The sequence below is a fragment of the Bactrocera oleae genome, chromosome 6 (assembly GCF_042242935.1).
Source record: "Bactrocera oleae isolate idBacOlea1 chromosome 6, idBacOlea1, whole genome shotgun sequence".
In the NCBI taxonomy this organism is placed as follows: Eukaryota; Metazoa; Arthropoda; class Insecta; order Diptera; family Tephritidae; genus Bactrocera; species Bactrocera oleae.
Genome location: NC_091540.1, coordinates 46,371,400 through 46,585,425, shown reverse-complemented (window position 1 = coordinate 46,585,425; position 214,026 = coordinate 46,371,400). Strand labels below are relative to the sequence as shown.

At 33.1% G+C, this 214,026-nt stretch overlaps 27 protein-coding genes and 4 long non-coding RNA genes across 59 annotated transcripts; 10 read left to right on the top strand and 21 right to left on the bottom strand.

The window, feature by feature from the left end:
* Nucleotides 1-8,117: 8,117 nt before the first annotated feature.
* On the bottom strand, nt 8,118-13,418 carry Cpr76Bc (Cuticular protein 76Bc). 2 transcript variants are annotated; one of them, XM_014239620.3, is made up of 3 exons: nt 13,189-13,418; nt 10,582-10,707; nt 8,118-9,522 (listed from the first exon to the last, which is right to left on the bottom strand). In XM_014239620.3, the coding sequence occupies exons 1-3, from the start codon at nt 13,198-13,200 to the stop codon at nt 8,386-8,388; spliced, it is 1,275 nt and encodes a 424-aa protein (XP_014095095.2). In that variant the 5' UTR covers nt 13,201-13,418; the 3' UTR covers nt 8,118-8,385. The 2 variants fall into 2 exon arrangements, with proteins under 2 accessions (XP_014095095.2, XP_036228200.2); XM_036372307.2 differs by lacking the exon at nt 13,189-13,418 and adding an exon at nt 13,002-13,052.
* A 19,078-nt stretch (nt 13,419-32,496) lies between these two features.
* Nucleotides 32,497-40,075, bottom strand: LOC106620578 (venom acid phosphatase Acph-1). 8 transcript variants are annotated; one of them, XM_014239134.3, is made up of 8 exons: nt 39,012-39,208; nt 36,010-36,436; nt 34,374-34,472; nt 33,998-34,081; nt 33,615-33,773; nt 33,325-33,510; nt 32,925-33,266; nt 32,497-32,854 (listed from the first exon to the last, which is right to left on the bottom strand). In XM_014239134.3, exons 2-8 carry the CDS (start codon nt 36,163-36,165, stop codon nt 32,672-32,674), a joined length of 1,209 nt encoding a protein of 402 aa, XP_014094609.1. In that variant the 5' UTR covers nt 36,166-36,436; nt 39,012-39,208; the 3' UTR covers nt 32,497-32,671. The 8 variants fall into 8 exon arrangements, with proteins under 8 accessions (XP_014094609.1, XP_014094596.1, XP_014094604.1 ...); XM_014239121.3 differs by lacking the exon at nt 39,012-39,208 and adding an exon at nt 38,183-38,631; XM_014239129.3 differs by lacking the exon at nt 39,012-39,208 and adding an exon at nt 38,391-38,631.
* A 2,171-nt stretch (nt 40,076-42,246) lies between these two features.
* On the bottom strand, nt 42,247-47,285 carry LOC106620895 (prostatic acid phosphatase). The gene is made up of 7 exons (XM_014239555.3): nt 46,527-47,285; nt 44,873-44,971; nt 44,705-44,788; nt 44,473-44,631; nt 44,225-44,410; nt 42,668-43,009; nt 42,247-42,594 (listed from the first exon to the last, which is right to left on the bottom strand). Exons 1-7 carry the CDS (start codon nt 46,719-46,721, stop codon nt 42,388-42,390), a joined length of 1,272 nt encoding a protein of 423 aa, XP_014095030.2. The 5' UTR covers nt 46,722-47,285; the 3' UTR covers nt 42,247-42,387.
* Nucleotides 47,286-53,386: 6,101 nt separating this feature from the next.
* LOC106621795 (uncharacterized) lies at nt 53,387-76,165 on the top strand. Its single transcript, XM_036372219.2, has 15 exons — nt 53,387-53,539; nt 55,023-55,357; nt 64,002-64,197; nt 66,365-66,501; nt 66,932-67,057; nt 67,123-67,227; nt 67,718-67,809; nt 67,952-68,188; nt 68,301-68,459; nt 68,900-69,078; nt 69,250-69,437; nt 69,503-70,126; nt 70,243-71,174; nt 71,248-71,501; nt 71,694-76,165. Exons 3-15 carry the CDS (start codon nt 64,002-64,004, stop codon nt 71,945-71,947), a joined length of 3,483 nt encoding a protein of 1,160 aa, XP_036228112.2. The 5' UTR covers nt 53,387-53,539; nt 55,023-55,357; the 3' UTR covers nt 71,948-76,165.
* On the bottom strand, nt 67,134-68,905 carry LOC138857825 (uncharacterized). 2 transcript variants are annotated; one of them, XR_011397023.1, is made up of 3 exons: nt 68,765-68,905; nt 67,309-67,433; nt 67,134-67,219 (listed from the first exon to the last, which is right to left on the bottom strand). It is a non-coding gene; the product is annotated as an uncharacterized lncRNA (long non-coding RNA). The 2 variants fall into 2 exon arrangements; XR_011397022.1 differs by lacking the exons at nt 67,134-67,219; nt 67,309-67,433 and adding an exon at nt 67,622-68,697.
* A 788-nt stretch (nt 76,166-76,953) lies between the features above and the next one.
* LOC138855654 (uncharacterized) lies at nt 76,954-77,600 on the top strand. Its single transcript, XR_004978556.2, has 2 exons — nt 76,954-77,209; nt 77,285-77,600. It is a non-coding gene; the product is annotated as an uncharacterized lncRNA (long non-coding RNA).
* A 1,637-nt stretch (nt 77,601-79,237) lies between these two features.
* Gbs-76A (Glycogen binding subunit 76A) lies at nt 79,238-88,375 on the bottom strand. Of its 8 annotated transcripts, none has more exons than XM_014240480.3 (3): nt 87,704-88,375; nt 81,954-82,143; nt 79,238-81,884 (listed from the first exon to the last, which is right to left on the bottom strand). In XM_014240480.3, the coding sequence occupies exons 2-3, from the start codon at nt 82,119-82,121 to the stop codon at nt 80,244-80,246; spliced, it is 1,809 nt and encodes a 602-aa protein (XP_014095955.2). In that variant the 5' UTR covers nt 82,122-82,143; nt 87,704-88,375; the 3' UTR covers nt 79,238-80,243. The 8 variants fall into 8 exon arrangements, with proteins under 8 accessions (XP_014095955.2, XP_014095947.2, XP_036228144.2 ...); XM_014240472.3 differs by having other exon boundaries at nt 87,709-88,375; XM_036372251.2 differs by having other exon boundaries at nt 87,724-88,375.
* LOC118682746 (uncharacterized) lies at nt 86,984-117,010 on the top strand. The gene is made up of 3 exons (XR_011397021.1): nt 86,984-87,436; nt 114,065-114,303; nt 116,287-117,010. It is a non-coding gene; the product is annotated as an uncharacterized lncRNA (long non-coding RNA).
* Nucleotides 92,239-125,669, bottom strand: LOC106620500 (heparan sulfate 2-O-sulfotransferase pipe). Of its 7 annotated transcripts, XM_036372285.2 has the most exons (7): nt 125,516-125,650; nt 125,086-125,318; nt 119,405-119,571; nt 118,897-118,955; nt 110,873-111,729; nt 109,761-109,915; nt 109,382-109,697 (listed from the first exon to the last, which is right to left on the bottom strand). In XM_036372285.2, the coding sequence occupies exons 2-7, from the start codon at nt 125,172-125,174 to the stop codon at nt 109,459-109,461; spliced, it is 1,566 nt and encodes a 521-aa protein (XP_036228178.2). In that variant the 5' UTR covers nt 125,175-125,318; nt 125,516-125,650; the 3' UTR covers nt 109,382-109,458. The 7 variants fall into 7 exon arrangements, with proteins under 7 accessions (XP_069967760.1, XP_036228180.1, XP_069967761.1 ...); XM_070111659.1 differs by lacking the exons at nt 109,382-109,697; nt 109,761-109,915; nt 110,873-111,729 and adding exons at nt 92,239-94,114; nt 94,616-94,770; nt 94,831-95,390 and having other exon boundaries at nt 125,086-125,664; XM_036372287.2 differs by lacking the exons at nt 109,382-109,697; nt 109,761-109,915; nt 110,873-111,729 and adding exons at nt 95,957-96,211; nt 96,281-96,435; nt 96,531-97,090 and having other exon boundaries at nt 125,086-125,657.
* Nucleotides 97,874-105,980, bottom strand: LOC106620203 (heparan sulfate 2-O-sulfotransferase pipe). Its single transcript, XM_070111313.1, has 5 exons — nt 105,598-105,980; nt 104,871-104,997; nt 98,413-98,972; nt 98,187-98,341; nt 97,874-98,098 (listed from the first exon to the last, which is right to left on the bottom strand). Exons 1-5 carry the CDS (start codon nt 105,978-105,980, stop codon nt 97,908-97,910), a joined length of 1,416 nt encoding a protein of 471 aa, XP_069967414.1. The 3' UTR covers nt 97,874-97,907.
* Nucleotides 102,330-104,824, bottom strand: LOC138857824 (heparan sulfate 2-O-sulfotransferase pipe-like). The gene is made up of 4 exons (XM_070111662.1): nt 104,804-104,824; nt 104,042-104,589; nt 103,306-103,460; nt 102,330-102,814 (listed from the first exon to the last, which is right to left on the bottom strand). Exons 2-4 carry the CDS (start codon nt 104,491-104,493, stop codon nt 102,633-102,635), a joined length of 789 nt encoding a protein of 262 aa, XP_069967763.1. The 5' UTR covers nt 104,494-104,589; nt 104,804-104,824; the 3' UTR covers nt 102,330-102,632.
* A 3,149-nt stretch (nt 125,670-128,818) lies between the features above and the next one.
* Nucleotides 128,819-134,543, bottom strand: LOC106620863 (uncharacterized). Of its 2 annotated transcripts, XM_014239510.3 has the most exons (13): nt 133,692-134,541; nt 133,474-133,577; nt 133,305-133,386; nt 132,595-133,246; nt 132,397-132,506; nt 131,700-131,915; nt 131,353-131,545; nt 130,933-131,081; nt 130,641-130,875; nt 130,343-130,420; nt 129,810-130,159; nt 129,579-129,737; nt 128,819-129,237 (listed from the first exon to the last, which is right to left on the bottom strand). In XM_014239510.3, exons 1-13 carry the CDS (start codon nt 133,764-133,766, stop codon nt 129,040-129,042), a joined length of 2,601 nt encoding a protein of 866 aa, XP_014094985.1. In that variant the 5' UTR covers nt 133,767-134,541; the 3' UTR covers nt 128,819-129,039. The 2 variants fall into 2 exon arrangements, with proteins under 2 accessions (XP_014094985.1, XP_036228116.1); XM_036372223.2 differs by having other exon boundaries at nt 129,579-130,159; nt 133,692-134,543.
* Nucleotides 134,544-134,708: 165 nt separating this feature from the next.
* Aldh7A1 (aldehyde dehydrogenase 7 family member A1) lies at nt 134,709-138,124 on the bottom strand. Its single transcript, XM_014238983.3, has 4 exons — nt 137,982-138,124; nt 136,008-136,656; nt 135,468-135,905; nt 134,709-135,301 (listed from the first exon to the last, which is right to left on the bottom strand). The coding sequence occupies exons 2-4, from the start codon at nt 136,653-136,655 to the stop codon at nt 134,738-134,740; spliced, it is 1,650 nt and encodes a 549-aa protein (XP_014094458.2). The 5' UTR covers nt 136,656; nt 137,982-138,124; the 3' UTR covers nt 134,709-134,737.
* A 1,631-nt stretch (nt 138,125-139,755) lies between these two features.
* Acat2 (Acetyl-CoA acetyltransferase 2) lies at nt 139,756-141,476 on the top strand. The gene is made up of 6 exons (XM_014240616.3): nt 139,756-139,914; nt 139,976-140,097; nt 140,154-140,266; nt 140,326-140,755; nt 140,815-141,000; nt 141,060-141,476. The coding sequence occupies exons 1-6, from the start codon at nt 139,863-139,865 to the stop codon at nt 141,339-141,341; spliced, it is 1,185 nt and encodes a 394-aa protein (XP_014096091.1). The 5' UTR covers nt 139,756-139,862; the 3' UTR covers nt 141,342-141,476.
* Nucleotides 141,477-141,859: 383 nt separating this feature from the next.
* On the bottom strand, nt 141,860-147,052 carry nSMase (neutral sphingomyelinase). Of its 4 annotated transcripts, none has more exons than XM_070111654.1 (5): nt 147,018-147,052; nt 143,401-143,580; nt 143,152-143,335; nt 142,913-143,070; nt 141,860-142,739 (listed from the first exon to the last, which is right to left on the bottom strand). In XM_070111654.1, exons 1-5 carry the CDS (start codon nt 147,035-147,037, stop codon nt 142,046-142,048), a joined length of 1,236 nt encoding a protein of 411 aa, XP_069967755.1. In that variant the 5' UTR covers nt 147,038-147,052; the 3' UTR covers nt 141,860-142,045. The 4 variants fall into 4 exon arrangements, with proteins under 4 accessions (XP_069967755.1, XP_014096081.1, XP_069967756.1 ...); XM_014240606.3 differs by lacking the exon at nt 147,018-147,052 and adding an exon at nt 144,294-144,440; XM_070111655.1 differs by lacking the exon at nt 147,018-147,052 and adding an exon at nt 144,294-144,440 and having other exon boundaries at nt 143,176-143,335.
* LOC106621253 (tubulin alpha-4 chain) lies at nt 144,692-146,370 on the bottom strand. The gene is made up of 2 exons (XM_014240014.3): nt 146,245-146,370; nt 144,692-146,181 (listed from the first exon to the last, which is right to left on the bottom strand). The coding sequence occupies exons 1-2, from the start codon at nt 146,245-146,247 to the stop codon at nt 144,796-144,798; spliced, it is 1,389 nt and encodes a 462-aa protein (XP_014095489.1). The 5' UTR covers nt 146,248-146,370; the 3' UTR covers nt 144,692-144,795.
* A 584-nt stretch (nt 147,053-147,636) lies between the features above and the next one.
* Nucleotides 147,637-148,901, top strand: sturkopf (lipid droplet associated hydrolase sturkopf). 2 transcript variants are annotated; one of them, XM_070111656.1, is made up of 3 exons: nt 147,637-147,760; nt 147,836-148,038; nt 148,104-148,901. In XM_070111656.1, the coding sequence occupies exons 2-3, from the start codon at nt 147,840-147,842 to the stop codon at nt 148,835-148,837; spliced, it is 933 nt and encodes a 310-aa protein (XP_069967757.1). In that variant the 5' UTR covers nt 147,637-147,760; nt 147,836-147,839; the 3' UTR covers nt 148,838-148,901. The 2 variants fall into 2 exon arrangements, with proteins under 2 accessions (XP_069967757.1, XP_014095501.1); XM_014240026.3 differs by lacking the exon at nt 147,637-147,760 and having other exon boundaries at nt 147,791-148,038.
* A 67-nt stretch (nt 148,902-148,968) lies between these two features.
* Nucleotides 148,969-153,425, bottom strand: Ctr9 (RNA polymerase-associated protein Ctr9). Its single transcript, XM_014240001.3, has 9 exons — nt 153,272-153,425; nt 153,106-153,204; nt 152,054-152,986; nt 151,362-151,996; nt 151,095-151,305; nt 150,695-151,033; nt 150,207-150,325; nt 149,798-150,135; nt 148,969-149,720 (listed from the first exon to the last, which is right to left on the bottom strand). Exons 1-9 carry the CDS (start codon nt 153,311-153,313, stop codon nt 149,080-149,082), a joined length of 3,357 nt encoding a protein of 1,118 aa, XP_014095476.1. The 5' UTR covers nt 153,314-153,425; the 3' UTR covers nt 148,969-149,079.
* An 869-nt stretch (nt 153,426-154,294) lies between these two features.
* Claspin (claspin) lies at nt 154,295-166,700 on the top strand. 2 transcript variants are annotated; one of them, XM_036372226.2, is made up of 10 exons: nt 154,295-154,368; nt 163,561-163,683; nt 163,757-163,827; nt 163,880-164,038; nt 164,100-164,606; nt 164,678-164,909; nt 164,975-165,720; nt 165,819-166,074; nt 166,133-166,459; nt 166,518-166,700. In XM_036372226.2, exons 2-10 carry the CDS (start codon nt 163,621-163,623, stop codon nt 166,626-166,628), a joined length of 2,472 nt encoding a protein of 823 aa, XP_036228119.2. In that variant the 5' UTR covers nt 154,295-154,368; nt 163,561-163,620; the 3' UTR covers nt 166,629-166,700. The 2 variants fall into 2 exon arrangements, with proteins under 2 accessions (XP_036228119.2, XP_014094403.2); XM_014238928.3 differs by lacking the exon at nt 154,295-154,368 and adding an exon at nt 163,143-163,327.
* Nucleotides 155,630-158,540, bottom strand: LOC106620825 (uncharacterized). The gene is made up of 5 exons (XM_070111385.1): nt 158,126-158,540; nt 157,296-157,371; nt 156,823-157,170; nt 156,362-156,616; nt 155,630-156,296 (listed from the first exon to the last, which is right to left on the bottom strand). Exons 2-5 carry the CDS (start codon nt 157,316-157,318, stop codon nt 156,029-156,031), a joined length of 894 nt encoding a protein of 297 aa, XP_069967486.1. The 5' UTR covers nt 157,319-157,371; nt 158,126-158,540; the 3' UTR covers nt 155,630-156,028.
* On the bottom strand, nt 158,632-161,638 carry vilya. Its single transcript, XM_014239795.3, has 4 exons — nt 161,191-161,638; nt 160,814-160,965; nt 158,867-159,095; nt 158,632-158,799 (listed from the first exon to the last, which is right to left on the bottom strand). The coding sequence occupies exons 1-3, from the start codon at nt 161,566-161,568 to the stop codon at nt 158,930-158,932; spliced, it is 696 nt and encodes a 231-aa protein (XP_014095270.3). The 5' UTR covers nt 161,569-161,638; the 3' UTR covers nt 158,632-158,799; nt 158,867-158,929.
* Nucleotides 166,701-167,380: 680 nt separating the features above from the next.
* scny (ubiquitin specific peptidase 36) lies at nt 167,381-172,007 on the top strand. The gene is made up of 4 exons (XM_014240388.3): nt 167,381-168,168; nt 168,334-169,052; nt 169,332-171,065; nt 171,205-172,007. The coding sequence occupies exons 1-4, from the start codon at nt 167,835-167,837 to the stop codon at nt 171,541-171,543; spliced, it is 3,126 nt and encodes a 1,041-aa protein (XP_014095863.2). The 5' UTR covers nt 167,381-167,834; the 3' UTR covers nt 171,544-172,007.
* On the bottom strand, nt 171,921-173,025 carry vito (nucleolar protein viriato). The gene is made up of 2 exons (XM_014240398.3): nt 172,870-173,025; nt 171,921-172,779 (listed from the first exon to the last, which is right to left on the bottom strand). The coding sequence occupies exons 1-2, from the start codon at nt 172,908-172,910 to the stop codon at nt 172,134-172,136; spliced, it is 687 nt and encodes a 228-aa protein (XP_014095873.1). The 5' UTR covers nt 172,911-173,025; the 3' UTR covers nt 171,921-172,133.
* A 1,036-nt stretch (nt 173,026-174,061) lies between these two features.
* On the bottom strand, nt 174,062-176,421 carry Fign (Fidgetin). The gene is made up of 8 exons (XM_014238940.3): nt 176,243-176,421; nt 175,671-176,172; nt 175,455-175,618; nt 175,229-175,377; nt 174,879-175,168; nt 174,733-174,810; nt 174,334-174,675; nt 174,062-174,283 (listed from the first exon to the last, which is right to left on the bottom strand). The coding sequence occupies exons 1-8, from the start codon at nt 176,374-176,376 to the stop codon at nt 174,155-174,157; spliced, it is 1,788 nt and encodes a 595-aa protein (XP_014094415.2). The 5' UTR covers nt 176,377-176,421; the 3' UTR covers nt 174,062-174,154.
* Nucleotides 176,422-176,511: 90 nt separating this feature from the next.
* On the top strand, nt 176,512-178,565 carry LOC138857730 (uncharacterized). The gene is made up of 2 exons (XR_011396914.1): nt 176,512-176,858; nt 176,929-178,565. It is a non-coding gene; the product is annotated as an uncharacterized lncRNA (long non-coding RNA).
* Nucleotides 178,033-184,752, bottom strand: l(3)psg2 (lethal (3) persistent salivary gland 2). The gene is made up of 4 exons (XM_070111383.1): nt 184,116-184,752; nt 183,591-184,041; nt 180,001-183,534; nt 178,033-179,935 (listed from the first exon to the last, which is right to left on the bottom strand). The coding sequence occupies exons 1-4, from the start codon at nt 184,474-184,476 to the stop codon at nt 178,684-178,686; spliced, it is 5,598 nt and encodes a 1,865-aa protein (XP_069967484.1). The 5' UTR covers nt 184,477-184,752; the 3' UTR covers nt 178,033-178,683.
* A 364-nt stretch (nt 184,753-185,116) lies between these two features.
* TM9SF3 (transmembrane 9 superfamily protein member 3) lies at nt 185,117-188,329 on the bottom strand. The gene is made up of 8 exons (XM_070111384.1): nt 187,954-188,329; nt 187,706-187,901; nt 187,291-187,652; nt 187,082-187,213; nt 186,854-187,020; nt 186,207-186,641; nt 185,895-186,125; nt 185,117-185,630 (listed from the first exon to the last, which is right to left on the bottom strand). Exons 1-8 carry the CDS (start codon nt 188,035-188,037, stop codon nt 185,486-185,488), a joined length of 1,752 nt encoding a protein of 583 aa, XP_069967485.1. The 5' UTR covers nt 188,038-188,329; the 3' UTR covers nt 185,117-185,485.
* A 1,857-nt stretch (nt 188,330-190,186) lies between these two features.
* On the top strand, nt 190,187-200,202 carry Mdr65 (Multi drug resistance 65). Its single transcript, XM_014240409.3, has 12 exons — nt 190,187-190,287; nt 192,434-192,761; nt 193,371-193,616; nt 193,743-193,914; nt 194,312-194,626; nt 194,766-195,222; nt 195,567-195,667; nt 195,753-196,134; nt 196,309-196,999; nt 197,151-197,447; nt 198,188-198,554; nt 199,402-200,202. Exons 2-12 carry the CDS (start codon nt 192,457-192,459, stop codon nt 199,957-199,959), a joined length of 3,891 nt encoding a protein of 1,296 aa, XP_014095884.2. The 5' UTR covers nt 190,187-190,287; nt 192,434-192,456; the 3' UTR covers nt 199,960-200,202.
* On the bottom strand, nt 200,186-203,538 carry Edc3 (Enhancer of mRNA-decapping protein 3). Its single transcript, XM_014240421.3, has 7 exons — nt 203,169-203,538; nt 202,836-203,108; nt 202,144-202,784; nt 201,859-202,081; nt 201,645-201,796; nt 201,491-201,575; nt 200,186-200,831 (listed from the first exon to the last, which is right to left on the bottom strand). The coding sequence occupies exons 1-7, from the start codon at nt 203,330-203,332 to the stop codon at nt 200,606-200,608; spliced, it is 1,764 nt and encodes a 587-aa protein (XP_014095896.2). The 5' UTR covers nt 203,333-203,538; the 3' UTR covers nt 200,186-200,605.
* A 3,922-nt stretch (nt 203,539-207,460) lies between these two features.
* Nedd4 (E3 ubiquitin-protein ligase Nedd4) lies at nt 207,461-212,006 on the bottom strand. The gene is made up of 15 exons (XM_014240525.3): nt 211,491-212,006; nt 211,031-211,113; nt 210,818-210,899; nt 210,719-210,757; nt 210,473-210,642; nt 210,073-210,214; nt 209,894-210,021; nt 209,630-209,732; nt 209,314-209,554; nt 209,102-209,226; nt 208,900-209,041; nt 208,682-208,838; nt 208,266-208,559; nt 207,811-208,209; nt 207,461-207,746 (listed from the first exon to the last, which is right to left on the bottom strand). Exons 1-15 carry the CDS (start codon nt 211,533-211,535, stop codon nt 207,644-207,646), a joined length of 2,253 nt encoding a protein of 750 aa, XP_014096000.1. The 5' UTR covers nt 211,536-212,006; the 3' UTR covers nt 207,461-207,643.
* Nucleotides 212,007-212,462: 456 nt separating this feature from the next.
* Nucleotides 212,463-213,723, top strand: LOC138855632 (putative RNA-binding protein Luc7-like 1). The gene has a single exon (XM_070111871.1). The coding sequence runs from the start codon at nt 212,588-212,590 to the stop codon at nt 213,632-213,634; it is 1,047 nt and encodes a 348-aa protein (XP_069967972.1). The 5' UTR covers nt 212,463-212,587; the 3' UTR covers nt 213,635-213,723.
* The last annotated feature ends 303 nt before the right edge of the window (nt 213,724-214,026 follow it).

Sequence of the window (214,026 nt, the reverse complement as noted above, 5' to 3'; positions counted from 1 at the left end):
GCGTTGCCGTTTGCTACATTTTGGTTTATGTTCTCTGCCTAGATGGGTATGTATGTATGTCCATATGTACAAGTATGTAGTATATATGTATGAAAAAAACGAGTGCACGATTTTTCGGCAACCGAGCATGCGTAGCTGCTGCGCCGATACGGGTGCGTTGAGTTGCGTAGCTTTTTCTTGCTTTTATTGTTTTTACTCTTGCTGGCAAGTTTCAGCTTTTCGCTTCTGAACGCAGGCCCCACCTTCACCAACACTGATTTACTGATGTACATTATGAACGCGTCAGTTCGTATGTATACTATCTGCACTATGGAGTATGTAATGTGCATAAAATATGTACTTGTATAGCAGTATGTTGATGTTTGTGCATTTGTGTGTATTGGGTCTATGTGTTCTTTTTTAATTTCTTGGAGCGTTTTCTTACACAAAGCTAATTAAAAAATTGTCAATGACACAAATAATGCATAATTTAGATACATCAAATATGATGGCATGCTAAAAAGTGATCAACATATATTATACATGTCATACCTGTACTTTATTTATGGATATTTAAATGTTATGCTATATTTGCATTTAATATATCAATGTATGTACATACATATGAAGGGTTAGCCAAAAAGGAAATTATATTAAAATTTGTTTTTCTTTTACATTCATAACTACATAGTTATGATAACATGGAGCTTGCATATATTAAAAAAATAATAATTTTGATATATGATTATATCCATTTTTCATTAGTTCTAATTGAAAACCTGTGTCCAATACAGTTAAGCTCATAAGCACAACAAAAACAAGGAGGCACCAAAAACACGTTGATTCTTACACTCTCCGGACGGAGGATAGTGTAGTCCACTTAATCTAACGTTTAAATGTTTTACAAAATTTCTTAGGCATTACATATTGTAGTTCTCATTCACTTACTTCTTAATAATAATGTACATATATAAGTATGTAGTATAAGCTTCTTTCCGAATCAAATAGTACTAATTGTAAGCTGCCTCAGCTCAATTAATCTAAAACAGATCAATAGAGAAAGATTCGGAGGAATGCTGCCGAGTTGATAGTCCTGAGTCATGGCCGAGTTAAAATTCAGATCCGTTCCGCTTACAGAGACCCGGCTGCCATGGGAACGGCCTCAGCCGTTGGCGCACACTTCAATATAACATACTTACATATATCTGTCATAGAAACAGTAAACTGCTGATCGGCTGTTAGGGAAAATAATTGCTCGTTTCCGAGTTGTTTGAATTGAGCGACGTTCATTAGGGAGGGTGTTAAATTACAAATAATTTTTTTGTCGTGAAAAGCGGCTAATAAAACTCCGTTAAACCTTTGGATCCGGCTCTAAATTTTGAATATAAATTAGGTTGCTATCCGAAATTCGACCACCATTTACTTAAGAACAGCCTAGCTGTATAAATACCATTGCTTGAAAAAAATGGACATGTACTCGAAACCCATGATATATTTTGAAGTATCAGCTATACCTTATTATATTGTGCGAGTTTATACCTTATTACATAGTAAAGGCTCGTAAATGCTGGAAACTAATTTGTAATGATGTCACATTAGGGAGTCTTCTTAAAGAGCTGAAATTGATTGTCTAGCAGCTGTTGTTATTGCTCCTAATTTTTTTACTGTAACGGGATAGGTCAGGCACCGACCAACTTCTATACTTATTCGTACCCACATAACATCTACCCTCCGGTTATCAAATCTAACTGGTTATTTATTTCTATGTAGCCCATAGCTTGTCATTCTGTGTAATTGAAATTTTCCAAAACCTAGCAATTTATTTAAGTGCGAAAGCTGGAATATTTTCACTTATGCTATAGCGGTGTGTTATCTTTTTGGGATAATACAATTTATATATGCAAGTTTAAATATTGCTTCATATAAATCTACGTACATATGAACTTATGATCTCATGGCTTAATTACGCACACACACACACCTCGATAGCCACAACTTCACACTCGCTTGTTGGCATGTGTGCAAGTGTGCTTGCGTTACGAATTTACTGCTATAAATTTCAAAAAAAAAAACATTATACTAATCCGAAATTTCGTCATGCAAATCGATATGAATATGTAATTTGGCGTTGGTCTGCTTTTTACACTTGCATGTGTGAGTGCATGGAGCTATAAAGTACGGTACCGCAGGCAGTTCATAGTCTTATGTAATGAGAGATGCAGTTTTTCTCCTATTTCGCATACGCATTCACAGTGGAAGGCACAGGCGCAGGCGCGTATGCGTGCTTGTGTCAACTGAACCACGCCAAGGCATGTTATACTGCGTGCTAAAGCCAGCAGCACTAAGCCAAATGGCATGTAAATCGAATTGAGTCGAAATGTACTGAACTGAAATGAACCGAACTGAACTAAACTTGTTCAAATTTAGGTTACACACGCTCTTATTTTAGTTTATTTTGATTCGAATGCAGAAATTAAAATTCAATCAAATTGCAAAACAACGCATTGCAGGACACTGAACTGCACTCCCAAGCCTCACAAGCCGAGCCAACACACGCGCAGCCATATCGTCATTTGTCGTAGGTAACGCAGAAATGTTTGACGGCGAAAAATGTATGAATCTGTCGTATCTGCATGACCGAATAGTTTAAGTTGTTGGGTGCTAACTATACAATACACACTCTCATACCTATATAGAATGCGTGTAAGTGAGTATGTTTTTATGTCTGTCTCGTTGTATGCAGGTCTACATTACGTAGTATATGCGTTTTTAATCTAAAGGAGCTGATCGCATTGGTCAACTGGTGCGGTGGTGAATTATAAAACGTGTTTATATTCAATTAACGTCTAAAATGAATAAGCAAATGAAATCGATGTTCAGTTCGTATTCAAAAGAAAAACTCATTTTTATTTAGACAATTTCTGAATATGTGTATCAGCGATGATTTAGACTGCGATGTGATGTGTGACCAAATCTGTTTCTAGGCAAGACATACATACTTACAACTACATATAAGTAGGTGCATGAATATGCAAATATAGTTGTATTTGCGTATTATTATATATTCTGCGATAAATATACTTGACCACGACATACCGCAGATTTCACTTCGTCTTTCCTTTCACTTATTCTACTACAGTATATACATATCTATGTATTTAACTTATCTCTTTGTGCAAATTAATGAAATAATCTTAGATAACTTATATATCTGTAAACTGAGTTCAAGTGACCAATATTCAATAATGTAATTCACAATCCACAGTTTTCCAATATGTTTCTATTTATATTCGCGGAAAAGTAGACCATAGGCCACTACCTTCAATAGTAGTTTTTAAGCTCCTGAAAACTTCAAGGAAGCATACAGCTATGGACAGAGATTTAGCGCACTTGCATTGATAATTAGAAATATTACTGTTACTTGTAAGGGAGCAATATTTTCATAAATTTATTATCAGTAGATCAATACTGTTTCACTCGCTTCTTTAAATGCGTAGGCAAATAACCATTATCATTTCCATTCAGATATTGTTCATTTATTTTTGTTAAATTTTGTCATAAAATTTAAATAAAATGGCGAAAGGAAAATAAATTGAAAAAAAAAGAATTATTTGGCACCTTTACAAAAACGATACAAACCAAGTAAAACTTGCTAATATAGTGAAATGTTCCAGAAAAATGGTGTACAATGACATCAAAAATGTTAAGAGTGATCCATATCTGTTAACTCAAAACAAAATTCGTAAGGCGCCGCCTCGCAAAACAATCGCGAGGATAAAATAGTTGTCAGAAAAAGTGGTCAAAGTTTGGGCGTGTAAGCAGAAAAAGAGTATTAAAGCTCACTGACAGTCACAGATTAAAAGATTTAAATTTTTGAAAAAAGATACCTTTTACGGACCAAACTAAAATAAGCCGCATTGGTAATTATGGAAAAACCAAGAAATCAATCCAAGATATACTAAAAAGACCGCAAAGCACGGTGGAGGAAATTTAAAAGTTTGGTGGTCGTTTTCATAGCATGGTTGGCTAGTGCTCCAACTCCATGCCATGAAAAGATAGAAGGGAATATGCATAAAGTTGCATATCTTGATATACTAAGGAATACAATGGAATTTATGCAAAAACATACAAGCAAAAGTGGTAAAAAACTGGCTTACACAAGAAAAAATTTCACTTCTTGATTGGCCAGCGCAAATTCCAGATGTAAGCCCGATCGAGATTGAGATCGAAAATAAGCAGTTTCTTAGGGATAAAAGGACTTAGAACTTGTTCGCGTGTATACAAACAGATGGACATGGCTAAATCGACAGAGCTCGTCACACGGATTATTTATATACATATATGTACAATATATATATAATATTATAGGGCAATTTATGTTTCCTTCTGGGTGTTACAAACTTCGTGGCAACTTTTATAAACATACCCTGTTAAGGATATACAAATTACTAAATAGTATGGTGTGTTAGCACAGTCTTACACAACTATACGTTGTGGTCATTTGAGAATAATGAGAGAGTTAATCCATTTACCAAATATTACTGCTGAATCTGTTGCGAGTTCTGAATATCAGATAAATATTGATGGAAAGGACAGTTAACGGTCATTCTGTGCTATCCCATATGAGGTGGACATACTTATAGTTATATTCCTGTCTTACTATATGTCTGTAAATATTGTTGAGACAGTGACCAAGGAAAACAATAAAAAATGTATTCCGATGTTTTTCAGCTCTTCTTTCCAGGCTAAAAACTGCCTATTTTCTATACACCACAAATAAGTCCCAGAAATATTAGGATATCTTACCTCAGCACCCATCAAAGGTGTAAGCACTAATTACATACATATATACTCGAAAATACTTGTAATACTAAAACTTTAAAACCAAAACTCGTTTGTACATAATTATATTTGCATTGAATAATGTTCACACAAGAATTTTACTGGTAAGCAATGCATTGCAAAAATTCGAAACATCAAGAATAATTAATTTTTTAATTTGTCAATAATAACTAAATATCTGTACCAACGCAAGTATGCGATCTAGTTCTTACAGCATGCACATACAAAAGTATAAACAAACGAACACATAAAAGTAATTATAATCAATTCGAAATCCTTTAAAGCATTTGAATATCGGCAACATTTAGAACCGGACCTGAAATTTAGGCATATGTTATTTAGCCATTTCATTCAATGATAACCAGCAATCAAGTGACACTGTTTCAATTTGTTGGCTTATATATTCGCGCTTATTCGCATAATGCTGACTTTAAAAGCATTTGTTGTTGGCTAAGGTTACAGTGAAACTTTATGGAATGCAATTGGATTATGTTTTTGCAATATATTTGGGATTTATTCAATAGATTAGGAGATGTTTTCAATAATTGATCTGATATCACAATAGTAATTCCTTTAGAACTTTATATAACCGAGTAAAACAAGTCTCGTAGTAGAGGCCTGTAAGTTTTGCTCGTTGGTGGTAGTAGTCAGATATTAGTGGCAGTAAGCAAAAATGTCTTTATAGTAATACAATTATTACATATGTCTCTTTGTAAATGATTAGCCTAGTTCAGTAGTAAAATTTTCCTTGTGATTCTTACAGGCCTTTGCCGCAAAGTCTTTTACTTCTTTTGGGGTACATCTATTTACGACCTACATACATATTATATATCTCTTACGGATATTTGAGCTTTGAGTGCCATGTTTGGGAATGTCCTTTTTATATATTTCGTTGAAAAGCATTCCATTTGTAGCCTTTACTCGTTATTCTTTATTGCAAATACATATATTCAAGTCAGGGTCGAACTTGATCAAAAGTTTCTCTGAGGACTCTGAAGTCTCAGAGAACTTAACAATAATATTTGCTGCCTGATTTTATCCCTAAATTTTATACCTTATAGACAAATACAGCAGAATTAAATTTCATTCAATTAACTGCACCAATTATTTGAAAACAATTGGGAAAACAAACAAAAAAAAAACAAAGACAATAACAAAGAACAACAGCATTTGCTTGTCAGCAGCTGTCCAAGAGGTGTAATTATTGTAGAAGTGTGGCGACACGCCGTATGAGTGACATTTCATACTTCGAACATCTGAATTTAGGTAATTATTTGCAAACATATTTGTGAACTATTTACTTACCACTTATTAAAGTCTTTGAAAACTTTGTTATGAAATAATTTCGTTACGTTGAGATACTGTGCACAGCTTGATATCCATACGACCAGTCTGCAAACACAACAACAATAAAACAAACAACCATATGCATCAAAAGCTTTATGCAAGCCATTTGCTGTGCGTGTTTTTTTTGTTTTTGCTTCAGTGTTCGCTTTCAATTTAAGCTGCGTGTGATCATGCGTGTGCTATATTTATTTATACTACACACACATACAAGCTTAAAACTATACAAATTTTCAATATTAAAAAGGTGTGTATGGCAGACTTAGAACTTTGTTTGTTGTAATTTGCTTTGCTCGAGTTATTGGACGTGGGAGCACTTTGCGCAGATTGTGGGCTACACAAAATAAAACCAAATATTTATGCACGTTTGCATATCTGTGCGCCTATAATGTGTCACATTGAGATACAACATATACAGATTTTTTGTTCTTTTAATATTTTCATGATTGTTGCAATAGCATGAATGTATGCGATAATTTGCTGCAATTCACGCTTCAAAAGTTACCTAGTCTTGTCGCCAATTTCTTGACTAGAATGCTTTACAGACACGCACATACAAGTAGATAAGGCTACACATGCACGTGTATATATACATGTGTGTGTGTGCATGCGACTGTGAATGCACTTGTATGTATGCCAAACTTATTTGCATTTATTTTAAAAGGAGCTGAGCGGATTACCTAAATTAGCTGCTGATATGTGTATGCATATTTGTACATTGTACAATTTCATGATTGATAAATAGTTGGTTGTTCGAATCGAACAAGTAGCAAAAGACAGACCATGAATGATTGAAGTTAATTAGATTAAATCAAATCGAACATACATGTGCACATATGCATGCATGCGCTAATATAAATAAGTTTACTTGAACATATGTAATAAGCGAATGAGTGTTAATATTGCGCCCGATATCTACGTATGTAATTATATTGCGACTTTGATATATTTTAATTAGGCAAAACTCGTATTTTGCTGTCGAAAGAGTAAAAGATAAATGTTCCCTGGTAGTGGCCTATTCAACAGACGAAAATATTGTGGTAATTTTTTTAAATACAGTCGATGTAAATATATTGAGTAAAGCAATTAGCTAATCTTGCGCTACTACACATTTTTTATATAAATGAATTAATATACAACATTATGAATTTTTCCCACACAAAACTCGACAAGAGCCGATCATTCTTAGTTCTTAGTTTTTTTCTAGCAAACATTCATACATATATATCGTACATAGATGTCTTGCTCCATGTGCAATTAGCCAGAGGTTGGTGATCTATTAAAGTGACCTTGAAATTTAGAAACAACGCGTAAAACTAATGTATTTCATTTATTTATATATACACAAGTAATTGTAGTTGGACTATGCAGGCGCTTATGCAAGCACAGGCTGGCATACAAACGTATTTTGCTGCGTTTCAATTCTCTTGGGTATACTCGTAGGTGTATTGGACGTATACCGGTAAGTTGGTGGCAAAAAATAGGCTTTTTATTTTTGTGGCTTGTAAAAGTGCGTGTATGTATGTTGGTGCAAATGTAGTGCACAAAAATTGTGCCAAATTGTAGCATTTGATGTGAAATAAAAAAAGGTTACCACTCTTAGTCTAAAGTACGATTGCAAATTATCTGCTATTAGCGGCTGTGGTGATTAAATTAAAGTCCTATAACTAGTAATAATGTTTGAGCAAGAATTATAACCCGAGTTTTGTTAAGTTTACAGTTTACCAACCCAATTTAACATTTCCCAGAGGTCTTTTGAAATTTCTGACTCCACGTCGAGTTAACTGAGATCCACACACACATTAAAACGCTCGAGATCTTAAAATGATTACAGTGAGTGTTACTGACCATACGATGCAGATTTTTTTTCTAGCTCGGAGACAGATTTTTGACTGAGAGGCTTTTTAAGTTCTGACAGAGGCACTTTTATGTTGGTTTTTCAAACAAAAAAATTCGAAGTTTAAGGTTTTTTTGTACTTTTAACGTTTTATTGCTATTGTTTGAAAAAGACTTAATTTTAGAAAATAAATAAATAAATATACAGCCACATATGTATACATTTTCATTGTAATTCAGGATATTTTTTATAAGTAGACATACAATTTGTACAATATCTTTATGTGTAATATAACAGTAAAATATATACCTTATTGCTCTTCGCTATATAATTTTCTATTACACACGAGAGTACCTACCCTGAAAAGTTAATTACCCGAAAGTCTAGATTGTACTGTAGCGTTGATGGCGATATTTGTCCGAGCTGTAGCGATTGGCATACATGGGCATTATATGCTTTCGGTCGAGTCGTACCATCGATTTCACCATTTGTGCCGAAGCCGAGTTTTGTTCGTCGCCGGTGTGATTCGGAAAGACTACAGGGCCTGCAGATTCTTTATGATTGAATTTCTTAGTTTTGCGTTGAAAGTAGTTAATATAGTCTGGGCGATTTTGTGGTAGAGACGCTTTAAAATTCGACTGATATTTGTACTGCGAAGGAGCCGAGTAATGTTTGTAATTTGGTGTGGTTAAACCAAATTTTTTTCCATGCAATATGTTGTTTATATTAGGATCGGCGTAAGAGGCATGTTGCCGTTGATGTAATGGAACAGATGCAATGAAATCGGTGCGCAAGCCACTGCCAACGCTACCAACATTGCCAGCACCGCCTACTCCAATGTTCTGAGCGTTTTGCGCTATATTAGCGATGGATTGTTTTGCGGCAATGTAAGTTTCTGCGTTGTGGTAACTATTTGTGTTATGATGTGGAGTATATAACGGTTTATAATCCGAATTTTCATTCAACACTAAAGCTCTCCATTCATTTTCTTGACTACTATACGAATCTTTCGCTGGAATGGCTAATTGTTGTGGAGCTTGCTTGTGATAGTACTCATCTCGGGCGACTTGTAATCGTTCGCGCATACCCGGCTCTAATTCCATTGGCACTTGCTTGATGCGGGCATGTGGTTTGAATTCAATCAAGCTGGGTACTTTCGGATGTGCATGTGAGAGGTCCTCAATCGGTTTCTTTAGAGGTTTGATATCTGAACTTAGTACTATGTGTTCTTGATCTTTGCTATAGTGATTTATTTTTGACTGAGATGTATCGTCATTAAGGCTATTTTCACCGTGCGGTGAATCGGTAACGGGATGAGAGTTTGCGCCTACAGTCTTCACGACAGCATTGAAACCGTTCTTCGAATCAGCCGTGTAATGAACAGTACGTATAGAACCATCTGGTTCGAGTATGCTGTAATGACCCTTGATAGAATCACCCTCTCTTGATTCCCACTGCGATTTTACGTCGCCTGTATGTAGGTCTTTCACACCATAACTAAAAGCATATTCAGGATGTTCCTGAAAAAGGAATTGTACACTTAATTAGTAGATAACAAAATGTTTTAATGCATATTTCAAAAATATAGAATATATTTTTTTCTTAATAATATTTTTAGGTATTTTTTTTAACTGATTAGGGTTGTCGGTGCAAGGCTGTCGTTGTTTTGATAAACTTGAGATCGATGTGTTTATTTACTTTCTTAATAACAAAAATATCTTTTTTCGAATTTGAAAACTTTAAAACTTTTTAGTGGTTTTAGATAATATTAAGAAACACAATTTAATAATTGATGCGTATTTATTTCAAGTATCATAATTCAAAAATACGGAAAAATCATCCACCCTGATCATTATTACGAATAAATGTTTGAATAATTAATCCGGCTTAGATATGCATAAAAAACTGCATACGTTTCAATTACTCTAAACTGTTTTACATATTTTTCAGTAATAACTTACGTTTTTAAAAATATATTTTACACATATTCACGTATGTAAGCACATTTTCATTTACCACAATTTAAAGCGAACACATTTTCGCACCATTAATTTTATTTAGACATGTGGACTTGTCAGTTACCACGGAGTCTTTGCATAATTTACCTACATACAAATATTTGCATGTTGGTATATTGTAATCGTAAATCACTCGAGACCCACAGTGTGCGACAAATAAAAGAAATGCAAGTATTACTTAGTCATACAATATTTCATCATAATAAAAGATTGACAATCTAGAGTTATTGTGACTAAATTTTGACAGCCATGCAACGCCCATTTTGTACATAGTACACTCACTTATGACATTTAACGAGATATATTGGAGTGATTTACAAGTGTTTTGCATATTCTTATATACAAGTATTATTGGAACAGTAAAATGATTTCTGTCGCCCAAACATCTATGTGCGAATAACAACAACAATAATGTCCATATTTAGTAGAGTATTTTGGAAAGGTTATTTCAATTTTGCTTTTATCATAATTCAGATGATAGGTATGCAATAATTATATATTTTAAATTTAGTTGCATTTGCTTTGGAAATTCGTGTTTTGAATTATTATTTTTAAACTTACAAATTCTGGTGCATATTTCATCATTCCATCATCGGTCGCATTATTTTCAGTGTTAGTTTTCGAAGCAGCGTTAATCTTGGACAAATTACATAATAACGGCATCAAAATTATGCATAATGTTGGCACCTACAAGAGATAATAAATAAAGTTTGCAAATATTTATAGTTCCTATTTATTCTTCCTATATATCCTAACTGTTGGAATCTTTGGGAAATATAAATATTACATATGTATGTATATATGTAGGTTTCTCCTTTCGATTTCAAAAGGTTTAAGTGAGTTACTCTTAACGATTTTACTTGGCCGTATATTCATCACACAATTCTCTCAAAACACCAATAAACTCAATAGAGTACCATCTGATCAAATTTGACTCGGATCTGTTCCATTTAAAATGCACGCACAAAACCGAATCAATAAGAATTTTTTCTTAGATTGTGAGGCTATTTTACCCCGAACATAAATATTTGAGAAGCACAAAGAATTCGTGAAGTTATCGAATGGTTACCTCATGCGAGTCGATAATTCGCATTATGAAAGCATAAACAACTAACGAACTTTTTTAAAATATAATTTTAGAAGAATGTGTTCACTAAGTATAGGAAATAAATTGTTGTTAATTTTAAATGTAAAGGAATCCACACTATTATTTACTCTTGCAACATGTTTCTATAGAGTATAATAGTTTTCTTCACCTAACGGGTTTTTTTATCACCTAAAACTAATCGAGATAGATATGGAGTTATATATTATACATATGTATGGTATACAAATGATCAGGGTGACGAGACGAGTTTAAATCCGAGTGACAGTCTGTTCGTCCGTCTGTCTGTGCAAGCTGTAACTTAAGTAAAAATTAAGATATCGTGATGAAACTTGTTATGTTCCTCATGTTCCTTGGCAAAAAAGTGGGGACTAGTTCGTAGATGGACCACTGCCACGCACACAAAACGCCATTAATTGAAAACGTATAAACTGCTATAACTAAGCCCCAAATTATAATACAGAACTCAAACTTGGCACAGCGAATAACATTAAAAATAGCCACCTGCGGTTTAAAAATCTTTAATAAGTGGGCATGGCCTTACTTCCTACTACTAAAAGTTTGATTAATCAATATCTAAATGCGTCAGAGAAATCAAGTTTTACATATGTTACATTGCTGAACAAAGTGGGGGAAATCGGATTAAACGCCTACTTCCTATATAATACTATCTTAAATTCCATCTGATTCCTTCACATTCCAGTATACAAATAAAGCATCAATTTATATAATGTGATAAGACTTTGGACAAATAGAGTCTTTGAAGTGTACCCCTTAATGACCAAAAATTGTCAAAATCGAACCAAAACTGTTCAATCCCCTAGGTAAAGAATATGTAGACCCCAGTCCCTATAGTTGCCTTTTTAACGAAAATTTCGATCAATGTGTGAGATATATAATTGAAATTCGAAGAGAATTCTTTCTTGATAATAGTATACCTGAATGTCAAGAATGGGTTCAATCGGGTCAATACTTCCCTTAGCCCTCATGCGTGTTATTCTAATATCAGTGTAGCTTTGCGTCTAAAATAAGTAAAATTGTGTGAAAACTTGACCTAGCCCCTATATAACTAATATCAGAATTTTCGAACATCCGGCTGATTTTACTCCATATAGATTGGTGATGGTATGTGTGGGGCCTTAATGAAACCCAGGAAGCATTTTATTTGCACGTGGAATAACTTAAATCGGTCAATACTACCCCCAAATCCCATATACCACATTTAATGATTTTCTGTTTTCCACAGAACGAATATGTCGTTCAGTGTGTAAGTTATATATTTAAAAAATTACGTGAAAATATGATCTTAAGTATACTTGAGCAATGTCCAAATTAATGAAATTAGCCTGTCCCTTTCTCTGCCGGCAATATACCCCACAAATTGATTTTCGTCCTAACTGTAAACAGTTCAGGTTAGTCAAAATGAAGTATTTTTATGAAATGAAATGAACAAGTTTTTTTTTAATTATGTAGTTACTGATTTCCGATCATCTGGTTGACGTTTTTCACACCAACTCAATATATATAAAATTTAGACTCTTTGGTTGAGTTGATATCACATGTACCTCATTTGAAGATGTTTTTAATATAATTTTAGCTGACGCGAACTAAATTATAGCAATAAAATTAAGCCTAAGTTAATGATCTTAAACATATGTAAGTCAAGAAGATACCAAATATGATTGTAATTTATTAACGATTTCTTTGAACAATGAATGCTAGATTCTTTCGCAACAAGTTTTGCCGGCACCTGAAGGCATTTGATTCTTGTAAGTTGCCCGAGTATAAAATGTTCGGTTACACTCGATCTTAGCCCTTCCTTACTTGTTTATCTATATGCATGTCAATTGAATGCTGTACATATATGTGTAAGGACCTGAGGCAATTGCTTGTTGTTTCTGTTTTCATTCATTAAATAAACTCGTTTCGACTTTCACTCGACTCGTTGGAGAAAGTTTTAATTTTCATAATCACTTCACACACACTTTCTATTATGTATATGTATATGTACTTGTGTGTTTCTTATCTATAAGTAGAAACTCATACAAACACAAAACACTCACAACAATCTTCATTATCGGCTAGTCACGATGTAAATTACTTTGAAACACTTCGATTCTAGAATAAATCAACTATTATCAATTTTCCCACGCACTCCAGTATATGTACATATGTTTTTATTTATTGTTTGTCTTAAACCCCGTTTTATTTATGTTGATTTCGTAATCCAATTGAAGTAGCGAATATTTTCCAGCTTGTGATGTGCGTAAGTCAAGGACAGATTTGCACTAAAGTTGCAATCTACGATGCATTCGCTATTTATATTTCGCTTACATGTTTATAAATATATATATTCAAACTGCACATATGTATCGTGTGTTCATGTGTTTGTATGAAAACGCTTCATGACGTCGTTGTGTGGGCAGCTTTGTAGACGCATCGCGTCAGTTTCATCTTCCCAGCCAGCCAAACAACTTTCGGTTGGTTTGTTTTGCTATAAATTTTCACTGGATTGACGGGATTTTCCTCTGCACATCACACACTGTTTTAATCTAGGATAAAACTTTTTACTTGTTCCCACGATTTATGATACGATAAAATCACAGATATGTATGTGTTTCAGCTTAAATTATTAGAGCACATTTCAATAATATACAATTTAATTAATTTAAAAAGTTTTATGCGACAATATATTCGATCACGCTTTGGGTAAGTTGAGTTAGCTTGTTTGGTATAAAGGACTAAATATTTAAAACTATACACTATATGTTGAAAAGGTCATGTTTTTATCATATAGTCGCTTTTAAAGTAAATCTGTCAGATATAATAAGCATGAACCTATTTTCAGCACAACCTTAAGTAATTGAAGAAAAAGTAAAGGTCATTGACCTCAAGCAGGGTTACTGTCCTCGCTAAAGATAATCGAAAGAGTCATTGATCTCAAATAGAGTTGTTCTCGTTAAAGGTAAACATTGCTTTTATGGAGGGTTGGCCATTTGCCTTATCATAAGGCCATTGGCCTTATCAGCAGAAGCTTTATGTAAAGCTTTTTCTGAACTGAGTTGATCACAAAATTTGTACCCTAGTGGCTTTTCCCGGCGGGAGCCTTTAGTTTACATAAAAATTTAATTCGAATAAAACTGTAAAATAAAAATTCAAATTGTTGCGAAATCCAGTAAAATTCACGTCTGTCTTTTTTCATCTGGTTCTAAATGGTATTCCGTAGTGAAAAACTCAATTTTCAAATATTTAATGAGATGCTATAAATAAGTGGTTTTTGCCCATATAAGACGAAATAGAAGCAACTAAGCCGAAACAAGAAAGAGAGGAAGAATTGCAATGCCAATACTTGTGTAAAAGGTCGTTACAAAAGAGACTTGCCGAAACAACGAATAACCACCCGTGTTGCTATGGAGCACATACGTATACCTGTAAGTGAATTGGTGTGTAATCTACTCATTGCTATAAATTCATACGAAACAAAACATTTAGTGCCGATATTGATTTTGGTTTGTTTTTTGTGATCATGAAAATCTCAACTTTGGTGATGAATGTTAGTTGTGCCACAAACTCACAATCAACCTCATTGCCAAGCAAAGAAAACGTGTTTTGTTGCATTAGGTGCAATCAAAGTGATCGTGGCTGCCAATGCGACAACTTTTTCTCAGAAATTTTCTGCTTACAATGCAGTGTGTAAGTCGTAAGACATTAAATTGCTATTATTATATTGGAAGCAACGAACTAGTTTATTGTTGGTGAAATTCTTAATATACAATATATATCTACATATGTACATATACTAATGTATATGTTTTCCAATGGAAATATATATTGAGATCTTTGACAAATTTTATGCGGAAAATATTTTTTTCAACAGTTCATAAAAAGCGTTACCTTTAAATAAAAAAGTTCCTATACAAGAAATTGATTTTGTGCGGTCAGGCAGCTATATGATATAGTTGAATATATCCTGCCAAATAAAAATTATTGCCATACGAGAATACAATTTTGATCCATCAGTTTGAATGGCAGCTATTTACTATAGTGGTCCGACCGCCGCCGCAACCGCCGATGCAACAAATGAGAAGATTCTTGGGAAAAGCACGTGTGCAAAATTTCAGATCGATATCTCAAAAACTGAAGGGCTAGTTTGGACAGACACACGGACATGGCGATATTGACTCAGCAACATACTTAAAAATTTCGTGGCAAACTTAATGTGCCCGGTTTAGGTTATAAAACTCAATGAAAGTCGTATACCATATTTTAAATTACTAGAAAACGTTTGTTTGGCTAGTGATTTTTGTGTGTCCTTCACTGTACGTTTGAGCTTTAAGCTTTGTATTTCATTTTCAGTGGTTAACAAAAAACGAGAGCAAGATTTGAGCGAAACAATTAACAATCGTTTTTTACACTGTTCTTTACAGACTAAACTAGTTTAAAACTTTGATTTTGAGATTTTAAATGAGGGTATTTTTAATGAAATTTTGGGGATCACTTTCGGATTCGTAAAAATAATGAACAAATCACAATTAAGAATTTACGAATACAATCCGGAATGTATATTTTTGAAATATATACAATATTCCAGAAAATATTTTCTTTGGATTGAAATTTCAAACAAGAAAATATTTTAAATTACAAATAAAGGTTTACATGCAAATTTTCGCTGGATCAACTGTCTTCCTGACGTAATACTTGAAGGTGGTACGGGGGGATCGGACATGCCGGTAGGAGGTTTAGTTCGGATTAAAGTACCACACTGACATAACAGTATTTTCCCGTCAGGTAATGTCAGACCTGTGAATGAATTCTTATGTGAGAAAACATTAAAGGTGGGTCAATACGAAACACCTACATATTTATATATACACTTATATATTACATTTTATTATTATGATCGATTTAATACCCCTAAATAACCCTTCCAAAACATATGAATTCACAGATAAATAAACTTACATACATACTGGATAGATGAAAGTGAGGCGCTAGTTCTTTTAATTTATTATCCACTATCTGAATGTAATTGTGTAAAAACATTTCATGGTATTCAGTAATGTTTACAATTTGATCATGGAAAGATATTCGCAAGAACAAGGTTTACAAATTAATCAATTTGATTATTAAAATAATTTTTCTCCAATTTCAACTTTTTGTGCACTTTTGCCATTTTATGGACGTAATAATTGTCGACTTGGGCTCGAAACAACTTGAAAATGATAACGGTTTTTTAAGAAAATCATCTTTTACAATGAGGCTTACTTTCATCTGAGTAGTGGGGTAAATAAACAAAACTGTCGATTCTAGTGCGACGAAAATGCACAATTTTCTTCATGAACAACCATTACATTCACCTAAATTGACAGTTTGGTGTGGTTTATGGTCTGGTGGAATCATCGGTCCGTACTTCTTTCGAAATGAAGCTAGTGACATCGATACTCTTCATGGAGAGCAATTTGGAGATTGGATAATTTCAAGATATTGTGACATTGAATGGCCTCCAAGAAATTGGTATTTAACGACTACTTCTTGTAAGGTTATTTGAAGTCATTGGTCTTTAGCAGTAAACCAGACTCTCTTCAAGCTTTAAAAGTAAATATTGAACGTGCTATTCATGACAAACGATTTGATTTAGGGGAAAAAGTACCCGAAAATAGGGTTCATCGAATTCGTTCCTGCAAAAGAAGTTGTGGAGGCCATTAGAATGATGTTATATTCAGAACTTAATAGTATCAATTGTAATTCGTATTAAATAAAAAACATTTGAGTTTCTTTAACTTTAAGTGTGTTTAAAAAAATCGTATCACTCTTATTGGAAAACCCTTTATTATTTATATTTTATATGAATGTACGTATTTATATGAATGTAAGTATGTATGTATGTATGTGCGTCAGCTGCAGTCAAATGTTGGGCTATTTAAGTATGTAAGCACGTAACATATGCGTGTATGAGTTTTTTTTTATAAAATGTTCTTGTAATTACTCAGGGCCGTATGCAGACCAAGTTATTAACCAGGCGCCAGTGAAAGCGAATACCGCTTACGAAGGAATAATGCCCTGTAGACTTTATTATATTATAGAAGATTTTTGAAGAAAATTCCATGGTGGTAATGCTAATGCAGTAAACTTCTAGGGATATTCTCATCATGGAGGCTTTCGAAGCGGTATAACAGTGTCAGAAAGAAGCCTTTTCCGCGAAGTTTTCAATAGGCGTCAGTTCGCGTTAATTTGTAAATTATTTTATTTGAAATATTCTGCGTAACTTTAAATTTCTAAACCTGTCCGCCCCTGTTACTTAATCCGCTATATTTCGTGAAAGCTTTTAATTCCGCCTCTGTACATACAGCTTTATTGTAGTTTGTACCAGTGGCCGCAAGGACGGATGAAAATGATAAAGCACACTTTGTATTACAAGTTCATTGCAAAAGCGAAAAATTAACTAGTTCATTCCTGCGAATCATCACTTCAAACTATTATTTTGTTCTTACACAACACATAAATACTATACATATGGTACACATCATATATTTCAAAGTCGCGACATGAGAGCACATAAAGAGCTGTTTACATCGCAGATAAACAACTACCGTATCTAGGCACATAGGATTCGTATACTATGTGTGCGTGGTTACGTAAATAGGGCCTTGAAAAGTTGAGCGCTTAAACAAAAAGGAAAGAAATACGAATCAAAAATAAAAGAGTTAGCTACAAAGCCATCCAAAAATTATTCCTCTAGGTTTGATATAAGGGAAGGGATTTTTGTTGTTTAACACTATCACAGGGTTGGACAATAGGGTGAATTTGACTGAACATACCATATGATGTCAAGCGGTAATTTGGTGCTTCCAGAAAATATACGTTTGGTACACCAGTGTCAAAGATGGAATGGCGCTAACCGGCTACAAAATACAGTCCGCAATTTTACAACTTTTACTAACTCCGTGACTGTTTCCCTGTTCTTGACGTCTGTGTGTACTTCTAAGAAAGCATTGATTTCAATCAAAAAATTTAAATTAATTAAATAAATTTAAAAGAATGTAAATCAAGTTTTACCAAATTTAAATTCAAATCAAAAGTTTTTCCGAGCAGTTTTTTACCATATATTTTCCAAAGGTAAAAAAGCTTTCTACTTACAATTTACTTTATTTTCTGTGAGCAATAGTATAAACAACCGTGCTAACATTTATATGTACATATGTATGTGTATAGCTTATAGCGATAAATATTCCATGTGCATTGAGTTATGTGAGGGCCGAGTTGCATTTACCACTTGCCAAAAGAGGCGGTTAGCCAACAAACAATAAAGTGTGAAAGTAAAAACAAATAAACGATAAGAACGAGCATAAAATTAATGAGGCCATAAGCTTCATTTGGATTTCGAAACATTTTGTGAAGTTGCAAAGTAAGCGTTATTAAATCTGAAAAATAATCAATGGCCATATTATGAAAACAATTACTTAGGTTTGCAGAATTGTAAAGTTAGATAGTTGGACCCTTTAAAAAGACTGTAAGGGTCGGTTTAGTAATTAGAATGTTTAATCCCTTTTTCTATATATAATATTTGTTATAGCTTTCAGTAGGGATGGCCTTTGGATACTTCAGGGAAATCCTGCTTTCGTCCTCCATCGACTCATGGAAGCGGATATTTGTGTTTTGAACGACGACTTTATGTTTTGCCTGCAAAGACAGACGATATTATGCTTAAAGGTCTCACAAAATTATCTCGAAAAAATATCTCTGAGTTATCAAGCAACCTCTTAACAAATTCTTAAAGCAAGACTTTCATTATATTACATACAGTACAGTAAGACACCGCCTAACGCGTAGGTTACGTTCCATCAAAGTAGAGCGTAATGTGAAACAGCACTAAACGACGCTATCTTAACATCTAAATAATGGGGATAGAAAATTGATTAGGTATTAAATTTAATAGCTATGTAAAAAAAACAATAAAACCATAGACTTATTTCTTACAAAAATAAAAATAATATAAACGAATATACATATATTGTGTTTCCAATTTTTGCCTTTTTGTCAAGAAGGCATCTAAATTAGTTTGCGTTTTGCTGTTGCATTGGTTTAGAAGTTGTTGATAAGTGGATAAAGCATCTATCATTTAAAAAATTTATTTTTAAATAAAATTTGTAGAAACGAGTCATGTGATTGCTCTCCATATTTGTGGTAAATAAAAATTAATAAAATTATTTATAAATAGGTAGACTATTTTTATTAATTGGTTTTAATGTTTTATATAATGAAAAGTTATAACTGAAAAGCTAGATGTGTGCAAAATCTTGTATACAATGTATTGAGCGATGGCAACATTGGTCAAATGAAAACAAAAGAGAACAACTGATTTCTACGTTGCCACTACGGGCATAACTTTTGACAAATTTCGTTTGATACAGGCGATAAGTACGGAAGGGCGGACACGTCTGTCACTAACTGAAGCATACAATTGAATATAACGCTTTGATTCATTGGTTGGATTACGTATGTATTCGGATGCACAATTTCGGATAATCCCCAAGTTGAAATAAAAGAACGCTAAACCGAAGTAACGTTAAGCGGAGTCTTACTGTATAAGAAAATACTCAATTTTTCAAACTAAAGAGTTTTCTACATGTTTGTGTCATTTACTAGTTCGAAGTAAGGTCTCTTTAATTTTGAGAAATAATATGAAAACACTCTTCATTTAATCGAATAGTTGGAAATGTGAGCCTGTCAAGGTTGTAAGTATTTTATTATGTATGTGTATGATGGAAATATTGCGATCAAATCCACCAAATGAAATTTATGTAAATGCGTGAATAAATGTATATACTCGATTAAATTTGCAGAAACCACCCAGTAGGGAATGTATCGTAATTTTAACAGCCCATAGTAAACAGAAAGGTTTAAAACTTCTTAGGCCTAAGAAATATAGGTGTAATATGTGTATATAGGTATAGGTGTTAAAAGGAAAAACGGAAACCGAAATTAAAGTTTGTCTCTGTTTATTTATTAGACAATAAATTTATTTAGCTTAAAGAGTAAGTAAATAAAATGTTTATACTTTTTACACTTTTACTAATGCCGTATAACTGATTTTCTATAATTTGTTGTCCACTGAGCATAATATTGCTGCGTGCCCATGTCAATGTATCTATTTTCTTACCATTCACGTAATAATATTTATTGTGTGTCAAAATGAATGTTAAGTCGATTCAAAAACGGCCTAGTCAATTACGCGAAATGAGGGTTTTCTAATATGCCGTTATTTGGTCATAATACTAATATTTCGACCATCTCTTTTGCAATAACGCTATATCGAATAATGCATAACGTTGTGTTTTCTGCTGAAATACACATACTAGTATAGGAGTATGTGCATGTTGTTGGAATTGAGGGGTGCTTCACGAGAAAAAAGCGAAGAAGGCGAAAAAGGGAAGAAAAGAACAGAGCATACCCTAATCAAACCAGTGACCGAAAAAGCTCAACGAACAATTTTTTCATATTTGATTTTACGCATCGCCTACTTATGAATTGTTTCCTCTTTCATTTACGTGTCTTATTTGATATATGAACATGCATATATGTATATATTTTTAAACGGAATATAATGGATACTCATGTTTGATATACATACATACACACATATTTATATTATAAAGTTAACAAACATTTATGCATTATAGTTTAAGGAAACAAATTTGGTTTTATAATGCCAATGGATCATTGGAGGCTCTTGTAGTTTTCTCGCCCATCGTTAGCCCATCTTTTATGCCCCCACACCCACATATGTACAAGTATATAGAATATATGCATACATTTTTCCGATATAAGCACGTATTTACGTAAATGGATTTCGAAATAATTTAAAAGAATAACTTGAATAATTTAAAAGTGCAATATAAATTATTCTTTATATATATTTGTTTTTATAGTTTTGGATTGTATGGTTATTATACGGATGGTGTGTCACGGGTATGCGGTAACCTCACTGTGTGAAATCACTTTGACAAATTTGGATTAATAATAAACGAACTAAAAACAAGTTAGGATGGGCTAAGGGCGTAATCGAATATTATACCATGACATATGGGATTTTTGTACATATTTTAATTAATATTAGTATTGCATCCATTTTTTACAATCATAGCATGCATATACACTATTATTAGGAAGAGATTCTTTCTGAATTTTATTAAGACTTTTTACATATTGACCGAAAAATGCGTCATACAGTCAACCGGAGGTTCGAAAATATTTGTATTAGATATATAGAGGCTAAGGGAAGTATTGACCCGATTTTACACATTTTTGGCACAAGGAATTGCTGTCACGTCATGTCAGGTTCGGTAAAAAATCAATCAAATACGCCGGGGTCAAGATATTTGGTGTATGTCTTTGAAATGTTATAGCCCGATTTCGACAATTTTTGGGGATAAGATTAAAATTTGAGGACATTACTTGGTCAAAGTTTTATCCTGATATACTCATTGGTGCTTGATTTGTATATTGGAAGTGAAAGAATGATGTGTTATATAGAAAGTAGGTGTGGTTGTCACAGCGTATCATTGGAATGGTTGAATAACCTCACATTTGGTTGAATTTGGTAGGGTAGTTCAAGAGATATACGATTTCATCTCAAGATAAGCTGTGACACGCTCATGTCTAATTTTTACTGCTCTTTCAAAGTTCTTCCCCAACATCTTGGTTATAAAACAGTGAGTTATCGCACTTTTAGTAGTTGGCACATAAACGTTATATGGGGAGTGGGAGTGTTTGTTATTTGATTTTTCTCATTTTCACAGTATACAAAGAAGTGCTGAAATAATTTCTTTTCAGCAATTATGGTTAATTAAAAGGTAGGTAGATATTAAACCATTTAGAAGGCGGGGTCACGCCACAAAAAAAAATGAGCCAAATGGATCTACAGTTATGTATCTTAATTTTGTGTTCAGTCATGGTACTTTAAAGTTTTCGTTTAATGCCATTTTGTTGGCTTGGTAGTGGTCCGATTACGCCTATCTGCAATTTGGATTTCAGCTCGTCTCGTCAACGTTATCATTTATATTTATAACCCCAAATCTATCCCAATTAGTTTTAGGTGATACAAACAAACAATACGACCGAAAATATCCCAGTTAGTGGGATTAAAAAAGTTCTTATCACCATTATTAGTATCAGTTAGTAAATAGATTTAACACAATATATAAAATAAATAACTAATATTCCCAACAAATTATTGAATAACAAAGAAAACTATTGTCGATAATATCATATAATTATGTAACTTCAAATAATATATTGTCGGTTTAGACCTCTAACAAACCTGGTTTTAACAAAAGCTTGCTTAAGTTTTCGGACTCACATTTCATAAATATGTAGTACCTTAAATGCTCTAAAATTGAATACATCGCTTATTTTTTGCAATTCAGATGAAAGATTTTTAAGCTCAAGGAAACTTTTAAATAAATTCGAAGTATAAGTTTTCACTAGAACTCTGAGACAGAAAGTCTGAAACAAATTTGTTACTAGCATACGAAAATTTTTCAGATATATTTTAAAATTGAAACAGCCAGTTGGTGTAAACTACAATACGTATTATCGCTTTTATTCAGAATGATATATGCATTCCTTCCAATTTAAAGCTTTTAAAAGTTTTGATTTCATATATATTACACCTCAAGCGCTTACTACTTGCACTTTCATATGACGACTTTTAAGCTTTCAAATATTCAGGCTTTCACTACTGCTTTCAAACAAAAAAAAACTTTAACACATAACACATAAACCAAGTCACAAACCTTACATTTTTCGTTTACATTTCGGGTCAATGACCCCCTTGTTTACGTTTTATTAGGTCAATGATCCTTTTGTTTACATTTTGAGAGGCCAATGACCCCTTTGCTTACAATTTATGAGGGCAATGACCTTTTTGGCTTCATTTAGCCAAGTCCTCAATTTTTTAGCCAAGTTTACAATTAGCCAAATCAACAACCTTTGTTTGCGTTTGGGGTCAATGGCCCTTTTTTACATTTTATGAGGCCAATGAAGTTTGAAATTCTTATGTTAGGTATATGAGAGAAAGGGGTAGTATTGACCCGAATAAAATGCTCCCTGAGTTTCATTAAAGTGTCACATTCCGTCACCAACATCCACATATGGAGTAAAATCAATCAAATAAAAAATCAACTATAGGCACTGGAGTACACATGGTATTACGGCCATCTACGAACTCGTAATTAATTTTTTCTCAAGGAACATGTGTTTCATCTAGATATCTTAATTTTTACTCAAGTTACAGCTTGCATAGACAGCACAGACTATACTTCCCGTCGTCACGCCGTCCCGAAAATTATATTAAAATCATCCTCAAATGAAATATTTGACTCCTTTTTGACAATTTTTAGACTCTTAAAGGTACAGTTCGTGCAAAGTTGTATTCTGATATATACTATTAATTGGTGCTTATGTTAATTTGTATACTAGATAGTGAAAAAATCAGATGGAATTTAATTTTCGCCCTGGATCATAGGAATGTTAAAAGTTGTTCTAGTTAAATGTGGGCGGTGCCACGCCAATTGCCCAATTTTGACACCTGCTCCTAAAAAGCCCTCTCGTGCCATCCTGGAAGGAAAATTTAATGTATCTGACGCATTTAGTTATTGATTTGTCGATCTCACCTATTTGCACAGTGTATGAAGAGGTTCTAACATAAATTCTTTTTAGCAAGTTTGGTTGAGTTAGCTTTAGCGGTTTGAAAAATATGTACATTTAACCATTTAGATGGCGGGGCCACGTCCACTTTTAAAAAATGTTTAGCACACAGGTGTTTCTTGCTACAGTGATCCCCTGTGGCAGTGGTCCGATTACGCCCATCAGCAATATCGAAATTTCTTGGGTGCCAAGAAAGATTTATAGCAAGTCTCATCAAGAAATCTCAATTTTTACTAGTTATCGCTTGCACGGACAGACGGACAGACGGACAGACGGACAGACGGACGGACGGACAGACAGGCATCCGGATTTCAACTCTTCTCGTATCCCCGATCTTTTATATGTACATAAGTCTATATTTATCTCGAATAGTTTTAGGTGATACACACAACCATTAGGTGAACAAAACTATTATACTCTGTAGCAACATGTCGCGAGAGTATAAATATGGCTTTAAGGCACACCCATAGTTCTGATAGAAAGCGCGGGTGACCTGAGGGATTTGGTAGATCTCACAAGGGATGAAGAAAATTGGAGTAGGCTTTGCCTACTAATTGTACGATGTTATAAACCGTGAAACTGTAGAGGTCTTTGTGAAAGTAGAGGGTACGTTTGTGAAAGGAGAGATGTGACTACTGAATCTACTACTGAGTCAGAAGAAGATGTAGAACAAGGTGTTTAATAATGGTAGTAGATAAAGTTTATTATCAATGGAATTAACTATCGATGGCATTATTTCTCAGTCGAAAGCAATATCTCAATTCGATGCACATAAAGTTTGAATCCACAATATCTCTTTCTTTCTTTGCGCACCGTAGTGAAATGTAGTCTGCAGGGTGTCTCTCTACCGTTGGAGAAAACAATTCGAGTAGCAGAACAAAATCCCTCAGATATAAAGAAAGCGGAGAAAGACATAGTTTTACTCTGAGTTTTAAATTCAAATCGCTGATGCGGTTATAAGACAAATCAACAAGAGAAAGTCAACCTTTATTTTTGAGATTTGAACAATCCAATTCATTCCATGGAAGTCGGATGTAATGATGTACAGTTCATATTTAAAAAAGCATGGTATATGTAGAAACGTAAATGTAAATATACTCCGTACATTTAAGTTTAGTTGTTCCTTCGGTTTAATTTTGTTTCAACTTGAGCATTGTCATGCAGCTATTTCCTTACAAATTTGCATTAAATGTTGTCGCCCCGTCTGCTGTTACAACAACTCTAAAGTTATCAAGTCACCTTTCTTAGCCTTACTAAGTAATGAAGTAATTTTCCACACTTTTATTAAGCAATACACCAAAGCTAGGCGAACTCGTTCACTCGCCCCTTCGACCTCGAGATGACACCATGTTTGTTGGTAGTGGGGAATATGCTGCATAATTAAAACATTAGTCGTTATGCTCATGAAATTAGCCCAGAATGTGAATAATTCATAAAGATGTAATTGATGTTGCTCTTGTTGTTGTTTTTGTTCTTGTTGTTGGTGGTTTTATGCTTATCCTCCTGTCATTGTATCCACCTGTCAAGTGACTCAAGATTTCGACAATACGCGCGAGCCACAACTTCCTTTGTTCGTAACCAAGCAGTACTCGTACAAACCTTTCACACATGGCTCTGCTTCGGTCCTTCAGGCTTTCAGGACAGTTGCCTATTGTTGTTGTGACTTAATTTGCTGCATTTTAAGAGCTTTTGGGTTAGAATGGCGCGTTGCGGCCTCAATACATTGCCTTTACTGCTACTGTTACTGTTTTGGTGTTCTCGTTGAGTAAACACAACACAATTTAAATTTTAAACAAAACCAACAACACATACATACACACTGCATATTAGGGGTGTTACGCCAACAGACAAATCCCTGCGAGAGTTTAGTTATTTTCGTATAACATTTATAGGTGTACTCATACATGCATACAAACAGTTACGAGTGTGTAAATGTCGATATTTTTGCATATGTGTTTGTAGGATCCTTTTTTTATTATTATTTTAATTACTCATTTTGTTGTTATGGTTACCTTACAAGGTAAGACTTTTTTTTTGGGCAGGTAGTATATACAAAATTAAAGTTAACCCTCTGTAGATGTTAGAGTTTTTGAGGAGAAAAGTATTGTATAAATAATTATTTTGGCTTAATTATAAATATTATTGCTTTTTAATTCTTTTCTTGACTTTTAAATAAAGGTTAAAGTGTGGACGTTTAGTTAAACTAAGCCTAAGTTTAAAGTAATGTTGCATTTGGATTATATTGTAAAATATTACTGAAGTTCAGTCGTCCGTTTTGAAAAATAAATGTACCGTTCTCATTAAAGAGTTTTAAGCTTCAACAGTAAACAAAACTAACATACATACTGAGATATATGTAAGTATGTATCTAATACATAGAAGCATTTATCTGCACACATTTGCAAACGTGTACATCACAAGATCACAAGGGGGCTATATTTAATTGACTTCCTACACGAGTTTTCACTTAATGTTGACATTGGTAAGTCACGCATTTTGTACAAAACCAAAAACAGCAATGGTGGCACGCAAATGGAGTTCGCCGCTCGTCATCAGAGCGAATTAGAATTAAAATTTTGTGTGCTTTTGTGGACATAGCCCAAATATTATGTACCTTACACCAAAACATACAATACAGCGAATTGTGTAAAAGAGCTTGTTGATAAAGATACAAGACCATCAAATACAGAGCTACTTCGTTAAAAATTTTATTAACGATGTAATTTTTTACCCGTTTGGTACCTTTGTAATTCAATGGCGCCTACTCATTTTGTGTAGTAAAGTTGAAAGATTTTTTCTCGTCTACTCCCAGGGAATATTCCGATTTACACATAAGATAAGGAAAAGCAACATCAGGAAAGGCTAGATATTTGTAATAGAGGGTGCCATCCCTTTTATGTAGTAAACAAGCTGTACCTGACGTACGCTGCTACGCCCCTTTGTGTACTCTCATGTTACATAGTATAATAGTTTTGTTCACTTAACGGTTGTTTGTATCACCTTTGAAATATTGAACTCCTCATTAAATCAATTTTTATAGCCTGAACAGGGTTTGCTACGAAGTTTGTAACAGCTAGAAGAAAACGTTAGAGACACTATAAAATATATACATAAATGATCAGCATGATGAGCTGAGTTGATTTAGTCATGTCCGTCTGTCTGTATATTTACAAACTAGTGCCTCAGTTTTTGAGCTATCCATCTGAAATTTTGCACCTGTCTTCTCCTCACTAAGAAGCTTCTCATCTGTCGGAACGGTCGATATCGATGCTATATCATATAGCTGTCATACAAACTGAACAATCGGAATCAAGTGCTTGTATGAAAACTCTTTCATTTGACGAGGTATCTTTACGAAATTTTACTTGGATTATTATTTTAGGCAATAACACAATATCCGAAGAAATTGTAGCGATCGAATGGCTATAGCATATAGCTACCATATTAACTGATCGATCGGAATCAAGTACTTGTATGGAAAACTTTTTCATTTGACGAGATATCTCCACGAAATTTGGCATGGAATATTATTTAAGCCAATATTGCAATATCCGAAGTAATTGTATAGATCGGATGACTATAGCATATAACTGCTATATTAACTGAACCATCGGAGTAAAGTGCTTGCATGGAAAACCTTTTTATTTGACGACGTATTTTCACGAAATTAGGCAGGAGTTGTTGTTTAAGGCAACAATGTATTCTCCGCAGAAATTGTCCAGCTCAGATCATTATATCACATAGCTGCCATATAAATTGAACGATCGGAATCAAGTTCTTGTAAGGAGCCTTTGTATTTGCGAAGCTTATTATAGCTCCGGTGCAACCGAAGTCAACGTTTTTTCTTGTTTATGACCTACTTGCCCAATTTCGACGAAATTAGGTTTATAACATTATGGTATTCCCATATTACGGTGAGCGAATTCGGTCTACAATCATGAATTCATCTCATATAAATCAATTTTAAACTTCTGATTCTGTGCCTTCACAGAATATAAATTGAGAGCCAAAAAAGATATCGAGTTAAAATTATTTTTTATTATTTATTAATTTATTATTATATTTTTATTCTTCTTTGAATACTTTGATTTCGATTGAGTATACTTGATTTTGAGTACGTGGATGCGAAAAAACAACTTTCGCGCTCAGTGTCAACTAAACCAACAGTTTTATTCAGTGATTGCAGCTATGATGTGTAATATGGGAGAACAGTTTTCTCACTGTTTACCTTATTTTAGAGTTTTTATAACCACAAACTGTTCTTGTATCCACAGCTAAAAAGCGAAAGGATACCGTTATGAATTTAGTTTATAATTATTGAGTATTTTCGTTCCAAACGAATAACGAACAAATATTTTAATATTTTTCTCCTTTTAGTTTGTTTAAAGTTAAAAAATTCATTTTTCTTAATAACAAACTTTGCAGGTGCACTAAATAATTAGTAAGAAACACGAAACTTTTAATGCTTTGACTTAAAAATGCTTTTAACGGAAAATTGGCAAAGGTTTCGCTTGAGTTCACAAAAGCGAATCACAAAGACCCATTTGCCACTAAACAAACTACAAGACCAAGTGTCATTGTGTTATTTTTGAATCCGTGACATACGAACTGCTGCCATTGTTATTGGTTAAAACTGAGTACACAAACAATTGAAAAGGAAAATAGTTTCGTTGCGCAGTTTTGGATATTATCCAAAAATGTATAACCTGCAGAGGACCTAACTCCGTGCACTCATAAAAATTTACTTCACGGAAAAGAGTAAACGTAAGACAACACAACATGTATAAATGTAGGTACGTGGATGACTAAATATACCTGGTAAGAAAAAATTAAGATTCACACAATTCAAATATTTTAAGGAAAGCCAGTTTCTGGGTCTTCATAAGATCAGGTGTAAATAGTGAGTAACTTTAAAAATAAATAAAAATAAATGGTTATATAAAAATGTATATGTAAAGCCAGCAAATGCCTACGAGAATTCTAAATGTAGTTAGTTGTGTATATAAATGAAGAATTTTTAATAATATTTGAAATGAATTCATTGAAATTAAATTACAAAACTATATAACGGACAAAATCCTCAATAATTCGCACTTTTACTTGGGTTGGAGGATCTTTTTACTTAAGCATTTGTTGAGCCGAATGATGACTCACAAAGCCAAACCTAACTGTTAACAACTCAAGTATTAGACATTGAAGTAAATCACAATTTTTATCCTTGAAATTTCGTAAACATATTTTTCCTACTGGTTATATACGAACGCATGCACGCAAAATCATATTCACAATTAACTAAACCCAAGAACGTTGAATAAATACATCTGTTTGTTTATATGTGCGCTGATCTGCTTGTTAGTGTATTTGTCATGATTTTAAAGCCACTTAAGCCTTGGATGGTAAAGTGACTATGTAAATAAATCTTTTTCTTTGCCTTTTATGGACTGTGTCCATTTTGTCAAAGTGATTATGTGGATACAAACACACATAAATATTTATTTTAAATGGAGCATACTGTCTGTAACTGGATATTTTATAGAAAACGGCAAGTATTTGCTGTAAGGTTGTCTTTTGTCTGTTAATTGTTTATCGTAGAATGTGTTTTAAGTGATATATGTAGTACAGCGGTCGCTTTAGGTGATGAGGAGATGCATGAGTGGAAGGATGAGGGCTCAAATCGTTACCGGGGCACAAGCTACAAATATAAATTGTATGCAAGTTGAGTAAATTTTGATTCTCCCGATCGTTAAAAATGTTGTAGAAGAGTTTTGGTTAGTCTACTTTATCACGAGAAGTGGCACATATCATTCAGAGCAGAGGGTCTCATGGCGCTCCAAAAATAATCTTAAACCGAAAAGGCGAAATTTGCAGAAGGCACCGAAGGCCATCCCAGCCGATGCTTATATCAAGTGTATGGAAGATTGGGTTAAACTTGAAAATGTAGTTTTTTGTCAGTCGGGGTCAAAATATATCAACCAACATATTTGATTCGGCAAGCTATCGGTAATATTGATAGCTCATTATTATAGCTGCTGATCTGATTTATAACAGGATATCTATCGGAACAAAGAAATGGTATTATTTGTGTTCATATTAAGAGAAAAGGAAACGAAAAATAGTAATTATTTTAATGAGAGACATCTCTTAGAAACTTAAAGCTCGAAAAGATAAATAATTTATTCAATATTTTGTCACTGAATATAACTGTTACGCATACAATTTGTAAGTATCAGCACCTTAGCAACAAATTAGAGTATCTGTCACCTTACCGTCAAATCCCTGGAGGCGCATTTCATTTATCTTATGCATTTATTCGTCTAAACTGGCAATCAATAAACTACCCAACTGTTAAAACGCCACTAAAAATATTTTATTAATTCTCATACACATATACATGCGTTTGGGTTTGTGTGACGGGGCATCTTCTATTTACCACACGCAAACGAGCAAGAAAATTGCCGATTAATTTGCATTTTATTTACTTTGTCACTTTGGCAGCAAAGCTACAAAGTGATTGAAAAATTTGCATGGCAAAGCCAAACCCAAAAGGACTGGTGGATGAAGCGTTCCCTTATTGCTCGCTTACACACCCTCTCCTCTCTGTGCCGCCGGTTATTCCTTGGTGGTCACATTTAAAGTGTAATCGTTCGTTCGTTTCAGTTTCTCGATTTTGTTTTTGCAAATTTTAACTTATCTTCAAACAAAGTAAAGCCAAATTCATGTGTTTACTCATAGTTGTAGCCACAGTTCCTGATGTGAAATGTATGAAAGCCTCGAATTTTTACTCTTTGAAGGAAGAATTTAGCTGGAACGGTTTTATACATATATTATTAACTTAGAAGACTTTCTCAAATGAACTGAAATTAGCACTGGAATATAAAAGCTAGACGGAAAGGCCCATGCTAATTGTTACGAACTACAATATATCGTAACTAATTGGAGAGAATAGAAAAATTTTGAGTAAGTTAAGGTCCTCGGAGCATCTGCTCCTCTAACTTCATTAAATTTTTTTCCCAAATCACTTATATTTAGGCCTAAATTAGTGTGCGAGGGAAACAAATGAAGTATTAATACCTTTTGAATGTCCCCTCCCTTCTCTTGATTGGTCCTTTGCTGATAAGTGAATCGTTTTTATCTCACTTATCTAGTTTCTTACGGTCATGGGTCAAGATTTATTCCGAAAATCGTTTGAAATACTGCAACATTTCGAAACATGTTAATTATCTAGCTTTAAGGGCAACTCCAAATGTCTTTTTAAAAGATTTACGACGTCTCTTAGAATGTGACCGCTGCTAGGAGGGGATTTTAAACACAGAACACTCCGATTTGTAGTTACGCACGACACACACCCTGCTCTGATAGCCGCAGATCAATCATTTAATGTTGATAGTTTCAAGCGTTCTTATCTAAATATATGTACATATGTATATATCATGCACGAGTACATGCATACATTTACATACTATGCACGAGTATGCATGCGCGTATCCCGAAATTTCCACTAATGTACGTTCTTTAACGATTTGCATATCTACATATACTTACATACATTTTATGCAGCAGTATATCCGTAGATTCGGTAGCAACAAATTGAGAGGGTCTAGAGAATTTTCACAAGTACGCTACAAATTTACGGAGTTTCAACTACCTGAAGCACAAATGTTAAATCACAAAAAGTGCTAGTCAATAAGGCGTATCTAATGTTGCCCAACTTTACAATTCAACGGCAGCGTAGATGAGCACCAACAAAACTCGAATGAAGTTTAAGTTCAACCGAAAATGTTAATGCTGCTGTTCCGATTTGTTGAAGGTGGTTACTGTGTGTCTGTATACATACTCCCATATACGCATATATGTATATACATAGGGTATAAAGTATTGGCGGGGCCTTGCACTGGGGGCAGCAGAAGGGCAGAGTATGAAGTGATGTTTCAGTTTTGCAAAAATTGCAACTAATGCTGAGCGGCTCTTGAAAAACATAATGGGAACTTTAAATTGCATTTCCCTTTCGAAGCCGAGTAATGTTTTTTGCTGCATTGAGATTGTTACTGTGTATATACATATGTATGTATGTGTGGTTTTTCAAGTATTTTCAGTAAACAAAACATTTTTATATCGTTTGCTTTCAATGAGCAAGTTGGTCTGCTATTTTCTTTCGTTAATTGTGACCCTAGGAGTCATTCGAGTTTTTTAATAGTATGAATTTAACTTTATTTGTTGAGTAATGGGTTTTTACATAAATGTTTAGGTGAGGTGAGTATAATATTTATTTTTCTTAGGCTTAGCTTTTATTTTTCTCGATAGCGTAGCTCCTTTCCTAGTGAGATTGTGACAACCTCTTAAAGGTTTTGGTACTAATACGCAGCGCTAGATGTAACAAATGGAATTTTACATATTGACAAAGGTTACAATTTGAGATTGAATGCTGAAGACGGGACCAGTATTTCCAAGATATATTTCTTATAACTCTGTAAAGATGAACATATTTCTAATCAGGAGATTATACCTCTTAGAAAGGTATTACTGTTGACGAAATTTTATACTATAATATTTAGTTTTACACAATTGACTGAATCATCCTTTTAAGGGATTTCTAATGAAAGCAGGTAATATTACCCTTACCGTTTCATCTAATAACTCCTAAATCTACTTGAAATTTCTCGCAATTTTCATAAACCAAATTATATATATTTATTTATAAATTAATTTATTTTCACATAAAAACTATTTATTTACGAATTTAGGTACAACTAAATTTAAACTAAATATCTATGCAATAAATAAAAAATTACAAATAGTTTAATGTGTTATAAAAATACTTTTTTACTAGGGTTATATCACTTAAGGTCCTTTGAGCGGTGGCTCCGTAAAACCTTCATTCTTTGATGCGCAGCGCACGTCGTATGGTTCATTTGGAAGTACATCACCACTTAGTTCAATTAATTTATCTAAGGGGCATTGGAAATTACAGCCTGGTACTGTCAGCTTCTCTATTGGCGCTTTGGCATGACTTCGAAAGTAAACCTAAAATCTCAGGAGACCTCATTAAAGACGATTCTGCAGCTGAGTGTTCAACAATTAATAAATAACTCACCTCTACATAATACTCTCCGTTATCCTTATTCTTGTGCAATTCAAAAATAGTCATAACCGAGTAACGTGGCAACTGTCGCTTCCATATTTTCAAGCTCGACAGAATATTGACCACAGTCGTGTCATGTCCTGTATAAATAAACATTTTTCGTTCCTGTGGCTTCAGTTTGTCATTGCGTTTTTCCAGCATTTCTGTAAACATTTTCTGCAAAAATGGTCCAGCTTTTATCTTTTGCATCTCTGACGTATAAACATTGTAAATGTAACTTTGATCGGTTAGGAACTGCATTTGTTGAGGAAAGTAACTCTTCGTCCAATCAGGAAGTTTTAGACCAAATTCTTGCTATAAAAGTATGCCATTATTTTTTCGTTCATAATTTGTTGAGGGATTGAATAATTACCTCTGCTAGAAGTGTTAGGTAAAGCGATTGTACATCTTCCGGTTGTGTTAAATTCATGCCGGTTAAAAGTGACAACTCGCTCAGCATGTCGAGGTATGGTTCGATTTCCGCTTTTACATTTGGCAACTCTAAAACTTCACTTAAAGCCTCAAAATAACGCGGACAAGGTGTGCGCACCAACAGTAACTGTTAATAAAATTAAAAAAACATTGAAATTAATATTTGACAAAATTTTGAATGCATAAAATCGAATGCTATTGGCGCCTTTAAATGTTAGAATCTTCACTTACAGAATCCTCATTGAGTGGCTGCGAAAATACCGGCACCGGTTGCCAATTATATTTCGGATGCCATTCCATGGGTGTATCTTTTGGAGGGAAAAAACTCGCTAAGACTGTTTGCAGGGTCATGTGGGTGCGTGCAACACCCGTTGCTTGTGCGTGCACTGCCTGTAGTAAGTAACAAATACAATATATATAAGTACATATGTAAATATTAGTTCAACATGCTACAATTTTAGCAACAGGATTGCTAATAAAATAAATCCAAACAGTTTTGCCGCCCAGCGTTTGACCGGAATGGAGTGCGCATCACATTGATATTCGATGCTCTACTACTACCACACTGCGACATTCCGTTTCCGGTGTCAAGCGCTGAGCTGACCTGTACTTACGTCTGGCGTATAGTATGGCGACAAGAAGTCTGCGTAACGCTTGCGCAGCCACGTTCCAATGCCAAATAGCTCACGCTTGCCGTTCTTCATAAGAGGCAGGTTGTTGAAGTCAGTTTTTGTGAATAATGATTTCCGTCAAATAAATTTTGATACCATATATGTATGCATATATATGGAAGAGAAATAGGAGACAAATAAAACAAATAAAAAAGTATGTTAGTAAAAAGGCAAGTCAAAAGAATAAATATAAAAAACCTAAAATAAATTATAAAAATATACAAAAATAAATAAAAACCTGAAAATTTACTCTGCAGTAACTATCCATGTAAAAATTATATATTGTAGTATAACTATTTCTTCTGTTGCTATAACTTACATTGGTTATGTGCCCCCATCCGAAAGGAGAGAATGTCTGGTTAATGTGAGGGTCATTCGGATATGTGTCTGCGGGTGTTCGTGGTCCGTGGCGGAAAACCTAGAATTGTAAATGATACTCATAAATCGGTTAATATATGTACATACATATTTAGGTAATATAACTATATAATTAATTATATGTTATAACTTTAGAATCTTTTATATGCTCGTCTCTTTCGCCTATTTTAGGGTATAAGGACAGGGTATATTAAGTTTGCCACGAAGTTTGTAACATCGAGAAGGAAACCTCGGAGACCTTCTCAAGTGTATGTATTAATGATCAGCTTAACGAGCAGAGTCGAGTTAGCAATGTTCGTATGTCCGTACATATGTATTTATATACTCGAACTAGTCCCTTAGGTTTTGCGATATCAATCTGCCAATCTATCAATTTTACAAACGTCCTTTTTTCCCAAGAAGCTGTTCATCTGTCGATATCGGACCACTGTAGGATATAGCTGTTATACAAACAGACTAATTAAAATCAAGTCCTCGTATAGAAAACTCCATAAAATTTGCTTCACAAAATTTGGCATAGATTAATGTCCGAGACAGCGCTACAATATTCTACGAAGACCGAAGAGGGTGTTCATTTTTTGTATGTGAAGCAATCACATTGCTTTCGTGTGATCTCAATTAAAGAGTTAAGGGCATCGATAAGAACTGAGACAATTGCGACGCACACGCTTCGAGTGAAAATCGTTTAAAAACTGAAAATTTAACACAATGATGTGTGCATAAATAATTACATAAAAATGCCAGGGTAACATTATATAACACAAAGGCATCAGCATTATTTCATATGACTTTTTACTGGTCTTTAAGTTAACTTATAAAAGTTGAACACTGAAATATTTGCAACATATATTCAATACCATATACACATTTTATTATGACATATGAAATATGTGTCTAAATTTTTGTATTGGTAGTTACTGAAAATTAAAAACAAAATTTATTGTTGTGGATCTGTTTGGCAACTACAATATGCGCCAGACACCAAAAACATTGCCACTCGACCGGTAAAAGCAAATCTCAGTCTGCAGTTTTGGTACAAAAAAACTTTTAATGAATCCCTACGCTGTTCAGATGAAGTTTTAAACTGGAAGTACCCACCATTTATCAGTTAGAATTAGAGAAAACATTATATATTTCTTTATACTTAAAGTGTTATAGATATGAGTTTATTCCAGCTTGCCAATGCTTTGTTTCGTAAACACTGTGTTTAAATTTTTAGTATAAAAATAATAATATTAAGTGCATATACGGTAAATCGATCGATCACTTTTCACAGAAAATAACCGCAGTTAAAACACGTCCAATAATACTTCAATTGTCAATCCGATTATATTGCTGACTTATAATACTAATAATATAAGTAAACACGAGCTTATTACATGCACGCCCATAAATGCACTTCCCTCACATAAAATACTATGACTTATCACTTTAGAGATGTAATTAATATAAAACTGTCATAGAACAGTTTCAAGTGCGACTTTGTCATGTGCTCGTGTATTGCACCGAAACGTGCGTAGTATTAGCATATGTTTGTTTGTAAGCACATCTGCGCGTTTACCGTATTATCAACTCACCACATGTAGTAATTCCAAAGTATCAGCATCAGCTTTGTCTATGGACACGAATGAAAAAACGTTTGAATTCAGCAAACATAAGAGTAAAAGCACCACCGCCACCGCTGCGCCAGCCATCGCTAGACGATGTTTATTAGAGAAATGTGTGCGCGACATTTCAGATTTTACTTTTATACGAAAATTTCAAATATTCTACAATTTATTATTTGTTTATCAATATTACTCTTTTTTAAAGTATGATCGCTGTAGTATACGTTGTCTTTTCAAAATTTTACTTGGCTTTAGCCTGCATCTATGTCTGTATATATGGTTGTGTGTATGTGTGAGAGGTATACTTAGGTGTACAGCTTAACATATGTATGTATGTACGTAGATTCTAATCGAGTGAGTATAGTGCTTATTCCATATTCTACTGTAGTGTTAAAACCTTAATTAAAAAGAAATATGATAATTATTAACACGATTGGTCTGGGTCGCAGCTGAAATACACTACACTTTTATTTAGTTCGGTATATATTTTTATATTTTCTTAAAATATACCTTTTTATTTTGTATTAAGTATGTAAACACATCCGATATTTAAAGAGTTGCAAGAGTAGCAACGACTTCAATTACTGATTAAAATTTATTTCTCTGGACCAACTAGTCTTCAAAAGAATTGGCTTAAGAATCACACTCAGCTTCAAAGAATTCATTTATGCAGTATTGGCTAACTGTAAAATGATTCAAAGTTATAATAGTTTTTTACTTTGGCAGAAATTTTTTATTATACCCTGAATGGTGTATATATAATTTGTCACGAAGCCGATATCGGACCACTATAGCATATAGCAGCCATACAAATTGAATGATCGGAATCAAGTGCTTGTATGGGAAACTTTTTCATTTGACAAGATATCTTCACGAAGTTTGTCATGCATTATTATATAAAGCAACAATGTAATTTTGGAAGGAATTTTTCAGATCAGATCACTATAGCATGTAGCTGCCATACAAACTGAACGATCGGAATCAAGTTCTGTGAAGGGTATTATAGCTTCGGTGCAACCGAAGTAAATAATTTTTCTTGTTTAATTAAATATAGTAATTATTGAAGCTGTCAGCGGTAGCTTGCATGTTGGATTGAAAATAAATTTTGAGATGTATGAACATATGTATACAAATTTACATGCATGCGCATTTACAATTGCACAAATGAACAATTCATAAATCAATCACTTTACAATTTGAAGTGTTTCAACAATGCGGATTAAAACATTGTAGATGCAGTTAATTGGACTACTTGCATTCCTGATTATCCCAGAACTTGCCGAATTACATTGCATTCAGACACTTATACATATAATTATTATCCATATGCATTAGTTTCCAAAATGAGTATGCAGAATGAATAAATAAATAAATAAGCATTACAGTGTTGATTATAATATTTTATTTGAAGATGATCAACATTTATTGATGTTTTATCAATACATTACATACAGTAATAATAGAGAAGGATTGAATAGCTATTGTGAAAGTGTTGGATCATCATTTAATATTAACCTTTCATTTCCCACCCCTCTGGTAATTTTGAACTGCTTTGAAGAAAAATGTAAATAAATTTAAACATTTCTTAGGCTTAGTTATTACTAACATCCTTCATGTTTTCGTCGTCAACACGTAATTTTTTAACACCGATTGGCGTAAACATTTTTTTTAATGGAAGTTCGACCCCATAAAAAGAAAATTGTGAAGATCCTTTAACAAATTTCAGTATGTAGCCATATACCCATAGATACATATGTGTATGATATTATATATTAAATAAATTGGAAACTATAAAAAAAAAACATTTTTTTGTAAGTGATTGTGAAAATAACATTTCCTAAGATTACTTGTAATTAAAATTAAAATATTCTTAAATAACTACTATATTAGAGATTATCACATTTCGTATATCTTTTTGTACTATCACTACAGATTATATTATAAATAGCATTCCGCCAACCTCAGCCGCTGTAATAGCTTAGTCGCTACCTTCACCTTTTCATTCCTAAACTTTCACAAAATCTTTACAAACGCTGTATATTTTTTGGAAATACACTTAATAAGCGGAACGCGTGCACCTAATGTAGAGTACCAGCTAGACTGTTAGCGTATGCATTAACGGTAATTAAAACAACAGGTTTACCAAAATTTGCGTTTGATGTAAGGTGAGAGCAAGTAAATGTCAAGATTTTTTACAAACACAAATAGGCGTGCTCTGATTAGCTAAACACTTAATTAACATTCTTAATCTCCACTTAGTTGCAGATGAGCGATAAAAAAAGCCATTTCGTTTGTATTCAAGGCTGACACACAAGCACATTTAATTTATAGGTAATACATAGTTTTTTTACTTTTAACGCATTTTATCTGCATTTACGGTTATACTGCGACACTTATCAAACACCTGAATGTCGTTCCCATTGATTCTCTAGCATTTTTTGTTCCAATATATCTATTTGCATAATTATAACATACACAAAGAAAAGCAATTAAAACACACTAGCAATAATAATGGAAATCCCGCAAAATGACAGTTAGTTAGTACAACGCGCAGCGATTGGCAGTCGAGCGGCCGATCCGCGAACTCCGGCGTCGAATTACTGGCAGTGGATAAGTTAGATAGCACACGAAAACGCAGTCTCTTGTTATCTTCACGTCGATTTTACTGTTCTCTGGTTATGATCTATTATATGTATAGATATGTATGTAAATGCGAGTACCTATTGTATTCGAGTTGAACTCTCCGCTCAACGTAATAATTTGTTTATGTTGTTTCATTTGATTTTTGTTACTGTTGCTATTGTTGTTTCGTGCGCCTGTTTTCGCCAGCACAATTGCTTTCGAGCGAATTGAAAAGCACGAGTAGGTTTCACTTTGCCCTTCAACTTTATATTACACCTTTGTAAGTCGATTTATATGCACTTATTTATTATAGGAGTATATACATACACATATGTATGTACCATACGTACATATGTCAAGCCGCTGGTTTTTGTGTAAACTTATATTTTTACGAACATTATGCGGGTGTCTAAACGCTTACACATGACGATATATACAAAATGCACGGCACTAATTTGAACTTAATATAAGGCAAAAATTACTGTATCGCCCCAATTTAAGTAAAAAGTTCCCAGTTTCAAACCGCAAAATTAGCACACGGCCGCTGTGTACTCATGCGAAAGAACTTTTGATTCAAGAAATATCACGAAAGCGGCAGCTGTGAACTTACACGCGTTTACGTGTATTTATATATGTGTGTACATTTGTGTCCATATGTGTTCTCAATAAAATGACCCGTGCATAAAGGTAGACAGGTAATGAAGTTATTTATATGCCTCTTTTATCATTTAAGCAATAAGACAAGTTTGCCAATAAAACAATAATAAATTTAATTTTATTTTGGGTAGACTGATGAAAGATTGCAGCGATTTTAATGAATTATGTGTTGATCATTAGGAATCTGACAGGAAGCGGGTATTATTCGGTGTTTGAAAGAGATTGTGGTTGCTGCATCGAAATTCTTCCGTTTTCTTAACCAAGTACCACTTTGAAAGCGTAAACAGTTGAGAGCTTTTTCGGTCAAAAATAAATCGTAAATAAAAAAATTGGGTATACGGACACATTCAGGACTCGGCTGGTGATATATCGGCATTAAAAATATTAAAAAATTAATAAAGATTATTTAATTCACTCGGAAAGTACCACGTTTGGTGCTTTTTGCGCAATTCTAAGGGCGTAGAAAAAATAGAATGAACTATGATTTGCGGGGGGAATTGTGTGTGAGTAAGTTCATTGAATACAAAAATTTTAGTTGCATTTCAAAAGCAGAAATAAAATGAAGAAATGTGTGATCCAGATTATTAATAAATTTTTACAGCTTTGGCGGTAGTATACTACTACTGCTCGTAGTTTTGACCACCACCTTCACTTTTTCTACTAAATCTCCTTGGTACTAGCTTTTAATTTTTTAATAAATAAAATTTAAAAAAAATAGTAAAATAAGAATACTCACAAACATCTAAAAAAAAAATACAAAGTAAAATTTGTGAGGCTGCCAGTAATGCTGTACAATCACTAATAAGAACAACACTTTTCAGCGTAGCGCTTTTAAATACTCACAAGCCTATAAGCATTTAAAGAACAGTAATGCTTGCAGATGTATAGGTTTGAAATGATTAGTGTGTGATCTCTGAGAATAATAAATAGTTGGTCTTAGTCAGTTTGAACAGCACGAGACTTGCACGAGAAAGCTCAGCTTCACAAAGCAAGTAGGACAGAATGATAAGCCGAGTTTAGATTTGTATTATATGATAGGCGCCAATATTTGCAAATTATGTTGCATTAATACAAGCTTACTCAGCTATAATTAGACTTCATTATAAAGAAATTAAAATCAGATTTTGTTTGTTTTCTTAATAAAATTGATGAAAATGTATTTTGAAATGAAACCTACGCTTATCTCAGGTTAAATTTTTATTAAATAAAGCGTAGTTTAATTATTATTTTTTACTTGGGTAGATCAGGAAATTGAAACATATTGACATATAAGACTTTATATGTAAGACATGGTTGTATATAACCGTTAGCCGATGTACATATGTACATATACTCAGCCCATTTCATAAAGGAATACTATATATAAAATGAACGAAGCAATAAAATTAATACAAATTAAAATCAATGAATTTCAATTTTTGGCAAACATTGAATTTAAGATTATGTCTGTCGATAACACGTACAAGTAACAGTCTGACATGAAATTAGAAGTGCGACTTAAAAACCACAGTTGGTTAATTACTTAAATTTTATTTTACAATCTCTTGAATTTTAATTGCTTTGATAAGACATCAATAAAAATTTCATTTGTGTATGCGCATTATTATGTTACACGTGCTTAAAAAGCATTAAGTGACGTCAACAATAGTTAATACAAGTAAAGTGACTTTGAAGGCATGAATGATTATTGAAAGAAATTTAAATTTAAATTAGGTAGGAGCAACACTCATTTTAAATAATAACAACAACGTAGAATTTAAGCCCTTAACATGCCAGAATAGAGAAACATACGAATGTTTTGAGAGCAGTAGTATAAGCTAAAAGATGTGGAAAATGATAACCCTTTGGATAGAAATATACGGTAAATGCTTTAACACATATTTGCATTACAGGTTCTGCATTTTTATCAAAACAATGAAAGGTTACCTCAAGGTATTTCTAACGAACATTTGATCATGAATAATACATATATATATGAATAATATCTGGATGAGAGAACATTTTCTTGGTAAATATTTCTAATTGCTATGAAAATGTGTAGAAGAAAACTTTTTGAAAGAGAAAGTTTCCAATGTTCTACTGCTTTCAAATTTAGTTCTTTCTTAATTTCTTGTAAAGCTTCAAAAAATATTTTCTTGCTTACCTGAACGTAAAGTTTAACCACAAACACCTTCAGTAGTTATTGTAGTAGCAGAATTTTATAGAAGACTTGTTTTGAAAGTTTGCAAAACACTGTTACTAATTAAAAATGCATTTTATATAAACAATCACATTGTGTTCGAATGCAATTTATTACCTTGAACCTTTCTCAGGCATTGCAATATAATATAAGTATACCTGTGGCTTATCTGTTCTAAACAAATACTGCTTACAAAAAAAGACCGGTATGAGTATCTTGACGTTACTTAGCTATTTTAATGTTATTATTATTAAATTTTAATTAGATGTTGTTATGTGATCACATTTGTGCAATTAGCCAGACAAACGAACTCGAGCTGTTCGTAGATAATGTTTGTTTAACATTCCTTTTCCAATTTTCATTTGCGCACCCATTATTAATGATTAAGTCGTGTAGGTCAATAATTGTAAACAGATTACATTCCATAGCAATAGATCATCACTCAAAAGAAGGAGGCGGAATATATAGTTTTATGTGAGATGATATCTACGTTTACAATGCCCTCTAGATGACAACCTGAAACTTAACAGTAGAAGCGCACAAAATTCGTTTGGTTTCATGAAACTTAGGTAATGGACAATAACTCGTCAGACATTGATGTGTGCACGCTTTCAGAAAAGTGTAGCCGAATGGCGAACATCTAACTTTAAAGTTTTAAACGTTACAGTTAAAGCTGCGAATCAATGAAAAGGTATAGGAATCTCGTATATTGTGTCTGACATTTAGATGAATAAAAACGACAAAATAGATATAAGTAATATAATAAGTATTTAATTACTTTCTCACTTTCCAACTAGATTCCAATATACCATACACAACAGCAATCATAAATTAAAAATATTAATACTTTTTGCACTTAATATTAATACTTGTTTTATAAATAAATTTTACTAAAGTTTCGAGTTCGGGTCACGTTCCACTGAACGCTTTGGCGGCTCAACGAAATTAGGATTTTTCGCTTTGCAACGCTCCTCATATGTTTCATTTGGTATAACATCAGCATTCAAGTCAATTAGTCTATCCAGCGGGCATTGTGCGCCACAATTCGGCACAGACAGCAACTCAGCACAGCCGTCCTCACTATTTCGTAAATAAATCTGCAAAATATCATTAGAAAACCATTACTATAAGCGTAATTAAGTAGGTCCGAGTATGTAAGCATGTACGCACCTCAATGTAATATTCGCCGGTTTGCTGGTTTTGGTGTAACTCGAAAATAAGTGTAACCGCAAAGCGCAACATTTGACCTTTCCATAGATTCAACGACGCCATTATGTTGCCTACCGTCCAGTCATGGGCAGCATAGATGAATAGCTTACGATTACCGGGACTAAGTTTGCTATTACGCTTCTCCAACATCTCGGCAAACATCTTCTTAAGGAAGGGACCACCTTTAATCTTTTGCATTTCTTTCGTGTAGGCGTTATAGATAAAGCTTTGCTCGGCTAAAAATTGCATTTTTTTGGGAAAGTAATCCTTCGTCCACGTTGGCAAGGTGTACCCGAATTCTTGCTAATTTAAATAAATATATATTATTGGATATTCAAATTTGTGAAATTAGCACCAATGAGAGGTCATAAAATGAGCACAGCCACACTGAAAAGTTGGTAACTTTTAAAAGAAACAAGTAAGGAAGGGCTAAGTTCGGATGTAACCGAACATTTTATACTCTCGCAAAGTCAAATGGTATACTCGTTTTAGATTTCTTTGTGGATTGACTGATATTTTCGGTAGAAGGTCAACTATAGTCACTGGGGTCCACATATTAATACTTAGGGGCTTGAACAGTTTTGACTCGATTTAGACAATTTTTGGTCACAATGTGGCATACTTCAAACGCATTATTCACGCAAAGTTTTACCCCGATACAATCATTTTTGCTTGATATCATAGTGGAAAGTGACAGAATCAGATGGAATTGAAAATGGTGTTATATGGGAAATAGGCGTGGTTGTAGTCCGCACTATGACATAGAAATATGAAAAGAACGTTATGCACCGAATTTGGTTGAAATCGGTTAAGCAGATCTCAAGATATGGGTTTTCACCTAAAAGTGGGCGGTGCCACGCCCACTGTCTAATTTGAACGCGGTTCCTATACAGTCATCTCATACCATCCCAGAGATAAAATTTAATGTCTCTGGCGTGTTTAGTGCTTGATTTATCGCGCTTTTAGTAGTCTTTAACAGTACCGTTATATGGGGAGTGGGCGAAGTTGCCACCCGATTTCAACTATTTTCACACCGTCAATAGAAGTTCTAAAAACACTTGCTTCCAGGGAATTTTGTTATTATAGCATTAGCGGTTTAGGAGATATGCGGGATCACGCCCACTTAAAAAAAAATTTTAACTTCAGATGCCCCTCCACCAAGTTTTATAAAGATATCTCAATTTTTACTCAAGTTAGAGCTTGCACGGACGGACGGACGGACAGACAGTCACCCGGATTTCAACTCGTCTCTTCATCTTGATCATTTATATATATATAACCCTATATCTAACTCGACTAGTTTTAGGTGATATAAACAACCGTTAGGTGAACAAAACTATTATACTCTGTAGCAACAGGTTGCGAGAGTATAAAAATTGTAGTATTCTCGGTAATTTTTATGTTACTTGTGTTTAACTCTTAATATTGTAATATTAACAAAGCTTTCAGATATAAAATCGAATGCTGAATTTCTCAATAGTTGGATAGTTAGTGATAGATAGATAGTGAATTACTCACCTCTGCTAATAGAGTGTTGTAAAGAGAATTCACATCATCGGCATTTTTAATAGGCACTCCAGCTAATTTAGTCAAGTTTTGAAAAAGATCTTCCTGCTCCGCCAATTCAGCTTTCACCTTCGGCAATTGAAATACTTCATCGCGTGCCTCGAAAAAACGCGGACAGGGTGTGCGAACTAAAAGCAGCTGAAAAAATCAATAAAAAACATTTAATACTAACTCTGAGTGGTAACTTTATAAATTCTTACCGAGTCTTGCTCCAAAGGCTCTGAGAAAACAGGTATTGGCTGCCAATTATATTCGGTATTCCATTCCATATCGGTACCACGCGGCGCAAAGAAGCTGGCTAGAACGGTAGACATAGACATTAGCGCACGCGGTGATGCCGTTGATTGAGCGTAAACGTACTATAAAGATGCATTAAATAATTATGTATATTAATATGTACAAAAAGTACATTTAAACAAATATTAAAAATACCTCAGGAGAATAGTGCTGCTCCAGAAATTTTCCATAACGTCTGTGTAGCCACTCTCCAAGGTGGTATAATTCGACTTTTCCTTTCTGATATTTAGTAAATAAGGTAAAAACAATTGAATTACAATACAGTTATTTTTAAAAAAGTGAAAAATCCCACTTGTTACTCACATTTGTTACATGACCCCAACCTGTGGGATAAAACGTATCGTTCACGTAAGGATCATTTGGATAGGTGGTCACCGGAGTGCGGGCACCGTGACGAAACACCTGTAAAATTTGGTAAATCATTATTCTTATTATCCAACTTATAATTCAATTAATATCGTTTGTTCAAATGTCTTGATGTTATTTCGAAATTCATAAATAATTATATATTAACATTTATGAGTTTTCACATATTAATTTATTTGACCCAGAAATCTTTTAATTAAAATAAAAAGAAAGAAGAATTTCAACTAACTCAAAGTGCGAATGACGCAAAAACGAAACGAAAATATATGTATATAATATTGTATGTGTACGATTAAAGGGATTGCCCTCTTATTTTAGTCAACTGAGAAATCCAGTGAATGAATTGAGTTCAGTTTAACCATTTAATTGCCTCGAAATAATTTTCGCTAAAAATTTATGAATTCATATTTTTTATTTTTTTTTATTTTATTTCTTTTATTATAAAAGGTGAAAATTATTTTCAGGACACACGTTTATTGAGTTATATTCTCCTATTGATACTACCGACTGGAGTAATACATACATAGGCTTGAATAATGGTAGGTGCTTGTATGACCAAACCGGATTACAAAATTAGAGTTTCGAGTTTTCGACTAAATTAACATAAAGCATTTTCATAGAACTCGAATTTTTGCGTGTCAAACTGTTCGAATTGTCATACGTCCCAGTTGCAAGTTAATTAAGTGCAGTGAGTTGATTCACTATTTTAAAATATCTGAGTGTCTGTGGCTTTGGTGCTTTTTTCTCACTGCAAAAGCAGTAGATTTGAGTTAAGTTTTTTGCTCTCATTCTGATTAATACCAATTGACAATAAATTCTTGTTTATTACCCATAAACATTTTATCACTGAATTTTTGTAAAGCTGTTATGACTTATTGCTGCTGATTTGATTTAGATTTAAATTGCATCAGTCTTCTTTAAGAAAAGTGACAAGTGGGTTTCCTTTCAAAATTGAATTTCAAAATAATTATGAATTCTCTGTAATATGATTAATGTTTACCATTAACAGTCATCATTTCCTTGATTTAATACTATTTTAATTCATTATAGGTTATTAAAGATTAATATTTAATATTATCTTAACTAATGTCTGCAAGGCAAATATTCTCATTTCATTATCTAGGTATATGAACTAATAGTTTTAACGTCGTCTACCACTTGCTGCGTTAAAGCTTGATGTATCTTTATTTACGAAGCATTTCGTGTATTGCACACTACTATGCCTACTGGACCAAGGCTGCATAAAAACATATCTTCACGTATAAGTCCATCATAAACAACACCAGAATAATATTTCTTTTGCTGTTATGCGATGACGGAGGGAAGGCCTAGACCCCAATAGTATCTCACGTGTATTATTAAATCCAAAACAGCACTTTTCGACAAAAGTAACCGAAGTTGATACAACTAGTTGATAGTAAGAGAAAATTTTGACAATCGGATGGGTTAATAGTGCTCTGAACATATATTGTATATGTAACTGAATTGTTGTTGTAACTTTATTTTATGAAATATAAGTATGTAGTAATATAATTAATGAAGCATTGTAGAAATTTGGGTTTAAGAATAAGCTTTCGTTACCAACACTTACAATATGCACAAGCTTCAGCATAGAGTTCGAGTTGTTCACCGACACTGTGGGACAATTAACGTCGTTTATCCACCTATTAGTTTCCCCTCGCCGGCCAGTGGTGGTGTAAAAATATATGAGAAATACCAATGCTATTACAACACAAAGGCTCAGCAATATTATGACATGTTTGCGCGTGATTTTTTGAAGAAACATTTTTGAGTAAAAACACAATTACACACACGAAAAAGTAATTTTAAACACGTCGCGTAGCCAAACCGGTCATTAGCCGGAAGGAAAGTAATTAACGAACAAATGAAAGCACCAAAAGCTGAGATTTAAAATTAGACACAAGCTTGAAAGTATATTTGTATTAATTTTTTACACAGAACTGCTCTTAACAGCTTCAAAAACAATCTAATCATTCGTTCAGCGCAGCACTTAATGTTAAAATGAATAATTATTGTAAACTGCTGCGTATTCGAGACTCGTAGCTTTGTTTGTATATACAATTGGTTTTAAAAGTGAACGTGCGCCGACCGACACTGCACTGAACTGATTGGATTCGCTCTTGATTCTAAACTTTATGACTGATTCGAAGGCGGATTATATCTCAGAAGTTGAAGTGGTGCGGCAGCCGCTGCCATACAGAACTCGAAATGTACTTCCGTCGCTCGGCGTTTTATCCGGAAGGGAAATCACGAATGCACCGAAAGACTGATTTTAATTCATTCCGTTTAATTCTTTGAATCAGCTAACCTCCAGCTGCCAGCCAAACTTATGCTAGACAGAATGCGTTGCTTGACTAGTATCTTATACTTTTTTGTTTGTATATGTATATTTGCTCTTAAATTTCTAGAATTATTCTGTAGATACGTGAATGAGGTTGTGTATATGTACCATATGTATGTACACTTGTTTAGTTCTCGCTCTTTTTACTAGTGGTGCTTGGTTAAAAATTTAATTGAGCCATTATTATAAGTATAAACAACTGCGTATGTACATATGTGGGTATGTATCGTGTGATAGTTGAACATTTTCACGGAATTTCAAACAATTCAATAGTTCACTAATAATACAAATAATGAATGTACGTATATTGAAATTTAGATATTTTTCATTCGAGTTAAATAGGTGTATATTTCTGGTGAGTGTGAGATTTCCACTAAATTCTTCTTTTTTGCAGATTTTTGGTAAATTTTATAAATATATTTTTTTCTTGTTAAGCAATACCGCTATGGGATGGAAGTTATTGTTCCGTACTATCATTAGGCAGTACCTTTATTTGGACCAACATGAGAAGAAATTAGCATTAACTCCTTCGCTGGTAATGACAATCCTCCGGATGTATCTCTGCCTTTAACATGTTTCTCTTAAAATCAATCAACTGTTTGGAGTTCCATTCGTCGGATAACATGCAGAACAATTTAAAAAAAATGTCTAACGGTAGATACTTTTTACTTATTGCTGCTAATATCTCACCCTGTATTTATTTACGCTCAGTTCACGCATGTGAGTAAAAAGTAAGATATCAACGGGTGTCTATAGTATACTTGCTATAACTATTGTATTAATTTTCACACTATTTAATTTACTTTAAAAACACCGGAGGTCTCAAAATATTTTAAAACATAAACAGATAATTTTTAGCGGTTTTCTTTCGTTGGTGTATTTGGTAAATATTTTCTTGTCCTTTGAAGTTCTGCTTTCTTATGAATGCCACTCAGTATAATGGACATCATTAAGAGTAGATAATTTTGATTTAAAATTTTTTTCGTCGTAGCTAAAGTGAAAATATAATTTAGCATCTGATATAATAAATTATGTGTTGTTCCCATTTTTCTTGGTGGTTGCTAATTTTTATATCAATATCCTTCATAACAAGAATAATAATGCTCAGAGGCATACACCTCCCAAATACCAATCAAAAAAATACTTCCCGTAAAATCAATTTGACGTCCTGAGTCGGCTCTAAAGTTATAGGAACAGCAGAAACGTTAATCACAAATGGCGGTAGAAGTTCGGCCAAGAATCTACCTAAAGATTTAAGCGGTAATTATGTAAACGTGTATATGTCTATGGTATACATACGAGTAAGTACATATGTAGTTTATATGGGATTTAAAGAGAAATATTGGCGTTTCGCAGACGAAAGATAAGAGCGCTTAAATATTTCTCGCGGCAATTAACGATCATACAGAGTATACATAAGCATTATACAGTATATATGTATATGGTGTATACATATGTACAGGTTTATTTCAAGTCAAATTACAATGTGTATAACTACGTCGATTTATTGTGTTGTTAATCCTTAAGAAAACAGAATGGTTTTTTTAATTGATGTGAGCTAATTCGAGTTGGCTCAGTATGTATGATGATTATGAGAAATAAATTTTCTTCAACACATTGTTATTATTATTTCTTAAAAGTAGAACAAATATAAAATAAATAAATGGGTAATATCAACATAATATATTAACAACTTTTAACAAAGTTTATATTTTTTAATTGAAATCAAAGAGCGAAACTATGGTGAGTATATACAAGGTGCGTTCCAAAGTAAATAGGACTTTAAAAAAAAAAGACAGAACAAATGGTTTTATCGGCAAAATCAATTAATTTTATTCAAAATAGTCTACTTCTGCTTTAATACAGCTTTTTGCACGGTCCAAAAGCATGTCGAACGAGTGTTTTAGCTCGTTGCCCGGTATGGCCGCCAGTATGCCGGTGCAACCCTTTTGAATGGCCTCCACGTCTGCATAACGATTTCCTTTCATCGGCAAATGCATTTTTCCGAAAAGGTAAAAGTCGCACGGTGCAATATCAGGCGAATACGGGGTGTGGTTGATTGTTAAAATGTGATTTTTGGTCAAATAATCGGCCAGAAGCGTCGATCGATGAGACAGCGCATTATCGTGCAACAAACGCCAACTTCCATCTTCGTGATATTCGGGCCGAACACGTCGAATACGGCGCACCAAACGCTTCAAAACTCCAAGGTAGAATACCGCATTAACGTTTTGGCCGGGTGGAACAAATTCTTTGTGGACAATACCCTTGGAATAATAAAAACAAATCAGCATTGTCTTCACTTGTGACTTCTCCAGGCACGATTTTTTGGGTTTGGGCTCATTTCTCATTTTTGTCCTCACGACCACTTTGAAAACGTTGAAACCACTCGTGCACTCTGCTACGGGATAGGCAATCATCGCCATAAACTTGTTTCGGTAAAAGTTTTACCAATTTAAAACAAAATTTCATGTTGGCTCTTTGTTCGAGGCTCATTTTCGCACCGATGACAAAAACATACTGACACTTAAAACGCAATAACTTCACTTCCAATAAATGAAATGTCATGAAATTTTTACTGGAAGTCGATAAAGGATAGCAGATTCTAACGCACTAGTTGACATATAGAGTTTGCTTTGTTACTTTTTTACTGTTTACTTTGGAACGTACCTTGTATATTTTCCCGAAATAAAATTATATACATTGAAATTCAAACTTACGTTTTCAAAAAAATACTACAATTAGTTTTATTGATATTGTTATTATATTATTCTCAAATATGGAGAACAATGTTTAATATATCTCCTAAATTGAACTTAAATTATATAATCATATACTATGAACTTGTATGCAAGTACATACTACGTACATACATAAAAACATGAAAGGCTTTAATTAATTTTTATCGCAGCTACTTAACCTAAAATCTAAAATTTATTTGCATTTTTATGGTGTTTGTTATTTTAGGAAGCGAAACTAAATAATAGCGAGCGAAATTTTTGCGTTGGTTACATATGCTATAATAAAAAGATAGTGAAACGTGAATGTATCAAGCATATACATACATTCCCTGTAAGAAATAGCCAGCATTATAAATGCTTATGATCAATATTAATGAAACAACGCAATTCTCTAACCGTAAATTGCTTTTGCTTTTATGCAGTAATAGTTTCTTGTTTATAGTTTTACAGTTACATTGCTGCAATTACCTAATTATTTGTGGTTTATGCAGTTAAAATATGATGTAATAATGCAATTGCATTGCATAATTATTTAGTAGTTGATAAATAACACGTACGAGTATGTGTGTATATGAGTGTCTATGTGCATTTGTTGCACATTTTTTTCGCATTATGGGTTGAAGTTCCTTCCGAGTACTTAAGGATAATAAATAAGAATTATAATTACTAATATAAACATAGTATTTAATATATTCTTATATAACTAAATATTTTTTACATTCGCTGCCAGAAAACAAAGAAAACAATTTGTCTATTTATTTGACGTTATTTTTTATTTGATGTTGCCTTTACAGTGGCATTTTTGCCAGTTAACACCTTAACATTAGATGTACCAGATTTTTGGGTCTTTAAATACCTAATGCTTCACGAGTTATTGCGTATTTTGCAACCTAAAGTTCTCAAATATCTTAAATCGAATGCGGGACAACCTTTAGGATGCACAATGCTGAGTTTTTAATAAGCTTGAACTGAGTTTTGAGAACGAGTCACTGTATATTAACATCGGAGACCTTTTAAGCTCCAAGAATAAGTACTCGGTAAACATATCATATTTGAGTTTCATCCTATTACTTGAATAACGGATTTGTGGACAAAATTTGCATAACAGAAATATTACTTTAAAGTAAAAATATCACTTTCCACAATGATAACTATTCAGATAAGTCTTAAGTCATTGCAGCCAATTTATTGTAAGACAATAAGCCGATCAAGATAAACTTTACTATGAAGTTTGTAACACCCAGAAGGAAACGCAGGAGACCTTATGTAGTATACATATGTATGTATAAATGTTTAGCGTGACCAGCTGAGTCGATTTAACCATTTCCGTATGTCTGCCCGTCCGACTGTCTGTATATACGCGAAGGTACTAACCTCAGTTTTTGAGATATCGATCCGAAATTTTGAACTCGTCCTTTTCTTCCCAATAACCTACTCATTTGTCGGAACCGGCGATATAAGACAACTATAGAATAGCTGCAGTACAAACTGATCAATCAATATCAAGTCCTTGGAAGAAACAACTTTTTTATTTGACAAAAAGTCTTCACGAAATGTGACCGGAATTATATTCCAAGACAATAGTACAATTTCCGAACATATCCTCTAAATCGGGCCACTATAAAATATAGCTGTAAAACAAACTGACCGAACAAAATCAAGTTCTTGTATGAAAATCTTCATAGTAGGTCTTTTTTGTTATATATATATTTATAAAAGACAATATGACTTGAAAGAAGTAGCAAACCCTTTTCCTTTGGCTGCTCACGTTTTTAGATTTAGTTATATGTATAAATGCTATAAGAAATGCAGTTGTTTATTATGGGTTCGGTGCAGCCAAGGAAATATTTTTTCTCGTTTTCTTTGATTATTATTATTAATTTGAGTTTTACATCCACTCCACAGATAAATAATGTTTATACTTTAATTATGGTTGGGAAGATCCCTTCATACTCACTTCACCAACTTTGTCGAGTTACAGACTTCAGGGGTTCAACTTCTAATTTTAATTTTCTATACTACTTGATTGTTCAGATTTAGTAAACAGTTTGTTAACCGTCAAAATCTATGGTGTTGCGACAACGGTTAACTTATAAAAATGATATCGCTTGCGGTGATGGTTTCATTAAATAGTGGATTTTAAATGTCTGAGTATACCATATATATATGTACAAGTATATATGTTATATAAGCCTATACATATTTAATCAATTTGTAGTTTAGTTAGGGTGACCGTTAGTTTCGGAGATCGTCTATAAGCAAAGAAATGTGAATATGAATAAACATTCTTAATCCGTTTGTTATAAATATTACTACGAAATCCTGAAACATTAAAGTGCCTTTTAATAAACTAAAATGCGTAGAACATAGAAATCTGCACACATATACAAACACATATATATGTATTTCATTTATTGGTTTATTTGTATTTAATGTTCTATAGTAAGTGACATCTGCTTTTGATGTTGTTACAAGCTAATATATATGCATATGTATGTGTATACATAGCATAAGTATAAGCTGAGCATGTGCGTTGAAGCAAGCAACGGCTTCTTATAATCATCATACGCACTGTAGCACCTCGAAACTCAAGGGAAACGAACCTTTGCTAACATTTAATGAGAAAATATGTGGCACATTATGATGCACAACAAAATATTTAGTATGCAGCGAACATAAACAAATGTTTGTTAAGGCGCATGTGCGCTGAATGAGTGTGAATAAAGTCATATGTTTTTCGTTTTTCAGCATTTGTTATCCTACACAGATGGAGACAGGAACATGGCAGCAAGCTGGCAAGCGGCTCGGAATGTTTTTAAATAATATATGTTCGCACTACACATAGTGTGTGTGTGTAAGTGTATTTATATGTATATTTAGCAGTAACAATGTCAGTATGGAACTTCGGACAGCACGTGCACAAAATAGTTTGGATAGCCGAGACTTTGAGTGGCAGACGTACTGTGTGTGCACACACGCACACACCTATACTTGTACGTACCGTGTTTGTTGGCCGCTAAGCAGTTTTCTGGCCGCCCGTACGAAGTGTAGCAAATATCAAATATAAAAGTCAAAATGTTACGAATTTCCAATGCATGCGCATCAAGCGTTCGCTGAATGTAACAAGGCCGACAGGCTGCGCAGCCGATTCATAGGCATAGCGCAGGTAGGCGCACACGAAAAGGACAGCGACATGGTGCACGAGCAGCGTGCAGCAGTAGCCGCACGAAGGAGGCACGAATTCAGCTGAGCTGAGCGAATGTTGGTTACCGTCGTGTGGCGAGAGCAGCTCGTTTCGTTTACTTGCCCAGGACCAAGTAAGCGACTGGCTGTGCAAGCTGGCAACGGTTAGTTCGAATAAGGACGTGAACAGCGATGAATAGCAACGGTGCCGCATAGCCGACGGTGGAGCTAACGAGTCGCAGAGGGATACCAATAGGGATTTTGCTTAAACAAGTATCATGAATTGATTAAAGTGTAGGGTACGAAGTGTAGCAAAAGGTGACAGAAAAGTGGCCAAGGTGTAAAAATAATAAATCAATGCACTGCAGTTCCAGTAAAAAGTGTATAAATAGCAATAAATAGATGCATAGAGGGCATGAATAGTTTAGTAGGCGCTCAAGTGTGAAATAAAGTATTATAAATGTGTATATGTATACGAGTGGGTACATATATGGGTGCCTCTATTCTTACACATACATACATACGCATTGAAAATACGTGTGGGTGTGAATGCGCAATCATTTCCATCACCATACAAATCTTATGCAGTGCTCTAGCGTACATGCGTGTGTGTGGATGTGTGTGTTGCACAAATAGTGTTAAGTTTTGCCAATTAGATTTAAATATGCTCACACAGAACGAAACTTCGCAGTGCTCAGTTTTCTTATACCCAAAATTGGTACACCCAAAATGTAAATGATTTGCATCGATTGCGAAATAAATATTATATGAATTCGAAGCAAGCAAAAAATAACAACAACAACGCGCATAATTCCTTCCAATTCTATTGGAATGGTGTTAGTGCTATTCTTTGATCATTTGCGTTGGCGGTGCGACCCTCGAAATTGTCAGATTAAAAATTTATTCGCGAGCAGTACGGGGCATGAGTGGATACACCCGCGTCACAACTACCAAACGACCCCACACTTACACGCACACACCAATAGTGTACAACTTGGTCAAATGTGTGCTCGTTTTTTGTGGACGCATGGAATAAGGAAAAGTTGAGATCCGCAGCGCTCAACTGCTCTTTCCTGTGCACATTAACGAATTTGTGTTATGGTTCGTTAGATCCTGGCGAAAGACGAACAAGAGCTAAATGCTAAATAAAGTGAAACAAAAACAATAACAAAAACAAATGCACGTAACATAAGCGTACGCCATAAGAATTGAAAGTGATTGTAGAAAAAATGGAAAGTGTTTCTTTATTTTTATTATTTTATAGCAAAAGAGATTTGTGAAGTTTTATTAATAATTCAAGCAAAAATCAAAATTTAATAAATGAGTTTGAGGGTAAAATATATGAAATTTAATTGGCAAATTTTTATCTTTATTTATAAATAGCTGCATGCATTCGTATATATTTATAAAACTATGCCTGTGAAAATATATTTATAGTTCTGCATTGCAATCTTAGCCCATCGACACAGATTACGCCATTGCGCTGGCGTCATTAATTATTAGGCACCCACTTGAGCTAACTTTGGAGTTTCGAGTTGTTGTGCTAGCGCAACGAGAGTGTTAAGTAATGAAAAGACAGTTTGTTACATATACATATACACCTTGTATAGCTATAAATTTAACCAAGAAGCGGCTCGAAATTTAAAATTTTAATATATGAAAAATAAAAAAAAAATATTCTCAACCAAAGTATACTTTAAAACATCAAAATTCATGCACGTGAATATTTACAATATGAAAATTGTTTGTATAAAAAAAAAAAGATAAGTAAATATTAGAATATAAATTTCCCTTTTTACAGAGCATTTAATAAAATAAAGTGTGCGTGTGCGAGCGTAGCAGCGCTTCGGTTCATATCAAATCTATGCTGTTATGTATGTATTACATACATATGTGTGACTTCATAGATAAAAATTGCAAACCGTTATTTGTGCGGCAATTCAAATGTACACTTGTCTTGGATGGCAAACGACGCCTCAGTAATAAGCCACAACAACAAAAGCAACAATCAACTATAGTGGATACGCGGATTCGCGCCGTTTCAAAGCAGTGGGCCACGCAACGCACGGACATAATTGTGGCTGCGTCGAATCTTGAAACTCAATTCTTGCACCCTCGTTGGCATAAAGCACAAAGGTAAGTGCAAAGACACTTATATTTATGTACATGTGTATGCTGTTACGCTTTGCATGTAAATATGTATAGTATTTGTATGTACGCATATGTACAATAATATAAGGACAACGAACTTTTACTTATTGACAAACATACAAATGAGCAGGAGAGTACAAATATATGTATGCATTTGTAGGCACAGATCTGTGGCCGTTAACACATATTCATTTTTACACATCTGCATGTGTGCATAAATTCAAATGCATCTTATGCCATGTAGCATACATGTAGAAATTTACATCAGCATACCTACACAATCACACTCGCACAAACACGCACAAAACCACACGCATACTCGTACATGCCATTAAACACTTTATAGGCAACGAATTCGTGCTAAAGTATAACTGGAAGGATTTTAAACACTTTGTCTCGCCCACATGTCAATACTCGCATTAATTCACCTAAGGCTGTGTGCTTTTGTGCACAACACTCGTCTTCGCAGTGCATATGTGCACTCGTGTATTGAAGAGAGCGGCAGCAAGTAAGAGAGACCAAACTTATCAGTTGTACATTTGTAAGATTTTTGCTTTTTGTATTTTATTTACTTTTATTTGTTTACTCAAGTACTTAGTTATGGTCGTCTATTTTCAGATAGAAATTTTTAAAATCTTTCGCTGCTACATCGAACTCGTGTACATCAAACACTTATACTCACACACACACATACCTTATTCATATGCTTGCGGAGCATGAAAGGCATCGTAGGACACACCTTACTGTCTCCGACTTTTTATTTAACACATTAGTACTGTGTCCAAATGGTTGTATAATACTATAAGTGGGGGTTGTGAAGTCATGTTTTCATACCGCCAATGCATATAATATGATATGAAGCTCAGCAATCTTTAACTCTGAATAAAACAACTGGTGGGAGCATATTCTAAGCCCAACATACTGTGGTTGTTTTTAAAATGCTAATACTGTATGGCTCTTGGCGCTTTCATGTTCCAGATATTTGCATTTAATACGGTTCAGATGCTGAGAAGCTAAGTGGAATTGCTATTAAATGTATATATGTGTATATGATAGTAATTGCAGTTAGTATGTGTTTATAGTAGTTTGCTTACGAAATAAAGGATTTGTCTCCTTATAAAAGAAGAAGATCGATCAAAATTACTCAAAAGTTTCCTTTAAAGCTCGTGTGAAATTTGTTTTTTTCTTCCTTATTTAATTTTACCTGGCGTTTTACTGTCGGCTTACACTAAGTTCGCTCTACCGCGGCAGCCATTTCGAAATCGTACTATATATGTATTTGATGAAACAATGTCATTATAGTACTTAAAACGAACTTAGAAACATAGTACTTCATATTATCATATATATCGATAGTTTCGAAATCATATTCAGAAACCCATGTCTCGTCACCAGTAATGATGTGTTTAATGAATGTATTATGCTCAGATACGTTGTCAAACATCTATTTTGTGACATGTACTTGATTTTTGAGCTTTTGGTATGAGTCTACTATTACCATGCCTCCTATCCAAAACATTTAAAGAAATGTGTTGAGTCGGTCCATAAGAGATGTTGAGATCATTTGCTATCTCCCCGATGCGAACACGATGACTTTCAAGTACAATTTATTAAATTTTTTATTAAGTAATCGTTTGTTAACAGAGGTCGATGGATGGCTCGCATGAGGCAAGTTTCTGATGACTTCACGACCATCACTGAATGCCTTGTGTCATTCAAATTTTTGAGTTCGTGATGAAGTAGACTCCCTGGAACACTTCTGCAACATTTTCAACGATTCCACAGCCGTGAATCTATTGGAAACACAAAACTTTAAGCAAACTCGTTGTTCAATTTTTTCGTGTTAAACTTATAACTGCCGAACACACACTAATTGCTATGTGGATATCAAGCTTCACACGAACATAAGAAAAAGTTGTATCAAGCTAGAAAACGAAATTATTAGTCGATTCTGTTTATACGCGCAGTTAAAATGGACCAGTCCAGCTCAAATGATCAGATGGATGGCTAATTTTATTCCATTGATACTATATTAATTTGATTTACAATACAATATAGGATTTTGCAGATTTTCAATAAAATCAATGAATATGAAAATAATATATGAATAAATTTTTGATTAATAATAACGAAATAATAATATGGAAAATTAGACATCAATAATTATTTATTGACCTAAAATATTAAGAAAGACTGTCGACTTGCTAAACAAAGTTTCATTTCATATTTACTTTCCACTAGACTACATTTTTTAACAAACTTCTCAAACACCACTAATTATATAAAATAATTCTTTAGGGAGTATAATGATGCCACCACTGGTGGTTTCAGTACACCAAAATTACATAAAACTTTTATTTTACTCTTGTTGTGTTAGACTACCTCGCCTTGTTAGCTGCATGGAGCACAACTTATCACCGCTTAATTTGGGTTGCTGGGGAGTCAAAATAAATTGAGACATATTTTTTGTTAACCCTTGTACCAAAAATGTAATGCTTTAAATAAATCTTAATTAGGATTACTCTTCTTTCAAGGGCGAGACGCTTAACACACATACATACCTATCTAAATTATTTGATTTATACGGAGTATAAAAGTTCTATATAAATGTCAATAAAGGTAGACTATTTCATCTGACTCAATTATACTAACATTTAGCTTCACTAGCTCGGCGTGTTTATTGTTATTTTTTGCACATTGTTTCACTATTTCGTTTGACTTTTGATTGTTTGATTTGTTTATTTTTCGACTAAATTTTAAAATGTTATCTTAAGCTCTGGCTATAAGAATGAAATTGAATTAAATACGAGTGAGTTTTGTGAAGCGGTCACAAATGTAGGAAACCCTCTTTTATGAAAAACGTAATCAGGTCTACAATACTAGATGCAATGAATATTGTGAGTGTGATAAGCAAGTACTAGAATACACTATTGGTAAAATGACGAATGATATAACAGAGTTTTTAGAAATAGTAAGCATAATTTAATAAGACGATGGCCAGCAAGCATAAGTTTTTTTATTATGAAATCATGAAAATAAAAATCGCGAAATAAATAAAATTTCCTTCAGAACCCTTGAATATGTTGAGAAAGCCGCATTGTTAACCGTAATATTTTGAAGTGACGCTTAAAAAATCGATGGGTGCTTTTTAATGCAGAAAAACTTTTTAAGCAAACTTCTGAAATTGTCCGCTTGTTGGGAATCAGAAGCCAAATTGCTTTTGCAATCGAATCACGTACGAGATACGCAGTAAACATCGCTATAGCTCCAAGGCGTGTCATCATCGTACAGCATTGCGCAACATTCCCATGCATTCCTGGCTAAATTTAAAGGACAACCAACCACACTCACACCTACCTCGCTGCCCGACTACCTACCCGCCAATCCGGCAAGCTGCCTACCTAGAAGGCAACGGAACTGGAGCTAACCAAACCCCGAAACCAGTGCAGCATCAATCACCGCAAGGTGGTTACATTGCCATAAGCCTCAACTCTTGAGCAAACATAAGTACATAAGTACACATTCAATGGTATGAATGCATATACATAAAAGTGTTTGTGTGCTTCAACGTATGTATGTGTGTGAGTTCAAGTGAATTCTTGCAAGCATAGAAATAATAAAAAGAGCAGCAATACTATACTCTGTACAGACATAAAGTACTCATATAGTGGGAATGTGTGTTGCATATTGGTTAGTAATTTACAGTTTGTCATTAAAAAAACGTATTTAGAATAGTTTTTAAGTAAATAAAAACATTTTTTGCTTGAGACTAAAAGTTTAAGTTTCTTCGCTGAGTAAACGAGTATGTATTAAATAAGAAGTGTTATTTTAGGTGTGACTTTAGGTATAGTCTGTTAAGAACGGTATATGAAGTGGATAGAAGAGTATTAATCCTAAAGTTCTTATTATCAGCAAATAAATTTTCTAACTTTATATAAATATTTATTTAAAAAAAAATTTTTATTAAAATATTTATTTACAAAAAGAATCGTTTTTTTCGATAGCTTTAAAATTTTAATGGTAGATTATACATATCGCTCGAACTAGGATTTTTAATTTATTGAATAGTTTTTTTTCATAAAAAGTTAATTTTTAAACATTTAAAAAATTCAACTTTCAACATTTGTAAAAGATTTAGGTTTGATTTTAGATTAGCCAGTCTGCAATAATCATTGGCGCCGTTTGCCTACCTTTTTTCTGCATGAGTGCCTGTGATAAATTTACTAATTAACAAAATATTTTACTTAAAAAATTCAAAATTACAGCTAAAGGCTTAATAAATTTATAGTAAAAATCTGTATTTTCTTATTTCACTATAAGAAATTCCGAAAAACCTTAAGAAAAACGGGTGTCACACGGGATGAGTGATAATAAATAAATGATATCAGCCAAGTTCTATGATAGTATACTCGTAGTATATAACTAATATAGTTTACTCATTATGAGATGGATAAGAGATGTTTTCAACGAGACTAGCAAAAATGCAGTGCACCTAAAACTAGGTTTACTTAAACGACACTAACGAACAAAAGTAAAATATTATTCAGAACTATTTTCTAAAATGAAACCTAGCGGTAATACAGTTTTCTTATAAAAAAAAAATGTTACGTATACGCTCCACCCCGAATTAGTATGTACATATATGACCGTATTAATCATACGCCCAGGATCTTATGGTATTATTATAGTATATTAAGTTTGCCACGAAGTTTGTAACACCCAGAAGGAAACGTCGGAGATCCTATAAAATATATACATAAATGATCAGCATGATAAGCTGAGTTGATTTAGCCACGTCCGTCTGACTGTATATATACAAACTAGTCCCCCAGTTTTTGAGTTATCGATCTGAAATTTTGCACCTGTCTTTTCGTCGCTAAGAAACTGCTCATTTGTCGGAACGGCCTATATTGGACCACTAAAGCATATAGCTGCCATACAAACTGAACGATCGGAATGAAGTACTTGTATGAAAAACTTTATCAGTTAACAAGTTATCTTCACGAAATTTAGCATGGATAACTATTTAAGTCAATATTTCAATCTCCGAAGAAATTGTGTAGATCGGATGACTATAGCATATAGCTGCCATATTAAGTGAACGATCGGAGTAAAGTGCTTTTTTATTTGATGAGGTATCTTGTCTAAGGCAACAATATATTCTCCGGAGAAATTGTTTAGATCAGATCCCTATATCATATAGCTGCCATACAAATTTAACGATCGGAATCAAGTTCTGTGAAGAATATTATAGCTTTATAATTCAGAAAAAAAACAAGAAATAACGTTAACTGCGGTTGCACCGAAACAATAATACCCTTCACAAATACAAAAGATTCCTTGAAAGAGTTTAATTTAGATTGGTCAGTTTTTATGGCAACTATATCCTATAGTGACCCGATCAGACCAATTTCTTCGAAGATTTTACAATTGCCTTAGACTACCTTTTGTGAAGTTATCTCGTCAAATGAAAAAGTTTTCCGGGTTTCGATTCCGATAAATGAGCAGCTGCTTGGGGCAAAAATGACGCTCGGTGTTGCAAACATCGGGACAAACTTAATCTCAAGGTACATTATTCAGGGTATAATTAGCAACATTAATCTTAAAAAATAACCAATTTTCATTTTAAACAAGAAACATCAACAAATTTGAAAAAAAATATATATTTTTAAATATTTATTAGAATGAAGTATTATTTTAAGGTTTGTAAAGCATCACGTCAAGATTTGTAATTTATTGATGGGTGGGTAAGCAGCATGTTTTTGTTTACTGTATAGTCAATAAGACGATTCTCAAATGCAACCAGTATGTAGATTTTTCTCCTGAAAGCTGGTAAAATTAATATGTATAATAGAATTGTACTTCATTATTTCTTAAAGGAACGTATTATTATTATTTAAAAACAATGAAAATGAATTGTTAAATATTTACATTCAAATATTAGTTTATTAAAGGTACTCGCAATTGATCACTTGACGCATTGTTATTGGCGCTCTTGTGCTAGACACCAATTTTTTATCAAGATCAAGAAACTAAATGTTTTGTATACTGACCTTAACTAGTACACCTTACAAATTACATACAAGTATTTAACAATCATTGTTGTTCTAAGATAGCGTAATGTACATAATTATTTAGAAAATGGCAATAGAGAGCGAAGATATAGAGAGAGGTAATAATTTACCATCAAAGACGAATTGTTTTAAAGTAGGAGCACCTTCTTTTATTTATATTTTTCGTCGTTATATTTTAATGTAAAAATTATGTGTTGATACTTCAAATTGTTATTGTTGATATAATTTGTTGGCTTCATATGTTTTTGAGCATTTATTCTCATTTTCTGTAAATTTATAATAATTTCACATAATTTAATTAATAGTAACTTGACATCAAATGTTTTGTACTCGTTACTAGCTCCTCACAGGGTGACCCCTACACAAAGTATGTTAACTACTCAAAATACAGGTTAATTGAAATAATATATATTAGGGTGGGTAAAAAAGCGAATTTTATTTTCACTTGGTATTTTGAAAAATAGGTTCTTAGACACCTCTAAGAAAATCTCTCCGAGTATGAACTTTTAATTGTAACGGGAAGGTTCTCCCTCTTACTGTTTTCTTTTTTTCCTAATTATCAGAGAGAAAAATTAATATCTCGTTTCCAACTACTTGAAAAAATATCTCGTTTCATAGATTTTGTGGGAAACTGAATGATCTACAAAATGGAATGTAGAGCAGTAAATTTCTTACAAGACTGTGAGTTTTACAAATTGAAATTATTTTTTTTCATTGAGTTATGAAATTCATAAGAAAAAAAAATTGCCTTAAAATAATCAAATTCAACCGCTAATATCCATTTTTCGTCTTTTTTTTTGACCAACCTAATATATATACTTATAATGTGTATGTCTATCTACATATATGTATATTCCGCACAATTATGCAACTGGGCAGACACGAGTGTCTCGTTTAAAGGGAAATACAAAAGTGGACACAATTAATCCACTTTCAATTTCCTTTTGACTACTAACTAAAATATATGCTAATTTCTTCAAATTGTGTGTATATGAAGCACATAACCTACCATTGTACTATATATGTATGTAAGTGCCTGCTCTAGCTGAGCTAGTGAATTTGAGTGAATTTTCATTGAAAATTATCGATTCGGCAAATTAATTGTATTATTAAATATTGAATGCCACCCATACGTATGTATGTATATGTATATTATGTAATAGCAATGCTTGTATGCGTAAGTTTATGTGTTTGTATAGGTATTTGCTTCGCTCAACAATTATTTTATAAGGATCCTTATAGTTTCACTGCCACTTTCAAAACAAACTTCAGCTACAGTATGGTGCAACATTTATAAGTACATACTTAGCAATCGCCAATGTTAACATCACGAGCCAACGATTTCTATCGAATGGATATTTAAAGGAGAACAGCTTGAAAAGTAAATTGGTCGGTACTCGCAACATATACTCACATACACATAGCCACACAAACAAACATCTATAAACGTATATGCAATAAAAAGAAAAAAATGAATAAAGAAGGTAACAACAACAAAACAACAAAAAGCGCACAACATTTAAATAATCATTCTCCAACGATTTCTCGCCTGCCTTTAATACCTTTCACTGTGGCCCCATTGTAAAGCGTTTGTGGACGCTACTTTTATTGTTTGTTAGTTGAAAAGGCGGCGGTATTGTTGTTGCAAGGCAAATGGTGAATTTGATGGCATCATTTGTTGGCGAGTTCCTGTTAAGTTTAGTGCACTTAATACCCTCGCCTCGACTAAGCCACCCGCAACAGCACCGGCACCGACACCGGCACTTGCTCTGACTCTGGCTTTGGCACTGGCAACGGCTCCAGGCTCAGACTTCGACGTCGACTACTGCAGCATCAGTGGCTGTGCTGGGTGCATGAGGTGTCTCTCCTTCCACCTTGGCGGTCACTCCGAACAGCTGCTGGCTGAATAAATGAAGCGTTTTGATATAACAAACACAAAGAAGGCTGCAGGATGTGCAGAGAGCAGGATATTTAAGCAATTGAAAGCAGGCGCGCTCGATTCGCTCAACCACAATGGCAGACCAACACCAAATAGCCACCAACACAAACACACAAACACCAGCTTCGGCAGTTGATCTCACTCCTATCTTCCCACCGTTTTGCACCGTTTCCGGCTGTTTGACTAAATAACGGTGCGGCGTAAGCTGAATAAAGTTTGTGAATGCGCGGTGACTGTAGCAAAATGCACTCCATTGTGAAGCACCGAGCGACCGCAGGGAATTGCTGTCAATTATAAATGTGGGTGCCCACAATGGCATCTTAGCCAGCCGGCAAAGGACGGCGTGAAAGTGGCAAACTTTGGACGATTTCAATTTAATGCAGAATACATTCGGTATTTGAGAATTTGAAAAAGTAAATGAAACCGTTTACCTAAACTGAATTCACGAACTCACACACACACAAACATAGCCATATGCTAGTTATTTTTGTATCAACTGAAATGTTATTTACATACACACTCGTTTTATAGATTTAAAGAAGGTTAATTATTTTGTTGCTGCTGTTTAGCCCAAACTCATTATGGTAATTAATGTGTTTATGATTTTGTTTCGCAGATGTTTGGTTACACTGGCAAATGGGGTACTTGGTTCACACTGGTTCTGGTACAGTTGGCGATTATGCTCGGCTTTGCCTGCCGTGTCTCTGAGTTTCCTTGCAAAGGCAACAACAATATTTGCATACCGCTGGACAAATTCTGCGACGGAAGAGCGGATTGTGAGGACAACAGTGATGAGCCAAAGCATTGTTCGGGTAAGTAATATATCAAAAAACACGAAAATATGTTAATAATACCCTTCACAAATACAAAATATTCCTAACAAGGATTTGATTTTGATCGATCAGTTTGTATGGCAGTATATGCTATAGTGCTTCGATCTGAACAATTTATTCGGAGATTGCATTGTTGCCTTGGATAATAATCCATGTCAAATTTCGTCAAGATATCTCTTCAAATGAAAAGGTTTTCCATAAAGCAATTTATTCCGATCGTTCAGTTTGTATGGCAGCTATATGATATATAGGTCCGATATCGGACCTTCCGACAAATGACCAGCTTCTTAGCGAGAAAAGGACGGGTGCAAAATTTCTATCGATATCTCAAAAACTGAGGGACTAGTTGACAGACAGAAAGACAATTGACTCAGCTCGTCACGCCGATCGATTATTTATGTATATATGTATATACTTTTTGTATTTGTGACGTTTCCTTTTTTCCTATTGTTCAGGGTATAATAATAAAATAAAGTCTAACGTGCCAAATATGTAGTGAGTACCATTCAAAATTATATTTTAAGAGATCACAAATGCAATTATTAGCTGCTTTGAGAAAAAAAGAGTCATACACATGCATATGCAAATGAAGATAAGTTATAAGCTCATCTAGTAAGAGTTTTCTTAGTTATTTTTAGCAATACCACATATCATGAATAGAAAAAGGTGATTTCTGAGTTTCATAAAGGTATATCACCAATATAGGTACATGTATAGAGTAGAGTCACTTTAGAGTGATAAAAGCTTTCTCCCTATTTTTAACGTTAGAGGCAGAAAGATACACTATTATTAGAAAAAGATACTCCCCGCTAAGGGATATATTGACCCAATTCAACCCATTTTTGACATACAGACATACTATTATAAAAAGTCAGAAATAGGCACTAGAGTCCACATATTCGGTATATGGGAGCTTGAACAGTTATGGACCGATTTCGACAATATTTAGGCGCCATATGTTATACCTTAAAGGCACTATTTGTACGAGGTTTTATACCGATATATTCGTTTTTTCTTGACTGGTATACAGAAAAGTGAAGGAATCAGATGGCATTCAAAGTTGCATACATATGTTAAGTGGGCATAATTGCAGTCCGATTTCACCCATTTTCACGCTGTAGCACAGGATAGTGCTAGCTACCGAGTTTGGTTGAAAGTGTTCAAGTACTTTTAGGAGTTTTTAACGAAAACCTACGCTACCTAACACTGCTGCAAGAAGTGTTGAAATTATTTGTACTGTGTGAATTTGGGTGTTATAGCTTGAATGGCTTTGAGGATATATACATTAAACCTATTAGCGGACGGGGCCATGCACACTTTTTTAAGATTTTCAAACCACAGATTCCCTCCTTACTTTGATTCTTTATACCAAATTACAGTTTTGTATCTTAGTTTTCGTTTTCGTTTAATAGCGTTTTGTGGGCGTGGCAGTGGTCCGATTACGCCCATCCACAATACCAACCTTCTTATTCTAAGTTTTATCAAAATGCCTTTATTTTTACTCAAGTTACAGCTTGCACGGATGGACAGACGGACAGATAATCACACGGATATCAACTCGTCTCGTCATCCTGATCATTTATTTATATAAAACTCTATGTCTATCTCGATTGGTTTTAGATACAGACAACCGTTAGGTAAACACTACTATTATGCTTTGTTGCAACATGTTGCAAGAATATAAAAGTTCGAACTACTTTTGCTCACAAACAAACAAAGAGCGTTAAATGTAAACCCAAGTTGTGAAAATATGATTAAAATAAATGCACTTTAAGTCAACAAGTAAAATACTGGAGTGGTATTGATTGGCTGTGGCTCATATACCAGGCGGGACATAATCTAAAAATATTATATATAAAAGATTCCCAACAACATTTCGGCATCCAAAAGTTTCTAAAGAAAATCAGCAGTGGTTCATAAATACTTTAAAATTCACCTAACCCGTTCTTATTCTATCAACGGCAAGAAGCGAAGAGAACCGTTTACAAATTTTAGGCTGCATCAAGAAATTGCCTCCTATAAAATAAGAATTGAACTTACGATTTGATTGAAAAATCATTGTAAAGCACTAATTTTATATATATGTTACGACCGCATTGCCACACATATCATTTTAACACATAAATAATTTATTTTCAATTTGCAGTTTGCAACCGAACTTATTATGGTGACGTTGGCCGCACCTATACATTAAAGGTACCAACACCACAATGGAACCGACTGCCTTTTTTATGTCACTTAACATTCACAGCTTCTGGGCGTGAACAAGGCGATATTGTGCAAGTAAGTATACTATTGAGTATCGCTTTCAAATTTACTGACTATTTATAAACTCATACAAACCAATGTGAGCATTCACAAATGCTTATGCATGCATATATATACATATATACTTGTATGTGCTCCATTTGGCCTGAATATTCTAAAGAGTCAGAAATAAAATTTTAAACTATACCTTTACCAACACCTGGGCACACAATTGCAACTTACATCGATATATTCCATTTACATACACTCACACACTTACTTAAATTCATATGTAAATATACAAACACTCGCAGATATATGTGTATGCGCATGTGCTATTGTGCATTACTAATATCCTTTGTTACAAACCACCTTAAATAAACCTGGATTTTTAATGCGCTAGGCTCAACCAGTGAATTTTTACACAATTCAAACCAAAATAATTACAACTTTTACATTTCTTCAGATTATTTTCGATAGCTTCACAGTGGGCCGCTTTGATGAGGGCATGGTCGACTCAGATATTGAAGGTTACGAGAGTAATGTTAACCCCGTGGGCGAATTGCCGGGTTGTCCGGAGGGTTTTATGCAGGTGAGTTTCCATTTAATTGCATTCTGAAAAATATTTTGTTTTTAATTTCAAATTATTTATTGCAGCTAAGTGAACTGGGGCGTCCATTCACAGGAGGCTCTTGGTGTGGGAAAGCCACTGGCCCACAATTGTATTTTAGCGAAACAACAACAGTAACAGCGTCTGTTAAAGTAAGTAAAACTAAATGCATTGGAATGTAAAATATTTTTAGACTTTAAATGTGAATTAAGTTATTTTAATTATTGTTATACCCAAGCTGAATATTATAAGTAGATGCAGATTGTAGATGAAAACGTTTAGTGAAAACATTCTATTCACTGATCTTTGAAATCGCAACAAGTGAGAGGAATTTCAAAAAGTAATTTCAATAAGACAACTGAAAATAAAACAAAACTATCAGCTATCAGCTATATATAAAAAGGTTTAGAACTAAATAAATTGTAGATAAAATATAACATTAATTAAAAAATTTGAAATGAACTGGGCTTTTTGTATATATAGACCGCTGAATAAATCAGAAAAAACCATACAAAAATTTCTGCCTCACACTTAAAATATCATTCACTTTATTTACTATTTTTTTAAATTCCATAAAAATAGTTGTCACTTTATGTTTTCTTTCTGCCATTTTCTCAAATATTTATTTAACTATATTTGTAGGTATTTCATCCGCCCAAGAATATACATGATGAAAAGCCATTTGAATTTAAAATACGATACAAATTTATCAGTCAAACCGATGCTGTAGTTAGGTACGTATGTATACACGAATGGTTATAAGATTCTTTTAATACAGTTTTATTCTATGGCGTAAATATTTTTACAAAATCGTCTAAAATTTAATCGCACACACGCATATTTAACGCTATTAATTGTTTTGATTTTGAACAACAGATATGGTTTGCCTGATAAGCCTTTGGAATTGGGACGCGTAACACCCGGCACTTATTGTACACGCCAATTCGATGAGTGTTATCGCAATAAATGCCATTTGCAGAGTCCAAATTATCCGGGAATGTATCCGAGAAATGTAACATGCTATTGGACTATAAGGCAAAAGGAGGTGCCGACTAGTAAACATGCCATGATTGCCGTTAGTCAAGAAAATCAACACAAAGCTCTCGTCAAAAGGTAATTATAGTTATTTAGCTATAATAAGCTGAATAAGGCTGAAGCTATTACGTGTTATCAGTTAATTCTGAATACTTGTATTGTATTACACATATTTTTATTGTCTGATTAGATCTATTGCGAGCTTCAACAAAACTTCACGTTCCATTCGGGCGTGGTCGGACTGTACAGGGGAACGTGATCATCTAATTTTCTATGATGGCAGTTCAACGAATGATCCGGTTTTGGCCAAATACTGTGGTGGCGATTGGTTGCCACGTGTGGTATCACGGTAAGTAAAGGGCATACGGAAAATTTTTTTACTAAAATCACTGTGATAAATCGGCTTTTGTTTATGCTAGTTTTCATGCCCAATCTGAAATTATTTAGTGGGGAATTATTAATTTTTAGCGTTGTGGTCACCATAAATATTTGTGGTAGTTTCAAAATGATTATCCAGGTGTTAAAGAGCCCGAAAAGCTAATTTGGTTGCATTTGTTGTTAGAGTAATATAAACCGCTACCTAAATACTTTTGGGGAATTACGAAATTATGATAAGTCCGTAATCGGATATAAGTAAGTAAGGAGAGTACTTACAATGTATATGTGGATATTCATAAATTCCAATAGCAATGCTGTTTGCGAGCTTCTCAATTCGGTCTGATTCAGTAACCTCTTTAAAAAATTACCATTCGTAAAAACAAAAAGACTTTATCAATTTTTTATTTCCAGTGGCCCAGAAATGTTGGTTGCATTCCATTCCAGCCCCTTTTCAGCGCCTCTCCAACAAGGTGTGCCTAATCGCGGTTTTGAACTTGATGTCGATATAATTTTCACAGATTCAGACTCGTACGATTTTGCACAAGGCACAAAGAATACATGCGAGTTCCATATAAATGCAACAAATCCAGGTGAGTAAAGTAAAATATATCATGCTGAAATTATAGTTAAAATTTAAAATGTTTTTTTTGTTTTAATGAAAAAATATATTTATTTTACGTTTTAAACGAAACTGTACTGATATATGAATTATAAAGTTCTTAAAATTGAATTATAAAATAACTTACATATACTTGCTGTAGATGACGTGCTATTTTCACGGAGAGGGCGCATGGGTCGCATCGTAAGCCCACGACATACTCTACCACCGAACACAACATGCACATACCACTTTCACGGCTATCCAGGAGATCTGATTTGGCTATCGTTCACAAGTTACAACCTGCAAATATTGCAACAAACTATCCATGACAACAACACCCTAGGCAGGGTAAGTATTAACTCTATTTTAAACTGCCTCCTAAATATTTACCCATAACTTCGTTAACACTTTAGGCTGATCTGCCACCTTGGATAACACGACTGAGAATGTGGGATAGTTATGGAACATATGTTTCTTCGAAAACCACAACAACAACCGGACTACCACCCTCACCACCACCTGTAGTATCATCCGCCGCCGGGGGCAAGCCGACAACGCTAAATCAAAGCTCTTATGGCAACTATTATTACAGCGCTCAAAATCCGAGGTTGGGGAAGAATATACGCGTAAATATAGATAATGCATGGAACCCTGTGGACACATACATTTATGGTCCAACACAATCGAGCATTTTTAACAATGAAAATAAATATAGTGGTTACCAGCAAGCTGGAGCTGGGGCAGGTGGAAAGCAAAGTGGAGGTGTTGTGAATGGTGGTATAAGTGGCATTAAGGAGAGTCTGAATTATATTTCCGGTAGTAGTAGTGGTAAAAGTAGCAAAGACGCGACGTCAGCCGAAAAGACTTCAGTTTCGTTGATGAGCTCTAAGGGCAAACGACGTCTTATGTTGGAAATATACGACTATGAGACACCCAAATTATGTGACCATACTGCCATTAGCAATAACGCGCTGGGTTTCAATAAATTGAGACCCTGCAGTCCCTTGGAGAGCTATGTCAGCTCTGGACGGGATTTGGTAAGTGAAATAGTACATAGTTTGTAATAATTTTAAATTATTTAATAAGAAACTTTTTATATTGTGCGAATTCTACTCAATATATACACAAGTACATGTGTGCCCTCTTTTTGCAGAAATTGGAGTTCCACACTCACACCGGCACTGCCCTTTTCCCTGCTCAGTTTTCTCTTAATTATGAATTCGTCGACACTGAGCAAGGTGGTGAACCATGGCCGGGACGTCGTGGTGAGGACCCTGTACCTCCACTGTGTTCACGTGTATTCCGCAAGCGTAAAGGCAATATACAAGTGCCACGAAACGTATTTCTCTATGGACGAGGTGGTGCCAAAAACCTGACTTGTCTGTACCGCTTTGAGGCTGGTTCATCGGAGCGAGTGCGTCTGGTTTTACATAATGTCACATTTGGCGAGGGAACTACGTGTACAACAGATTCGGATCTACACACTGGACGCCCCCGTTGTAATCAACTGGACCCAGAAGGACGTATCACGGAATTACGCCTGTTCGATGTGCCATTTCGTGATGTAAAAATACAATTGGGTTGTTTCTGTGACAACTCCAGTACTCTTTATAGCAATGCACCGTTAACATTTATATCCAACTCACGTGTTATGGAACTAACATTTACCGTTAATCGTTTAAATATATCGGAAGATTTTGCAGATGTTTTCTTTTTCGCTTCATATGAATTCAAACGAGTTAGTGAATGTCGCAAACGTCTAAAACTGAAAGGATCCGGGGGTGAAGATGAAATTAAGTACCCAATGAAATCACAAGACTCAAGTTGTGAGGGTCTCTCTTGGTGCATAGAAGCACAAACATTGGAGCATTCACTCTTCGTGCAGACTTGGGGCTCTTATTTACCCATTGATCCCACGTCAGAGGATGCAATGCGTTGTCACACAAAAAATCGTTTAATTATATATGCTGGACGGCCTTTGAAGCCAATGCGTGTCGTTTGTCCAGCACAGAGTGGACCAAGACCAACTTCGTTGCATATATTCTCAGAGGATTGGACAAATGGTCAACCGTTGTTCACCAATAAGTAATTGATTTAGAACATACATATGTACATATATATGCATATATGCATTTTATTTAACTATCCTCATTTACAGGCCCGTTAGCTTGGTTCTTGAACCCATATTAAAAGAACCAGGCGACATAGCTTTCACATGGTTGGAAATATATCGAACTCGAAATTCGTTAATTCAACAGTTGGACTTGCAGAGTAACGTCAGCGTTATGACTGGCGGTACCAGCGGTGGCAATGATACGCTAACCGACATCGGCTTTTATCCAAAAGAATCCGATTGTGAATATAAATGCCCCGAATTGGATGCGTGTATTGCGGGCAGTCTGTGGTGTGACGGTAGGTTGAGTTGAAGAAGTGCTTTTACTTGTACAATACTCACTGGGAAACGTGGATTTTGCGCGTTTTGAACATGCCAATATAGAAATTTAAACAGAATCATATAAATGTACTTAAATTCAAGTTCAAAAGAGATTGGATAAAATTGGTTACATTTTTATTCAAATATAAAATTGATAATTTTTATTACAGGCCACAATAACTGCCCATCTGGATTTGATGAATCTGAACAGGAGTGCGGCTCGGCGCGCAAACTGCTCGAACTGCCTGGTGGTGTATTTGCGGCGCTCGGATGCATAGCAGCAGCTATTACAGCTTGCCTCATATTCTGTATTTTCGGTTTATTGAGAAAACGTAAAAAAACTGTCGGTCAAAAAATTACCATAAATGGTACACTCAAAAAGGACTTCAACAAGGAGTCATTATTTATTGATCCAGCCTCTTGACACGGGCTACAACCGGTCGAATATATACATGTCGATCGGGAAACGACTGTGTGATATGTTGCCGATGAATTTTAGTGCTGCTATTGCTGTCGCTTTAACAATACTCCAACGAGTACGAGAGAAGGCGGGGCATACGTCGAGGATGATATATCGATCCAGCATGCATGACCCAGTGTATTGTGTACGGTGTGCCCTAATTAAAATATATACTTACAGACATACACATATAGTATATATAAGGAATTTTTCTAAGCGCTTGTTTTCAAAATACAACAATTACATACAACAACCAGAAAAAATACAAAACAAAAAATACTGTTAGAATTGAGCAAACGCAGCTAAGCAAATTTATGATAAGAAAACGATACAATCACTGCCTTTTGATTATACTTAACTAATCGTTTCTGTAATTAACTAAACATTTTCAAACAATATTTTTAAATGATTACACAATGTGACAACGATTTTTCCGTCAGATGAAAAAATACACGCTGAGTTTTAAATTTGCAGTTCTTTAAAAGAATACGAGATTATGGCACAATTTTGCTTTCATAAAATCAAATCCCCTATATTTCTGGGAACAAAAACTTTTCGCAAAATTAAACAGTCGTTTGAAAACGACTTAACAGTTATAGATCTCTCGTTTTCACATAATATCAAGAAACAAATAACAAATAGGGAAAAAAACGCCTATAACAAAACGATGAAGTTTCTCAAAAAAAATTCTCTGAAAATTCACAAAAAAATAATATTGCAGAAACTGTCTCATTTACAGGTCTTTTCTATCACTTTCGTAACCTCAAATTTTGAAATATTCATTGAAAAATAACTCAAAATTTTACCGAAATATGAAATTCAATTCTTATATATTTGACATAAAAACTTTTAACATAACTTTTTAGCTTCACTACTTATATTTTCTCGGCTCACTCAGCGTGTTTATATGATTTTTTGACTGTGTAACGTTCGATCGAAAATCTAATTTCTAAATATTTATCTCTTCACACTATCTGGAAGGAATTTATTACTATATTAACTTTAATTTACTACAACTACGAAAATTGTAATTTGAGTATTTTTTGTATAATAAAAACAACAGAGAGAAAAACGCACTCTAGACTTGTAGCAATAGGTGCCAAATCAAAATGCCCAACAATCATATAATTATGTTTTTTTATATGTATAACATATACAATTTTTTTTTTCATAATTAGGGCAATAGTATTGTAGTTGTGCTCAAATTCCATTTAAAATTTAAAAATTTCCAACAAAAATTTCTGAATTTATTTATCTAAAATCATATGCACCACCTTTATTCAAGAGTTTCCTCTGTCTGTAAAACACACATTCATAATTTTGATCAATCGAGATTACTAAAAATTACTGTATTTTGACATGAATTTCACACATAAAAAGTTAATCAGTTAAAATGTCCTTTTCATATTTTATAAGTTGATTGGGTATTTTGAAAGTATTGAATATTTCTAATGCAAAATTTACATTTAAGCAATAAACGTAAGTATCGATAATGTTGTACGAGTATGTCCGAATGTAGCGAAAAGATTGAAAATAGGAAAAAAAGAAAACTATTGTAAATTAGGTACCTTTTAATTAATGGCATGAAAAATAGGTAATTATTGAAAGGATGACAAACTTAAAAGAAATCGCAAATTCTAGAAATACATTAAACAAACTAAAGTAATTTTATTATTATGCAGCCATTTTCAATCAAACACATTTGAAAACGAAACCAGAAAAAGAAATAATTAAATCTCGGAAAAAGAACGTTGAAAAAAAAAACGGAAACAAAATAATATAGCGGAGTAAAGAATATGTGCTCACTTACCTAATTAAAGTATTATAGTTTAAGAACGCTAAACTCAAAAATAAATTGGGCAGGAATGCAATGCATAGTCAAATGTCAGAAAACTTCGAAACGATGGGCAAACAAATTTATTTAGATTGAGTAATATACTCGACAGTAATATTTGAGTTATGCTGTTTCAGCGAAATTACAAAAACAATATATATATAATATTGGAATTTATTTTGAATATTTGTTTATAAATGCACAACAAAGTTTTAATTGTATCCACATTTCAACAAGGTTCATACAACATTTATATGGTATATAATAATTGTTTATGGTCTACATGGCGTATGAGTAACCTTACTCAAATATTTTTGTAAATACAAAATCACGCCTGATTCGTAAGTAGCTTTATAACAAATGAAGAAGTTAACTCTCTGTTTTTGTTTTTATTTTTAAGATTTCATAGGTGCTTACATTTTAAATCAGAATCTTTAAATTTGACATTGGCTAACCTATTTTTGAAACTTTTGATAGTTTTTGACTACTTTTTAAGTATAAAATCAATTTCTCTGCCGAGTAATATAAGGATATAACATGATAATGAATTAAGAAAGGTAACAAAACTTATTGAATAAGGAAATATAATTTAAATACAAAATTTTAATAAAAATAATTGAATATAATTTTCTTATTACATAATTTGATAATCGTATAATTTCACGACGCCATCAAACCAAAATAAATAAAGCTTTATTTCAAAGTCTAAAATAACAATAATAAAATTAGTTTATATATTCATAAGTTTTAAGACTACTTTGTATACTTTCAATCCATCAATTTTTTTTTTGTTTAATAAAGTGCGTCAACAGCGTTTTAAGACTCAAAAGTACTGTACTGCAACGTGTAATTTTTGCATTTATGTATACTAAAATAACTATACTTAGTTACTTATTATCTAATTATAAGTGATATAAGTTTTTTTCTATTTTATAGTAAGATATAAGCATGTAGTCCATTCTTAAAAAAAATTTAAATTAACTATAATTAGTTTAAAAATTTACCGCCTCATATAAAAAATTCGTTATTTTCTAGCATCGTATTGGTTTCCTGTATGGAAAGACGTTTTTATGTGCTTTTCAACAAAAATATATATACGTATTTTTCGAAGAAGTAATGAATAATTCTCTTTATAGTTAAATTTATTTTATATATAAATTTTATTATGAGCATAACAGAGAGAAGCAGGCCCCTTATTGTGCCGCGAAAAGGCCAAAAGCAAATGAAACTTTAATTAAGAACTAGTTATAATTAAGAGTAGTAGAATATATATTCTTTAGGGCACTTATGTAATTAAATGAAAATACGCGATTTAATATGTAAGGGTGTCGATGCCAAAGTGATGCAATTCACTTAGTATACACAGATATTATCAGTTTTTATTAAAACATGTAAAGATATAATTAATTGTAATATCTGTAACGTAAGTATTAAACATTTATAATTTTAATAATGAAACATTTTCCTTAATCTGTTAACAATTGGTACAACTTTCCTTGAAAAGTGTCAAACAATTTGTTGAAAATATTTCTCGTTTTTAATTAATCTTATGAACACTTTAAAAAATTTGATTTATTGAATTTTCAGTTTAATATTTTTTATTCCATTAATCTGGTAATACTCTGTAATTAACTCTTTTTTTACGTAAAGCACATATGCATGTATAAGTATATACGTATATATTTGTGTAATGGATCAACCCTACATCTTCCATCACTTCGCCACCGACTCCCTTTTCACATAAGAGAAAATATTCTTACAAGAATAAGAATATTACAAAAGAAATCTCGAAAGTGTTGTGACGATGAAGCACGTATGTAAATCTTATCGTAAAAAAGACAGTTTATATAATAAGACTTATATAATATTAACATACTACATAAATAACTGCATACATACATAGATACTAGTATATTAAAAACACATTGCACTCAAGTACGTATGTACATTAGTAGGTATGTAATAAGTTATTGAAAGTATAGCCAAATAAGTATACATTTGCACAGGCAAATGCAAAAGCAAATGGGAGCAATTACTATATACATACATTTACATATACATACACTGAACCATATGTATAGATACATATAAATATATACATACATACGTACGTACGATTATAATGTAAATTCCTGCACAAGTGGGTAACGACAACTTTGGTCTGTTATATTAAATAAAATAGATCATTATTTATAAAAATGCACCACACCTACGAGTAGATAACCAAACCTTAGAAAATATGAAAAAACGATGTTTCCAGCATAAATGTTTTAAAAACATATAATAAATAGTTCATATATATAAAAAAAACATCACAAAAAATAGGCAAATAAAAACACACGAAAAATACAAAATTGCCTTAGTTTCTTTGTAGTTGAAGGAAAGTCTAATTTACTTCAATGCGGTTATTAAAGGCGCCTGCCAATTATTCAGAAACATATCAGCAGCAACATTATATAATTTGACGTTACATAATAACTAATAACAAGCACATCGTTGCATTTGAAAATGTCAAAAGCGCCATCAACTTTATTTGTGATACGCGATTTTCTGTGTCACTGCGCATCGACTGCAGGTTTAATGCGCTTCAAAACATGATGCAGTGTCAAAAATATTTCGAAAGCATTACAGAATATTTTACTTTCTTCTTATATATTGTAATTCACATTTTCGAAGTCAGCCTATATTATATCAGGGCAGTTCCCACGGTACATCAGGGTTGCTTTTTGCTGATATAACAACAACAACATTATATTACGAGAGTGTTCGAATCTGATATGTCTAAGCATCGGAAAAAAGCTATATAGTAGATAAACAAATAATGCGTACAGACCTATATTTTGTGGTTAAAAGTTTTTTTTGAAATATTTACAACCTTTAATTTAAGCCTTCGTTAGAAAGCTCCATTTTTGGGTATATGTCAATTAATATTTTCCGATCATTATACAACAACTCATTCGGTTGGCTGCAAAGCCGTTCTTTTCCCTCATATTTATTCAGCTTTACTTAAATAGGTAATATATATTAAGTAATTTGATTAAGCTAAAAGCCATAGCAAAAAGCGTATAATATACATACATGTGTATTCTGATATTAAAAAAAAACATGGAAAATAATGCACCCCTTTTCTCAACTGCTTTAAAATTTGTAAATGTCTGGAAAGAAAAGTCAAATCAATTTATTTTTGAATTATAAAAAAAAATTGTCTTTCCATCGCAGCAGCAACGCCGATTCAAGCATATTTGCCACAATATTAAAAATTTAAAATGGATCTTTTGATTGCTTTTCGTTTTACTGTTATAGCAGTGTTACTCTTTTTAACAGTTATCGTTCTTTTGCTTCGTGTTGTAGCTACTTAATGTGAATGAAAAGAAATTATTTACAAAACAAAGGTGAGTTAATACTGATCAAAAGCGTTGTGTGTAACATTTTATGCCAAAATGTTTTTAACTTCTGGAAAATTATAGGAAATCCATAGCACAATATATGCTTGAATTTTAAATCAAAGAACCATATGCCGTTGGAAATGTTCAAAATAGTAGCAGATGCCTGAGTGTAGACACCTAACATACCAAGCCTAGCAAGTTCACACACACATATATACTTGTATGTACATCTGTGTGGCATATGATATACACTTTTAGACATAGTTGTTTTTCTTTAATACAAAATGTCTAAATAATTCCATGAAATGTGAACAGTGTACCTCTCTGTTACAGTATTGTATTACCGTTAGTTATATAAAAAATACATTAAATGAAGTAAATCAGTAATTAATTTAAATTATCCGATGATAAATGCATCTAGTTTCTGTGGTCCCTCATATTTACTCATCTTTTCAAGAGAGTGTGCCGCTGACCACTTTTAACTTCAGAATTACCCAGACAAAATTGATGCACTCCGTGGAAAAACAATACATCAAGAGCTGTAAGTGTATATGTATCTCAGGATCAGACCTCTAGATCTGAAATTACGATGACTGGGAACACAGCTACGCTGTATAAAAAAAGACCTGATGAACACAGGCTCAACAATAAAATATACAATGAATCAAAATTATGGAACACTATTCCCAAAATATTGCAAAAGTGATTTTTGAACTAAAACTGTTCAAACCCCTAAGTACTAAATATGTGGTCCCCAGTGCCTATAGTTGACCTTCTACCGAAAATATCAGTCAATCCACAAAGAAATCTCAAACTAGTATACCATTTGACTTTGCGAGAGTATAAAATGTTCGGTTATATTCGAACTTAGCCCTTCCTTACTTGTTATAGTTAAATTTTTTTACACGGACTGGAAACTCTTTGGCACGTTTTCTCTATATCCAATCGTTCCAATAACACAGCAATTTTTTAACTGATTGTTTTACGATGTCCGATGAAAATTGATGAATGCGAATACCAAAATCTTGCCAGTCGACTATTGTACATTCAGTAACAACTATTCAGACTGCCTATTGGACTCAGGTGAGTAGTGATGGTTTTTGAAAGTCTTATATAATACTTACCTTTTGAAATCGTTTGGGAGGAGTCAGTGAATAAAAATATTTAGATTTCTGTTTTCTTCTTTGCGGTATTTTCAAACATTTCAGACAACTGAAACTTTGTTGAGTACTCTGCAAATAACATCTGCAAGTATGCATATGTAAACCTTTATCATTCACTGGACCTACGCCTACTTGCAATTGACGAATACTCATGCCCATATGTAAATACAAAAATTTTGTTGACTATTATCTGTGTTATGCCGGGGAAGCAAAATAAATGGAATAATTTCTAAATCGATTAGAAGCGATAAGAGCTAATCATGTATGCCAATAATATGCGATAAAGATAAAATGCTATTAGATGGGCATATAATTAGCGTGAAAGCCACGAATTAAGCGTGCAAACAAATTGAAATATATATGTACATACATACAGAGATGTGGTGATTAAGAAAGCAAATCAGATAACATTCTCCGTACTCGTATAATGAAAAACTGTTCGAGTTGAAGATAATATGTATTGTTCAAAAATTAAAATTGTCAGGATAAAATATTGATTAACCATGAGAATGAATACATACATTATTTTGAAAAAATTGTAAATGAGAGGTATATTTGATGGTAAAATTATTATATAATATTTAGTGAACTACCTTCCGCTAAAATTATGAAAATGATTCGAGTACAGCTCAGCTAAAACTCTCTAACTATAGGAAAAATGAACTATGCGATTTGCTTCTCGTTAGGTGGGCTGAAATTTCCGACTACATTTCAGGACGGACACATTGCTTCTAAACTCCCAACTCCTTCTTTGAACTTGGCTACTCTATTTGCAGGCTGTTGCCAACATCAGATAATTATACGATATCGTATACTTATATGCTTCTGTAAAAAAAACTGCTGCTGCCCGTCATTATGAAATAGCCAATCATTTAGATTTATGAATGTGTATATTTAATTATACAATAAAAATTTAAAATTGCGTCAATTTAAAATAAAAATATAAAACTACTACAAAACAGAAATTATTTTAAATTAAAAATAAATAAATATGTATGTATAGTAAGGTATTATTGCATTCGATACGTAATTTACACAACTTGTTCTATTTTTTTTTATTTTCACTCTAGAATTTTATAACCATAGTTGTTATTAGTTTTACTTTAGTTTTAATTTTATTGATCACTTTTTTGTTAGCTTTGTTATACAAAACGTTAACAGTTCTAGGGAGATTATTCCAACAGTTCCACATTTTACTATGTATGTATAGGTGTAGTTTTAAACTTTCTCTTTCAAAAATATTTTCTTTCATAAAATTTATTCGCTATTACGTACGTATGTATATGCACGCATACATAAACATATGTATATATATGGCTATAGGAAAATTCATATGTTTATTAGCTAATAACTCGATAGGCACATACACATAAAAGTAGGTATACGGCTGAGCATATTAAAGGCTGCTCACCGGCTGTAGCTTGTTGTTGTTGTAAATGGCTAAAATTATTTAGTCTTTAGACATCTGCTCGCATATACAGAATATGCTTTCTAGTTCGTATCTATGTATGTGTGCATATACATGTTTGTAGATTTGTATTGTGTTAATATTTACAAAAAATATACATAATTCCATACATATAATAAGAATATATGAATGTAACGTTCGTGATTTTTCTTGTTCTTTGGCTTTGGAAGGGTGGGTTCACTTGTTATATGTATGCATGTGTATATGTATGTAGGTGGAAAGTTAGTAGGAGTCGTGAGAGTATTTTCCCTGATTTCTTTAGCTAAATGTCTATATGTGTGTTTGCGTATATTCGTGTAGTTTTGTGTGTTCGCATGCAGCTGCACAGTATTAATAACATTGTAATATATGTATATATATGTATTTGGTTTTTTTTTTTTACATTTTTCTCTGATCATCTCTCAGGTGCCTAGTAGAAGGAACTGCACCATGCATCACCGACAGTGGGGCTAAACAACCCAGCTGTATGACTTGTAGTCGTATGCACGTGTATTGACTGCGTGGTGGCACTAGCAGGAGTTGACGCTGGCAAGCATTGGAAGCAGTAATTAGTTCCATAGTTGTTATCCCAAAACTGCTGGCCTTTACATTGGAAACGGGCAGCAAACTCAATGCGCTGACCAATTTGCAAAGAATTACCAAAGAGAAAGAAGGTAAATTTATCTGAAAAGCCGTCACAAGAGTTTTCAGCATAGTTTGCTTGCAAGTCAGCATAGCTGCGCCAATTATCCAGCGTATAACGTATGTGCACTGACTTGTTGAAGTCCAAATTGCGTACACGCACAGTGCCGGTAATCGTCTGATTGATGTGATCCGTTACCGCGGCGTTCTCCAATGAAACTTGTTTTTCGCGCACAAGATCCAAAAAGTTCGGCAGTCCACCGGGCTGTTGAAACAGTGGCATGAGCAGCTTATCAGATTTCGGTCCGAGCTGTATGGGCGGTTCCGATTCCAACACTTCCAAATCTTCAAATGCAGATTTCGGTATTGTTGGTATTTCGTCGAGAAACGTTTTGATATCGGCCAAATCGAGACCTAGCACATCTGCGAAACGCACAATTTTCTTGCGACCTGGTGTACCCGGTGGTGTTTTACCGGTTTTTAGTGATGAGCAGCGGCGCACACGTTGCGGCCGGCAATCGTCTTCATCCTCTTCATGTCCATCGAATGTGGATTTATCATCTTTGGTTTTGTTGTGCAGTTGCTTAGTTTCAATGGTTTCCTGAGTGCTTGTACGGGTCGACTCGTTTGTGTCTAACCCTATTTGTACTTCGTTTTGGGCGGATTTTTCCGTATTGCTAGTTTCAGTCGTTTCAGCGTGCAATTGCTCAATATTGTCAAGAATTATGTGTGCATCAGTTTCAATCTCGCCATTGGAGAGATTAGTGTGCAAAGTTGCGGAAGCAGTATTGTTGTTTTCGTTATGTGCTTGAACTTGCATGAATTCAATAATATTTCCAATGCGTTCACTATGTTCTTGCAGTTCATTGATTATCTCATCTTGTATAGTTGCCAAATCCACAGGTGTTAAATTATCGTCGTGTTTCTGCACTTCCTCCAAAGGTTCTTTTGATAGTTCCTTATTTATAACCGCAGTCTTGTCGATATCATTCTCATTTTTGCTGTTATCTGCAGATACGTCGTCATGTAGGTCATGGGATTGGTCATTCGCGTCATAGCCGTTATGTAATGTAGGCACAAATTCAGGTGCGTCATTTATCGTTTCCTCATTGTGAATGTGATCAAAGTATTGCACATCTGTAGAGCCGCGACTACTCGAGGTAGACGCACAAACACAACCCGATTCAGCTGCCGAATTGTGTGGTGTATTCGATGCTGTCTCTATTAGTCGCAAATATTCACACTCATCAACTGGGCTACCTGGACTTTCCAGCTCACAGTCAAAATCAAAGAACGAATCGGACTCATGGCGCAGCGGTTGCAAGTCTGTGACCGCTTGTTCAGAGTCATTTGTGGTTTTCCATGTATTGGTTGTGTTGTTTTCATTAATTATCGACACTTCCTCAGGCGATAGTTCGCCATCGTCATTCTACATAAATATATTTAACAAATGTGTTCGTTAATTATTTGCTAATGTAAATGTTAATCACTATCACACCTGTGTGCCCAATGTACGTAACTTGGAGGATAAACTACGTGCAAAAGCCTCGGCTCTACCACGACATGATGACATGCCTAATGTGGGAATTACAGATATTATACTGCAGGATTTTGTGTCAGGGGTGCCACTATTCTCATTCAAAGGAATATCTCCGGGACCGTTCATTGGCCTTAACCAGAATCTCGATCTGCAAGTAGAAACAAAAACATATGTTATTTATAAAATTTTCGAGTAATTTAATAATCGTTAACACGTTCTCCACGTTCTCTGTTAAAAGCAATACGAGTTTTAAGTTTGAACTTCGTAAATTTTCTAAGTTGAATAATTCTTAGTGGCTTTAATTTAAAATATATATTTAGTAATAAGAATATAATATACATATGTCCCGGCATCCAAAATGTTTAGCTAAATTTTCTAAGTAATCAAAATAGGAATATCAATTGGTGGTACACCAAAGCTATTGCAAAGGGAATCTTGGATTTTTCAGTTCCAATTTTAACCTCATCCTTTATACATATCTTCGATATTATATAGTACCTTATTTCTCGGTTAGCTGAACTGCAGCCACGCTTATTCTAATCACAGATATATTCTCTTATATAGTATTTAAAACTCGAAAGCAAAAAAATGGGATGCTTGCACTTATATTTAAAAATCAGAACGTTTACAACCTGAAAAATCACTCTTCAACTAGATGCATATTTATATAAACTGAAAAAAAATTATTAAATTATGAGCAAGTTAATGCTCAATGCATTCGCTAATGATAACAACTTGTAATCTAATTGGCTTATGAATTATACAACGAGGCATTAAATAATGCAAAAATCAATAAAAACAAATGAAAATCGAAGGAAATTCAACGACTTTTTGGTGCGTTCGAATTTTGATTTTGTTTTTAGGTTTTTTGATCACTCTCTACTCTTCACTGCTAAAAATATTTCATTCTCTAACTTAGTGGCTTGGCTCGTGTTAAAAAAAAGAAAAAATAAAGAAAAAAAAATTAATTTAGATTACTTTTCAGTAGGTATTTATGTATAAACTACATCGTATGTTTGTGTTTTTGCACTGTAGATACGAGGTGGGTACATACATTTGTTTATTTGTAAATAATAGCGAAGCGCAATTGTTAAGGTACAGCCAAATAGCAATCAAGTAGCACATAAATAATTTTCATTTCGCTTTTTAGTTATCTCAATATGAAAAATCGGTGCCATTGAATTTGCACGTACATATGTATATGCATGTATGTGTGTAGATACTTAATATAATTCTGTTATTTATTTGGCGAAATAATCTCTTATATTAAAAACCTCATGGAAAAGGAACTTTTAACGACTTGCATACATTCTATCTATCTACATATGCGTATATATACCATATGTATGTGATTTAGAGCAAGTTGCCCGAATAAAAATATGCATTTAAGTCTTTAGCATATGTATGTAGTATGTAGGTATTTATCGTGAAGACAAATTATTCGGAAAGAATTATCATTCACTCGTAAGTCAATTTATAGTATATACGCATTAATCTAAAAGGAAATGTATAAATAAGTGTGTGTGTATATAATAAAAAACGAAGCCTTATTATAACGTATTTATATCCACACGCTATAATTACTTGTATTTGTGTGGCTCCATTGTGGCCAAACCGTCATATCTTAATAAAACAAATAGTCAATAAAAACACTTTCAAACTTTCTTCGGGTGCACACTTTATAAAGAACATCAAAATGATGATATTATCAAAAAGTTCTATGAAGAGTGCTCATATAAAAAAAGAATAAAAAAATGCTAACTAACCCATTACATTTTTTGGTGAAGTAACTCGACTGTGTGCAGTACAAAAGCGCCTTAATTGACTCCCTTGTTGAGTGATAGGAGTGAAAATTTTAAACAATTGAATATTAAAGAACATAAGAAATTACTTAAATTTTAAAACTAAAATTATATATTTAAGTTTTATTTTAATAATTAAACTTTCGGCGTCTTAAAAACACGATTCAAATTCGAACGCGCACAGTACTAAACTTCTACCAATAGTTACAAAACGGAGCTTCAGCTTCCAGCTCATGAATAAATTAATTTTTTTTTCTGTTAATCTCTTTCTAATTATTTTTAGTTATTAGTACGATTTATCTAGAGTATACCGTACATGAAGCAACGATAAAAAGTGGTTACATTGTAATATAAAAATACCCAACACGAAATAATTTCACTAAATTATGGATATGATGTCATACTAATATTTATATATGTACATACGGCAACGATTCTCTATTACATAGTGCCAATAATTGAATAAATTTTCTTCACACAGTTCCATTAACAATAGACAGAATTTCGACATGTCACTCGGTAGTTGACAGCTGGCAGCCGCTTTCGCTACTGCGTGGCATATCAGTTGACAACCCGAATATAGACACATTTGAGTCCAAGGATGATAGAATACGAGTTGCGACAATAATATAACGTTACTTTTCTCGGTTTGGGCTGTGACAATTGTTACAAAAACCAATTGCACTATGCCGCCATGTTGTGACGTAATTCTTTTGAGTTGAGGAGAAGAAGCAATGCGAGAAATGAATTTCATAATCGCAATAATTATAATTTCCAAATCTTTTCACATGATTTAATTTGAATAAATCAGAACTATTATTAATATATGTATATGTTTGTGTATAATATAAGAAAATATTGCTGGATACATTGCAATCGCAATCATTCACTTAATTATGTTGTCAAGAGATAAACGTATAAAAACGACCAAAATATTTTCTCGCAACAATCTTAAACTTTTTCATTATAAATTAATAAATTAAGTCAAATCACGAATTAACAAAAGTGTTTACGTTTTTGTTTACAATTTACCTGCTATTGTATGCTTCTTCTTCTCAACTCAAAAGAAATACGTCACAAGATGCCGGTTGGCGTAATCTTGTATTCCATCATTCTTGATTGGAGTCTATTAATCATTTCGACAAAGCATTTCAATTAAGAGTGATTACTGTTCTCTTTAACTAATATGGAAATGAGGTTTATGTTAAGATGTTCCACTCACTGTTTGTGAGATGATTATATACTCAGAAATTGTTAACAGTTTTTGAACTCATAAAGAATATTTGCGTTACTGCAACATAACAAAATAAATTATTAGGCAATTCACAAACTTTGTCTTATGTCTTATGTCGTATTTTAATAGTCTCAAAAATACGACGCTTGTGCGCACCCCTTAATCGTTGTATGTCATATTGTGTAAAAATTCTACACTTCACCAGCTGGTAGTGAAAAATTAAGAATACAAAAACGTTATGAGAAAGTGCCAATAATAAAATTAAAGTTTCTTTTTGTGAAAATTTTCTTTATGTTGAAACCGCGGCGATTTGGTTTACACTGCAATAAAATCATTTCCAACCACAGAAACAACAAATTATTTTTATATTTCACTTTTCTTCAACTCAATTTACTTGAATAACGTGACTTCCTTCCATATTATTAAAGAAATTGATGAAATTTATTTAATTTATTAATTTTAGAAACTTAAATACGACAATATGACGATATGACACAATTTGACACCTTGTGAATACCCTATATATGAAAATATTAAAATAAACATCGAATAAAGACGAGTTTATCTGGTAAACATTTATAGACTGGTATATTTTTTACTAACATCCTTTAGTAAATCTGCCTTTGTTATTATTATCGCATCGTCTATGGTGTTCACTACGTGGTCACCCACCACGTGAAGTGACATTTGTCACACTACGTTGAAGCAAGAATATACCTAACAAGCCACGCTTGATTGGTTTGTTGACTTTGAGCTAATTAAATCATAAACAAATGACTTCTAATTGTAAAAAGTAAAACATGTAAGAGAGGGAAACATAAAACAACTACAATGTTCGTAAGTCCCAATTAAAAACACAATAACAACTTTGTTTTCAATATAGAAATGTTTGTTTTTTAGGAATAGAATATATAAGTATTTCAGAATAAATATGTAATTTTCGCTTTTAGTTTACATTATATGTATGTGTATAAATCTTTAAAAAAAAAGTTAGTTTTATAGTCTCAATTTATGTAAAAAAGTTGAAAAATATTTGTAAAACTATTTTAATAATATTGCAAATTGAATATTTAAATATTAAAGCGATAATTTTGATTAAAAACAAAATTTAGTTGTTAGTTTTCTTGTTTTTGATAATAAGTGTTGAATTATTTGATAACTAAAATTAATTATATATAAAAAATTCCTTGTTATTTCTTGCAATAACCCTAATGTGTTTGGTTTTTAAGTAATTATTTTTCTGAATTTTATACTTTATTATGTAGAAGAACTTTGTTACTTTAATATACTTAAATTTTTCGTGATAATAGCTTGTAAAGAAATTAATTTAGAGTATTTTTTTAATTATTATGGCGTTATTTTTTTCCGCAGGCGTTTGAAAAAATAAAGTTCATTAATCTAAGATCGTCAAAATATAAAAAATAAAATAATTTAACAATTAAAGTATTAAGTGTTTTAATAATATAATTAATACTCTTCCATTCCTGTAAAAACTTAAACAATTTTTTCAAATACTTCAATATTTTGAAATTATTTTTAGTATTTATAAATTTTATAAAATAAAATTCAATATGAAATCAGCTGTCACGTTGCACCCGCCACCTTGCTTGTCCTTTCCATTAAAAGCGATTAATTAATTTCACTGCGCAGAAATGTTTCAGATTTTCTACTTGATAAAAAATTAAAAAGTAACTAATTTTTGGCAAGATTAGTCGCCAATTTGAAAAAGAAAATTTATTAATGAAATTATTTCAATGCTGAATTTGTTTATTTATATTTTCTAATTTTTTGTGTTTTCTTTTTTTTTTTGTAAAAGTCACTTGTGATGCGCGTGATATTATTAAATTTTCACAGCTGCTTCTATGCCAAAGCTAATATTTTACTATTTTTTCAAATAACTTTCCATTAGTGGAACTTGCGGTCACACAAGGCGGCTAATAACCAAAACAAAATAGCAAAAACACACTCACACACATACGCAAAATAAGAAAATGACATTCCGTATATACATACATTTGTCCTAAGTGTGCATATACAAAAGTATTTATATACAAGTTCAGATGTATAGACATCACATGCAAGATACAAACAGACATCATAAAACAAACTAAAATAAATTTTCGGCATTTAAAAATAGCATTATAAATTGCAAAAAAAAAATTCAAATTGATAGCGAATTAGGATTAAATTAAGTGATGACCCTATATACAATCGTTTACACACTTACATATATGCTAGTATGCATATACAGTTAATTGTATACGACAAAACAAAAGACATAACAGTACGCAGAAATTTAAATTTGAAGTTAATATTTTCTTATTTTAAGTAAATTTGTATGTACTTAGCTGTCACCACACTGTCTCTGGCGACGAGTCTGCGGCACCCGGTTAAGGAAAATAAAAGTACCTGTCACTCGAGATAAGCTTTCTTTATTTATTATAATTATTTTTTAAATAGTTTTCGGGCGCTTATCAAAACGAAAAACAATTAATTCGTTTAATAACACTTGCTCAATTTCAAAAAAAAATTTTATGCTAGTTTAACAGAGACACTGCTTTACTTGAACGAGTTAACGAGTATGCTTTGGTGTTATTATTTTTTTAGTTTCATTTGTATTTTAATTATTAAGTATGCATATACATATGTACAGAACATTTGGAGTTGTCCACCTTACAATTTTAGCTTTGACCTTGTGTAGAATTTCTAAAGTGAATTGTCACAGATTTAAAGCAGCCAGTTGTGAACGTTTATGATTATATTGTAGAACATTTTATTTTAATCTATTTTAATTGATTTTTTTTGTTTTCTTAGCACATTTATAAATATTTTCTTCTGTTTTTACTTTTATTATTTTTTTGTAATAAGCGAACGCATGAACTACACGAAAAGGCAAAAACACACAAAGTTCACTTTTAATATTTGACTTCTACCGTTGCGTCGCTTGTGTGCTCGTCTTCATCTTGGACACGGTGCGCACAATAAGAGTGTCATTCAAGGGTATTGCAAGGTCGTAGCGCGCAACTTGACGGGTATGGCTCGTTGGTATACGAATCCACGGCGCTTGCTTTAGCGTCATCTGTAGTCCTCCGCTCTCCGTTTATTTTTTGTATCTCATTTTGTTTGCTAATATCACCCTGCTCGCTGATTTTCGGTAGGTAGGTATATAACTTTTTTGTTTTGATTTTTTTTTTCGTTAATTTTCTCTTCTGACATTCGGCACGAGCACAGACTTTAGATACTCCCAATTACATTTATTCAGATACAAATTAACACAACAGCTGCTATACTTAATATATGTATATATGTAAATTAACAACTCAAAATTGACTTATATGTCGGCAGCATACAGTAACAACTGGCACAATTATTCACGTGCGGCTTTTATGTATGTAGCTACATATGTATGTTGTACGTGCCACAAGTACCATTCTAAGTATAAGCGCTATACTTTCTCAGACGAAATTTAGCATTTGAGTGGGCGCTAAATCGCCACTGTGTATGCACATATGTTTATCAGAAATGCACACACAAGGCTGCTCAGAAATGCGCTATAGTACTAAATGTATTTGTACATACAAACAAACTCATATTTGTAGTAATAATTTATGTTTGAGTTAACTTGTGTGCTCTTATCTCTCCGGTGCGGTCCGGACAGTCGGCGGTCTCACTCTCATTTGTCTTGAACGTGTATCGTGTCTCCTAACATATATACGCATGTTTATTTCACGGTGACCACTGCACTTCTGACTTTCGCTTTCAACTTGTGCATTCCGATAATAATTTGTGTGTATCGCTTCTCACTGTAATGACATCACGCTGCAATTGACTATATTATTTATTTGTTTATGGGCTCGTATCACATCGATTATAAACAATTCCAATATTTGCGAAAACCTTTGCACTTGCACTGTAGTTATGAGTATTTTAATCGTACTCCGCATTCATATCTCAGTTGCTCACCTATAAATACGAGTGTAAATTAAAGGTAGGAGCGGAAGGAGAATACAACAAGGGTGGTGTAAGAGAATGAGAACGAGAGATAAAAGTGATTTTTATGTTTAAAACAAATTTTGAGAGTGAAACTTTTCAATGTTGCCACTAAAATATAAATATTTTATCGCCGATATTGATAATCTTGAAAATTATAATTCGAAATAATATATAATTCTTTATTTTCTTATTTCCAGCTTTTCGTATTAGACGCTATTTGTATATGATGTGTACTATTTGTACACAGAGTAAATGAAAATACTTCATATATTTGTGCTGCTTATCGCAACTAGCAATAATAGCATACTATATGCATGTTGTCTTTAGCAAACATTTGCTATCGATAAATAACTCAATGAGAACTTTGAGCTTTAATAAAGCATTCTCATTTCAGTTATCGACATTAATTTATTATCTTTTGTTTCTGTATGCGAGAATAAAGTAAATTGTTTTTAGTAAACCCAGCTGTATAAAAAAAAATAAAAAATAATAATTACCAGACGTATCTTGTTAAAAAAATAATTTAAAAAAACTTAATATACTTTTCAGCAATAAAATAAATATGTAATGTACACAAATGGGACTTGGAAGTTGAAATCGCAGAATTAAGATAGTTAAGTTTTTGTGGCATAAGGTACTGAGACATTCTGACTATTTTACTACCCTTGTCTATAGAATATATTATTCTACCTAGTGGTGGTTTAAACTCCACCAGGGCATAAACAGCTCAGTACTACAGTGTTACACTTTTGGGTATATTTATATGTACATATATCTTAGTGTATGTAATCGTGCATACATATGTATATACATACATATATTAATGAATGCTGGACTTTACGGCCATTAATGATAATTTAATACATTATATAAAAATGTTTCTTATGCCAATACCATAAACAAATAAGTAAGGAAGGGCTAAGTTCGGATGTAACCGAACATTTTATACTCTCGCAAAGTCAAATGGTATACTCGTTTGAGATTTCTTTGTGGATTGACTGATATTTTCGGTAGAATGATATTTTCGGTATTAAGTACTTAGGGGCTTAAACAGTTTTGGTTCGATTTAGACAATTTTTGGTCACAAGGGGGCATACTTTAAACGTATTATGCACGCAAAGTTTTACCCCGATAAATTCATTGTTGCTTGATATTCATAGTGGAAAGTGAAAGAATCAGATGGAATTAAAAATGGTGTTACATGTGAAATAGGCGTGGTTGTAGTCCGATTTCGCCCATATTCGCACTACAACATAGAAATACAAAAGAACGTTACGCACCCAATTTAGTTGAAATCGGTTAAGCGGATCTCAAGATATGGGTTTTCACCTAAAAGTGGGCGGTGCCACGCCAACTGACTAATTTTGAACGCGGATCCTATAAAGTCATCTCATACCATCCCAAAGATAAAATTTAATGTCTCTGTCGTGTTTAGTGCTTGGTTTATCGCGCTTTTAGTATTTTTTAACAGTACCGTTATATGGGGAGTGGGCGGAGTTGCCACAATTTTGTTATTATAGCATTAGCGGTTGAGGAGATATGCACATTAAACCCATTAGGGGCGGGACCACGCCCACTTAAAAAAAATTTTAACTGCAGATGCCCCTCCCTAATGTGATCCTGTGTACAAAATAACAGTCTTGTATCTTATTGCGGAGCTTAATTATGGCAATTTATTTGTTTTTGATTAATGGCGTTTTGTGGGCGTGGCAGTGGTCCGATTACGCTCATCTGCAATACCAACCGTCTCATGGTACCAAGAAACATGTCTACCAAGTTTCATAAATATATCTCAATTTTTACTCAAGTTAGAGCTTGCACGTACGGACGGACGGGCAGACAGTCATCCGGATTTCAACTTGTCTCTTCATCCTGATCATTTAAATATATATAACCCTATATCTAACTCGATTAGTTATAGGTGATACAAACAACCGTTAGGTGAACCAAACTTTATACTCTGTAGCAACAGGTTGCGAGAGTATAAAAATAGACACATGAATCAAAGTACTAAATTATTGATATATTATCAGAGAACGTAAATGAATTATATTATCAGAGAACGTATTCATTTACGTTCTCTGATTATATTAAACAAAAATATTTGAGATAAGATTTTCGTTCCGATAACATTTCTGATTAGACAATATTTTGGTGAATTACTTATTCTTTAACATTCTCTGATTATACATTTGAAATGCTGAATGAAGTCTACTAAAGTTTATAATGAGCTCCGCTATTTTAGCTTTTATTTTATTTGAAGAAAAAAAGCAACGAAAAAATAAAAGGAATATATTAAAAGATCACAGTAATCCACTTGATGCACCAGGGGAGTCGCATGTGAAATTTGGCTTGCATTTACTTGTATGTTTGTATACATGCTTACTTCAAAGATTTATATCACATTATCGACTGAATAGAGACGCATTTGGGTGTTAAATTAAGTTTGTTACGTTTTGTAAATTCTCTTAAGATATCTTGATTTTTCCATAAACTCAATAATTATGACATTTTTTGTTTTATACTTATGTTTTCCCTTATAGAAATAACGATAAATTAAATCGTAACAATAATATAAATTATTTTCTTCACTTACATTTCAAATCTGTCAGCAAAAATCCTATTACTTTGTTTCTGATAACAAAACCGAAAAATTGGTTTCCGTGACACCCAAAACCGATACCATTTTTGTTTCGAACGTCAAACCAATAATATCTGAATTCATGACACCTACTACACTTTTTTATCGGTTTCAATTCTGATTCCGACAACTATCAGATTCTACAACACTCCTGATTAATAAATATTTTGCCTATACCTATAGCAAAAGTAGGCTATTTTTATACTCACACGATTGTTTCATAAAAAACTTATACTTATATTTGACAAACATGGTCTTATAGGAGCGTCATATGCGGTTTTCATTTTAATAGGTCAAAAATATTTATAAGCTATTTAGTTTTAGAGCAGAGAAAGTGGAAGCAGTAAACGAGTAAACGCAATCTCTAGAAATTCAAATGGAAAGGATCATACGTTAGGTTAAAATACGATTCGACGACTCTACAATAGATAAATCAATCTCTAATGATGATTTCGAATAGTAGTCCTTGAATATACCAGCATTTTTCCTTACCTTTCCCTATCATTCAAAAAAAAATAAAGAGATTTCTTTTCATTTCGTTATCTTTATTTCGTATATTATTCATACATACAAGTATGTGCATCAATAAGCTAACACTTTGCAAGGAGAGTCCTGAGATTGTGGTCTGTTAAAGTTGATATTGTATAAAATGAGTACGAAAACTCGTTTATACCCGCAGCCTGCTCTCAACATTAGCTAAGTAAATAGCCAAATAACGATGCTAATGATGAAGTTTCTGAAAAAACACATACCATACCATTTACGTAAATAAAATATGTTGATTTTTAATACAATAATATAACAGCATTTAATTAATTGATTATTAAGTAACATAAAGAAGCAGGAATTACATTACAAAAATTTTTAAATGTGCCATGTCAACCGATACCGCTCAACATTTAATGAATAAGAGTATTGATCGCTTATTAGCTGGAAATAATTATATAAATAAATGTAAATAATATGAAGACTAAGTCTTGTTGAGTATATAAGTGGTTTTAATGATTTTAATAATAATTTAGAATATTTTGTGCGTACTCATATTAAGCCAATTTTTATTTGCGTAACTGAAAGTAAAATGTTTAAAAAAAATTTTTAATGACTCTTATATATTATTCTCCCTTTAAATTTTTTGTTTACGTGCATTTTCAAATAATTAAAGTTATTTTTGGAAAAAGGACATATTACATACATATACGTTATAGTTATGTTAACATAATTAAACTTCACCCTCGTACAGAAATACATACACACATAGATATATATGCATATGTATTAGCCTCAATCGAAATAATATAAACTGTGAGTGATTATTATTCTTGCTCCTACTGAGATAATTGTCATACACACATACACAAATATATGTACACATTGATTTTTGAATCCGCACAAATCTAGATATGCATGTAATTTAAGTTTAGCCACAACAGTAATGAAAGCTGGGCACTTTTCATACCTTTAGCCCTCAAGTAAAGTAAAATTTGATGAAGATGTTTCAATCAGTAAACTAAACCATATCCGAGAGTTTTCAGCACATGTATACTATACACATACACATAAACGTATATAACATATTGACTAGAAATTTCGCATCAATTTTTTTTTTAATTTTACTTGAATATATGTGTACATATGTGTGTATGTGTCTTTGTAATTTAAAACTACATACATTTGTTAATATGTATGTATGTTGTACTTTTTATGAGTGTGTAGTGGCTTTAGATCCTCCAACTTATTGCCTCTAATGCCTTATACGTGGAGTTTTGACAAAACAACTTATCTCGACTTAGCAGTTTTATACGCAAGAGCAGTAAAATAAATTATTTCTAAATAAATTTTAGCTCACCGATTATGCCAAACTATGTATTGTTTAAGGAACCATTATCTTTAATTCGCTATAAAATATTTTATGTTTCTATGAAGGATCAAATTTCATGTACTTAAAGAAAAACTTGCTAAAGTTAGAAAAGTTCTTTTGTCAAAAATGCACTGACAGTATGTGTGTGTGCCTAATAAAACATATATGTTTTTATTTCAACAAAAATTAATATATCTGCAATTTCGTACTAAAATCACTATAATACTGGTTAATTAAATAAAACAAAATAATAATAATTATAATTTATTCCAGCTATTTACAAATAAGCTGATCAAGATTTGCTCTTTGTGTCTCTGCGAAATCTCACTGGAAATCTGACATTTAGCCATGCACAGCAATTAGTGTACAACAATGCAATAACAACAATCCATCGATGCGAAAACGGTTATTAGGGTGCCAAAATCTTCTGTGGAATATGTGTGGCCAGGTACTGTTTGTGCAACCGTTGTAAGCAGAACTGGTAGAATTCGATTTCGTTTGTGAAATTATGTCGCACTATATTTTTCACCTTCTCACTCACTGGCGGTTTGAAGTTGTTTTTATTGATCTTTGTTAAATACTCCGCGCTACCTAAGAAAATAAAAAACAAGAAAATATTTTCAACGTAGTATAATATAGTAATTATTATAGTATTCAAAATTTAAATTATGACATTTTCCCACTTATAAAATTAAATGTTCCAATCCGTCAACAAAATCAATTTTATTGTATGGTGATCATGAGCGTTGATACTATTTTGTAAAATTTACAATGCATTTCAAGCTGCCTCCTATCTGCTTTATTCATATAAATTTCTATTTTTCTGTTGTAGAAATTTTAATCCACAACCTAGATAATGCAAAACATGAGCTCATACTCAATATGCGCACTTGTTACAAGCATCACCTAATATTTGCTTAGGAATGCTTGATGGCAGTTATAAGGTTGTGGTATAAAAACTATATAATATATTATATAATATGGTATGATATATATTGATAAGGAAGGCCTTCCTGGACCCACTCCCTTAAATATTGCTAGAAAACTTTCACCTCAAAATATACATAGGTAAAACTGCAATTGTGTACGTACTTTGGTAAATATCTCGAACACCTTCAAAGAACCGTGGTATATATTTCTCAAATACAGATAAAGTCGTATTCATATCCTCCAGAACACCAACAACAGCATATTGACTCTCAACAGCGAACTTGGCGCGCTCCAATGCTCCCACCGTATTGAAGGGGCTGCCAAATCCAAATTATTATATACATGCGTATATAAAATTAAAATATTTTTATTCTTACGTGCATTCATATGCATGACCGCAGAAGAATAGACTCTGCCGCCGGTGATCACCTATACCTTCCACGGTCACACCCTGCGTATAGGTACATTCCTGATCGCCGGATAGCACACAAGTCTCGAAATCTTTTTTCAACCATGCTGGGTGTGGTAGCGGTAAATCGGGAAAGGCAGCTTTACGTTCGACAAAATACCAGGGAGCGCGTACATAGTAAAACCAACTAATTACACGTTCAATAGGATCTCTTACGACATTCACATAAATCGGCATCGGCAAATTGAATTTTGTAAAATTTGTGTAGCAAACGTGCTTGATGAAAACAGATGGTTCGGGTAAATCACTTATCACTTCAGCCAGCTCTTGCTGCTGATCATCGGCCAGGCGTATTGTTTCCACCTTTTGCACTGCATCTCGATGAAACTGAAAATTATTTCGCTCCGAAAGGCGACGTAAAAGTTCCATAAATGTTTGACTACCAACTTTTGGTACTCGATTAAAGAAAACTATACCCAATTCTGCTTTTCTCGTGTTGTTCAGCTCTAGTGCGTTTAATGATTGCATCTAAGTGATTAAAATGTTTGAAAAAATTATTAAATGTCTTAAATTACCAAATTAAAAAAATACTTGTGTTATTAAGCTTGTTTTATTCATTTCATGGCATTATTTCACGGAGTCCTTAAAAAAGTTATTGTACTTATTCGAAACTCAAAAGGATTGAGTAAAAGAGATTCCTTACTCACTTCCTTACCAGTTACTTACTACGCGATAATACTTACAGAGTTCGGTTCATATTTAAACGGTTGTACAATTTCCCTTTCTCATCATGTCACCAACATTTTTATATATTCAGAAAGGAAAATCTGTTATTTCAAAATGTGAAAAAACTTTTCTCACAATCATAAGGATTTCTTTCGATCATTGACTTCAAAAATTGAAAGTCGACTTGACCGGCTTTATAACGCTAATTCAGATATTACATCACACCATATTTTATTCTTCTCATTCCCCTTCTATAATCGTGGATTCCGAAATTAATTGGTTTAACACTTTAGTTTCTTTTATTAATTTCGTAAGATACTGTAGGCTAGGCTGCTGGTTTCCACTGTGACAACAGGATTAAAACAAAATTTGACAAACACAACCATATATTTTAAATATTATTTTATTTCTTATAACGAAATTCCACCTAGTCTTAATATAATTTTAATTAATAGGAAACTCCTTGTGATTAAGTGCTAAATATTGCTTGAAAAGACGCTGCTTGCAAAAGTGATAAAAATCGTATTCATTTGTAAAATTCTTACGTATCATCTGTTTCACATCCTCTGCCACATATGGTTTCCGATTATTACGATTGCGATTTTCGAGACTCGCCTTATTTACTAAATACAAAATAAAAATAATATAATATTTAATTATAAAGTGAAATCGGTAAAATTGGGAAAAATTACAGTAATATACGCGTGTTGCTCCGCTGAAGAAAAGTGGAATATAATTCTCCAGAACCGTTAAAGTGACATTTGTCTCTTCCCAAGAACCGACGACGGCGAATTCACGTTCTACATGATCCTTAGCTAGCTGTATAGCATATGGAGAATCGAAAGGCCTTAACCGCGATATGGGAGGTGTAAATATTTTGTCAACATATAAGTCTACTTTCATCGGTTAATGCTTTTTGTAAATATACAAGTATGTACTTACAAGCAATCTAAATTCTGACCACAAAAGAACAACGACTGTCTTTTGAAATTCCCTATACTGTCGACATAGGTGTATGGCACGTATTGACATTCAGGATCTCCACTGCGTACACATTCGTTGTAATCCTTTTTAAACCAAATAGCCGACCTCAGATATGCATTTGGGTTTCTGCGAAACATCCCGGCATTGTGGTACGCGTTGCGTGCATAGAAGTACCAACTGATTACCCGTTCGACTGGATCGCGCACTAAATTTATATAGATCGGTTTTGGTAAACCAAAATCATAGAAGTTTATCCATGCGACATGCTCAACATAAGCTGATCCGGCACCCAAGCGAAAGACGTAATCGGCAATTCTCTCTTGTTCTTTCGTATGGAGATTACGTCTGGCTGGTTTGCCTGGACCAAAATGGTCGAGACTGAACCCATTAATTGCTTCCAAATTGCCTAATAATTCGATCATCGACTCGCTGCCCACTTTTGCGCAACGATTAAAAAACAATATATTTGTATCCGCTTTGTTTGTGTTGTTCAGAGATGAGGTGCTTAAGGAATGCAGCTAATTCAAGTAATGAAGTTTATGTGAGCTTAGATTATTATACTGTAAATATTTCTTTAATGCACACTTATTCTAATATAACACACTGTAGAGTTAAATGTTTTTGGCGAAGTGCTCTGACTTTATATGGTGCAACAGTATTATGTGAGTAGCGCTCTTCAACTTTAACGTTCACATATTGTACATGTACATACGTATGTTTGTAATAAGAAAAAAATTTAAACGCATTTGATTATTATTTACGAATGATTGTTTTACTTATTAAGAAACTGTAATGAAATGAACACACAATAATTTAAGACCATAGTTACCATGTCATGAACACAGTACTTGTGAACAATACTATATGTATAAAATGTGGAATAGCCGTCTAACAACTTTAAATAGCCAAAAAATCAAAAATAGTTGTCAAAATTTTGGAAATATTGTACATAAATTTACTTATATTCTTACATATATGTATCTTCTGTGTGAATCGCAAAATAGATAATACGGCTCTTCTTCTTATTATAAAGATATGGTTTCTATAAAATTATTTTTCACCGAATTACGTGAACAACACGCAACATATTAACACCAAACACTACCTATATTACTGATAAACCCTCAGAAAAACTTTGTTTATGAACAACTTCTCTGAATCCTTACTGACCTAGGGCTGAGGGCACAATAGACCATAGATCGCGGTGCATACCTCTATTCAATCTATCTACTGACCTAGGCACGCCAATATATCTATTCTGCAGAGGAAAAATTAGAGCTAGTATAACATATAAACCAAGATTTAATTTTTTTATGTATTTATTTAATCCAAATATTAATTCAAACTTTCAATGGTCTCTATGTTTTTAAGGTTCACAGCCAAATATTGTTTGTAGAGACGTTGCTTGCAGAAGTAATAGAAATCGTACTCGTTGGTGAAGTTCTTACGTATCATTTCTTTGACATCTGCGTCTATTTTTGGCTTTCGTTTGTTCTTATTTCGGTTTGTTATTTCATCATTATGTACTGAAATGGGAAAAACAATTAAAATAAAAACTTTACGAACATAATTGAATCAAATACGAATAGTTTATAAAATTCGAAAAGCACATACTCTCAAACAGTATTTTTGCGCCCTGGAAGAAACGTGGTATGTATTTCTCAAAAACAGTAAGCGTTATATTGGTGTCCTCCCAAGAACCAACCACCGCATAATCTCGTTCGACATGCTCTTTCGCCATCTGTACAGCGGTCGGTGAATTGAAAGGCCTGGCGAAAAAAATTTATAGAAATTAATAGAAAAAGGTATTCAAAATCCCAGTTATTCGATTTTCGCTTACATGCAATCGTCATGATGGCCACAGAAAAAGAGCGTTTGCCTTTTGTAATTTCCAGTGAAATCATTGGTTGTAAACGGAACATATTGACACTCAGGATCACCGCTACGCACACATTTATTGAAATCCTTTTTATACCAGTGCGTTGATCTTGTTGGTTTATTGGGATCCTTGCGATACTCAATGGCATTCTTATAAGCACCACGTGCATAAAAATACCAACTAATTACACGCTCCACTGGATCACGCACTAAATTTATGTAGATCGGTTTTGGCAAATCGAATTTTTCGAAATCAAGCCAATTTACATGTTCTATATACACCGAACCATCAGCAAACTCAGATATGGTTTCGGCCAATTGAATCTGCTCATATTTCTTCAATTGACGTTTGGTAGGTCTATGCAGACCTTCACGCTCTATAACCAGGTTGTTGAAGCCCTCCAATTTGTTAAAAAGTTCAAGTAGCGATTCGCTACCAACTTTGGCACAGCGATTGAAGAAGATAACATCAATCTCGGCTTTGCGCGTGTTATTCAAACGTTCTGCACTCAATTTCTTTAACTATAGATAAAAATGTGAACACTCTTTGAAGTTGAAGAATGTTTGCAGAACTGTATATCTTTGCGATGTCAGCACAATCATCCATTCAATATTGTAATAAAATAAAAAATCTGCAGTGTAACTACATTTATACGGTACATATGTATGACAATAGGAAGTGAACAGGTGAAAAAGTACTGAAGGATATTTTGAAAACTCTTATATACCCAATTCCGTTATGAGAAATTTTGTTATAGGAAAAATATAATAAAAGTCCTAAAGTTTAGATTCTGAAGATATCTACAATTAAATTAATAAGACGCTTATAGTAGCTTAATATAACTTTAACATAATATTTAACTTTAGAGTAAATTTTCATTTATAATTTAGTTTAAGACGTATTTAAACATTTTTTTTAATTCCGTTTTGAATTGTAAACATTTTTTTTATTCTCTCGATTTTTTTTATATGATTTAATATCAAATTATATCTTATTCTATAACTCGAATATAGAATATATAAATTCGCTCGAATTCGGATTATTATTACTAGGTAACACTATTTTCACGATTCCAATCATATTTCCTTGCAAAACAGTGATGATGGAGAAATGAACACTTCACCTTGTCGAATATGGTTAAAAAATGCATGTAATTTCCTTATTGGTCTAACAACATGAATACATTTCGACTCAATATGAAAAATTTGAGGTTATGAGTCTTCAACATTTCAAAGCTCGAATAAAGTTCCTTGAAACATTTCGGTAACGAAGAAATGTATTTCATTAAGAAATCACTTGCCGACCTAATGTTTACGATTTTTTCTCAGCTTACTAATAAGATATACGTTGAATTTATTCGACTTTTTTATAAACATAAGGTACGTTTTGGTAAACAAATATTTTTTTTCAAAGAACATAGTTCCAAACCGAAATAAAAATTATTTGTTTATAAAACGTCCGCTTTCGATTCGAGCCACCAAACAGTTTTGAAATATCCTGCAAAGCGACCATTATTAAAAATAAAATGTTGATCGCAATTTGATCGACCAGTGGATGATTTGAGTTCTAAAATATATGCGGTTAAATTTTTTCGAACTAATGTCTCCTACATTTTGAGGAAAACAAAATCAGGTGTGAATACGGATCTAAACTGCAAAGTATGACCACGAAGTATCAAAGTATCTTCACAAGCTTCCCAATTCCATGTTGAGCCAAGCAAATGGTTAAGGATTGCTAAGTCGAAAACATATTTTACGCATGCCAGTTTCAGTGTTTTCAAATTGTATCATTATAGACTCTTTGCTTTCACATATTGCTCGAATATTAAATAAAGAATAGTTAAAATAAGATAAGATAGCTATTCAGCAACCCAGCAATGAATTTTCCTCTCAACAACCCGCAATAGAATAAACCCAAATAAAAACGCCATTATTTGTTTTAAATAAAATTCCGATTTAAATTATTCTGCGAATATGAGATGGTAATTTTTTAACAAAAACTAATCTAATGTTTTTTTATCAATATATTTTAAGTTCGCGTGGGGCTAAATCACGTGGTTTCTGCAAATCTTTATCAACTAGCTTAAGTTCATTCAATTTAAGGGCTATATACTGCTTATGTAGACGTTGGCGGCAGAACTGATAGAATTCAATCTCGCGTGTAAAGTTTTTACGTAACATATTTTTAATATCTTCACTAATGTGTGGTTTCATCGGATTATAATTTCGGATGTTCTTATCCAGACCCACTGTAAAAGCGCATATATGTAACTGTTTTAAAATGTATAATTTATTATTTACTCACTATAATACATATTTTTAGCGCCGCGGAAATAAGACGGTATGTAATTTTCCAAAACACTCAATGTCACATTCGTGTCCTCCCATGTGCCTACCACAGCGTATTCTCTCTCCACCGTTTGCATAGCAATTTGCAGTGGTAATTTAGTATTAAATGGACTGAAGAGCAAAATAGCAAAAAATTAATATTTTTTTCGCGTTACTTTTGAACCAGCTCTAACTGGCATAACTCACGTGCATTTGCGCTCATTGTGACCGCAGAAGAATAATATTTGCCGACGATGATCTCCGACTCGCTCCATAGCCGAACCTTCAATGTACGTGCACACTTTCTCTCCACTCAGCACGCACTGATCGAACTCTGTATTCACCCATTTCGGATTTGGCATTTCTCTGTTACTTTTGCGTCGATTCGGTACAAATATCCATGGTGATCTGATATAATAGTACCAACTAATGACCCGCTCCACCGGATCGCGCACCATATTCACATAAATTGGACGTGATGCGCCGTATTTGGAAAAGTTTAAATAATTCACATGACTAACAAAGACAGTGCCATCCTCTAAGCTTGCAATATTATCAACTAATTCTTGCTCTTCGTACTCGTCGAGCAAGGTACGTATGCCGCCATTATGCGGATCAACCTCAACCTCAAAGTTGTGTACTTTTCCCAACTTGCGCATTAGCTCTATTAACTGTATGCTCCCAGTTTTGGGCACACGATTGAATAAAATAACATCTAAATCGGCCTTAACAGTATTATTCAAATTGTGTGTATTCAAACTGAAAATCTGCGAAGTAACATTGAGATTCGGTGGTTTTAAAAGAATTATTTCTGATATATACATATGAAAGTATATTTGCAAATATTGCTATTTCATGAATGATGAAGCGGCGCACAAGTACTAGAAAATGCTTGTAGCTATATAAAGTTTAACAGTAAGTGGATGAAAATTACCCACATTTAAAGAGAGAAATGATTTGTGCAAAAGTTAGAAAAAATTGTTTCTTCTTATTTTAAAAATGTAGTGAAGGAAAAGTAATCTCGAAATCTGAATATGCTCGAATTGATCAAATATTTATGATAAAAATCTGATACTATTGAAACCCAGATATTATTTAACATTTTTTCTGCCACCAATAATTCAAAGATATTAGGATTTAAATAATTGTTAAGTAGGTGTTAAAGAAGGAAAATAATGCGACGAAAAACCAAATGCTAAAGGCAATTGCAACATAACTGGGAAATGTACATATGAGGGAGGTCCAAAAAGTACTAACCGTTAAATTAAAAAAAAAATCGGTATTTTTAAATAAGCACTTTTCAAAACTTGTGAAGATTACATTTAAAGTAACAACTTGACATTAAGAATGCGTCTATGCATTTTTTTTAGAAGTTCTTTATATCAAAGCAAATATCATATTGTCATTCTTTTGTTATACAATCTCGCTAGTTGGATTCTACTTTTTCAACGATGGCAAACCCGTTGCTCTTATAATACTTATATAACTAATTTTTTCTTTATATTCCCGACATCTGATGATGCCATCTAGTTCTGGATAACAATCAGTAAGTTTGACTTTTTAATCATTAACTGTTTTATTTTCGCTTGTTGAAAGATTAAAAATAGTTTCAGGATTCTTCTCTAATCCATACAGAAGCGTTCACAGGTATTTTTTTTATTATAATTTAAGACGCTACAACCAAAACTTATAAAATATTCAATGTAACTCATAATTTGTGAAGTCTTCTATTATTGTCGTATACTCGTAACATTTATTTTAAATTTGCACATTCGCAGGTATCCTGAGCTCATTTTATTTGTACATCTATATGTACTGATGAAAGTTCCATTAAATTATTATGTATGTGTAGGACTAATTGAATTGTCTCATCATTTCATCCTTTTTAATGGCAATGTATTGCTTATACAGGCGTTGCTTGCAAAAATTATACAATTCGATTTCGAAAGAAAATTGTACTTTCAAATGTTCTTCAATATCCGGATCCAATTCGTTCTTGTGTGGTGTGGCATTTTTGTGAAAACGTTTTGGGTCACCTAGTCCAGATAAAGGTGATATTAGAGAAAGTTGTTTCGCTTTTTAGTATGAGTACTCAAACACTTTTGCACTAGAACAGCTATTATTCGAATCTAGAAACCTGTCAAATAAAATACTATAAACTGAACCCACGCTAAAGTTAGAATGACAAAAACATGTTTGAAAATTATTAATTTCTTCATTACAATTCGATAAAAGATATTTTACTTGACTTCGATCTATCACAAAATCACTTTCAAAAGAAGCTCTAATATATTTCCTCAAGAAATTGATGGTTTTCGAAAATCCAAAATTTAAATTTAAAATAAATAAATTTTTATATTTGACATGCTTCTAGAAACAAAATAAAACAAACACACTGAAATAAGCGTTCACATCAGTGTGGGAAAATAATTTAAAAAATTATATTTATTTTTACCCAAACTAACATATTTTGTACGATTGTTAAGAAAACTATGGTAACATATATGTATATGGGTAAAAAACCTACTGTAAAACACTTTAGTCGCAGCTCGGAAAAATCTCGGTACGTAGTGTTCCAAAACTGTTAATGTTATATTTGTGTCCTCCCATGAACCGACTACAGCATATTCGCTTTCGATGTTACGTTTGGCTATTTGTGTGGCAGTCTGCGAATTAAATTGCCTGCAATATAATGGGAGTTTATGGCAGTAACTTTTTTACTTTTACTTATTGCATAGACGACTAATTTCATAACCCTTTAAAGGCAATGTAATTTAATTGAAATTCAACTAACTCTTTTAATAAACGTTCAACGTACAAAACATTTTTAGTACTCAACATAAAAAGATATTTATAGTGCTAATTCTTACTCGCTTCTGTCCGATAAAGGGTTAATTTATAAATGTTTAAGCTAAATTTTCTGTGCATGTATGTATAAATATTTATACAGTGGCTTAAAATCTTTAAACGTAATACTTAAATACAATACAAAATGACGTAAAGAATAAAACGTAAGTCAGTAATAACGTTACTACTTCAAAAAGAAATTACATTTTATATACAACCAAAACTCGATAGCCCGAGCAAGCATTAATTCTATATAGCAAACATATAAGCCGAAAGTTTACCTCATCCTGTTTCGTAAAACCATTTGTAATTGCATTTGTGTAAATTTCACAAAATTTCGGAAATTCGATTAGCTTTATCTATCAATAGTCCGAGTTAGTGAGTTTTGGTTGCATTTTTGGGTAACTTCCACTTACTTGCATATCTCTATATTGCCGCAAAAATGCATAGCAAGTCTACGCCAATCTGCATTGTATGGATTATGGGAGTCGAAAATACATTCTTTACGCTTTTGTCTTATGCAATCGTTGATATTCGTATCGAAATATTCCTTATCTTCCATTTTATGTCCGTTTTGCACGTAGAATGCAAAAACAGCCGGATGACGTATATAATAGTAAGCGCTTACTACTTTTTCAATTGGATGACGAACTAGATTTATATAAATCGGCTTATTATAACCAAATTCAGTGAAGTTAATCCAATTTATATGTTCTACATAAGAGAGTGTTTCATTTTCGGCAATTATATCTTCAACAATTTCACGCTGCACATCAACATCCGTTAAGATAGCGGCAAACTTTAACGGTGCATTACGGAAAGGTTCAAAATTATTTATCCTCGAGAGCGCATTTAAAAGCAAGGACATTGATTGTGAACCGACCTTTTCTAGGCGATTAAAGAAAAGTACCTCTAGTTCGGCTTTTTTGGTATTATTTAGTTGATCCGCATTTAACGTGTAAAGCTTTATGATTATTTTTGGGAAAAAAATTGGAAACAGTGGGAAGATTTTGTAAATCTTTTGAATTTGTTAGCACTTCTATGATGTCTATTTTACGTACAAACATGTGTGGGTTAATGGGAAGAAATTGTCGGAGTTGAGCTGAGATGAAATGGTACCACTACTATTATGTAATGCACATCTACTTATTGTTAATTGAAATTGCTAATATCCATACCAGTTCTTGTTAATAAAGTGCGGTACTCAAGTACCTAAATATATTTGTTGTAACTTTTGCGACTCACTTCATAATGTGTAGTTTTCGGAGTGTCAAACTCAATGAGTGTCTTAGTAAAGCCACTGAACACGCGATCGCGAACAACCTCTTCAAGGCAAATTGACCGAGCGAATATAGAAAAATTTGTGTTCCGTCAAAAAAATCGTATGCAGTCTTAACGTAATTTACATTGATATTTTTACAATGCCGTATGCGGTGCCCACTCATCGAAATGTTACTATTGTCAATTTACCTGATTTTTTATTGAATTTGACATTATGAAAACCACATATACATATTTACTTACAATACATATTTTGCATAAACTGCATAGACTTATCTACATATATGCCTATGGAAAATAATTATGTGCTACGGAATTACGAGACGGTATAAAAATTACAGTTTGCGGTTGTAACTAAATAGCCATTTATACATATTCAAGTAATACTTATTCGAAATTTAGTTTTATTAGAGTTATCGGTTTGCAAAAATTTTCTAAAACCGCAAGCTAGATCAATGTTTCTTACAAACTTTGACTAATATTTCTAGACAAATTTCATATTTTATGATATCACCAAACCTAAGTACTTACACTAATATTTATTTATAAAATTACTATTACAAATATACCTAAATACATACATGCATCAGATAAGGTAGAAATGCCATTTCCAAAAAATATTTTTTAACATAACTCAAGAATCTGTATTTATGCAGCCATATAGCAGCCATAGCTGCAGGAAAATACGTACTTGCAAACAGGGCCATTTCCACAAAAATGCATCGAAAAACGGCGCCAATCACCGTTAAACTCAATATGCGGATCAAATATGCAATCGGGTATTTTGCCGGCTCGTACACAATCGTTGAATGAGGTATCAAAAAATTCGAAACTTTGCGTCTTTTTTTTCGGATTCCTCAATAACGCATTGTTATAGATAAACGGATGTCTCAGATAGTAATAGGCACTCTTGACCTTTTCAATTGGATGTCGAACCAAATTAATGTAAATCGGTTTCGGCATATCAAGCTGAGTAAAATTTATAAAATTCCTATGCATTGTATATGCACTGGGCACGCCGTAATCGAAAATTTCATCGGCTAATTCTTTTTGGTCTTCAATTGTATCAACCATTTTGCCAACTATGCGCACTCTGATGTTATATACGAAATTATTAACCCTTGATAAAGATCTCAATAGTGTGCTCATCGACTGGCTGCCCACTTTTTCCAAGCGGTTAAAGAACAAAATGTCGATTTCGGCTTTTTTGGTATTATTGAGAATCCATGGGGTTAATGCATTGAGCTTGTTTATTTTAATAAGGAAGGTACATTTTTTTCACGAAATATTTTTTCAACAAAATTTTACAAATTATTGCAATGGAGATGAAGATGAAAAAATCTACATGTTAATGACTCCCCACTTTTCCGAATTTCAGTTGATGGCTTACGAACAGAAATACAATAACTCTTGCACTCATGTTTTAGGAGAACTTGAGGTGGAAAAATGTATTTTTTAATGTTTCATTTAAATGTTTTGTTATTGAAGAAAATATTTGGTTTAGTATGGAAATTGTTATTATCTTTCAATATATATAGCTGTAAAAACAAAAGGCTGAATTTTTTTGATTAGTTCCACTATAAAAATGTTTTAGAATTCATAAAATGAAATTACACATAGTAAAATATTTTTTTTATTTAATATTTAATTTTTTTTTTAATATTTTATATAACTGTATGCGAAAGATGTCATATAGAGTCAAGACACAGATAAAACGCGAAGAGTAACACAGTCGTATTATTAACAAAAGCAGGTGAGCAAAAATATAAACGCTTTAGAGACACACGTAAAAACTGTTTGTATGAAATATAGTCAGTTATATTTGAGTGCTATATATGTATGTAGTTACTAACTATTTCAATATTATGTAAATTTTAATTTTTTCTTAAATTGTGATCATCTCTATTCTTGCGAATTTATATATCATTATTTATTAATTAATTTTTAGCGGTTAGTACTCCGTAATGCATAACTCTTAAAATAACTTCGTAAAATGCATTTTAAAATGCACTATCAGAAATGTATTTTGTTGTGCTCTGTTATTATAAAAAGAAAAAGATACCATACATAAGCCTTATCTTCATTTTAGATAACGGTTATGTATGTAGAATGGTTTATATGTAATAGTAGTTTATGCTCACTGACCGAATGACCCACAATATCATTTAACGATACACTTATACGAGGTACTTTCATTTTCATTGCCTACACGCTTAATGAATTCATTATAAAACAATCACAATTTAATGACCAAGTTTAAAAATGCTTTTTGATACATACATACATGTAATATGCTTGTAATTCCAATAAATAGGTAACTTTTGCGATTATCGATTTTAAAACTATTATATAGCACTGAATATTAATAATTGTTGTTACATAATACCAAAAGGCAATTATCTGCAGCTGAATAAGCAATGATACGAGTGGATCGGATCCATATAAGTGAATGAGTTTTTATTATTAAGTTTTAAATTTGAAGAATTTTAAGAAATATTTTTAACTTGTATAGCTTTTTATAGCAGTTAAAAGCACAATAACTATTACAGCAGCGATAATAAAACAAAAACGAAAAAATGCGGCGTACGGAATATATTTTTTCTATAAAAAAGGGAATGCAATAAAAAATGTTGCTTGCATGGGCATATGCAACTCTAGCAAAATCACTATTATGACTACTACTGCATACAAGTGGGTTACCACTTAACTGCAATAGATTCAGAAATATCAGTTATATCATAATTTTCAATGTATTGTTTACTTTTTGAAAGTTTTAATTAAAAAACTTAGTTAAAGACATAGAAAATTTCACATGTTAACTCCAGGAAAATCTGATTATCTTAAACAGAACACCATTAAATCACCACGAAATCACTTGAATATTAGTCATACATATATTTTTGAGTATTTAATAAACGAATGCTTTCACGTTGTATTTTTCAGCGCATAATACTGCTTATACAGACGTTGTTTGCAAAAATTATAAAACTCATATTCTCTTGTAAAGTTCTTTCTAATCAGTTCCTTTATGTGAGCACTTATAGTCGGTTTCCACGGATTGACATTCATTGGTGTCGATATCATTCCATTTTCAACATCTATAAAAAATATTCAGTAATCGGAGAATATATTTGTGAACCCAAGTCTTTATGTACAGAAGTTAAATTATATGAAAATGCATAAGGGATGCCAAACGATTTTTTTTCGAGCAATCAAGATTATATTTTGTATTTAATAATTTTTTATTTTCCGATAATATAATTCTTCCTTAAATGAAACGAAAACAATTTTAAAAATCCCTTTACCTGAGATAATTTTCTTTATAATTTTTAACTGGATAAAACAATTAAATATTGGATTTTTTGTTTTAAGTTAATGTATTATTAATTATTTATTTTTTAAGAAATTAAGAATTATCAACACTTGGCATCCCTAAATATATATATTTTAGAATTTTTTTTTAAATTTTTTCCAAAGGTCATAATTTTTAACGTCTGTAAATAAAATCATCTATTCTACATTCAATTTACCAAAATACAGTTGCGTTGCACCTCGGAAAAATCTCGGTATATAATGCTCGAATACTTCTAATGTAACATTCAAATCCTCCCAAGAACCAACCACAGCATATTCATTCTCTACATGCTGCATAGCCAATTGTAAGGCCCCGTTTGAATTGAAAGGTCTGGAATTATTTTAACTATGTAGGTTCAAAGAGGCCACCATGCTACCGAATTATGAAAACAAACATACTCGCAACTTGGATCATGCCCACAAAAAAATAATGTTTGTCGCTTATGGTCGACAACGGAATTTTGAAATTTGGAGTCTACTTCATAGCGACACTCGAGATCACCACTCATAGCACAGTCTTCGAAGCCTTTCTTATACCATTGCGGTTTGCGGAATTGCTTAGTTAATTTATACATTCGCACAGCAGTCCAAGGTGCACGCTTATAATAGAACCAACTGATAACACGTTCCACCGGATCTCGTATCATGTTGATATAAATCGGTTGTGGCAATTCGAAATGTCTGAAATCAATATAATTCACATGCATTGAGTATGCATAGGGTTCGCCAAAATCAAGAAGCTCATTGGCCAGCTCCTCCTGCTCATCCTCCTCGAGACGCTGCCGGACAGGTTCGGAAAAGGGCGCACGACTTACACCAAAACCATTGCGCACACTCAACCGCCGAATAAGTTCAATTAGCTGTTCACTGCCAACTTTCGGTACACGATTGAACAAGAGTAAGTTTGTCTCAGCAAATTGTGTATTATTCACATTCTTTGACTTTAACGAATGTAACTGCGCACGGTTTTCGGCAAAAGAGAAGATAAAATTATCACAATTTTTATTCTTTTTTAAAATATTTGCTTAATTAAAGCTTTAATGGTTTTGTCTGAACCTTAAAGGCAAAGGTGGGAAAAATGAGCGAAGTTGAGTTCGAAAAATTAATAGAATGCCAATATCTTTGTATATATATATTTTTTTAATAGCTCTTATAATTATGCATACAAATAGAAATACTAGAGGCATATATGTGTGTATTAATAATCATCATCGTATATCTCATCATCATCACTGTGCTGTGGTAATAGCACATAGTCATCATTGTCTATTCTGCCGAAATTACTGATCGCACTATATTGCAAATATAGACGCTGTTTGCAAAACTCGTAAAACTCAATTTCATTGGTTAAGTTCTTGCTAAGAATCTCACGCGTTTTCTGACTCGCTGACCTTTTCACCGGGTTCCTATTTACTACCGACAAACGCTCTTTACCCACTGAAATATTGAGAGATTGTATTGAAGATTGAATAAGTAAACAATTTTAATAATTCCTCTTACTATAGTAAACAACTTTCGCATGTTTGAAAAATTTCGGTATATAATGCTCTAGTACGGATAGGGTGATGTTTGTATCGTCCCAAGTTCCAACCACTGCATAATCTTGTTCTACCGTACGCTTGGCTTTCTGCATTGCCGCAACAGAGTTAAAAGGCCTTTAGTCGTGTAGAAGAACATAAATAGCTTTGAATTAATGTTTCCCTTATACCATATACTTAAACACATAACATAACTACAAATAAACAGGCCTGTATGTACATTAGGCTGGGAGACAAAAAAAATCTAATACATTTTACTAAGCCTCAAAAGCTTGCAATGTGAAGTGTCCTAACCACAAAATAATTACTACCGCAAAAATTAATCACATCTTTGGCTTTCAAGGCAATCGCTTTCAATAACAATTGATAAAGGAAAGGAAACTGTAAAAAGAAAATGGAATGAGGCAAAAAGTTGTAAAGACTAAATTAACTCAACTATAAAATGCGAATGCAAATTAGAAAAATATGGGAAAGTATGTCAATAAATATTAAGTGAAATTTCCCGAACTCACAGTGCTTCATATTGCTGTAGATCGTATATACATATTTCTAAATCGGTAAATAATTTCTGTAATCATATTTCGTAGTGTAATTCCAAAACATTCTTATTTCGTAAAGCATTCATGTTCATCAAAAAGAAATTGATGGCATAAACAAAATATCAGATCGACAATTTTTAATTTAAAATAAAAAAAAAAACAGAAAATCTTCATTAATTACAATATTTTAAAATACTATTTCTTTTCAATTGTTCAAAATTAAAAGAAGATAATTTCATACCCCTAAGAATTTAAATACAATATTAAATGAAATGTCAAAACTTGTATTTACGAATCATATAAAAAGCCGCGTTGAAGTTGAAGAGTAGAACTGTTCTCAAAAGGGTTTTCTATGTTTTTACTTCTAACAGGCAAATTATTGCTTAGTCAGTGGAGAATTGTGTTTCCCAAAAACAAATATTTACAGTCGACCCACCCTAATGCACATATGTATGCGCGTTTGATTGCACTATGGTTGTGAACGTGCAAAATCTTCTTTGCAAATAACGCCTTTTGTATTTTTTATTCTACTTACATGCACAGTTTTTTATTTTGTCCGCAAAAGAATAGCGTTTGCCGACGATGGTCACCGGATGCATTTATTATCTCATCCTGATTGAACTGGCAGTATAAATTATTTGTTTTCACGCAAGTGTCCAAATCCATATTCATAAATTCGTCTGAAGGTCTTGGTGGAGCTTTATCTCCCAGCTTAGCCTTCATGTCTTTGTAATACCACTCGGCTCGAATATAATAATGCCAACTTATAATCCGTTCGATGGGATGTCGAACCAAGTTTATATAGATCGGTTTGGGTAAGTGGAAACGAGTGAAATTTATGTAAGCTAAATGTTGACTGTAAGCATGCGGTTTCGGCAAGGTCAATACCTCCATCATCAATTCACGCTGCCGACTTGGTCCAATTAGAACAGTCTCGAAGCGTTTACCGGAATCGCGTGATGTGGTGAAACCGTTTAGTTTACTCAAGCGAGTCATCAGTTCCATTAACGACTGACTACCCACTTTAGCAACCCGATTGAAAACTATCAAATCTACGTCAGCTTTCTTAGTATTATTCAAATCGCTAATGCTTATGCCATTCTCCACAGTCTCCTTATTCTCGCCACTATCGTCGTCGACTATTACGTTTGCCGATTCACGAGTATCTTCGGAATCAGCGTCATCGTGATTATGGGAATCCTCAAATTTATTGAAATGTTGTTCATATGGTCGAACTTTACGTAATTTCGGATGAAGATGGCCTTCCTTGTGTACCTTGTCGTCATGGTGCGCAGCATGGTGTCGTTGGTGTCCCTCATCAATATTATCATTATTCATATTGTGAATGCTATTATTATCATTGTGTCGCCTGCGTACATTTCGCGGATTGCGCTGTTAGGGGATTGAGTTGTGGCCATAACATACAGCAAGAATTTTCTTTTTTTTATCGTAATGAGACCGACTTGAACCTCAACCATTAATAGGCTTACAAACGATTATGGACAAAAATAACGGTATAATGAAAGGAAGCTAATGGAAACAGGGTCACTACGTGAAAATCAACAACTTTTAAGGAGATTAGTAGCACAAATGTATAAAAGATGAACATAACCAATAACAAAAACGCTCTTAGGTTATATGAATGTGACAGCACAATAAAATTAACCCAGAAGAGTTCGAATATAATTACCCTATGCTTTTTAAGATACAAAAGTATCTTTAACAGTCTCACTATTTTAACCTACAGAGCATTAAAACTCATCTTTCATACAAGTATATTCCAAAAAGAACAATTTTTTATTACGGTTGAAAGTCTTATTGACTATATTGAAAATAAGTTTTTCTTAATAGTTTTTAAAAATTTTTCAAAGCTATAGCGATTATCACATGTGATATAACTTACGAATTTACCACCATTTTGATTATAGAAGTAAGACCATTTTATATGACATATAATTACTCATATATATACATATATAGTATTATGTTAATCGGCCATCATAACTCAGAAAGAAAATTGGAGAATCAAGAAATGTTATAAGTAGAGTGAATATACTCGTACAGTTTTCGTACGAGTACTTCGCTTTGATGATACCATGATTTTTCAGCAGAAAAACAGCTGATCTAGTATAGCTAATTGAAGTATTATTTAATTTGGTTGAGAAGATAAAATATTAACAAATTAAAAAAGTTAATACTAAGTATCTTAGAAAGTAAAGACAGTAATAAATTACAAATTATGCTACATGATAATTAGTTCTGCATAAAGCGTACAAGGCAAATATGTCATATTAAATTTAAAAAAAAAATACTTTTCCATTCGCTATGACAGCCTTGCAAGAAAATAGTGTTGAGCTCAAGCTTCTTACGATAGTAATATCCTTTCAAAGCGAATTTAAATTTCATAACGTAACGATTTTATAGCAATATATTGTTTATAAAGACGCTGTTTACAGAAATTGTAAAATTCAATTTCATTAGTTAAATTCTTGTGCAATATTTCACGCACTTCCTGTGAAACACTGGGTTTAATTGAATTCCTATTAACTTGGTGTAATCGATTCTGAGCCTCTGAAAATTGAAATGATAAGTAAAATAAACATATTGAACAAATTTGAGCAAAAAATTACTTAAAATTTGGATTTTCAATAAAAAAAAGAGCTCCCACATTGAACTTTATAAGAAAATCATACAGAGTGGATTAGAGCAGCACCGAAGTGCTAAAAGCTTAAGGAAACATCTAAACTTAATGCAGCACACTTTTGAAGATTTTGAATTATAATATAATAATATTATTATATTGTATGTATGTCTGATACAAAAGCTTATATCGAAATAAATAATGAATCAATACTACATTTTTATAAATTATATATCACATTCATCAGAGGTAGCACATATAGCTTATTATTGTTGAGAAAGAGTAGAGGCACCCACATACTATATAAAATTTATATGCGATATGACACTTTCTGAAAGCCAAATGCCTCAGAAGTAATTTTAATTTCTCACTAGTTGAGAAATATTACGAGAAGTTTGTTCAACTCGACCAAGGGATTTCAGAAAGCCACAAAAGTTGTAACATAGGATATTCTCATATCAGCCTGTAGGCCTTGTTTTTGAAAGTGTATATATTGTATAAATGTAAAATAAGAAAAATGTATTACGATAATATGCCTCCGTTGCTCCTGAAAAGAACCTCGGTATATAATGTTCCAGCACTGTCAGCGTAATATTAGTCTCTTCCCAAGTACCAATCACAGAATAATAATTTTCAACATTTCTTTTTGCCCGTTGCATTGCCTGGTATGAATTGAACGGCCTATGTGTAAATAAAAAAACAAAAATAAAAACATAATGTGTTTGCTGACTAATCCTTTTTCTTAAGTTTATTTCCCTCACGTATTCGGTAAAATTAAATTTTAATATTTTTCGATTCGCTACTCCAAAAGTCAACTCCAGTAATTACAATTTAGTTTTTACAATAGAACGAAGCATCATGCTCATGAAAGAAAACCTCGCTTTATATAAAAAGTTGTCATATAAAGTCTATATAGGCAAACGAATATGAAACTGCCCAGATAGTGAATGAACTGAAAAATACTCTGTAAATTCCTTTTCCACAACAATCGGTAATTCCCTTCTTTAATATGACTTTACGCAAAAAATATATACACAAAATTTTTACTCACATGCATAACTCTCTATTTTGACCACAAAAAAACAGCATTTGTCGACGATGATCACCTAGACTATGCTCTTCGCCTTGAGTAAATGTACACTCTTCATGGTGTTGTAGTACGCAAGTTTCAAAAGATTTCTTTAACCATTTTATGCTGGGAACTTTATATTCCCCGGGGAAATTCCGCACACGTTCTGCAATATACCAAGGAGCACGCACATAGTAAAACCAACTAATTAAACGTTCGACCGGATGACGTACTAGATTTATGTAAATGGGCCAAGGTAAGTCTAGTTTCCCGAAGTCAATGAATGCCACATGTTTTGTATATGTTGTTCCTTCTCCTTTCTCCATTATCTCATCTGCTACACTATTTTCGAATGTCTTTGTCAGCATTACGGTCTCCATTGGGGAGGGTTTATCACGACGTGCCCTAAATTCATGGCGTTTACCGAGTAAACTTAAAAGAGCCATCATCGTTTGGCTACCCACTTTGGGAACACGATTGAATAGGACGATCTCTACTTGAGCTTTTGATGTTTGGTTGACACTTTCAGGTGTCAAATACGGCAACTGTCAATGGATCGAAGAGGAAACAAGCGGAGAGCAAAGCTTAGATATCATAAACTTTATTTTTATAATTTATATGTATGTACATATTGGTTTGTACTACTTTTGTAAATTTTACTTTATTACTAGTTATGAGGACGATCAGACCAACCCCGGAATTGTTAACGTGATGACTGCGAAAACATTTAAAATTTGTCCGATAACCGTAAAAACGTAACTTTGCTGATATAGATAGGGCTTATTACTGGTCCCATACGAATTTTGCTCAGACTTCACGACAAGTATTTCTATTGACAGTAAAATACCTTAAATAACAACTGATACTTACCACTTATTTGTATTTGAGAAATATCGAAAAATTAAATATTAATAAGCAAAGAGGTAGGGATATGTTCCAACGTACAAATCTATACATATATAATGTACACAAATGTACAACAGAACACACAAAAGATGTGTATATTGAATGAAGTATTAAACTAAAAAATAGCTCAAAGCGTTGTTTAAGATAATACCGGTATTTAAGCCGGGTTGTTAATTCAATAGTCGATAGTCGTTAATTTGTAGTATATTTTTTTTTAGAAAATTAACGAACTACAGCTACCTTGTAACAAAGTACTAATCAGAGTATGAAGAAAAAATTATAATATTTTTAAATTGTAATTCACTAATCAGTAAAAGCTTTATGGGATTACATACAGTTAGAATTTTCAAAAAATCGATTTTATTATTTATTTTTCTTAATGTATATATTTTTAATAATACAGATATCGTTCCGGTCAATATTTTCGAAGTAACACGTAAATTTGAAAAAAAAATTTATCCCATGTTAAGTGCATTCTGTAGTTTTGCTCAGAATCGTGTTTTCAAAGTCGGCGACCAACATTACTCGAAAACGGCTAAACCAATTAGTCTCAAATTTTAACATGAGCTTTTTATTATGTTATTTAGTAATTAATCGAAGTTTTTTCTCTCCGCTAAATATTTCTGTTTTTATAAACAATTTAAGGCCAAAATTTCGGTGAAAACTCGATTTTTTCTTTTTAAAACCGCCATTTTGTCAACAAATTTTATGTTGCTTATTCCTTCGATTAATCACTAGATTTAACATTACTTTAACGAAATCTGTTTGGTTTTTTATTTCAGATGATCCAGTTCAGAGATATAGTAGTCACTGCAAAACGTCTTTTTTGAGAGGAGCTCCCGGAGATCAGCTGTAGCTCTTTTCCAAACAAATATTTTTCCTAGCACTAAGTCTTAAAATATAGTTAAAAGGTACCGTAATATGTTTGTAATTATGTTTTAGATCAATAAAATTAAAAGTTTTCTCAGAAAAACTTCTGGAAAATTCACTTTTTTCGGCCTTTTAACTGTATATAACCCCTTATGTAGATAATACCGAATCCGATAAAAGAGATTACAAAAAATGGGGCAATAGATCACAAATACTCTTCACTCAAAACAAAACCTTTTTTACTGAGCAGTTTCTAGGGGCAATAAAAAATTCTGAAACTTCTATATATTTAATGTACTCGTACCAATCTATCTGACAACCTTTGCGAAACCCGTAGCATTTAACTGTTAATTGTCCACAAGAATGCATACACGGAACTAACACCACATACAAATAAGCTTTTTAAAAGAATAAATAATTACTAATTAATATCTAACACTTTATTCATTTCAATTGTCGTCAGCTAAACGAGGATGCATGCTCGAATTACAACATATTTTTGCAAACTGGGCCGATTTAAATAACAAAATATCATTGACATCGATAAGTTGTTGGTTGTTTATTTGCAATGCAATACTCAGCGCCTATACACATACATACTCTTGCATACGAGTATGTATGTGAATGTTGGCAAGCGCAAACCAAAAATGTTACAAACATTTTCTCATTCAACCGGAAAAGTTGGCGAGAGCAGCAAGTTGCAGTCAGTTGAGCCAAAGTAAGAAGCCACTTTTGGAGACAAAGACATGCGATATTCAAGATGCCACAGAACCACCGTTGTGGTGAGTAAATACACTACACTACGTGTATGTGTGTGTCTTATTGAAGCCTACTCAGAGCTTACAGATGTCAAACCACTTTATTGGACGATCTTGAAAATGCAGGTATTCTATACGCCGTGGCAAGGTCAGGGTAACGTACTACTTCGAATGGTGTCTTCTACACTGATGGCAATAGTTATTATGTTTGAACAAAAAAAAATTTAATAACGCTTGAACTCTGATGTGGAATTAATGTTAAAAAAAATAAATAAATTATTGTATTAAAAATTTCATATATATGAAGACACATATATTTAGTACAACGCAACATTGCTTTTTACGGCTTCAAAATGTTGTGAAAATGATTTAGCTCGTAACTCGTAAAAGTGATTAAAGTGATCATATCAATAGATATTATTATTTTTAAATATAATAAACGGAAAGCAAATATATAAGAATATTTTTGTTAAAATATACACCAATACTTGTTGTTGTAAATATATATTATAAATTCAGAAAAATTATGAAAAAAGGATACGAGTAAACGAGCATATACCGTTTAATGTTTTTTATGATTCACCGACACATGGAAAAATTGATCAACAAACTTCCAAATTGCAGCAAATAAACCATTATCAATTTTGTCTTAAATCCATTGTCATAATGGAAAGAAATTGTAGATGTATGTCCACATTACAAAGAATCCACTTATGTTCTAAAACTAACTGAAATTCTAATAATACCGCCGGACCACTGTTGGCATATAGAAGAATTTCACATTTAATCATATCTTCATAGTTATATCTTCTATGAAAATGCTTAATACATTGAAAATTTCATTTCGAAGAAAAAACATTTTCCATAAGAAATTATATAATTTTTCCCCAACAAAAAAGTGAAAGCGGTAATTTTAACGATACCATTGTATTTTTTGGAATGATGAAATTAAAGCGGATTTTAAAACTAAATAAATCTTTTTTCTTGTATTGTATAAAAAGTTTTTCCACATTTTCATACAAGAAACTACAAATTCACTTTTACAAAATTTAGTTAGACTCACACATAAAAACAATTTCCTGTAATACACTTTGTCGCACCAGTTCGCAGAAGTTTATAGTAGGTTTAACTATGTAAAAATTGTGTGAAAATACTTTTCAGCTTCGATTGAAATTATTTTCGCCTTGAAATTGTTCAAATACTATAATGTACTAGTTTAATTCGCCTACCTGAGTTATCCACAATTTTTAATTTTTTTTCAAATTTTTCAAATAATTCTATGACCCTGACACAAAGTTGAAAGGTTAGTGAGTAGCCAAAGACATTCAAAAGCATAGTCCAAGTAGAATAGAGAACACAGAGGACAGTATTTGTAAAAATTAGGTATGTATGCTAAAGGCCGAAGGAGTAGATGGTTCAGAGCTGAAGAGGCGAATTTTTGTACATTGAAATGTGGTCATAAATGAGTTTCAAATATGTCTAAGTGTGTAAGTGTGTAAAATATGCGATATACTTGTATGTATGGATGTATGTATTTTTAATATGTACCTTTAAACAATCTATGTTTCTCCTGAGGTATATGTGTTTAATGTATGAAAGTGTTTCTGCGAGTATATGTGTCTGAGTATGTGTGTGAACTTTTAGAAGCCCATTAAATATCCATTGCAAAGACAGAACATGGACATGTAATGCGTTGTTTACTATTACAACAATGTCGATCAGAAGGGTGATATCTTTCGCCCAATTATTTATGCACAAAACTTTCACGGGATCAATTACAAAATATAATAAAATTATTAAATGTAAACACTAATAAGATTTATTTAAAATTATTGACAGTCAATGATTATTAATTTTTTTATTAAATTAACACTCCGTTGTTGTAATCTTTTGTACAGATAATTGAAATAACATAAATTAACGAAATTGTAGTATTTATAAAAAATGTTTTCCTTGACTTTTTTGAATGTTCACATTTTTTAAAACACACTTTTTTCGAGACATAATCTCAGGCGAAGATATACGATACTCCTCGTACAGACCGAACAATACATATGAAAATATGAAGATATGCATTTTAAGACGAAATATTATCCGGTACCACTAACGCGAGGCGTGCAAGCACTTCAAAGTAACCGATGTTGTATGGTATGAACGAAATAAGATCTATATAAGTATGTATATGCATACAGTTCGACCAAAACAATATATGTCCAGTACCATGACACCATGAAATGAATAACGACGAATTTATGTAATGGCTTCGATGATTAAGCAATATATTTTTTATAATTTTCTTTTAACTCTAAACTTACCTGGCCGGTGCTCTTGAGATATTGATAGGTGCCATGAAGTGTGTTGATATTATCACGTCCTAAAATCGGAGAAATAAATATTTACTGAGTTACCACAATGTGCAATGTACAAATCTACAAATATATATATGGTATATTTCTTAATACTTCTCATACTCTTTGTATGGGGCGTATACGTAACATTGAACTTTTTTATTGATTTGGCAGCGTAACTGAGTCTAATTGAATTTTTATTCTGCATGCGTTTACTCCTAAAAGATATATTCTTACAGTATTCCATACAAAACAACATTTATATCAAATGCTTTGAATCGGAAACTTCAAATTGTCTTTGCTAAACTCGACTTAATTGATTTCAAAAGTTTTATATTTGCTAAGAATGCATTTGATATTAACGAAGTAAAACAAAATGAATTGAACAATATGATCTTTTATCCAGTCTCATAGGCCAAAAAATGTGTTGAAAATTAAAAAACGTTGTTTGTAATTCTTATTTGGCATTACTTACTTGATGACTCCCTTGGATTGATTTGATTGCCAGTTAAGCCGAGCGCTGAGAATTCCGATGGTTGCAACTTGACTTCCATCTCTTTGAGGCGGCTGTTAAGTTTATTTGTATGCATGAAAAGGAAAAATGTGCATGATATCGCCAAAATAGCGATGAGTTCAACGGATCTGTAAGAGATAGAAATCACAAATATATTATGTATTGTATGTATGTAATTTATATAATAAATATAATACACATACATACACAAAATTAAGAAATAAAAAAATATAGTTTTTTAAAGGAATAAAAATTGTTGAATAAAGTTGTATATTGGCCCATCCTAACCCTGGAAATGTAAATAGACGCCTCAATAGCGAACTAATTTACTTCATGTTCATTCAATTATTAGGGTTTCTTATTTAATTTTATAAGTTAAAAAAAAGTCATACAAAGAAAGGTTATACGGACAACTGGTTTAACTGTAAAGTCAAAATTAATTTGTGCAATATTTATATAGGAGCAGCAATATGTTCACCAGTGCCATCTCTTCGATGTAGGATATCTTTATTCTCTAAAAAATGTAATAACATTAATCCTGAATACTGGCGATTTTTTCGATAATCACAAGAAAGAATAATTTCAATATTTAATTATAATAATTTTTATAGATGGTTTCTCTTAAAATTATTTATGTTTTGAAAACAAAATTACACATTGTAGAACTAATGCTTTTTCCACACTTCTTAAAATATTTTTTTGCCACAGAAGTGGGAAACATCGCAATTTTCTTTAAGATATTTCTACAGTCTTGCTATAAAATGGCATAAATATGTAAAATATTTCATTCTGGTACTGCTAATGAAGTAAACAAAAAAAGAACAGTAGTCGGTTTTGTTAACAAGCATATTTTCTCTTTAAAATTATTAATAAGCATCTTAAGATATTCAAAGAGGTCTTTGAACTCATGCGTACGCACCCGCAGGCAGGTGATATGGCGGTAAAAAATTCAAGTCAAATTGGTCAGAAATACGCTTAACAGAATAAAAACACGCAAAAACAAAGATAAGTCAATAATATACATAGGTTTTCATGTGTGTACGTTGTTTGTTTTTACACATTGCAGGTCGGCTAAATAAGAGTTCAAGCACCTATGCCTCTTCACGAATAGTTGTTCAATAAATTATTTATGTGACCAAGCCACGGGTCGACTAAGCAGCCAAACCAACGATGAATCGTCAAATTAATTTGAATAATGAAGGTAAGGATCGATTTGAATACCGGTTTGTATGCATATTAGCTATAAGAAATTTTTAATGAAGTTTCCAGCGTCAAAAAAAGGGTCTGTCTGCGAGTTCAATGAACGCTGTACCTTCAACCGAATGCTGAACGCTTAAATGAACTTGCCAATATGTGATCCAACCCGATTATACAATATTTGACGCTAATATGCAAATTTTCATTTGTTTTTAATTTTAGTTTCTTCGGTTGATAATTACTCGTTTGCGTTTTTTTTAGGAATGATGATGGTATACTACTGTAAAATAAACTTTTACTATAAATAAATTTCACTAAGGCGAACATATACGAGTTTACTATATTAAACATTTTCAAGCCAATTAAAAATGTATGTTTTTTTAGCGTCGTATTCCGGCTAGAGATTGTATATATACTTGTATATAGACTGGCATAATCAGATCGGCAATAGTAAGGGTGACTTTGAAGAGGTCACATTCTCTTTAGCATTGAAATCAATTCGATCAATTTGTTGTTTTTTTTTCGTTAACAAGAGAGCAGATCTCAAACATTGGGAGCATAGAATGGTGGAAAAAGTTCAAGTTGTTATCAAAAATTTGATCATTTATCATATCGACATAACCAATTTCCAACTAAACGCTTCAACAATCTACTAACATATTTTCCTCATAATTCACTCAACATTTTTAATTTTATTCAATAATATAATTTTATCATTATTAGATAAGCTATAATTTTAGCGACATTATAGTTATATTAAAGGCATTATTATTATAATTAGGAAGCAACATCACATACTGAAATACTGAACAAAAAGTGCGAAAAATGGTTAAGTTTTGGTTGTTTTCAACAAACCAATAACTACACTGAATTAGATGAATATCATTCAACGAAGCTTACGCTTACATCACTAACTTCATCAAAATTTAAATATTGCCAATTTCTGCCAATTAAGTGCATACGTGAAATGAGACTAATTTTGACCTATATCTATATTTAACTAAAATACACTTATTAGGTTGTTAAGTGTGGGTGTCAAAAGCGTAAGTGAAATTTCGAACATTTTTTTTTAAATAGATGACACCCAAAACTTGTGAAAGTTTACAATGCTCTTTTAAGTGGTATAAATTAGCAAGATTCAAGTTAAAAAAAATATATATATTAAGCAAATGAAAACAGGCGGCAATTCGTAGGAGAAAATTCGCAAAAAACCGTGACGAGAGCACATAATGCTAATCAATTTGACGGTAGCGCGCAACAACTAATCTTTAACGGCATGCTTTGTGCATACATATATTTAAGTATGTCTATATGTATATATATTATATGAGCAAAGCCATTAGCATTTGCTACCATCGGTACAAGTATCAAGATTCATATTTTTTTCTTCTTTTATGTAAGAAAAATATTTGCAAAGTCTGAACATTTTATGTATCTGCCGGGTGTTATCTCAAAATCAATAAAATTACGCAAAAGAGCATTAGAAATGTAATGAAAACAATGAAGTGAAATGTTACAAAATTCATTATTGGCACTTAACTTGCAGTTGAAAGCGAACTTAGAAAGTGGCGACATTATTATATTACGGATAGGCAGAAGCCTCTTGTTTATTTTTGCGCTTTTCAGAAAGAGAGTAAAAATTTTACTCGTCTTTGCACACATAATAATACTTTTACCCTAAATATTCGTACATTACAACAGTTCAATGTTTCTAGTATTTCTTCATGTATCATCCCAATAAACTGTTTTATAATTTCACATTTAAAATTACTACTCATAAAATGTCTAAATTTAATAAAAGTAATACCAACTTGGACTTTTTGAAGACTAACGATAGCGCAACATATGTACAGAGCATAGAACATCCTACTATCAAGTAGTCTATACCATATTTACTTACTATTATTAAGGAAGTTCTAAAAAACAATCTACAGGTTAAATTTTGACAAATTTGATTTTATCGTTTATGAATACGACTAAATAAAGAAAAAAGAAAAAAATTACATAATTATATTTAATTACAAATCTAAATGTGTTTAAAAGTAGCCAAATTTAATGAGTTTTGCATGGAATTTAAATTTATAAAGAAATCTTTACATTATGTTTGTATAAGAGTTTATATTATTATCTCTTCTTCACTTGTTAATGGTATGAGTATTGTTGACACGTTTTTACTAAAATAAGTTGTTTCAATACTTTGCTGTTATATACATACGTATGTATGTCAAATATAATATGTAGCATCAAAGGTTTAATTAAAACGTATGAAGATTTTGTCAAACTAAACGACGAAGTGATCGCAGAAATGCTTGTACTGTATAGTATATGGTATATGTATCTACGTTTATATGTATAAATACGTATATTAATAAACATATTAAGAGCAAGAAATAACGTTAATTTCGGTTGCACCGAAACTATAATATCCTTCACAAATACAAAATATTACATACAAGAATTAGATTTTAACCGATCAGTTTGCAATTTATTCAAAGATTGTACCGTTGCCTTAAACAATAATTCGGGGCGAATTCCGGGAAGATATTTCGTCAAATAAAAAAGTTTTCATACAACGACATGATTTTGATCGTTCAGTTTATATGGCAGTAGTGGTCCTATAACGGTGATTCCGACAGGCGGACGGACAGACATACGGACATGGTTGAATCGACTCAGCTTGTCATGCTAATCATTTATTTATTAATTAATATTCATTGTTCATGGTATAAAAAATGGAGTTTCAAGATTCTGTAGTTGGAATATACTCGTATTGCCAAGAAGTCGACTACGTCGCACCGGGTGTGGTGCATTCAATATTTTGAAAAAAAAGTTATTGAAATTTAAAAATTTTGTGCAAATATCTTTTGTAGTTATTTTGCAACCCATCGTCAAAAAAAAAGGCCCGAAAGCGCGTAAAAGGAGATACGGGTTTTTATAAAAATATTGATACCGTGGAACACTTTGAGATTTTCACTAGTCACTGGGTTCGTATTTCATTATTTTTGTAAATTTATTGCATCAGAACCAACTCTGACATCATTTAGAATCATTAAACAGAGTTGGTGCGTTCTGTTGCAATGTACTAGCAAATGCACCTAAACTATTTTCATACCGACTTGTTTGGCTTAGAATGCTATACAATATGTGCTTACAAGTAAACAGAAATGTTTATGAAATGCTTAAAAGGATTACTCCAATACATAAACGGCAGAAGAAAAAAACAAATTTAAATTTGGCGCGTTCGTGCTCCAAAAGGGACGGCGACGAAGAGCGTATGTACATATGTATGTAAACGCAGTCATAATTGAGTGAATAGTACACCTTTAATGCACAAAATTGAATATATTTTCTTGTATGTAGCTGTTTGAGTGTCTAATTTAAAAATAATGAATTTTACCTGCGCAGCAGTCGCATTAACTAAATTTGCGTCAATAATTTACAAACAATTATATAGTATTATAGCAAAGAAAAACGCTCGTCTAACACTTTTCCCAGTTGGTGTGCATAAAATGAAAACGGAGAGTATCAAAAGCAGAGATTTCACCCATCTGAATATTAGCTTAAGTTGCTCGAAAATCTATAAGCCAATATTTATGTACGTATGTATGTTTATGCACCTAGATAGTTAGGCGTGTTCGTAGATTTATAAAATACAATTCACTTTTCCACAGCCAAAGTATGCTGTAGTCGCCTTCAAGCACACGCATATTTGCACTACATAGCCAACCAGTTATTATTTGCAACAGCCAACTCCAACTTTATTTGGCCGTAAATGGCGCTGTTGGCAACACGTACATAAGTATGCACGTACATAGATTAAGTGTGCGTCTAAAACAATTGATACCGGTTTGCATTTAATTGGAAACTAGGTGATATCAATTTGGAACAACAGCTCCTGCTGTAGTCCACTGCCACTTGCTTAGTTTCAATGATTTTTAGTACTCTGTTTTGGTGCTTTCTAATGCTTTCAATGTTTTTGTTTCTGTTTTTTTTTTTCTTGGCCTTTTACTATTTCTGTAATGTCATTATGTTAGGAGTACAAACGTACCATTTCGCTATTGCTTTATGGCTTCTCTTGCTCTCGCATGGAGTCATTTCAATTTGATGACTTCAATTCGAGTTTAGTAGGCTTTATCTAGTTTTTTAAACTAATTTTTTTATTTAAATTTTTCTTTTTGTAAATGGGTGAGAGCGCGAAAAATTGGTCAATTGTTTAGTTGTGCAACTGGCCACCAGGAAGCGGATTTTTCTTCGAAAGTATTTACAAGACTTACAAAATATCCAACAGGAGAGTACACTCAATTCCATGTAAAAGTATATAGTACATACTATATTATATGTAATAGATATTTATCATATTTCCTGTAACACTAGTTTCAGTAGTGCGGAGATTGCTTAGGCTGGCCTGATTCGGCCATTTTAAAGCGTTTAAAATGTAGACTCACCGTTTTGGGTATGGTATTCGGCGGTATTTGAAAGCGTTTTCCATGTCCCGCATCCGCATTTTGAACGATTTTTCACCGCCCAAACTCATATCGTCGACACAATCTTGGCAGTGGTAAAAGTTGTATATATATTTGTAAATTGTACACACGGAAATGTTGTTAAATGTTTATTCTAAAAAATCACTCAAACGTTTTGCAATAGTTAATGGTTTATAAACACTATACACGCAAATCTATACAAAATACAAAAATCAACATACATAAGTATGCCCAAGCGGTATTTAATTAATTAATTGTTATTGCAATTGCAACTTTATAACATGTGCGTTCAATGCTTTAAACTTGTCTATGGACTCGATTCAATTTTTTTCTTCGAACTGTCTTGATATGTGAACTTGAAAGCAAAAAAGCAGAAATGTTCAAGACCGACTTCCAACACAGTAAAACTTTCAAAGACAAAATGAATGTAAGCAACGACACGCCGTTGATGGTTTTAAAAAACGTCTTAAGCGATTGGCAATCGCGGTTAAACTGAAATTTTCTGTCGGTCTCTGACCGCTTTTTGGCCAACTTGCTAGCTAATTATTGTCAGCAACAGCAATGAGCAGCGGCTGCAACAGCCCAAGACATAACCATAGGCAGACAGAACCGTTGATTCGCGTCACGTCGCACCAACTCAGCATTTCCACTCGGTGGAGTTATGTGCGCTCACTCGCTCGCAACGCTTCATGTCTTTGCCGCATTTCTACTTTTTCAGATTCGATCGTTTGTGCGGCATCATGCTCCTATTACAGATTTTGTTGTTGCATAGCTTTCATTTTGCTTCTTTCATACCATATTTCTTTGCACAGCTGCTGCTCCACTCAAAAGAGTCAATATTCGTGTGTGTATGTATACAAGTGGGTAAAGATGTAGACAAATATAAACAAACTTAGGTTGGATCTTACTATGAACGCAGCGCATTTTTTCCGTCAGTAACAGTTAAGCTAGAAGCTGAGGCTTAGAAGTAAACTGAAATGCCCGAGCGTAGCATAGAGGCTCTCTGACAGCGTAGAAAAATTGGGATACTTTTGCACATGATCAGCCCACCAGGTGATATGTGCATATGTACATATGTACATACGTGCGCTTACACTCAACGTGTATTACATATGTACATTCATACATATATATATATATATATGGTAAATGCGTATATATGTATACGGGTGCTATGATAATAGTAGTAGCATGTCGCTAGTATCTCCTTCATTTTGCTCACCTTCACTATTGGGGCAAGGTAGTAGGAGAATTCGCTACAACTTGGCTAACAGTTAGCTAAAGACAGTAGTGTAGTTTGGTTTATTTGCACTCAAATGTATGTCTAACCAAACATGTACAGTTGTTAGCATACAATAAGAGAATGGTTACCGTTTTGTAGAGCATAAATATGTATATTTCTAATAATACATACGCGCACAAATATGTATGCACGTAAATATTAGCCATAGTTGCAGCATTGCATGCACAGGTGTAAATGTTTGGTCAACATATATACATACATACATACATACATGAATTTATAACACGTAGCATGTAGAAGTGCATAACATCGCGATACACATTGTGGATTCGTACGCGTTCCAAAGAGCATCACAGCAGCTCTGAATATATTCACGAACCCTATGAAAACACATGCAGAAGCTGCTTATTATTTCCTTCATTTGTGACATTGTACATATATATATATATGTGTAGTGGTGGAACGGTTTCAGCACGGATGAGAAAAAAAATTGATAATCACGTCAATGCTTATTAATGTTACGGCAGCAGTTCACTCCATACGCAGAAATGCCTAACTAAATTTGGTTATGTAATTTGATGCGTGAGCGCCTTTACTTACAAATGTACGAGTCCCACCGACTGTTTTTAGAAAGTGTTTTTATATATCTACGGATCTTGCGTGCCGTTTTCGCCTCTGAAGAGACATCAACAACAGGACAAAACATATTATCCATAGAGAATCCGGTCATCGGTTGCTGCTACCGTTACTAATATATACAAAACCAATTAAAATTGTAAATGGCACTTTCAGTTACACTATGAATCTACGAAATGTTGGTCACTTTCTGAATTAGGTATTGTAAATTGGCGAGACTTTTTTCCTTGACCAAAGAAACTTAGTAAAAACTTCTAAACAGAAAGCCCAAATATTATATTTTACTTTTTTTCTAGTCAGCGATTCTTTACGCATAGTTTAAAATAGATTAACACACATATTTTTATTTAATAAAATATAAATCGAAAGACGCACGAATCAAACTGAAAACTTTTAAAACATTCTTTGTTCCATACAGAAAGTTTGTTTCCACTATAAAATTATTTCGTAAATAAAAAGTGTTTATTATATTATCCACCTATGTTTACGTTCGTACTTTGTTAACTATTGAAACAGGTGCTACGAGTAGAAAACATTTGAGTAAATGCTATACCAAATAATTTTTAATATTAAATTTATTTGTTCCACAATTTCACCTAGATAAATGTTTAAATAAATAGGTCGTTAAACAGACTGTCCTCTCTCATTTCATTTATACTAACCATACAATTTACTTACATTCATATATATTTAGTGAAGTATGTACTTTAGCTTAATTAAATTTTTTTAATATTTAATAATTTTTAAAAGGAGACAATTATTTATTTCGAAAATTAGTGTCAAACAATGAAAACGATAATAATTGGGCCCACAAACATTATGCCTTCTTTGAAAAAACCATTACTTCCGCAAATAGTACATATTTGCCATCAAGTTTGGCTAGGACTGGTCAATTTAAACTACGCGTCCTAACCGATTCGATAAAAGTTTTTTTTCCTGATCGGTACAATTTTTTTTTTGTGTTCGTATGAAGTTTGATCTCCAATTAGTGTGTGTTGCGCGTGTTTATTTGAAAAAGTCAACGTAAACGAGAGGAGATATAAATATATGGATTCTACTAAATTATGGCCTTTTCATTATGTGACATTCCAAGCATTATGTGACAATCCTTCTCAGGTTTTCTGACATTTCGACTATGCAATAGTAAGAACAAAATACATTTTTTACATCATACTTAACCTACAAACTAGCAGAACGTTATCTGTAATGAAATCTTTGAGTTAATTCTTTTAAAAACGCAGCTGAGCGATTTCAGCTGGGCCTGGTTATGTGTACTGTTCCATGATACGAATTTATAACAAACTTGCACAGATGTTTAATGACAGATGTCAGACCAAGCATGTCGGAATTATTTGCATTATTTATGCCATGCAGTCACCCTGTAAGTGTGTATACATATGTGAAACAAATAATAAATAATTAAGAGGTAGATAGGTCTTGCAGCAAGTTCAAATTTCTTGATTTTCCGTGTGAATTCAATTCGATTAAATTTTTGTGGATACTAAAGTTTAAATTTTAATGTTTTTTTTTTTGAATCAGCAAAACATATAAAATAATTTTACGCCTCTAAAGAAATATGGGTTATATGCGCATTGCAAAAACTGCCATAAATAACGATAAGCATAAATCAAAAAATTACTATAGAATACGCAAGTGCCTAAAAATGCTTTCGTTAGCATATTATTGAACATGTTGTTTTCATTTGTAGAATTACTTGTAAATATGATTTTTGTCAATAAAATTAGCAAAAAATACATTAGCTCTGCTCATTCGCCGAAGAACATCAAAAGCTCAGTAGGATTACCTTTTTGCCTATTTTCTCATAATTTTTTTATTATTTTTATTTAAAATATATGTGTAGATATTATGACATTTAAATATTTTTTTATAATATTGTTTTAACTAATTTATATTTAAGCTAAAAATTCCAAACCAATTATTATCTACTGTTTCACTTTTCAATTATTTTACGCAAACAAGATAGTAACTCACGTATGTACGCGTATTTTAAGTATGTGTGTCAACTAGAAATATGCTTAAAATTTCTTTGGGTACTTCATTTTTTTCATCACTTGCGTAATACCAGCGACCATTGTCACCTCGGGCATTCTAAGTTTTGAGTCTTCTTGGAAATCGCAACGACGCGACAAATGCAGCCAAGCTCGTTCGGCATTTAAAGATAGAGGTGTTTGAAGCCAAGTAATGTAGTCGATATTTAGGACACCGCTGAGAAGCTGAAAAGAAACAAATATCTTTATATTGTATGTATGAGATTAACTGTGAGCGAACTGTAAATTTGTACGAGTATATTTTAATTTCAACCTCCATTAGAACTTCAATAAATTTAACGAATTTTTTTTTGTTCGCATTTAACTATTACTTAACATATAATTGATCTATTTTCGAAAATTGTTGATTTGCAAATAATGAGAGAGTATAAAATGTGCATAGAGCTCGTAAAATAATTCCATATAAATAGCTCCAAGGATTACTAAAAACCATAAGATTTTAAACACCTTCAAAAACACAGGCTATTATTATTTATTATATTTATTGGTTCATTTGTGTTTCTTACCTGGTCAAACGTGTGACTTCCAACAAAAAACATTGTTGACAATATCGAGTCCTTTTGTTCATTGATCCTCTGTCCCGGGTTAGGCCCACTAACTGGGACACCAGAACCCAATTGCTCCTCTAACCAATCTGCATTATTCTTCAAATATCTATAACTAGTCTTTGGTGCGAATCCATGAAAATTAAAAGTTGTATATGCACTTAATAAATCTCTCATTAGGTTCAAGATCACCTTTAAAGCTTGCCTTCCAATATTAATTGTAAGGACATCACTAACCAATATGTCTGCTATATAATCTGCTATACCCACATCTAACTCCGAGGCATAATTTATCGGTGGACTTTGTGTTAATCGTTCCGTGTTTGTGTTATTTAAATCATCAATCTTCACCGTACTTAATGTGCTCACCCAACTGCGTGCTCCACCGTTATATTCAAAGTGAGAATTTGTTTCGACAGCTATGGAGTCTCGTGTTTGTTTTAAAAATAAATCGATTTGATCGGTGTGTTTGTCGTCTTCGTCAATACAGCATATAGCTTCGGAGATGGAATAGCAGGTTGATGCCTTCTCCATTTTGTTTTCTATAATAAATATTATTTATTTAATTAACAAATTTCATAGCATAGTTAGAGAGCAATGCAAGTGAAAAAAGATAAAATATACATATACATACATATGTGTCTAGTTATATTAGAACGAAATAAAAACTACAGAAATTATTCTTGTTTATACACAATCAATAGAAACTTAAAATTACTACTTACTATTTTCATAAAATTTAGCTTTTCGGATGAGGTCTGTATATAAAGCTGCAAAAACTACTTGCATGAGTACCGAATCTCCTTTAATTAAACAAAAATAAAATTATTATTTAGAAGACAATAATGGCAAGTTTGTGATATGTAGCGTGTTTTAAAGAGGGCAGAGCTTATACGAGTTTTTTTAAGCTTCAACTAGAATACATGATGCTCCCTAAAGCACCCTATATATTGCACATACATATATTTAACTGAATGGGATAAATATTTGTGAACATTTATGAAGTTTGGAGAATATACATACCAAGAGGACGAGTTGAAACTGGTATAATGTCTTGCAATAAAATTGTTACTTTGTAAAGACTCTCGGGTATACAATCCCACATCTCGGAAACACATGTTAAAGCCAATGACATTGCCTGGTACATACTAGCTCCCGCTTCGACAGCATTAACTAACATGTCAACAACGCAATTCAGAACCGGATATACAAAATGCATAACTGCTTCCAGCCAAGGTGGTCGCTTTTGATTCCAAACCTGAGTTTTTGAATTTATCAATATGAAATCTTAAATACATCGAAAAAATGTTAATACCTGGCGCTTATCAAGGCAGTCACTCCAACCAGCAGGACTCTCTTCTAAAGCTTTTATGAGGCACGATTTAATATCGACAGCTTTTCCAACTGCCACCAACAGATAAGTTAAGGATAAAACTATTTGGTAGTTAGATTGGCCGACAGGGTCTGCTTCCATTTCAGACGGCATATTTAAATATAAATACTATTTAACTCAAAGAGCTTCACTTTACCTAATTACTATAAAAACATCTTTGTGTATATTGTACATTTTTAAGACATAAAATGACCAATAAGTATATAAAACAGTATGAGCCATTACTTCTTTTATCCTGAACCTCAGAAGAATATTAAAATGTATGTAGTCGGGCTTTACATAAACCACGTCGCTATAGCATTAAATAATATTTGGACATTATTGCATTATTTTTTACCATACCTGCTTGATTTCTAATTTGATCCGATAAATCTAAACATTCACCCCTACAAAGAAATGCCTCGCATTTTTTCTGTTCACTAACGTCGCTGAGAAATGAGCTATTCTCGTTATTGAAATTCTCTGGTGACGGCAAGTATGAGAAAATATGACGAAGAATTATACCGGTCACCTGTGCGTTGCGCATTAAAAGCACCTCAATTGCAAAAAGAAAAATATTCGATTAACAAAATTCAAAACAATAAATACTTGTATATGGTATGTTTGGTTGGCGTAAATCACAAAAACGACTTTTGTTACGTTTTGACTACTTTTCTTATACTTATCGAAAATATTATAAATTAATTTACCTTTAATAAGTATGCCCAATCAGCTTCGGGAAACGCCAAAAGTACCTTCAATTCCAGCGATATTGCAATTCTCGAGCTGAGATCACCGAATTCAGTTACCCACTGAAAAGTCTTATCCGTAGAAAACAGACGGGGTGATGCAAATAAGATCCAAGCACATGGTAATCCTTGTCTGGACGAAAACATTTCCATGTTGTCAATATTTTTACGACAAAGCTGAAATATAATATTATTGACTGTACAAATTGCTTTATTCTCACTATTTAAGCCGACGCCTAGAACTATTTTTAGGTGATTAATTTTACATGCCAGATTATTAATTGATGGCCATGCACTGAGCTATTGCAGTTAAGAATTTATGATATTGGACTCATCTCTTCTTTTTCATATTCTTGATAACGGCTTTCTGTAATCCCTATAACGATTTATAACGACCCTCTTTGCAAGTAGACCCCTTTTCTCTTCACATATGAAACTAACCTCATCATCTTAACCTTCATATTTTCAATAATCTCATCACTTCCCAGAAAACAAGTATAGCTTCAAAAAAAACTAGGGCTAGAAGATGTCATGTGTGCTTTTCGCTTTCTTCAAATCTTCTCAAAGGCAAGGCAGATGGATATCTGGCCCAATGAAAAACACTATTAAATATGCAGTACTAGTAAGCATACATATGTACATGGAAGTAGTAACCAACCTTTGACAGCACTCCTAACGGCGCACCACGTAACAAGAGGCAGTAAAACAACTCTCGACACTTAGCGTGTACATCGCGGATAATAGCATTTTGAGTAGGAAGCTGTAGACCTGTTTAAGAGATCCATAAAATACACACATATTATATGTATAGAAATGAAGTTTAATAGCGAAATTTCCATTTCCTACATTCACTCACCTATATAGGCTTCACCACTCTCACAGATGAAAGGCAACAATTCTGCTACACAAAACAACATATTAGAGATATCTGCCAAGTGTAACTGAGCTCTTTCAACACTAGTTAAAATTAACGAATATCGCGCTGTAAGTACACCCAGAGTTTCGTTTAAAATTCCCGCAAAAATACGTTGGGCCATCTTTGGCGGTACTGAATTCCACAGGTCGTCCTTAATGCCCTGAATGTAGTGCCACCACATTTGTATGGAGTAAGAACCGCGCTCTGATTCGAAAAACGGCTGACTATTTTCCCAATTCAAACAATCGGCATCTTGTACGATGTACAACAACAGCAGTCTACAATGTAAATCTAATAGCCTTTCCGCTAGCGCTTCAGCCATTTGTAAATATTGCTTGTAGGACAATCTTAATGCGCCACCCTTTTCATTGCCCTTTGGACGATAGACTTTTACATTAGCTGCTTGCATGTAAATATTTAAACAATTTTTTATGAGCGCCGCCGCTCCAATTGTTGCAGTCAGCACAGAGAGATCAGCATGATCTAAGGACTCCTGCGATAGTATATGTAAATGCTCCAAAAGCATATCAGCCGACCGCGTTACGAGATTTACGAATTTTTCAGGATCTGATGTTTTCACAATAACAGCTGTCTAAAAATGGCGCATCTAAGTAAGTGCTTTTTTAGTTATATTCCACCATACTATTTACCGGATCATGTGACAACAGATCCCATTCTGCATGCAATAATCCAGAATGCTTTTGGTAGGAAGCATAATATTCATCTTCCCACCTTCAAAACACGAATTTTTAATCGTAACTTGTTTGCAATTAATAAAAATAACTTATGATAAGTTCTCGATATACTACTTGTACTCACCATAAAACAATTTTAATCGCAGCAAACGAGGCGTAACGTGGGAAATCTAGTTTCCCTCCTACCACGCCAAGGCAAATGCGCTCCTGCAGAACTCTTTGGTGTGTCTTCTCACAAGTTTTTGGTAGGTATATTGAAATATAAAAAAATCCAAAAATTACATAATATCATGTTTCATGATGATGCATTTTCATAAACACTTTTGTTGGAAGATTTCTTACCTGATAAAACTGTAAATCTCGCTGCAACAATACTGGGACCCTGTCCATCAAATTTCCTTCTTCCATAACCTCCATTGTTAAGTATTTTTTAATTCTTTTGTCTTTAATTTAATTAATAATACAAATCATAGATGAACTGAAGAGCAGTCTACAAAGAGAACGAATTATTTATCGACAAAATAAATCGAAAGTATCCATGGAAACTCGTCAAAACTATAATATTATTTTAGTTTGTAAGTTGACTTGCTGAACACAAAAACAATAAAAACCGTTTATTTCAGCTGTTCGGAGTTTGTAGCGATGCCTTAGATAATGATATATGCCAAATTTCGTGATTTTCGTCAAATAAAAAAGTTTTCCATACTAGAACTTAAGTCCGACCGATCAGTTCGTATGACACCTACATATATTCTATAGTTGTCCGATAACGGCAGTTTCAACAAATTAGCAGCTTCTTGGGAAGAAAAGGGAGTATGTAAAGAAATGTGTCAGATTGATATATCAAAAACTGAGGGACAGACGGACATGGGTAAATCCTAACAGCTCGTCACGCTAATGATTTATATTTATAGATACAAGTAGAGGGTCTCCAACGTTTCCTCCTGGGTGTTACAAACTTCGTGTCAAACTTAGTAAACCTGTTCTTGTTGTACTAATCTGGAAACTCTTTCAACTGATTTTTTATTCATTTCTGGAGTTAATAAAAAATGTATGGGGTTAAATATCCAAGCTTCGGCTAAGGCTTCCTTAAGCCTGAATAGAATTTTGAAACCAGTAAAGGGTTCACATCCAATGACTTTTCTTACTTTTCCTATCTATTTTGACGACAACGAAACCGATTATAAACATACATTTTACATATTACATAAATATGATAAGGTATTAAACGCCCATCTTGTAATATTTATTTACAAAATTGATCTCTCTGAAATCTATAAATTACTTAGTTGACTTAAAAGAAATTTTTCTACACCTAAATACATACACATAATATTTATGGAATAAAAATAAAAAGAATTTTGTTTCTTTATATACATATGTATCATTTATTCTACATTGAAAACCACACCTTGTGCACATGCTAATTTACCAGAATGATTCAGTGTTATTGTCGAACGTTTACAGTATTGTTTCCATGCATCGGAACCGGATTCTCTACCCCCACCGGTGTGTTTTTCGCCACCAAAAGCACCACCTATTTCTGCTCCATTCGTTGTAGTATTTATATTTACTATGCCACAATCAGAGCCTTGTGGGCCGATCCATTGAAACGCATTCGATATGTTCTCCGTAAATATCGCTGAAGATAGACCTTGATCTACTTCGTTATTCCATTCGATAGCCTCTTCAATAGATTTAGCTTTAAGAATGTAAACAATTGGAGCAAAAGTTTCACGATGCACCACTGGGGAGTCATGTGGCAAATCTATAATTATAGTCGGTTCCACATAGAAACCTTCAGACTGTATCACTTTTCCGCCAAATGCAACTTTTCCGCCGAATTTGAGAGCTTCGGCAATGGCGGCCTTATAGTGTTCAATATTTTGTTGAGAATGCACAGGACCAACCAGTGTATTTTGATCTAATTGATGACCCACCTTTGGAAGAACCTGCAACGTAAGTATTTATGTATATGTAAATTCGTTCTTAATTTACGTATAGCAGCAATGGTAATAGTTCGTATATAAATAAATATACCAAAGACTGGATGTTGCTTTGATATAAATCGAACAGTCTTTAACCGTTTTGAGAGGTCTAAAATAATAAAAAGCGTACTTGTTTGTATTTGACTACCAATTCCTTAACCAAGCGATCATATAGTTTTTCATGTACAATTATACGACGTGTTGTGGTGCACCGCTGACCGGAAGTACCAATGCATCCGAAGAGGGCAGCTTCTAATACCATGTTAAAATTAGCATCCTGATTTACAATCAAAGCATTATTACCACCCAACTCCAATATAACTTTGCCAAAACGTTTTTGGACCTCCACTCCGACGTTGCGACCAGTTTCACAACTGCCAGTAAACGACACAAGTTTCACTCTAGAATCGTTAACAAGTTTCTGACCCACATCGGCGCCTCCTTGGCAAAGCAGCGCAATGGGTGGTAAATTATTACGTTTCAAAACTTCAGAAAGAATTTTCATGGTCGCTACTGAGACTAGAGACGTAGTTGGAGCTCCCTTCCATAGAACGCTATTTCCAGTTGTCTGTCCAAAAACAAAAAATACCCCATAATAAATAGGTATGTTTGATTCAAAACTAATGTATATATAGAACATATGATTTAATATTTTAATATTTAAATTTACCAAAGCGATTGCAGCATTCCAACCAAAGACGGCATTCGGAAAATTGTATGCTGATATAATGCCCACTAAGCCTAAAGGACGCCATGCTTCCAAAATTGTATGCTCCGGCCGTTCAGAACTGATTACCTGTCCTGAGTAAATTCGCGAAAGCCCTGCCGCATAATCACAAATATCAATAAACTCTTGAACTTCGCCTAGTCCTTCACTGAATATTTTTCCAACTTCTAAACTGACAAGCTTTCCCAAAGGCTCTTTATATTTACGCATTTCTTCGCCAATTTGACGTATAATATTTCCACGTACTGGTGCTGGCACCTGACACCATTGTTGGTATGCATTTACTCCAACTTTTATCGCCTCATTCATTTCTTCAGATGTTCCCACACGAACGTTAGCGATCTTGCGTCCGGTTCCTGGGTCTATGGATGTTAATACCTCCCCAGAACCTTTCCACGATCCATTATATACACCGCAGTTTTCGCGTTCTATACCAATATCCTTGAGGAAAGCGTACTCAGCTGAATCAATTAGATAGTCATTCTTAGATTCTAATGGAGAACTTTTGTGAAAGAAGCATGAGTGCACCGCCGATGCCGTCTGATTGTGCTTCAGCAAGATTGATCGATTCAAATGCCTCACAAGTGACATGCTAAACATATGGAAATAAGTAATAATATTATTAAAAATAGTTTAATATTTACACTGATCGATTGTTATCAACGACCTATTATTAAATATATATTAAAGAATCCAAAAAAAAAAAGTTTTCGAGGAATAAAAGTATTTACATAATTTGTCTTAAACGATTCAGAAACAATAAGACCCCTAGAGTTAATTATTCGAAGCCCATATACAACGCTATTTTGATCATTTAACCATTTGACGACATCTTAATCTAAACCTTTACATTGTCACCATCAACTCAAATACACTCAAGATCTGGTTCATATAAACTGCGCGCGCAAACCAAATTGGTCTTTTTTTTCCTAGAGCTGTCTGATGTTTGTGTGAAATTTGTCTGTCGCTTTTTACATACGAGTTATTATATATTGGGTCAATAAACTCATGGCGTGTTACCCGGATTTTTCAGTTCCGAAAACAGAAAAAAATCACAGCAAGTCAAAGCGGGCGAATACGGGAGCTGAGCGATTTTTGTCCAGCCAAGATATTAATCAAATCATCTGTGCTCTCGAAATGTTCCCTACATTAATGGATATACACAAATAATTGCAAGAAACTAAATTTTAAATTGTTTATTTGAGTTTTTATACACAATATTATTATTGTCTATTTATTCTTATCAATAATCCCCAATCTATGTATTATACTTGCACATGAAAAAATCTTTATCGTTTCTGAATGCTGCGGTTATCTTGTTATTCTGTGCTGATTTATGAAGCAAATACTTACGTACACACGCATTTATTGTCATAATCAGAAGTGTTTATTGTATAGAAGGTACATAGGTATATACATATATATATCAGATATTTTAGTTTATACTAGAGGTTTCTTTTCTAAACCAATTTCGGATTTAGCATATTCTAGTACTATACTTTATTGGAGTGAATTATGATTTTAGTTGTATCTTTCACTAAATCGATCTTAGCAAGTCAGTCAATCCGTTTGTATATACAAATTATATCAGATCAGACAACTGCAACATATATCAATATACAAATAACAGGTAAGATATCAAGTTCAATGTTATAAACATTTTTTTTTATTATTATCTTCAAAATAACAATGTCTAATTAGACACCTAGGTGCCTATCTAGTGTGATCTTTTTTTTGTGCGTGGTCAACGGAACAGCCCCACTAAATATCTATGTATCTAGTATCTATGTATGTAAATACATACAATGAACCCAAAAACACCTTTTACAAATCCATGCGTATGAACTGTTTAACTTACACGCATACATATGGTACATACCATATATATATATTCAAATTGAGTATTTGTCTACTTACATGTAAATGGTGTTTTATACGAAATTTTAAATACTATTTCTTAAAAACCACACAAGACCGTCTCAACTTGCGTTTACTTCCGAACTAAGTGCTTCATAATGTGCTCATATTTGAGAGATGTACTGAGCCTCTGCACTGATAAGCCAACTACAGATGTCGTTATCTATAGCTGATAACAATATACTATATTTATTTAGTGAGTTATAGTGTAATATCAAAGTAATGATTGACTGGTCTACTTTTCACTAGTAATACTTTTCAGTTGCTGAATCTTGACCCTATGCAATATGGGGTACCAAATAGTCAAATGCTTAGTTCTTACTACAGTCTTAATGGGTGCTGGTGAAATGGTTAATTTTATTTCAGCATTGGGAATATGTTATATGACAGTCCTTATATTTGGCAACCCAAATACCAATCACGCAAGCTCCTATGGGAGCATTCAAAGCTTGAAGTGATATTTAACTAATATAGGTCTGTCACCGGAAACTGGCAAATTTCCATTCATATTGCTATGGAAGGAATCTAAGTTATGGTGTATTAGCAATTTTTAAAATCAGAAAGCAATTATTCCAAAGTTTCAAACAGCTCGCGTACAGTAATGCTGTATCACCCACGTTCGCCCTTCCGTACTTACCACCCGTATTAAACAAAATTTGTCAAAGGTTATGCCGGTAGTGGCAACGTAGAAATCAGTTGTTCTCTTTTGTTTTCATTTCACCAATGTTGTCATTGCTCAATTTGTATAGTTAAAGAATATTTCAAATATATACAAGTTTATTTTTAATTACTACGAAATATCGAGACTGGCAACCATGCGCTGTAAGAGAGCAATCAGCTGATTCGTATCTACGGGAAAAAACCAATTTTCGCGGATATCTTACCGAATTTTCTGTGGAAGCGGACGATAGAAGCGATGGTGCATGTTCATTTACATTACGCTCTCATAAGATAGGCCGCATCAGCTGATTCAGTCTGCGGTCGGGTTTGCATCGATGATTGTTTCCAGCATAAGCAGGTCACAAAACTAATAATTTAATTAATTAATAATTTTTGTTTTCTATTTTGAATATAATGACACTCACTTAGAGATCATCATAGATATTAATCGATTGTCGGTTTTTATATATTGAATATAACGTAAAAATTAAAAAAGAAATCAATTTCAATTCTGATTCAAAGTCAACAATTTATTTTCATTCAGGTTTTATATACATCTCTAAATATTGAAATGTAAAAGTTAATTAGATCTTTACAAATGAGAGATTTTTGTGACTGTCCCGTACTGAGTTGCAAAATCGTCTGAAGTTCATAAATTGCCTCTAATATCAAATGTTGTGACGAACACGGATGATAGAACAAAATCGAATCAACGATAAACTGCCAGAAGCAACTAGTTAGCGAATTCGTAGTTGCCAGAATATTCTAGAAGCAATGTTTTGTTACAGATTTACTATATAAGGGCTGCCGGATTGTGCAGCAAACACAGTTCTAGTTAGAGTGATGTCGTGATAAGAACAATTGAGACATAAGCAAGAAGTTGTAAGCTCGAATAACGAGTAATAAGTGTTAAGTTGTTGGAATTAGAAATAAAAAAAAGGGTGTAGCCATTAAATTGGGACTTTTATTTAACAATCCAGTGATCGAACTCAAGAGTGAGTTACAGGTAGACGATTTATCGAGAAATCCGTTACAATATCAAAGAACTGAATTTCGATATAAAATATACTTGTTATCGATTGTTGAAATAGTTTTATTTATCGATATTTCACTAGCACCACTTAGTGTACTTTGAATTAACCAATCGTCTTAAGCTTGTTCCCACTTGTTGGCACTTTCTAAATTCAGTGTTTTAATAGTTTTGAATGAAAAGTTCGAAAAATGGTTAACGCTGGAGACGTGTATATTGTATCCGCCGCGCGTACAGCAATTGGTAATTCTATATTCGAAGGAATCTTCCTCTATATGTGTTATTTGATATATTAAAATTATAGGCTGCTTCAATGGATCACTTTCTAAATTAAAAGCATCGGAACTGGGAAGTGTAGTTATTAAAGAAGTGTTAAAGAGAGCTAATGTTAATAATGGTGATGTGGACGAAGTTATCATTGGACAAGTGAGCAATATTTGAACATAAAAATTGCATGTACATTTAAACAACATATTTACTAGAGTCTTACCGCTGGACAAGGTCAAAATCCATCCCGACAGGCTACCCTACAAGCGGGACTTCCTATAAGTGTGCCTGTTTATAATATTAATATGCTTTGTGGTTCAGGTTTGAAGTGCGTACAAAAAGCAACATTCGTATTTGTAAATTTTTGAAGTATACTTTTATTTTCAGAAGTGTTGCCTTAGGTTTTCAATCCATACGATGTGGCGATTCTAAGATTGTTATTTGTGGAGGCCAAGAAAGTATGTCTTTGGCACCACACGTTATCCATTTACGAAATGGTATCAAAATGGGCCCTGGAACATTGTTGGATACAATGACTCATGATGGCCTCACCGATGCTATGCATAACATACATATGGGTGTCACTGCCGAAAACCTAGTAAAGCAATACAATATTAATCGCGATGAACAAGATGAGTATGCGGTTCTATCACAAAACCGGGCTGAGAACGCACAAAATAATGGCTTCTTCGAAAAGGAAATTGTTGCAGTCGAATTGAAAACGCGTGCGGGTACTCAAATTTTTGAAAAGGATGAGTACATTAAAGCAGGCACAACAACTGAAACACTAAAAAAACTAAACCCATGTTTTATTGAGGTAAGAAAATATTATAAAAAGTGCCCATTTTGTTCATGCATACGTAACTGTTTATGTAGAATGGAACTGTAACAGCTGGAAACGCTTCAGGTATTAATGACGCTGCTGCAGCGGTGTTGTTAATATCAGGGGAAGAGGTTAAGAAGAGATCCATTAAACCCATGGCGAAAATTGTGGCTTGGGCACAGACTGGTGTAGAACCTAAAATCATGGGAATCGGACCCGTGACTGCTGTTAATGCGGTTGTAAGTAAATTTTAACACCTTAAGCTTATATTAGCACTAAATTAAATTTCATTCTAAAGTTACAAAAAGCTGGTTGGTCTAAGGAAGAAGTGGATCTGTTTGAATTAAATGAAGCATTCGCAGGTCAATCTATTGCAGTATTAAAGGAGCTAAACATCAACGCCGATAAGGTAAATGTCAATGGCGGTGCCATTGCATTAGGTCACCCTATTGGTGCATCTGGATGCAGAGTTCTAGTAACTTTGTTATATGCGCTGGAAAGGTTGAATGTCAGAAAAGGCGTCGCATCATTGTGTATTGGAGGCGGGATGGGTATCGCCATGGCTATTGAACGTGTTTAAAAATGAGAATAATTATTATTTATATTGATACGACAATAATACATATGTAAATGTAAAGTATTTGTTATAACGAAAGCAATTGTTATTTAGAACTAGAAATGCAAATATATGCACATATATATGAAGCTTGCATAACTATTTTAGAATTCATTAAGTCAGCATACACATTTTGGTTAGGGGAGAGTAATTTACGTAATGTTACATGATAACATTATGAACTTTGAAATAAAAACATCGGGAAAGTTTGTGGTGAGCCTTTCTTATAAAACTTGCAGTTTTGTACATATAGAGTACACATGAATATATAACGATATGTTTGTAACTAAATTGTTATTGTTCGGTGTTTATCACCAACGGTATTTGATTAATCCACAGTTGCTTATTGTATGTTCCGCTTAAACATAGATTAAATTATAATTAATATTTACCGAACGAAAAACAATTATCGAGTATAAGTAACAAGATTCTAAAAACGCAAGCCCTCTGCTTTTTCAAGATATACTAAGTATAGTAGAATATACAGTTAAGTATCTATTTTATTCATTGTACTTAGGTACATATATATACATACGTTTACGTTATGAGAACCAAAGTAATATAAGTAATTCAATAATAAATGCATTTTGAGCTTATTTATGTAGTTGGAATAAATGAATATGTCTTTCAAATATAGTTTCAACCAATAGATTACGAACACATTAGTTTCAATTCTTTGGTACGTTTTCAAAAACTTCAATGGACCGCAACATTAACTCCATGGCTACTTTTCCAGATAGTACTCCATTCCATTCCATGTAATTCCACACAGATCCCATGAAAATACAAAATAATAAACCACCTGATATTAGGAGTTTCAATATTATGTACAATGTTCTAAATCCTAAAGGAGATGGATATTCTAAGAAAACTACTAAAATAAACGCAAGAATAACGGCGACACTGTAGTAAAATATGCGATCTGTATTCAGTTGGTCTAGTGACGTTTCACATAACGATATCGATTCATGCAAAACAGCTACACGTCTCGATATAAGACATCCGTCAGTTTTAAACGCTTCTTCGCTAATATGATGCTCTTTATTTATAGAAGTAACAACAGTACATGCCCCCTCCCCAATATTATGTTCAGCATCTCTTAATTGCAGCTTTGCTAATACAGCTTCGTGGTCGGAATAGCTGAAATTTTGACCAGGTACAGGTTCAGTCAATGGCAGCCCATAGTCAATAATAGAAAGAGCAATATTTTCAGGACTTCTTGCGAAAATATGATCAATATGAACTCCAGCTGACATTTTGTTAGAAGTATTAGAAGCAGTATACGAATTTCTTTGATACTCATTTGTTACAATATTTTTAGAATTGCAACAATCCTGCATTTTTGATGTATACAAAAGAACCCTAAAACAAATGAAATGCAATATTTTAGTAAATGCAATTTGATTAGAAAATATATAATATAAGATTTACAAGAAAATAAAAATATATAATATAACTTATTAAAAATTTCTAAAATGATTAAAAAAAATATTGTACACAAATTGAGTAAATGTAGTCATAATGGATATAATTACTTGTATGTTAAATCGTGAGGTTGAGCATTTAAGTCTCCAGCAAGAACTTGTAAAACAGAGTCACCTCTTGTTGCACGTATAAACTGTGCTGTATCAAAAGCCTGAATTACTCGATGAGTTTTGTAATCATCATTGTTGTTATTATATTCCGCATGCAGCTAAAATTTAATAAATATAATAACCCATTTAACGATATATATGTATATAAATATATGACTTAGACTATATATGACATTTACATGAGTATTGTACAGATGTATTACATGCTTATCCACGAGGATTCTACATAAACCAACTCCTTTGCCCCCAAACCAATCAGCATGCTGAATACGATGAAAATAACCATTAACACTCCAAGGATGAAAGAAAGAGCTTAAAATAGGGTATTTAGACAATACCAGGAGACCTGAACCCATAACACCACTGCAAGAAAATTTTGCTTTAAAATTATATAAAACTTCTTTACATACTCCATTATGAAATTTTACCTGTAAAAATAGTGAGCGTATGGTAATACTAGCTCCGTAGCGTTTTTCAATGTTTCGCAATCTTTACGAGACCAAACTTCTTGTAGAGAAACTATATCATATTTGCCTGAACTAAGTTCTAAGCCGATTGCGGCTATTCGTGCTTCACGGTCCTTTGAAATAAAAGGAAAAGGAATTCCCCTGGAATATCATTAAAAAAGGATTTTAAGTTTTTCATGGTGATAACATGTTTGTACTGCGATAAAAATACAGGTAAATGTATAGTTTAGGGCCTTCAACGAAGAAGGCCGCTAATATTATAATTTTTTTTTTTTAGATTTTAGAGGAAAGTAAATTTGTTTTAATTTTATTTATTTAATAATTGTATATTTTTTTTATCATCGCACTTCGCCCGCGCTTCAAAAAAATAACTCTGGTTAGTCCAAAACCGGGATGTCATAATTCATTTGTGTCAAACTCCTTTCTGTACTGACGGACTTCGGCCAAGCTTAGAGAAAATAACCCTGGTCGGTCCAACACCGGTGTATCCATAGTTCTTTTACGTGCTGAAAGGGGTTCGACGATCTCTATTCGTTGTAATAGGCTTTTTACATTTCTTCAGTATTTTTATCACAAGAAAATTTCTAACTGTTGACCTTGTAATTAGAGCTAAGTGATCTGAATTCTGCAGCATTCTGCCGCTACAACTACATATAAATTACTTGAAAAATATGTTTAACACACTTGAAATATATTTTTATTTATGTATGTATATACATAAATTAATGAAAAAATTCACTTTCACTTCACGGATTTGTAATCTTCGCGTTAAAATAAGACAATTTAAAAACATATTAATTTTTGAGGGCTCCTTCGTTGGGGGCCCTAATCTATACATTTACCAAATTACATACCAAACATTTAGTGTTAAAATACTTAAATTTAGCAACATATTTATATAAAAAAATATGCATATAGATATGTAACAAATATATATATGTTTATGTTAGTGATAACAGTAATGGACCAGTCGGAACACAATAGTCGAAGAGTAAAATTTTGTATTGATCGACAATGTCATCAAGAATTTGTCAGCTCTAGTTGCATTAATTTATATTACAGGGGTAAGCTTATTAGTATGGCCCATTCACCAGAACCAAACATATACGTACATATGCACTGTAAACATCCACAGAATAAAATAAATAAAGTATAAATTTTATTGAATTATAGTTTTGTGTAGGCATTTCCTACTTCAACTTCTCTAAAACTACTTAACAATTATTTGAAGCTTCGATAGTAATTTTAAAGATTAAATTGTTTCATTGACTTTATTTAGTACACGTAAAAAATTAAATTACATTTTGTTTTGTTTTTAAATAAGTAACAAAGTATTTCCCCTTGAAATAAAACAATTTAAAGTTCATAATCATCGTTAACACTTTGTTCTTGATCATCTGTACCAACTTCTTCATAATCTCTCTCTAATGTGGCCAAGTCCTCACGAGCTTCCGTAAACTCACCTTCTTCCATGCCTTCGCCAACATACCAATGCACAAATGCACGTTTCTTAAACATTAAATCAAACTTGTAATCCAAGTTACTGAACGCAACAGCAATAGCGGTTGTATTTGATAGCATACAAACCGCACGAAGAGTCTGGGCCAAATCTCCTCCGGGTACGCATGCAGGCTTCTCATAATTAATTCCAATTTTGAAACCTGTTGGACACCAATCCACGAATTGAATATGTCGCTTGGATTTTATAGCCGATACTGCAGCGTTTACATCTTTCGGTACAACATCTCCACGATAGAGCATACAACAAGCCATATATTTTCCAGCACGAGGATCACATTTTACCATCATATTTGAAGCTTCGAAACATGAGTTTGTCAGTGCCATTATAGTATTGTGCTCATGCGATGCATTTGATGAAGACACCAATGGAGCATATGCAACCAGTGGGAAGTGAATTCGAGGATAAGGTACTAAATTTGTTTGAAATTCATTAAGATCGACGTTCATTGAACCACTGAAACGTAAAGAAGCTGTAGTTGAACTAACAATTTGTGCAATAAGGCGATTTAGGCTCCGATAATTTGGACGATCAATATTCAAACTATTCTGACATATTTCATAGATTGCTTCATTGTCTACTATAAAAACGCAGTCCGAGGTTTCTAAAGTAGCGTGTGTAGTGAGAACTGCATTGTATGGCTCAACCACTGACGTTGAAACTCTTGGTGACGGGTACACTGCAAAATCCAATTTACATTTCTTACTATAATCTGCAGTTAAGCGTTCCATAAGTAAAGAAGTAAAGCCCGATCCAGTTCCACCACCAAGACTGTGAAATATTAAAAAACCTTGAAGACTTTCACATTGTTCCGACAATTTTTGAAGGCGATTCATAACTTTATCAATTGCTTCTTTTCCGATAGAGTAATGGCCACGAGCATAATTATTGGCTGCATCTTCTTTTCCAGATATCAATTGTTCTGGATGATACAAACTCTTAAGGTTACCTGTACGTACATCATCTATAACTGTAGGCTCCAGATCAACAAAAACTGTACGTGGTACATGTTTACCCAAACCAGTTTCTGCGAAAAAAGTATTCGAGTCATTCGTGGTTTCATTTTTAGTATCTTGTGATAATTTATTGGATCCATTCGTATTTTCTGCTTTACTTTTAACAGAGCCGTCAACATCAATGCCGTGCTCCAAAAGATACAATTCCCAGCAAGCATTTCCGATTTGAATTCCACCTTGTCCAATTTGTATTGATATAACCTCACGCTTAAAAAAAATTTATCAATATTAAATACTCTTGAAAAAATAGTAATTATTGCTCCATCTCACCATTTTTAAGGAATTTATATGTGAAAGTTAAAAAGGCGCCAATCTTTCAACCCCAAAGCAAATTATAAAATAATTGCTATATGCCAATATCGTAGATGCCGTTAGGATAGAAAATGTCCTTAATGTCAAGGCACAGTTAAAGCCATGAAGAAATATCCCATTATCGATGATTAAAGCCCAACACATTAAGTTAATTCACGTACATACTTATGCTTAGTTTAACAAGCATAGCTCTGCATTGTGTAGAAAGAAGGAAATTCGCTCTGAGTACTTTTCAAATCTTTTTTTTTTTCGCGCCATTTTAAATTAATTAAACAATTAGTATCGACATAATTTTTAACTATATAATAATATTGTATTAAATAATATATATAATATTTTAAATGATATGTGTCTATTTTTCGTAAATGTATAGTTTAGGTCCCCCAACTAAGGAGGCTTCAAAAATGATTTTCTTTTTAAATCGTCTTATTTTGACGCGAACATTACATATCCGTGAGGGCAAAGCTTTTCAATAATTTATGTATATATTTACAAAAATATTTAACGCACTTTGCACATATTTTTCAAATCACTTTGTTGTTGTTGTAGCGGCAAAATTGTGCAGAGTTCAGATCACTTAGCTGTATTTAACAGTTCAGCGAGTCTTATGAAAAAAAAAAAACTGAGGAAATGTTACAGTCACAATTTCTTTTGCGACGCGATCTGATGGTATGGACGAATATCGGAGATCGTCAAACTCCTATCCTTCGGCCGCGCTTCAAAAAAATTACCCTGGGCGGTCCAACACCATAGTTCTTTTGCACCGAACTCCTTTCAGCAGCGGAAAAAATAAAAGAATTAATATTAACGTATCACAATTTTTTATTTTCAATGCATATGTAAAAGTTTTTTTCTATAAATGTTGAAAATATTCACTTTCCGCTCACGGATTTGTCATATTCGAGTCAAAACAAAACTATTTTTTATTTCGAATTTCATTTTTGAGGCCTCCTTAGTTGGGGGACCTACACTATACATGTACCCTATTTTTAATTGACTTTCATTAATGCTTTCATTTATATGTGGATATATAAAAAAATTCAAGAACATGTTGCTTACTTTAAAAACTCAAAAGTTTAGTAAAACGTACTAATTTTTATAAAAGCTTTAATTAAATGCACTTGTGTGAACTCGGCTCAAATGCATAACCAATATTATTAGTGGATATCCGCTTTATACCATATGTAGATAATTATATAAATAATCTAAATAATGCGTAAACTACCAGATTCATTAACTTATATTAAAAAAGAAAATGTTTATAATAATCTCTGATATTTTCTTTTCCAATTCTAATCAGATCATCCGAAAATCATAGCTTATTTAAGAAAATATTTTTATTATAGTTAATACTTTTATTCTATATGAAAACTTTTGCAATGAGTGAGTTCTTTTAATCCAGACATATCCAAATAATTTTTTATATCGCCACGTCGGAGAGAGTTTTCATTAAAATTTCGGTATATCGATAAAGGCATGTTTGATATTCGATAAAGTTTTGCTTAGACTTTATATATCGCTTATTAAACAATTTAATAACTGTTTTTAGGAAGATGAAGGAAAGTTTTATAACAATCTCTGGTGGACCCACCCATGTAATTACTTGGGGACGTTGGATAGAAGAGCCTTTGGATGATGTGCCCGAGATTGTGATATGTATTCCAGGTAATCCCGGCTTAGTTGGCTTTTATACCGAATTCCTGCAGTTGTTGTATGAGCAATTGGGAGAGAAAATTCCGGTTTGGATAATTGGTAAGATTTAAGATAAACCAGTTTTTATTGATTTTTTTCAATTGCTGTTTTTTTTGTTTGTAAAGGTCACCTGGGACACGAAGAGCCTTCAAAGGACCGTAAAACGGAAGTTCCTTGCCTTAAGGGTAATGAAAAAATATTTGATCTGGATGGACAGTTATACCATAAAAAGGAATTTATTCAACGTTTTGTGCCTCGCAATACAAAAATTCATTTAATTGGTCATTCAATTGGAGCATGGATGGTGATACAGTTGTTAGAATATCAGGACATTCGGCAGTTAATTAAAAAATGTTACCTTCTATTTCCAACAATAGAGCGTATGCTTGACTCGACGAACGGTTGGAATTTCACCAAAATTGGGATTCCACTATATACAATTCTTGGATTTGTCATTCCATTGTTTAATCGGTTACCAAAATATCTTCAAATATGTGGAGTACAAATCTATTTTTGGTTCTTAAATATACCGAAGTCGTTTATTGAAACCGCTTTAGAATACTCAAAGGCTGCTGTGATGGAAAAAGTAATATTTTTAGCAAAAGATGAAATGGTTCGGGTACGTGATTTAGATCAAAGTTTGATGGAAAAACATTTACCTTTGTTAAAGATGTATTATGGTACGACGGATGGTTGGGTACCAGTTGAGTATTATAACGAAATATGCAGAAAATATCCCAAAATTGACGCTGAATTAGATAAAGAGTCTATAGATCATGCATTTGTATTAAGAAACTCGAAGGCAATGTCTCGTATAGTATGTAAAATGATTAAAGAACATTCCGACATTTTTACATAACTTTTTCGTTGTCATAAAACTCATAATAAATAATTAGAATAAATTTGGGCATACATACCATATACATGACGATAACTATCATTATCGGAAAAAATCCGTTCAATAATTAAATAGGTTAGATAAAACAAATGTTTTCAACATTTTAGGCTGAGGATGAGTTGTATATATTTTATTAGTGGTATTTTGGTTGAATTAATACATACAGGCTTACATATATTAAAACAAACAAAAAAAATAGTATTTTATTCAGATTCTGAAACCGATGGACTACGTGAATGAGACTTAACTGAAGACTTGTTCTTTGTACTTTGGGGAGAAGAAGAAGGTGAGCGCGAAGCAGATCTCGACTTTGAAGGCGATCTAGATCTTGAGCTTGACTTTGAACGCGAGCGCCTGTCAGATTCACTACCTGAACGTGATTTAGATCTCGATCGGGAACCGGAACGAGAACGGCTTTCACTATGAGAACGTTGTTCTGACGGAGATCTTGATATACGGCGCACGCGCTTGGACTCAACACTACCATCACTCTCACTGTCACTTTGATCTCTGTCGGCAACATGCTTTCGCTTGCGACCACCAGCATCGCTATCTGATTCACTTGTTGATATCGTAGCTTTCGAAACAATTTTAAGCCGTTGCTTGGCTGACAACTTTTCTTTCGATTCCTTTACTTCTTTAGCGTTCTTCTTTTTTTGTTTCTTTTCTCTAGGTTGAATTTCGCCATCACTGTCACTATCATATTTGTCTTGTGCCGATTTACGCTTTCTACCAGCACCCTTTTTGCGTTCTCTGGGTTTCTTCTTAGAACGTTCAGCACCATCAACTTCTCCAACATCACTACCAGAATCGGAAACGTAGCCATCTTTGCGTGGACGACCACCTCCATTGTTAAATGTAAATGATATATTAAATTTAAATGGATACGCAAAATTTTTCGATATATAGATTTTACTGTACCTTTCTTGCGTTCTTTGGATTGAGTCGGATTTTCCGAAATAATCAATAAACCCTTTGTTTTCTCAACATATTCCTGGCGTTTTACAAGCATTTGTTCTCGGGACGTCTTTTGTTCTTCTTCTCGACGTTTACGTTCTTCTTCTTGTTTCGTCTTAAAGGCCAATCGTTCTTCCTCCTGCTTCCGACGCAAAGCCTTTTCTTCCTCATCGATACGACGAGCTCGGGAAACATGATATTGGGCTTGAGACAAGAGATCCTGACATTGATTGGCCTCAATGCCAGCAATCTCAATATTGAAACGTGTCTTATCACCACAAATTGAGAGGTATTGAAAATATCTAGAATTGCAAACAAATGTTCTAATTAGCAAATTTTTCACATCAACCGGATATCGAAGGCTATACAATACCTTTGCGCTAATTCCAATTCATGAACAGCTTGTAACACTACATCAAGAGTTGACTTTTCATCTTTAAGAATAGCCATAGCCAAACGTTGCAATACCACAGCAATGTTGAAAAGTAATACCTGTAATTTCGAGTTTAAGAAATTAAATAATAATAAAAAGTTTTTGTATTAGGATATTTATTTTGAGAAATATCCACTCGAAAGTATCTCTGCATTAGGAAGTTATTCGGCTGATTATAAGGGTATCTATAATACTCTTCACAGATGCTTTTCTTATAGCACAAAATGATAAAAAATATTATATCTTTATCTTGATTGATTGTTGTTGTTGTAGCGGCAGAATTTTGCCGAGTTGACAGTTCATGGACGGAAAAAATCCGGGTTCGTAGATCCGCTACAACAACGTAGTTCGCGTATATACAGACAGACGGACATGGCTAAATCACCCATTGTACTAATGGTACAACTAACCCTATTTTATAGTCTTACCGTATCCTGTGGCGCAACCCTTCTCGCTTTTAGCAGGACAGTTTTCGCTTCTTTAAGTTTACCTGCACGCAGATATGCACGTGCCAAATACTGCATCACTTCGACATTATGATGTTTGTAGAATTTTTTCATACAGTTCTCGTACATTTGTATTGCACTGATGTATTGCTTCTGCTCTACATATATATGAGCAATATTTAGCCAAACATCTGAAAAGTCAGCCGTTGCCTCTCGCACTTGTGCGAATATATCTCGTGCTTCTATAACACAGCCTTTATGCGCCAATACAGCGCCGATGCCATTAGAAGCCCAAATATTGCGAGGATCATTGCGCAAAACCTATCATTTTAAAACTTATAACTGATCTAAACAGATTGATATATGTATGAAGATATGATACCTGTTTATATATAGATAAAGCTTTTTCTTGATGTTTTCGTTCCTTGTCCTTATCTCTGATCGGCTGATGAAGTGTTTGCAATGAAAAATTTCCTAATGCAATCAACGAGTATGCATCCGTAGCAGTTGTAGGATTTTTCAAGATTGTTTCGAAGTTTTTTTGACCCAAAGCAAATTGCATTTTGGCCAAATGTAAATTTCCTAACAAAGATCTGAAGAGCATTTATGATAATTATCATCAAATATATATCCATGTTAACCCAATTACCTTGCATCTGGATTATCGTTATTGATATTTAATGCGTCCTTAAAGAAATCAGATGCTACGAAAATAAGACCTTTGTCACGAGCCATACATCCCAATCGTAAGTAGCAGTCAATATAATTTGGATGTTCTTTTAATATATCTTTGAACAATTTATCGGCTATATCAAAGCTGCACATAGCTTCATTGAGACGAGCCAAATTATAGGTCATTGTCACTGATATGGAATCGTAATATTGTTTATCTGCACTCGAGCTATCTGCTTCCACTTTAGCTCTTTGTATTGCTTCGTTTAACTTATGTTTAGCTATAGCTAAATTACCAATTCGATAATGTAGAGCAGCGACATTATTTAATATTTCAGCCGGTAATTCAACTTTAACCTTTTCAGTTAGAATATTCGATGCTGTAGCGTAGGCGTTTAGAGAAGCTTGAAGATCATTTTGTTCTAATATTTGGGCTAGTTCTATCCAAGCTTCTACGTCATCAGGAAACTGTTCTGTAACCTTCTTTAAATGTGACTTTGCCATGTCACGTTTTGCTTGTGAGTTTGAGTTTGCATAAAGAGAGCCCAAAATCTTCATTGTCTCGTAGTTTCCTGGTTGAATTTTCAACACTTTTTCAAAACATTGAGCAGCCTAAAAAATAAATAATTTTAATCATACTTTATTTGTTGGTAATAGAGTATTTCTTACATTTTCAGTATCACCGCGATATATATACATCTGTCCGAGACCATAATGAGGTAACACAAAATTAGCAGGTGCGATTTGCGTTGATTGATAGTAGTACTGAAATGCTTGATCATAATCACACTGGGCATGAAAACTACGTGCCAACTGGTAGCAACTCTCGGCTCGCATCGCTTCATTTTCGGTGTTATGAAAAGCATGCAATGCCAAATGTTGAACTTTTTGGTAGTCCTTTTTGAAGAAAAAGTGATTTGCTAGATGATTCAATACCATCGGGCTGGTAGAATCAATAGTATAAGCTCGGGATAGCATTTGAACACCTAATTTGTTAGAGTCCGGTTCATGTAAATTAAGTTTTAATATTGCCAATCCAATAAGAGCACCAACGCAATTAGAATCGAGTTCTAGTGCTCTTTCAAATGCCTGTTTAGCTTTTTCTTGATTGTTCATTTTAAGGAAACAATGACCCATGCCCATACGAACGTTTGCTGGACAATTCGGATTTGTACGTAAAGCTTTTTTATAAAAAGCCAAAGCTCCTCTATAATCCTTTTTATTGAAGGCGATACATGCTTTGCCCAAAAGCGATGGAATATTTGCCGGCGATTGATTGAGAACGAAATTAAATTGAGCGTCTGCTTGTTCCATTTTATCACCTTCTAACAAGCAGAAATAAGCTCTACCCAACAAGTGATTTTGATCGTACATTATAATTTTATCAGCGGTTGTATACAAGTTTGTGGCTTTCATAAATAACTCTCGCTTTTTCTCTTTCGATTTTTCCCGATTTGCTTCCTGTACGTAATGTGCAGCCAACATGTCATATGCACGCATTTGATCTTTCTCCATGTCACGATAATCGGTATTCCCTTCGGTTCTAGCCGTTTCCAAGAGCCTTATAAAGTCCGCGGTTTTTTTCTCCTTGTAGTACGCCAACTAGAAATATATGATGATTATAGGATATATCGCTATGATTTGCACACATTAAATCAATCTTCTATAAATATGTATGTATGTATATACATTTATAGAATAATTCATATATAAAAACTTACCGCCACGTTCACCCAGGTATTTAACTGGGAACGCTCTTGGCGTAAAATAGCTAGTACTTCTTGACATTCCGGCAACTGATCTGGATGAACCTCAATAACCTGATAGTATTAGGAAAAACAAAAATTTCATATCTACAAAACTATAAAATGCATTATGTTATATTACCTCGTCAGTATCCCGCAATGGAATTTCAATAGGCGCTGACATGGTTTCTAATAATCTCGAAAACGCAGCAGCCAAAACAACAAACTAAATTATTTCGCCAATGCTGGTTAACGTTGAGAGCAATATATCGACTATACAAATGATCGACTTATCTACTTAAGCTAAGACTGTGTGCTAAACGATAGAAAAAAGAAAAATCTGACAGAAGAATGTGAAATTTTGACAATTTTCGTAATGAATCCGATTGTCGGAATTTTACCCAGCTCTTGAATATTCATTCTGGAATGAACGGATTTAAACGAACCGCTGCATACATAACATGTATCTACTCTAAATGAGAAAAGCTCTCGACTCTTGAATTTTTATTATTTAGTGGAAATATTGCAAACTAAAATTAATATGATAATTAAGTAAAAATAATATTTTTGTAGTTGATAAACATATCTTAATGTAAATATATTTATGAATATAATAAGATATGAGTATGTATATACATATACAAATCTCATTTAATAAAAAAGTTTCAAATTATTGCAATTTTTCTAGTTTTATTAATATATTTATTAGCAAGCAACGTATTTGCTTTTCATTTAATTTATTTTACGAATATATAATTTTGTTTACACCATAAGGAATTTTCCCCCCGTTACCGTTTGGTACATAGCCTAAGTACAGATCAAATTTTTTGTAATATAATATAATATAAAATAAACAAATAAATATTTTAAATCAAATCGGTCAAAAAACCTCATATAATAAAGGGGTTCACGTTTGACATAATTTTCTGTGTGACGCGACATGAATTTGATAATGTTGAAAATTTATTTTCAAGGCACTATGATGATTTCTGCAGGTTTTATGATAAAGAGGATACCGGCACCCGGTAGGGATTTCGTCAAAACCGTTTGGCAGCCAATGTGTTAAGAGTTGAAAGTGGTATAATCGCTATCTTCAAGGCTACCAAGTTTTGTTTTGTATAATTTAAATCAGTTTTGTGCTCAAATGACATATGAAAATACAAATTCTCCTTTTTTCTGAATTTATAAACTTAACACTTTTAATTAATTATAATCGATATTAATATTATAAATGTGAATGTAAGTTTTTTTGTTACGCTTCATGACAAAACCCTTAACCGATCATCATGAAGCATTTTACACATGGTATCAGAAAGGACATAAGTATCCTATTATTAAACGAAATACATATGTATATAGTTTTTAAGGATTGTGGAAAAAAATTAATTTTGTCAGATATGGTTTTTTGTAATGTACAGTATAATATTCGTATACATACTATGTGTTTAGTTATTTGTCTTTATTAATGATCGTTGATATTTATTTAAGGGATTCAATGCGAGCGAAGTCGCCGGTAAAGCTTGTAGTTTATAGTAAATAAAACTTAACGCTAACTTTCATCGCTTAGGGAATCTGTATTCGATTACACACACATTTTAAATAAAAATTTATTATAATGCTGTTTGACTAAGTTAAAGGGCATTAGAAACAAATTACTTTTAAAGCTATGATTTAACATCACACAAAAAATAGTAAGCAAGTTCTTCTTTTTAAATTCTCCAACTCAGCGATATAATAGTTTTGCTCACAATAACTCGTTGAATTGTTTTTAAAATAGTAGACTTCTTCCTACGTTTTGGATGGGATACACATCGGTACACAAATGTTCTGCAAAATAAGCAGCTCTTTGGCTTATACAAAATGCACTTCAAATCATTAGACAAATTATTTATTATTTAAACCATAAGTCAGCGGCAACTAAATGTATACAATTTCTTAATCTGGAGAACCCACTCCATCCGTATATACTCATTTTAACCAAATCAGGGGATGCTATTCTAAATCCCAGCGCATTTGACACACGAATATAAACAACAATATATAACAACAATAAAAACGCCATTGTTATTATGACAAAATACTTATCTTCATTTTAATTAATGCATCACAAGAAAATCAGGAACAATAATAATAAGGATGTATGTCAGTCAGTGTGAAATTGAAATTTGACATTTTTTGTGGTCTATATGGACGTCAGAAATAGCATTTAAAACTTACCATTATAAAATTTTAAAGTAAAAAAATGGGTAAACTATGTTAATTTGAGTTAAAGAAACCAGTCTATATATGTAGTTTTAGTTTACCGAGGTAAGGCTTATACGACTAATAAAACTTTATTAGATGTATGATCACGCTTATCTTACTAATTATGAAAAGGTAGTTTTGAAAAGCCTTACATTTTCACCCTATACGAAGCCTTTTGAATTCCTTTAATTTAACAAATTTCATTGCCCAGCTACTTAACATCAATCATAACGACCCTAACATTTATAACAAGTGCTTATATATCGTGCTGTGTTAATAAGTGTTGTATATTTTGTATATTTTTAAATAAAGTATATAGATAAAATACATATGTAGACGTAAAAACTTATTAACTGTAAGTACAACAACGTTAAGTCCAACTAATGACATGAGTTGGCCCAGTTTTAATACATTTGAGTATGGTTTAAATATAATTCATTGACACATAGTTAAAAAAAAAATTAGACCCCCTTTAATATTGGAAATGATAGCATTAACAGTATTTCTTTAAAATTGTATCCTAGTAACTTTAAAGTGCATTTTACTTTCAACTATAACTATGGGTGTATATTTTAATAATTCACAACTGTTTAAATTAATAAAATATTAATATTAGTTTCGTCGTCATGAACACCTTTATAATAGGCGGGTATTTCTAATAATGATTGCTACCGCGGTCTGAGTATTTTCCACTAACTTTGCTTATCGAATAATGGTCTGAATAACCGTCATATTTGTTCCCTTTATAAGAAATCTCTTTGGTAGGTATGTAACCGATGTTATTTTGCCAATGTCTCGTCCAGTAAAGATTTTCATTACGCACTTGAGAAGGTGTTTTGGCGTCTCTGCAAACATGCACGCAATATATCATGCACCCAATGAGAGTGAGGAATCCAAAAATTAAAAATATAATCCCAAGTATCCTTAAAACGATAAATTGAGATATTAAAAAAAAAAAGGGAAATGTATGAAACTAAGAAATGCATACCACACATATAGAGGATCATAAAATTGGACAACAATCACAAAACCCAAGGTTACGAGAATTAAACCAAGATTCAAAAGCAACATAAGACAGCAAACTCCTTTTATATTAGGGCAAAATGGGTTTGGCGCAGACATCGCGTCTATTTTTACGCCTCTTTTCGTTGTTGACCGAGCACTTTGCCCCGTCTTTGCTGTGCTTGCCATCGAGTAAACACTATGTGATGCCCCACGTGATTGTGGCCGATGGCTATATCGACTGTTGATGGAATAAAAAGGAAACCAATTAGCAAAGAAACAAAAACTTAAAAGATATCAAATGATATATTTCTAAAGTCATATTTCATAAATAAAGTTCATATATGTGCAGATTATTTTGTTTAAGAGAGATTGTATTTATATAGTATATTCTACAGAATAATTTTTTAGGCAAATATATGATATTTATACTTTTTTAATATTCACCTTATTTCTGAAGGTTCTTTATAAGCAGCACTAGTCACATAAATTTCACTGCTTACATCACCACCTTGGTCATAAGTAAGAGTTGAAAATGTGCGGGCTTGCGGTGATCCATTTGACCATTTTTGATTATAAATTACACTACTCTCCTCTGCTGGACTTTGCTGGTTTTGATATAAATTTATTTTGCGCGCCGAGCTATATGGATACTCCTGTGTAACTGTATATCCCGCCGCCGATGCTGCATTATGTGATTCTTCACCATCAGTAGAGTAAGCTCGATTAGAATGAGTATACGCAGGGTATCCTACGGGTTGACTGTGTGTTGCAACATAATGGCCGCCTTTAATTCTAAAGGAGAAAAAAGAATTTAGTTGATTTAACTTTTTTATCTAGCACAAGATTTACAGTTTACCTATATTTATGTATATATGTATATTCAATTGGAGAAACTAAAAATTAAATGTTGCACTTACTTCTCAACGCGTCTCTCGTGCATTATGTCTGTGTGTTTTGTTTATTTTAGTTGTACCGCATGAATGTAGTAAGGACCTGGAATGACATTTTTTATTTATATGTGTAACACACATATAAAGATATATAATAAGAGTTTATAAATTAGCAATGATAGCACTTAATCTTAAAGAAGTAATTAAAGAAGCAGGTGTCAAACCAAAAAATAACTTCAAAAACTACACATATGTTACATTTGTAAAACTTAAAAATATAATATATGTAGTAATACGTATGTATGAAAATAGTAAAAAATAAATGCATGAGGAAGCAGTCCAACATTATTTTATACGTTTATCTGTATGTATGTGATTTAATAACTGCGGTTATATATTTACAAATACAGAGGCAGTTGCAAGTGGATTGCATCTCATATAATAAATTTTAATTTTTAATAATTTATATTGTATATATGTATATTAAAAAAATATGTTTGTTAAAAAATACTAACAGTATACAAATAGAGTATTAGTAATGCAATATAAATGTGAGCAAAGCAAATGCATTATCAGCCCACCAATCTATATATATATATACATATACATAAGTATGGAAATACGCATAAAATAGTTGTTTAACATGTGTTCATACATACATACATATTGATATATGAATATACACTTCCAAACTTACACAGATTCTTTGAAAACTTTATGCCAAATAAATATAAAATGTCTAAAAATATGCGGAAAATAAATCTTTCGCCTATACGCCTCCACCTACGAGTTTTCGCATATTTGCATGTGGTATATACAAAATATATGAATAGTTCCTTTTTATATGGTATACTTACGTAATACATTTAAAATAGCACCAACAAACACTTGTAAACTAAAGAAAACACTCACAGATTTCAACTCAGCATCAAAGTTAAATATTGAAATCTCTATTTGAAAATCTTACATCTAGGATTTCAGTCTATTTAAAACTTATATAATTATATTTTATATATTTAATACACTCCTAAAAGAAGCAGAAAATATTTTCGCAAATCTTATGTCTACTTTGTCCGCTGTACCATATATGTATCAACAAACTAACTATTCTCCATTTTCTTGTTTCTACAGCAGAAAGCTTTTTATTATTGCCAGGTTATAAGAACCTACGCGTTTAGCGTCAACTCTAATATCATCAAGCAAAAACTCGGCGCTTTTAGCTTTAAACATAATATGCATTTAAAACCAGTTTTGTACGCCAAGCTTAGTAATCCCAAGCTCCATGCCTAAACTTAATATTGCTAAAAGTAACCGGTTATTTGTTGCGCTTTGTTTAACTTCATCATAAGAAACGAACAATACATCGCTATAAAATCTTTATTTTACATTTATATCTCCTACGGTCCCAAAACGTTATTTTACTAACAACTTAAATTTTTTGATTGTAATTTTAAATTAGCCCTTCGTTGTAAAAAGTCCAATAATGCTCTCCTCTTCGGTTCTCTTTAGAAATAGGTTTGCTACTTATTAGCTAAAAACCAAAAATCATTGATTTAGTTCAATTAATATTATTTAAACTTCAATGTAAAAAATATTACCTGCACCTTAAAAGTGAGTCTTATTATTCCATACTTTTAATTACATTCCATTGCAATTTTTTTTTAAAATAGGTTTAATGAAAATGAATTATTTAGAGCTGTGTGTGATAAATTATGCCCACTTATACGGGAGTGCATATTATGGTTTTCTCGTTTAACTCCAGTAAAGGTATTAAGATTGAACATACCTTTGGTAGAAATATTTCCATCTGTTCTTTGAAAATATTTACTGAAATTAAAAGTAAGAAATAAAAGCTGCATCAAATCAACGTTTACCTTTAATTCTAAAAGATGTTCAGAAATTACGAATTTCAATTATTTTTATTATTTTTAAAAATCATATATTTTATAAAATAATAAAAAATATACTTGAAAATTATTCTCATACACAAAAGATTTAAGCAGCAAACGCGACCTCGATTGCAATGGTGTGAGTGTGCATTATATTTCAGTATACAAGGTGTGTGCAATAAATGACGGAATATTTAAAATTAAAATTTCGTGGGTTTAGAAAGTCAAATTGCCAAAATTTTTTTTATTATGTTGAAATACATGCCCTGAAGTACGATCAAATTTTGGCGATTCTCATTTGTTAAAAGAATACTTTAACAATGCCTAAGCCTCCATATTCGCCAGACATGGCAACGTGGCACTTTTTCATATTTTCAAAAATAAAGAGGACCTTGAAGGGCCGTTGTTTTACAAGCATGACATGCCTGTGCATAATATCGAATAGGTACTATTTCGAAGGCGACAACATTGATGTAGACAAATAAATAAATATGTTTTTCAAAAACAAAAATTTCCGTTATGTTTTGAACACACCTAGTATACTGTTTGTCACAATAAATCATCAAAACAATAAAAATTTGCGCTTTTTTTGTCTATATTACTTTAATAAAGGCGAATTTGTTGAGTTAGAAACAAAGTGATGAAAATTTTACCTGTCCGTTCGACTTTAAATCAAATGCACATCTCAATTAATAAGTGGAACAAATACATTGAAGCTTTTGCATATACGAGTATAATTGAATTAACATGTAATTGTAAAATCTAATTTAAGTGTTAATTTTGTAAAATCATAATTAAAAATCAGTAAGCTAAGTTCGGGTGTAACCGAACATTTTATACTCTTGCAACTTGCAAGGATCAAAGTCGGCGTAATACTTATAGGTGTTGGCAAAATTTTATTTCAAAAAATGTTGCGAAAGAATTTAATATTCATTATTCGACGAAATCGTTAACGAATAACAATCAAATTTAATATCTCATTAACTTATATTAAAGCTGAGTACATGAGCTTAGCTTTTAGTTTTATTAATATATTTTAATCGAGTCAACGAAAATTATATTTAAAACATCCTTAAATGAGAAATATGTGATATAAATTCAACCGAAGAGGCTAAATGTAATACCTATATTGATTTGATGTGGAAAACGTTAACCGGAGGATCGAAATTCTTTATATTAGGTATATGTGGTTTAGACCAATTTAATTCCAACCTGTATTCTATGTAAATAGCTCAGATATTGGCCGATATATAAGGTATAAAGCAAACCAGAAGTTCGAAAATCTTTCTATTATCGATAAAATGTTCGCTGTTGTAACTGGGGTCCACATATTCGGTATCTAGGGGCTTGAACTGTTGTAGTTAAGTTTTAGATGATACAAACGACCTTTAGGTGAACAAAACTATTATATTCTGCAGCAACATGTTGTAAAAGTAAAAACTGTAAGTCCAAAATCGGATTAAAAGACTATTTTTAATTTTTAAATGTAAATACCAAATTGAAAAATTTATAAACCCAAATTGTTTTAAAATTTACATTTTTTCGCGTTTGCTTACTTCGAGTTCTACCATTTTTAAATTAAAAAATTGACCATTCTAATTATGACCCTACCCTTGCTTGCTAGTTGGCATTACTGTATTGTTTATAGGTACAAACCTTTTAGGCTGCAATTCAAGTTTCTTTATTTTAAGTACCTCCCTTTCCAATCGTTTACGCTCATATCGCAACTGCTCGTATCTTTCGTATTTCTGCTTTGAATTAATCTCCAAAGCTATACACTTTTTTTTAACTTTTTCCATTTCCGATCGCTGAAAATTAAATAAATATCTTTATCATTCTCCACAAATAATATTTCGTCACAAAAAATATATAACTGTATTTTGACATGAATACAATCAACAAGAACTAAGAACATTTCATGAAAGTTCAGCAAGTGTTTTAAACACTATTATGTTAACAAGATAGTAAACTACATCTATTTTAAATTGAGTTGCAATAAGAAACAGAGGAACAGTAATTATTTGGTGACATACCATACGAAACATTTCCTTTTTAAAACTTTCTCGGTGCCTTGTCTGAAAATTCAAGATGCGTTCATTTGGTTCCCGCCATGGTTCAGGATTTAAAAGCTCCTTAGCATGAGCCGGCATAACGTTGCATAATACTCGATACCGCTGTATGTTCTTACAAATTGGACAATTTACTTCACTGGTTACATTTATGTGATTAGTGGCGAGTGTTGTTGCACATTTTTCGCAAATCATATGATTACAAGACAGCAAGAATATTCTCCTTCGCTTACGTATATAAATTTCAAAGCAACGGTTGCAGTGTATCCAATATAAACCCACATCTTTTGGCAATTTTAATTTGGAATTTGCATTAAGATCATCGAATGATTCTCTTTCCATAGTTTTTATTTCGATGTTCAAATTTAAAGATATAACTGGTTACTATAACTGTTTGTGTATGTTTGATATCCGTTAACATTGATTAAGCTCATTTTACACAAGGTAAACATCATAGACTTAAGAAAAGATCGACTTATTCTTTGTATGAGTATGATGCGAAGCAAAATGTATGCTTGGCAACTCTCATCTTTTTTTTATTTTTATCATTTTTCTTAGAGAGAAACGCTAGAAAGCAAAGCTGGCAAGTACGGAAGGGCATGGAAAATTCGCATAGGACTTTTGCTTTGCTTTGCGTCAGACATTTGCTTTCATTGATTGGTTCGATGTTTGTTTTTGTATGAGTACATACTAATAAAAAGTTTTAGAAGCAAAGCAAAGCAAAGCAAAATGTTGGACAACACTCATCTTCTGAAATATTAACTGAATTTACATATTAATTTCATAAGCAATAAATGCAATTTTATTTTTAATATTAAGATTTTTATGTAATTATAGCTTTTGTTAGTTTTAACAAATTTATTAGTAAAACTTTCAAATATTAAATTTTATACATTTAGGGCTGTTTCCTCAATGTCTGGTTAATATTGGCCTTAACAACTGGTAGCTTAACTTGTTCAGTTCAAAAAACATTGAACTGCAAAACTGTGAACTCGCAAAACTGTGAAAACGCCATGAGCCATGTATATGCATGTTCAGACGAAGACTGCCGCCCAAACCGATATAGACGAAGAGACCGTGCCGCTCGTGCTTGGGTGGCGCGCTTTGTGTTTTCTTTCGTAACAGCTCGCTGCAATTTGGCATTAATTTTCATTTTGAAATTCCTTGCAGTTTCAAAAAAATGTTTATCATATGTTGATATTCAAGACTCCTTCTTTCGGTAAAGATTACCAGAACTTAACTGACAGATGGTTGCTAACCAGATATTGAGAATACCATTTTTCAACATGTTGCCGATAACGTTCTAGTTAAGTGCATATTGAGCAAACAGCCCTTAAAGCTTATTATTAAAATAATTTACACTGATAATAATAGTTTTCTTCACGAGAGAGCTACAGTTAAAGATAGATATATGGTTAAAGATATATAAATGAATAGGAGGACAGATATTTACATATGCAATGATACGTAGTACTAGTGTTCCTTTGCACATTAAGGAGATTGGTTTTTCAGATCTGCTAAATTGGACCATTGAAACGTGCAGGAAATTACGCGATTTAATTAAAGCTAAAAATATAGTGATTAACTTTGTTTTAAAAGTGACCGTGTGACCATCCGTTTGGTTTTATTTTCACATCTTAAAAAATACTAAAGCTGTGATAAAAACTATGAATAATTTCGACATACTAATTGTGCAATTGTAATAAAATAATATAGTAAATTTATTTTAAATATGTTGAAAACTCAATTCCATATTTCCATCACCAGAACAACATGTACCAAATGTTATTTAGCATTTATACCAAATATGAAAGGCTGCAATGAATGTTACAAATTATAAAATAATGAACCACCTTAATGTGTTTATTAAAACATGGTTATCGATTATTACTTTTTATCGGTAAGCTGTTATGAGAAATAAGGCGGGAAATTTGCTGATTGTGCGGAAAATATTAGTAAACATATCAATGTGTTTGAGAGTTTTAAATAAGAAAGTTTGACAATAAATCAGGAATTATAAGGGGAATTTGTCAATAAAATGGAGAAAACTCTGGTTGACGAAAGCAGTGATAGTAACATTGCATGCTCAAGTAATTTTAAGGTAACACAAAAGTTTTGAACAATCCATCTATATAAAAGAAAATAAAAATATATACATATGTACATATATCATATATCAAAAACATATCTAACTATAGAAAAGACATACATTTAAGAGCATTTTGTAGAAAATGTTATCCTTAGGAGTTTTTACGATATATTTTCATATAATGACGTCATTATTAAACAAATTAACTAAGAGAAGTTAATGTAATTATTTCTCTCAATTTGTAGGAGATAGACGGTGTTGATCCTAGCAATGAAACTAATGTGGACCAAAATAAAATTTTTGAAATGGGTGATGGAACGTACAAAGTGGAAGAAGATAATATTGCCCATCCAGAACAGGCTGAAAAGGTGGATGATAAATATAAAGTAAGACCCAATATTTATTTACATCTTTATTAACATGGAAAATTTAATTTTATAGCTATCGAAACCAACTGATAAGCAAGCCATACAAAGTCAACAACAGCGTTTACAAAGAGAAGCTCAGTTTAGGTAAGAGCAGACAGATTTTATTTACCATATTTTTTTACATATAATTGTATAGCATTCCGTACCACAAGCCAAAGAAATATACGTTGAAGGAATTTCTTAGTCGGCGTACTATTATCAAACCATGTGAACCCACCAAAGAGAACGGGTTTTCGGAAGCATTTGGGAGAGCAAAAAATTTAAAAATGTCCAAAGAAGAATTAGAAATTTATTCGTAAGTCATTTATATTAGAAAAAAAAGTTATTTTGAACGTTTTTTGATTGTGGATATATAGAAAATTAATGGAAGATAGAGCCAAAGAAGCATCTGAATTTTTCAAAGATGATAGCACGGATGGATCAACACAAAAAGGCGGTGAATGTGGTGAAACAGTTTCTATTAGAGTAGTTGTATCCAATAAGCAAGAAAGCCGGGCTGAAGCCAATACTATTCCACAAAAACTCCACGGAACAAATGAAAATGTTTCGAATGTTGTAATTACGGAAATTGTAGAGCTTCCAAAATTGAATCTGAATGATATAGCTAAGGAATTAAATTTAAAAAATATCATAAATCAAACTTTGCTGCCCAAAGAAAGGTCAGAATTTCCATTGAAATCAAACTCAAATGTTTCTCAACTATTAAAGGCTAGTCCCACATTAAAAGGAAAGCAGGATATAACATTCGATTTGATATCGATCGAAAATGATACCCCTAAAACAATTAGCAGAGCTAATAGTTTGCTGGAAAGACTTATGAAAACGAACACCTGTCATAAACCTAAAACTAATGAAACTATTGGGTGAGTGGTTTATTCGCAAAAGTGCATTTAATATATTTAACCATATATTTAATATAAAAATATCTTTGTAGGATAAACAGGCCGAAATGTAAAACAAATGCTCTAAATGATGAAGTTGAAACTTATTCGAATAAAAAACCTGGAGAATCATTTTTAAAATTGAAAGACAACCTGAAGTCCATCATCGTGGAAAAGCGTAGACAAGAACTAATGAAAAAACAAATGGAGGAAAATAGTATGAAGAATGCTATTGATGACCCTAAATACTTGGAAGATTCTATAGAGTGCGAGGATAAACTATCGGTAAGAATGTGTTTGTGTGCAAAGTATATGGTATATGTATATATAATTGCCTAAATTCGTTCTAGCTGGGTAGCTCTGACAACTCTGAATCTGAGACCGACGGAGAATCTGTAAATGAAGAGTATTCTGAGGATGATGATAAAGATGTTCCAGTTGAGAGAAACCAAACATCTAGCTGGGATTCTAAACCGTCAAACGGCACCTTGCGATTAGAACTTTACTCTGATGATTCCAATGAATCGCAACATTTTAATCCATCAGCCATTAGTCAAGTACCCGCAACACAGATATGTAATCCAGATGAGGAAGCAGATCAATTAATAAATTTATGTTCTGGTACTTTTGAAACGCAACCGACCAATGCACAAAATCTAACTATCTACAATGAAATCCTATCATCAAGTGGAGAAAATTCTTCACGTTCAAGTGGTGAAAACATACGAACTAAAAAGTTAACAAAAAAAATAAAAAAATCGAAAATGAAATTGGGGTTTTCGGACGATGAAGCTGATGAGTCCGACGAGCCTGACACAAATGTAGTCACAAGCGAAAATAATTTATCAATTGATGACGAACCTGCTACTTATATTGATTATGACTCGGAAGAAAATGAAATAACGGTGGAATTGACCAAGCAAGACTACTTAAAGAAAGCTGAAACCTTTTTCGAAAGGGAGGCAGAACTATCTGACTCCGAATGGGGCAGTGCAGATGAAGACGAAAAAAATTTGGATCAATACGAGAATGAATTAGGTGACGAAGATGTATTCGATAAAGAGGAAATAAGAGATGAACTGGGAAAAATACACGCGTGAGTATTGTTTATAAGTATTGAATTTCTAAAATTCATGTAGTAGGAATTTAATTTGTAGAGTTGTATTTAATATAATTTTATTGATAAATGACTAGGCGTAAAATGTTAGATGAGGATTTGCGGCAAGTACATAAATTGCAAGAAATTCTATTTGAAGATGAAGACGAAGCTGCTCAACGACAGCGTAAATTTCGGTGGAAAAATTTTGACAATTCGTTCAACCTTGAAATTAATCAAAATAATATCACAGAAACAAAACCTGAAGAAGGCAGTGATGATGAAAACGAGCATTTATGGAGAAAAATACGTTTTGAACGCGAACAGGCAATAAAGAATCATTCTTTAAATGAAGTATGCTATTCATATGCTGTTTGGTGTAAATATTACTAAAAAAAATGTTTTTTTTTAGAATATCTTAGAAGCGAGCACCTCCGTTATTACACCCAAAATAAATGATATTAGAAATGTTACAAGGGTAAATATGTCGAAGTCCATCGTCGATGGGTCTGAAGAAAAAGAGAAGAGTCCATTTTTGATATCGAAAGAATTTATCAAATCTGAAAGCGCTAAAGCTCGAAGCTCATTTTTACTACGGAATAAAAAGGTTTTAACAAAAACAATTTGTTCGGTTAAAAGCAGTAGCATCGATGTAAACACATCACCAGACAAAATTGGAGTTAAGACGATAAATTCTAACAAATTTGTTTTTACTACGTTGACTTTTGAAGAACATGAGGTATAATATCACATAATTTTAATAATTATATCTAACGTTTATCTCATATTTATCTTAGACTTTAAAAAGGAAGGCCGATGAAACGAGTGGAGGTATTGATACCAAAATTGTAAAGAGGGCTAAAAACGAAATAAAAAAGGGAGAATATTTAATAGATAAATTATTGTAAATTATATTTTTGTCCATGAAATTATTTATACTTGAACTTAATTTAAGGAAATACATGCAATAATGAGCTATAGGCATTAAGTAGTACATTTAATAAATTGGTAAAGTAGTTTTAATGTAAGGGTTTTATATGTCAAAAAGTGTGGCAACTATGTGCCGTAACAATGTGAATACATTACTAATGAAGTGTACACACTTTCAATCTGTCTTTTACACTGAAAAGAAAGTGAGTGCTGACAATAGGCCCTCAAAGGTTTTTTAAATGAAGTTATATTCAGAGCGTCCTAAAAAACAGCATAAAGTCATGTCCACTAAATCGCTTTGCTTTTACTGTGACTGTGATCACTAAGTAGAATGCATATATAAGTAGTTATAGGACTTAGAAGCTTCCAGTGCTGATTTTATCGATTTCGTTCAGAACTAAACAATGACCAGTAAACGTTCGTCCGCTTGTATTAATTTGACATTGTAGTTTATAATATGAAGAGCAATATAAAGCGAATTTTCAAAAATAAACAAATTATGTGAAATATGCGGACAAAGCATTCTTGGTCACTTACCTTCAGCGTCAAATGTTTTATTTGCCATAGCCTTTAGTTAAAGTTCCACGTTATGACTCAACTTATACCACATACATATATCTTAATTCGAACTGAGTTACAAATTTTTATGTTCTAAAATTAAATATTTGATTTTTGAAACCATTTTCTTAACATTTGTTAACAAATTATAATTTGTTCTGGCAATGCTGAAAATATCATCGTGTTTAGTTGAATAACACGCATGTGGCTTTTGTCGCGTTTTTATCGGAAACAATAGGGGAAAATATATTGGAAACAAAACACACAGCGGCTAAATTTTTAACATTTTGCAAAATCGAGAAAGCGCCTTCGAATTGTTGAAAGTACCTTAATTGAACCGCTTTTGTTTTTAATATTTTTAATTTAAAGGAAAATTTGCTTGGAGCAAGTGATATTTTATGAAGTCCCATAAAAGTGTTATCGAGAGAAAATTTGATAAACCCAGAAAAAAATTGGGTATACATTCTGTAATATACAGACACGCAAATGCTAAAGGTCTCGTTTACGACGTATAGTTGTAATTAAAGCTAAAATTGACTACACTAAATATAAGCGGCAGTCATTAAAAAGGCTGTTTGATTAGATCTTTGTAAATTGGAATTCCGCCATAAATCTTCTTTGTACCCATGCCCGTTTCAGTGTGTGAACCAGTGGCTAATGTTAGCGCAGTTTTGCGGGAATCACTGGGAAATGGGTATTCAAGCAATGGTAGAAATATTTGTAAAACCGGAGGTGTGGGTGACAACTATAATGCCGATGATGACGGATGCCTACAAGCAAAACTTGCGGTCACAGCAAAACGTGTGTTACTATCGAAAATAGAATATGAGGAGGTAACCAACTACGGTCAATCTGTTTTAGGCGCACTAAAATCAAAATATGATATATTGAAAGCCAATACCACTAGTAAAAATTTAAACTATGATTACCTCTCTCTTGGAAAAAATTCGGAACAAAATGGTAAGTTGACAGTATAAACATATATATATATATATTCAAAGAATAAGTTCTTTGTATATACTGAATTGACCACCCGTTTACCACTAATAAAAAATTAATTCAAACAAATTGTACAAATAAATAATTAATAATTCGTTAATAATAATATTTCATCATCCAAAACAGACACATATACTAATGCAGCGCCGTCGAATGGTGCTGCTGGGACTCCAAAGCGACAGAATCCCAACGAATTGCCACAACCAAAGCGAGTGTTGTATCCACGAGAAAATGTTATAATTGGTTGGAAAAATTCAGTACGTAAGTGGCATGTTGGAGTCGGTATGATGAATGTCGGAAATACATGCTACCTAAATTCAACATTACAAGCCCTCTTTCATGTACCCTCTATGGCGAACTGGCTAATTTCAGATGCTAAACATATAGAAGAATGCAATTCATCGGAAAATTGTATAATATGTGCAATGATTAAAACTTTGGAGGCATCGCAGAATAATCAATCAGCGATTCGCCCATACTTGGTTTATTCAAAACTTAAGTTTATCTGTAAACACCTACTTATGGGCAGACAAGAGGATGCACATGAATTTCTTAGATATTTAGTGGAGGCGATGGAGAAGTGTTTCCTTACCCGTTTTCGAAACTACAAGGAATTGGATCAATATAGCAAAGAAACCACACCGCTTAATCAGATCCTGGGGGGTTATTTAAAATCTGCGGTACGATGTTTAGCATGTGGACATGTGTCTGTAACGTTCCAACATTTTCAAGATTTACTATTAGATATAAGAAAAGCAGATACAATTGAAGAAGCCTTAGAAGGTTACTTTTCCAGAGAACGTCTTGAAGATATGGGATATAAATGCGAATCATGCAAAAAAAAAGTACGTATGTGATACGTTTCCTTAATTTTAATTTTCCAAACATTTGAGCACATTTCTAAACTATAAATTTTTACTTTCATAAGTAATAATTTTAATTTTAAGAAATATAGAAACAAACTGATTAAATTAGATATATATGAATGCGTATATATACATTCATTATTTGGGTTTAATTCCATTGTTAATTTTATTTTATTAGAAAATAATTTATATATAAATATGTACTGCATATCAATTAATATCTGATTATTAAATTTCTTATTTTTTCCACATTTTTAGGTCTCTGCTACCAAACAATTTTCATTAGAGCGCGCTCCAATTGTGCTTTGCATACAATTAAAACGGTTTTCAGTTATGGGTACCAAGCTTAATAAACAAATTACAATCAAACCACGAATCGACCTATCTAAATTTGTTTCTCGAAAAGAAGTCGGAGAACAATTAACCTATAAATTAGTTGCTATGGTTACACATTTGGGGGCTTCACAACATTGTGGTCATTACACTGCCATTGGTTTGACCGAAACTGGCTCTTATTACAACTACGATGATAGCTACGTACGCCCAGTTTCTGTACAGAATGTGTGCAATACCAACGCTTATATTATTTTTTATGAAATCGATAAGCACCAGCGTACTCCAAGTAATACTGAGCCAAGCAGCATAAGTGAAGTTGTTAAGGAAAATTCACAAAAACAAAATGGTTATACAAAAAATGAAAATATATTCCCCACAGAAATGAGTTCAACTAATTCACAACAACGTCTTGACAGTAATTTATTCACCGGAGGTATTAAACCATCACCATCATATTATATTAATAAACCGTCCACTAGTAATGGATCCATATCTAGTAAGTTATCCGTAAACCGTCAGCTTAATTTCAAATCTCAAACTAATAGCACACCTTTGACATCGAGTGATTTACCATCAACCAAATTGTCAGTACATTCGGATAATAGAAATATAATTCAACGGCTTCCGGAACAAAACAGCAGTACTCTGCAGGGAAAACACTATGATAATAAAGATGTGGAGAAAAAATCAAACTCATCAACTAATGATAACCATGTGGCTCCATCTATTGAAAAAAAGCGTAGTAAAGGTTCAGAGCTGGTACCCCTACATAAAGCAAGTGGAAGCCTGCCCAGTATGCCAACTTTATCCGATGTTCAAAATCAAAATTTAAATCAACCTGCCAAATATTCTGCGATTTCAGTCACGCCTTTAAAGAGCCTTGTGCCGTATGAATCTGAAACCGATGAAGAATCGGCGTCAGAAGTAAAAGATATATTAATAGGTTCGGGAGAGAATGAAAAGAAAAAAAAAGATGTCAAAAGTGCTATTAAACGACCTATAGATAGTCCTTCACAAAACACTACTACAACCATGGAAAATGTGAAGCAAAAAAAAATGGCTATTTTGAGTGAAAATGATTGCAATCCTGGTTCTAAGCAAACAATCACATGCAAAACTGATTTGAATACTAACAAAGCAGACGAAACAAATACAAATCGTTCAAAGGGTAAACATAAAGTTGATATATTTGATGAAATTTTTAATCAAAAGAAATGTGTTAGCAGCAAGGATGAAGATTTCATAAAAAAATCACACGATGAGGAAGAACGTGATGATCATATAGTTTCATCGACTGTATCTCGTCCACCATTTGTACGTTCACATTCTACACCACCATCCCCACCTGTTATTAAAACTAAAACAGGTTTATGGCAAGTTACTACATTGCAGCCAGTGACTGCGTGTATCAGTCCGCCAGAGAAAAAAGTTTTAAAAAATGTTAAAAACCCATTCGCCAAGAAATCATTAGATACATTCAATAAACGGCCAAAGCCCAACCCAGAAGTGAAGTCTGAAAAGACTTTTGCGGGTAATGGCTATAGATGTAGCAATATAACCGATGATTCCGTATCCGGTTTATTGAAACAGTCTCATCGCGGCTATGGGGTCCCTGTTCTTTCGTGGAAGGGTGAACAAACAAAAATATCTAAAGAGGTAAGAAAAGTTTGTTTGATGATTTTAGAAGAAATAGTGCTTATGAATATTTACATACTTCTTTTGTTCAAAACAAACTTATTATTGTTATTGGAATTTGAATCTCAACAATTACTTTTATTTGTTTATCCTACAAAAGGTGGAAGTAGATGCTCAACAACAGCGGCAACACGACTGGCAAAACGATGAAGATGCCGAAATCGACCGTGGACGTCAGAAAAAAGTGAAAAAAGAACAATCTTCACAATTAGATAATCGAATCCCGGGATTTAACCCGTTTCAAGAACAAGAAAATCAAAGACGTTGGAGAGTCAACGGACCAACAAATAGGAACTATAGCGGATATGTTCGACATCAATTCCAACGCAGCAAATTCAAGTTTCAACGGTTCAATTCAAAGTTCCAGCGAATGACTGCGATGTCTTATAAGCGAAACAATCACAGATTGAATAACAGTTATACACGACGGAACTCATAACATAGTAATAAAATGATTTCTATAACTATAAATATTAATTATTTTTCAATATAACTTAAGTGACTGCTCGATTAAAATAGCTGAATAGAAATTATCCTTTGACAGAGACGCAGTAAAAAATATTTATTAAGTAAAAATAAGAAACTAGCACACAGTGCAGCAAGTATGTAATATTAAGTAGGAATGTATGCAATAGTGTAGGGGAAATTGCATTATCTACTTGTAATTTTTTGCGATTTCTTCAAGATACTGCATATTATATAACTGTACCACTACTTCTAATTTCCATTATTAATCTTGCTTTATAGTAAACAATAGTAATTTACTTACAACTGAAGTTGAAAGTTCCACATGAATTGTGAACAAAAGACTACAAGTATATTGTACAATAGATGAAAATTTAATCATTTTTTAAGGTTTCAATTAAAATAAAACAAAAATTATTATTATATACATATTTAAAACCGTATTTAATTTTCGGCTTTAAGACAGCTTAAGCGGACTTTTGTTGGTTTCGCTGAAACCGCCAATTTAGTTTTCACTTTAATAACAAATGCCCGAATTAATTAAAGATTATAATTATTATTGTACTATCTCCGCCCTCTACGTCCGGAAGAATGGCCTCGCTTGAATTGATTATGTTTACTTTTATTTCCAAATGCACCATTTCCATTTGACTTAGATTTAGAATGCTTAAGTCCACGTCTAGTTTTGTGTTGCTTCTTCTTATCTGCACGTTCTTTTTGTTTGAAAATCTTACTTTTTTTGAATTCTTTTAATGCTTTCTTTTTCTTTAATTTATCTAACATTTTTTTGTTTCCAATTTTTCCTAACTCTGACAGTGTGTTGTCTGGTTGTTTAAGTTTCGTATCCTTTTCTTTTTTTACTGTTTCAACCTTGAATTCCATTCCTGGTATAGAATTTATATGCGATCCTTCGTCAAAGGCTTCGCTTGCGTTAGAATCGTTATCACTTTCTTCATCCAAATTTTTATTTCCTGGTGCCAATTCTATAACATTTATTTCGACTTCATCGTCTTCATACTCCTTTTCAAGTACCTTTTCTTCTATTTCGGGATCCAGGACAAGTGGTTGAAATGTTTTCTTCATATTTGCCATACTGTTTTTAACATCATTTCTGATCCTCTTGCGTTCCTCTTTGATATCTCGCTCAAGTTGTTCTTTGGCACGAGCTCGACGTTCATTTTTTCGTTTTTGAAAACCACTCAAAAAGTTTCTGAAAAGACGTTAATAATAATAATATAAGTACATATATAGCATATCTGTAATAATAAACATATGTATTTGCATAATATAATGCACTAACTTCCTTTTTTCTGAATCAAACACAATTTCCTTTTTCCTCATTATAGCACATTTACTTTTATAAACTGCAGCAACATATACAAATATCGATAAACTTTCCTGGTTATTTTTGGAAAAATCGATTTAAAATCCCTAGGCTTAAAAATAATGATAAAATACAAGATTATGCCAAACACCCTCTTGTGACGTCATTCGTTGAGAAAAAGAAGTCTTGCAAACAAAAACGTAAACACTTTTGTTAATTCGTGAAATATACTTAACTTATTAGTTTATAGTGAAAATATCTTACTGAAATTAATAGAATGTTACGGGAAATTAGTTTAGTCATTTTTAAATAAATACTTTATCGACAACATTCAGTTAATTTTTTCACTATAAATTAAACAATCAAGTCTATTTCACGAATTAACAAAAGTGTTTACATTTTTCTATTCTAAAATTTAAAAATTAAAACCATTTAATTCTACCGACGACAATAGGCAGTTGTGGTGCTCCAACTAATATGTGAAATGTAAAATTATTCAAAGCTCTAACAGGTCTAACGTTATTTTACCAACAGAATCAAAAATTGCTCTGATATATCATTGGTAATAACAATTGATAAATTTAATTTCAAATGCACAAAAAATTTCTCTAAGAACAAAATATTGAAATTTCATTCAAGTGAAGATTCGTACGGCAACCACAAAATTGTGTACATCAGCTGTTTGATATGTCGCTGCCGTGTTCAAAATGTTCATGAAGTTGGCTTCAAGACGACATTTGCCGACGAGTCGCGTTTAAGTTTAAAACATTAATTAATAACTTCTGTCGTTGTTTACAATATGCTTCATTTGGATTTCGTTTTTTTTTTTGTACCGGCAGGAAACATATAATTTTGAGGAATGTTTTAATTCCTTATTGCAAAAAATTTAGCATTACTATTTTTTATTAAGTAGAGTGGCTCAAATATATATTTTTAATAAAATAATGCGAAAGATACAAACATTTAAAATAAAACTACTTTTTGAGAAATATAGTTTGTATACAGAGAAAAAAAAGGCATCCACAAAAAAAGTTTATGATTTTATAGTTTTAGGCATTGTGTGAAAGTTATTTCAATCTCACAAGTAATAAATGTCTCGTGTAAAAAATGTATTCTTATGTTGATGTGGAGTTATAAATTATTTCATTAAACATTAATAAAACATAAATTTTTGCACTTGCAAGTAGTGAATATGTATGTATATGTGTTTATTTACACATCATTTACTGTAATAACTTAGTCAACCAGAGAGCCAAACTTGTTATTTCAATTGTCGCAATGCGCCGTATTCTCTATTCCATTCTACATATTGAGCTAAGTCATCTTTCGACACGCTCGGTCGTACACTTTGTAAAGCTGACATAAAATCGTCGATATTTACTGGGCGTACCTGAAAAATATATTATTAGAATGGGATTCAACGAATTTTTAGGCTATTACCTTATCTTTTACTATATGGGGAATCTGATCAGGTGGTATTGAACGCAATGGTTCCATGGAAGCTTCACGGCAAAGAATATCCATGTCTGCACCAGAGTAACCCTTAGTTTGATTTCCAACTTCCTGTATATTATTTTCATCTAAATCATTACATACAGTTCCCAACAGATTTTTTAGAATTTGTATTCGAGCACTTATTTCGGGAAGAGGAATGTATAAACGTCTGGCAAAGCGCCTTCGTGCAGCATCATCTAACTCCTGTGGCCTATTAGTAGCGCCTACAATAAGCACACGATCTTCCTCACTTGTTGCAGCACCATCCAATTGCACCAAAAACTCGTTCTATAAGGAAATCATTTATATCAGAATTTTTCTTGCATTCAATATTTAGGTACGTACTTTTAATTTACGTGAGCTATCATGTTCAGACTCTGAGCGTTTTGATAAAAGAGAATCAACTTCATCGATAAAAACCACCTTTGATAAAGCAATAGGCGAGTAAATTATTTAAATTATTAAGAAATAATAATAATTCAAATACTCACCGACGGTTGATAAACAGCAGCTACAGCAAATAGTGCTCTTACCATTTTTTCCCCCTCACCAACCCATTTTGATGTCAAAGCAGACGAGCTAATACTAAAAAATGTTGACTGAGATTGAGAAGCGATGCATTTACCAATAAGCGTTTTTCCCGTGCCTGGGGGTCCAAATAGCAAAATACCACGAGGAGGACGACGTAAACCAGTAAATATATCAGGCCGCAGTAAGGGGTATACTACAGCTTCTTTAATAATCGATTTTACGTAATCTAAGCCAGCGATATTATCCCAATCTATTAAGTATTAGCAAATTTGAGCAAAGGTTTTCATTTATACTTAATATATTTGCATACCCATGGGCTTATATTTGTACATTATTTCATTTTTAATTAGATCAACCATTTTAGGATCTATATTTTTAAGTCTCTCATCAGTATCTTCAGAGGTTAAATTTAATGGTGGTGATTGGGTATTATGTGGTGATGAATCCATGGCAAATGTACTGGTGAATTTCATTAAAAAGAAAGATCAAACATATTTTTTTATATATTTGAAATATTGTATATGTTAAATAACAACCTGTCCTTTGTTATTGGTGAAACAAACCCGGACTTTATTGTCCTACGAGAGCCCAAAACCTTTTTCGTTATACCATAATTAAAATATATTGGTACTTCTGCTTTCTTAGCAGTATTTAGCACACCCTTTAAATCATTGTCGCCACTGCCACTAGTATTTGATTTCTGCAAAATAATTTTAAAACAAATCTAAAAGCAAACTTTTAAATATTCCTACTTGAATGGTTTTAGTCAATAGTATTTCCCTCGCTGTTCGAAATTGGTTTCCTCCAATAGTTGGTCCATTACTTTTTGCTTTTTCGCAGCTTAGGGATTCTTTTGTAATTGTATTATTCGTTCTCTCAGCACTTTCAATCAATTTAGATTGTTTCTGTTGATGTAAAAAGCTTGATGTACTCGGATATACGTCTGCAGTCACATTACCGAGTTTTTCAAGTTTTCCTCGGTAATTTGTATCTTGCAAATGCCTTAAATCATCGTCAGTTATTTCCATTCTTTTACAACTTTCATAAACACCACTACATGAAGGCTCAAAATCTGAGTCTTCAAATACGTAATTATCTTTTTTAGAAGCCATGGATAGGGGCAGGTGATTATTCTTTTTCAAAAGCGATTTTACCGAATCCACGCGTTGCTTCTTATATTCGTCTAAGGTGTTAGAATTCAAACGAGTATGATGTTGTTGTAACAGTGCGTAAACTTCAGATTTTGGCAAATTACTTAAATAATAAATAAATAATAATAATAATAATTAAATTAATAATTTTAAGTGTACAAAGGAAAACTCACTGTTCTGGGTCTCCCAATAAAATAAGCTGTCGTCGCCATGCAGCTGCTTTTTCCGAAGCACTAGAAGATGAAGATTTCCAAATATTTTCTTCAACAACATATTGTCTAGCGCAATCCTTCCTCTTTTCGCACATTTTTCTCAAATTGTTCAAAATCAAATACCCGCTTAAAAATCTTGACACTCACTGGGCATTGCCAGATAAAACTATGACGTAGAAAATAAAAACATAAACATACCAGTTCACAGTAAATATTTTTTTATTAACAAGAATGTTTATCAGTACTTTGTCTTTGACATCAATTAAACGATCTGTAAAACAATTTTAGAATTATTATCAATCAGCAATGGATCAACGGAAATAAAATAACAATGTCTATGAAGATGAATATTAACATTCGATTTAAATTTTAAATACCGGAAATAGGATGGAGATTGCTCGCTGTGATGTGTCAGCATCAATGTGGGATTAATAAGGGTATTCCGTAAATAGTCGACATAGGGCTCATACCTGTTGCAGCTGGTACACCCAATCCATATAAACCAAAACTTTTCGACCAGCTGATATACACATAGCCAATAAAGTCTGCGTTCACCCGACACTATTTTTTAAATGAAGTAAGAACACAATGTAAATAGGTAATTCAGTTGAAATTTTCTACATGTATTTCTTCTTTATATTTTTAAGCTCAAAATTCAAAAACAAAAATGTATATTCCTATTTTCATTTTTGTGATAACGGGATTTTACTGCAAGGAGAAGTTAACATAGGCACCACTAAGTCTGCGTTCAGCTTTAGTTACAAAAGTATTAAAAATGATAAAGAAAAAATAAATTCAATATTTTGTTGGATAGCCGCGTTGTTTTAAAACCTTGCTCAATCGATTTGGCATTGATCTTACCAACTTATCTGTTTCCTCAGCTGTAATCTGGGACCATTCTTCTTTCATAACACTTCGCAAAGCCTCTTTACTTGTTATTGTATGCTGACGAATTATTTTTTCCAACAGATCCCATAGATGCTCAATAGGATTGAGGTCAGGTGATTGAATGGGCTTTTTAAGTTGTCTAGAAGCATTGTACAATAGCCAAAGTCTAACTATTTCCGCAGTATGCTTCGGGTCGTTATCTTGTTGGAACCAAAACGTCGAAGATAAACCAAGATTCTCTGCACTTTGTTTTAAATTGTTTTTTTAAATGTTCAAATAACCCCATTTATCCATTGTGGATTCAATAAATTCAAGCTGACTTTTTTTGAAACTTTCGCCATCTTTCCACAACTTACTGATAATTTTTCTTTCCGACAGACTAATTTCGTTTGCTTTGGTTTCCATTTTTTTAAATATTATTAAAACGCGTCACGAGCTCTTAAAACGACTAATTATATTAAAACACAATAGAATCTACACAAAAGAACGAGCAAATTCATGAGAAGTAACGGTATTTCCAATTCAAGCTAACTAAACGCAGACTTAATGGTGCCTATGTTTACTTGTTCCTACACTAATATCCCGTTATCACAAAAATTAAAATAGGAATATACATTTTTGTTTTTGAATTTTGAGCTTAAAAATATAAAGAAGAAATACATGCAAACAGGGATCGCATCGCCAGCAGTATATTGGAGTTCATCAATACGCTAGGGCTAGATGAGTCGCTAAAACTTTAGGGAGGGCACAATAGACCATAGGTCGCGGTGCATACCTCAATCACTATCTAATCTAATACATGCAAAAAATTTGAATTGAATTACCTATTTACATTGTGTTTTTACTTCACTTAAAAAAATGTGTCGGGTGAACGCAGACTTTATTGGCTATCGGTATGTAGATGATAACTTAGTAGTTAATACAGAACATAGAGTTAGGAGAATTCCTACCCAAATGACGATTTCAAGCGAGCAAATTGAAGTTATCCTCCTACTCAAGAACGAGTTACAGAACTGGCCAGTCAAATCGACAATTACAAATCGGTTGCCAGTTACAAAGATAATGTTTCTTTCTTCAACTTGTGGTACATCTGCGAGAAATATTCAATCCACTTACAACTATTTTTATTATCAAATGAAAAATTATGTATATATGAATTAATTTCATATTTGTAATTCGATGGTTTTATGCATATAGTATTTAACTTCACCAATGCTTTTGCTAAGCTTTAAAATATTCTATATTCATACATATATTATTACACAAATGTGGATGTTGTTATGATTATAAATATATACACAAATGTATATAGGTACGTACACAAATGGAGCCTTAGTCGACAACTGATTCATATTTTCTATGTATTTTTCTGTTTAAGGCGATTCAAGTAATAAAACATATTTGATTTTAATAAAAATAAAAAAAAAAAAACAATTTACGGCTAATCCCTTTTAGTTTACAAATACTATGTCTATTCTATACTTAAATTTATAAAATGTCAAATTCCAGCTCATTTATGGTCCTTTAAAATTGAATGGAATCGCCATAGTTTGTGGGCTAGTAAATTTATCCAAATCGGAATTAGCAGTTTGTACGGGATCTACCAAGTGACAGATAGGCAAGTTCGACGAGGAGGGACTTGGTTGATTCTGCTGACCCATATAATTTGGTAAAGGTCGATGCATTCGATGAATCGGGGGATTAAAATATGGTTGCACCCCAACTGTCATATGTGGGTTACTTGTTTGGGCTATAGATGGGGACACCGTGTAATTTTGATTAAGTGAATGATGTGGATGTGGATTTTGTAGCATTGTAGGTGGAAATCCTGGCATATATGGTTCTGATGCAGCCGACATTACCTTAGGGACTACTGTTGGTGGTACACCTATAACTGGAATACGGGTGTGTGATGGGATTGGTGTATTTTGCGACATAGGAGGGTGAGTTATTGGTGCTGGTAATAATCCCATTGAAATATTTGTACGTGTACTAACAGCGGCTTTTGGAGAATCTTCCCGCTTTGGTAATAAATGATTTGCTATCGGCCCAGATGAGATTGTATGAATGGTGTTACCCTTAATGCTATTGGGCGATGTACTCGGCAATGTGACATTACTAATTTCTGTGTGATTCACATTTTCAATTGGCGAATAAATTTTAAGATTTATTTTCGGGCTTCCAGTTTGTTGCAGTGTTGAAGTTGAAGAAATTACTTTTGGTGAAAGATTTTCATTTCGATTTGGGCGGGTGAATGTTGCAAGGACATCTTTTTTACTTGTATGCGAATGTGGTGCTACCGCGGTAATTGGTGATTGCATGTAAAGTGGAGATTGTGAATCAGCATGATGAGTAACTATGCCAATACTACTTGATGTTAAACACTTTGGATTAAGAAGTCGTGGAGGTATTGGTCTTTCCATTTGTGATACATACATTGAATGAACAACACCATCGAAGTGAAAGTATAAAAGAGGCGTTGGTGTATGAGTTCGCAAATAAATTGGTTGCTCCAGGCTCGGAGATGGAAAACCATGTGGTGGTGGCGGTGGTTGTTGGTCCTTTTTATTGGAGTTTCCTTTATGCTTTTCCTTACGGACTTTATTTTCAAACAAATTATGACATGAGGGTGTCATCCCATGTTTCTTTTTCAACCTGCGCATCTTCACTCGTATTTTCGCTTCTATCACCTTACGGTCTTCTTCGTCACTATTGTGATTTGGAAAGACTCCATCTTCGAAATTCACTTGTTTTTTCTTCGGTGCACTGTAAGAATAAAAAAAACGGATTTATGTATATACGAATATTTGCAATAAACAGTAGTTTTTTACCTCACAAAGACGCTACGCAATGAATTTGTTTCCCCATCCAATGCCTTCAAAATACTGCGTTTGTTTTTCTCCCCGTTAGGACCGGAGTTCTCTTCTATAACCTCTTCATTGGAACTATCTTTTTTAATTCGGGTTTCGTTGTCGGTTTGTGTATTATTTGCGACGTTACCTGTTTGCAAGTCACTACATGGAACGATTTCAAGTACATTTCCCTTTTGCACTGCTACTGTTGCTTTGGGTAGCTCCTTTAGTAATGGTGACGGTTGATTATATCCAAAAGGTTGTGTACCAAAACGATTATAGTAAAAGTTGGATGTATTTACGTTCACGTGCTGTTGTATTGATGAAAATAGCTCCGATTCATCTGTACCAACAGGTCTAAGGTTTGGGTATGATTGTTGAATAGCATGGGCAGGCGGACCATTAGCTCCAGAATTTGTAATATGAACGTACTGGTTTGTGTAAAAGCTATTTGAGTCGCCTGGTATAGCCATATAAGCTGCTGGCCCATACTGACCATAATGACTGTAATCTTCGTATGCTGGGATGCTATTATTATTTTCATTGTTACCAGAAGACGGTCCATTGAGCACGATATTTATACGGGCATCCAAAGATATTCTATTCGGCGAGTGATTGAAGTAATATGATGTGCTACTATGGTGGGGCTGATTTTGTTTATAAAGCTGATGTTTTGGTGATAACGATCGATGTCTGTTACTATTGTAAGATTTTTCAGACGGTGATGTAGTTCTATTACTCGGTGAACGGGAGATAGAACGGGACCGTCGTTCTGGAGATAAGCTGCCACGACGTGAACCAGTTGGAGATAAATTCGGGTCTGTGGGTGGTGAAGGCGGTTTGAAAGGCAAAGGCGAACGTGAATATCGACCACCACGATGGCGATTAGGAGGAGAACATGGAGATCGAGAATGTGAGCGAGAATCCCTTCTGGGTGAATGCTTTCGGAATCGGTCGTCAATATTTAAAAGCGATCGACGTTTTCTAGGAATTGGGCTGATATCACCGGAACGCCGACTAATTTGCCGGCTAAAACTGGGACTACGACTCCGGCTTCGACGTTCGAAATTACGGTAGCGTGTTGGCTTTGAAAAACCACTACGTCTTTGAGGCGATATGCAGCGTCCACTACTATTTCTAGAGGGACTCACTGACAGCGAACGCACTCGTCCTCGCCGCGAACGAGACCTTGAGTGGAGAGTATGGTGAGATATTATTGGTGATCGACGACGTTTTTGATGATGAGCAGATGTTGACTCCTTAGTTTCCATTATAGGCTTGACTATTGCAACTTCTTTAACGGGCTTTGGTAGTTTTACTGTAGGGTTACTTTTTTCAGGAGGGTCTATTGCTTGTTTTGAATTATCTATATCATTATCCACTTCAAATATAGCAGAAGTTTTAGGCAACTTCACAGGAGATATAGTCAATTTAATTACTTCTCGATTTGTGCTAAATATATTTGAGACTTCGGGTATACCGTCCTTGTTTGGCAATTTTTGCAAAGATTGCACGAACTGTCCCCGCGCGAATGTAGCTGATTGTATTGAGTCCACCGTTGGTTGGCTGTTGGTATCCAAATCGCTGTGACTTTCTTTTTCAATCTTCACTGAATTATTTGCTGAAGAGTCCATAAATTTATTTAAAATAATATTTTTCTCGTGTAAGAAAAGTTTCTCCATTTTCATTAATTCATCACTTATTTCATCAGCTGAATCATAATTAGCGCGCATCATTTGTATTCGTAATAAGTTTGCTTCTAGATTTTCTAATTTTTTTAGGTCCCTGACAACATTTGGCTTCGAATCATCTTTTGTGGCGGTTAGCGACTTCGCTTTTTCTCCATCATCTGATGAGCGACGTTTGGAGACTTTTCCGATTGCTTTTTCAGTATTGCATGCTGCATTTGAATCATTGTTTTTTATAATATCCGTATCATTACTATCCTCAGATGCCGAATCACTTGAGCTCGTAGTACTAGATGATCCCGAGGATGAGACTGAGGAATCAGATGATGAGGAGGAAGAGGACGAATAAGAAGTGGATGATGTCGATAATTGTTCGCTTTCTTTCTCCTTATTACTCTTACTGATTGACACCTTTTCATTTGGCTTCAGATCGCTTTCAATATCAGCATTTTCGACACTTTTCATAAATTGATTATATAATAATTGCATATCGTTTGTTTCCTGACAAACTATATTTGGCCTTTGTATTTTTTTGGAATCGTATCTGAATTTCGGTGAACTGCATAATTGAAGGGGTGGTGAATTTTTTGGAGTTGTACTTTGGATTTTTGAATTGGAATCTGATTCTGCACTATCCATAATACTTGAAGAAGGACTTTCGATGTCGATATTTGTGACATTTTTAGAAGTTCGCTGATTTATATTTGAGAAAACTGAGTTCAAATCCATTTCGTCATCATCATTCTCCCAATTATCCGAATAGTCATCTGTGTCTGGACTGCCGTTGTTAGTACACGTTACAGATTTCGAAAGCACACAAGGAGAATCTTTTAAAGAATTTCCAAGTTTGTCAGATACTATTTTTACAAAGTGTGTGTTTTCAATTGGTTTTTGTTTAAAATTTAATGAATTAAGATTGACAGAAATGCTTTTGTCGTCCAGAGTAGAATCTCTATCACCTCTTGTATTCTTCTCTACATCATCCTTTGCTGCTCCGAAGATATCGAAAGATTTTCCTTTTAATTTAGTTTCGGTAAGGGATCTATGTGCAAATTCCGTCTCGTTAATACGTTTCTTTGAAAGTTTTCCGGGTAGTTTGTCTTCTGATTTTGAACGATTAGGTGATATGCTATCAATCGGCAAGTTTAAGCTCGGGCATTTCTTTGTTGAAGGTTTCTTAGAATGACCAATTCCTATATGCTCACGAGATTTTTTTAATAGTTTTTCCTTAGTTGCTTGTATGACTTCAAGTTTTAGTTCATCATCATCAAGTAGTCTGCCTATTCGATCTTGAATTTCTTGAAGTTTGTTTGTTATCTGAACGTTCGATATTGAGTTCGAAGTACTTTTCCCATCGATAGGCGGTAATTCTTGCTTTGGTGGAGTCAAACTTGCAAACATATCCAAAATTTGAGGTTTCGACGTGTTGATAATTCTACTCGAAGCGTTGGTAGAACTTGGGACTACACTATCCGCAATTGGCTTTTCATTGCTGACGTTTGTTAGTGAATTTTCCGTACTTGCGCTACTAATACTCTCTGAATTATCAATTGTCATTGAAGAAACTTCGTCATTTGCAAGTATCGAATTTTTTAACGGTTGTAATTGTAATGCCTCTCGAATTTTTCTAATTTTCTTTCTTTTACTCGATTTTCGTCTGCTTTTTGGACTTAACTGGGTTTTTTTACTTTCCTCCCGCTCTTTTGACTTCTTGCTCTTTTTCTTTTTCGAAATATTTATATCCGATGTTTTCTCACTATTTTTAAAAGAATGCCTATCATGTATTTTGTATGCATAAGATATAGAAGGTTTGGTTTTGGTCCACCTAAATTTAAAAATTTTAAATTAAGTAGTTTGTTTAATACCTTACTATAGACTTACAGTAACTGTGAATAAAGTATACCGGGTTGAAGTACTGAATGGCAAGACTCCTCCGATGGTGTGTTAAAAACCCCTGAATTATATTGTGAACGGTATCGTGGGAAACGTGTACGGTTGTGTTTGTGGAAATCCTCTCCTCTATGTCGGAAATCAGCACGATAAGTCCTCACAAATGGGTTATATGAGCGATAACTAGAAGTATTATTTATTCCTGTAAATCCACGAGAAAAATTTGACGCTACATTAGTTGTAGGTGTAACAAAATCCAATGGTGGCAACAGTGGCATTGAAACCGCACTACTAAGGGATCGCATACTTTCGAATGACTCTGTAATATGTCGAGTAGAATTTATATGATCTTCATGGATGTTTTTCTTATGTTTGAGATTTTTTATAGAATCCTCTTGATTCCTATCAGGTATATGATCTACGCAGGCTTCAATCTTGATTTCTAAGTTTATATAATATATGGGAAAGTATATTTATTTGATGTAAGTAATTTTTGTATAAATGCATGCCTGTTACCTTCTTTAGTATTTTTTTGTCTCTTTTGCTCCTTTTTCTTATTTTTACCTTGGAGTGATAAGAACTCCGACTTTTGTTCTTTCCTACGTTCTAGTTCTTCCTTCCTTTTAATTGCATCTAGTTCCAGTATAGCACGTACTTTCTCTGCACATTTGTCAGTCTCTTTCTTAGAGGCTGATTTCACGAGGGGTAAATATTGGGGTGTACTACATTTGGTATTTTTTTCCTCAGACAAATTTGGTTTCATTGACTCAGAGCCATGTGGAGGGGTTTTCACTTCACCGGGTTCTAAACTGCTGTCACCCTCCTCCATTAGTATATCGGTCTTCGTACTGTCTTCTTTGCAATTGATTAAAGACATGCCTTAATTCAGTCAGCTTATATACTAAATATAAATACGGCGATATTGACAAATAAAATTTGCTTATCACTATGACTATACACTTTTCAGATGTAATATTGCAAATTGCAAAAGTTTTACAGCGTTCACTCTGTCACCAGTAAAACCGTAGTGAAAAATGTATTTGAAAAATTAAAGTTCTCACATTTTTAAATGTCTTCAAAAGAACGAAACTCCAATTTAAAGATTTGTACATAAGCAAAGATAAAATCGAAGTTTATAGTTGTGAGCCCTACGTATCGAAATATCGATAGCAGCGATAACTTCATAACAAATAACTACATGGATACACTAAAAACTTACCTGACAACTATTGCCAAATGTTTAAATAACAGCTGTCAATGTGAAGCCAAGAGTGATGAATTCAAAAATAATATCCATTTTTATTTGTATGTTAAAAATATTTTGGTCTACGACATATTGTTTAAATTTTAATTGTCCGACCATCTCTTCTATTTTGTATATCTCGAATGAACTATGTATTTCTTAATGTGTATATATCGTTAACTAAATTGACGCACTATTGTTACTACCTAAATTATTCTCCAAAACATTACTTAGGAATATTTTTTAAGGACATATGTTTTAAAACCAAGGTTACTGAAGTTAAGTATCATTGTTTTATTTTTAAACTTTTAAATCTGGTGTGCTAAGCTACTAAATGTGTACTATTATTTCCAATCTTCTCTAAATGCAGCCCTACAAAATTGATTCTTGGCTTCCGCAAAACACAGTACACAAATGTTTCTCTTTTTTCGTCATACTTAATATATGTATAACTTATATTTTTAGTGGCGACGAGATTTATGCATTGAACATTTAATTACAATAAATAATTCAGAGTTGGTTCTATAGAATTAACTTTTAATTAAATTAAATATGAAATTAAATCGAACCAAAATACTATATATAAGTGGATTTTAATAATCACAATAGGCAGAAGGGCCAAGAAGATTATAATATACACATTCTAATCTATTTTAACATTAGAATAGATTTTTCGTACAAATACACTTGTGCCCAAATACCCAACTGTACCACATATAATTCCTAAAGCACCGCTGAACAATGCCATATATCCAAAGTAGAAAGCAGTTTGAAAAAGACCATACATTCTGAAAATAAATGGAAATGGAATTTTTTTTAAATTAATTGGTATTTCTTATTTTGGTCCGAAGTATAGTTTAGAAGTATTGCAGTAATTGCCTTTAATAATGCTTCAGGAATCGAAAGACGAAACTATGGTACCTATTTATTTACTCATATTCGTTAGCATAAACAAAATGTAACATAAAATTTTCCTAATTTGCAAACACAGGTACATATGCTCATGAATATGCAAATATGCAAATACGACTAATCATAATAATAATACTCACTTTGTTTTAAAGAAGAAATAGTAGAATGAATAAGCGTAAACGTAAATTGAAGTTGATGCCGCTGACATAAAACTTGTCCACTGCCACCGATAGTCCTCTGCGTTTAAAAGGAAATAAGTGCATACAATTGTTACGCATACCGTTACAATCATTAATATGGTGAAAACTAATAACATGAAACCATACACGTAGTAAATTTTATAGGCCCAAAATGATGTAAAAATAAAGTACCTAGAAAAGAGATTGTCGAATTATTTGCAATTAGCAATTATTAAATTTTCAACATGACAACTTTTGATCATATTAAATTACATTTCTATAAAAATTGATCCAAATGGTAATACTCCACCAAGTAGAATTATAATAGCTGGTTCCATAAACCACTTTTTTTCTGGTATGGGACGAGGCACTGCGTTCACTCGACAAGGATGATCTGGCTGTCCATCTAAATTACGTCCTACCACTGTTCCTGCTAATGTAAGGGGCAAAACAACGAAAATGCATATACACGTGACGGCAATCATTGTTCCAAAAGGTATAGCACGTGATGCATGATAACCAATAGCAATAAAATTGATGAAGAAAGCTGTGCCGCAAACAAAAACTGGAACCATAAATGCAGATACCAGCATTTGACGTATCCACATTCGGCCTCCTAAACGAGCATATAACGATCCACCAAAATATCCATTGACAGGTGACGTTGCTGCGTACACAAATATGGCAGTAGAAAGCATTGATCCACGCCTTAAGAAAAATAGAGTGAAAAGCAAAGAGCAGGAATTTTATTTTTTAATATTGTATAAACTATTCAAAAATATTTTTATATTATAAACAATTTGTATTTCATTCTAATTTCTAATTTTCCACATTCCACTTTCGTTGAAAAAGAGGTTTACAATTATTTAGTTTCTAATTACCACAAGCAAAATTAAATTTTTTTTTAATATTCAACTTACTCAGTGTACAATTCACCTACAATCGCAAACAATATGACGCCAAGCACTACAGAAATTAATTGACAACCAGCACCTATTATAGCAGAAAATACTAATGCGTGCGGTGGAGTTCTGAACACATCACCATGTACTTGCTTCCAGCCATATTCATCTCCTAAGTCGCGTTCCTATTAGCGTTAAGAAAGATTTAACTCAATGTTTACAATAATTATATTAATCTAAACCAACCATATCATCTATTTCTTCATCTTTACTGTAACGAGCGTAGTCTTTGCGCAACGTTCGCATGAGGATCATTGAAACCAATCCAACCAAAAATATAACCATCATAAAACTATTAAAAATACTGAACCAGTGAATCTGTTAAAGTGAAGTTTTATATTGCTTAATAAACAAATATTTAAGCATAAATAATAAACAAATGAAATACTACTCACTCTATGTTGGAAAAATTTAGGATCCAAATATTTATCAAAGCGGTTCTTGAATACAACAGAACTCTGTTTCCAGTTAACTTCATACGAAAATTTAATCTTTGCTCCTGGTGTCAGTAATTCTTTTTTCTCGTTGTGTAAAGTTATGTCAACAATTTGTTGACCATTGTAGCCAATTTCAAATCTTTTATGTGTGAAAATATAGTACTTTTCTTCCTGATCGTCCTTTTTACCAACCTCACCCCAAATAGGTAAACCATCTATATACATTTGATACCAGTATTGGTTTTTAACAGCATATGTAAAGGCTTTAACTTTATCAATAGTTAAATCAATCATGCATATTACGGTTGGTGATACGTCCACTGTATAATTTTCAATTAATTTTTGTAATTATAATGAAATCCATAACACGTACCTTTAAAATCAATTTCGTAGCCACTGAATTCCAATTCAACTCCTTGTAGCGCTTCGCTAAGCGTCTCATGATAGTGGGAAATGCTTTGTTTTGCACCACTGCAGAAAGGCAAGGAGAAGTACGCATATGTTTCTTGCCGGTTGTGGTATGGACCAACTGTATTCATCCATAATACGACTTCTTCACGATCATTGTACTGAATTAAAGTATTGAAATTAAATTAATAAAACATTTATTTTTTTACCTACCTTATGATTGTGCTCATCCGCCACTACGCACCAACTGCTTAATAATAACATCAAACAAAATGGGAACGCACTTATTAGCCACATCTCAGTTTATTAACTATAAAAAAAAAATAATATTTCTCTATAGAATTACACTTGTCTTATTCTCATAACACTGTTTTCAAACTCCAATATCGAATTCCTTATGAGCACATATACAATTGTTTCGTTCAATAAACGTTTTAGATCTTTAGGACATTAATGCAGCTGGAATGACGAGTTGTTTACTTTAAATTTTTAATGTAATCTTGTTCATTTAAATGGGGTAATACAAATTTAGGTCTGTCGGGAATCCAAAGACAATACACGTATTGAAAATTCTACGCAAACACGATAACTCGATATTTCTCATACATAATCGCCCGGCCAGAGATTCAGATAAATCTTGTTATCGAACAGAGTTGTTAACTTTCATTATTTAAACTTCTCAAAGTATTAGTATAGAGAGTATAGACATTTGGCTCTAGATCATCAGGATCAAAGCCAAGGGTGACTTGATACGACACTCTCTTATTTTCCCTTATTTTTTTTTCTCATTTTCTTTTCCTGAATTCAAAAAAGAGGTGATGCCAGAAATAAACCCGCTAAAAGTATCTGACAAAAGCATGGCGAAACGAAATTTCAAGGAACGAAACAAATACTTTTGAATAACGTGCAACTAAAGTTTGTTCGCTATTTTTTGTTATAAATTCGAAATAGTTGCAGTTAATCATAAAATCATGATATGTTATTATGATTTGCATTGTTTCTTTGATATAATTTATTTTATTTATATATTATATTATTATTTTATATGATTTTTAAAAGTTTTATAATATGAACACACGTATTTACGGCTACCGTGGACGTTAAAATAATATCGAAATTAAAAATGCCCAAAAGTTATTTTTAAAATAATCTATCGTTTTTCTCTCGACAGTGGCATGATTGACAAATGTTATAAAAAATATGGGTTTGACCGCTCTCTCTCTCTAATCAAAGAGTTTCGTATCATGTCATTGTTTTCCACGTTAGAGCTACGTTCCCATTGAGTCACGGCTAGTGAAACTCCAATACATTGACGTAATTAGCGCGGAAAATAACACAGTACAACTCATAAGCCCAATGTGCAAGAAAGGGATGAACGATCACACGTACACAAGAGTTTCGGTTAGATTTGTCAATTCGGCATTAAGAAACTTAAACAAAAATCGCTGGTATCGATGATGAGTTATTAACCGGTGGCTTAACCCATAGGTGGCTTGCAGAGTTAAGCTTTACACAGATAAATATTATACTTATGCAGTCCATGTGAAAGAGAGTTGGGCACAATAGCTTCCAATATATTCAATGCCATGACGCCATTTAAGCATGAAAGAATGGGCACATTATTGTAAAATTGTTAAATAAACGTTATGTATAAGTTTATAGTAAATATGTAAGCTTGCTGAAATTATTGCTCATTTTAAATTAATCTGTTGAGCCCTTTGGTGTGATTAAATAAAATTTTATATAACATTTTGGAGAAATCTTTCACCTACTACGCCATGTCCAAAACTTGACAAACGCAGACTATAAAGTAACAGGGCGAAGCTACTGTATTATTCATTTGTATAAAACAAATCCACTAAGATAATTGTGTAAATAAAAATCCAAAAAGTCCATGCGCTTTGCTTTTGATTTTCAGCGCAGAGAAAATTAATAAAACTCTTAAATTTATTGGAATGTCTTGTAGTTCAATGGATTACATCGTGACCAAAAATCGAATTTTAAATTTTTGTTAAATACTTCCTTCAAATTTTTGGAGGCGGTTCTCTACTTGCCACACAACAGCAGTAAAAATTAATGGCCGATGCCAATTTTACTTTTGATTTCAACTTACACTGAATACTACTTATGTTAGAAGACAAAAAGATCTAATAATTTTAATGCTTAATCCGCGAAACATTAAGTTACCTATCAAGCGGCGCTATTTATCTGTTTTTATCAAATTTCTTTACTATATTTATGAGGCTGATGCAGAAGGCTTGGTTACCATATATCTACCATTTATCTATAATAGAAAAAGATTTGTGATCACTTGTTAAAAAAAAGAACTTTTTTAATTTAGTTAATTGTCTTTAGCAAGCAAATTAATTTTGCTTTATTGTTTAAAGCTTCGCAATGCGAGAGTAACTAAAACTATGAATTGATTGAGACAATCGAACACTATTAACGAATAAAAAGATGCTCAGATAATTTCATTTCTCACAATAAGTGATCAGTTTGTGGAAAGTAGTCGCTTGGGCCAGTTCTTTGATATTAAAGTGTACATAGGTAAGAAAATCCAACAATCGGGATTTTTTAGAAGAAAAAAATTATACGAAGATGTAATCGAATTAAGATACAAAAGGACTTTTTTTAAACATGTAAAATCTGTGCGGTGGTACAGTCTACATCTATAATATATCTATCTTTACTATATATTCAGTGCATAGACTATTAACAATAATAAAAAATTCAACTTTATTACCTAGAATAATACTAGAATCTTTAAAAGCAACTCCTATTAAGCAATTGTTTACAGACTTTCTTTGCTAAATATATTTGTAAGTGAATTAAACTACTGATAAACTAATTATTAAACAAATATTAATAATATAAACATATTTTATAATATAGGAAAATTCAAATAACGGTTTAATACAAAAAACACTGAAAGCATCTACTGTTATTTTTAGAGAATATATTTTTATAATAGAAAATTTAAATATATTTAAAAAAAAAAATGATGCAACACCAAAGAGGTTGAATAAATTAAAAAAAATATATATGTATCCGATCAAAATTATTGAAATGTTATATTTTGATTATTTTGAGGCAAGTGATGAAATTAACACAGTATCCATAAATGCTACAAGTATTAACATTCTTATGATGCATATTTTAAATAACATATAATTTTTTTTTTTAGATTATATAATGCAACTGCAAACATGCGTTTTATTCCAAATTTTTGATAATTGAATAATATTAGTGTCGTTTAAAATAGAATTAATTCGTGAAAGCTTTAGTTTTATTATTTTTCACTAAGTAAAACTTGTATTAAGAGAACCAGAATGCATATCTAAACTCAATGATTATAAAAATATCATAATAGTCATTTAACTGCAATATTCACTTTATCACTATTTAATCTTTTATATTTATTATTAACTTTTCTGACCAGGAGTATATATAGCAACCTTCGTACAGAAATTATTACTCTCAAATACATAAAATTTTAATTAATGTAAAAATCATATTCATTTATACGATTTTGGGTGATAAATTGACTGAAAAGAGATAGGAGCCGTAGGTCCATACGCTCGTATCATATTTTACCTTTCTAATACTTGGAACAGCTATGTGAAAATATTTTAGAATTACTCTTTTTAATATTATGCATTGGCCATTGTCTTCAATTAATTTAAATTAGTGGCAAAGTTCAATAGTTTCGAAGCGCATCTCTGGAAAAAAATACCTCAAACGTTAGAGTGAGAGAAAGAAAAAAATGTAATTGATTTCGAACGAATGTGTCAATATATGATTACAACTGTAGTGGTAGATTTAATCGTGGCAAATGCGGTAATTTCTCAAGCGAACGAATTGTCGTTACTTTAAATGTTTTTATTTTTACCATGTCAAACAATTTTAGACAAATTTAATTGAAAACCCTTTCTAGTAGGTCTACACTTGAACAAAATTAATGTTGGTGATAATTTGATTGACTTTTGGATATAGTACATAAGCCGTTTCCAATTTTGCCACTTCTCTACTACTATCCGAGTAGCTCTTTGTTATTAACGCTTACATGTAAATACAAGAAAGAACTTACTTATTTGCATTCAAGATAACATATTAAGAAGGTACCGCATAAAATAGTATAACTCCTTTATATTCATCTTCATTTCCTGAAAGTCAGTATATTTGATTTATATAAGTTGTTTGTTCGGTTTGCTACTGTCAAAGCCTAAGTGAATCAATGACGATCTATGTTTATCCATGAATACTTAAGCGCGAAGTTTATATGGGCTTAGAAGAATATTTAAATTTAAAGAATTTTCATCTGAGTAGCTTTCACGCATTGTAAAAAGGTTTAAATTTAAGATTATCTATATAATTGCTTTATTTGCTGAAGTTGAAAGTAGTTGTTTGAAACCAATTTTAAGTCAATATAAAATAAGCGTTGACTACTAAATTCCAAATATATCAAATATCGTCACTACGCTACATTATATTTCATATATTGTATGTATGTATGTACAAAATTGTAAGCTTCTGCTATCAGATATAACCAACTTTAAGCCAAAATTCAAAATTTGTTTCAACATGAGTAGTTCCTATTTTATCGTGTTTTCCTTCTACTATAAACTTATGAAAAGTGATGTTACGTTATGTTGCATTTAAGGTTACGGTATATCTACATCAAATTCTTTTGCAGAATATCTACACATATAAACAAAAATGAATGGAAAGGAGGAAAACGACTATGACGAAAGGACATCCGCTGATAAAGAAGAATACTCAGACGAATGGGAGCATGGAAGCAAGCGAACCATAAATTTTATCAAACTATATCGATTTTCAACGGCTTTTGAAAATGTTCTACTATTTATTGGATTAATAATGTCTATTATTAAAGCGCTTACACTCCCAGCAGTGGTAATAGTTTATAGTGAATTTACCGCAATGTTAGTCGATCGAACATTGGCAATTGGTACCAGTTCTAAAACATATGCACTGCCCATCTTCGGTGGTGGAAAAATGCTGTGAGTTTTTTTTTAATATAATTTATTAAAAAAGAAGTGTGTTCAAAACAGTTATCGTCCATATTAATACTGGCACCTTCAAAGTAATTCTACTCAGATAAAATATCTACACCTTTGGCAACGTTTTTGTTTTTTTTTTATCAAAGAGTGTCTTGTTTGGTACATATCTTTCAGTATTGCAGTTTATAACTGGCCAATCGTGAAAAATCAGTGGATCTTCCATTAGAACGATTGGGTTTTGCTTTCGATATAATGATTGATAGAAAAAAATGTTCCAGTTGAAGTCGTTATTTGACAGTTCACGAGCGATGCTCATGTGACCGGTATAATGTTCAAAATTAAGTATTAAGAATGAAGTTTGCTTTTGACGTCCAAGTTGAAAACATCTAAAAAAATAGCATGACATCTTTGTACGAAAAGAGACGTCTAGCGCATCGGCATCTTTTCTGCTTCGACGATTCGCTACAAAATACTATTCGCTCTTTAACGTGCTCTCCAAAACGGGTAATAAATACATAGGTTCGACTTCTGAAAGTCTCATCCTTTTTGAACACACCTCATGTACAAGTCAATATAACTATAGTAGATTCAAATCTAGCGAATTTTCAGAACAAACTCAACAAATGAAGAGAATATGTCGGAGTTGTACAATGATTCTATTTCCTATGGCATTCTTTTGGCATTAACATCTATAATTATGTTGATATCGGGTGTTTTAACTGTGGATATTTTTAATTTTGTGGCGTTGAGACAAGTAACGCGTATGCGAAAAATATTATTCGAATCTGTTATTAGACAAGACATTTCGTGGCATGATATGGCAACGAAACAAAACTTCACGCAGCAAATAATAGAGTGAGTAAATTAGAGAATTTAAATTAAAACGTTTTCATTGCCTTTTCATAATTTAACATTTTAATAATATGTGTATATTCATTATTTCAATAACATTATGCGCATTTGGTTTATTTTTAAATTTAGTGATGTAGAGAAAGTCAGGGACGGGATGTCCGAGAAGGTTGCTCACTTCTTATACCTCATATTTGGATTTATTATAACAATATGCATATCGTTTGCTTATGGTTGGAAGCTCACATTGGCAGTCAGTGTATATATACCAATTGTCATTTTATTGAATTATTTTGTGGGAAAGGTAAGAAAAACCAGTATCTATTAAACGTATTATTTTTTTATAATAATTAAATAATATTTTCATATCATAAGCTATAATATTTAGAGTTTTTAAAATGTTGTGATTAGAAAAAAAAAATAGTTCATTAATTAATAAAAACAATCTAGCGATTTCTATGTAGAATTTGTTCGATAATTACATACAGTACAATTCTGTATTTAAAATTATCCTACTTTATAACCATATATATTAAACCTTCGAAATAAATTGATCCACCCTGTTACAAAATGAGAGAAAATTTATATTGCTTCTAGACTTAAATTTCGCAAAATATATTAAATTAAAAACAAAAATATATATTTATATACATATGCATCTGTGACTCAATTTTATTATATCGAATATGATGGTTCAACAGTATCAAAGTAAGCTAACCAAAAGAGAACAGGAATCCTACGCCGGAGCCGGAAACATTGTGGAGGAAGTTCTTACTGCTATAAGAACTGTCGTTGCATTTGGTGCGGAAAAAAAGGAATCCGAACGTTATGACAACTATTTGATTCCTGCTCGAAAAGCCAGTCAAAGCAAGGGTGCGTTCTCGGGATTTAGTGACGGTGTTTTAAAATCAATGCTCTTTCTTTCTTGCGCTGGCGCATTCTGGTATGGCGTTAACCTAATTCTTGAAAATAGAAACTTGGAGGACAAGGAGTATACTCCTGCAATTTTAATGATAGTAAGTACTGTTAACACGAAATAAGATATCATGTTAGCATTTTTTATCAAATGCACACATAAATTATTACTCTATTACTAACTAAAAATGAGTACGTATTATTCACACTACTATTGAACTCTACAAATTCTACTTGTAGGCATTTTTTGGAATTATTGTTGGTGCTGATAATATTGCACGAACGGCACCATTTTTAGAATCCTTTTCTACTGCACGAGTTTCGGCCACAAATATTTTCAAAGTTATCGATACGAAATCTAAGATTGACCCATTATCCAGCGATGGCAAACTACTTAACTATGGATTGCGGGGAGAGATTGAATTTAAAGATGTATTCTTTCGCTATCCATCTCGCCTAGATGTTATTGTACATCGAGGGCTGAATTTCAAGGTTAACGGAGGTCAGACTGTAGCTCTCGTTGGATCATCAGGTTGCGGAAAATCTACTTGTATTCAACTTTTGCAACGCTTTTATGACCCAATATTTGGTTCAGTTACTTTAGATGGTTTGGACATAAAAAAATACAATATTCATTGGTTGAGATCTAATATGGCGGTGGTTGGTCAAGAACCGGTGTTATTTCAAGGAACTATAGGTAAATATAATATAATATTCTCATTATATATAACGAGAATAATTTCTTTACATATTTAACGACAAAACAAACTTTAATATCCCATACACATATGTAGGTATATATTCAAGTAGCTTATTTTGAACTTATCTGGTTAATGGGGACAATCTGAGTTATTCTGGCCAATTAATCGAGTCTCGACGTTATGTTGGTATCAAACAACTGGTGTCGAGCGTTTCCAATTTCGACAAAGAAGAAAACCAGATTTTTACTACCTCAATTTAAGTCGACTTAAGCTACTTTAAAATATTTCGATACATATCATATCCGCATTAAAAAAAAAAAAAAAATACTTATTCATGTAGCCGATAATATTAGTTATGGAAAAGCAACCGCTACTCAACGAGAGATAGAGGCTTCAGCCAAAGCTGCAGGTGTACATGACTTTATATGCAGTTTGCCTGAGGTGATTATTAAATCTGTTATTGTATATATTATTACAATGATATTTCTTACGTAAACATTGTTTCATTAAATTCGCGAATATTTAGAGTTACCTCACTGTTATCGGTGAAAAGGGATCTCAACTTTCCGGTGGACAAAAGCAGCGTATTGCTATTGCTCGAGCTCTTATACAGGATCCAAAAATACTATTGCTGGACGAAGCAACATCTGCATTAGATTACCATTCTGAAAAAGATATTCAACAAGCTTTGGACTTGGTTAGCAAAGGTCGAACAACCATTGTTGTATCGCACCGGTTATCAGCTATACGAGGGGCGGATAAAATAGTATTCTTGCATGAAGGCAAAGTATTCGAAGAGGGTTCACACGAGGATCTCATAGCATTGAAAGGAATGTATTACAATATGGTTCGCGCAGGTGATATTAATGTAGCGGATGTTATTGAGGATAATGCAATGGAAGATAAGAGTAAGTACAGGTGTTTTACGAATCAGTGATTGTTAAGCAAATGATGGAGAAGTCATTTAACTTAAATGGGACCTTATTGTCCATCCATCCGATTTCAAAAATAAAGTCTCAAGTACTAAAACTATTTCTAGCAACTTTCTAGCAATTCTAAGAAAATTTTAACCCCTTTTCCAGAAATTAGTCTCAGCTCGTTCGAGAAATCTTTCGAAACGGATTTAATAAATTTGGATAAAAATCACATTTCATATGAACACCCGATCTTGCATGCAAATCATAAGGAGAAAACAACAGATGATGATGCTTCGGGAGGAAACTTCTTTATAACGTTCAGGCGAATTTTGAAGATTGCACGCCCAGAGTGGTGTATGCTTCTATTTGGTGCCGCATGTGCGATAGCGTTTGGCTTTACTTATCCAGCATTTTCGGTAATCTTTGGAGAATTTTATGCTGCTTTAGCACAACCTGACGAAGAAGTTGCTTTGCATCGCACTTCGCTTCTATCAATTTACTGCTTAATATTGGGCGTCTTAACTGGTGTAGGCTGCTTTCTACAAACATATTTATTCAATTATGCGGGTGTGTGGTTAACAACAAGAATGCGCTCAATGACATTTATGGCGATAATGCGGCAAGAAGCGGCTTGGTTCGATCAAGAAACTAACTCTGTGGGCTCACTTTCAGCGAGATTAACCGGCGATGCCTCCGGTGTACAAGGCGCTATTGGCTATCCACTAAGCGGCTTACTACAAGCATTTTCTTATTTCGTTATCGCATTAACGTTATCACTTTATTATTCATGGAAGCTGGCTTTAGTGTGCGTATGCGCTTGCCCCGTTATAATCGGGTCCATCATATTTGAATCCAAGTAAGTATATTAAGGAATAAGGAAAATCCGATGAGCGGATTTTTACGTTAAATTAAATTAAATTAAAAATATTATAAAAAACTCAGATCTTACTGTCTATTAATAATAGTATATACCGATCTGAGAAATGCTTCTCCCGTTCTTATTTTAGATTCATGAGTGCTTCTCTGGTACAAGAAAAAACAGCTTTGGAGGAGGCGTCACGCATTGCAACAGAAGCTATATCAAATATTCGAACAATCGCAGGTTTGCGACGCGAAGCTCAGGTTATCGAACGTTATAATTTGGAAATTGACAAAGTTAGATCAATAATCGGACAAAAATTAAAGTATCGAGGTTTGATTAATGCATCAGGACAAGCGTTCGTATTCTTTGCTTATGCAGCAGCCCTTTGCTATGGCGGAGTTTTAGTGTCAGAAGGAAAGGTTCCATTCCAAGATATTATCAAGTATGTTAATATATGTATATCCTGTATGTACTAAAAAAAATCATGCAAGAGCATGTACTTAAACGAATATGAATCCTCCAGTAAAGAAGAGAGGGAGGCGAGATCAGGGCGCCCGCGTCCGGCGTTCTCACAGGGGCCGGTGCGCTATACGAGAGCTTTTTCCTAACAATTCACTAAAATCATGCTCGGGCGATGGTTTTTTCTTTAGGGCCCTGATGGTATTTATATAATATAATATTATATTATATACAAATATTACTTCATATTTTACGTTCAAGGAGTGTTTATTCCAATATTTGGGTTATTAAAGAATAGAAAAGGGAATATTTAATATATGTATATGAAATATAAATTCTGAATATTTACAGCTTTTGTTTCATAACTACTATTATTTGAAGGTATATGTGCACTCATGAAAATAAATAATATTTGTCACACTTATGTATGCAATTGGTCTATGTGTTAACACCCATACATTTGTATATAAATAAATAAGTGAAATATTAGTTGAAATTTACTTAATTTCACTACGTCAATTTTACTCATCGTAGATCATAAGTCTTTCGTAATTTAGTTTGTGATCGGTAAATAAATTTGAGCAAATTGCCACTAATTCCCATTCAAACCCTCGTTATAACTAACTGCTTGTTAATTATCACGTTTGGAACTTATAAATGTATATAGTCAAAAATACGTACATATGTATGTATAATATCCTAGTATATACTTGCAATTTGCAGAGTATCAGAAACACTTTTATATGGGTCCATGATGTTAGCTCAATCATTAGCCTTCGCGCCGGCCTTCACTGCTGCTCTAGTAGCGGCCCATCGGCTATTCCAAATTTTAGATCGTACGCCAAAAGTTGTATCTCCTCATGGACGAGAGAACACGGCCACAGAGAAAGGACCAATAATGTTTGAAGGTGTACGATTTTCAAATATCGAATTTAAATATCCCACACGACCGGATGTCAAAATTTTAAATGGCCTAAATTTGGAAGTGCAAAAGGGAAAGACTGTGGCTCTGGTTGGACGTTCCGGCTGTGGAAAATCTACTTGTATACAACTATTAATGCGTTTATACGATCCAGACAGTGGCACTATTGTAAGTTTAATTTTGTTAACACGCTATTTTTGTTTTGAAAATAATAGTCAACTTATTTGCAAAAATTATAATTATTACACGGTACTTATTTTTAAAAGACATATATTATATTGATGTTTATCAATCAGTTTGCATGTACTATTTATATGAAATAGTAGTCCGGTATGAACAATTTCTTCAGATATTGTTCCGCTGCATAACAATCCGTTCGAAATTTTGTGAAGAGATCCCAGCAAATAAAAACGTTTTCCATACAAAGGCATGTATTTGAGCGTTCAGTTTGTATGACACCTATATGCTATAATCGTCCGATATCGCTGGTTCCGACACATGATTTATTATATATTGGGGAGAAAAAACAATTCAACTCGTCATTTATATATAGTATATTATTTAGGGCCTCCGACGTTTCCTTCGGGTTGTTACAAACTTCGTGGCAAACTTCAGGGTATAAAAAGCGAGCATAATCGTTCATATTATTAATCGAAGAATTACATGGGATCAAGATCAATAGTGTCAGTTTTGTCCAAAATCGAGTAGGCGATTGTACGGATCCATGTTTAGAATCACTCTACTCGTAAAATAAATTTACTTAATAAATTAAGTGTTGTTAGTTGTTGCACAAACAAGCTGCATACGTTATTACATTTACAGTCATTTACAGTGTAAAATGTATCCGTAAATAAAAGTTAATAAAATTATATATTCCAAAAAACATAATTGCGTAAATTTGTATTTATGTATGCATGCAAATGTTTGTATATATTATAAATTACCATTGTTATATATATATGAGTTATCAAAACGTTTATGTGAACATATTTATTATATGAATGCATTATTTCAGAAATTGAACAACGAAGAAATTCACAAGGATGTATCAATCGAAGGTTTGAGAAGAATACTAGGTCTTGTCTCACAGGAGCCGTCTCTCTTTGAGCGTACAATTGCTGAAAACATCGCATATGGTGATAATTCGCGGAAAGTGTCAATGGATGAAATAATAGCAGCCGCGAAGTGTGCCAATGCACATTCGTTCATTGTGTCTCTGCCAAATGGATATGACACACCGTTAGGTGCACGAGGTACTCAACTTTCTGGCGGTCAAAAACAGCGGATTGCTATAGCTCGAGCTTTAGTACGGAACCCCAAAATATTGCTGTTGGATGAAGCAACATCTGCTTTAGACTTGCAGAGCGAACAATTGGTGCAACAGGCTCTAGATGTAGCATGCACTGGACGAACGTGTATAGTTATAGCACATCGCCTATCGACTGTTCAAAATGCTGACGTAATTTGCGTTTTGCAAAATGGAAAAATAGTAGAAATTGGTAACCATCAGCAACTTATTGCACTGAATGGAATTTATTCGAAGCTTCACAAAATGCAGAGTCACGAAAAATAATTCTTAGTGCATTAGAATAGCGGATATCGTGCGAAGGATTGTATAACGCGATGAATTCGATGTGCTTGGAAATATTAAATTTTTATGTATTTTTAAATGTATGCTTTTATATTTAGTAAGTGAAAAGATTAAAAATTTAATACACGTATTTTGGTGCTACGAAACAACATTTACTTTTACATATGTACATACACATGTCAAACACAATAAATAAAAACCAAAAAAATTTGCTAATTTGGACAATGTGGACAATTTTATTTGACAGTTTTGCATGAAATATTAACTATATTGAAAGAAACACAAAGACCGCTAATTGATGCATATAATAAAAATGTAAAAGCTTGGATATTGCTTACTTAACTTATCTATGGTGGTCAAGTAAATTTAATACTAAAATAACATTTGAAATGTACATTTTTGGAAGATAATAAAAAATTTTCTTTGCGATCACTAGGTGATTATGAGAAAAAATACCACGATGTCAATCTTTTAAGTAACAATCTAGCTTTTAGTAGTAGTCAAAAGAATTATCTGGCGAAGAAATAGGCTTTTTTCTTTAGCTGGGCTATGGAATATCCTTTCTTATATTAAAATTTGTTCCCATGCGTATAAAATTGATTTGAACATTTCGTTTCATAATATCTCCTCAATCCTTTGAGTGTATTGGTATCACAAATTTGTGGCCGAAGGGACTTTTGTATTTAAGCCCAGCATCACGATAAAATTTATCTGGTATGCCTAAATTACATAAGTATAATTTTCCGTAGTTATTAGATGAAATGCCATTCAAAGGTAATATTGGTAAGATAGCATATTTTATGCAAACATCATTAATTCCATCTGGCGGAGGGTCTACTGCAAGGACCGATGCTCTGCAAAAGGAAAGTTTATATTAATTCAGTTTTAGAGAAATAAGAAAGATATATTCGGAATAGCCGTTTATGTCGATATTAATTTTTTTTTTCCATTTTGGAAAAGTCTGTTCATGAATTTGCAAATATATGTATAAAAATGAAACTTGGGAGCATTTCTTTCTATTCATTTGTATTAATTTATTGAAACTTCTGAAAAACGAATATTTATGTTGGGCGTTTCCGGTAATGTAAAATGGGAATTCGAATAAGCAAACCTGGCATCTTTGCCAAGATTCGAAAAAGCATCATTGTCGTAACTGTTGCGTAAAAACACGCAAAACTTGCAACATTTCCAAAGTAGTTGCACAAAAAATTATACCAAAACCAACTGTGCAAGCTAAAATGTCATTGTAAGTGATTTATGCTAAATATTTTTTTATTTTTATATTATCGTTTTGTTTTATTTGTGGATTTTTTTTTTTAATTTTATAGGATATAGTAGGAAGAGGTTACGTCAAGTGCACTAACGCTATTACTTTTGGAATAATCCGACTTTAAAAAAATCTTTCACTTTCTCCGCAAGTAGTATTAGGATTTCGAAGTTTATCAATGCTAATTCAAATCTTAATATAATCGCTTGTTGAAAACTTATTTAACTGATTTTTTTTTCTACTCACCTATTTTCACTCAACCATTTCCTTACTTCGCTAGTTAAAATATTTGAATCCGTAGATAGGATTACAAGGTCCGGTGTAGGCAATTCTATAATAAAATAATTTACGTAAGACAGTGTCACGTATTCAGTAGATATAAACTCTTTATAGAACCTACCATCGACGGAGTAAACAATAACATTGTCCGTAGCTTTGAAGAGACCAATTTCCCTGCTTTTATTATTTGTGTTTTGCTTCTCCATGTAAAGTAACACTTTTAAACCATGCGACGCCATTTGACGTCCAGTTGCAGCACCAATATCACTATTCCTTGAGTAAATAATAATAATACATGTGTCAGAACACATTTGTTATAAAACAATGTTACTTACCTTAAATTAATTGATTTTGTACATATTATTACAATTATTGGCCATTGGTGGTAGTTGGTTGGTGTAAGTCTCCTAGCGCCTCCTAATATTAATATGGCGAGATCAGTTACTCCTCTTGCAAGTATGTCCAACTGTCGTGGGAGAGAAAGTCCTTCTTTTTCAGCTAAACTTTCAATTTTCGCACGTACAAAAGATGGGATAGTTGGTATTATTAGTCCTTCATCTAAAATACATTAATTTTATTAACATATTTTTCAAGCAATATTATTCTTGTGAACTCTTTACCAGTAACAAAATCCGTAGATCCGTCGAAAATATTTTCAATTTGTCGCAGTCTTACAGGTTCACTGACCAATATATTCTCATCATGTCGGTATTTTTGCATTGATATTGAAGTTTGACGCACCAAGTCGGGCTTTTGCTCCGACTCGATTATGTCCCAAATGGCTTGTTTGTTAAATAGTGCTAAATTTCCCTCAAAATCGAATTCCTCATGTATCAGCGGATCATCGACAGACGTGCCAAATGTTTGGCTATGTTTCATGTTATCTTTTCTAAGTTGTTTTCTTTGTTTACGATTACTGCCGTTGTTATTTGAACCGCTATTAACATATCGCGTTTTTGTATTTCCGTTTCCGTTACCAGGAATATCAGGTGCATTCGGAAACCCACTCGCTCCATTTAAGTTTTTCTTTGATTTTATATCTATAGGTTTGGAACGGGAGGCCGCTTCTTCACCCACCATATTCGCAGTATCAAAGTTATCAACATCATATACATTCACAGAATTTGGAGAGGATGGAAATTGTGTACTTCCCAAACGAGCCTCGACTTTTGGCGGTAGCAAGTTTCCGAAGAATTCTTTAACACTGGAGTTACAAGGCACTGTTCCATTATCAAATACCTTACTTTCCAAACTTTGTACACTAAGGGATTTAATATTACTATTTATTATAATGTGTTAAAATTTAGCTTACCTTCGATATTTGCCAGAGTCAATTTTCACTTTAGAAACACTTTTTGTGAGTTCACCAACAACAATCTCATCTTTTGGGAAAGTGCTACTTGGTAATGAGGAAGCTTGATCTCTTTCAAATACATCGTTTCTTTGAGGTAAGGCCAGTGCAATTTTACCAGCATTAGCAAAATTTGGCAGTTTAACAGATGTAGGTTTTTTGAAATCAGTGGTTGTGATAGTACTTTGTCCATTGAATGTTGGTAATAAGGAAATATTAATGATGTCCGCTGATCTGCAATTTCAAAACTTCGTAATTGATTATTATGAATAAGGGGAAAATATTTAAACATACCGTAAATTCACCTCCGCATCTTGCTTTTTCAATGGTATACCATTTCGAAATGCTCGTACAATAGTTATTACGTCTACAGTTATATTTTTAATAACCCCTTGAAATACACCTAAATTTGCGTCACACTCTATTGAAACCGCTTTGCCCAGCCAACCATCTCCCATTTCTTCGAGGTTTATTATTTGTAAATAGAATATTAGGTATATGTGCTATATGTGAATTATATGTATATATTTTCACTTATGTTTACAATGGTAAATTATATTTGTTATAAAGCTTTTAATGTTGCAGGGGGTTTTGATCTCAAAAGTAGAAATTCATTTAAGCACCCGCCTGCAAATTAGCCAAACACTATGCAGTCAATATTAGAGATGTGTTAAAATATCGATATTAGTACCCACTACCAACTTATGACATTTTATGTAATCAAGTATTGCATTAAAATTGAATAGCAAAAAAAAACTACGAAAAAGTGACGTAAATCTTTTAATAAATTATAAACAACTACAATAACATAAATAATGCCATTGGAAAATACTTACGAAATATATTGTTTAATTATGACATATATAATAATCGATTTTTCATATCGAAAAATACTCCTTGGCCGGAAAAAATCCGGGTCCGTTCCGGTTACGTAGATCCGACTGTTATGGGAACGGATGTTTCCAATGGTATTCATAGACAGTGGCACAAACTAAGATGTATTTTAAAACCGCTCCCAAGGTTCCCCATTGCATCTTATGATTTTCGCTTCATATTTAAATCGATAATTGAAGTTATCGGATATATGCCTAAATACCCATTTACATATGAAATAAAGAGCACGTGCTAATAGTCTTAAATAGATACATACATATGTATGTACAGGCGTTCAAAAATAATTTTTTCCCTTTGCGCGGTTAACTCGCGGAAAACTGCTTTTCCTTTTATCCAATTTAGCACATCAAGGATAAGGGATGTGAACTCTCTCCAGCCCTGCGCTCCAGTGTCCGAGCGTCTTAAAGCTGCTGTTTTTTTATAAGATTGATGACAAGTCAGGAAACTCGTGCCATCTAAAAGTGAGGACAAAGCTTTTGTTCTCATTTTTGAGAATAAACCACTGTTTAAAAAGGGAATCTTAATCTCTTAATACAATACGGGACGGACTTTAGAATTCTGGCATCAAACGCAGCGGTACAAACTCACATTGAAAAAAGGTTGCATTGGGTACAGAAAAATATCAACCGTAATTGGAGCAATTTAATATTTACAGATGGGTTATTTGTGTATTGTTTAACCCTTTGAAACGTGTTTAACTAAGAAAAAGACAAACAATTATTTAAAGAAGTATTAAGCAACACCTGCTTCACAAAAAATCTGAATGAGGTTAGAATGATATATTGAATCTGCTGTAATGCTTTACAGCAAAAATAACCATTATTGGATACTGCAAGAGAATGATCCGAAACAGAAGTACTCAATGGAAATGAGAAAACTATATTGTTACTAGATTGGCCATCACAGTCACCAGACGCAATTCAAATAGAGTGTTTGAGCTTTAATGAAAGAAAAAATATCAAGAAAACAGTCGTCAACAAAAGATTTCATTCGGCTACTCCAACATACCTGGAGGTTGCTTCCTGTGAAGAATATGCGGAAAATTTAGTTTCAATCTCTCATCAAAAATGTCAGGCTATAATAAACAAGGGGAAGATTGGAGCAAGTGATAAATAAACGTCAGCTTTAACAAAACAATGCAATGTCTAAAGTTACAACATTTCTCCCAATAAATAACAGCTACACTTTGGAAAACAAAACCGTTATATTTTTAATGAATTGTACATATTTATATCCTTACACTAGTTGAGAGAGGTCCAATTCCCGTTGTCGTTTTAAAGCGAAATAAGAAAGGCTATGTGGCATTCCTGTTGGCGTTATCGACATTTATCGAAACTAAATTGGTATTCCCCATTTTCAAACGACTATGTGTGCTTTTACATTGGGGCTCAAAAGAGTCTCATTTTTTCACATTTTCTTTTGGTGTTACTCTGTGCATGCACACGGTCAAAAAGAGTCCAGCAACTCAAGTCTAGTTTTTCTGCATTCCTTTTCACAAAATTTTCGTAAATATTTGTGCGGTTCGACTGTGCAACACTGCGTGCTGCGTATTTCATTTGTATGTTGAGATGATGGTCACACATTTTGTTTGCAATGAATTACCATGAATATGGTAGAACAATATGCATCATACAAGTACCTACCCGCTAAATAGTTTCAAAGAAATTCTAAAGACGGGAATTCCCTAATCCACAAGAATGTATTGAATATCCGTTACTAATATTTTCAAGGCCAAATTTATAATAGGAATTTCCTAATCTTTAAGTATTAAAAACTCATAATTTCTTTACTCCGTATTAAAAATTCATAATTTCTTTACTCCATAATCTATATCTTAATTTTCTCCTTTAAAATTTTTGAAAATATTTCTATTATTCTATGCATACATATTTGCATATTACATACAAAAAATAGATAACAGAATTCAAATTTGCGATCGAATTCATTTGAAACCGAGCGCTCTTGCAACCATTCAAAGGATTTGAATGTGAAAAGGAATGCTGAAAAGGGTAGCAGCTAGCTGTTACGAACAAGAACACAAAGCGTGCCACCCGAACACGAGTGGCACGGTCCCTTCGTCTTTCCTCGTCGTCCCCTCGCCCACAATAAACTGGTTTGAGACTCTTTTGAGTCCCAATGTAAAAGTGCACTATGATAACGACAAAGGCTGTGAAGCAAACGGTAACATTTTTACCTGTGTTTAATGGGGTGAAAAAACGTTCCTATAACGTAAACAAATTTTTCATTTTGCTGTGCTACATGGAAAGTAAAATGTTGACATTTGAAATTTATCTATTACTTTATCTGATATTTGAAATTCAAAACAAACGCAATTGCGTCGTTGGGATTTTCGAAAATGAATAAAATTAAAAAAAAAACTTTGCTTTCCTAATTACAATATTAAATGAATATGTATAATCAATGCTTTGATTGTTGTTGTACCGATAATTCAGACCCTGGTCGGGGAAATTAATAAGTTAGCTGTCATCGAAGTCACTTAACGGTAGGTCCAGGAAACGAGTTATGTGGTGTTAGTTCATCGACATGTTGAAAGAATGTTTTCCTGATGTTCCAACGAGGCGGGTGGATTTGGCAGGGGAAAGTTTTAGGTTCGTTGCAGTGAAGAAACGAGAAAGCTCCACATTTGATACACACCATCGATTCCATTGCCCGACGTAGTTAACGGGCAAATGAAGTAATTCAGACTTTTTCTGGTGGTTGTGGAAACATCACGAAGTGATTAAACAGAAACGGTGAGAGAACACCACCCTACGGAACCCCCCGTTAAATTCTCCTTAATTTTGATTGTTTACCTCGAAATAATACCGATGATTGACGACCACTCAGAAAGTTCATAATCAAATTCCTCAGTCTTGGAGAGGGAGGGAGAGAGAGCTCATAAAGTTCGTATTTTGCAGTTCAATTGTGAATGTCGTAATGATTCTGGAAGTGAGGAAGTTGTGTAGAGCTGTTGGTTGTAGCTTGGGAGTGGTTTGGCGCCGCCATTGATGGTTATTGCGGGAGAAGACTTCTACAGCACCGGGCAACGTATGACACACTCCACTCACGTGTGGTGCGCAGGCCGGAACACGTCGGGAAATGAAATCAGCCAGTGCAAGCATTGCATCTCACTGATGTGATGTTCCGACGTATTACGATCTGACACACAAAACAGACAGTGCGAGGACCCAGGAGTTTCCTTGTGGACCTTGCACGTGAATTGGAGCAGGATGAAGGTTGGGGGGTTGAGCTCCGTGTGACCGTAGAGGTTCCTTGTTAGCACTGGACTGGAGTGGAGGCACATTGTGGTAACTAGGTACGTTTTAAACGGCCGTCGAGACTGTTATCGCAGTATTGCTTTGACAGCATGGGGCCTATGTGTCCTAAGGCCTGAACAGGTCTTAAGATGGCTCCAACCATTGTATGAATTTCATCTAATCGAGGTGGAATCATGGTGGAACACGGATCAGGAGGATACGGAGCAACTCTGCTGCTAGGTGTTGCTCTAAAAATGACGACAGTTTTAACTTATTACTCACCGATCCAAACAGGGCTAGATCCTCGAAATAACAGCCCTTGTCCGGATAAACCCCTGGTAAGTTTCGGTTTCGTAGAACCGGCTGTTTTGGGAATTCTTTTTAATTCTTTAATTCTTGTTCATCAGCTTAGTAATTCTGTATTTGAAACAAAAATTGTATGATATAATTTGGTATTTATATTTTTATAACAGGAAGTTCGTAAAATTATTATTATATAGTAATAAACAGAAAAATAAGTACACAAGTCAGCGTAAAAGGCCTCGACACCGCGCTTTATCTTATATATGGCGGATTTTTTCGTTGCTATTGGGAAATTTACAACTACTACCAGAGATATTAATCGACTCCAGCAAAGCCTTGACTACCCTCAATAGCTTTTACTAATTTATCTTTTAATTGGACATAGCCTTCATAAGGTGGTAAGTCCAGACGATTGAAACTGAAATAAACATATATGAGATTATATTTTGAACCCTTTGTAAGCTAGTGTTGAGTTTAAATACCAGGTATGTGCTCGAGGATAGTTATTAGGAGTGCCCCACTTTTCAATTGTGAACATTTGTGGGCCATTGGAACCGTACAACTCCTTAAAGCCATTCATGGGAACGCGTGAAGTGCCAGTAACAAACTGTAATAAGCGCGAACGCATCTCGTTTGAAAATGAGAGTACAGCGCGCCAAAACCATTGTATAATTATATGATTTTGGTGATAATCTCCCTTATAGAGGGTATTTTCTCGCCAATCTTTCACATCAATGTTTTGTATTCCACACATTAATAATTCTAACTCGTGCTCGTCAAATATCTTAATTAAATTTAATGGAATTATTGAGCCAAAGCCATCCAAAAAAGATGACATTTGTTCTTTAACACGTGCAACGAAGCGCCATTCAATGACGAGCCTAGAAGAAATAATTAAAATAATGTACTGAGCATATTAAGTTTCATATCTCCTCACTTTATATATTCGTCTTTGTTCTCGTCAGTAACCTCAATATTAGAGCCTCCTGGCTTTAGCTCGTGTTGGCTCTTTTGGCCAAACGTGTCTTCGTCTAAAGAAAAGGTCAATTCCAACTGCCGTGGGTCGTTCTCTTTTATCCACATCAAAGAATTATAATACTCGGTATCAACTGATTCCATATCTTTCAAATCAATTGGCTTTTGCAGCATCATTTTATAAAATGGACGTATGAAAAATGCATCTAGGAGTTTTCCATGATAGACAGCCATACCGGCAATACGACCAATGAATCTGAAAGATATTATGTAGTTATTTAATGTACTATTTACATTTACTAACTGTACTCTAAAACAGATTAATTAACTATTAAGTTGTGTTTACTTCCGATTTTGTTAAAACTATTTTTAACTAACTTGAAATAACTTAAGTGCTCCTCATTGCACAAACCACTGCCATTATTAATTTGTAGTGTATAATTATCCATAGCTGAATATTCAAAGAGTCCATAGTATGGGTTAAACATTTCCTTTGATAACAAATAGAACCACTCTCTTGCCAGACCTCCATAATCTAAAAAAACAAAAAAATATTTTTATATATTCCAAAAAGAAAAACCAAATATTTCACTTACCCAGCCCAGTTTCTCCCTCAAACTCTACCCACAGTTTAGTTTTTAATAAATCGGTTTTGGTCACAGAGTTTATGATTCTGTAGGAATCCTCTAAAATTGAGGAGCGACGAATACGAATCTCAAATTTATTCGGAACATTTGTCTACAAAATGAATTCATGATAAGTTTAAAAAATTCTATAAGAGAAACTATGTAAACTTACGGGTTTTCGAATATGACTCTTAAAATATTCATACTTTTGCTTGTAATCTCTGGAATATGGTACAGCTTGACCAGCAATATTTGGATTAGATAATCGTGGATCTTCCCATTGAGTGGTGCGAGTATCTACGAAATTATTCAATTTAATTGCAACATTCATATCTACTTGTAGTTTTAATAAATATTAAAATGATTTGCTAGTTCAATACTTACTATGATCGATGTAAAATACTCGTCCATCTGTATGAACACGTTCTTCCCAACCTTCCGGCAAAGGGCCCAAATCATCCTCAACTCTTCGTGTTTGATTGGGCATTGGGCTAGCACGACCATTCCTTGGATCTATCCATGTCGTACGCCGCGCCGCATGATCTATAAAGAAAGTTCTACCATTCGGTGCTACCTGCATTGACCAATTTGGCGGCAATGCATCTTCATCCGATCTAGGGGTGACCTACAAAAAGAAAATGAGATTCAGAAAAACAAACCAATAAAATACTTCGATATTATTTTTTTTTTCAATACTCACTGGAGGTCGGCCAGAGTCAGATTCATCCACACTAATGTGGAAACGTCGTTGAAAATCAGAAGCAGCTGCTTCAACGTTAACATTGCTGTTGTTAGTTGCTGAGCTAATGTTAAAAAAGATTTGTTAACACATCGTCATATATTAAGTAATTTTTTATTGGGAAAGTAAATAAAATTTCAATATGTGCATAAGCATAATGAAAAGTGAAAAATCATTAAATGGAAAGTTAATTTAGGGATTTACTAAATTGATTACAATACTTACACTAATGGGCGTTCCCACTGGGTAGTACGTGCAGTATGATTAACGTAATACGTTCTTCCGTTTGCGTCTTGCCTTTCTTCCCAACCCGAGGGTAATGGCTCGTGGTTAACACTGGATGGGAATTGACCCTGAATAAAAAAGAAAACATAAAACAAAAATCAGATAAATATGCAATTTACCGTTTGAGTTCCGCTCATCCGTGAGACATTTTCCATATGCTCCCACTCTCCGTCAACGTTGTCACTTTCACTGGTTTCCCCCGATTCATGTAAAAATGCATGATAAATATCTAGTGTGCCTTTTATCCGTGACTTTGCGCTGCTTGAATATTTATAAGCATATTATAGCATATATATACCTTATATACATATTATTTCATTAAAAGAATATTTTTCGAAAAACATAGTGGGTAAACAAAACTAAACTAAATTAAATTTTAATATTAAACATAAGGATATAAAGAAACGAACACATAACAGATTTTCGGTGTAAAAATATACAGTTCACTCCAGTACATTCTTATTCAATTCAAAACTAAACGAATAAAATATAATTGTGTAAAAAATGAATTTAACATACCCTACTGACCTTCTCGGTCTTAGTGAATAAGTTTGTGGGCTTATAGTAGTATCTTCTTGCTCTGTAGGTAAGTTATTGAGCGTTAGTTCAACCATGCCCAGAAAATCATCACGTGTTAAGCGATTTTCGTCAAATACTTGAAACACTAATTTGTGCTCGGAAGGTTTGACCTGGTAAAGGATTAAGAAAATTTGCATAAGTACAATTTTAATGTAGTCCTTTGTTTTATGCAAAAAGTTTATTCACCCTGAATACGAATTCTTCATTCCAGGTAGGATTGAGTGTCTAAAATAAAAAGTTTAGTTATAAACAATATATAATCCTTAAAAAATTTGTAATCTGTACCTTCTTTTTGGTCTTCGTTAAGACGGAATCTATATTTATATCACCATTAATTGTATTTAAATCAATCCTTACGTATGGGTCACTAAAAAAACAAATGTTTCTCAAAAAAATTGAAATAACACATATCGCATATAATGTATGCAGGATTGCAGATTTTCTAGTAATTTCATATTTTTGTGTGGGAACAAAAAAATGGAAGGTGACAATTCTTACCTTGCCCCAAATATATCCTTTTTTGCTAATGATTTTCCATTAATGATTATAATACGTAAATGGCATGTATCACTCGAGTCGTTCTAAAAAAAATAAGAAAAAAAGGTTTATTCATATAAAGGTACCACATACTTGATTATTAGCTATAGTAAAATAAAATATATTATTGTTCACAAAAATATTAAGAAAGAAAAACTTATTAATCTAACTAATACGAATTTCTTAAAGTAATAAATATAGCTATAGTCCTAATTATACACTTGTTGAAAGCAAATAATGGTGTAGAAGGAGTGGATTAGTAAGTGGTTCTCTATTAACTATTGTGAATGAATCTCTGAATGAATTTTCACAAGAACCAAAGATATGGGCTAAGGTGATAAAAAGAAACAATTGATCTTAAAACTTTGAACAACTGGTTATATTCTAATTATTTATCAATAACACTTTTATTTCAACTTACATCATGATAACCATGAATTTGCTCATTCGCTGCCGCCTCAGCCATATTTAAAGCAAAATTAATGTATAGTATTCTTTACAACGCAATGCAAACACCAGACAATTATAGATTATTTAAGTTCTTCGTACACGCTCTCCAAACCACCAATGCTATAACTTTTACTAACAAATAAGCTACACCAATTTGTAATTTAATTAAAACCGTACTTTGCATTTAGTTTACGTTTCATACTAATAGGTTTACGAGACTTTTAATAATTAATTGGTCACTGTAGTACTTTTTTGATAAAGTCAAAAGACACTTCATATTCGCAATAAAATATATATATACACTTTTACTATAAATATGTGGAACATAAACAAAGCACTTCGCCTGACGGTGTGATTGATTTATAACAAACACGTTGCAAAATTTACGCCCAAAATTAATTAAACATTGCTCATTTATTACTTTCGTTGTGCAAATTATCATCTGACAACCTACCGCGGCATACCCACACAACAACACTTTAGTAAACTTCACTTTCTTGAACAACCTGCCAATTATGCATTTCACAAGTGTAGCCACTTTTTACTATGCATTCCACATGGAGGATTTTTGATATAAGCCCAGTTCTTAATATTATACGACGTTATCACGTCATTCTTAACTCTTTGATGATACACGAGTTACTTAGATTCTGCTTAAAACAACCGTTCCTATTGTTCTACAACTACTGTTTAATTTTCTTACAACAGAGAGGTGAATTCTAAATATTATAATTAATTTGGCTTCATAGCATCAAAACATCATGAAGTATGCACAATTTGCAAAAATATCAATGTAGGCAAATTATAAATACTGTTGACATATTTAAAAAACAAAAACTTTTAATTTGGTCCATTTGATTGAACGCGCTCTTTCCCAGATATTTGGATGCAGTAATCAATGAAAAACTTTACATTTGACATGTTATCGAAACGCGTTAATATTGAAAAGTATCGAAAAATTCGCAGCAATAACATAAATTTCTTCTCTAGACAAGGTTATTGTGTGTGTTTGGGAAAAATATATATTTCGATCTTGAAAATATAAAATAAATAGATAAAAGTATCAAAATGTCGGCCACTGATCAAATGAGGGCAATGCTTGATCAGTTAATGGGTACAACTCGCAATGGAGATGATGGACGCGGTCTTAAATTTTCTGACGCCCGTGTGTGTAAAAGTTTTTTGCTTGATTGTTGTCCCCATGATATTCTTGCTTCAACTCGCATGGATCTTGGAGAGTGTCCAAAAGTTCATGATTTGGCATTTAGAGCTGATTATGAAAGCGCTGCCAAATCGCATGACTTTTACTATGATATAGAGGCGATGGAGCATTTACAGGCTTTTATTGCCGATTGTGACCGTCGAACAGAATCTGCTAAACAACGACTTAAGGAAACACAAGAGGAATTAACTGCTGAGGTGGCCGAAAAAGCAAATGCAGTACATGCATTAGCTGAAGAAATTGGCAAAAAACTGGCTAAGGCCGAAGCGCTTGGGGAAGCAGGAGAAGTGGAAGAAAGTATGTCTTTGATGAAGGAAATAGATGAATTGCGAACTAAGAAAATTAAAGCAGAACACGAATATCGTACATCAATGCCTGCGTCAACGTACCAACAGCAAAAATTACGTGTATGTGAGGTCTGTTCAGCCTATTTAGGTATTCATGATAATGATATTCGACTAGCTGACCACTTCGGTGGTAAGTTGCATTTGGGATTCCTTACAATTCGTGAAAAGTTGGTAGAATTGGAAAAAACTGCAGGCCCACGTAAAGCAGAGCTTAAACGTAGCGGAAAAATGAATGAACGCGGTGATGATAGACAAAGATCACGATATTTTGTTGGTGGTCGTGAATTAGATCGACGTTCTCGTGTACATAGGTCCAGATCTAGAGACCGAGCACGTCGTAACGATCGTGGAGGTGGAGCAAGTAGTTCTGATAATAGATCCGAGAGACGATCAGAAAAGGACAAGGAAAGGGAAAGGGATCGTGACCGACGAGTAAATGCTGCCTCTCCGGCGAGGGAAGAAAGAAAACGGTCTAGATCACGATCCCGTGCACATAACTACAGTTCTAGACGGAGGTCACATTCTCGTGAACGTCATCGTCGTTAAAAATAGAGATTTAGTTGAAAACGGAAATGCACTGTATCCTACAGCATCATCATATGATTTAAATGTGTACATGACGATTCCGGTAGCACGTATGTAATTAATAAAAATATTTTTCGCATTTTATTATGTAACTAATCATAAATTCGATTGAATGTTTTCTTTTTGCGATTTCTTGAATAAAATCTCTTTCTCGATTATAGAAAAATATCATATACCACCATTGTTCAGATTTTGGTATGTAAAAACTTATTGCTTATAAAATAAAATATAAGTACGAAAACAGTAACTTATCTAGGTAAACTAATGACTGACCAGAACAGTAAGCTGAATGGACTATTTCAGACCCAGGTGTCACGAAAGAGAGTGGTCTTATGATTTCAGTACTTATGGTT

Bases quoted from the DNA above. Each gene is read 5' to 3' on its own strand.
- Cpr76Bc (XM_036372307.2), bottom strand. From the start codon at position 13,037: ATGAATGAAAACAGAAACAACAAGCAATTGCCTCAG. The intron at 10,708-13,001 runs GTCCTTACACAT...TATCTCTTGTAG, and splicing joins ACAACAAGCAATTGCCTCAG to GTGCCAACATTATGCATAAT. The intron at 9,523-10,581 runs GTAAGTTTAAAA...TTCCTTTTTCAG, and splicing joins TGAAATATGCACCAGAATTT to GAACATCCTGAATATGCTTT.
- LOC106620578 (XM_014239134.3), bottom strand. From the start codon at position 36,165: ATGTCGCGCACACATTTCTCTAATAAACATCGTCTAGCGATGGCTGGC. The intron at 33,774-33,997 runs GTAAGTACAGGT...TACTTACTACAG, and splicing joins CGCCATACTATACGCCAGAC to GCAGTGCACGCACAAGCAAC. The intron at 33,267-33,324 runs GTAATTATTCAA...ATACTTTTATAG, and splicing joins ACCTAACACTTCTAGCAGAG to CAAGAATTTGGTCTAAAACT.
- LOC106620895 (XM_014239555.3), bottom strand. From the start codon at position 46,721: ATGTTTCTTCAAAAAATCACGCGCAAACATGTCATAATATTGCTGAGC. The intron at 44,789-44,872 runs GTGAGTAACAAG...ACTAAATATCAG, and splicing joins GTTGGGGTCATGTAACAAAT to AAAGGAAAAGTCGAATTATA. The intron at 43,010-44,224 runs GTGAGTAATTCA...TATTTAAATTAG, and splicing joins ACAACACTCTATTAGCAGAG to CAAGAATTCGGGTACACCTT.
- LOC106621795 (XM_036372219.2), top strand. From the start codon at position 64,002: ATGTTTGGTTACACTGGCAAATGGGGTACTTGGTTCACACTGGTTCTG. The intron at 64,198-66,364 runs GTAAGTAATATA...TTCAATTTGCAG, and splicing joins TGAGCCAAAGCATTGTTCGG to TTTGCAACCGAACTTATTAT. The intron at 67,810-67,951 runs GTACGTATGTAT...TTTGAACAACAG, and splicing joins CAAACCGATGCTGTAGTTAG to ATATGGTTTGCCTGATAAGC.
- Gbs-76A (XM_036372245.2), bottom strand. From the start codon at position 88,110: ATGACGCTAAAGCAAGCGCCGTGGATTCGTATACCAACGAGCCATACC. The intron at 82,144-87,964 runs GTAGAAGTCAAA...TTCTACTTGCAG, and splicing joins AGCACACAAGCGACGCAACG to ATCGAGATTCTGGTTAAGGC. The intron at 81,885-81,953 runs GTGTGATAGTGA...ATATTTATGTAG, and splicing joins TACGTACATTGGGCACACAG to AATGACGATGGCGAACTATC.
- LOC138857824 (XM_070111662.1), bottom strand. From the start codon at position 104,493: ATGTCCTTGCTTTTAAATGCGCTCTCGAGGATAAATAATTTTGAACCT. The intron at 103,461-104,041 runs GTAAGTGGAAGT...ATTATATTGCAG, and splicing joins GGCAATATAGAGATATGCAA to GCAATTTAATTCGCAGACTG. The intron at 102,815-103,305 runs GTAGGTTTTTTA...TATCTGGACTAG, and splicing joins TGCGACTAAAGTGTTTTACA to GTGACCCAAAACGTTTTCAC.
- LOC106620203 (XM_070111313.1), bottom strand. From the start codon at position 105,980: ATGGTTGATACAATTGAAGACCAAAAAGAATTAGCCGATGAAATTTTC. The intron at 98,973-104,870 runs GTGAGTCGCAAA...TTTTATCTATAG, and splicing joins CGAAAACTACACATTATGAA to TTAAAGAAATTGAGTGCAGA. The intron at 98,342-98,412 runs GTAAGCGAAAAT...TTTTTTCGCCAG, and splicing joins GGCCATCATGACGATTGCAT to GCCTTTCAATTCACCGACCG.
- LOC106620500 (XM_070111658.1), bottom strand. From the start codon at position 125,174: ATGAGTTTGGGCGGTGAAAAATCGTTCAAAATGCGGATGCGGGACATG. The intron at 119,572-125,085 runs GTGAGTCTACAT...TATCTCTTACAG, and splicing joins CGAATACCATACCCAAAACG to ATCCGTTGAACTCATCGCTA. The intron at 109,698-109,760 runs GTAAGAGGAATT...TCAATATTTCAG, and splicing joins TGCGAAAGTTGTTTACTATA to TGGGTAAAGAGCGTTTGTCG.
- LOC106620863 (XM_036372223.2), bottom strand. From the start codon at position 133,766: ATGGAGGTTATGGAAGAAGGAAATTTGATGGACAGGGTCCCAGTATTG. The intron at 131,916-132,396 runs GTTGGTTACTAC...ATTATATTTCAG, and splicing joins CGTTAGGAGTGCTGTCAAAG to CTTTGTCGTAAAAATATTGA. The intron at 129,238-129,578 runs GTAAGAAACACA...GTTTCTTTTCAG, and splicing joins GAAGTCACACGTTTGACCAG to CTTCTCAGCGGTGTCCTAAA.
- Aldh7A1 (XM_014238983.3), bottom strand. From the start codon at position 136,655: ATGTCACTTGTGAGGCATTTGAATCGATCAATCTTGCTGAAGCACAAT. The intron at 135,906-136,007 runs GTAAATTTAAAT...GTTTTTGGACAG, and splicing joins GGAATGCTGCAATCGCTTTG to ACAACTGGAAATAGCGTTCT. The intron at 135,302-135,467 runs GTACGCTTTTTA...CTTACGTTGCAG, and splicing joins TGGTAGTCAAATACAAACAA to GTTCTTCCAAAGGTGGGTCA.
- Acat2 (XM_014240616.3), top strand. From the start codon at position 139,863: ATGGTTAACGCTGGAGACGTGTATATTGTATCCGCCGCGCGTACAGCA. The intron at 139,915-139,975 runs GTAATTCTATAT...TTAAAATTATAG, and splicing joins CGCCGCGCGTACAGCAATTG to GCTGCTTCAATGGATCACTT. The intron at 140,756-140,814 runs GTAAGAAAATAT...CTGTTTATGTAG, and splicing joins TAAACCCATGTTTTATTGAG to AATGGAACTGTAACAGCTGG.
- nSMase (XM_014240606.3), bottom strand. From the start codon at position 144,331: ATGTTGCTAAATTTAAGTATTTTAACACTAAATGTTTG. The intron at 143,581-144,293 runs GTATGTAATTTG...ATGATATTCCAG, and splicing joins ATTTTAACACTAAATGTTTG to GGGAATTCCTTTTCCTTTTA. The intron at 143,071-143,151 runs GTAAATGTCATA...ATTAAATTTTAG, and splicing joins TACATCTGTACAATACTCAT to CTGCATGCGGAATATAATAA.
- sturkopf (XM_070111656.1), top strand. From the start codon at position 147,840: ATGAAGGAAAGTTTTATAACAATCTCTGGTGGACCCACCCATGTAATT. The intron at 148,039-148,103 runs GTAAGATTTAAG...TTGTTTGTAAAG, and splicing joins AATTCCGGTTTGGATAATTG to GTCACCTGGGACACGAAGAG.
- Ctr9 (XM_014240001.3), bottom strand. From the start codon at position 153,313: ATGTCAGCGCCTATTGAAATTCCATTGCGGGATACTGACGAG. The intron at 151,306-151,361 runs GTAATTGGGTTA...AATGCTCTTCAG, and splicing joins AACGATAATCCAGATGCAAG to ATCTTTGTTAGGAAATTTAC. The intron at 149,721-149,797 runs GTACAGTAAAAT...TTAACAATGGAG, and splicing joins ATCCAAAGAACGCAAGAAAG to GTGGTCGTCCACGCAAAGAT.
- LOC106620825 (XM_070111385.1), bottom strand. From the start codon at position 157,318: ATGCACGAGAGACGCGTTGAGAA. The intron at 156,617-156,822 runs GTGAATATTAAA...TTCCATCAACAG, and splicing joins AAAGAACCTTCAGAAATAAG to TCGATATAGCCATCGGCCAC. The intron at 156,297-156,361 runs GTATGCATTTCT...TATCGTTTTAAG, and splicing joins TATGATCCTCTATATGTGTG to GATACTTGGGATTATATTTT.
- vilya (XM_014239795.3), bottom strand. From the start codon at position 161,568: ATGGAAAGAGAATCATTCGATGATCTTAATGCAAATTCCAAATTAAAA. The intron at 160,966-161,190 runs GTATGTCACCAA...TTTAATTTTCAG, and splicing joins AAAAGGAAATGTTTCGTATG to CGATCGGAAATGGAAAAAGT. The intron at 159,096-160,813 runs GTTTGTACCTAT...TTTTAATTTCAG, and splicing joins CTTGAATTGCAGCCTAAAAG to TAAATATTTTCAAAGAACAG.
- Claspin (XM_014238928.3), top strand. From the start codon at position 163,265: ATGGAGAAAACTCTGGTTGACGAAAGCAGTGATAGTAACATTGCATGC. The intron at 163,684-163,756 runs GTGGATGATAAA...TTAATTTTATAG, and splicing joins ATCCAGAACAGGCTGAAAAG to CTATCGAAACCAACTGATAA. The intron at 166,075-166,132 runs GTATGCTATTCA...GTTTTTTTTTAG, and splicing joins AGAATCATTCTTTAAATGAA to AATATCTTAGAAGCGAGCAC.
- scny (XM_014240388.3), top strand. From the start codon at position 167,835: ATGCCCGTTTCAGTGTGTGAACCAGTGGCTAATGTTAGCGCAGTTTTG. The intron at 168,169-168,333 runs GTAAGTTGACAG...CATCCAAAACAG, and splicing joins AAAAAATTCGGAACAAAATG to ACACATATACTAATGCAGCG. The intron at 171,066-171,204 runs GTAAGAAAAGTT...ATCCTACAAAAG, and splicing joins AAACAAAAATATCTAAAGAG to GTGGAAGTAGATGCTCAACA.
- vito (XM_014240398.3), bottom strand. From the start codon at position 172,910: ATGAGGAAAAAGGAAATTGTGTTTGATTCAGAAAAAAGGAA. The intron at 172,780-172,869 runs GTTAGTGCATTA...ACGTCTTTTCAG, and splicing joins TTTGATTCAGAAAAAAGGAA to AAACTTTTTGAGTGGTTTTC.
- Fign (XM_014238940.3), bottom strand. From the start codon at position 176,376: ATGTGCGAAAAGAGGAAGGATTGCGCTAGACAATATGTTGTTGAAGAA. The intron at 175,169-175,228 runs GTATGCAAATAT...AATACTTAATAG, and splicing joins GTACAAATATAAGCCCATGG to ATTGGGATAATATCGCTGGC. The intron at 174,811-174,878 runs GTGAGTATTTGA...GCTTTATCAAAG, and splicing joins CTGCTGTTTATCAACCGTCG to GTGGTTTTTATCGATGAAGT.
- TM9SF3 (XM_070111384.1), bottom strand. From the start codon at position 188,037: ATGTGGCTAATAAGTGCGTTCCCATTTTGTTTGATGTTATTATTAAGC. The intron at 187,021-187,081 runs GTTGGTTTAGAT...TAACGCTAATAG, and splicing joins ATGAAGAAATAGATGATATG to GAACGCGACTTAGGAGATGA. The intron at 186,126-186,206 runs GTAATTTAATAT...TCTCTTTTCTAG, and splicing joins GGATCAATTTTTATAGAAAT to GTACTTTATTTTTACATCAT.
- Mdr65 (XM_014240409.3), top strand. From the start codon at position 192,457: ATGAATGGAAAGGAGGAAAACGACTATGACGAAAGGACATCCGCTGAT. The intron at 192,762-193,370 runs GTGAGTTTTTTT...GCGAATTTTCAG, and splicing joins TTCGGTGGTGGAAAAATGCT to AACAAACTCAACAAATGAAG. The intron at 194,627-194,765 runs GTAAGTACTGTT...TTCTACTTGTAG, and splicing joins CTCCTGCAATTTTAATGATA to GCATTTTTTGGAATTATTGT.
- Edc3 (XM_014240421.3), bottom strand. From the start codon at position 203,332: ATGGGAGATGGTTGGCTGGGCAAAGCGGTTTCAATAGAGTGTGACGCA. The intron at 202,785-202,835 runs GTAAGCTAAATT...TAAATCCCTTAG, and splicing joins GACTCTGGCAAATATCGAAG to TGTACAAAGTTTGGAAAGTA. The intron at 201,797-201,858 runs GTAAGTAACATT...TATTTACTCAAG, and splicing joins ACAAAATCAATTAATTTAAG to GAATAGTGATATTGGTGCTG.
- Nedd4 (XM_014240525.3), bottom strand. From the start codon at position 211,535: ATGGCTGAGGCGGCAGCGAATGAGCAAATTCATGGTTATCATGAT. The intron at 210,215-210,472 runs GTATGTTAAATT...TAAATATTCAAG, and splicing joins AGACCGAGAAGGTCAGTAGG to CAGCGCAAAGTCACGGATAA. The intron at 209,042-209,101 runs GTAAGTTTACAT...TTCATTTTGTAG, and splicing joins AGAGTCATATTCGAAAACCC to ACAAATGTTCCGAATAAATT.
- LOC138855632 (XM_070111871.1), top strand. From the start codon at position 212,588: ATGTCGGCCACTGATCAAATGAGGGCAATGCTTGATCAGTTAATGGGT.